General features: G+C 32.7%; 4 protein-coding genes and 1 non-coding gene across 8 annotated transcripts; 3 read left to right on the top strand and 2 right to left on the bottom strand.

The window, feature by feature from the left end:
- Window positions 1-49654: 49654 nt before the first annotated feature.
- TRNAA-CGC (transfer RNA alanine (anticodon CGC)) lies at window positions 49655-49727 on the bottom strand. Its single transcript has one exon. It is a non-coding gene; the product is annotated as a tRNA-Ala (tRNA).
- A 1018-nt stretch (window positions 49728-50745) lies between these two features.
- Window positions 50746-76663, bottom strand: LOC118203194 (transcription factor A, mitochondrial-like). Of its 2 annotated transcripts, none has more exons than XM_035375460.2 (8): window positions 76507-76663; window positions 75319-75464; window positions 68759-68829; window positions 67914-68063; window positions 67521-67616; window positions 62565-62621; window positions 53813-54009; window positions 50746-53604 (listed from the first exon to the last, which is right to left on the bottom strand). In XM_035375460.2, the coding sequence occupies exons 1-8, from the start codon at window positions 76563-76565 to the stop codon at window positions 53490-53492; spliced, it is 891 nt and encodes a 296-aa protein (XP_035231351.1). In that variant the 5' UTR covers window positions 76566-76663; the 3' UTR covers window positions 50746-53489. The 2 variants fall into 2 exon arrangements, with proteins under 2 accessions (XP_035231351.1, XP_035231352.1); XM_035375461.2 differs by having other exon boundaries at window positions 76548-76663.
- Window positions 76664-76681: 18 nt separating this feature from the next.
- Window positions 76682-94257, top strand: LOC146998033 (uncharacterized). The gene is made up of 3 exons (XM_085813040.1): window positions 76682-77426; window positions 93560-93773; window positions 93913-94257. The coding sequence occupies exons 1-2, from the start codon at window positions 76851-76853 to the stop codon at window positions 93686-93688; spliced, it is 705 nt and encodes a 234-aa protein (XP_085669166.1). The 5' UTR covers window positions 76682-76850; the 3' UTR covers window positions 93689-93773; window positions 93913-94257.
- A 4322-nt stretch (window positions 94258-98579) lies between these two features.
- Window positions 98580-177161, top strand: LOC118195284 (phenazine biosynthesis-like domain-containing protein 1). 2 transcript variants are annotated; one of them, XM_085813038.1, is made up of 9 exons: window positions 98580-98780; window positions 110545-110644; window positions 124876-124974; window positions 132216-132328; window positions 138792-138821; window positions 139277-139362; window positions 148442-148629; window positions 162998-163060; window positions 175398-177161. In XM_085813038.1, the coding sequence occupies exons 1-9, from the start codon at window positions 98664-98666 to the stop codon at window positions 175505-175507; spliced, it is 906 nt and encodes a 301-aa protein (XP_085669164.1). In that variant the 5' UTR covers window positions 98580-98663; the 3' UTR covers window positions 175508-177161. The 2 variants fall into 2 exon arrangements, with proteins under 2 accessions (XP_085669164.1, XP_085669165.1); XM_085813039.1 differs by lacking the exon at window positions 98580-98780 and adding an exon at window positions 106166-106322.
- Window positions 177100-246259, top strand: LOC118195283 (phenazine biosynthesis-like domain-containing protein). Of its 2 annotated transcripts, none has more exons than XM_085813037.1 (9): window positions 177100-177239; window positions 202667-202766; window positions 206795-206893; window positions 213990-214102; window positions 217276-217305; window positions 230737-230822; window positions 238684-238871; window positions 243915-243977; window positions 245879-246259. In XM_085813037.1, exons 1-9 carry the CDS (start codon window positions 177174-177176, stop codon window positions 245986-245988), a joined length of 855 nt encoding a protein of 284 aa, XP_085669163.1. In that variant the 5' UTR covers window positions 177100-177173; the 3' UTR covers window positions 245989-246259. The 2 variants fall into 2 exon arrangements, with proteins under 2 accessions (XP_085669163.1, XP_085669162.1); XM_085813036.1 differs by lacking the exon at window positions 177100-177239 and adding an exon at window positions 198418-198648.
- Window positions 246260-253473: the final 7214 nt, after the last annotated feature.

Raw genomic sequence — 253473 nt, 5'->3', positions numbered from 1 at the left:
CTCTGTATTTTGCTCGACTGCACAATGCATTCCATGGTAAAATTGGCAGTAGGAAATTCTTGGTGACCTTTTTTCTGAACAGCTAAAGACCTTTTAGTGATCCCCTCTTTTCTTGATGCCCTTAGCACGTACTTACTATATTGCTTAATGATTAATCCAGCTCTGAGAGGCCATCACCATACGAGGTATGCTACAGTTGAAGATGTGTTCATTCCTCAAGTTCTGTTGATATCCAGAAACTGAAATATACCCTTCGAATTTGAAGCGATTGCAGTTTCCCAGCCGCCTAGCATGTTCTATGATTATCAATAAGGCACAAGGGCAATCAATTTGTTAGTAGGTATTAACTTGGAAGTACTACATAACTTATATTTTTCACATTATACGTGGCTTGCTCAAGAGTTGACAAGCCGGATAGTTAGTTCGTTTACTGTCCGGACGAACAAACGAAAAGCACTGTATACCTTCATGCTTTGCGATAAAACGTGCCCCAAAAAAGTATGTTTTCTGTCTAAATAAAATCTAGTCTTATTCGAGCTTGCTAAAATTTTTAACAATTCACCTTTCTACCTGAGATTACCTACATCCCCTAAATGAAGCCTCTTCACTTTGCGTAAAGCCCGGGCAACGTCGAGTACTTCAGCTAGTTTAATTATAAAACTTGAGCTTTCCGATTATTACAAAATATGCAAAGAAATCGGTTATCTGTTAAATAAGAAATAAAGTAAATAATATACAGATGAACTTCAAATATATGAACTCCCGTTATCAGGAATTCTCAATATCCAATATCTCAACTCCAGTTATTCAGAGAGCTTATTATTCTTTCGAGGAGAATGAAATTTATATGCTTGTTAAGCTATGCATTTATTTTGTTATTCAGTTCCGTAAAGCGAAGAGATAAAATGATAAAGCATATGTTTTTCTATTAAATTAATGTCTACAATAAATACAATCTACAACAAATATCTACAATACTGGTTTATTGGCTCAAAGGTAAAAAAAAAAGAAAAAAAAAAATCGCATTACGTTATACACGGCATTAGAAACGTCTTTTCTTAATTAAAATAACCCTGCAAATGTTCATAAAAATTATCGTTCGTATACATTAAAAATTAAATATATTTCATTTTATGTGAATTAAATAGATTAAAAAAATAAGATTTAAATTTTAAAAAAGAAACCTTAATAATCGCTCAGTTTGCTAAGCAATTATTGTTTGAAATAAGTGCTCCTGTCATATATATATATATATATATATATATATATACTATATACTATATATTATTTTTTAAATGTATAGTCTTAATTGAAATAAAACAGAATAAAGGGGGGAGAAATTAAATTCCTTTATTTTAATTACCTGACATAATAATATTTCTAATTTTCTAAAAAATCCCAATTATATGAATTTTCCGATTATCCGGATTGCTTGTATCCAATTTAATCTGGATAGCAATACTTAGCACTTAATCAAAAATAAGATCTTCTCAAACATCCATTAATCATTAGCGTTAAAATCAGATATTGAGCAGGTTTTTAGAGTTTCACTTTAATAAGATATATCAATTTTAAAATTTAGAGAATTTTTTTTTTTTTTTTTTTATTTATTTAAAAGGAAAAAGTACTACAAAAGGGTATTCAAAAAAAAAATTATAATTTTCTTTTGTTTTTAAGTTGAAAATAAAACTTTAAATACAATTTATTATAAAATTTTTAAAAAAAGAGGAAAAAACACCCAAAAACCTGTGGTTTAATTTGAAAGTGAGAAAGTTAAAAAATTTTGTCTTCGAATTCATCTGCTGTTAAAAGGCGATAATCAAGCCAAATCAGGAAACCCAGTTCCGAGTGTGTTACGTCACTTTATCGTCACACTCAGTGGAGATGCTCAGATCCGGAATGAAAACGCCTTGAGTGTTATTGTAGTAAGGAATTCTTTGCAGACAGTACACGAAACGTCATGTTTTTCACAACTTCCGTCATTTCTTATAGAAAGAGGCAGCTGAACCGATTGCTGACGCTTTCTTCCTCTCTCACGTCAAACATATTTATTTATTTAAGGACAACAGAATATTCGTGACTGAATGTTGTATATATTCATTTTTTGTTGTGGCTATTAATATTCAAGTGCCGTTTTTTTATGATCGTAGCTAAGGATTAGGAAGTTCAGAATCCCTATTATTACCGTAAGCCAAGATCAGTATAACTCCAATTACCCCGATCGTTAGTTCTTTCTAGACGAAACAAATTACGCCTGTGGCACAGGTGGATTTATATAATTCATAATTATGTGTGTCTTTGCTTTTCAAGAGCGCCCCTTTGTGACTAGAGGGGCACAAAAAGTTCAGATGAGTTGGGCCTTGTGTTTCATAAATTCGCCACTGACTTGCGGTTCATTTATTAGATCAGGGGTTCTCAGCGGGATCGATGATATTTTAAAAGTGGGTCAATGGTGATCGAGGGGTTATTGATATAAAGCTTTATCATACGAAGTCAACTCTTATTCAAAGCATATGGGCCAGCTAAGTTTTGGAATTTAAAAGTCGTCTGGGAGAAATATTCCAGAATGAAAGTTATTACCGAACCAACATTATTGACTTTCCCTCTTTTTGCCTTGAAACAGGCTTTAGTCAAGTCAATAATTTGCTATGGGAAAGAAGGAACGGACTGAATATGTCTGAAAGAGGTGCGTTAAGAATCACGTTCAGCAAGTGCATGCCATAAAAATAATGCATCAATACCTCCAGCGCAGCAATGATAGGGGACATTAATTAAAATCGAATTTCTACGCAATTAGAATATGCGATATTGTTTCCTTGATTATATTCGCAAAATTTAAATCAATAATAATACAAATATAATAAAACATAAACCGAATAAACCTTTTTTTTTTTTTTTTCAAAAACTTTCGTTCTTGTTTTTAGTTTAATTGTTATCTTTTAAGTTAGTTATGTTGTAAGGTTATTATAAATTAGCATAACCAGTTATTTTAAGATTTAGATCTTTACTGTCACTTCTCCTTTCTGTTTCCCTGACAAAATGCAAATTTAGTTTCAGCATATTTAAGCTGAAGTTGTTTGGATTGTAAATCAGAACATGTTTCAGCCTTTCGAGGAAACGTAATTAAGTTTGGATAGCTCAGATAAGATTGTAGTCCTCACCTTTGTATTATAATTGCCGACATTTAAATTTTTACGCTGGCAAGAAGTTTTGAGCTAATTCGCGTTAAATCAATTGTGTAGCCTTTGGCTAGTAGATTTAGTTTTTAATATTGAATTTGACTGTTACCTAAGTTTCATCGCCAAAAGTAGTGGTTGATTTGTAAGCGTGTATTTATGTTCAAAGTTCTGATTTAATAAAAAGGTTTGTTTTAAAACGGTCCCGAGACTCTGTCGTTAACTTCAGACGTGGCAATAATTCGCTCCCAGTCTGTTAGGAGTTTAGAATTAAATTATGTTTCTAAAGAGCTCTAAACTCTACAATGAGCTATTATTTATATTAAGGTTATGTTGTATGCAGTGCTTAAATTGCGCCCGGCTCCGGTGCTTCTCAAATTTTAAGATAAATTACAACTTTAGCCGGAGCGCACCGGAGCCCTAAATAAGATGAGTTCCGGTACTTCTTTTTATAAAAGAGCTACAATTTAAAGGAAATAAAATTTAGAATTCCTAACGTTTTAGTTTAACTTCCCTATAAATACGAACTCATGAGAACATGAGACGTTCAAGTAAAGTCCCCTCACTCACATGCGGAAATCTTTACCTTTAAGAAGGGCAATAAATTTGGGGGAGTTTGTTTAGGAACGTCTAAATTTCTCGCCATGCCATAGTATCTAGTGTATTGTTATCGATGCTTACAGCTAGTTATCCTCGCAGGAAGGAAAATTTGTGTTCTTAAACGTGCGTTAAGTGACAGCGATTACAATAAGCGTGAAATACTGAGATAAACTGCTCAAGCACGTCCTATACATCATCTTCCCACAGTATCCACTAATGGGAAAAACCTTACCAGCAACTTTACATTCATCCTTAGGAGTCAGATTCAGGACTCATTTTACCCCTGTCACACATCTGCTTGATGGTTGTAATTATATCAGCAGAGAGCCGCGGTCAAAGAGAATATTCTCTCTCACCAAGATTCCCCTCATTTTTTTGTTTCCACCCACTCATACCTTCATTCTGTTTCGCCCTGGAATTTTCATCAGCTATACTTTAAGTATATTTAATTTTTATGATAATAAAAGAACTTCCGTCCCCCTACGATCAGAATTTAAAATGGGCCGGAACCCAGCGGATCTCGCCTCCGGTGCTTCTTAGTTTTTGTAATAAATCATAATTATAGCCGAAACGCACCGGAGCCCTGAATAAGAAGGCTTCGGCACTTCTTTTATGTAGTTGAATAACAATTTCAGTAGAAATTTTATCTCGAAAATTTTATTTTAAGAATAAAATTATATTAAATCGCGTATTAAATTTCAATTTATCTCTTTACATTTTATTTAATTCTAATTAGTTAATTACTTCAATCTTTAATTATTTCAATAAATAATAATTAATTATATAATAATTATCAATTAAATTATAATTAATTATCTACTAATTATCAGTTAAATTATAATTAATTATATAATAATTATTGATTAAATAACATTTTATAAACATTAATTAAATAGCTATTAATTAATTTGATAATAATTAACTATTTAATTTTAAAATTATTAGTGAGTTTAATAGTCATTTTATTTATTTATTTGCTCTTTGTTTCTCTCTGCTGACGGTCTTCGATAGGGCTCCGGCACTTCTAATCTTAGAAATTAAGCCCTGGTTGTATGCTGTATATTACAGAGGAAAATGTAAAGGGGTCGATTAAGAAAACTATTCTTTTAAAAGGGAAAATTGCTAGAAAAGGGTTGGAAAACCCTGATTTCCATATTATAAACGTCTCTAATGGCGTTTTTGCGAATATTTAGCCGGTTACGTTAAGTTACGCTACCATGGCAATTAAGCCTGACAACTAACCAATTTCAATAATCCATTTGCAGCGTTACTGAAATTAGTAGGCGAAGTTTTTGACGGCATATAATCATGGGGGCAGCCAGGATAGGAGCTAGCAGAGTGCAAACGATCTTAGATCGAGAAAACGAAACTATATGACACGAATTCGTCAGTAGTAGAGTAGATAAAATTGCTGAGCACAAGTAATTCGATTTGAAAGCGAGTTAATTGGTTGGCTGCATGAGTGTTTTTTGTATGTGTGTGTGTGTTTTTTTTTTCCTTTTTATGTCTTATAAATTGAATACGAGCCTGTTTACTTCAGAAAATTCTAAGACAGTTTTCCTTCAGGATAGCACTCACATGCTTTGCTACAGTTGAATAAACGAGCAAATAAATAACGGAACTGGAAATCCATGAGTTTAAACAGATCGTTAAAATATCGGAGATAGGAGAACATTTTTTACTTGGTCTTTAATTTATATTACAACAATTTTTCTGCTATCTGAGCTAAATCGTTCTAAAACTTTTTATCTATTTCTATTCTTCTTTCTTGAACAAGCTTTCAATGTACACTTAACATACACAGCCCATTTAAGCAATTCTCTGTCTCTGTAGAGCGCAACCACGTTTTTATTCTGCGCGGGGTACATCGTTGAGACAAAGATATAAGAAGAGCAAGTTTCATTTACGGGAAAAAACTGTCGCTTCTTTCACCAAATCTTACATAGTTAACTCCTTCATGTTGTCGATCTCCACTTTCTTCGATATTACCCTAATGCTTGGAAACACGCATGCAACACAGTCTTTAAAAAGCCAGGGAAAGATCCGACAATTCCAATCAGATACAGGCCGATTAGCTTGTTGTCTACAGTAGGCAAGCTCTTCGAAAAAATAATCATCGGTCATTTAAACAAATTTATTGTGGAAAATTATATTCTTGCTCCTCATCAATTTCGATTCAGATCTGGTCATTTGACCACTCATACCACAGATACTCAGTGTGGTAGACGTTATCTGCGACAGCATAAATACTAAAAACGTCACAGCTGCCTACTTCCTAGACTTTGAAAAAAACCCTCGACAAGATTTAGCATGCAATCTTCATAAGAAAAATTAGTAGTTATAACTTTCGGCCTACCCTCGTGCACATTATGGCCAGCTATCTCAGTGCATGTACATACCAAGTTAAGTTAGGATCAGCCTGATATCAAAATTACGCTGGCCTCGTCCCCCGCAAGGGCTTATTCCTTGGACCAATTCTCTTCCTAATTTTTATTAATGACATTCCTTTGACCTGTTGTCATTTTTGCCGATAATACAGCTATTTTCACACCATCCATGGACGCAAAGCCAATTTATAGGAAAAGGCTTCAGTTTTTTCAGAGCAAATGTCTACGAAATGCGCAACGGTTTGTCAGATCCAGCATTCTGTGCAGAGACCTGCGAGTTGAAACAATACTATCTCTTCTCCTAGCTACAGCGCATAGGACTTTCGAGAACATTAAGAGGTCTAACTTCAGTGAAGTATGATGAGTTCACAGAACAGCCAGTGAAACTTCCTAAGACCGTTTTCCATGATCCGTCGGCCCACCAGCGGCCGAACGGTAACGTCGCTAAACACTGGTAGTTCGTTTTGAGGTTCGAATCTCGCGAACGGACTGGCTGCATGGGTGTTTTCATGGTTTTCCCCATGTGTAACGTGTATACGAGTCAGTTTCCCTTAGAAAGTCCTCCACAAAGGCATCCCCTCCCTTAAGCAGATAGCCCTCGAGGCTTTGCCGTAATGCTTTACGAAAAGCATTACGGCAAAGGCTCGTAATGCCGGCTTTACGAAAATGCTTCATAATAATTCTTGGGAATTTTCAACTGCTCTCGCCTATGAGATCCTGGGGGAAGATAAAACTTTGGTCCCTTCAACAGTATTCTACATAAAAAAGTGCAAACTTACAGTTGCAAGATGTCACTTGACTCGACAGCCAGTCTCCAGACTGCATTTCATGACATAACCTATCCATGATCCGTCATGGTAAATTTTGCTACCGCCATTTCAGAGAGATCATTTTGCATTTATCGATGGGCTGAATCTCTCTCAATAAATTAACGTCTTAGGGCACAAATTAAAAAAAGCAAAAAGATGTATCTCATGCGTTAGTTACGGTTTACTTTCCACCTATTAGAATAATTCAAGCCCAACGCACATCCAACAAATTAAGGGTCAGAAAGAGACATTACCGATTTTGTGAAAAAATGAACTAAGTCGCCAAGCCCCAGCAATATCCCAATCTTGCTTCATCACTAGACGTTAGAAACATTATTAAAACTCTAAACCCAAAGGAAGTGAACCCAACTCCATAAATAACAAACAGCTGATGAACCTGCCTGATAAAATCATTAGTAAGCTGACTATCATCTTTAATGCTTGCCTGCATAAATCATACTTTCCCAGCACATCGAAACACGCACTGATCTTCCTCATGCTGGACGTGGCCAAAGGCTTTGACTGCGTTGGCCATGCGGGATTTATGTAGAAACTCATCCAGATGGACTTAAATCGTGAAACCGCTCTAATGCTAAGCTCCTTTCTACAGAATAGGATTTTCTCAGTGAAGCAAAGAGACATCATTTCAAATGAAAGAACCATCGACAGTAGTGTATCCCAGGGTTAGATCTTAGGACAGATATTCTATATCATGTATATAAATGACTTCCCAGTCTTCAAGACGGACCACAATGCTTTACTCGCCTGCTATTCAGACGATAGTCCTATCCTGGTTAAATTCTGCAGACAAAATGATGCTTTACCTAAGTTCCCAGAAACAGAGCACTGATGTGCCAAATAGAAGTAACTATCAGCTTCTGTCATTAATACGGAAAAGGCAAATCTACATCTCTGGCATTAAATCGATCTTGAAATATGCATCACCAACTTAGGTTAGCGCCAGTAAAAAAAGACACTCTGACTCGCCAGAGACTACAGAACAAGATTATAAGGATCCTAACAGGAGCCCCCTATTATCTAAGAAACAAATGCGTTCACGCAGATCTAAAAATTGAACAGATTGCGGATTATCTTCAACAAACTAATCAAAAGCTTTACGAAAATGCTTCATAATAATTCTTGGGAATTTTCAACTGCTCTCGCCTATGAGATCCTGGGGGAAGATAAAACTTTGGGCCCTTCAACATCATTCTACATAAAAAAGTGCAAACTTACAGTTGAAAGATGTCACTTGACTCGACAGCCAGTCACCAGACTGCATTTCATGCCCAATGGCCAATGCTCATACGCCAATTTACTGCTCTGATGAACTATTAGTGTCTCAACGAATATTAATTTCAATGAATTTAAATTGGATTTAATTTCCTCATCAAATCAAATAGGCCACTTGTACATCTTTTACTGTGTTTTGAACACGCTAACTTTGAAACTGAAATATCGCAACTGATGAAGTGCTTCTGCCAAATCTCACGTGACTTCTGCAACGCATCTGATAGGATGATATTATGTCTCCAAGTTAGCAGTCCTCATCTTCGAACTCCGATTATATATTTTTTTCCACATTGATTATGTCATTTCAGTGGAATTTTATGTATTTTTTGCATTATTTTAGTATATCGCATGTGCATTAACTGTAAATATTGTGCATAGTTTACTGAATTCAACTGTGAAAATGCAGTACTATTGACGTCATGTGACCGCAAAGACGCTTCAGATTAGATACTAACTTCCTCCCGCCAGTGAGACTTCAGAGGCAAAGTGCCTCGATTACCAACCTATTTGCTCTCATCTTTAATGGTGATCCAGTTAAGAAAAATTTTTAAGTTGTGAAAATTTTTAAGAGTGTGAAAAATTTTTAAGAGTGAGGCCCCACGTGGGATTCATTGACTGATCGGGTAAGAACAGGATAATTTCTTGCTATACACCAGAATAAGCAACGAAAGTATCAAAGCATCTTCCAATTTTGTAGATTTCTTTGCCACTGATGAAGAGAGACCTGTACCTTTTGCCCTCAAAATCTGTTTAATTCTTCGACTAAATGAAAAATATTTAAATGGTCGGGATGAAGACGGAAATAAAGAAGGAATTCTCTTTTGTTTCTAAGATGCAATATATTATGTTGACACACTCAAATTTCTTTGTTTGTCACGTATAGATGAGAGAAAAATTCCGAAGAACTTAATTCGATCCATACTTTTTAGAAATGATATATTAGATGGAGCATGAAGACTCTTCTTTAACATCTACATCGAAGTTAAAATCTTCCTGAAAATGTTACTTATTCTAGTACTGAAATAAGTAAGCTACTAAAAAGTAAGCTACTGAAGAAATTACGGTCTTTCTCATTTCTACGTAAATATTATGCAATCTGAATTTTTTTTAAACATAAAATATACATCTTTTTTTAAATTATAGATAGATTTCAAATAAACTCAAATAGAATGATAAAATTACACTTGTATAATAGCAGTGGTAGAATTGTAACATTTATTATTTAAATTAACCAGTTATTTATAATTTCAGCCTTTACTATAACTTCTGTTTTCGTTTCCAAAGCAGAAATGTAAATGAGTTAGAAAGTATTTCAGCTGAGGTTTTGGGGCGTTAAGACAGAGCATTTTTTTTTGCCCTCGTCGCCACGTTACTTAGCTCTGTCATTTGAGACAAGCTTGAAATTATTCGGCTTTGCATTATTTGCTGCCGGCTTTTAAATTGTTACGCCGGTTAGAGTTTACAGCCAACGTCGCTTTAAATTGAATTGCGTAGTTTTTGATTATTAGTCTACACTTTAATTTAAATTGATTGTTATTTTAGTTACATAGCCACACGCGGTGGTCAATCCTGTTAGCAAAAGAAGTGTGTTTATACTCAAATTCTGATTTAAATAAAAAGGTTGTTTTAAACATTTTCCAGACTCCTCTCTAGTTACTTTCAGACACAGCGATTAATGCGCTTAACGGTTGTTAGGGTTTGAATTAGTTTATGCTGCCAAAGCAAGTCAGATACATCATTTCTAACTAATCAAACGGATTTATTTCGTCACTTTTTGTAATGAGAAATTTTTCTGTTTCTTTAACTTGGGTGGCCTCATGACGAAGAAGTAACATTTTTCGCTTTACAAAAAGACATTCTTTCTCTGTAAAAGACATTCTCTCTCTTACAAAAAGACTCTACAGTACCATTTTCGCTCTTCGATACTTCAGACATTAGTGATAAAGAGTTCAAACTGCAGTTAAATCGAAAATATACTTAAATGCAAGCGATTTACGTCCATGCTCTGACTGTTCTTTCTGACAACTTCTTAGAGTTCAGAATTAAAGATGAGTTTGAGACTGAAGTGTTTTTAGTTCTAGAGTTCAAGTGGCTGCTCAGATATCGACCTCCCAGAACACGTTGTTAAAGAACAGTATTTTGGAAAGGAAGAAAAGGTTCTCAAGTTGATGACGTCAGAGATTTAGACCACTCGGTAATTAGACCGCAATTAAGCATTGTCTGAGTATCGATGATAATGTTTCACAATGATTATTTTTATTACGAAGTAGGGATGGATTTACATTGCAGTTTGTCTAATCTAATCTTAATTCAGTACCTGGGAAAATTTCTAAAAGGATCATAGTCCTTCAGTAAATGTTTCGGATATGTAAAGCAAGCTTTTGTGACTATGAAATAAGATTAAATTTTCTTTTAAAACCTTTAATTTATTTCTTATTCAGTTATTGAATAAGTAACAGGATCCATGCGAGGGAACGGAACGAAAATTCTTTCAGTGTCCAATTTAGTTTTATTGCGGTGTAATCACTAACATCCTTTCTTAGTTACTGTTGAATATAAATGGTAGGAGGAGAGAATTGTGATAAACATTTGTCATTTGATTTCTTAATGTTCCATAAGAATTTAAATTTACATTTTCTATATTGAGAACGTCCTTTATAAAATCCGTCAAAGATTTCTAGACCTTTACGTTAAGCTACGCTGCTAATATTTATCAAACAAACAACTAGAAAATGTTGCCATTGAGCTAAACAAAAAAGATCTTTGTCTAACTACTGCGTGGCTTTATAAATAGCCGGTTGTCACAATAGTTCGATTTGGCAAAGCCTAAATAATTCAAATTTAATCAATCTGTTCTAAATTTAAAAACTGGGAGGTATAAGTGAAATCTGCGTGCTTCCTAGTAATCAAAACTTTATTTTATTTTTAATGATGTTTCTAATTATTAGTTTCTGGACAATTTTTGTTTCATCACTTTTCTTTTGAAGTTGTTCTGGCTGAGCCCTCTGCCCTTATAATTATAGTGATTTAGATGTATTTTGAATGTGATATACGAGCATTGATTGAATACACATGAAATTTTCTAGTTTTGTTGCACTTTCACAGCACTGAAATTTTAATTAAACTCGTCACATAGTTTGAAAACCAGCCGATAGTAAATAAGCGAAGAACAGGACCAGAACAAAATAAAAAGAAAAAAAGAAGGGAAAAAAAAAAAAAAAACACGCACGCAAATTCTACTCAACGACAGCGCAGTCACACATATTGAAAGAACATGGTACTTGCACGTACGAGACATCACGGCATTTACACACTTGTGGTCACGCTTTTAGAAGTTAAGATTCACAGTTTTTGAAACTTGGTTTTGTTTATTTCGTTAGAACGAGAAGCGAACTTCAAAGTTATTACCTATTGCTATGCATCTTAGACCAATATGTGTGATGGATCGACTGACATGGTTTGCTATGATTCTTGTAATCGTGCGTGACCGCATAATTAATTACATGAATGTTTAAGTGTACGTTTCAAAAACTTTTAGGCAACTAAATTTCCTAGACATATCGTTATGGCTCACTTATTGTTTCTCAACGCGCCTTTAGTGCTCCTTGGTCCAGGAATGTCCTCCGCTGTGTCCACCTGTGTGAAGTGGCAGTTACACTGGAAAGTTGTGATCTAATTAATACAGTTAAAAAACTAATTTATAGTACATAACCTACTCGTAATTTTCATGGACATTACTAACATTTTTATAATTAATAGACAAACACTTAATTTACGGCTTTGGTAACAAATTTTATTACTAACATCATACATTATGCATTTGATGCAGAAACTTTTTTTATTATTATTAAATATTGGAAAATGGAGAAGACTCTTCACAGTCTTTTTTTTTTTTTTTTTCAGTCTTTTGTTTTCATATTCATTGCTTTTCATACATATTGTTCCTTGCGTACGGGTTTGTAAATGCACAGAGAACCGATAATAACTTTATAAGATTTATTTTACCAAAAGAAACACTTTACAGTTCTGGAACTTTCCACAAAAATACTCGTGCAGCTCTTCTCAATATCACAGAGCACAATCAGTAATTACATTTCAAAATACTAAGAACATTAAACACAGTGCAAAGCAAAGCACACCTAAAAAGGGCGAAGCTCCAACAGAGATCTCTCAATCCTCTGAACTCGCGCTGAACTAAACCACTACTACAACTAAGAAACTGATGCTCTCATCGGTCTTATACAGTTGCCCTCCCGGATATCGACAAATTTCTAGTACTTTCCACTTCTCGAAATTACTGGAAGGCATACGACGGCCAGGTACGGTTACAGTTATACATAAAAATCAATTACAGTTATTCAGTTACAATACAAATTATATTTATAAAGTGACCGGACCAAAATATCGCCAAGTATGGCGACACTTGGCGATATCTCGCCAATTTATTGCGCCATTTACTGAATGTTAAACAGACTTGCCCCTGTATTCTTACATTTCTATCAGAGTTTCGCACTCTTCAGATGTTTAATGTTACATAATCCCCCCCCCGAAAAAAACCACTATAATTTTACTAAAATAATTTACGTATGTTCAAAATTCATAACAGAATCATGTTACATTTATACACCGCGAATTGTGTAAAAGTATACATATAAGGAAACGACGATGACTCACGATGATGACTATGACACGAAGTTGATTCATAGACATTCTTATAAAATTATGTTTTACACAAAAATACCACATTAAAATAAATGGCACCCTCAGCAAACGGAAAACGGTTATTAAAGTCGATTATTATTTCCGAAGTTATTTTATCAATAGGTGCATATCGTATATCACATTCGACGTTATTAAGTAAATAACTACTAAACTTTCGATATTAGTATCTACTGGCATCTAAGTGTATTTTGGCAGAAAAATTTATTTTAAATATTTGTATTCTTTATCGATAACCAAAAAATGCGGTAGAGCACAGGCACAGATGAGATGGAAGAAAAAAATATATATTTCAAATATGACAGTTACCGGAGAAATGTGAAAGAGTTGGTCACTCTTATCATTAAGCTCATATATCTTCCCGATTCCAAACACATGCCCATGACAAAAGAAAGTAAGGATGAGCAATACAATTACGCAAGTCTGCTGAAGAGACTCCAGAACTTCAACATGTTGCTGACGTCTCATTTACAGCACGTAACCTTGCTGTTACAGGTAGCGTATTGACCCAGCAAAGCGCACAACACGACCCGAATGTTTGTTTTCTCCCGCAGTCAGTCGAACAGTATATTTGGGTCAACGGCCACATTCTTCCCAGAATCCCGCGAGGCATCCATCGCCCTCATGTGGCAAGGACATCTAGAGCAACAACTACCTCCAGGAGAAACCAGAAATAGAATATTATAAAAAATTCTACCTTGGACAATGCTTTTGAACCACGTAGTTAATATGTCCAAAAAAAAAAAAAAAGGTGCAATGGACTGGCTAGCATCAAACAGGACATTGTTTTCATAATTTCCCATGTTTATTTCAACCTGAAACAAAAATTCGATAAGAATTCGATGGGAAAACTCCCATTTCGTTTTCTGCGAGACGCTAATTGAATACTAATCTGTTTATAACAACGAAATAAATATAACAGGACAATGACAATGTTGATCTGTCTGAATTTATTTCGGAAGTAGCTTCCTTTGTTTTCTTTTATATATAACAAATTTCGGAAAATTTTACTCTTTTCGTTTCGAAATATTCTTTCTGGTGTTTAAATTCTTAAAAAGTAAAGCGATTTGAAATCCAATTTTATTTTTAATATAATATTTAACTATCGACATCATTGTTGCTTGAAATTAACGTAGGTGCCATTCGCCATTCTTAGTATTCTTCTAAAAATTAATTAAAATTCACATCAAAACAAACAGCTTTGATAAGAAAAATCTAAAAACGCACAATCATTTCAATTTAAAAATAAGGACTTTTTATGCTTTAAAAATCTTTTTAATTTGCGGTCTATATTTTAAAATCTTCAGTAAATTTCAGAGTTCCAGAATTAACTCTTAAGCTATAAAGAGCAGACTAAAAGAATTTTTTAACTAATCATTTGTGCCGAATTGCATTATTATTGTAATTAAACTTTCTGCTGAACTGCATTCTGCAAAAAGATTAGTCTCAATAATATATAGTGATATTCGGTTAATAGAAAAGGGTGATATTTATTTCCGCTGAATTGTGCTTAGAATAGTAATTTATTCTGACATTCGATTCAAAATGTGACATCTGTTTCAAAAGCGTCAGCTGTGCAGATTTAAATTGCACTGGTAGTGAAACAGAAATGAAATGTCATTACGTCATTATTTCAGCGGAAAAACAGTAAACAGGTGCAATAAATGAATAACAGAAACAAATTCGTATGAGTGTAATGCAAAGACAACACAAAAAATTAAAAATTAATTTAATTTTAACTCCGCATAACGAAAGCACTATTTAATCTTCCGCTGATAATGGTTCGTGTAATCCAGAACTGTTATTTCCCATTTACATATTTTTTTTTTATTAAATTAATAATACACCTCGAAGGATGGGTTTTTTTCACTAGTATATTAAAGTTCATAGATACGATCGAGACTCGGACGCATAAAAATTTAGAAACACCACTTGAGAAAGGTTGCAACTTCGAGAAACAATAAAACCTTTACCATCTACGCAGCATCTAATATAGCTGGTTCTCAGTATTGCCATTTGGCAAACCATAAGAGCTTTGAAATTTGGTCAGTTCTGTGACTGTTTAACAAACCGAGCGATTTTAAAGCAAAACATATATTTCTTTCAGAATTTAAATCTTTATTTTTTAATAAAGTCTCTCACTGATAGAAATTAAAATACATATAATTCACAGTACAGTCAACTGATAATTTTTTATGAACACTTTCAGCTTTGTTACAATTAATATTAGATATTTCTAAAACTGAATATTGTATAATTAGTAGATAATTGTTTTAAACATTTTATATTGCTTATAAGTTTTTAATTATTTAAAGAATTTCTAAGAATATTTTACGGTAAATGTTTTGAAGTGTTAAATTTAGTTTATATTTAATTTATGCAATATCAAGAACAAGTTCAAATATAAACTTTTCCTGTCTTTTTGCTATTCATTCTAACAACTGAAACATATGTCCCGGCATTTTAATAGAATAGCATTTCTCTGTTGAAACTTGGGTAAGTGCTTTCACGTATAAAAGGTAATAATAACAGATAAGTAAGAATGACAGTTAAAGCCCCCCCTCCCCCCCAAAAAAAATTTCAACTATACAGCGTTTTACAATAGGTGCATGGAAGTTGCGACTACCAATAATAGTGCAAGATTAACAGCTGTAGCTTAAGAATTGGAGTACGTATGCAAACATCTCAACTATTTAACTCCCATTTCCAGAACAAATGTCAAATCTGATGATCGTGATGGCCAAGGAACATTGTCCACCCCGTATTATACAATGGGGATTTTAGTGATGTTTCTCTCTGTTCAAGCAACGCCCAAAGAATGTATAGGAGAAAAAGCAGAACTTTCATAGACGCAATGTAAACCAGTTTGAGACGTTGTTGCTATACCGTGGAGGGACAAAGTCTTGTCGCCAGTTGTATAGGAAATTGAATACGGAGTAAACATTTTCGTGAAGATTTATAAGTCGGGCTTTCCTAGACTTTTTTTTTTTTTTTTTTGCTCAAAATAACTAATGCAAAATAGTATTAATTAAAGCAGAAAAAACTTTTAGTAGTAGATTACAACATTAGAAGTAGTAGAAAAAAATGTAGTAGCAATAGTAGTAGAAATAAAATAGAAAACCGTACAAAAAAATGCAAAACTCTTTCCTATAAGTTCTTTGCAGCGCCTGCTAGCATGAAACAATCCTCTAACTTTTGGCAATTTGCCACTGTCTACTTAATAAGTACTCCCTGTAAAAGAATATAGATAAAATATATTTGGCGATGCATAATGCTCGAAACCAACACGGAGAATTACAATTTTCGCCAGCAAAGAACTTTCTTTCACTTATCACTTTAAACACCGTTCTGTTCCATCTCCACACAAACATTCCATAACAAAATTTTCTTATTTCGTTCCCCTCTATCTGCCTTTACATTTTGGACAAATACTTTTAAACCGCTTTGCGTAGCCAAAAGTATTGTTAGGAAAAAAAAAAAAAAGAAAAGAAAAAAAAGAAACCTGAGTATTTTAGACTGTAGTCTAATATCTCAGAGAGAATTTCACTCTTCAATAAATAAAAATATCTGCTGTTGCCAAGCGATTAGGCTAAATTTTGGCTTTAAAAAAAATTAAAACTAAAAAAATCTGAAAGCCTTCAGATTTTATATTACTCCCAAAGGGGCTTTCGTGTAACGTTTTGTGTGTTATCTTTATTTTGGTTTGGTTTGGTTTATTAGATTACGGCAAAGCACACGAGGGCTATCTGCCTTAAGGGAAAGCTGCCTTTGTGGAGGACTTTTTAAGGGAAACTGGCTCGTATACACGTTACACATGGGAAAAACCACGAAAACACCCATGCAGCCAGCCCGTTCGCAGGATTCGAACCTCAGGCCGAACTACCAGTGTTCAGCGACGTTATCGCTCGGCCGCTGGTGGGCCGTGCTACCTTTATTTATTAAATGTCATACTCTTCGCACTTAAACCATAAAATTCAATTCAACAGCAATGTCACAAAATAATTTATAAAGAGCATATCTTTAGAATTTCCGATATACAGCCTCGCGCGCTGGAGATAATTTTTTTTTTTTTTTTTTCCGTTAAGTGTTGCCATTGCTCGCTTTGAAATCATTGAGTTTCTTAATTTAAAACTCATAAATGCTTTACAAGATATGGAATAGATAATAAAATAAATTCCAAATTTGGACCCATATTCGGATGGAGGATTACGTTATTCAGAATTTAATGGCTCTAGGTACCGTTGTTTTATCCCAATGCGAGAAACATACATACATTTATTAAGATTCTTCATTATTTAATTTCTTTAAATGTAACAAAGGGCTCTAATATTTGGTGACAACAATTTAAAAAGTGATTCGCCGTTTATATTGAATCAACGCAAAACGTCAAAACGAAATTAATAGCCTTTCTGGGGCCCCCTTTGGGCTAAAAAATTAGAATTTTAATTTTGAAAGTTTCGGCATTTATTTCTGCTGTTCTTCTAGAAAGTACAATGGTACAAATAGGTACCTAAAAAATATCAAAATGTACACTAATTTAGGGGAAAAAAATTCCCTTTGAAAGACCATTTTAAAATTCAAGAAACAAATACAAGGTTTTTTGACACTACTCAGACACTACTCAAAACCATCTATAGTCCAATTTGTCAGCTGGAATGCCACCAGATTTTATGGAGGGATTAATGACAGCATAAAAATAACTTTAATTATGCTATATAATAAGTTATTTATATAGCATAATAAAATGGAGCGTTGTTGTAGTCTATTCAACTGAGAATTGGCTTGAAATGCAGGTAAAATTTGAAAATGCATATGCAGAGCTACGTAAACGGCAGTAGTAGCAGTAATTCAGTTTATAAAGGCAAGAAAAAACACCGAAAGCACTTCCATTAGTTGGGGCTTCCATTAGTTCCATTAGTTCCATTAGTTGTACGTATCTCATTTTACGACATCAGCATGCGTTATTTGTACTTATTTGAGTTTGTCGTCACCAAAAGAACGTAGTCACTGCTCTTCATTCACTCCGAATTTAGAAAGCATAACAACCTACATAAAGGCCCTCTATTACGTAATGTATCAAAAGGCATGATTTTCAAAGGAGTTTCAGGAAACAGGATTCGGCCTGGTTAGAGAGCTAAAACCGTTGTCTGAACAGACAGTTACTGATGTCGCGCCTGCAATCGTTGACGACATTGTTGGTAGTAGCAGTGCATGAGGAGTAGCGTGACAACCGGATTTAAATCTTTCGATGGTATTCAAAATTTTGGGGGACGTTCTCCACTTCTACCCATATAAAATAAGCCGTGTGCAGGAATTAAAACACAACGATTATAATAAACGGGTAGCATACGCTCTGACATTCCTTGTCAGGATGGAAGTCAGCAATGCTTGGTCGTGGAATATTTCGGTGGAGAGATGATGCCTACTTTCACCTAAATGGGACTATTAACACTCACAATTCTCGAATCTGGGCATCCGAACAGCCCCATGCAATTCATAAAATCTCATTGTATTCGCCAAAAGTCATTGTTTAGTGTGGCTTCACAGCAGATTTCATCATCGGGCCATTTTTTTTTTTAGAACATTATTCTAAAAGGACCTTTATTGTTACCATACAAAGGTATCATGATATGCTGATATCAAACTATTTAACACCTTTAGCATAGGCATTTTTACTGGATCAGGTAACTTTCATGCAGAATGGAGCACCACCGCACATTGGTCTAGCGGTACCGCGGGTGTTACGCCATGACTTCACAGAAGAAATGTCATAAGTCCCTTTTTCATCACTTTCCATTTTTCTTTTACATTGCCGCCTTGTTCCCGGATCTAACCACGTTGGCGATTATTTGAAGTCTAAAGTCTATCTTGGTAAGGTTCCGACATTGAGGACCTTCGGGGACAACATATAACGGGTTGTGCTGAGCATTACTGGTGCTTGTTAAGTCGGCTGTCGAGAATAGTTGTGTACAGGATGTGTATGATGTTGTGTACTTTATAAGGCCCTAAGTTATTTGAGATATGGGGCCTTTACAGGTCTGTTAGTTTAATACTATATTTATATTATATTCTAAATTTTTGAGGGCTCCCCAAGAAAGTGATGGCCCTAAGGTATAGCTTGTGTAGCTTGTATGTAAATCCTGTATTGTATAAGGGTGTATAAAAGTTAAGCAATGAGTAGTTAAGGTTTGCAATTCTACTAAAGAATGTTAGCGGAAATGCAATTCCCTCATCTACAAAAAGGGAACTTGTTGAAGAACTGGTTTTGTTAGATTTAGATTTTACTAAGCGATTTAAATCGAAAAAGATTTTTTTTTCTTCCAATTTTATACTTTCTTTTTGAATTTTTTTTGTTTAATGTGGGTCATATTCATCTGCAAAAATAATGAAAGATAGTCATAAAAGGATTCTGTACACGTGGGAAAAGGCGAGGATCACGCATCAGTAAGGAACTGCAGCCATCACTGCTCTAAAATCCTGGAGTTCTGTCTCGGAATAGGGGGGGGGGGTTATTGGATACTACGCTTTGTTAATCATAAATTATGAAAGGCAGCTTTAGTAGAATTTTCTAACACAAAATCAAAACGACATGCACGAATATTTTGACCTTTACGAAGCGTTACCTTACCTCTTTCAAGCGAAGTATTTTTAACAAAATATATTTTAGAATTAAATAAAAGTTTTCGTTAAATTAATTTATGTAATTCAGCTTTTACATTAATTAATTTATTAATATCACAAGGATACTATTTCTTGCTTCGATAACGGCCCGGAACAGGGCCCAATTAATTTAGCCTGAATCCTAAGCACAGAGGTTCTTCAAGGCCCCTCGTGTTTGTTTTCCTTATTTTCGTAAGAGTAAAGAAGAGTTATTAAGGAATTACAGGATGATTTAGGAGTGCTTTTAAAACCTTACGTTGTGGGCCTAGACAGCAAGTGATCAGTAACGGCTACGGGGATAACAGTAACGGCTAGATCGGCTAAGGCTAAGGGCTAAGGCAGTAACGGCTAAGGGAAGAACTCAGTAACGGCTAAGGGGGCATAATAAGGGAACAGCTCTGAGAATGCCGAATGCAGGACAGTTCAGACTTTCTGAGAACATCAAAAACACATTTTCGCATTAGTTTTTGTTGATCAAGTAAATCTGACTACGGATTACCTTTGTCCACGTTAAACTTTGTGCAAATAAAAATTGTTTAACTCATTGTTTGCTAACTAAAAGTGCCACGACTTATTACACTAAATAGTGTAATAAAATGACATAATTAATAAACATACTCAAAATATAACTTGAGATGATTATGAACCATGACTAAATGCTAAGTAAGGGCTGTTTTTAGAAAGGGAGAGGCTGAGATTTGTTATTGTATATAGTGATAACTGCGATGTCAGTGTGCTTTTTTCTATTTTGTCTAACTTTAAAAATTCGTTAAAATAATGATTATTGTTTTTTATGTTGTTATTGTAGTATAGACTATCAGGTTCAGTGTTTCTCCTTACTTGCTTCGGGAACATTACATGACCTGACTCGGAACAGGGAGCTTACTAAAGCTATGTTCAATAAATGTGGGAAGTAGACAAAACACACAGGAAGGGTATACGAAACCCTTTATTTTTCTCTCTTTACAAAGATTTCCGGACTTTGGAATACAGAGACCAACCACTTGTGGTCTGAACGTAAGAATATAAAAATATTAACAAAATTCTAATTAAACTAACTTTGGATTAATAAACAAGTGTCTACTCGAAGATTGGCCGTATATTAACAGAAAGGCCGTATGTAGTACAGAGAACTGTTAACACTACGATACGTTTAAAATTATCAAGAGGATTAAACCTCTGGCCTTGAAGGCAACCAGCAACCGAGTAAAACTAAGGTAAGCGGCCTGCTTCTACTAACTCCTTCCTCTCTCTCTTGCTTGGCAAAAAGCCACAACTTAAGTACTTGGCGTTCGCAAGACAATTTGCATAAATAATTTAAAGCTTTTCATTCTGGCCGGAAGTAGAAAATAAGAAGTGATAGTAAAGATTTAAAACAAAATAAACGTTAGTAAAACTTAAGATCCTTACATACTTCCCGCCAGAGTTAATTAGTTTGAAACTGAGGTCTAAAACGACCTAGTTGAAAACTTTTAGCTCTAGAATCTAACGCGAAGCCAATCTTTTACAAACATTTCTCACTAGAAACTAGAAATTTAAAAAAAAAAAAAAAAATTCGTTTTTACATTATCAATTCCATGGACAATTACTTTTCATCTGTACTGCATCTAAACAGGAGTTTCTAGTTGAAATCTGGTTCCTTCCAGAGATCTGGAAGGAAAACTAGTTTAATGAAATGTTACACAATTAAATGGCAAGTAACATGAATAGTTATATTTCTCTTAACATTCTTATTTCATTCATGACTTTGTTTAATTATCTCTCCCCGTGCTCTCTGACATGTGTTGTAAAAGAAAACACCAAACACGAATGTGTTCATGTACAAGTGTTCAACACTACCGCCTGCAATCAAAACACTAACGTGTTAAAATTCAACATAACAAGACCTCATAACACACCTTATATTCATCTCTAAACCCTGAGGTACTATTCTGAAAGTGGCTAACTCTGAAGTGTAGCGTCAGAGAGCCTAACTACATTCATTCAACCTTTAACACATATTCACAATAATTTTCTCTTTTTCCAGTCACACGAATAAGTTTAAAATTTTTGGCATTACTTTCACTTTTAACATATCACAGTATTTCTTAACGTTTAAAATAACAGTTCACATTGTTAAAATTATTAAAATAACAGTTCACATTGTTCACATTCACAGAACATATTAACATGCCGTTAATTTTACGCATTTTAAAACATACATTAGTAGTACATTGTTAACTTCTATTCTTTTCCAAGCAAGTGCCAATTCTTCTACATTGAAATACTACATTTCAAAAGTCTTTTAGACTAAAACTTCTTTCTTGCCAGAATCTTTTAAATAAAATTTTATACAATAACTTTTACAATATTCAAGTATTTACACATTCCTATTATATATTAATTTTAGTTTTACTCGCGAGTAATTGAAAAACATAATACAAAAGTAGGTAACAACTCATTTCTCGCCTTTTTGGCGATAAAGGTAGACCTCACATGAGGTAAAACGTCTTGAATTCTGCCACTTGCAGTAAGAATGAAAGATTAACTTAAGGTTGCAAAGTAACATAAAGTTTTACTTATCTTTGTGATATTCGGACATTCTTTTTTCTGCCCAGTCCTGGAAGGTAGCAAAGATTAGCGTTTGGTTTATCTTCCTTCTTGTGCGGGCTCGCCCTTCAGTTCCTTCCTCTATGAGCTTTCTTTTCCTTCCAGTTCGGCCACCCTTGAAGACCTTCTTTTTCGCCTCTGCCTGTGGTCTTGGCCGTTTGATGGCAGCTGATCTTGACGGAACCGGGACACTTCTCTCTCGTTCCTGCTTGGATCTCGTTGCTGGCCGTTCAAATTTTCCTTGTATCTTTGCCTTCGCCGCTGGTGTTCCTTCCGCAATTCGTCGACATTTGCTGCGTAGAGTCCTGTCCGATGGGTAGATCTTCCGTTTGGGAGCCGGGTTATAGTTGCCGTTATTTCTCCTGGCTCTCTTTGCATTCGTCGTACTTCTCCCTTCTTCATTCTGGGGTTGTCGTGCGCTCTCTTTTCTGGTGGAAAGGAAAATATCGTAGCAGATGCCCTATCCAGAATAAAAATAGATGAAGAAGGTAATACTGTAAAGGTGGCAATGCTCACAGCATGTACAATAAATTCCCGAGAAACTGTAATAACCGAACTGGGTAAGGATCCTGAGTTTAGAAACATTTATGAGTATTTAAAGGATCCTGAAAATTTTAGCCACCAAGATATTGTGGCGATAAGAAATAGGGCGGCCCATTACGAGCTAATAGATGGTGTATTATTTTATACAAAAACTACAAATTCCAACAACGAATTTCGACCTGTTATCCCAGCTAGTCTTAGATTAAATATCCTGCAGGAGCTACACGACAGCCCTTTAGCTTCTCATGCTGGTATTCGAAAAACTATCCAACGCGTACGCGAGGCAGTCTACTTTCCTGAACTGCAAAAGTTAACAAGGGCGTATGTCCAGTCCTGCCCAACATGTCAAGCAGTTAATTATATTAATTTCCGCCCGGCCGGATGGAACGGCTTCTTTTTCTTGTTACCTTCAATTTTCCAACCGGGAAACTTTCTTTTCAATTGCTCCTGCCTCCTAATGGCTTGCCCTTGTGCTTGTCGTTGTTCCACCTCTGGAGCTTGTGCCTGCCGTGCCGGATCCTGCAAAAGATCTTTAAATACTTGCATTTTATTACGGTCATAGTATGGTTTTATCTGGTCAATGTTTGCGGAGCATATTTCACCATTCCTGGCTTTTAACACCACTACAGCCTGAGTTATTTTTTCTATGACATATGGTCCTTCAAATCATGGAAAAAATTTGGCGGTTTTATCTTCTGGTGCTGAAGAAAGTGAATGCTTAATTTTTAATACTTCATCTCCTACTTTATAAGTTACTCCCCGTGGTTTCAAATCGTAATAAAGTTTTTGTTTTCTCTGTGCTACTTCAGTGTTCTTTTTTGCTTCTTTAATTAATTTTTCTATATCACCCATTTTAAATTCTGGGGCTCTTTGTTGAACATAAAATAATTTATCTAACGGCGTTATAACCTTTCTGCCTAGAAATAACTCAGCAGGAGTTTTGCCCGTTGTATCATGTTTTGCGGTCCTAAGGGCGAAAGCTAATTCATTGACATAGTTATCCCAGCTTTTATGAAAATTTTTAACATAACTACGGATAATTTTCACTATATTTCTATTGACCCGTTCCGCTATATTTGATTGCGGCCGATACGGGACCATTTTTAAATGACGTATGCCCAGTTTTTGGCACATGTCTTCAAATATATTACTTACAAATTGAGGACCATTATCCGATATAACTTTCAGGGGCGCCCCGTATTTTAAAATACATTTATTTAAAATAGAATCAGTAACTAATTTCGCGGAGGCTCGTTTTAAGGGAACAATTTCGGTCCACTTACTAAAATGATCAACCATAACAAGGAGATACCGACTTTTATTTAACTGACTTTTTGGGAAAGGGCCCAATAAATCGATGCCAATTATTTCATTTGGAAATTCGGATTTAATACTATTTAGAAACCCGGCCGGGCGGAAATTAATATAATTAACTGCTTGACATGTTGGGCAGGACTGGACATACGCCCTTGTTAACTTTTGCAGTTCAGGAAAGTAGACTGCCTCGCGTACGCGTTGGATAGTTTTTCGAATACCAGCATGAGAAGCTAAAGGGCTGTCATGGAGCTCCTGCAGGATATTTAATCTAAGACTAGCTGGGATAACAGGTCGAAATTCGTTGTTGGAATTCGTAGTTTTTGTATAGAATAATAGACCATCTATTAGTTCGTAATGGGCCGCCCTATTTCTTATCGCCACAATATCTTGGTGGCTAAAATTTTCAGGATCCTTTAAATACTCATAAATGTTTCTAAACTCAGGATCCTTACCCAGTTCGGTTATTACAGTTTCTCGGGAATTTATTGTACATGCTGTGAGCATTGCCACCTTTACAGTATTACCTTCTTCATCTATTTTTATTCTGGATAGGGCATCTGCAACGATATTTTCCTTTCCGGGGGTGTGCTTGATTACCAGATTATACTCTTGTAACTTGAGTGCCCATCTTATTAACCTTGGGGATAAGTTTTTCCCTGAGTACAATCTAGTTACCGCCGCATGATCAGAATACACTGTTATTGGCGCCCTTCCAAAATAGACTCGGAACTTTTGCACTGCTAACAGAACTGCAAGTGCTTGTCTCTCGGTCGCGGAATAATTTCTTTGTGTTTGATTTAAAGTTCGACTAAAAAATGCCACGGGCTGCTGATTTTGCGAAAGTACCGCTCCTACCGCATAATCCGAAGCATCCGCTGAAATTTCTAAATTTTCATCCTTTTCAGGAAATTTCAAAACCGGGGCTTGCGTTAATGCTTTCTTTAATTTTTCGAAAGCACTATTGGCTTCGGCCGTCCACGAGAATCTTGCCTTTTTCTTTTTAATTTTAACAATGGTTCAGCAATAGCTTTTATAAAGGACCTATAATATGAACAAAGTCCTAGAAAAGAAGAGAGCTTCTTCGCCGTATTTGGCGGCGGATACTTTTGTACAGCGATTATTTTTTATTCGTCTGTCTCGATTCCTTTCTGAGATATTTTGTAACCTAAGTATTTTAATTCAGGGGCTGCAAATTTGCACTTTTCGACATTAACTTTTAGACCGGCCTCATTTAATAATGAAAACACCTGTCTTAAATCCTGTACATGTTGGTCCAGATTATCACTAGTAATAATGATATCGTCTAAATAGATAAATGTGGACTTTCCGAGAACAGGTCTTAACACAATGTCCATGCATCGCTGAAATGTTGCCGGTGCCCCTGAAAGGCTGAACGGCATACGCAGGAACGCATAAGTGCCAGACTTGGTTATAAAAGCAGTCTTAGGCACGTCTTCCGGTCTAACCCCTATTTGAAAATAACCAGTCGTTAAGTCTAAAGTCGTCATGTATTTGGTAGACGTTATGTTCCTTAGAATTTCTTCAATAATAGGTAACGGATATACCGGATATTTAGTCATGGAGTTTAATTTACGATAGTCGATCGCAAAACGCCACCTTTTTGGATGTGTTACTGGATAGTCATTGTTTTTCTTACATAAAACCACCGGGCTAGCATAACTACTTGAGATGGGCGTTATGATCTTTTTACGTAACATATCTCTAATGTGCCACTCTATAATTTTTTCTTTATTCTTATCATACCCGTATGGTTTGTGGCGAACTGGCAGTGAATCTCCGGTGTCGATACTATGGTTAGTAACTTTAGTAAATCCTGGAATATCACTAAATAACGAAGCAAATTCACTTACCACTTGTCGGATTTTTTGTTGCTCTTCCTTAGGCAGGTGGTCAAGTTTTAACATTGGTGGTTCTGTTTTCTCTTCTCGAACTGGTTTCATCGTCAGCTTAAGGGACGCTTCGTTAAAATCCAGTGTTGATTCTGCCTCTGAAAGAAAATCTATTCCTAAGATAATATGTGCTTGCAGATTCTTTACTATAAAAAACATAATTTTTACTTGTTCGTCCTTCATACGAACGTATAGCGGTAATTTACCTATACACTTGCATCTTTCTCCCTGCGCAGCTAACACTGTCGTATTATCCGAATTATATATGCGGTATTTCCGAAAATACTTCCTAAAAAAATCTTGTGCCACACAGGAACACTGCGCGCCTGTATCCAGGAGTGCGGTGGCTGGGATGTTATTCACCAACACTTCAATCTTTGGAAGAGCCAAATTTTTCACCATTACTGTATTTAACTTGAAGGAAGAGGGGTTTTCTTGGCCTTCGGATTTCCGCACCCTCCCGTCAGCAGAAATCCGTTTTAGTTTAAATCTTGTTTTTTCCTTTCCATGCTTTCCTTCTTTTTCCACTGGCCTTCAGACTTTTTTCCTGGATTGCTATTGAACTGTCGACGTTCGCCGGCTGTTTTTGGATGCTCGGGTTTCCTTGCCCACTGATTCGCTTTGCTTCCGTAGCCGTGTGCTTGACTTTGCTGTGGTCTTGGCGCACCAAATTGGTTTCGTTGCTCATATTGGCGTCTTCTTTCAATGTCCGCCGTTCTTCTACTTTCAAACTGGATTGCTAGCTCAAATAACTTTTCCAGTGTAGTCGGATTCCTTAATTCAATAAAGTCTTGTACTTGGGGAAGTAACCTCGGCAAAATCACTTGAATTATCTCAGGATCCGGACGGTTTCCATACAAGAGTTTGAAGACATGAATTTTTCTTAAAATAAAGGTGGAAAGATTTTCGATTCGTTGCTGATATATGCTGAAAAGTTCCGTTTCTAATTTTGCACGATCCCTTACGACAGGGAAGGCTTTTACTAGGGCAGTCTTGAAATTTTTGTAAGTATAGGTGGGACTTCCCGCTTGACCCAAGAGACTTCTGCCTATACATTTGAACCAATTAAGCGCTTGGCCCCTCAAAGGGCTGCTAGCTAAGGTGACTTTCTGGAACTCGTGCACGGGATACATCATGAAGTGGTCCTCCAATTTTTCCAGAAAACTGGTTACCGGTGAGTTTCCATTAAATGTTGCTTCTGGTTTCATCGCTGCGCGTATGGTCTGGACGATATAACCAAATCCTTCCAGGGCGGCAGCTGGCATTTCTGGATTCTGAGCCGCTTCTGCAGGCAGCACAGGTTCTTCTTGAAACTCGGCCATGGTTATTCTTCTTCGTCGGCCGCCACTATCAGGTTCAGTGTTTCTCCTTACTTGCTTCGGGAACATTACATGACCTGACTCGGAAAAGGGAGCTTACTAAAGCTATGTTCAATAAATGTGGGAAGTAGACAAAACACACAGGAAGGGTATGCGAAACCCTTTATTTTTCTCTCTTTACAAAGATTTCCGGACTTCGGAATACAGAGACCAACCACTTGTGGTCTGAACGTAAGAATATAAAAATATTAACAAAATTCTAACTAAACTAACTTTGGATTAATAAACAAGTGTCTACTCGAAGATTGGCCGTATATTAACAGAAAGGCCGTATGTAGTACAGAGAACTGTTAACACTACGATACGTTTAAAATTATCAAGAGGATTAAACCTCTGGCCTTGAAGGCAACCAGCAACCGAGTAAAACTGCTAAGGCAAGCAGCCTGCTTCTACCAACTCTTTCCTCTCTCTCTTGCTTGGCAAAAAGCCACAACTTAAGTACTTGGCGTTCGCAAGACAATTTGCATAAATAATTTAAAGCTTTTCATTCTGGCCGGAAGTAGAAAATAAGAAGTGATAGTAAAGATTTAAAATAAAATAAACGTTAGTAAAACTTAAGATCCTTACAAGATTAAAATTTCCTCATATTTTCTATTTCTTTACTTACGTATTGCAATGAAATAATTTTTGAACAACTCAGATGCTCATTTTTAAAAAGTACATTTCTTTTAGTCTTTCGTATATACTTTCAATAGCGAACAATCATGAAAAAATGAAAAGAAACTTTGTCAGTTCGAGAACCACAAAAGAAAAATGCAGACGGAAAAATCAGAAAATGTGTGAAATCTATGAGAAATGATAAAAATCTAGCTGAAAAATCACAAGATAATACTAACGATAAGACTGAATTCGATAATACTTCTTCAAGTCCTCAAATATTCGGTTTTAAGCGTTATGAGATTTATCGTCGATTGTTTAGCAGTAAATTGATTTCTAATCTGGTATCTGACGGATATCTCTACATATAATAAAACAAAGAGTTTGTGTGTGTGTGTCTTTCGTTCGCGTTGCGCGTAAGCTAATAGACCCACGGCTACGAAATTTGGTACATAGGTGCATCTAGACAAGAGCCAGTGCACCTCGAAGCGATTTTTTCGAAATTCGAATTAGAATTTTTTTTATTTTATGTTTTGTGATGAAATCGCGTCATTTTGAGACATAATGGGCTATTGGAAAGCGAGATTTTACTCTACGCACTCCATTTTCACATCGTCATGAAACATGCACTTAGCTATTTTACGAACTTAAAATAAATTTCGTGTTTCAATAAATCGATTGAATACGAATTTATTTAACAAAGTGAGCTTAACACCTTTCCAACGGGATTTTTTCTAAAAAAGTTTATGTTTAAAAATGTACAGTTTGTTTTTCTTTGATTTTTGGACACGTGAAACTTTCATCCTTGCGACTGCTTTTACAAAAAGAATTTTGGAAAAATGATAATATTTTGTATTTTTAAATGAAGCTTTTTAAAGAAATTTTTTAAATGAAGCTTCCGAGTACACTTTCTCACATCTCACATCTTTAAAAATGTGATTTTGGCAGCAATTTTTCTTTCTTATAGTTGTTGATAGATTTTTGATGAAATCGCATCATTTTGAATAGTTTCATTCTTTTAGAAATACGGGTTTGGCAACCATTTTTCATCGTATTTCTTATGTCACTGTTTTTAAGAGATTGGCATATTGCATTGTCATTTATATATATATAATACATTTTTAATGAATTTTTTTTTTTTTTTTTTTTTTTTGATAAAGTTATTCTGCAGAGTAAAATTCTGCGCGGACTTTTTTGTTTTTTGAGGTTCTTTCATGTTATTTTTTGCTTATTTCACTATTTGTAAGATATTGAAAAGTTTTGCATGATTTTTTTTTCTTCAACGGAAAGTTAGTTAATATTTTATTAGGATAATTAATATTTGCATTAAGGGATATAGCTTATTTCATTGTAATTTTTTTCTCTTGAAAATATAAGATAAAATATCATTAATTATAATTTGATTTTCAGAATTTTTTGTTTTTTGTATTCTTTTATGTTATTTATTGCTCCTTTCACTGTCTTTAAGATATTGAAAAGTTTTGAGTGATTTTTTTAGGAAACAAAGTTCTTAACCTCCTTTATACCATTTGAGTTCTTAAGATTTTGCGAAGGGAAAATGGTTAATTTATTTATTAGGATAATTAATATTTGTATTATGGGATATTGCTTATTTCATTGTAATTTTGTTATACGTAATAACTTTTTTTATGAAGTTGTTCTGCAGAGTAAAATTCTACGCAGTTTTTAAATTTAACGTTTGGTGTTCCCTTCAACCATTTTTCCGGTACATTTAAAAGCCAGACGAAGGCTGGCAGCGAAGCTGCTAGTAATGAATATAAGCATCTGGGAAAAACATTTAAAAACGCTCGAAAATAATGTCTTACATAACATATTCCTTAAAGACATAACATTGTATTTGGTTGAAAATAATATGGGTCTCACGGAAACGCAGTTAGTTATAAGTTATATAAGCCAAATAATGGAAAATTTTTAGAAAATATTCAGTTGTTGACAAAATTTGATGGGTCATGGAGAAGCACATATGAAATGGTCGATTCATTATAGCAGCTTTTTGCTGCGGAAAATTATTGAAAATGAACTGCTGAAACATAGGGAAAACGAATAACCGAATCCACACTTAATCAGTTAAGATATTAATTGAATTTTAGTCGACTGCATAGTATTGATGAATAATTTTCTATTATCTTTACATTCGCCGGTACCACTTATAACATCATGAGCATAAAAGAACATTTTATAATCGTTTTAGTTATTGATAATACAACTGATGCAGGTTTTCTTTCTTCTGTACTTAATTTTAATGAATATGATCTAACAATCTTATGAACACAAATTACGGTGAACAAGATGTATGACATCGCAGCGAATATGAAAAAATACATGCGGCGTATAAAAAAGAATATCTCATCAAAATTCGTTATCACTTTTTGCTTAATGGTTTCGTTCGGTACATTTGATTATGGCAAAGGACTCGAGGGCTAGCTGACTAAGGGAAGGGATGCCTTCGAGGAGGACTTTCTAAATACTTTCTGCATAATGTGAATGTCAAAGTTATAATTTAGTAGTGCTTCGTGATCGGTAAAGTTAATAACTTTAAAAATTATTTTCAGTATTTTCGTTATCAGTAAACTGATGAAAAATTTCAACTACCATTTGAAAAATTTTAATTTGAGAAATTTTAGTAATACTTAATGAAAAACATGAACTAACACTGTTAGCACTAAAGTAATAGTACTACGATTTAAGTCGACAAAGCTTTAATTTTATTCAAAAATAAAGATTTACTAATTTCAAGAGTCGGTAACAGTAAGTGTTACTTTTCTTTAAGAAACAGATCATCAGTGTGATACAGATATTTTAAATTTTTTCACACGCTTTAGTTTTACTCGCTAACACTTTTTCGAAGAGTTACGTGTCTTCAGATAGCAGTTTCTTGTTTTACATCTCTGAGTCATAACACTATCGAAGCCAGGAAGAAAAATGATGTTTAGCGCAATTCTTTATCGGAAGTCATCGAACCGAAAGTGAAAGAACTCACTTCTTTGCCAAATAAGCATAATTCGAAACCTTCAGAATCAGAACTCTGAACTATCACGTTCGCAGCACGTTCTTTTTCCATCTTATCTCTCGTAAAATGAATCTGTTTAATCTCTGTTACATTCTTTAATTCTTTCTCTTAAGCGATACGATACTAAGCACAGATCGACAGGAAAAATCTTATTGCTGATATGTGCAGGGAAATAGCATAAAATGTTGGGTTAGGTCATTATGAGTACACGTAACCCTCCTATAACACGGTAGATAGGTTCCCCTAAAAAATGCTGTGTTGTGTGAAACCGTATTGTACGAGACTTAGAGCCAGTACAGAAAGCGGGGTTACGTTCCGAACACTTATTAAAAATATTATTTTAATTTAACGCAACTTTAATTTAAATAATTTCTTTTGCCATCATTGCTCAGTATAATCAAACGAAACGTTTTTTCCGGTGGAAGGAGATCGCTTTCATTTTCAGAATTTTTTTCTTCATTTTTTTTTTTTTTTTTTTCCATTACATTTTTCTTCATTTCTAGTTCTGGCATCTTTTCCCTCTGTAAAAAATCTGTAATTTTACTTTGCTTACTAGTTCTTAGCAGGTCGTTATAAATTTCTTGATATGGAGCTAGCCAATTTTGCAACTCCCTTTTGAATTTTCGGCTTCTTTCAGCGGAACGGTTCGCATTCAAGAGAAATTACGCGAGATTTTCAGCTAAGCTTAGGCCTTCTTTAATTTTTTTTACTGTTAAATTATTAACTGCACAATCTTCATCAGTGCCAATGTCCTCAGAATCCATCTGATTTACAGCTTCGGATGACATTTCCGTCAAATCTGCCTCGTCAATTTCTTCTTCCACCAATAAATCTTCAACGTCCTCAATAACCATATCCAGAAAACTTTTGCCTTTGATTGACTTAACAAGTTCTAATAAACCATCAGTTTCATTTTCTGACGATTTACACACTTTTTCTATTTCAACTGAAGATGGCCATATCCTTTTCCAACACGCATGTAACGCTGATGTTTTCAGTTCTTTCAGCGGCAATGTTATGATGTCGATACAGTGCTTAATTGAAAATTTCTTCCAAGATTCCATTACATTAATTGATTTTGAATCGGTTACGTATAAAATCCACTGTAATGCTCTTCTTAGGGTATTTCTCCCTTCCTAGCATGCCTTCGTGGTGTGGTGGTCTGCACGCTGGGCGTCCGTGGTTCGATTCCCGGCGAAGGAGTTGCTCATGTTTCACTTATCCTGGTTTTTTTTAGGTATCTTTAAAAGGGGGAGTATATAAGGTATTTCTCTCGCCTTTTTAGCGTGCCTTTGTGGTGTAGTGGTCTGCACGCTGGGCGCGTATTCCAGAGGTCCGTGTTTCTATTCCCGGCGAAGGCGTTGCTAATTTTTCACTTCTCCTGCTTCCAAAATACCTAATGTCTCTACACGCTTTAAAGGTATAAATAATACCTTGATCTAATGGTTGGAGTAAGTAGTGTTAGGTGGCAGGAATTTTGACGTTGGGATGAGTCAAATCTTGAGGTCGGCATGGAACAATATCTAATAGCAATAGCGTTTTGAAGCTCAAATGTTTCTTCCTTAAAATAACATTTAACATCTGGCACAAAACAATTTAAAAACCATTCTTTAAATAAATTTGCAGTTACCCAAGCTCTTAGATTTGCATTCCAATATACAAGTAAGGTGTTTTTATTTGCTCCTTTAAGTGGGCGAAGATTTAAAGATCTGTAAACTAGCAAGGGTTTTGTTATAAAGTCCCCGACGCGTTACTGAACAAAAGTAGTGTTAGACGATCTCCAGACACCTTAAATCCGGGTGCAGTTTTTTTCTTTTTTCGATGTAAAAGTCCTATTGGGCATTTTTTCCACAACAGCCCAGTTTCTTTGGAACTGAAATTTGATGTGCTGTGCATCCCTGCTCTTCTATAACATTTTGAATTTTTTCACGAAACGTCCTAGCAGCTTCATAATCAGCCGATGCAGATTCTCCTTGAATTCTTATGCTATGAAAGGCGAAATGCTTTTTGAAATTTTCGAACCAACCTTTACTTGCCTCACAATTTGGGTTGACAGAGAATTCTCCATGATCTTTAAGGTGTTATAAATTTTTTGTGCTTTTTGTTTAATGATATTACCATCCAACGGAATTCTTTTTTGACAACTATCATCAATCCAAATTTTGAGTGCCTTTTCCATCTTCTCAATTATCGGCGTCCAGGGGGGAGGTGAGCTGCATGTTTTGCGGATGTCAAAGATCCTGCAACTGAGCTTCTTATTTCTTTTTCATTTTTCTTAATAATCCGGACTGTTGCTTCATTCAAATTAAGGCTTTTTCCAATGTGAGATGCATTTTCTCCTTTTAAAAGACGATCCAAGATTTGTATTTTTACTTCTAAAGAAATAAATTTTCTCTTAAACGTTGTTTTTTTTTATCTTTATCGCATATGTTTTGGGGTTTTAACGCCACGGAGATGACGATTCGAATTTTGGAAGCCTGCAGGTTGTGCGTTTTAGAGCTTTTAGTGTGACCTCATGTTGTTCACCTTCTGCGATAGTGAGGTTTCTTCATTGTTATCTGGTAATTGTACTCTCTTGAAACTGGGTATTGTTTCTGTTCTGCTACTGTGGTTTGAAGATCATGGAAGGGAACGGTTTTCCTCCATTACCAGTTAAGAATTCAACGGTCGCTGTCCACCACGTGGTTCGTCTCTCCGAGGACATTTGTTCTTACGGGTACCAGATCTTGGAAGACAACTGTCGGAACTTACGAAGCAAGGATTCACGTTACCCTCAGTCAGTCCTTGCGGACTTCTACTCTTATACTCATGTTATTATAGGTGGAGACCTAAACGCTATACACCGCACCTGGAATTGGAATTCAAATGACACAGGATGCGTAATTTTCAACTTAGCCAATTTAGCAAATTTACGCATTAGCTAATTTGGTGAATTTCCTAGCACAAAGTGCATTCGTAGGTCCAGTCATTCAACGATAACAAAACTATATCCATACATTAGAGACTTGGCTTATAAAATGGAAAATTCAAGTCAACGTGGATAAAATACTGGATATTATGTTCACAAAAAAGCAAATTCAAGAAAAGTCTTATTTTTAATAGCCCACCTATTCCCAGGACCAAGCAGGTTCCTTATCTTTTAGTGATCCTTAACAAAACGCTTACACACATTATATTCTATTATGCGAAAGTTTTGAGTTCGTTAAGCTTTAAACTATACCCTTTAATTGCTCGAAATAGTGTTATATCTATTGACAACAAGTTACTCATTTATAAGTCCGTTCTCCGTCCATTACTATGTTATGCTATTTCTTCACGGAGATTGACGACCAGCGGCGTGGGACACTTTTGTTTTCAGGCCACGTAGATGAGGATTCGAATTTTGGAAACCGAACGTTCAGGTTGTGCATTTTGGAGCTCTTATTGTGACCTCATGTCGTTTATTATCTGCGGACTGTGGTCTATTGTGACTGGGTATTTTTTGTATTGTGCTATACTTTGACGACCATGGAAGGAAACGATTTTCTCTTGTTACCGGTTAAAAATTTAACGGTCTCCACCATGCGGCTCGTCTCCCTGGTGATTTTTGTTCTTACGGGAACCGGATCTTAGAAGACAATTGGACTTACGAAACAAGGATTTTTATGTGTTAACCTTTTAAAAGACTGAAAAGTTTACTTAAAAGGATAGATAAATAGGAATGCTACTTACACCCCTTCAATTGCCATTTCAATGTGAATCTACTACTCTTTTGAAACCTGTCCTTAAGAGTGTCTATCACCTTTGTTAATTTTCAGATGACACACTAGGTCGAAGGCGCGAAGGTCATCGCATGAGTTGTAGGGCATGTTGTTGGACAATGGCTATATGGTTGTTGGACAATGACTATATGAGAGGGGCAGAATTTCTCTGACAGATTATGCAGCAGATGCTTTTTTTGGGAGGGGGCCTGCAAATCTGGCCTATGTTTCGGCCACCATCTTCAAATTGGACTGTGTTGGTGCTTTGCTCAATATGGAAAAACTTCGTGCGGATTTCGTTTAATTCCTTGGGATTACTTGGGCAATTTTCTTATTGTATTAGAGCAAAACCGTGTTGTATGAGGGTTCTTCCAATTTATGATTCATGTTATAGTGAAGGCGTGTTACAGGATACCATGTTGTAGGAGGGCTACCTGTGTATGAATTTGGGAAAGGACAGACAGCTATTTGCCTAAATGGAGTCATGCTTTCGCAGAAGCCATTCTAACGGAAATTGGTCCGTTTTTACGTTACAATCAGATAAGGTTAGGTTCTTTCCAATATTCGAATTCAATGACATTATTTCACTTACAGAAGTAGGAGAAAAGTAGACGATGAGCCAATGACGTCACACAAAGCCAATAATGTCAAAGCTTTCTGGCCGGGAAGGACAAACCTTGCAGTATAGTAACTATGTTTTCGTGGGAAAACCACGAAAAACACCCATGCAGGCAGCTGTTCACCAGACTTCGAATAAGAGTTGACTACCAATATTCAGTGGTCTTAACTACTGAGCCAGTGATGAAGACAATAACATAAAAGAAATTCGATGTACACTGCGAAAAAAAAAGGACAGTTCTATGTCTCCCGTTGTTATTGAGCCGATTGACGAAATTAAAATTGCGTTCTTCATGTCTCGAATGCGCGACTTAGGATATATTACATTTATATATAGTACTATTCTAACATAGGTATTTTGACACAAAATCGGACCTTTTCTGAAATAACATACCCATTTTTTTTACATATTTCGATTCTACGACTCAAATTATGTCAAACTGCCAAATTTTGTAAAAATCGCATGAGTAGTTTTTAAAACATAAGCTCTTAAAATTTTAGCTCCTCGATGTTAATTGAATTTGGTATATATTTATTAACATTTCTTTTTTATGACACTTTTTTAATTCTTCCTTTCGCATTTCGAAATTTAAGTTCATTCCAAATAAAATTCACCCATTTTTTATGATTTATTTTAAAATAATTTTTATAAATTTTTCGAAAAAATTTTTGAATAAATTTTTACCATCATCTTAAAGTAGGTGTATTTCTATGCACACCTGCAAAAAATTTTTTATCTAAAATTTTCTAAGATACACATGAATTTACCTATTTTCGCGTTTTGAAATTTGGCATCTTTTTTTTGAGCGATAATAACGCCAAATGTGGTTTATGGATTTTGTTACAGTGAATTGCCACAGCTATTTTTAACCTTAAATTTCAAATAAATTTTTGCGGAGAATTCATTAAAGTCTTTCCCTCAATGATGCGTAATAAATCTTTATTAATACTATATATGAAAAGTTATTTTTTTTAAAAAAAATTACAGATGATATTATTCAAATTTTTAACTTTTTAAAAAAATTTATTTATTTCTTCCATTTAAAAAAAAAAAAATATATTTGTAAGAGTAAATTTTTACCTTCGCTGTATTATTGTCTGCTACTTTACTTTAACTTCATTTAAATTGAATTGTCTAAAACTGCGAAAGTTCGTTTGATGTTTATTACTTCCTTGTACAAAGTAAAAAGAAAGTATTGTAATCGCGAAAAGTTTCAGGCAGCATATTTCAACGAAAATATCCATTTTGACCGCTATCGAATGCAATTTAACGATGTTTTTGCGTGATATCTGTACGTAAGAGCAGAATAAAAGACTCGTTTCCTCCAAAAAAATTATAAAACTGCTTTAAAATTAATTCTGAAGAGAATTTCTCGTGGCGTCTGTACGAACGTATGTACGTACATACGTATCTCGCATAACTCAAAAACGAGTAGCCTCAAGAACGTTGAAATTTTGTATATAGGTCTACTATAACATGTAGATGTGTACCTCGTATTTTCGTTTCAATCGGCCGCACCAAACGTATATAAATATATTTATATATATATAAACCCTGTTACCCGGCTCAGTGATCTCAGTTTCTTTTCTCTTATATGTTTGTAAATTGTACATTTTTTGCTTTAAAAATGATTGAATTATGTTGTTTTTATCTTCCGGTTAAGGTTTTTATGCCGTTAGTAAATCTGTATGCAATCTTTTTAGAATTATCAACAATTTTAAAGTTGTTTAAGTGCCGCTAAGCCTTTTTTTTGATGGCGGCCATTGATTTTTTACATTTGAAACAGCAGACTAGTGGATTTGTTGCCAATCTAGGGAAACTTAGCTTCGCAACAACAAAGATAACGTCTTCATTTAATGCCAATTAAATCATGCTTAATCCTTTCTGGAATTTTTTTCGAGGAAATAAGTGCTTAAGATTTACTTCGTAATTTTTAATATAGATATTTTGAGTTTTTATGTATTTTAGCTTTCTCGTGAAGTGAGAACTGAATTAATTGAATGAGAAATACACAATCGTCTGTGAAAAACTTTTTTTTTGTTTTGTTTTGTTTGTTTGCTTAATTTCTTTTATACATCATTCTATCTTTATTATAGTATTTGAATAGAACATGTGGCAACGATTAGATAATTCTATTCTTTAAATGATATAAATTTTGTGCGTTATGAGTTATAATATGAACGAAATGTAATACTGTTAAGTGAATCTAGCGCCAGAGTGTCGCTATGATAAACAAACACTAGAGTGAATTTTAAAGAATGCATTTATTCTGTTGTGGTTTATGCGCTGTCGGCAAAGTAGATTTAATTCAATCCAATAAATTAAAATGAAATGCAAGAAAAAATGCGTATAATTTAATATTCCGTACAATGAAGTCATGTGGTATACACATCAGATTTTTTTTCACAACGTTTTTAAGCAAACAGGACTTTGACAGTTTGGTTCGCGTCCCAGCTTTAAAAAAAATATACATACATTATATAAATTTTTACATTAATCCTCTTAGGAAGGATGTTTTAAGTAGTAATTTTCTCTCGTGTTGTATATTATATAAAAAACATGTTCTTTAATATAGAAATTATTAGTCTTAAAAAATCTAAATAATATGATTTAGATTGTTTGCAACCGATATAAAAATCGAACCACTCAGTGGTACAGGACAAGCGCTGCTGGAGTGGTTTATTTCTTTCTCATTTAGCAAAAATGTTTTAATTCAAATATTTATCCTTTGGACTTTGCTTTAAGCTTTATTTATAGTTAAAATGTCTACAAAATGAAAACGCATTTGATTCAACTGATATTTTAAAAAATGTGACAAAAATTCAAAATTCGCGGGAGTTTAACAATCTAAAATTCGTCAGCATTGAAAACAAATGTAGAAATAAAGAAGGAAATTAGGGGGAGAAAAGCAAAAATTTAAAGAGGAATCTACTTCAAGGAAGTTGGGTGTTCAAAGAGAAAACACTTGGACACACCAGCAAATAGCAGAAATTGAGTTAGTACTAAGGGAAAAAACAAAAAACCATATCACTGCAGATTAATTGAAGAGCGACTGGTTTTCGACTATATGGTTGTCTAAATTTAAATTACATCATAGAACATCATATCGTATCATAAACGGAACATCTCATGATTTCTCAGTCGAATTATTTGAAGATTAAGAAATTTATCCAGTGACGTTATAAAGTATTACTCTCGTCTTCTTAGTGTGCCTTCGTGGTGTAGTGATCTGCCCGTTCGGTGCGTATTCGAGAAGTCCGTGGTTCGATTCCCGAAGAGGGCATTGTTCATTTTTGATTTCCACTACTTCCCCCCCCTCAAAAAAAGTCTCTACAGGGGCGCCCGAACTAAAAGGTGGTGAATGATGATTCTTCACCACCAGGATTTGGCGACTGGGTCCCCTAATCCCGAGTCGCCCTTTAAAAGGGGGGAGTATATAAGGTATTTCTCCCGCCTTCTTAGCGTGCCTTCGTGGTGTAGTGGTCTGCACGCTCGACGCGTATTCGAGAGGTCCGTGGTTCGATTCCCGGCGAGGGCATTGTTCATTTTTCTAGTCTCCTGCTTCAAAAAAAATCTTAATGTATCTAAAAGGTATATGGATATAATCTAAAGACGTTTTCTCTCTTGATGAAACCATTCAAAATGCTTAGCCTCTAAAGACTGATGAAAGCTTTGACCAAATACTGATGAAATGGATTATTAAATTACGGCAAAGCAGGGCTATCTGCCTAAAAGAATGCCTTCGTGAAGAACTTTCTAAGGGAAACAGCTGGCATCCACGTTACACAGGAGAAAAACCACGAACCCCCCATGCAACCAGTCCGTTTGCCGGGATTCAAATCCCAGAACGAACTACCAATGCTCAGCGACTTTACCGCTCGGCCGCTTGTGAGCCTTTATGAAATGTAAGACGATAACTTCATTTAAAATGAATGTCAGAAATACCAAGATGTTTCGAAAAGTTGGATGTTTTTTAATATACTTGCAGAATGCCTGAAGAAAAAGAGCAAGCCATTAAGAAGAAAAAATAAATTTTTGCATAAAATTTTGTATTTTTTTTTTTTTTTAATTTTAAACTTTTTGAATCTTATGATATTTGATTCTTGCGATTTATAATGAAAAAATAAAATATTTGACTAAAATATTAATAACATTTTAAAAAACTAAATGTAGGAAGATAAAATTGTGTAAAGCAATGGGCAGAATGATAAAACTGTTTAAAGCAATGTATGCAAGTTATTCTAAGTTAAAATGTGTGTTATACATCTTTCTTATTTATATATCTTTTCTGGACAAAACATTGAAAGCTGTGTTAACTGTGCTTTACTGCATTTTCTCTTTTAATATAGGCAGTTTTCAAATGCAGCGTAGCCTGGGTCACAAAGTATTCTTCCGAAAGAAACGCAATTCAAATAAATAAAATCAAATTCAGGAAAATTTATATTAATAAATATATTTAAAATGCTCAGTTCGAACGAATAAATCGAAAATTTTAAAACAATTATCTGAAGAGACAATGCAACACAAGCAATTAAAATAAAAGTCTAAAAATTTAAAAATTACCTAAAATAATAACTATGACTAAAAATATAGTATAAAGAAAACTATTTGAAAAAAATAAACGATGCGCCTTTTATTTAAATCACTAAGTTCAAATGAGTAAATAGAAATTTTTAAAACAGTATTTGAAAGAAACCATGCAACTTAAATAATTAAAATGAAATTCGAAAAAGGAAAAATTACTTAAAATAATAACAATTATAATTTAAAAAAAATCTGAAAGGTTTCAGATTTTAAATTTTTAAAAATCTGAAAGGTTCAGTTTTAGATTAGTCTAAAGGGGCGTTTTTTTAACGTTTTGTGTGCTACCTTTATTTATTGAATATCATGTTCTTTGCACTTAAACCATAAATTCAGTTCAATAGCAATGTCGCAAAATAATTTTAAAATGAGCATATCTTTAGAATTTCCGATACACAGTTCCGCGTGCTGGAGTTAAAAAGGTCCTCCCCCTCGTGGAGTGTTGCCATTGCTCGCTTTGAAATCTTTGAGTTTGTTAATCAAAAATTCGTTAAAGTTTTACAAAATATGAAATCGATAATAAAACAAATTCCAAATTTCAAATTTGGTCTTCACATGCCCATATTCGTAGGAGGATTACATGATTCAAAATTCGATGGCTCTATGTACCGTTGTTTTATCACAATGCGAGAAATATACATACATTTATGTAGATTTTTCATTATTTAATTTCTTCAAATATAATGCAGGACTCTAACATATGGCGGCAACAGTTTGAAAAGTGAAACGGACATTTATAGTGATTCAACGCAAAATCGCAAAACGAAAACAATAGTCCTTCAGGGACAAAGTCCCTTTGGTCTAAAAATATAATATAAAGAAAATTATTTGAAAGAAGGAACTATTGCAACTTTTTTCCGGTCATTCATGATGTAAAAAGGGAAATGAAAAATAGGTTGCCATATTCTTGGCGCAAACTGAAAAGAAAGCGTTTTGTTGAATATTAATAACTGTTGAATTTCTCCGTAAATTTCGCACCAAATTTTACAAAATTTAATATTTAGGCATAATTTGAGTCGTAGAATCGAAATATGTAAAAAACATTGGTATGTTATTTCTGAAAAAGTCCGATTTTGTGTCAAAACACCTATGTTAGAATAGCGCTATATATAAATCTAATATATATCCTAAGTCGCGCTTTCGAGACATGAAGAACACAATTTGAATTTCGTCAATCGGCTCAGTAAAACGGGATATATAGAACTGTCCTTTTTGTGAGTGCAGTGTGCATTAAAAGGCTGATATCCGATTTTAGTTATGCTGTATAATGTTAAGCTAAGTCTGTTGTGTGTAAATTGAATGATATAATGTCATGACATTTATTTTTAAGAAAAGGATTTACGGATATAATGTCATGATATCTACTTTTAAAAAAGGACGGCATTTATTTTAAAAAAAGGAACATTCATAATGATCTAGCAATGACTTGACGAGAAAACAAAAAACAATACGCCTCTACAGGCAGATTAAAAAAACATGCGGTACAAATGCAGTAAAGACGGCCGAAAAAATTAGGTTTTGTTATAGAATTGTGAATGTGCGGAATGGCATGTTCCCGTGTTACACGACGCTGCTGACAGAGAGGTGAAAGTGTTCTCTTGGCGTAAACCATGTTACAGAATTGTGAGTGTGCGGAAAGTTCCCGTGTTACAGGACGCTGCTAACGGAGAGGTGAAAGCGTTCTTTTGGCTTAAATCATCATTCCCTACTCAAATTCCGAGTGATATGTATCGCTAGATCGACGCGGAGGTTGCTGATACGTTTTACGTTTTATCGGTGGCTTTGCAAATGCGGTCAAGAGCAGGAGACTGACGTTAATTACGAAAGGGGAAAGTAAACGGCTGTGTCAAGAATCATAAGGGGAGATATATTTTGAAAGAAAAGTGTTTTTAGGTCTCCTAACTGATTGTATATAATGTAATCCCTATGAAGGCCCTAACAATTCATTCTCACTTAAAGTCGTAACCCAAAAAGAGAACAAATTAAACTTCAGATACGTATACAATACTGAATCTAATACAAAAAATACAAGATATAAAAATAAATTATATAGGTACGAAACCTAACTAACTATTTATATTGATATTACGTAAATATACGTATGATAATGAACATTGTATAATAAAGATATTTTTCTTTGATATTTTATACCTTGTTCTATATTTGGTTCCATTTATATACATAGATATATATAATTTAAGGATTCCATTTAAGGATTATAGTAGTAGTTAATACTACTACATATAAAACCCAAAAGTGCATCAATAATGTATTTTTCAGTATTAGTTAACTTCGTTCTGAAGAATTTTCTGCAGTCTAGTTTGCGTTATTTTATTCATAAGTCTCAAATAAAAACAATTATTGTTTATATGTCATTAGAAAATTAACAAAAAAGCAGCGACCACAATGTAACTGAAAAACAGTCCTTAGACGTGAAAAGGTTGAAAGCCATTCGGTTATGACTATTACCTCACATACTGAGCTGCTTCGTATACATGGAACATAGCATTCGAAATGAAAAACTCAATATTTACTACAAATTCATTCGTGTAACAAATATCTGTCTTTCTACTCCTATGGCTTTAAAAAAAAGATGTTAATTATCATACAGTTTATCGTTAAGTAATACATTTTCATTGTTCAAAATTGCATTCCTTCGAAGAATTCAATTTGTATTTTCCTCTGTATAAAACTGAATGTAGAGAAGTTAGATGTTTAAACAACCCCCACATTTTCTCAAGTTCCCGAGCAAGATTGTTCCCTCCTTGTCAGCTCTCCCCCTGAAAAATGGGATTGTAAATTTACGATCTGTCCGCATATGGGGTGATTTCGTTTTATCTATGGGGTTGTAAACAGAAAACAGAATGGCTATGCTCAAATCTAAGTACTCGGGAATCATTCTCTGCTTCACCTTTGAGTAGCTGCTTCGTTTTAACATTAAATAGAAGAACGGAAAAGACCGAATAAGCATTAACATAACGGCAACAGAGAAGCTATTAAAAATTTAACATTAAAAAAAAAAAAAAAAAAAGACAGTTATCTTTCTACGGCTATTTAAAGTATTTTATATTTCAGTAAGCAATAAATGCACTTTTTAGTAATTCAGATCCTTTATTTTTTAATAATCTGTTTAACTGATGAGTTTAGAATATATTATAGTTATAATAAATCAAATTGATAATTATGATCCCTTTCAGCATTGTTGTAATTAATGAAGATGTTTATTGTCTCATATTACATATTTCGGGACATGCTTTCCTCTCTTTTAAACAAATCCAACTGATGATACCCAATAAATATTAAGCAAGAAATCTCGTTTTAACAAAGTGTTCTAAAAAATTCTAAATTTTAAAATTTAAAATTTTTTACATGCTAAATAATTTTAGTAGACATTCTTATAATACAGACGATTCTGTAGGTAATACCCTCATTTCAGATACTGGGATAAAACGTTATTTCTGCAGACACTGTATAATGTACTATAGTTGCAGCGCATACAAATATTTCGATCATTTAAAAATAAAATTTTAAAATTATTAGTAAAAAAAAATTGCACTAATAATGTTTAGAAAAGACATCTAAGACTACAACAGTCTATGACTTAAAATTATTGCGAAGTTAAGTTATACTAGTATGTAAAAATTCAAGATGCAACGAGTTTTGTATCACATTTTTTTTACTTTCTTCTATTTGATTAAATGATTAAAGCAAAGAACACGAGAACTATCTGCTTAATAGGGATGCTTTCGTGAAGCATTTTCTAAGGAATACTAGCTCGTATTCACGTTATACATGGAGACAAATATGAAAAAAACGTTCGCTGAGATCTAAACTCGGATCGCAAACATTTATGAAGTGATTTTAATAAACTAGAAATAAGAATTCAGATGCTAAGGTATTTGTTAAATTCCTTAAGGGATAAATTTTGCAAGATATTCAAATAATGATGTTATATTAATTGTTTAACTTATTGTGACAAAGTGGATTTTTGTTACAAAATGCAATCGAATGCGATCTACCAGATATCGCCCTTAATTATAAAGATGCCCTATAAGCGGCCGGAGTGGTTAAGACCGCTGAATGCTGAGAGATCGACAGGGGTTCGCTAACAGGTGAACAGGTTGGCTGAAAGATTGGTTTTCGTAATTTTTCTTATGTGTAACTTGAATACCAGCTAATTTTCCTTAGAAAGTCCTCAACGAAGACATTCATACCCTCGAGCAGATAGCCTTCGTGTGCTTTGCAAAGTTAACCTAATTATGAAGAAGATACTGTCGAAATGTAGTATAAAATTGTGACTCTAAATAAAGCACGTAGTGGGTCTTATGTTAAGTAAGATAATGTTTTCGATATTTTTTTTTTTAAGACAGTTGCCTTAATTAGATATACGAGGGTTATCCACCAAGATGCCTTTGTGGAAGACTTTCTAAGGAGATTTGTCTGATATGTGCACTGCCTATGAATAAAACCCCAAAAATGCCTAAAATGACAGTCCGTTCACAGGGATAATAATCTAGAGTGAACTACTAGCAATATTATTAACTGGAACTACTGCAGGATTCGGGAATAATATACACGCTGTGAAAGGGTTCCTCATGAAATATGACACAAAGCAAGGAATATTTAACGCTTTAAAAAAAAAAAACTTGGTAGTGAAATATGGAGAGTGAAATCTTTGAAACGAATATAGACTTTAATGTCTGATACTTTTTCTATTTTTTCCTTTTATAAAATAAATTCTTAAAACTTTACCTTCGTTTTTTTTTTTTTTTTTTCAATTTAAAATAACTTATTTACTTTACTGAGAACTTCATGTTAATTTCAGCTTTTGTTACTAAATATGCATTTGTTTGTATGTTTAGCGTGTCTCTACTTAAAGAATGACCTCGATTAAGAAATTTATCGCCACTTTCGGTTAATTCATTAACTCCAGATTCGTTTACAAAGGATGGTCCAAAAGTTCACAGACAAATTTTAGAGTGGATCAGACATATAAAAATGAGCCATTTTAACATAGGATCATGCAATCGCAAGCAAACCTGAGTGTGCTAAGGCACAAGGAAAATACAACATAAAAAATGCAAGTAAAGTAATATAATACGTTTATATTTTCCAAATTCATTCTACTCACGGCAATATGTGCCTTATAACGTCGATGCATGATCGAAGAATGTGTTCAAGAAAACCCGAAGACTCTTTCAATGATTCTTGCGATAAGGTCTGCTACAGGCTTGAGCAGAAGGTTTTCGAGAAAGAAATCAGCGGGGAAAGATTCGAATGATTGTGTTATCATAACAGAAAATGTCTTCCTCCTGAACGTCCTCAACGGTCATCGAGAAGTTAAGATCGCTTAATGCTGGTAATTCAACCCAAGCTCGAAACGAAGGATGCATAATTGGTTTTCGCGGTCTTTCCCATGTGAAAGTGAGTACGAGCCAATTTCATTCAAAAGTGATCCGCCAAGACTTCCCTTCTCTTAGGCATGCAGCCCTCATATGCTTTGCCGTATTAAAATAATCTAAGCTACATTCTCCATCCTGAAATAATAACGATTCGCATTGCTAATTGCTATGTATGGCAAGCGATACTTTTAACCCATGGAGGGGCGTTTGTAGCCAAACGTTCCTACGTAAATGAAGATTTGATTTGATATGGTTTATCCTTAACGTTTATTATAAAAAATTTGGTACACCCTGTATGTACTTACGATTTACATTGCTGTTTTTTAGTAAATGCACAAAAAATTATTGCTTTCAGCTCTTAAATTGATACTATTTTTAAACAAGATTAAAAGAGTGGAAGAAATTGAAATCTTTCACGAAAGTTAAAAACTACATTTGTCTGGCCTTAAAAAGAGTGAGAGAAATCGCACCAAGAAAAAATATATTTCTATTAAGCGAGCTAATTTAAAATAAATGTACACAGTTTTTACAGTTGTTTACCTTGATTCGAACCAAAGTTATCTATTCATATAGTCTTAATCAATTTCTAGGTTATTTAAAATAATATTAATGTATATTATTCAGAACAAATTTATGCAGTGTGAGAAAGATAGCAAGACATAACTGAATATAAAATGCATCTCGTTAAGTTTATGGACGACATCATTAAACTCCTGTGGTTATCCAAGGGTTTTAATAAATGAATTATGTATATAACGCATCTTCGAGCATGCAGAAGTTTAAAATTAAAGCAAGTTTTTTTTTTTTTTTTTTCCCAGTTTGATTACCTTATAACTGATTTAGAACGGTGGGATAATTTTCAGACCATATTCGGAAGAGCTACAGAACGTTTCAGCGAATTGCCATCCCAATTTTGATGAAGCAGTCCGAGAGACCGACAGTCGTTCATCTTTTATTTATTTTTTTCTATCCTATTATCTATTTATTGGTAGTTTATTTTGGTGCATGGAAATGAAAGATTTATAAGAAAAAAAAAAAAAAAAAAAAGCTAGCATAATCTATTTTTGTTCCGAAAGAAATATTTCCGTTTATCAAAATTTCAATCCTTGTGATTAATATCGTGTCTCTCCCATTCATTCAGTCGTCGTGCAGCTTCATCCAGTAGGTGGATTTGAACAAAATTTTTATACCAGATGCACATTCCTCCTCCATGTAACGGAACATTCCCTCGCTATGGGTCATCATTTTAGCTTTTCCGTTGTCTTCAATCTCTTCGTTTTCTGATTCATCTTCATTTTTATCCGCAGTGTTTTTCATCAATGAAACTATTTCTGCATATCCTAAAGGTTCACGATTTTCATCTTGTCCCATCCATTCTTCAACATCATCAGTAACTTCTTTGCAGCCTGAAATTTTCTTAAGTAAGTCAACTATTTCACAATATTCTGTCACTTCTCTGCTTTCTTGAAATTAATTTCCTGAATGGTCCAGCAACTTCCTGTAGGAACGAACGAGGCTTATCTGCTCGATTTCAATTCAAAAATGAGCTATCCATCCAACAACATTCTACATACCTATTTTTGTCAGTTTCTAGTTCATATTACACCCTCCTTCCATGGTTAGGACAAGAGGGGAAGGAAGTTTACGTCTGTATTTTTTCTTCAATGCCTCCACCGGCTGACACACTCAAGTTAACGTCAGGAGGGAGAAGTATGGCTCTTATATCTTTGTCTTGTAACTGTTCAGCATCAGAAGGGGACGAGGCATTGTCTAGAATGAGAATCAGCTTCCATGGCATAATTTTTTTATTTTAAAAACTTTCCTTCCCATGGAACGAACTGCTGATGAAACAATCATTATATATTGCTCCATCCATCCATGCGTTCGACTGATTCCGGTACCCAAACAGGAAGATCATAGTTGGCTTCAGTCCCATTAGTATACTTTTTAACGTTTTTAAACGCTCGGGGTTTTTTTGATTTGCATATAAGCGCCTGTTAAGCCTTGAGCTTATGGCTGCCTGTTGCATGTCAAGATTGTGACTCTTTCATTGCTTCTTTTGTAGCCAAGTGCCGATGATTTTTCTTCCCTGAATGCCAGCGTTTTCGAAGGTAGCATTTGAAAATTCAGACCGGTCTCATCACAATTATGAATTTGATCTCCAGATGTACCCTCCTTTTCAATTAGTTTGTGGAAATTATCCCTGAATATTGCAGCATTTTCCAAGTTAGAAATACCTTTTCCTCACAAACCTTTAACTCCCTGATACCGTAGCCAGCACTCGCAATAAATCCAGACTCACATTCTTGAAATTCATCATAAAAGTTTAGGGCTTGTAAAATTGGTCCTGAAATGGGTGTTCCCTGTTCGCTTCGCTGCCTGAACCATAAATAAAGCGCCTTGCTCACTTTTTCGTATTCATCACCTTTAATACTTATTCTTTCCTTTAAATTATCTACACAAGCTCTTTTCACAAGACTCGATTTCGGACCTTTTCTTTTCCACTCTATCAAAGTAGTCCATCCAACACCTAAATCCATGGTAATTTTGTTTACATCTTCCCCTTTGTCTAGTCTCTTTAACGCATCTAATTTCATGTCCAATGTCACGTTAGTTTGTTTTCCTTTCGAATGACATTTTCACTTCACAGAGTCTCAAAAGTTTCCCAAAATATGTAACACTTATACACCTGGATGCGAACTGAGGAACGACACCCACAGTTAACTGATGTGAGTTCAATTTGCAATAAGATGCTGTCCCAAAACTTCAGACAAGTCTCCTAACGTTTCGCAAGAATAGAAAAGAATGTGAGCAAGCGGTCAGCAGCTACCTGATTTTCTCCGTATCCTCGAAAGAAGCAAACAGCGTTACCAAGTATTACAACATATTTTGAAATTTGTTAGGCAGTTCCAAGAATTAAATACGTGTAAGGATGCTAAAATAACAGTAGACAAGTATAGATTCCAGGCTGCAGGGTTATAAAAGACAGGTTAACTGCTTACAATACTTGCTTTCAAAATAAAATGACTAGTGGCAATTAATTATGTAACATTATATAGAAAGCTTCTCCAGAAAATGCAGTTTTGAAGGTGATCCCTGTTGGAGGACCCATAAATCCAAACTTGCAGAGGGTCTTGAAATTAATTAAACTCACCCTAATAAATGATAGCTTTGTAATACACAAAAGCATTTCTAAAGGAAGAATGAAACAAACCTCCATGGAAAAGTTTCTGTTGTAACGCACTTGAGATGAAAGTGAAGTAGAGGACAAAAATTGGTAAAGAATAATGAATACATGATTTATGTAAGTAGAATATAGTAAACTTTAAAAATTTAGTGTATTTCTTTACATTCTCTTTTATATGTTTGTATTATGAAGTTTTTATCAGCTTCCTATACAATACAGTACATTTTTTTTCTTATTTAAAAACATATAACAAAAATACTGAGGTGGTTATCTGGGGGGGGGTGGAGGCTGCAATGGATTAATGGTACTATTTAAATATATTGCAGCGAGAAAAATTGCTTCAGGATAAGAATAAGTCAGCTTATGACCTCGATTACAGAAACAAAAGGCACGTATCACAAAAAGCAAAGGAATCCTGGCAGCATATGGGCTAGATCTAAGTGATGTTACTTAATTTCACCTTTTGCTCTGTACACCCTGTAACAATATGCAGTTTTTTTTTTCTCCCAACATCACATCTACTATTATTCCTTTGCATTCCTTGCCAAACCACAGTGTGAAGTGGATCCTTGCACAGCAGAAAGTGACCTGTTATCTTTCACAGAACAAATTAAACTCTTATGCTGAGGTACCACAGTAAATGTGAAGATTTATGGTTATTTGATTCTTTTTTTTTTTTTTTTTTTTTTTTTGTTGTTGTTCTGTGTTATGTACAGATTTACTTATTTGGCGCATTTTCTGGAATATTGTTAACATGTCTTTTTTTTTTTTTTTTTTTTTGAATTTATTCTGTAGCCATATATTGCATTTGCTATTATTTATTTCATGTTCAAGGTTCTAGGTTTTGCAATTCTAAACTAATCAAATTTAAACAGTGAAAGCAACTCAATTGAAAGCTGAGACATAGGCAAAAACTTAACTGATGAACCGTGATGAGATTTGGCGATTTCTCCTGAACTTTACATTCTGGAAGCTTTTAGAAAAAACAATTTCAAAGAGATATGAGAATCTTTTTATAAAGTTAATAAAAGGCTGTCAAACCCTATATACAGGATATCCAAAAAGTTGTAGAGACATTAGGTATTTTGGAAGCAGGTGTGATGTAAAAAGGGCAATGCCCTCACCGGGAATTGAACCACGGACCTCTGGAATGCGTGCCCAGCATGCTGACCACTACACTACGAAGGCATGCTAAGAAGATGGGAGAAATACCTTATAAGGTCATTTACAAATTTTAAGTGCTGGTCTGTCAGATCATGATGAAAAATTTTTACACAGGCAATTATGTTCAAAACTGTGATCAGCTGCTGCTAGAAAGTAAGGTTCACAGGTGTATTGAAGAGGAGAAAGTAAGATCATTTCAGGCAAGAATGATTTCAGGCAGAAAAGGATGAAAGGACACAATAAAGAACTATGCTGATATGCATTACATATATAGGACTGTGGATAGAAATGGACAAGCTGCGAGACACATGCACTAAGAGCACTTCCCAAACAGACATATGCAAAGTCTTCCATTGTTTAGACAACTGTACCACAGATTAAGTGTGTCTGAAGCTTTTTGAGTAAGCAGTCACATCTGTTGACATGCACACCTGCTGAAGAGGAAGCAATGCTATTTTGAATTAAGAGGAACCAGAGAACAAGTATCACAGCAACTGAACTGAGAGGACTTGGGATCATGCCTTGTATACACACGTTCTCTCAATTTCCCATACCTCAGCTAACTGTACAGGAAACGTGCATGTAGCAAGCAGCTAATCGATGCAGCTGCTCATTGAAAAACTTTCAGCCTCATTTAGTCTGCATTGCAATCGCCTAAACAATGAATGACCTGGCAGATGTCTGTTTGAGAAAGGCTCTCAGTGGACACGTCTCATGGGTTGTCCATTTCCATCCATGGTCCTTATTGCTGAATCAATTCATCCTTCTGGTATGACATTCTTGCCTGAAATGATCTCACTTGCTCTCCAATATGTCTGTGAACTTTGCCCTCTAGTTGCAGCTAGTCACAATTTTGAACACAATTTCCTACATAAAACATTTTTGACATAGTCTAATAGACCAGCACATAACATTTGCAAACAGCATTTTGCACACCTTGTAAACAACTACATTTGAGCTATGAGAATTCGAACACTTTAGAAAATTAGCCAAGTAAACCAGTTTGGAATATGCAATTACTGTTTTGTAAGTGATATTCATATTAATAATTGGAGTCAAATTTTATTTATTCTACAGAGGGTATTTACACATTTTTAAACAATTTTAGATCACCGTTTAAAATGCGAAAATGATTTTTTTAAACATTTGATCTGATAGCTTTTTTCTGGACCATAAGCCTGCACTATGATTTCCATGAGAGAAAGGCTTTTCATAAAATTTCCATTCCTGTTTCATTACTTTCCAGAGTTCATGAGTTGTGGTAGATTTGTGTTTAGAACGAACTCTTTCAGGAGGCCAGAGGTACAATAGTCCACAGGTGAAATGTCAGGGAACTTCACAGGACTACCCTGAAAAGTTATATATGCAATATCTGAATCAGACTTTCTTTTTTCAAGGAATGTGGTTGTAATTTTCAAAGCATGACGTGTTGCTACGGCTTAATGAATTTTCACTTTTTGAAAGTCACCAAGTTAAAAAAATGGAATTTCTTCTGTAAATATTGAACAAATGTTTCTCTTGATAGTATGTTGAGTTGCTTATTAAAATTTTTTCCCCATCCTTTTTATTTTTAATTTGTCATCGTAAGAGAATCCTATGACAATCATAAAACCCTTATTGAAACTTTCTTTGCATTGACAAAAACCACGTTTTTATATGTTTAGCTCTCCATTTTTAATAATAAATAGACCTCTTTTTGTTGCAGTCATTTAAATAAACCCATACTTCATCAAGGGTCACAATGCATTTTCATTTATTTCTCGCTAAATAGTTTTCCTACAGGATGCTACAAATTGATCTGTGTTCAGCCACATTTCTTGGCAAAAATTAGTGAACATTATGTCTTTTAGCTTAATTGTAAATCTTGGTTTATTATTTTATTTATTGATGCTGCAAATGTACTTAAAGACTTTGTAATTGATATCTGTGGTTTTTCTCTTGTTACCAACGATTTAACTGTAGAAGAAGGGCATACCTCTTTTAGGCATTTGTTTGGAGTCTTCTTTCTACGTACAAGAAATAATTAACAATTTTCTCCTTTTCTATTCATAATACTGCTTTTTTTGCACATCGAAATTTTATACCATGCATTTTATGATGTTTTTGAATTATGGAATAGGAATATTTCTCTTCAGAACATGCAAAACATATTTTTTAATCTACAGCTTGTTTACATGCAACATTTTGAAGGAAGAATAAATTTAAAAGTAGCAGGCAGTATTTCTCATTTCAAATAATAAGCTACTGACAGAAATTTTTATTTCAAAACATTTACTTTTAAATTATCTCTTTTTTTTTTTTTATCAAAATCATTTTGAAAATGTGTAAACATTCACTGTATAGTCTTAATTCTAATTTATTCAAAGATAGAACTTGTAAGTATCTGACTTTGAATCTGTAGGTTTGTAGAAAACAAAGCAACTTCAGTTAAAACTTACTTCAAACTTCAACTTACTTCAGTTAAACCTTTACTTCAGCTTCAGTTGAAGTGAAGGTTAGAAACTAGTTGTAAATGTATGTGGGCTGCAATGAAAACGAAGATTCATTTCATGCAAAGATCACACACAAATAACATTTTAAAATATATATTTTGGAATAATACCATTGTAAATATTTCATAATAAATTCATTTGTAATATATATGTATATTTATTTATGATATATATATATTTGTTTGTTCGTTTGTTTCACACAAAAATAATGCACATTGTCTCTCATTTTGATTAATTTTTAAATGCCATGCTCCAGCCCGTAATGCGGCACTGCAGAAATAATTTCACCTCTAGTGGCGAACGTGCGCTTGCGCGCAGTCATAACATTCTATACTTAAGCTTAGCAATCAATACGGTATACATAATTTTTTATTACCTCTTTTAAATCCTATTTCTTATAATAAGTTAGTGGGCATATAGGTACAATTTATTTCTATAACACAGCATTATTTATCAATACAACTTCACATGCCCAGCAATGAAAGTGTTAAGGGAAGCTGGTGATCTTGTAGTCCAATCTCTAACTTCCCGAGACATTTGGAATTAGCATTTGACTACTCTGGAACAAATTTCAGTTGAGCTGCTTTTTGGCACAAAATTCACTCGGCCACACTGGAACAGGCTCCCACTCTTAGGCAGTTCTCACTCTCTGCCATTACTCACTACTAGCTTTACACCTTTTCTTGCTCCTACTATACAATTCCACAGTTGGAATTTAATTCCAACTGTAGGATAATCTTCCGTACTAGTGGCTGTTGCCGCTAATTGACTTGAATATGCAAATCTGGCCAATATTTGACATCTGGTAATTTGCAATATTTCATACATTATAAAGAAAATTTACTTTATCTCTGTTTTTTTTCTCCTTGAGCTATTTATAACTCTAACTTATTTCAGTAAAAAATGAATTCTATCTAGCTTTTCTGGTGTAGTAATTAGAGATCTGTAGCTCATAATTGTATGCAAAAGTTCTGTTTTATATGTATGAGGTATGCATGCAACAATGTTTATAAATCCAAAAAACTGTTTAATTTTCAAATAATAACTTCCTTTATTTTTCATTTACACATATGTATTAAAATACTTGTAGAGATTCTGAAAAGTAAATAAATTTATCACCCTGGATAAAAAAAAAATAACTGAAGCAAAAAGACTGTGTTTGTTAGAGAAATGATTCCACATTTTGATGAATGAAATACATTTTAAATATTTCAGATTTTCTAAAATAAACTGCATTTAAAATAAAGAATCCACATAGTTTTTATATCAGATATTCCAAACAAACTTTTTGAAGTCATTTCATTCTAAAAAAGTCAAACAACTTGCTCTTTGCCATCGCTTTTTCTTGATGACTTCTTCCTTTTAGTTGAAGCAGAATATTCATCATCCAGTTTTCCCCATTTATCACCCTGGATAAAAAAAATAACTGAAGCAAAAATACTGTACATGTTAGAGAAATGATTCCATATTTTGATGAATGAAATACATTTTAAAAATTTCACATTTTCTAAAATAAACGACATTTAAAATGAAGAATCCACGCAGTTTCTATATCAAAATAGATATTCAAAACAAACTTTTAAAGTCATTTCATTCTAAAAAAGTCAAACAACTTGCTCTTTGACATCGCCTTTTCTCGATGACTTCTTTCTTTCAGTTAAAGCAGAATGTTCATCATCCAGTTTTCTCCGTCCCTTCATATCATTATATAAACTGACAAGGTCAGATTTGCCTTCTTTTAGTAATTGCTCTCTCCAACTCTTTATTTCATCTGCATATCGTAATTTCTCTAGTTCTGCTTCCTTTTTAAACTGCTGCAAGAAGAAAATATTCCTATCAGTGAACTAAATAACTGATGGATTTATAAGCAACAGCATTTTACATTTAATCACTTAGTAGATAACTCAACATCCTACAGATGAAATACTGCTTTTCTGAAACAAAAATGAACATAAAAATATTCTATTTACTTTTCTGCAGTGTTTTCATTATAAATCAAGAAAATATATACAATACAAAGTCCCAAATCCAGATGTCCAATATATGGAATTATATAATATCAAGACTCCAAACCACCAAAGAAGGAGGGAAAAAATCCCCTTATAAATTCTATATAAGGAAATATAGAGAATATAATACTTGAGAAAAAGAAAGTGTGCTGTAAAAAATTATTTTCTCCAGACTAACTGAGATCCTTGCATATCACTTTCAAGCACCTGCTTTCTCTTCAGGGAATCACATCATGGCTAATGGCAATACATTGATGTTAGCCTTCATCGCAAGGCCAACATCAATCAATGTATTGTCCAACCCTTGAATGTCTGGAAGAGGGATTCACATTTATCTGACCTAAAGTAAGTACAGCCCCAAGACATATTTGTTTAGAATGGGAAATTATTCATACTTTTACTATTATTATTATTATTTTCCTTTTTGGCACAGCAATAGGAAACGGAGAAAGATTAAATGAAATTTCAGTTAAGATAGCAAATGTGCTCATTCTTAGCTTTCTAATCTAAGCCAGCTTATTAATTTTTTCTGGCTATTATTACAGTTATCTTATCAAGATTATAGTTTGAATTTTGAATTACATCGAAAAGAGTTTCTAATTCTGGAGCAAAGACTTGCAAAGTGAAAGCATGTTTTAATTTCTATCAAGCAAAAAGTGAAAAAGTTGCAAAAAATATGGATAAAGGCATATCTGTCTCAAAATTATGTGACAAGTATTCCATTGGAAGGTAAACAGTGTATGAAAAAGAAAGAAAAGGAATATTTTAAATGTCTTGTAGATTCTGACACTCCACTTGCAATGAATACCAGGAAAATGTCTTTTTATGCTAAAAGTGATGATCATTACAAAGTGCTCTTTGAATGGGTGAGAAAGCATCACAGCAAGTGTGTGCCATTGATGGACCTAGTGCTAAAGGTTCAAGCCAAAATATTTCAAAAGAAAATTGGCTTAAAAACCAAGAACACATATTCATCAGGTTGGTTAATCAAATTAAAAAATGTTGTGCGTAAGGCAGTTAAAAATTTCAGGGAGAAAGTTTCAGTTAATATTGAATCAGATAAATTCACTAAACTCCTTAACAGCATAACATTACCTCCAGAACAATTCATAATGCTGACAATGGTCTTTTCTGGCAATATGTGCCCTGAAATACCTTGGACACTTTTGCAGAAAAGACTCCAAGTGGTATCAAATATTCCATAATGAAACAAATGATTTTGGCATGTGCAAATGCTAAAGGAATGCCCAAATGCCAACTTTTCATCATTAGAAAAAATACATGACCTTGGGCATTTAAAATAGTACACATTTTCTCCGTCATCTAATGTTCAAATAAAAGAGCATGAATGACACAAACATTAATGAATGATTGGTTTAAAAATTCTTTCATGGACTAGGTTCAGCAGCATTAGAAACTGGTAGGTTTACTACATGATATAAAAACTGTCCTTGTTAGAGACAGCTGCTTGGCTCATACTTCACTTAAACTTTTAGTAAACGATAACATCTCCATCATAATCATTCCTCTGAAACAAAGTTTCTTAAACATTTTTCAGTCACGACCCCTTTTTATCAATGAGATTTTTTCGTGACCTCCAGGATCCCATAATAATTATGAAAATTTTGTGGGACCCCTAAGCATTGTGTAAATCCGACACACGTGTGTGTGAAACTGTCAATTTTTTCACTTGTACTGTAATATACTATTGCAGTTTTAGATCATTAACTTTAATTTCTAATTTTAAGACACAGAATAATGTGAAAATTTTAAATAAGTAACAGACGAAATGACAGCATCATGTGCAAAGCAAGTAGAATGAACATTTATATAATAAAAAGAATGCGTAGAAACATTTTCATTTTTTCTTTGTCTGTACTGACATATCTTCATCTATTTTCAGATACATTGTGTAAAAATATTTGGTAATTGTAAATTTATTATAATAAGAAATATCAAAACTGCTAAATGTTTTTGCGACCCCCTGCTGCAGGTCCCGCGATCCCCCTGGGAGTCGCGACCCACAATTTAAGAGACGCTGCTGTAAAACATCCATCCATCCTTCCAGCCTATGGATTTTATAGTGCTGCACATCTTAAGTGCAGATAAGAGTACAAAGGTCCAAAATCCAGATGTTCAATATCTGGACCACAAGCAATTATTATTATTATGAAATTTGGAATGGTTAGTATAATATTCAAAAGGCATGTATGTCATAACAGAGATTTTTCTCCCAATTAACTGATATTCTAGTATGTTACTTTCAAACGCATGCTGACTAGGGAATAACTATGGCCAATGACAATACACTGGTTGATGTTAACTACAATTACACTTTCGGTCTCTGAGTGGTTGTGGAAGGGGGAGTAATATATTTCCAACTAACCTAAAGAATAACTGAAGCCCCACAACATATTTGTTTGGAAAAGTATGTTGCTAATACTGGTTTTCTTTTGTTGAAGACCAAAACAAAGAATGAACAGATTTGGAAAAATTAAGTTTAGCAAACATAGCAAACTGTGCTCTTCCTTAACTAATTTGATTAAACTTAATAATTTTTGCAGGCTATTATTATTACAGCTATTATCAAAGTTAAAATTTGAATGTTGGTTATTTTGAAAAATTCTCCGATTGTGGAGCTGCAGCACGATCTGCAAAGTTAAAGCATATTTGGTACTTGCCTTCTATTGGCCTTAGCAGAAAAAAAAAAATGGCACTGACACAATTCAAACTTAAAAAGGTGTAATTTTAAAATTAGGCGAAAGCAACCTCATTTTGGCATAGATTTTGAACACTATAGAAGATGAAATCTGCTAATTAACAGAGTTTGCAAGAAATGTGGAGAAGTGTAATAAATGAAGAAGATGTAACAGAAGTTTTTTATTGTGATCACAATGCCCTAATCATCAGTCAACTAATGGATAGCGGAACCTGTAGTACAGTTTTAAATCCTGTAATAAATAATAATCCTTAATTATTGCTATCAATAGTGAAAAAAGTTACACACCTGTTGCTGAGAATGAATAGACTATGACTGACAGTTCAGTTAAAATTCTCGACAAATAATCATGAGACCTAAACAATGATACTTTATACCTGAACAAGAAATATCTATAAAATAAAAGAGGAAAGTATTAGCAAAAGTTTAAAAAGTTTAAACAACTTACATTCAAAGAAATGTTTAGGAAACAAACAAACATTATATTTCTCTCCTTACTACCTCCCCACACACCTAGCTTGATAGCTACCAGTAGTTTGTTTATAAATACTTTTCATTTTATAAGTACAGTAAGAAAACAACAGTTAAAGAAATTAGGAATAACTATTTACTATTAAGTTATTGGAAATACTGAGGGGGAAAACAAATGCAGGGAAACATGGTTAGAAATTTCGGTTCCCTTAAAATGATAAATGCTTCATTATTTCATAAACAACTACAGTACAAAATCCGTAATCTAGACTTGTCAGGACTTCGATTCCGGATTAGGGGTTTTTCCAGATTATAGATCATCACTTTAAATCTGGTAAGATGGCATGCAGAAATTATTCAATTAAAAATATGAAACCGTAATTTATGAAATAAAGAGCAATCTAAAGGGCATCAAAATTTACAAAAAAAAAAAAAAAAAAAAAAAAAAAAAAAAAAAAAGGTTAATATTTATTTGTTTACTTCATTAAACATTTCTTTCAATGTAAGTTGTTTAAGTTGCTTCATTTTTTATGCTAATACTTTCTCTTTAATTCTATAAACAGACATCATTTCTTGTTCAGTTACAAAGTTCCACTGTTCAAGTCCTGTAATTGCTGTGTCGAGAATACCGACTAATTTGTCAATCGAAATTTTTTCGTTTTCAATAACCTCTCTGTCACTTTCTTCATTATCAGAAGTGGTACATCGATACATGCTTTCGCTTTGTAGATCCTTTGGCAGCTCCAGAATTGGAAACTATTTTTGACATAATCGAAAGTTCAGCTTAATTTTTATAAAATTGCTCTAACAGTCTGCAAAAAATAATAAGCCAGATCTTCTAATTAGAAGATTAAGAAACAGCGCAAACTGCAGCATTAACTGAAATGCCTTAGAATCAGTAACCGTCCGTTATACATTAAACGCGTATGCGTAAATGCACTACGCGCATGCATAAAGCATACAAAGAAAAAGTTTGTGGCTTTGAGGTCTGGATTATAGATCATTCCGGATAATGGATGTCCGGATTACGAACTTTGTACTATATTTCCCATTTTTAATTTTGGAATTTTTACATAGCCTCTTATTAAATTAAAACTGATGATCTGGAATTGCCAAAGTCGTGACGATTCCAGATATTGGACTTTGTACGATGTATGCATATGTATGTGTGTGTGTGTATGTGTGAGTATATATATACACAGAGCAAGTGAGAGAGTACACTCCAAATATCTAGAACTAACTGAGATCATAGCCCGGCCAGATACTGAGCCAGAAAAATTTGGAGAGTTGTTATTCTCCTTCCAATGTCCTCTCGCAAGGAAGGTTCTGTACTCCAATCTGTTCTGTTTGCCATTCTATTCCTTTTAGTACAAATAATACAAAGGCACCATAGTATTTCTTCATGATTGCCACTCAAACCTGAACATGAAATTCACTGGGTTTTCCAGGTGTGTTTCAAGAAAATTCCAAGCTATCCACATAGCGCGTGTCGGCTGTGCTGAGGGTAAATTAATTATGGTACCACTTGAAAACACAAAATTTTGCCAATTACATATGACTATATATATATATAAATTTAAAGCATCTAAATTAATTAGTAAATTGGTATAAAAGCAAGGCAATTTCTCGATAATATAATAATTGCAACCGTGTAAGAAGTTTTATTCTAATTTTTTAATGAATTTTTAGCTTATTTATACAGTCAAAAGTCTTTAATCCGGACTCGTTGGGCGATTCCGGATTATAGATCATCAGTTTAAATCTGGTAAGATGGCATGCAGAAATTATAAAATTAAATATATGAAACCGTAATTTATGAAATAAAATGCAATTATGATCTAAAGGGTATCAAAATTTACAAAAACAAAAAAGCTGAATATTTATTTGTGTACTTTATTAAGCATTTCTTTCAACGCACGCATGCGTAAAGCATACATTACACATAGTTGAAATTAGGAAATTGCAACCAGAAAGTCTTGTCTATTTGATGTCTATTTGTGATATTTCTAATGATGAGGAATTTGATTTATATCATATCAAAGACAGAGTATATTGAGATGAAATACTACATTTAGTAAGGAATTATAAGCTAAATAAAATAAAAACGTCTGCCCTGAAGATAAGGATAGTGCTGACAGATCAACTTCCAGTTCATTGCGCGCCACGTCCCTGACCTTCCCAGATTTTGGCCAAAATATTCAAATTCCCTGATTTTATTGGCCAATTTTCGAATTCCTTGACTTTTCCTGGTTTTTCAGTTTTTTTTCAGGTAGCATAGAAACCCTGTTTCTTTTAATTAGCTATAGCTAGACAATGGCAGATCATGTAACTCAAATTATCACTTATTTTTGGAAAAGAAGTATTTATTATGGCTACACAATGACTTTTAGAGTAAGAGACAATCAAAGGCTAAGCAAAGATCTGTAGATATATGACTGCTTGTAACTGCTTTTTCCATTAAAAATTATACGTGGTATATTTGCCAATACTGAAGGCTAAAGCATATGCTACATTCATTTACCCAAATTAATAGCTTTTTAATATGCTGTACTATATTATTTACAGTTTACATCAATGAAAAAAAATTAATATATAATTTAATAAGTTTAATTTTATTTGATTTAGAAATATGAAAGGATGATTTATATCAGGGGTCGCCAACCTTTTGTCCCTAAGAACACATTCCAGAATATCTGTTGGACGGCGGGCACCATTTGCTTTTTCAAAGTAAATTTATAGTTGGATAGAGTTAATAATACATGGACATAAAAGAGATCGGTCACTTTGTGCTGGTATCTGTGTTGGAAGGAAGTTCTATTTCATTAAAAATGAGAAAAATTTCACATAGAAATTTATTGAAAGCTAAAACATTTTTATTGTGATTGCATAGCGTTAAACGTTCGGCGGGCACCACGGTGCTTTCCGGCATAGGGGTTGAGAACCACTGATTTAGATGATTGGTTATATGTTGCAATTAAACTCTAGCTTTATTACTTGAAAGATAAGTCAGATAAAGAAAAAAACTGCAAAATATTGATTTAATATTTTTGAAATTAAGAAATAAATTTGACAGTCTAGGGTAGTTCCAAGCCTTGCTGCTGGAATGCAAGAATATTTATTGCCAATTTCCTGTTTCAATCAGTCACATGAACAGATTTTCAAAAAAAGCTTTCATTTCAGACAGAAATAGAAATATTGCAAATTATATTGAAGAAAATTATTAAAAAAAATAATAGTAATAAAACAAATGATACTTTATACATAACTTATTAGTCCTTTGAGTTAAAATTACACACCTAATGAAGCGTTCGTAGTAAAGAACAAAGTATTATTTCAATATTTGTAGTATGATATAATCAAAGCCACAATATTAATAAATAGCTCATTTATTTATAATATGATTAATGCCATATCTGGTTAACAGTTTATTACTTGCAATCTACTCATTCAAATTCAGGACCTTTTAAGCCGATCTATAGAAACTGTAAATCCCCCCTCCTGTATCTATAGAAAAATAAGATATGCTGGAGGGTGAGGCAATTTTGATTTCAATATTATAATGAAACAACATGCACTTTGTCACTTTTGACAATAAGTTAATTTTAAGAATGTTATTTTTAATAATTTAACCAGATTAATATATAGCAGACTTTTTTTTTTTATACAAATGATTAATTATGTGGCAGAAAAATTTACTTTTGGCTCAAGTAATGCAGTGGAATGTTTTTTAAAATGTAGTAGGTTACAACATATTTTAAAAAGAGCAGCAGTCCAGAGCAGCATTTTCCAAAAATTATAACAGTATGAAGAGGCATTTAAGGGGAGAATTATAGCAGTCTGTAGAACATGTTTAAAACATTGCAGCAATTTAGAAAAGGCATATAATGAAAATTCTAGTCTTTCAGTATGTATACTTAATAAATGCATTTGCAATACTGTGAGCATTTGAATTTGGAATTTTGTATTATCAAAAAGTGTCGTAACTATTTTAGGAATTTCTAAAGCTTCAATATCAAATTTTAAAATATTACAGTTTTGTTATGCTTGATGATAAGAAGACTTAAAATGACTTTTGTAAGAAGAAGGGGGGGGGGACAAAATGAATAAATTTCAATTTGAAAAAAAATTTCAAATTAACAACTTGAATAAAAAAACAAGATTTATTATTCATGAATGATTTAGTATATTGTATTCCTTTTTACAAGTCTCAATATTTAAATTTTATTACATAGCATTTTCCCTAATCATGTTCAAAACTTCTTAAATTTGTACATTTTTGGTATTACTACTGACATAATATAAAATTAGACTGATCATATATCTTTTTTGAAAACATCTAATACTCTTCTTATACAGCCAGTGAATTATTAGGGGTGTCAATGGCTTTGAATTGATTACATAAATATTAATTAGCCCTACAGAAATAACTCCCAATGAAATCACCACAGATATTAACTCTCACAAAATAAAGAAATATTCCAGAATTTTTTCAGCAATTTGTTTTCAAGAAAAGCTCTTTTCAGAGAACCCCCCTTTTCTAATACCACCATTCAGAAAGCAGCCTCCGGCTTTAGATAAGTAAAGCTATGGAAACTAATTACATTAGTATAGCTATGGAAACTAATTACATTTAGTCATAAGAACTAACCAAATTTAATATTTTATCTAATTAATGAACGACAAAATGAAGATTTAATAAATATGCATATGGGTATGCATATTTATTAATATTTATTAATTACATATTCCCCATTAATTCTTATTATTATTAATATTAAATGGCAGCAATTATAAACAACTGTAAATAATATCAATAATTTCAGATCAAAGTTCCAGAACTTGAAAACGAAGTTCAGTAAATATGTATGTGCACTGAAAGACTGAAATATGTACTATAGCTGAAACTTTTTTTATTCAAAAGCATGGCAAAGGTAGTTTTTAGAATTTACTATTTTCATAAATCTTTATTTTTAGCCTTCCAACAAATGATGGAATATGCAATAATATGCAATTTCAAAATCATGTTTTAACATAATAATATACAGGTTTTCTTGATTGCCACTAAATTCATAAAGAAATAAAAACAACAAAGTTGCAAAATTATATCTTATATATTAACATATTAAATAAGACAGTTTGAGGCTGCATTTGAATAAATTTAAAGACAAACCTTTTTCTCATATTCAGACATTTTTTTCCACAACTCAGCACATTCCTTTATAAATTCCTGTTAAAAATAATTAATCTTATCATTGTATGAGGTAAATAAAAGCAATTTTTTAAACTTTCATATGCAACTTTAAATACTTTTTTTTAAAATTTAAGGTAAATCTACCTTATATCAATAAAAATACATAATTTGAATTTTAAAATATTTGGATAAATAAGCTAGCTTTTGAATACAGAATCAGAAGAGTTTTTTCAATATCACAGGACTATCAATGATTGCCAATGACATTGCTAGTTTAAGAAGTTCTGAAGTAGAAATCTGAACTTAAGGATGATCATAGGGCACTAGGAGTGGGAACTAAGAGATGCGGAAAATGATGCAGTAAAGATACACCTTTCACTGTAAAAAATTAACAGCAATGGGCCACTTGAAATGAAGATAAAAACTTTCCCATGCTGCTCTTTTGAGTTTCACATGAATTCTCAGTTGAAAAATCAAAACACATATAAAGTTGCACTTCTCCGTTTACACAAAATGCAACTGAGATTTTCTTTGGAAAAAGGATGTTTTAAGACAAAACGACTTCAGTTTAGCAGAGGAGATGCTTGATCTTATTCCTCTCCATAGTACAACCAAGGGTATGGATTTTCTGAAGCTGTAAATAAGATGGTGTGGAACTATGGGGGATTCGATAAACATTCCTATATTGTTACTGATGGAGACATAGCTATGATAGGAACTGAAATTGAGTTTGCAGGACTCTTGAAACAAAACAACATCAACTGCCCTGTGATACACTATATTGTTCACCAACAGGTCCTATGTGGAAAATCCTTACATCAAATTAATGTCATGAATGTGGTTGTTAAAATAATTAATATTGTTAGAGGGAGCAATTGTGCTTTGACTCACAGAAAGTTTTGTGATTTTTTGGCCGAAATAAATGCTTCATATGGGGACTTGTTACTTTACAGCGATATTCGTTGATTAAACACCAGAAACTGTTTGCAATAATTCCAATTTTCCTTACAGATGAAGTGAAGTCCGACACTACAGAACATCAAATAATAGATACACAATTTTTAGACCTTGCCTTTTTGACAGACCTGACAACTCACCTTAATAAAATGAATTTGAAGCTACAAGAAACACAGCAATCGAACGAGAGATTTAAGTTTTTACTCAGTCCCTTACAATTTCTGTTGAGAACATAAGCAGAGCAGACCTGAAGAGCAGATAATTGTATGATATGCAATCAGTTCCTTTTTACCAATTAAGAACTGAAACTGAATTAGATTTTTTTCAAGTTGCTGCCTGGAGAATGATGCCCGAACTTGCAAAACTTAGGGTTTACACTGGGCTCAATGGCGGGAAACACGTATCTTTGCAAAAGCAGCTTTTGCAACATGAAATTTATAAAGTCAAAATATAGATGTTCCCTCTCTGATAAGTTGCTTACTCAGCTGCTTCGTTAATCAACAACAAATATTAAAGTTAATATTGATGCACTAGTTAGTGAAAACCAACATCTTCAAATTTCCCACTAACTTTTTTGTAATTTCATAATTTTGAATAAATCAAAATAATAATACAAATGCTTTTCTTTTTTAGTACCATACTTATGAAAACTCGCTGATAAAGTTGCGTACAAAGTATTTTATAATGCGACTCTCCAAACCGAACTTTTTTTAAAGTGGCCCTTGGGCCATTTGAAGTTGGACAGCCCTGCTTTAAGCTAATGCTGCTTGAAAAAGACAGAGACAGAAGTTGAAATAGTAGCCAAAACTCGCAGAAAAACAAGGATTGCAACCAAAGGGGGTTTTGCTCTGCACGTGATGAGATGCAGAAAATATCATACACTTTGAACTGTTAAATTATAATCAATTAATTAATATAGACATAGTTGTCATCTATTAAATCATTTGAAATGGGTTTCAACTTCTCCAAATGTACATAAATCATCAGACCTACTGTAATTCTTTAAATAGAATCACATCACTCTGATCAATACTGAAGTTAGAGATGCTGGCTGCTATATCAAATCTTCTGCCAGAGTTTAAATCATGGGGAAGAAAAAAAAAAAAAAAAAAAAAAAAAAAAAAAAACCCACCTTGCACGTTTTTTAAGTATATGACGTCTTTGAGGCATGGGGACACTTAAACTACATGGTAAACTTAAAGTACTCTCAAGAAGTCTGTGGTAGGGAAGACCTTTGGATCTGTTCTCCAAGTGATTATCTTTGTAAACTGAGATGGAGTTGGGCACAATTGTACTGTTACCAATAACAAGCCTAAAACCCATACCACAGACAGACACAATCCTGTGCTCATCATATAAAAAATCTTGGATTTCTTCTATGTTATTGTCAGATAAATGAGATAAGTCATAACAATAGCACTAAATCACATAATGCAAAACTGGTTTCACAAAAACTCAGTAACAGGAAATTCTCACTCATCTACCTAAACAGATCAGATATTACTCTCACCAATTATTACCTGCTAGGTCACTGTAGCATTTGCTTATTGGCAAGAACTTTCTGATTTATCAGCAGGTTGAAAATTTTAAAATGAATAAAAAAATTCTTCAAAAAATGATTGCCAATATTACATTCTTTTCCAATCAATAGTTTGAAAAAGCTGCATATTTCATACTGTTACAAATTTGTATATATGTAAAACATTTTAGTGATATTATACATAACTTGTATCTTTTGTATAACATAACATGAAAGGCTTCAAGAGTATGAAGCATCACCAGAAAAACATGGTTACAGGGGTAAGTCCATTTAACATTGAGGTAAATGGCAATCTTGCCACTAATGATGCTGGTCATGCTGACAATGATTTTAATTACCAATTTTTATTGCCAAATATGGTGACAAATTGCCCAAAATGGCTATCATTTGACTGCATTTTGCCTATGTAACATAACTGGTCTGATCCTTCTGTAACTGTAACTTTGTATGCCTTCCAGCAATTTTGATAAATCGAGAGTATTGAAAATTTCTAAGTGAACATGGGAAAATTAAATAAGACCAGAAAGAGCATCAGTTTTTAGTTGAGTTTAGAGTATTGAGAATAATGAGAGATCACTTTATGATCTTAAGCATTTGAGGCTTTTAATATTGTCTTTTGTTTAATGTTCTAAATAGTTTGAAATGGTAACTACTGATTGTGCTCTCTCATACTGAGAACAACTGTACGAGTTCCTTAACAAGCCCTAAAGTGGTTGCATACTGATCTCCTTCAACAAGTTCTTGCAGGCGGGCCTCATCAACAGTAAACCAGCCAGAGTGCTCTGCTTCTTGAATGTCATAGTCCTTGTTTAATTTTCAGTACTAAAACCTTCACAGTGTCATATGATACAACATTAGCACTTAAAGCTATACACATGGTTTTGAGACATTCTGTAGCTGATTGTTTGCAACAGAACTGGAAGTAAATGATGGTTCTAATCTGGCAGTTCCATTAAGGACCTTGTACTTAATGATAATATTTTTTTACAAATTTCACAACACAGTGCTCTAAAGCAAGTCTCGTTTTTCCAAATGCCAAAAATCGTTTGGCAAAATATGATTAAAAACACTAACGCAAACTGTTTGCACAGACTATATTTGCAGTGGTGGGAAACTTCTGTTACAACCTAATATTATCAAACATCATGCCAAAACCACAATATTATTTTATTAAATGCACTGATTATAAATTTTTCATCAGGAAATAATTTTTAACATGAAGTCTCCATTATCAGTATACGAAACAGATCACAAATTGTATTTTGTTCTGTGCCCCCTCCTTAAAAAATAAATAACTTATGAAATGAATGCTGCATTGAATAGTAATTAAACTTGACAACGATTTTAAACTATAAGTATATGATTATCTTTCATTCTCAATAGTATATTATCCCATATGAGAAAAAAAATTGTTTTTCTTAAACAGGGAGAAATCATTACCCAGAAAGAAGATATTGTCAGCACCATGCAAAAGCCGTGAATTAATAAAATCAGTATTTTAAGAAAGACATATACAGAGATTTGTGTGCATTTGGTCTTGAAAGAAATTGAGCTAGAATTTATTTGTACATAATAATTCTCGTATTTATTTCAGAGAATATGAACATCTCACATTTATCAGTGCATAAAACATTAAGAAATAACATATAAAACACATGTAAGGGAAAAAAGTACAGTTTCATGGTTATGGCATGATATCAACAACATAACCTACACTCAAAGTCTTCATCTGCACTATTGAACTCTGCCCAATGTGATAATTCTATTTGGAGCTGTTCTCATAAGAAGCAGACTAAGTTATTATGGTTAGGATGCCAGCTACTCGTCATCGACTTGCTAAGAGCTCTGAGTAGGACTGCCAATATGATGCAATCCAGTAACAAGATGGATCTTGGTGCTACTTAAACATAAGCCTTAATAATGGCAAAGATGCACGACTTTCCAAATTGTAACTTAATTAACTCTTATACATCTAAAATATTTTATTAATATATCTCCAGTCATAATAGACATAAGAAATGAATCCCAATTTTAAAACTTTAAGTAGGCAAATGCAGTTCAGTGGTATTATCTTAATAAGTTTAAAGAAGCAAATTAATACATTTTTTTACTACAAAGAGCCAGAATTTACACAATGACAGATACTGTTACTTTTTACGTATTTGAGAATACTGATTACTGTATTAAAACCACTGATCTAAATTTGCTTATGAGTAGGTAAAGCTAAGAGCATAACAGAATAAACAACAAAAGTAATATTAATCATCATCATCATAATAATTCTTAAAAAAGAAGAGAAAAACTTGGGAATCAAAGCTAACAGTATTACAATTAATGCACACAAAACTAGTAGTAATCATAAAGGGCAACCAAATTTTAAGATTTAATTCTGAGAAATAAATTCTCATTAAAAGTATTTTTGGTAGTGAGAAACTTACATGTCGTTCCTTAACGTCAAGTTTTTTTGCTTGCGAACGCACAAACAAATTGTAGGCTGATCCTGGAGATTTTGGTAGATTTGTTTCACGGAGAGCCTAAAAAAGTTAAATACGTTTAAAGACCAATTAAATTAATAAATGAGTCAGATTTTAATTTAAATTCTGTTATTCCACTAATGTAACTGAAATTTTATTGCTTGTGTTAAAATAATGAAAAAAATCACATGAAATTTTTATCTCTTTATATATAGTACATGATAAAATGGCTCTTTAATTATATGTAATAATAAAAAAAAAAACCCGGAGGTTCTAAAAGTGAATATTTATATTTCACAATGTTGATACATGTCACCATGAAGAAAAATGTAGAACTTTTACATAACACAAACTTACTCTTTTTAATTTTGCCAAACGACGAGCTTCCCTCTGTTCAGTTTTTAGTCTTGCTAACTCTTCTTTCTGTTCACTGGTAAGGTTCTCGTAGAAATTTTTGTGTGCTTCTCCATAAATCAAAGTATTTTCTCTAGCACTGATTTCATATGGCTTAAAATACAAAATAAATTACACAAGACAAAAATATGAAATTACATAAGCAAATATAAAAGATATAAGATATTTTAATTTGCTTGTCATTTATTATAAATTAAGCAGTAATCATACTCATAGATCTGAAATTTGACCTCAGTGATTTTAAGTTTGAATTAAATGTAATCATAAATGCCTAAGTATTTAATCAAAATAGAGAATTATTACAAAAGTAAACCTATATTATTTTCAGAAATCGTTCTTTATTCCCCTACAACTCCAGACGCTTTCATTAATATACAATTTAATTTCATGGACATTTTTGCATTTTCAAATGTATGCTAAAATGCCTCTTTCTTGGAAGAATAATATAACATCTTCATTAGTTATCAGTAAATCAAATATTGTTAAAAATAAAAATAAAAAAAAATAAATAAAAAAAAAAAAAAAGAAAGAAAGAAAAGAAAAGAAAATGTATCAAAATACAGCCTACTCACAGCTCTTATCTTATTGAGTCATCACGAAAGCAAAAACTGTTAACATGTGCTAAAAGTTTACTCATGCAGTGGCTAAATAACTAGCACATAAGGTCTAGTATAGTAGGTTTTAGTGATTTAATTACTTTTATTGGTAACATTTAAAAATAAAGAGTCATAAAATGAGACACTATCATATAAATTTAAAGATGTGAAAGGAAAGAGAAATTTACTTACTTTCCTCATATCCTTACTAAGATGACTCCATTTTTCCGCTAATTTCTTCACTAGCTCTGAGCTACTTAATTCTACGAAGAACACAATTCAAATTAACAACATATTAATTTTTTATCACATAAACATTATTTGGTATTTTCTGATTATCTGCAATCTTATCAAAACATCTTAAACACCTTAACAATTTTTCTAATAAATGAATGTGCAAAATGCTAGAAGGTTAAAAGGTGCACTAAGAACTCCATACAAGAGCAATCAATTAAAATTATAAAAAGAAAAGAAAATTGTAATAAAACACATTTTTAGAAAAATCCTTTCTTTCACTGTTGCTCTCCTCATGCACACAGTTATCTATTTTTGCTTAAAAAAAGCATTAGAGAATTACACAAAATCGTACAACTTCTGGCCATCGTATACACATCGTATGACTTGCACACAGGCCAAAACAGATATGTACTATGTACATACCTGAGTTGGGAAATAAATACTTTTAGGGGGCATAGTGGGCTGCCACATAACTATTTAAGGAGCATTCTGCCTCGAGTCATGAATATTTTTTTATAACTTTTTGGTGGGCTGCGGATAATCAGAAAGTATCCAATATATTTTTAAATTTAGGTTAAAAGTTTTCACTTTTTACAGTACTTCTGCATATCTATTTAATGCCATGTGTTTCATATCCAAAACTACACTTAACACACATATTAAAATTAAGATACAATAACATGCGAAACAAATATTAATTCAGAAGTCAAATAACAAAAATCAGCTTTATATTTTCAAATTTTCACAGTAAAAATCAGTTTATTTTGTTGTTTAGTGTCTAGACTGTGCAATTCGTAGATGTTTTTTAAAGTTGAAACAGAATGCTGTGTACATGGTATTATTTGAAATTTATTGTTGTTATGTTATTTTGTTAAAGCAAGGTGTGCGTAGTTCGTAGATTCGTTCGTTGCCTAAATTGTGCAATTCGTAAATTTTTTTTAAAAGTTTAAACAGGATGTTGTGTACATGGTATTCTTTGAAATTTATTGTTATGTCAATTTATTAAAGTTAAGTGTGTGTAGTTCGTATATTCGTTTGTTGCCTAAATTGTGCAATTCGTAGATGTTTTTTTAAGTTTAAACAGGATGCTGTGTATATAGTATTCTTTGAAATTTATTGTTGTTATGTTAATTTATTAAAGCGAGGTGTGCGTAGTTTGTAGATTCGTTCATTTCCTAGATTGTGCCATTCGTAGATGTTTTTTTAAGTTAAAACATATCACTGTGTACATGGACTCTTGTCAAATAATTTTGGTTAGAAACTTTACGGTTTTGCTATCTAAATTTTTTGTTTCTGTTTCGGATTTTTAGCTTAAATTGTGTGTTCAAAACGTGGTTTTTGCATTCGCGAAAACCGTGTTTTGGAGACATTTTAGGCTTAAAGTTCGAAATGTAGACAAAAAATTTAGATAGCAATATAGCAGTGTGGAGTTTCTCGGCAAAAATGTTTGGCAAGAAATTTGGCGACTTGAGGGCGCATATCAGAGTAGTTCCAAAATTAAAATTACACAGAAATGCCACAATAGATTAAACTGTGCGTGACATCATCGTAGGCCGTATACATGCAAAATCTCAACATGTGTCCTAATATATGACATATCAGTCAAGAAAAATGCATGAAATGAAACCATAACTCAAAAATAAATTTAAGGTAAGAAATGTTGAAAATATATTTACGTTCATATTCTTATGTTTACCCACTAAAGAAGTCCATATTTGTAATACTCAGACTATATTATAAAAAAAGTTTTAACAACGAAATATTAAATTTGGATGACAAAAGAAAATTTTAAATTTTATTTACAAAAGGAATTAAAGCAACCTATACATAATATAAAGCCATCAAAATCTGATTCTTCACTATCTGAATTAAAAAGATTAAGTAAATCCTGATCTAAGTCCAGATCGTTACATTCATCCTCTTGGTTTACAGTCTCTTTATCTAAGGATATAATTTCAGGTTCTTTGAACCCTGCTATTATTGACGATGTTTTTACTGATTTCCACACACTTCCTACCCACTTTGCAACTTCTTCATAAGATGCTCTACGCATTTTTTTGCTTTTGGTATACGTATGCAATCCTTCACTCATCCAACATTCCCACAGCTTACGGACTTCAGCTTTGATGGATTTATTACCTGGCAAATCTAATTGGTTGTAAGATTTTTGTCAAACCACCAAGAATTATTGCTATGGTCATAGACAGTTTCTGACATCTGGTTTTCTCCGACTCAAGTAAATCAGCACGTATGGAATCCATTATCAATAACCCTTTTGGTTGGAAAAAAGATCCCTTACGACACTGCCAAACTTTTTTGTAGCCACTCTTGCATGATTGTTTCGCACATCCAGCTGTTCTCATTTGCACAAATAATTACGTCATTAGAAAAATCTCCCTTCGGAATAGTTTTTCGTTTAAAAATGATCATCGGCTTTAGCTTGTCACCGTTTGCTACACAAGCTAACACACAAATGACGTTCTTTAATGCCCCGTCGTAAGCACAGATACAGTTTTTGCACCAGTTTCATCAACAGTTCTGTTTGCAGGAGAGTCGAAAGCTAACAGCATTTCATCCATATTTATTATCTGTGACCAAAGAAGTTTTTTTTGTCAATAATATCTGTCACATATTTTAGAAAAGATGCCTTTTTATCCTGCCAGTCCATTGGTAATTGTTGCCCCACTGTTGTTCTAGAACACACAGAAATATTTTTTCTTTTCATAAACCTGCTACACCAGCAAGGCCCTCCTTTGAAATCATTTATGTTCATTTGTTTTGCTATAAATTTTGCTTGTAAGCGAATTTTTACAGTCGAAATTGCCATTCCCTTTCCTTGTTGCTTCTTTATCCAGTTTGCAAGGTCGTCCTCTAGATTCGGCCATCTTATAGTACCACTTCTTTTGGCTCGTTTCTGTTGTGGCATATTTTTAAGTCCTTTTTCAGTTCTCCAACATCGAATACATCTCTTGTCCACTTCAAACTCTCGAGTTGCTGCTCTATTCCCAATTTGTTCAGCACGTGAAATTACATTAAGCTTAAAACCAGCAGTATAACTTCTGTGCCGTTTAGGTGGCATTTTCAAAAATTTCCCACTCTCTTCTTACTTAAAAACTATCCAACAAATATTTGTACCCAAACTGATGAGATCTGTAATCTGTATCTGGCAGAATGCCAAGAAAAATTGATTCATGCTGAAGGGGAAATACCTCAGAGTTCGTTATTGCGAGGCAGGTGGAGTCGTGTCCGCTTTTGAAAAAAATTGCAGAAAAGGCTGGGGTGGGGAGAGGATGGGTCCTGGAAGATTCATCGAATGGCAGAGGAGAGAGACTATTCAAAATGATGAGAATGCTGATTTGAAAGGGGGAAGAATGTTATTGTTCTGAGATCCTGTTTAAGGTGAATAAGGCATGTAGGTCCATTCAAGGGAAAGAATGTAAACAAAATAACATTTACAAAAAGCAACTGAATGGTCTTTTTTGTGAGAACAGCACCAGTCTATGTACAATGACAAGGCCATCCAAACTATGTACAATGACAAAGTTATTCAAACTATGTACAATGATCATCATAGGAAATATTTTATTTTTAGTGCACCTAAACGCCGTATAGGTAGAAACACCACAACCGCTTAAAATTTAAGTTTTAAATACGTAAACGCAGCGGCGTTTCTTCCGGAAATTACGGTAATATCATATCTTTACCAAGAAAAATTGACAGCATACGTAGAAAATTATGAAGAAAGCAAAGGTGCAGAATGTTATTGTTTGGAAGGGAAATCCTATTTGTAAAAATATCAGGTAGCTGCTGTCTATCTGTTTCCCATCTTCTTCCTCTTAAAATAGCTCACCTCTAATTGAGAATCGCTAGATCTTTATCAAAATAAAATTTGTGCACTGTGATTTGTCCCCATCTTTATTTAAAATATTCCTAAAGAAAGGCATGGCACTGTCAAATTATAACACATATTTATGCTATGGCTTACTGTTGCTTTTATCAGGGTAATAATGCTTCATTAACCTTTGCCTTTTACCCCATTGCACATAATTTGTAGATCAAATAATTAAAAAACATTCTCCTTTCTGTCTTCTTTTTATGAAGACATTTCCTCCACTACATCAATTGCATTTTGGAATATTATTTGTTGTTAGCTTACTTTAAAACATCTTGAGATACTGTCCATCATTCAAGACATTTTTCATTTGGAAAATTTGTTCGTGATCAAAGATTTCATTGTATATGCAATATAAAGCAGGTAACTTCACAAAACCAAAAACATATCCAGATTTTCTTAATAAATTCCCTACAGATAGTAAAACTTGGAAATTGCTTATTTTGATTCCCCTACATTTTTAATTTAACTAGTCTATTGATTTTAATAAGCTTTTCTTCTCAAGAAGTTTTTAACCTGCAGAATGTGAGACGTGTCTAGAGAAATCTGCTACAAATACTGATTTCTTATATTATCTTAGAAATCGTAATTTTTTTCAGCAATTTAAGAATAGCTCTTACCCAATTTCAAAAATACGAGAATAGAATAAAATATTTGGTACAACTCTAATATACGCCCTAATTTCACCAAATGTGGCGATATGTGTTCTGCGCTGGTTTTTAGCACGATTGCGTGTTCTATGGCAACCCTGTTGACGTTGAAAAATCTTTTGCCTCTGTGTCTGAGAAGATGGGAGGGAAAGATAAAATGGTAGTTGTTGAATTGAAGTTCGGCAAAAGGAAATATCATTGTGGCTATCCTGTTGAGGGGTAGTGGGTATTTGGAAGTGTGGAAAGAGGGTCTGGGAGATTATTTTTAATGGCAGTGCATGATAGAAGTAGGGATTTGTGATTTTATTTATTTGTGAACCATACTATAAATTTTCTGGATAGTGTGTCTGTCTGTCATGTAAATATGATAGTGATTACGTGGTGGCATAATAAAGGCAGCATGAAATTTATATTTCTGCTATTCGAAAACGAATTAATTCATGGTAAGTGCATTTTATTTTATCCTTGTTCTTATTTTGTAGAATGTTATGTTCATTGGTTCTTTAGTATGAATTTCTGTCGTTATTGTTGTTTTTTTTAAATTGTTTGAAATTTATTTTATTTTGCTGTTTAGTGTCTAGACTGTGCAATTCGTAGATGTTTTTTAAAGTTGAAACAGAACGCTGTGTACATGGTATTATTTGAAATTTATTGTTGTTATGTTATTTTATTAAAGCGAGGAGTGCGTAGATCGTAGATTCCTTCTTTGCCTAAATTGTGCAATTTGTAGAATTTTTTTAAAGTTTAAACAGGATGCTGTGTACATGGTATTATTTGAAATTTATTGTTGTTATGTTAATTTATTAAAGCGAGGTGTGCGTAGTTTGTAGATTTGTTCGTTGCTTACATTGTGCCATTCGTAGATGTTAAGTTAAAACATGTCGTTGTGTACATGGATTCTTGTCAAATATTTTTGGTTAGAAACTTTACGTTTTTGCTATCTAAATTTTTTGTTTCGGATTTTTAGCTAAATTGTATGTTGAAAACGTAGTTTTTACATGTGCGAAAACCGCGTTTTTGGAGATATTTTAGGCTAAAAGTTTGAAATGTAGACAAAAGATTTAGATAGTAATATGGCAGCATGAAGTTTCTCGCCAAAAATACTTGGTGCGAAATTTGGCGACTTGAGGGCGCATATCAGAGTAGTTCCAAATATTTAATGGTTCTTCTGAGTTCAAGAAGTCAGCAAACTCAAGGCTCATAGTAGCAAAGATTTCAACATTATTTGTGTCTTAATTTATTAAAGTTTGTTATCTTTCACATCACCCATCATTAACAAGAATGGTTGTTACGAATGAGTCAAAACTCGATGGATTACTTTTTGTCTCTCATTACTTACATGATGATGTTTACTATTCATCTGTACATAACTGAAAATTCCCTTTTTGAAAAATACTGATTCTATGTAGTTTGTAGCTTCAGTGTAGTACAATAAATATAATGGATCTTAAGGTCAAAGTGAGTGCGCACAGACCAGAATAATTAACAATTTAAATAACTAAAATTTATTTTTGTTCCTTGGGACCTTCAATAACAATATTTCTACATTAATCAACGACTCAAATTCTAATCTGTGTTTCCCACCTATTAATAAACAGATCATTTCTGATTTCATTTTTCATTCCTAGATGGCATTACTTGATTTGTTTCATTTTTGTTAATTTGCTCTCCTCCTTCACTACAGAGGGCATCATGATTGGCTACTAAAATTTCACAAACATTTATCACAGCTGAAGGCAATGGTGTTGAATCACTGAAAATGCTTCTGATAAAATAAAATCTACATTTTTAAAAAAATTCACATAAAGGTTTAATTACTCTCTAAGGGAACATCTGCTTGTCTTTGTCTCTCGGAAATAATAACTGATGAATTTTTCATTACAATCAATGCTACGGAAAAGGTGTGTTCTAGCAACCATAATTTTTCATGCAAAATAAAAATGTAAAAAAAAAAAAAAAAAAAAAGTATTTACTTGGATTTTCTTTAATCACATTTTGCCTATGTTCTTGACAAAATAACATGTAAGCACTAAGAGGTCTCTTTGGTGGAGAGGGAATATCGACTTTGCTAGTAAAGTATGCACATCCAATAAGCCAGTTATTCTTATTACTCAAGCTCCTAAAAAAAGAAAAGCTAGTGATAAAAATATGACACCAATATTCTTATAATAATTTTTGAATAAATATTTCATAAATTATATAGTGCAATTGAATATAACATTAAACATAACATAATTTCACTTGGGTTAAATGTTTAATCATGTTGATCTACCAAATTAAAAAAAAAACTTAAAGTTGTTAAAATAAACTTTTTTCTGAAATTGTAGTAAAAATGTAAATTGCATTTTTACTTTTCTAAAGCTATTATGCATCTATATAGCAACTATTAGCTCAATACCATCTTATCTGCAAAAAATAGAAATCACAAAATGTTAATTTTTCTTAATAGTATTATTACAGTGCCCACTATGCAACTAAAAAAAAAAAAACAAATTTAATTACTTAATTTATAATATGCAGATTTCAAACGTCAGTAAAGACTTAATCGATGTCCGCTTTAATAAGTAAATACTCATAAATGGAATTTCTTAAAATGGTCATCTCAAATTTGAATTTTTTTTTCAAATCTCAAACTTTCCTGGCAATGTGTTTAAAAAATATTTCTCATCTAATTTTTATGTCTAAAAAATGAAATGCTGAATGTGGTTAAAACTTCACACACATTCGATTGTACTAGTAAACCTACGTGAATGAATAATATTCACTAATAGCAGTTCAATGTAATTTTAAATAAGTCTTGAGTTTTTCAAAAACATTTAAACAGTAAAAGAACTATAATATTAACACTGCTTTTTTATTTTGAAACAATTATAAAAATATGCATTATAATATTGGTAAAAAGAAACATATTTTTAACAAACAGTTGCTCAATTGGAACATATTTTACGAGTCACGACAGATTTATAATACATACAGTTAGTAAGTTTTGTTATTAATGATTAATTAACAAACACAATGTTTATAAGAAGAGCTGCAATTTTTACGTATATTAATTCTTAGCGGAAAGCATGAAAATAATATAAATATGAAATTCTCCGATAAAATATGGCAAAATATTAACAATTCTTGTCATAATTATTAAACAAAAACTAATTGGATACCAGTTCTTTGACAAACATATACTGTCTGTAAATTTAAATACTTTTGTTAGAAAAGCCATAATTTCATTCACATTTCGTATACTGACAATCAAAACATCAACATAACTGCCCAAACTGAACCAGGAGTTTGAACAATTATGTACAGCCAAACGCCAAATGTTTACGGAAAAGTGTACTTTGCTGTGATTGGTTGGAGGGTTATCTTTTTCACGCCAAACTGGACCTGGCGCCAAATACGTAAATCTAGTAAAAATAGAAATCGTATTCCGCCATTTTCGTCGGTGAGTGTTTTTTCTGCACGTGCTAATTCTTAATTTGATTTTGTTATTTGTATTATTTTTATTATGTCTTTGTCTAAGCAAACAGGAAAAGTGAAAATACTTATAATCGGAGATTCGATGATAAAATATTTAAAAGAATATTTATTGCTGAATTTACTGGATTATGAAGTTCATTTTCATTGTTTTCCGGGTGCTACGATTGAAAGGTTGACACGCAAGATAACCTTGATAGACAATCAATTTGAGTTAGTTTTGGTTCACGTTGGTACCAGTAACTCTTGTGACACTTTGGATGATATTCATCATAAATATGATTGTCTGTATAATGTTATTGAGCGTTTAAACCCGAAGATCATTCTCTTTTCAGGTGTCCTCCCGCGTGAACGAAATTTATTCGAGAATGGTTTCAACCCGTACAGTTTAAAGAAGCTGAACAGAAAATTAGCTCGGATAAACACTAATCTTTTCGAAGCATTCAAAGGCCGAGAAGCTTTTTCCTTTTGCAGATCTGGTGAGTACTATTGGAGTACTTGTCTGTCAAGAGATGGATTGCATCTGAACCGTAAGGGTAATGCACAGCTTGGGAGAATTTTTGTGAAGGACATAAAGAGCGTTTTGAGTGTGAAATCCCTTCCAAAGGTAAGTGCTACATCTTTTTCCTCGGTATCTGCTATTGAGTTTCCAGCTTTATCCACTGTTTCAGGAAAACATCCTTCTGTACCTATCACGATTTTGGATAATTATCCTCGTGCTTCTGTCATTTCAGATACTTCAAGTACTCACTCTAAACCTCTTTATTCAAGTGTTTTGAAACGGGTTTCTTCTGTTTGCAGCACTTTGGATAGTCATCCTGATACTTTAGGCTTATCAGATTCTAGTGTTTCAGTTTTGTGTGCTCCTTCAAGTGTTCCTTCGAAACCACTTTATTCAAGTGTTTTGAAACTTTCGCATGTCTGTACTACATTGGATAGTCGCCCTAATGCTTTAGCATTACCAGGTGTTTTGACTGATTTGGATAACCATCCCAGTATTTCAGTATTGTTGGATTCTCCTGATGTTCTTTCTAAACCTCTTTATTCAGATGTTTTAAAATATGGTTTTACCAACACGTCTTTGGATAATCATCCCAGTGGTTTCTTGTTATCGGATTTTCCAGTTCTTGAGCCTATAGCCGACAGTGTTTCGAGTATTCTTGACATCACTGCACCAGTTTCTCAGAATTCCAGTACTCCATCTGTTTCTCATTTTTCTGCTGATCCAAGTGTATCTGTTTCTCAGCTTTCTGGTTCTTTGTATCCTGTTACAGTTGCTTCTGAGCTTGCAATTAATTCCATTTCATCTGCATTATCAGATTTTCCATTTTTTGAAAGTGCTGTTAACATTGGTCCAAATAATGTTGATGCCATTGCATCTGTTCCTCAGTTTTCTGTTGCTTCTGTGCTCAATTCTGAATTTGCTTTTCAGGTTCTCACCTATTCTAGTTCTCCTGTTTCAGACTCGGCTTCTTTCATCTCATCAGATCTTACAGTTGTTGATCTTCGATCTCTCGGCTGTTTTTCAACCATTTCATCGATTTCACTTTTTGAAGATGATAATGAATGTTCAAACTTTAAGTTTGGGGGTGCTAAGAGTCCAAATAAATCTGAAAATAACAATAAAATTGAACTCGTGAGTAATTATGATAAAGAAAATTGTGCTTCTAATGGAAAATCTAAGATTTGCCCTAAATGTAAGAAACCTTTTTCTTCTAAACAGTCCTTATCTAATCATAAACGTAACTGTAAAGGTATTATAGAAGTGAAATATCCCAGAGTGTGTGAAGTTTGCATGAAGTCGTACTCCACTAGACAATCATTTTCCAATCATAAAAAATGTTGCAAAGCACCATCAGCTGAATGTATTCCAAAGGCATATATTTGTGACCGGTGTGAGAGAGATTGTAAAAGCCGCAGTAACCTTTTTCATCATAAAAAGATCTGTAGTATTAAAAACCCTACATCTAATAATTCTAAGCCATGTGTTATTCCTGATTGTAAGGAAATATTTTGTTCTGATAATGAATGTAATAAACATTTGGCTGAATATCATGATTATGAGATGGCTATGCAAGAACTTACATTTTCATCAATAGGAGAATTTCAATTCTGGTTAGAATCGCATAGTAAGCAGACATTCAGTTCTTATAAAAAGTCTGCTGGAAGTAGATGTAGGAATGATAAAACTTTTCATTATTACTGTTGTCAATTTAATGTAATGCATAAAAAGAAAGTTCCTGTTTCCAGTAGAAAAAATCTAAAAGATACTTTACCTTCCAACTTTAAGTGTCCGTCAAAAATTTTAGTTTGTGAAGAATCGCACCTTGTCACAGCCATATTTTATTTGAATCATAATCATGAATTGTCTTTTGAAAATAGCAGGTTCCACCAACTTAGTCAGAGTTGCCGAAACAAAATTAAAGCTTATGCACAGTTAGGTGTATCCACGGATCAAATTCAAGAACTTATCAGAGATGGAAGTGGACTGCGGGATAATAGGGAGGGCATATATGATAAAGATGTATTTGTAACACGAAGAGTGATAAACACTTACAAAAAGCGGTTAGTATGTTCCTTTCCTGGTGATGATTCACTTTCAGTTGCCACAATAGTTGAAAAACTCAGGCAAGAATCATATGATCCAGTACTTATTTATAAACCACAAGGAAGGCCAACATTGTACGGTCAAAAAGGGCTTGATGAACTTTCTTCTACAAATGAGTCTTTTGCATTAGGATTGCAGACTAAACAGCAGAAAGATAAGATGATTAAAGGTTGCTCCAGGATTTTATGTATTGATTCTACTCACAAAACAAATCGATATGATTTTTATTTATTAAATTTAATCGTTCCTGATGAGTTTGGTAGTGGTTATCCTGTAGCGCATTTCATTACAAATCAGTTAGACCAGGATACAATGTATAATTTATTCCTTAGTATCAAATGTGTAATACCGGAACTTTATGTCAATTGTCTTATGACAGATGATGATAAGACTACCCATCCTGCATTTGATAAAGTATTTGGTCCTGGTATTACACATTTGTTATGTAAATGGCATGTGCATCGTGCTTGGCAACGTAATTTGTGCCGAATGGTTTCTAATCAAAAACTTAAAGATGAAATCTATTTTAATATGGTAGTATTACTTGAAGAAACCAATTCTGCTCGATTCATAGTGATGATGGATAATTTCCTTCAGAAGTTTCGAACTATTGCACCATCTTTTATACAATATTTTGAAGAACATTACTATAGCCGTGCTATTCTTTGGTCAATGGCCCATAGAAACTTCCCTCATGCGTTCACAGATACCAATATGTATTGTGAATCGTTTCATAATAAATTAAAAACTACATATTTTAGACGAAAATTTAACAGGCGTTTAGATAAATTAATTGAAGTACTTTTAAAAATTGAAGAGGATACATACATGGCTCACAGCTATAAAATTAAAACTAATTACAAGCAGAGTACGGTTGATCTTTACATTACGGTAACTTGGCGATTTTTTGGCGAAAATTTGACGACCAACTCTCCTACAGCAATCCTCTATTTTTTTTTCCCCGCCGCCATTTTGTCTTCACGAAGTAAAGACATGTTTCTTTTCTTTTTATCTCCTGAACACTTCTTCCAACAATCTACTAGCCGAATTACACTTATGCTAGAAATTTTATCAAACAAAACTGCTTAATCATGACAAATATTCACTGCAAAATTAGGAAAAACTGCACAATACCATCCTCCTTATGCAGTTTTCAAAATAACACATACACATAAACCATGTACACGCCGACTTATTTTTACTTAAAAAAAACATCGCAGAATTGCACAAAAATGGCATTGCGCACACTCTTCACTATATCCATGTACACTGCTTTTTTCTCATAAATTACAAAAATTTCACGAAAATACACGACAATTTTCTCAATCTTTAAACCCGGTAAAAAGAACATATATGAAATTACCTGATCGCGAAAAAGTATTTACCCTTTGCAAATATGAACATTTCCACATATAAAATAAATAAAATATCCAAAAACTTTTACCTCTAAATCATCTATTACATTATACACGTCACCAACGAATTCATACATGAAACATTACAAATATTTAGTATCAAATATTTAAATTATTTCCATGCACGTTTATTTCAACTTAAACGTAAACCAAATTCCTACAAGCATAAAATTGACAAAATAACTATCATTTCATTAAAATATCACTGAACCATGTACACGTCGACTTATTTTTACTTAAAAAAACATCCCAGAATTGCACAAAAATGGCATTGCGCACACTCTTCACTATATCCATGTACACTGCTTTTATCTCATAAATTAAAAAAATTTCACGAAAATACATGACAATTTTCTCAATCTTTAAACCCGGTAAAAAGAACATATATGAAATTACATGATCGCGAAAAAGTATTTACCCTTTACAAATATGAACATTTCCACATATAAAATAAATAAAATATCCAAAAACTTTTACCTCTAAATCATCTATTACATTATACACGTCACCAACGAATTCATACATGAAGCATTACAAATATTTATTATCAAATATTTAAATTATTTCCATGCACATTTATTTCAACTTAAACATACACCAAATTCCTACAAGTATAAAATTCACAAAATAACTATCATTTCATTAAAATATAATTAAATTCAAAAACACCACTTAAAATATACATGAGCACATACATTCAATTAATAAAAATTACCTTACAATCCTAATTACTTTAAACTAAATCATTGCTAATAACAATTTTCCCAATAATACCAAATTCCTTTCCACCTTACATTTCCAACAATGCATAAAAATAATTAAAAATACAAACTTACCTAATCTCCTTCAGAATCTTCATTACGTGGCGGATACACTTTTCTTCATTCTCTTTCAGAATCTTTAAAATCATACTTATCTTTCAAAGCAAGATACCAGGTAAAATAAATAACATAATAAAACATGTTTATTTCTCTCTCATACAACCTTAAAAAACATTTCTTACTATCCTTTTCAATACCACTAAATACCCATTTCGAATTCACTTTACTTACGGCCATGGGATCCAAAAATTCACAAACACTATTTCACAGAATAAAGCCAAATACAAAATTTCCAGATTTTTTCCCGATATTCCCCCCTTTTTCCGATTAAAGAACCGTAATTCGTCCATTAATATCACATGACATATCCCATGATCTCTCATTTCCCCCACACAAAATAATGCGTAATCGGAACTCAGTACTGCTCACATTATTACCAAAGTCCCAGGTAGTAACCTTTATCACCTCCAAAATGTCGCCAAACTACCAGTTACCGTAATGTAAAGATCAACCCAGAGTACTTGTCCACCTACATATAATAAGCGACATGATTCGGGAATAAAAATTTTAGATAGTGATGTAACAGGGGCTGGTTTTTTGTTGTGGATTCTAAAATCACAGACTTCTAATATTCAGTATACAGTTAAATGCTTATATGAGTTATGTCCTCAAACTGATCACTGTTACTCTAAATGTATTAGCTTATCTTGCCTTAATTTGTGTAGTCATTTATATAATTGTAATTGTCCAGATTTCAGTCCATTATGTAAACACATTCATAAAGTACATTCAGTCAGACAAAGAGATCCATCCTTCTTCGTAACAGATACTTATAAAAGCGAAAGCTGTTCATCAGCCATACAAACAGGTACAAAGTCTGTTATTTCGAATGCAGTAGCATGTAACTTAGAACATAAAATTGATAATTGTAAGACTTTAATATCTGAATTACAGGTTATGCTGCCTAATCCAACAGTTAAAAAAATATTGTTGCCTACTATAACAAAAAATTTGAAAGAAATTGTTTCTAATTGTAAAGGTGTAATAGAGTCGAACTATCTGAAAGAATTTCCTGACAAAATGCCATTTGTCAGTGTTCCCCCAAATTTAAAATTAGCCCGTCAGACTTTGTTTCGTACAACTGCTTCAAAAAGTGCAAAGCGTAAAATTTCAACTTACCTGAATATTCAGAATAAAAAAACCGTTAAAGAAGATTTATTAGGCATTAATTTAGCGTGCACAATTAATAAAAGTACTTTTACTCCCAAGCTTATTGATGAGGATATTTCAAAATGCATTTTATATGTTGGAGAAACACCGCTAACATTTTTGGATGTTAAAATCTCTGGATCCATACATTCCATGTGAGGAAATTCAAACATTAAAATCTGCATCTTTAAATTTTCAGCCTGGTTGGCTCAGTGACAATGTTATTGATGCTTTCCTTTTTATTAGTCTTTGTGGTTCTTCAGTAGCAGCCAAGTGTTATCATACACCTTTCTTTCAATCAGGTAGTAAAGATCGAACTGTATGGCAAAAAGAGGATTTAGCTTCTGTTGATTTCTTTTTTATTCCAGTTCTTGTAAAAAATAATCATTGGGTTTTACTGGTAGCAAGAATTAAAGATAAAATGTTTCAATTTTATGATCCGCTTGGTTTTAACTCAGTTCAAAATTCAGTATCTTCATTAATTCAGCTGTGGCAAAAAGTCATAAATAGTATTTTAAACATTAGTGATAGTTGGTGTGTTTCATTTCCAAGTCACACTGTTCAAAATGATGGTACGAATTTTGGTGTATTTATATGCTATTTTGTGCATCAACTTAGCCGACATTTGGATATTGATCAGCCTTTTAATACATATGATTTCAGAAAGTTTATTTATACTAGTTTAGGTGGGAAGATAAATGAAGGAAAGTAAGTTCAGGAAATAATTTTGCATGTTTTAATGATAAGAAACAGAAGACCAAGATTTTTGAGTTTTTATTCCTACACCAAAGTACATTAGTCAGGTTATATGGTTTCATCTTACACAATTTTAATCTGTTTCATTTTTTAATACCTTCATTATGTTGAAATAACAGTGGCTTTCTGAAGCTTGCCAAAATCTTCTGCAGGTCATGATTTAAAATGTTTAATGATTTTTTTTAGTACAATTTAATATTCATGTAATAAAGTTTGTTTTAAGAAAATTTATTTTTGCTTTATTTGTATAAAAATACTGTGTCTGTATAAAAAAAACCATGAATCTGTTTAACCATAGTTCTATTGTTTGTAACCTTTGTTTATAAAATTTTAATTTTTTGTAATTTTTTGCCCAAGCCATTGGAAATGATAAAAAAAAATTTTAAGATTGAAAACTCAAGTAAATGGATGTGTCTGAGATAATGAGAGCTAAAGTTTTAACTAGTCTGGTTTTGAATGATATATTTAGTATATTTGTTTTTTAAAAATTTTAATTCTCTTGTATTAAATTTATGTAAGTGATGTATTTTATCCTGTTTTTCATATTCAAAATAATTAATATGTCCTAAACTTATTTTTTTATTAGTATTTTATATCATATAAGTAAACACTTTTTAAAAAATTTAAACAGCTTAATTTTTTTTTTCTGAAACTTTCATTGTAATCCATCTCATGAAGTTAGTTTATTATAGGCCTTTAACAAACATTTTTACTTTGGCTAGCTACAAACTTTACTTTTAAAACCTAAATTATAGTAATTATGTAGAACTGAATGTAAAAATGCAAGTTTTGGGGAACCATTATGGTAACGAGCTGACACGGTACCTCCTGGGTGGCATGGAAACCTGTGTATTTTTATGCTATGCTATTTCTAAATATTAAATTTTGTAAGATCTATCTACTTTTATACATACACTGACTTAGATCCTACGATGAACCTGGCAAATTGTCACAGGTGTGAAATAAATACCAGCACGGTAGAGGGGTGCAAAATAACCCTTTATTCACCTTCTAAAACTGGGCCGAAATTCTCATAATATAGCCTTCAGACCGGCGTGATCCGAAACAGTTTTGCCTCCTCTTTGAAATTTCCTAATGAGAAAAGTCGTTAGTCCCCCCCCCCATAGATACAGTAAAATTTACATGTTTGTCGGACGCTGTCCCATAGTAGATGAGTTGCTAGATTTGTGATTTTTTCAATATTTATTTTGCTTTCATTTAAATGAAGTTCTAAATAAATATGCAGTACTGGATGCATATCTAGTGCACTATTTATTTAGAACAAAATGTATGCAATGTTTATATTTCACTCACTATTTCTGATCAATCTCGTAAATAATTTGTGAATTTTTTAACTTTGTTTTCACTCTTCATTTATATTCGCGTATTTTCGTATTAGAAATAAGAAAACGAGAAAAATTTAACAAAACATAATAAATACAAACTAGCTTTGTAAGTCTGCAGGCTGGAATGTGATTTTTAATAACATAGTTTCGTTAACAAAATAATGGTAATGACTAATTTAATGAAATAATAATAATAATATTTATTACCATTAGACGATTAGAATGAGATTCAATACAATTAGATTTTGAGATGAACTTACAGCAATAATAAAGCTTTATATAACAACTTTAAATCTGCTTTTTTTCGATAATTTTGTTATTATAAATCACAGAATTCTAATCAGTGTGATACTAAACGGATGAGGCCAAAAGGCTTACTTGAGTGACCGCGAAATTACGAAACGTGTGCTAGGCTAGCGAAACACGCTCTGAATAAACTGATATAATCACACATTTAAATAGCACTTCACTTAATTTTAAATTTATGTCCTGGAGAGAATGTGAAGGGAAATTTGAGAAGTTGAGAACAGGAAAACTTAAAATAAATATGTTATGCAAATTAAGAAAAACCATACAATTTGATACATTCAGAATTTTATATATTGAAATTTAATAATTAAATTGCTGTGATGAATCTTGTTTCGATTTCATATTTAGGCCTTGATGTCTGTCAGTGTTGGGACTGTTTCTAATGTTAATAATTTTAAAGTCTCCTAAAACTAGTTTAAATTTTTGTTTCAGGAGGGATTTTTTTTATAATCAATTTCTTTTTCTCTGTTAGCCATTAAAATCTCTGCTGACATTTTTTTATTATTAATATTGAAATAAGAGCTTACGTGATGTTTTTGTGTCTGTTTAAAGATATAAATGTAAATTAATTTACGTAGATTTCAATATAGTTTTGACCATATTTCATGAAATCCCAATGGCACTTGTTTTTATGATTGTCTATGTAGTACATTTGGATAGCTTTCAAAAAATAAGTGCTTTTAGGATATTTTCAGATTTCCCTTTTGTGAAAATTAGGACATCTTAGTTCTATGTCTGGTGTCTGGACCCTCCTTAGGATAGCAAGTTCACCTATGCTCAGTTTTGCTTTATTATAGTTTTTCTTGATTGTTATTTTATCATCTGTTGATTATTATATGAAATAAAAATATTTTTTTAATATAATGATATTTGTCAAACATCAGTTACACATGTGCATTTATTAGTAACAACTGTGTTTTATAATGAAATTTTGGTACTGTTTTGTTACCGGGACTGGATTCAGAAATGTACATACATTCATGTTTACATATATATATATATGCATACATGAACACATACATTTCTGAATCTGATCCTGATAACAGAACAGTACCGAAATTTTTGAAGGAATTGATTTTAACAAATGATAGACAAAAAAATATGTTAGTTTTTGCATGGGGTGAAAACAAAAAATGGAAATGTGTAATCACTACTTTCAATTAAAGTAGCACAAGGGAAACACTACATTTCAAGACATAAAAGAAATGGTAAGATTTATTTCATAATTATAATATATTTTGAAAATTACATAATGTTTTTTTTTTTTTTTTTTTGACATTCTGACAAGGAATTGCAGATATTCCATTTTAAGTGAAGACAGTTTTTTTAAGATTGCTTGGATGTGATTTGCTGTAGATCTTTGAAAACCCTTTGGTAACAGCTGTTCTGACAAGAGAGATTGGATTAATGTGAAGGTGCTAAGATTCTTGCTGTAATGAAATGAATGGCTCAGGACATTATTAAGTAAGGAATAATTTTTGTTGTACTAAACAAGAGTCGCAATGTCCGAGTCTAGTTATGAAGAAAAAGTGAATCCTGTTGCAACTGTCGAATGTTGTATTGGTGATCAATATGATATTAATAGCCAGTCATCTAATTCGTGTAAAAGGTACAATGATGGCTTGCTGGTATGTGGCTGAACAGCTGCAACTAATCACATTTCCCTGCTTTCCAGTTGCAAATTGCTGTTCTACAACAAGGTAGTGAAATAGCATCTAATGGAAAATATTTGTAGGAATTAATAAATCTCAAAATGTCTGGCATACTTTCTGTATAATCTAGCAAATCACAATACATGCTTTTGATCAATTTGCATTAAAATCTGTCTTGTTCATTCACAAATGGTACATAATTTTTCCTTTTATTTCTTTCCTTTCTCTTTGAATAATTTTCCTCCTAAATTAATTAATTTTCTTGTTTTTAGAGCAGAAAATGCCTTAACTAACTACTCATTTTCCTATGCTATTATTTTTTGAAAGAACTGTTAGTTTTCCATCATTTGTTGAAAATCGTGAATATTTTTTTATTGGCTTCACAAAACTGCATTCTTCTGAGGCTTTATATATTGGGATGCACTGATACGCACCGGAGGAAAAGTTTCCCAAATTATTTTCATATTTGTAATGTAGTATAGTTAGACAGCTGCTGATAATTTATTGAAATATTGGGGAAAACAGCCTTAATTCATCTGCAAAATCTGATACATTTTGGTGCTATGTTTTTGTTTTTTGTCTTTTATGACCAGGGTTTAGTTTCTAAAATGCCGAAGCCCTATGCAAGACCATCAGGAAAGAGGAACAAAAGTAAATAAATAAATAAAATGGCTATGAGAAACTTTAATAATTTAAAAACCTAAGTAGTTATAATAATAATATAAAATAGCCTGGATAAGCTGGACCCAACCAGAATTTTTGGTTATAAACTTCGATAGAAAAACTATAAATAGTTTTGTGGAAATAATCCACGCCTCTCACCTGCACATCCATGTCCATATTATTTGTCTATATCAAATTTGCGGCTCCGGGTGGTAAGAGTGGGATGACAACTATAATGAGTCTTACATCAGGAAGCAGGCAGATGAATTAGACTACAGACAGTACCTTACCAAATATGTAACACGACACAAACATTATAAATAAATAATGGAGTGTGGACTGCCAGAAAAACAAAACGATAGATTACTGTACTGGTTTGCAAGATAGCAGATAGTAGTGAATAAGGTAAATTATTAGTAGTAGTACTAGCAGAGCTACCCGTTCTGAGAATGGATTTTATAGTATTCATTTTTAAAAGTTTTTTTTAAGTATATATATTTCATAAAAGTATTGCTTCTTTTAATCTGGTTACAATAATTCCTTGTAAACTACATTTGTAATATGTTCTTTTGAATCTACGGGCAATGTGATTTTTAAATTGTATCTATTTCTTACTCTACTTAATGTGACAAAAGGTTCAGCTAAGTGTATACTTACACTTTTTTGAATGATTGTCCTTGTGCTTTATCATAGCAAATGCTGGTATAATTATTATTATTTTTTTTTAAGAATACTGTTTATTTTTATATATATTTTTACAATAAAAATTAAAATTTTGTTTCATTTGTTATCGCTCCTCCTTGGATCTGCCAGTGCCAAGGGGCCCCCTAGATCCTCTGCGCACAGCGCCGGAAATGAGCTTAAACCAGCACTGAAATGTACAGAGATGAATTAAAATTTAATAAGCAATTTTTAATATAATTTTATTGCTAAAAATAAAATTTTTGAGACCATATTTCTACTGAAATTATTGTTCAGTTACATAGAAGTGCCGGAGCGTTCTTATTTAGGACTCCGGTGCGCTCCGTCTAGAATTATGATTCATCTCAAAAAACCAAGCTTATACAATTTTAGGTCTGTTTATGACTATATACTGTTGGTTAGTTGGTGGATATTTTGGCACATGACTATAATGGGCCAAAAGCATGATAATCTATTCTCTCCTTTAGAAATGGTATGAAATTATAAAAATCAGCTAACACATGTTGAAAATGCATTATGTAATGAGAAAAATGCAAAACAACATAAAAGCAACAAAATAATGAAACGCCTCATAGTAAAACCGTGATGTGAAGGGATGCATAAAATTCACAAGATCAAATAAAATATAAAGCCAAGTAAAATCTCTAATTATTAAAGTACATTAAAACGCTTTACAACCACTTCAGATTAAGGAATAAAACCCAGTCTCCCTCAAAAACTTAAATGGATTAATATCTGTTTATTGTTTTCATTAAAGTTAGGGAGAAAACATGAAACCAGTACCTTTAGTGCGGGCAGTAATCACTTCCCAAATCTATGATTTTCTGCCAAAGTTTTGGTAGTTTTTCGGCATAGAAACTTGTTGGCCAAGAATCCAAAAAACATCACCCTCATTTCAGACGTCCTGTGCCGAATGGAAGATAGCACCAGCAAGATGTAACTGCAGATGTGAAAAAAGGTAGAAATCCGAAGCAGCAATGTCAGGGCTATATGGGGTGTGTGACAAAAGATTCCATTCGAGTCCTTACAGAGTCCAGTCAGTGAAAGCAAACACATGTGGTCTTGTATTATCTTGATGGAACATTACCTCTTTGCTCCGGAACTCAATTCAACGTTTGCTCTTAATAGCAGCGTCAACACAGACTAGCATCTCGCTCTTTATCTTTTTCCAGATACATATTGCAGATAATACCCCGGCAATCCCATCAGATACAAAGCATTATCTTTTTGTTAGCCAAATTGCCCTTTGCGATGCTGCCGATGGGCTCGTCGGGTGCAGACCAACCCCTCTTTTTGGCCTGTGTTGTTGAAGTCCACTTTTCATGACAAGTGATGATCCGGTACAGAATTTTATCCTTGCGTTGATATTCGAGCAGATTAGTGCAGGCCCAAACACGTCCGTCCTTATCTGCTTGAATCATCTCATGTGGCACCCAGCGATTCAACTTTAACGTCAAGTGTATGAGATGCATACTGCGACCAATGGACATGGCACTAACTCATTAACAAGCTCTCAATTGGTTGCATACTGCACTTCTTCCACATACTCTCGCAGGCGGACCACATCAACATCAGTAGGCCGACTCGAATGCTCTGCCTCTTGAATGTCGTAATGCTTGTTTTTGAAATTTCGATACCAAACCTTCACCAGCACCAGATTTAGATTTGACGAGAGCCTAAGCTATTTGAAATATGGGGCCCTTTATGAGGGATATCAGTCAATTTTTTTTATATGGGATATGCTACAATATTTCGGAGGGCCCTAAGCTATGTTCACCTTATACATAAATCCGGCACTGACCTTAACAATGTCAAACATTAGTAGTACCCAAAGCTATACGAGGTTCGAATCCCGCGAATGGGCTGGCTGCATGGGTGTTTTCGTGGTTTTCCCCATGTGTAACATGTTTACGAGACAGTTTCCCTTAGAAAGTCCTCCACGAAGGCATTCCTCCCCTTAGGCAGATAGCCCTCGAGGCTTTGCCATAGTCACACACACACCTAAAGCTATACACACAATTTGGTGACATTCTGTAGCTGACTTTTTGCAATAAAACTGGAAGTAAATGATAGTTTAAATCTCGTAGCGTGATAGTTCCATTTCAGACATCTTGTACATAATAATAATGATATTTTTTTTTACAAATTTCACAATATAGTGTTCTAAAGCAAGTCTCTTCCTTTCAAACGCCAAAAATTGTTTGACAAAATATGATTCAACACGTCAACGCGAACTATTTGCTCAAACGATATTTGCGGTGGCAGGAAATTTTCGTGAGACCCGATTGGTTTTCCAATTAAAAGTCGAGAGAAGTACCTGAAAAAGTGAAATAGTATTTCCTGAAGTCTATCAAAACATGAGCATTTCTAACAAAATCTGTCATACAGAACATTAACTCCGATTCGGGCAACATTACCTGGCTGCTTCTAGAGCGCCTTAACATGATACAGAGGCCTTCCTCAGTTGACTGCACTGGCGGGGCGCCAACCCACCGAACAGCCCGCAGGGACTTCTCATGTTCATCGCCATAATCCATCACACTGAGGGCTACGCGGGGAGCCATCCCCCCCCTCGGCACAGCACTCAAAATCTACATGAGAGCGCCCCCACAGCAAAGGCAACGGATACGACAGTACCAGTACGGTCCCTGCCAAGCCCGCGCCTACCATAGGATGGACCTGTGGTTCTAGTCCTGTGAAGTCTGATTATTTACCCAACAAATCGAAGCTGGCAGGACATAAGTCCAGCCAGTGGTCTGGGAGAACCCCGGGTCTCCTCCCATAAATGGTCGGTTCCGGAAATTCCCACCAGTCGATCCCCTGGGATTGGTTGCTTAGCGTCATTAGCCTATACGAGCAAAGGCTTGGACCAAGGCACAGCATAGTTTCCAGCGGGACCACGAGGAGGCTGACGCTAAGCTGTGGGAGACGCAAGCAGGCAAGCCTAAAGCCATTCCCACAGTCCCCGCCCATCGATCAAACGCCAGGTCTCCTGCCTTCCGCCACTGCCTACGACGATCTCAAGCGCACGGTTCACACCGCCTACAGTGGTTTCCAGCCGGTTTTGGACATTTGTCCTCGGGAGGCCAATCGCCACCCGCCAGTAATATAGGACAGATTAATATTACAACTGGAATATACTGGTTCACTATCCGCTTTTAAGAGATAATTGTGCGTAATTTGGAAGTGACCGTTTGTCAGACAGGTTCAAATGACTTCCTCCTACTCTGATTCCCAATATTTAATTCTAGGCATTATGCTTCTAATTTTATTATTCACTTGCAGGTCCTTGCCATAGACTCAGGATTTTACCCTTGATAATCACTTTAATATTTCTCAAAGTAACAAGCTGATTTAAACAGTCCCACGGCAGATTTTGCTGTGATATCTGCCAGTTCGTTACCCAGGATCTCGTACTCACGGCTTATTAAGTTTTAAGGTAGTCAATAACACTTCTGTCACCATCGGTTTCTGGGTCTAGAGAAACTTTGAAAAGCTTTTTGTGCACTTAACAAATCGGTGTAAGTTGTACAGACATTAGGTTATTTCGAAGCAAGAGACAAGAAAAATGAGCAATGCTCTAGCCGGGACTCAAACCAAGGAATGATAGAAAGGCTGGAGAAATAACTTTATAAACTTTTTTTGGCTTAGATGAATATTTAACAGCGTCATACACCGAATTATTTAAGTTCGTAATACCGATACGTAAGTATCAAAGTAAATATGCGAAGTAACTTGAATGTATTGTAATACCGATACATTCAAGTTACTTCAGCTTTAAATAGTCAGCAAGCACATTGCAGCCTTCTTTTCTCTACGTGACATTGAAACGCAAATGATGCTTCCACATGACCTGCTGTTTTTGAGCCATTAATGTATATTGGAATGTAATTGCAGTGTTCGTTCCTTGTTCATAGAAAAGCTATTTGTAAGCTAACTCGTTCGTGTTTCTGTTATCATAATCGTAAAAGTTTCTATGAGCCGAATTTCTGGACCATCTCACGGTAGGATATCACGTCATTCTGCTCGGGGCACTATTCACATCAAGCACTGAATATTTTTCTATCAAAGGCTCAGCTCTTGCAGGGAACGTAGGAATGCAGAGAGGCCGTGCTGCAAATAATAAGCTATAGCAGTCATCAAGAGTACTCAGACAAGGATGTTTAGGTTGCGACATTATACGAAACTAGTGATGAAGGATCAATTGTTCACATTTTAATTTAAATGATGATTCTAAGCAATAAATATACTGTTTTTATACAGGAGATATTCTAAAGGCTCTAGGGCAAATCCGCAGAGCTCAATGATGAATCGAATCAAGTTTCAATAATACAGAAGTCTCCACCGAATCATTAACTTCTGAGCCAGTCTAGACATCCCTGGTGGCTCTTGAGGCATCAACCACTAGGAGTTTTGACCTCTAGTTGGCGTTGTGCTCTGAGGCCTTTGGCTAGAAATAGAAGGATAAACGCTTTTGCGCGACTTAGATTAGTATCTAGATTAAGAGACTGTATTCTAGCGATGAGGATTGAAAATTATATGCAAAGTATATAAATGCGCTAACACTAGAATAATAAAATGTGTTGAGAGTAATAATATGGGTTGAAGTAAGGTACAAACAAAGACCTAATCACGTTTTATTGGGAGTCCAGTCTAGAGCGGATGAATGGCCTATATATGCAGACAATGATCCCATCCTCTGCACCCCAAAAGGTGTTCGCCAGGACCTTTGAGAAGGTAAAAGTTCTGAAACGTTTCTTCCTCAGGTACATCATTCGTGGAAGGAAAGTAAGTTTCCGATTGAACAATCACTCCTAGGAATTTCCCTTTGGGCGTAGTTGGAATTAATGACCCTTCAAGTTAAATCTCAGGATGCAGATTTCCCTTTCTGCAAAAGTGCTTGTGACAGCCTTCCGTTTCATGAGATTAACCTAAGACTGGTAATGGTAAACGTATTGAAATATTTAAAAATTGATATTTTGTGATTTATTGGTAAAAGATATTACGTTTTTCTCATTCATATACAATTATTAGTATTTTCTGTTTTTGTAAAAAATATAACAGTTCATTAGAATTGCATAAGTTGTTTATATAGAATAAAATGCAAACTCTTTGTCAAGTTTTTCATAGCTCACCACTGCATGTAATCCACAAACAGGATAGGTCTACAAATTACATTAGTAGCAAATATGTGTTCTATAACCAAACATAGGGAAGATTTTGCAATGTTGATTACAACTAAAACCATATTATTTACAGATGCTGCAATATAAATTTTGCAATCGTATGCATGGAAGACAATTCTTCCACTATCTAGTGGTGAAGCATTTGTTGGATAGGTACGTTTGTGTACTGGACATGGAAAATTGTCATGCTGTTACTGAATAGAAATTATATTTACTTGAACATTTTATATGCCATTTCACTGATAAAGGTACATGGGTCCTTTTTTTCTACAGAAACACTGTAAAAGGTATGTCAGATTTTAATACGTTATAGTTGTTATTTCTCTAAATGAAATATGATTCAGAAAAATACACATTTCCTCTCTGAAAACTGTTGTATTACCTAATAATAAATTTCTGTCTTTTTTTTGGATTGATCAATATCAGAAGATGACTCAATGTTGTTCAGATGACCATGAGATCATTGACCATACACTCCGTAATCTTTTGCTTTTGGAATGTGCTTTAGACTATATTTATATGCTCCTATTGCTAATAATATCAAAACTCCAAGACTGCATTATAGCTCCTTTGATGACCATCAGCAGGGAAATTTTACTATGTTTGTGAATAGAATTGTGATACCCGGTCGATATGTGTCCTGTACCAACAGGAACACACAATGACCTTTATGGTATTATGTCAAATTTGATGAACTTTTATTTCATTTCATGTAGTAATCATTTTTTATCTGTAATATGTTACAGAATAAAACATTTTAAAACTTACAAATCGTGTAATTATTGTATATTTATTAATTTCATTGTACTATAGCTCACTGTATGACTCCCTTTTGAATTTTTGTAGTAATTTAATTAATTTGATTAAAAAACTGCACCAAATCACAAGGCAAAAATAAAATCCAAATATTGTAATCTGTTTTAGCAGAGTGAATGTACCAAGAAAACAGATAATTCACCCATTTAAATTTTTCATTCAACTCATTTAAGAAATGAAATACGCTCTTAAGTTTGTGTACGATAATTTTAATATTCAATCCTCATACCTTACCTGATTTCACAAAGTAGTTTCAATCTGAAGTATACATGACTAATCATAATTTATCAACAATTCATATAAAAGAAAATAAAAATAGCAAATTATGTATCATATTAAATACATTTAGTGCAACTTTTTGAGTGAATTTGACATCTCGTGTAATTACTCATCCGTTTCCAATTCATCAGATCTGTTTTACTTTTCGTTTCGGAACCAGACAGCAAATTTCATTTTGTGAAATCACCAAGTCATTTATCTGAACATGATCAACCATTGACTACTTTTTGAAAATAAATAAATAAATAAACTGAAAGCTTTCAGATTTTATATTATGCCCTGAGGTTTTTTTTTTTTTTTTTAACATTTTGTGTTATCTTTATTTATTAAATATCATGTTCTTCACACTTAAATCATAAAATTCAATTCAACAGCAATATCACAAATATTTAAAAGAGCATGTCTTTCGAATTCCCAGTACACAGTCTCGCACATTGGAGATAAAAATGTTCCCTCCTCCCATACAGAGTTGCTATTGCTCACTTTGAAATCATTGAGTTTCTTAATCAAAGACTTATAAATGCGTTACAAGATATGAAATAGATAATAAAACAAATTCCAAATTAGGGCTTCCAGATGCCCATATTCTAATGGAGACATACATTATTCAAAATTTGATGGCCCTAAACACAGTTGTTTTATCACAACGTGAGAAACATACATACATTTATGCAGATTCTTCATTATTTAACTTCTTTAAATATAAAACTCTAATATTTGGTGGCAACAATTAAAAAAGTGATTCACCATTTATAATGAATCAACGCAAAATGCCAAAACAAAATTAATAGCCTTTCTGGGCAAATTGCCCCTTTGAGCTAAAAAGATTATCTTCAAGAAAGCTGAAAATAAAAAAGCAGGAAAAAAAAAGAATGGCCCACTTTGAGAACAGCACATGACACTTTAGGAGACATTAATTTTTCCTCCCAAAGACCCATCCTTTAAGGAGTTGGGGAAAAAAAAAAAGAGAGGAGGAAAAATATTTAAAATAGAAAGCAGATGTCAAATTAAGCATAGCAATGCATATCATAAAGATGAGGTAAATAAAGATACAGTGAGGACTATACATGCTCTTAATAGGAAAGAAAATAATTATTGATAAAATATTGTAAGCAAAAGCTACAATATCATTTCATCAGAAGTACAGGCAATTATATAAAGCATCGGTTAGAGTAGACTGAAGGGTACCCCTTGTATTATTGCGAAGATGTTGTTTCATTTATTGCCAAGTTGTTGTTTCATTTATGTTGATTGCTGAGTAGTTGAATGTTCTGTACATCCGTAAATATACTCAGTCAGTAAATAAAGTCAAGGGAGTGAACAATGCCAAGTTTCTGCAATTCTCTGGTGATTTTTTAAGTGAAAATAGGTCAACGTGTTCATGGATAAAGAAAGTCAAGGCAGTGCACAATGCCTAGTTTGTGCAATTCTGTGATGTTTTTTTCCATTAACAAATGTATTTGTTATACCAATGTTTTATTATAACTCTCTTGTTCTGATCATAATTTGTAATTTTTCGTGTCGCATTTATGTAGGTCAATGTGCACAAACTCGGTATCCATGTGCCGCCAAAAATCACCAATGGGTACTCGTAAATATACTTTTACCAAAACATCACTGTGCAAGTAGTAATACTTTATTGATTATGCCAAAGCATTCAACTAGTTGATTTATACATGTATAATGGAGAGAAAATTTATGTGAAGAGGTCCTTTGCGAATGATTAGCATACTTGATATAAAATAAAATAATGGCTGATAATAGAACATTTAATAGCACATTTCCTTAGATAACCACTCCCATAATACAAATCTATTTAAGTAAGAGGTTATTCTCTTTGGAAAGTTCGATTGCATTTTCTACAAAAAAAGCACACACTGTTTTGCATATCATTACATTCGTCCATATCTGTGTTGATAGCAAAAACTGAATCATAATATTAAATGATGAGAAATATGCCCAAGGAAATTGCAATACAGTTTAACTAAATAAATGGTTGTATAATAGAAATATAAAATTGCATGTTTCCACAGGACTTTTATTAAGAAATAAGAGCTAAAAATTCAATAATAGTGGAGAGCATGCAGTTGTCATGAAAAATTTCATTCATACACAGTTTATGAGCACTGGGTGAGACAGTTTTGAGAAATAATAAATAAGAAAGTTTTCTCATCATCATATTCAAAGACATTTTTTTCATATTTTGTACTTGGATCTGTTTGGGAAAGTGACTGATTTTGCCATCAGTAAAAGTTATCCTGCTTAAAACAGTTTATTATTGTGTTTTCTGAAACATGGTTTCAAAATATGTATTTAGAAGATGCAGAAAATACACCAAGGAGGTTAGTCCTTATTAATTCATTTGCACTTTCATCCAAATTTTCCACATTATGAAGAATACAGCTCACCTCACGAAGATCATATTCTTTCATCGCTCTATAAAAATTCCTTAATCGCAAACTGGAATAATACATATCATGTTTTCTGCAAGGAATAAAATTCCAAATTTTCCTCATTATGAAGAATACAGCTCACCTCACGAAGATCATATTCTTTCATTGCTCTATAATAATTCTCTGATCACAAACTTGAATAATAGATATCATGTTTTTTGCAAGGAATAAAACTTCGGCATACTTTATGAAGTATGTTTTGTGACTTGCAGTTGTGAATCAGATCAAAGGTAAAATTCTTTTCATCTTACAGTTTCTAAATTCATTCATTAAAAATTTCTGTCATCATCTACACCATACGTTATTTTTTCATAATTTCAAATTCATCAAGAAAAAAATCAAATACATTGCAACATTTTGCTCACATTAAATGACATAATAATTACAACAAACGATGAGTCAATTTCCCATGTTTCTGCACAAGTGCCGATGGAACATTGACATTTTGATACACTTAAAAACTCGCAAAACATTAGAATAAATTTTTATTTCAGAGGCAGAAACAATTTAAAAAATCATCACATCTGAAATTTAGTGTCATTCACTTCACAAATGATGTTGAATTATGCGAAAGCACAGTCATTTTACGATTAACTAAATTATCAACAGAAAAAATGCGTTCAAAATTCAGTATTAAAATAGTATTTTTATAATTAAACAGTTTCAGTGCTTTCGTAAGAGGAAAAAAAACTCAGTTTTGTATCCCTGATGGTAATAGTTTTAAATCAATATGCACAAAATTTATTCATACCACTAAAAAAATTATATGAAGTGCTAAAAGAGATATTAAAAATTGAAATTGTTTTGTTCTTTTATTTATAATACGTTTAGCAGGAAATAAATGTTAATTCAAAGAACACTGCAATGGAAGTTCTCACATGTCCTATCAAACTTTTGTCAGTGATTTTAACTGAATTATCACCAGAAGAAATTTATTAATAAGCGAATACTACAACAACGAATATCTAAGATATTCTTTGACTACAACAACGTTTGCACCCTAACAAGAAATCTTCGATGTTTGTTTACATCGCACGATAAATTGTTAATCTTTGCCATAATTCACCGCGAAACATGATAAAAAGCCAAATATTGTAACCCATCCAGAAGCCCGTGACGTCACGGTAAACTTTTCCGTACACCTTTGGCGTGTTTCTGTACATAATTGTGACGGACTAAACTGAACCAGGCGCGTTCTAGCGGAAAAATATTTTCCTAAATGCATATTTAAATTTTTACTAATTCATTAATTATTTGGTTATTAATTATTTTGTTATTCGTTCCATTGTATTATAATTTAAGAAGTAAATATATGAAGAACATACAAATAAAGTTAAGAGTGTCATTAAAAAATCCAGAATAGAGGCTAAGATAGTTTGAATGAAGATATCAAATGTTTAAAAGCATTGGATGTAATTTTTAATGGCATGTTAAAAATATACTTTAAGTTCTACATTACGAGTAGTAGATTATAAAACAGTGACACAAATATTAAAAAAAAAAGTTTACAATTACAAGATGATGTCAAACTACTAAACTCTTAAAGGTGTTGTTTTCAAAAGATACCGCGGGTTGAAGTAGGTGGAATTGACACCGTACTTCCTTACTACTACTAGTTGTTTGTTTAAAATGGCTAATTCCTATAAATCTAAAGAAATCAAAGTATCTCTCTACATTGTTGATGCCTTCACAAAACATCCCTTTAAAGGCAACAGCGCCGCTGTTTGTTTAATCCCGTATCATCAAGTTAGTAAATGTTATGCAACCCACTTTTAATGCAGAATAATTTTTGAGCCATTAAATATTATATGCATTTTACTTAAAGCAATTGGTAAAGCATCCTTTTATTGGCGTATTATTGGGCTAGATTTTTCTTACGTGAATTATTTTAGGATTTAAAGTTAGGCAAAAAAGTAGCCTTAGATTGGTATATGTCATTGTTTCTCAACGGGGGCGATACCGCCCCCAGGTTAGCAGTAAGAAAATGCTGCGGGGCGGTGAACTTGTTTTGGGTGGTAGGGGGCAATGAGTATGTTTTAGTATTCGAACTTAATTTTGAAACTCCCAAACAATTTATCAAAGCGATTATCCGGTTTATACCATTTGTAATAGCAATAAAACGAACCTAAAGGTCAATTTACACCTGTCAGAGCTGCTCGGAGTGAGTCGCTCGTTACGATTACTTTGACAATGTAAACGCTCACTTCGACGGAGTAGAAACGTAGGGAAGATGAGTCAGCGCTTCCGTTTCTACTTTGAACCTGTTGAAAAATCTATCCGAGCTGCGTTCGCAGGGACGTCGTGACAGTGAGTTCTGTATTGCCGAGATTAACCCTGGTATTTTTTAATGCATACGCATCTTATAAAGTGTTTTAGGGAACACTTCACTGCTTCATTAATAAGTTGCATACTTCTACAATTATGTGAACTTATATTCATTTTTCTACAAGCATCCCTACAGGAGGATGCAATAAATATATGATATTATAAAAAATAAAAATGGAATTATGAAAAAATATGTAGATCTGTTTTATTGGGGATATTTAAATTTCTTGCTTTGTATAAAAACATTCTGGGCTATAATTCATTACAATTCAGCTTGGATGTGAAACATGTTCAGCTTGGATGTGTAAGTACTGAAGGTGTACTAAGGTTTATACAAATTATGCTAGATGAATTCTGACCTTCTTAAACTATCTGTTTTAGCATTTTAAAAGTAAAGTATAATCACTATATTTATCCATTATTAATTTTGTTGATATCACTTTGTGTATTTTCTAGAAACACAATTTCAATAGGATCCAAAAGTAACAATTTGCGATAAATATCTTCCTAATTCAGAAGTCAAACAACAAAAATCAGCGTAAATTTGCAAAATTTTCACAGGACTAGTTTCAATGGTTTTACCGAACCATCATCTTCAGCTGCAAAACCGCAAATGAATAAGATAGGAAATAATATTTAGATAAGATAAGAAAGCCTGGACAAGAATAAGCAAGTGGCGCCATCTGTTGGCGAAACCAGAACTAAAACATAATTTCTCTAAAAGCCGAAGGCAAATTTGGATTGGAATTAGGATCGTTAACTAGAACAGAAAGATTTTTATGAATGTGAAATGCCTCTAGAAAATCCAGTTCTCCAATGGAAGATGTTTTTTGAATAATTTTGGCAGCAGAAAAATTGAAAGTGTGATTTTCGGACCAACAATGTTGAGCAACAGAAGACTTCTGTGTTTCCTTTTTTCTAACATATGCCTCATGTTCTTTGACGCAAAATTTTAAGGCTCTCTTAGTTTGGCCAATGTAAATTAAACCGCACTGGCAAGGAATCCTATAAATACCCCAGGAATTCATATCCGGAATGGGGTCCTTGAGTATGGAACTCGGAATTTTATTGATGGGAGAGTAAACAACCCGAAAGTTAAATTTCTGCAAAATATGTGCAACTTTATAGCTAATTGATGGAAAGAAGGGAATGACAACAGAATTTTTATAATCTCCTAAAATAAGAGTGTGGCTTTTAGTGTGTTGAGATGAGAATTTTTTAACTGCTTGATTAATAATGTTGGGTGAAAAGCCCCTGTCAATAGCTATTGCTTTTAAATAATTTAGTTCTTCATCAAGGGCTAGTTTGGAGGAGCAAACTTGAAGAGCACGGAAAACATAGGAATAAAATGAAGCTAACTTTTGTTTAGTCGGATGACATGATTTAAAGTGTGGTGGAAGGCAAACCGATGAAGGTTTACGGTAAACTGTAGTACTGAAGTTGGATGTGTTACGTGTGACCAGAATTTCGAGAAACGGAAGAGAATTGCAAGTCTCAAGTTCAAAAGTGAACTGAATAGCAGGATCAATAGAATTCATTGTTGAAAGAACTCTATTTAAATCATCTTTATTACCTTCAAACAGGGTAAAAGTATCGTCTACGTAGCGGAACCATGCCGGGAAGTTTAAAGTTTCAAACAATTTTGATTCATAATAATGCATGTAGATATCAGCCAGGATGGGACTGAGGGGGCTTCCCATGGCTAATCCCTCAGTTTGCTTGTAATATTTATTTTGGAAAACAAAATGTGTTTGTTTCAAACAGAGTTGAGTGAGAGAAATTAGCTCATCAATTTCGATGCAAGAGAAATGAAATTCGCGAAGTCTGGTTTCTAGACATCTTAATGCACCCTCCACTGGGACATGAGTGAATAATGATTTTACATCAAAAGAAACCATGAGTAAATTACGAGGAGAAATGTTTTTAACCTTTTTTACAAACTCTATTGAATTTTTTATGGTGTAAATGTTATTGTCTAATAGAGTGGAAAATCTAGAAACTAAATATTTAGCTAATGGATACGAGGCAGTACCTAAATTTGATACAATAGGGCGGAAAGGAATACCACTTTTATGAATTTTGGGAAAAGCATATAATCTGGCACAATTCGCAACAGATGGGATAAGCGAATGTTTTAAGTTGCTTGAAATGATTTGCGAAGATTTGATCGCAGTTTTTATTTTGGATAAGTCCGAAGGTGAAGGATCTTTAGGGATCGGATTATATGGTCCTTCTTTTAAGAGTTTAGTGACACCATCGATGTAAGTGTTCTTATCCATGACGACTATCTGGCCACCTTTGTCGGCCTTTGAAACGACAATATCCGGGTTAGAATGAATCTCGCGCATTGTAGCTCTTTCTCTCGCAGTTAGATTTGGTTTCAAAGGTTTATTATTGAATTTCACATTATGAGCGATAAGATGCCTAATCATTTCTTTCTGTGAATCTGAAACTTTACTGAACTTGAAAGCTTTTTCGATAGGAGCCAAAATCTTTGGAATCGAGGGTTTACAGGTTTGTGAGAAGTTAAAATTATATTTTAGAATTCGCTAAAACATATCCAAAATTCACTGCCCTTGAACAAAAGTCTTGGTCTAGAACGGAGAATGCAGTTAACCGTCATAAAAACAGCCTTGCAGTTAAATTCGAAAAACTTCTTTTACAGTCTTCCAGTTCAAGTAGTTCAAAAAATCTTCCCATTGTAAACATCAAGCCAATAGTTAATATTTCTAATTTTAGTCTTTCAGAAGAACAAGAATTCTAAAATATAATTTTAACTTCTCACAAACCTGTAAACCCTCGATTCCAAAGATTTTGGCTCCTATCGAAAAAGCTTTCAAGTTCAGTAAAGTTTCAGATTCACAGAAAGAAATGATTAGGCATCTTATCGCTCATAATGTGAAATTCAATAATAAACCTTTGAAACCAAATCTAACTGCGAGAGAAAGAGCTACAATGCGCGAGATTCATTCTAACCCGGATATTGTCGTTTCAAAGGCCGACAAAGGTGGCCAGATAGTCGTCATGGATAAGAACACTTACATCGATGGTGTCACTAAACTCTTAAACGAAGGACCATATAATCCGATCCCTAAAGATCCTTCACCTTCGGACTTATCCAAAATAAAAACTGCGATCAAATCTTCGCAAATCATTTCAAGCAACTTAAAACATTCGCTTATCCCATCTGTTGCGAATTGTGCCAGATTATATGCTTTTCCCAAAATTCATAAAAGTGGTATTCCTTTCCGCCCTATTGTATCAAATTTAGGTACTGCCTCGTATCCATTAGCTAAATATTTAGTTTCTAGATTTTCCACTCTATTAGACAATAACATTTACACCATAAAAAATTCAATAGAGTTTGTAAAAAAGGTTAAAAACATTTCTCCTCGTAATTTACTCATGGTTTCTTTTGATGTAAAATCATTATTCACTCATGTCCCAGTGGAGGGTGCATTAAGATGTCTAGAAACCAGACTTCGCGAATTTCATTTCTCTTGCATCGAAATTGATGAGCTAATTTCTCTCACTCAACTCTGTTTGAAACAAACACATTTTGTTTTCCAAAATAAATATTACAAGCAAACTGAGGGATTAGCCATGGGAAGCCCCCTCAGTCCCATCCTGGCTGATATCTACATGCATTATTATGAATCAAAATTGTTTGAAACTTTAAACTTCCCGGCATGGTTCCGCTACGTAGACGATACTTTTACCCTGTTTGAAGGTAATAAAGATGATTTAAATAGAGTTCTTTCAACAATGAATTCTATTGATCCTGCTATTCAGTTCACTTTTGAACTTGAGACTTGCAATTCTCTTCCGTTTCTCGACATTCTGGTCACACGTAACACATCCAACTTCAGTACTACAGTTTACCGTAAACCTTCATCGGTTTGCCTTCCACCACACTTTAAATCATGTCATCCGACTAAACAAAAGTTAGCTTCATTTTATTCCTATGTTTTCCGTGCTCTTCAAGTTTGCTCCTCCAAACTAGCCCTTGATGAAGAACTAAATTATTTAAAAGCAATAGCTATTGACAGGGGCTTTTCACCCAACATTATTAATCAAGCAGTTAAAAAATTCTCATCTCAACACACTAAAAGCCACACTCTTATTTTAGGAGATTATAAAAATTCTGTTGTCATTCCCTTCTTTCCATCAATTAGCTATAAAGTTGCACATATTTTGCAGAAATTTAACTTTCGGGTTGTTTACTCTCCCATCAATAAAATTCCGAGTTCCATACTCAAGGACCCCATTCCGGATATGAATTCCTGGGGTATTTATAGGATTCCTTGCCAGTGCGGTTTAATTTACATTGGCCAAACTAAGAGAGCCTTAAAATTTCGCGTCAAAGAACATGAGGCATATGTTAGAAAAAAGGAAACACAGAAGTCTTCTGTTCCTCAACATTGTTGGTCCGAAAATCACACTTTCAATTTTTCTGCTGCCAAAATTATTCAAAAAACATCTTCCATTGGAGAACTGGATTTTCTAGAGGCATTTCACATTCATAAAAATGTTTCTGTTCTAGTTAACGATCCTAATTCCAATCCAAATTTGCCTTCGGCTTTTAGAGAAATTATGTTTTAGTTCTGGTTTCGCCAACAGATGGCGCCACTTGCTTATTCTTGTCCAGGCTTTCTTATCTTATCTAAACATTATTTCCTATCTTATTCATTTGCGGTTTTGCAGCTGAAGATGATGGTTCGGTAAAACCATCGAAACTAGTCCTGTGAAAATTTTGCAAATTTACGCTGATTTTTGTTGTTTGACTTCTGAATTAGTATTTATTCGGCGTGTTATTGTGTCTTAAATATCTTCCTGTTGGAACTATGTCATAATATATATATTCTTTTACCTGTGGTAATATATGTAATGCTCCCAAGTTTTTTGCTACTTATTTATTTGAGATTTTCTGAATAATTAGGTAGATATTATACAGTTGACTTCTGTCGTGTTAATTTTGCATTCTTCTCTAGAAATAACACAGTTCCAGTCAGAACTCTGCATAATTAATTACATTCACAGAGAGCTACTGATTCTGTGGATTCTGGATGAATAAATATATTCTTTCTATTAATAAATAATAAAACACATTATTACTTTTACATTATTTTGTAAATGATTAATTAGGTGTAAATAAACAGCTGTATATAATAGAAAAACTTTGTTAATTTGAATTTCAATAACCACAGTTGACTAAATAACTTCTCTCAAACTGAGTTTCTTTAAAATTCTTGTATCTGATATGCAATAATGTTTTTATAACTTTGGTTATTTTCGTCTGAAATTCATTTAATAGTTCATTTGATACTCCTAATTCATCGCGATTCATTTGATACTCCTCATTAATTTAATAACCGTTAAAAGTTTTATAAAATATGACCCAGTCACGTACCCATTTCCTTTTCTTCCTTTCCCCCCCCCCCATCCCAAGAGCAGAAATTAATTCGTTTGAAACTACTTTGCAGACTTCAAGCACTGCAGCCAAAGAACATCTATGTATGTTCAATGCATATTCTTTCCTGCAGCTGCCACGTCGGTATCCTTTTCGTAAACAAACGGAGGTGAGTTGTCAGTCCACTCTGATTGGTGCAAACAATCTATCAGAGTACAGGTCCGTTCACTCGGTTCGAAACGTCCGGACGAGCGGCTCGCTACGAGCTGCTTTGACAGATGTAAACTGGCCTTTAGGCGACTGCTCCTAAGAATGGTGAGGCAAATTTATATTCTAGGTAGGATATATTTTGTGCACACGAAAAGAATGATTTACTGCTGAGAAAAAAAGATCACTTTTTATCATTAGAAATGCACTGAGCTTTTTTAATTAATATCAACACTAATGGAAAGATTCTTATGATTTTTATATTGTGAAATATCGATAAGTATATCTAAAGTTATAATGCTTTGTATATTTTTGTATCAATCTTATCATCGCTCTATTTGAACATTGATACATCTAGACTTTGAAGAACTCAACACTACGTTTTTTTGCGATTGAACCGAATTTCTGCGATATTAAACTGAATGTTCAGAAACTGGCTCTAAGCACAAACATCCCACAAATCATACTTGATTTTTTTCATTGGTATTACTCGTTTAGTGCATTTTTGCTGTTTATTTTTTAATTATTTAATTAAGAATAAAGAATTTTTTAAGCATGAAAGATACTTTTAAACATGAAAGGTTTTTTTTTTTTTTTTTGTATTAGTCATTTCAGTTTTAACCAAAGGAATGCTATTTCCTTCCAGGGCAAAACTATGGAGTTAAACAAACAAATCTGGTGTATAAGTCTACCGAAAAAATAACTTAAAATTTTTGCCTTTTATAATTCAGGAACCCCCCCTTTCCCATATCTTAAATTACAGGATTTTTCACATAGAGGGTATTGAAAACTTTTTCGTTCCTTAGGGAGGCAACAGCTTTAAAAAGTTTGAGAATCACTGGTATATATTTAAATAAAATGTTGAAACAGTTCTGCAAAGAACCCGGTAAATGTAAACACCACAAACAATGCAATAATAGTTCAAACCTGGCAACCCAATGGATACACATATTTGGAGGTAGCAATCATTCCTCTTATGTTGTTTTTGGTTTCTTACATTGCTGTTCATAATTTTGCATTTTGTAGTGTCGCACTTATTGTTCACCTTTGCATGTGTAATTTGTTCTTCACTTATTCACTATTATTTTGTCTGATTTCCACGCTATTTTTTCTGAATTTTTTTAACTATGAATGGATTTAATTATTTTTGTTAAGGAAGTTGTCTAAGACAGATGCTTTTCTGCAGTTTTGCATTGCAAAAGGATTATTCCCTTCATCGAAAATATGATCACAGCAAACAACAGATCAGTGGAGATTCTAATACTGCTGATTAAGAAGTATGTGGCCAAGGGAACAACTATTATGACTGATGAATGGCAGACATATTCATTCTTAGGGAGACATAGGTATTATGCTAATCATTTCTCAAATTTCATTAATCCGGCAACTGGTGCACATACCCAGTCTAAAAAATGTAAGAGGTGGCCCCTGAAAGTAAAATTATACATACACAAAAGCGGTCTTTACAAGAAAAATCCAGCTCATCACGTTCTTGGATACCTATTTTGGCATGAAGTTAAGCATAACATTCATGGAAATTTTAAATGCAATTAAAGATTATACTCTTTAGGGTAAGATGTCTATGACAATATACGTTTAATGGCATAAGTTCTTGAAAAAGAAAGGGTGATTTTTTTCAGGGCCATCAAGATCTTAAAAAAAAAAAAAAAAAAAAAAAAAAAGTGAAGTATTGCTAGATGTAAGTATAAAAATTTTTTAAAACTTTTTTTATAATAGAATTAGAAATATATTTCAATAATAGAACTAATATTTACTTTACTTTTTTGTGCTAATCTTTAGCTACATATCAACTTAAGATCATACTTTTCTACCAACTTGAATTGTTTTAAATACCATGTTGAACCAGCTAATTTTTAACTGCATATGATTAATATCATACTTTTCTGCTAACTGAATTTAATTATTCTAATTATGTTTAACATGCTAAATTAAACTTAGATGTTCTTAATATATTTAATTAGCTAATTTTTAAATGCGGCTTGCATATCCACTATGTACTAAATAAATGTAATTTTCAACATGCCACCATTTGTTAAAATGGCTATAAATCTTCATGTGTTAGATTTGTAAAAAATTAAGTTGCCAGTGATTGACGACTTTGCAGTAGGGTTGGGTGGATAATATGAGAGTATTAAAAAACTTTGTTTTTTAGATATTTTGTCGAAAGGTAATTTTTTTTGTTTTATACAACTTGTTGGATCAATAATGTTTGAATAAACGCATTATATTTATTATGAATAACTTTATTTCCTTATTATTATAAATAAACCTGTAAATGCAATATTTTTTTTAATATTATGTATATATAATTCATCAAAAAAAAAAAAAAAAAAAAAAAAAGGAATACTTCAAAAAATAGAACTGTGCATAGTGTGCCAGAAATCTGCTGAACATTTTTCATATAGAAGGCCATCATGCTTCTAAATCAGTAGTTTTACTTATTGAGCAAAATATAAATTTAGTGAGATTTTGATGCTGAGATGACTGAAACAGGTATCACATGTACTAACTACCCTCAATGGCACGTCCACAGAAATGTTTCCAGGAATTTTAATTTTCAGGTTATCTGATTGGCTGATTTATGCAGTTCTTTAGGAAAAATCTACAAGGAACAGAGTTGTAAGCAAAACATTTTTGCCTTGAGTTTCAAAATTTCCTGCATACATAACTGGGACATTAGTTCCTGTAAGTCTGGGAATTTATTAGTAGTAGTAGGAGAACCATAGTTTCTTCTAGCATCACATGCCACTAGATATGATAACCCCATTTAAAACACTGTATTAAAGAAATAAAAAAACCTCTATTAAATGAAAAATTTTCAATTTGAAAACACTATGTTGCTATCAGAGAGGATTTCACCATTAAATCAATAAAATTATTATTTACTTGTCAAGTGATATAAATCTTTTCTGTTCAATAAAATTAAAACTCAAATGAAGGGGGGGGAGGGAATTAGTTTTAAATTATTTTTCTTTTAGCATTTCTTTTTGAAATAAAAAGTGATGCAAATCTATAAATTTCAAAATATTAAAAGAATATGTTACCACTTCAAAAAAAAAGATGACTGTATGAAACATGGAACTGGAAAAAAAAAAAAAAAAAATCCTTTGGAAGGATTGCAGTTTATTATAAAATTTCGTAATGATCCTTTGATATTGTACTTTTTATTTATTTTTACACATGAAAAGACCTGAGTTAAAATTTTTTAAGTTGATATATTATATGCTGGTAAAAACCTATGTTATTTATAATACTAAATTATTTTATCAAATTATTTGTTATAATGCATATAAAGTAATACTTGTTAAAAAATGTTATAAGGTATTTCTCCCGCCTTCTTAGCAAGCCTTCGTGGTGTAGTGGTCAGCATGCTCAAATGAAGGGGGGGGGAATTAGTTTTAAATTATTTTTCTTTTAGCATTTCTTTTTGAAATAAAAAGTGATGCAAATCTATAAATTTCAAAATATTAAAAGAATATGTTACCACTTCAAAAAAAAGATGACTGTATGAAACATGGAACTGGAAAAAAAAAAAAAAATCCTTTGGAAGGATTGCAGTTTATTATAAAATTTCGTAATGATCCTTTGATATTGTACTTTTTATTTATTTTTACACATGAAAAGACCTGAGTTAAAATTTTTTAAGTTGATATATTATATGCTGGTAAAAACCTATGTTATTTATAATACTAAATTATTTTATCAAATTATTTGTTATAATGCATATAAAGTAATACTTGTTAAAAAATGTTATAAGGTATTTCTCCCGCCTTCTTAGCAAGCCTTCGTGGTGTAGTGGTCAGCATGCTCGATGCGTATTCAAGAGGTCCATGGTTCGAGTCCCGGCAAGGGTATTGCTCGTTTTTCATCTCTCCTGCTTCAAAATAACCTCATGTCTCTACATGGCACCCAAACTAAAAGTGTGTGGATGATGATTCTCCACCATCAAGATTTGGTGATTGGGTCCCCTAATCTCCAGTCACCCTTTAAAAGGGGGAGTATATAAGGTATTTCTCCCGCCTTTTTAGCATGACTTCGTGGTATAGTGGTCAGCACGCTCGACACATATTCGAGAGGTCCATTGTTCTAGTCCCGGCAAAGGCATTGCTCATTTTTCATGTCTTCTGCTTCGCAATAACCTAATGTCTCTATAATGTTATTAAGAAGTTTATGTAAAAGACCTTTGGATGTGGTTCACCATATTACACTGACAGGCAATGTACTTTTATCACAGGAATGATAAATTCAGCAGCTTTCATTGGTTGGTAACAACCAGGGGCATAGCTAGAGGGGGGCATCAGTCCTCGGGCGCAGAATCCAAGGGGCGCCAAACTGATGTTACGACATTTTAGAATTAAATGTTTTCCATCCTTGGCAAGCAGTAGGGAGCGCGAAGTCTTCAGTTGTCCCTGGGCACTGAAAACCCTAGCTACGACTCTGGTAACAACTTCTGAACTTTATTTATATTAAGAAAAATAGCTGAATTAAAACAATGAGATTTATTTGAGGTGTTACTAGTAATTTGTTTGAGAAATTTGGTTCGTGGATTGATTAAGGCAAAGCATCTTGAGAGCTATTTGCCTTCGTGTGGGGTTTTTAAGATAAACTGGCTCATATCCATGTTATATATGGGAAAAACAACCATGCAGTCATTCTTGTAATTCACAGTGAATAATAGTCATCGTTTAAAAAATATGTTTTATAAAAACCTTGTTATTCTATTAACATTTCAATTAATGAAATTAACATGTTCATTTATGCATTTTGGAACTATGCATATTCTTGTTTTTTCACATAAATTCCCACCAATCAATCTTGTATTCTATCTGTTGCTCTTGTCATCTGCTTCATATTTTCATTGCTTAATATTTTTAATTTATTGCCTCTTAAAAAGTCAAATATCAGTATTCTTGGAAATATGCACAATTAATTGTAATCTGAGATTATAGTCGACAGTAATAATTCAAGTATGAAGATTATTGCCAAGTATGAAGGTACATTGATTATTGTTTCATTTTATGCAGCAATAGATTAATTTGTTCGAGAGATTTGATTGGTCAATTGATTAAGGCAAAGCATCTCAACAGCTATTTGCCTATGGGGAGAGGTGCCTTTGTGTGGGATTTTTATGGTAAACTGGCCCATATACATGTTATATATGGGAAAAACAACCATGCAGTCATTCTTTTTTCCAGGATGCAAGTCCAATTCGAACTATTATTGTTTAACAAGTTTAATTCTCCACTGCTGGTAGGCCAAAAGTGTGCAATACCTTCACCTGTATTTGAACTTAGGACATACTATTCAGTCACACCATGAAGGCGTGCTTGAGAGATTTATCAATGCTCTTAACTGCAGAATTTTCATATTGAAGAAGTTATGAGATGTTATAAAATGAATGAATCATACATTAAGAGTCATGTCATTCTGAGGTTTGTGTGGAGATTTTAGATCTGAAATTTATTAACTTTAATTTACACATTATTTAATTATTGCATGTGTTATATGATTATAATTTCTTTTAAATTTGAATTTGCTTTTTTATAGTCTGTCCCAAGTGATGTCAAACAAAATATAGCTTCGGAAATGAACTTGTCAGAAACGGCTTTTATTAAAATTATTAAAGAAGAGGATACCTTTGAAAATAGTATTTTATTTTTATTATTATTTTTGGTAAAATGCATAAATTAAAAAATATATATATATATTGTATTCTTTTGTATATGTTTAACAAGTTTTATTAAAGAATTAAAATTTTATTAAAATAATGTTTTAATTTATGTTAAATAATTTAGTTAGCTTTCAGTAAAAATGTTCTGTTCATGGGAAAGCTTTGTTTTGTCATTTGTTAGTTTATGGTACTTGTAATATTTAATAATTTGTAAATGGCAACATTTAACATTTAATATTTAGTAACTTGTAATTGGCAACACTTTGGATACTGATATGAAAATAAAACAAAATAGTTTATAAAAACTAAAAATGCACCCTCAATATTCTATATAGTGTCAGAAGTATTTTGCTTTAAAAATGGAAAGTTTAAAACCACCAGAGCATGAAATTTGATGGAAATTTTGCTTCATATTGGCAAAGATGGCTGCAATCATTGGAAATACATATATGAAGTAGCTAGTGGATTACATAATAAAGAAGAGAAGGTAAGAGTTAATACTTTTCTTCATATAATAGGAGTTCGTGGTTTTTTAAATATACTATAATACATTTCCTATAGAAGAGGATAAAGAAATTAAATTAAGACAAAATTTATGGAATATTGTATTCCTAAGAAAAACATTACATATGAAAGACATTTATTCTTTACTAGAAATCAAACTGCGTCAGAAACCATAGATGAGTATGTAACTGACCTTCGAAATAAAGCTAGAACAAGCGAGTTTGCACAAATAACAGATAGGTTAATAAAGGATAAAATTGTTTGTGGTATTCAAGATGATGTAGTGAGAGCAAGATTGTTACATAAAACAGAATTAACATTAGAAAAGCTCTTGATATAAGCAGATCTGCTGAAATAAGTGCACATCAAATGAAAATCATGAAAAATGAGGAAACTGTTGTAAACGGAGTGAAAAAGAAACTAAATAAACATAATAATACCTACAAAGAGGTAAATATGGAGAAACAAAAGATAAAAGTTTGTTCTAAACGTGGAACATCTCACGAGTATAGAAAGTATCCAGCATATGGAAAAATCTGTCATAAGTGTAAAAAGGAAAATCATTTCGCGAATCTGTGTAAAAGCTATATAATACGAGGGCAATCCCCAAAAAAAGGTCTCCTAGATTTTTAGATATACAAAGAACCGTTTATTTTCTATAATTGCTACATCACTTTAAAGATTGCAGAATGCTTTATTTTTCAACATAATCGCCATTTTGGTCGATGCATTTTTGTAGACATTGTGGCAGTTTTACAATGCCCATGTCATACCAGCTTGCCGCCATGCCCTTTAGGAAGCATTGGGGAGCTTCAGGAGCATCCATATGATCCTCCGATCTTTACGCATTTTACGTACTCAACAATCCGGCAATTGATGGCCTCCCGCTCCTTTCTTCGTCATGAATTTCAGTACGACCGGCTCTAAACTCTCTACACCACTTGTGAGCGGGTTTGACATCCATGCACGACTGTCCATACACTTCTGTCAATAGGCGGTGAATTTCAACCGGTTTAATGCCTTTTGCGTTCAAAAATTGAATAACTGCGCGCACTTCGCACTTGGCGGTAACGTTTATTGGGAGCTCCATTTCGAATGGCTGCCAAGCCAAGACAGCATCCGAGCGAAGCGCCTGCGTGCTTATGTGGTAGCGGAGAAGGCACCACTCACAACAGTGTTGCCAACAACCGTATTAAAACTTTCTCTACGTCCCCAAAAAATAGGAGACCTTTTTTTTGGGGGATTGCCCTTGTAAAAAATGAAGCAGTCAAGGTAAACAAAAAAGATAGGCAAATTAAATTAATAAATCATGACTCTGAGGAAGAGTTAGAATTTTATGTCGGCACATTAAACCTTAATTCAGATAACAAGGAAGAGAAATGGACTGTTAATGTTAATGTAAATAAAAGTAAACTAAATTTTCAATTAGATACTGGAGCAATGGGCAATGTTATTTCTAAAAGCAAAGTGAAATTGCTAAATGATCTGATACAGAAGTCTTAAATTAAAAGATTAGTTTCATTCTCTGGGAATAAAATGGATACTTTAGGAAAAGTAGTACTTAACTGCCAATATGGAAAAAATAATTATGTTGTGGAATTCCAAGTTTGACAAAGAAGTACCTTCTATATTAGAATTAATATCATGTTTGCAACTAGGTTTGATTCAAAAAGTAATGTCTGTTTACACTGAAGACTTACTGAAGGAATGCAAAGATGTATTGAAGGCTTGAGTTGTTTGAATGGAGAATATAAAATCCTGTTAAAACAAGATGCAACACCAGTAATTCATCCTCCAAGAAAAATACCCATAGCTAGACGAGATAAAGTGAAGAAAAAATTACAAAGAATGGAAAATTTAAATGTTATTGAGAAAGTAAGAGAACCAACTGAATGGTAAATTCAATGGTCACAGTGTTCAAACCTAACAAAATAAGAATATGTTTAGATCCTAGAGATTTAAATAAAACTATAAAATGAGAACATTATCCTATATTAACCATTGGCAAAGTTGTCACTAGAATGCTAAAATATTTTCTGTTTTAGATGTTAATAGTGCTTTTTGGCAAATCCAGCTTGACGAAGAAGGTAGTAATTTGTGTACATTCAATATACCTTTTGGCAGATACAAATTTAAAAGATTACCTTTTGGCATATGTTCAGCTCCAGAAATTTGCCAAAGAAAATTAAGCCAAATAATAGAAGGTGTTGAATGTATTATAGATGATATTTTAATATGGGGATCTAATGAAAACGAACATGAGCTATGACTTAAAAACGTACTCCAGAGAGCACGAGAAAATAATTTGAAGTTCAATAAAGCTAAATGTAAAATAAAAGTTAATCGTGTGAATTATATAGGGCATGAGCTAAGTGAAAATAGACTAAAACCTGATTTTTCTAAAGTGGAAGTAATTGTTAAAATGCCAGGACCTACAGATGTGCCTTCGCTACAAAGATTTTTGGGAATGATAAATTATTTAGTCAAATTTATTCCTAACTTAACTATTATTACTGCACCATTAAGACAGTTACTTGAGAAAAATTTTCTCTGGCACTGGACTGAAAAACATCAAAACGCTTTCAAAACAGTTAAAGAATTGGTTGTAAAAGCACCCTATTAAAATTCTATGATGTTAATAAGGATGTAACTCTTTCAGTAGATGCAAGTTCTGAATGATTAGGTGCTGTTTTACTACAAGAAAACCAACCAATTGCTTTCGCTTCCAGAGCTCTAAAGAAAAGTCAGAAAAATTATGCTCAGATAGAAAAAAAGCTTCAGAACTCTTATTAACAATATAGCTATTACTTTTGGATGTTCTAAATTTCATCGATATATATATGGCAAGCATATTACAGTTGAAACTCATCATTAACCATTAGAAAGCATAACTAAAAAACCTCTTTTTAAAGCACGACAGCGATTGCAAAGAATGCTGTGAAATTTACAAAAATATGATTTAAATGTACAATACAAAAAGGGTAAAGTCTTATTAATAGCAGACACTTTGAGTAGAGCATATTTGAATACAACAGAAGAAGCTAATGATGAAGATACAAAATTTGTACGTTGATTCCATCATCTGATGACAAAATTTATGAACCGAAGAAAGAAAGTGAATGTGATGCTACACTATAGTGCTTAAAGAAATATATTCTGAGAGGTTGGCCAGAAAGGAAACATCAGGTGGAACCTCAAGTCAAAGTATTTTGGGACTACAGAGATGAGTTGACAATGGAAAATGACTTATTTTTCAAAGGAGGAAGGGTAATTATTCCTTTATCTATGCAAAAAGAGATGTTAAATTTAATTCATGAGAGTCATTTTGGTATAGAAAAATGTAAGAAAAGAACTAGAGATGTTTTGTTTTGGCCACTTATGAACAAGCAGATAGAAGATAAAATTTCAAAATGTCCTATATGTAATGAATACCAGAATAAAAACATAAGAGAGCCTATGATACCGCATGAAGTTCCCAATTTACCTTGGTATAAAGTTGCAACAGATTTATTTGAGATTAACAAAGATGTATACTTATTAATTGTAGATTACTATTCCAACTTTTTTGAAATCCCCAAACTACTGGATACTCGAAGTCAGACAGTGATCAGTTACATGAAATCTCATTTTGCAAGGTACGGTATACCATTGATAATGATATCTGATAATGGACTTCGGTTTGTAAGTTAAGAATTTGCAAAGAAATACCAATTTAAACATATAACAAGCAGTCCATACCATCCACAGTCGGATTAGCAGAGCGTTCAGTACAAACGACCAAGAATCTGCTAAAGAAAACTCAAGCAGATCATGCTGATCCTTATTTAGCATTGTTAGCTCATAGGAACACTCAAACTAATGAGATGTTAGGATCACCAGCTCAATGACTTATGAGTAGAAGAACAAGAATGATTCTTCCTACATCCGAAGAATTACTTAAACCTCAGGTTGTGAAAAATGTAAAAGAAAAAATCAACCAAGAAAGAACTAAGCAGAATTCGTATTATGATCGTCATACAAAATCATTATCATCACTTAATAAAGGAGATTGTGTTAGGGTATATCAAGATAATCACTGGAAACTAGCAGTTGTAGAAGAAGTATATAAAATGCCTAGATCATATATACTGAGATCAGGTGGATCAGTATTGAGAAGAAATAGAAAAGACATTAGAGAAAAGAGTTCAGCTGTATAAGAGAATATCAGAGGAACAGAACAAGGAGTTAATGCACAGAAAACAGATGTAAAAGGATATGATTCCACATATTCTCAAGGGCAAAGTTTAGAAAAACAACTACCAAATACTGCTAACTCAGAAACAAGGGATGTTGAGCAAAGAACTAGAAGTGGGAGAGTGATTAGAAAGCCGACCAGGTATTTGGACTGATTTTAGTTAAAAAAAAATTTTTTTTTTGAACTCTTTAAAAAAAACGGAAGATTTAGAGCTGATTTTAAGATAGCTTATTTAATAATTTGTAAATGGCAGCATTTAATATTTAGTAACTTGTAATTGGCAACACTTTAGATACTGATATGAAAATAGAACAATGCTGGTATTGCAGGTCTCTGTAATATTATACATTCTGTTATTATAAATAAATAGTTTATAAAAACTAAAAGTGCACCCTCATTATTGGTACTGATATTTTTTTTATTTTTTTTTTAAATTCTTCTAAAACTTGTAAATGAACAAATTGAACATTAGATGATTGCAAAATGGGCACAGTTTTAAGAACAAGTGAAACAAAATCACATTTGAAAGAAAATAGTTTTGTAATCAATACAGGCCTATTTTAATGCAAGGGCCATCTGGACACTCACATGGGATGTCTATTTATATTTCATTTCTGTGAATGGCTTAATAGGGGCCCATAATGCTCTTACAGTGGCACTGAATCTGTTACTGTCCTTTTGCAATTTTCTTCTCAAATACTAAAAGCTTTTGGATCCTGTCTTTGTAGAAATTACTACAGTTTAAGGTTGTGAGAAAGATTTTAACAGCTTCTTCAGAATCATGCTTCTTGAAATTCAAACTGTTCTGCAAGGGAAGGAGCAACATCTGGAATTATGGAGGATTCATCTTCCTTTCAATTTTCGCAACATTAACTTAGTCTAACTTAGTCTGTCATAGCTTGTGGTCTGACATTGTTGTGATTGATGTTGATGCCTTTTTTTTGAGTAACTGAAACTAGATGTTCTCTGTGAATTTCCATACTGAGTTTGTCAAGATGTCTATAGTGCAAGGACTCTCAACCGTGAGGAGGGGGATTCCCCTAGAGGAAAATTTTATAGTTTAAGGGAGGGATGCAGTCATCCTTTTTATTTATTTGTTAAATATTTAGTTTTATTTTATGAATATATTTAGTTTTATTTATGAAATATAACTTTTATTCTAGTATTTACTAACATTTTCTATACTTTTTGTTTAATTTATAGAACAAATTAAAAATAATGTAAATTTGATTGAATTTACAGGTGTTAGTTTTGAAGTTTTGGAAAGGAGGAGGGAATGATCTTTTAGCAATGGTGAAATGGGTGCATGGGGCTAAAAAGGTCATGGAGGTAGGAAGTAAGATGGAGTAGCCCTAAACATGGTTTTCTCAGAAATTTTCTCAGAATGGTTTAATTTGAATGAAATATTTTCGCAAGTTTTCGTTAATTACATTAGAAAAAAAATTTAAGGTAATTCGATTTTATTCGGTTAAGGTACAAAAATTAAGATAAAAGTTTATTGTATTATTAATATTAAAATTATGCATTATTTCTTTTCTATTTATAGAGCTTCTTCCTAAAATACTTTCTTAAATATGACATGATTTTTTGGCTTCTGAGGCATCTTTTAAATCGAAAAATATAAGTTAATTTATAATTAATGCTCTATTCGGTTCATTTTAAATTAGAGAATTATTAGAAATTAGCGAAATACTTTAAATAGTACTTAACTTTCTCTGAACATTTCTGAAAGGGAATAAAAGAAGTATTTTTTTAAGTATTATTTAAAACTTGTAACTGAGTTATTATAAAATGTAAGGGGAATAATTCTTTTAATTATACTTATCAGATTTTTTTTTACTATTAATTTCAACAATACATATTCCAAAACTCTTTATTACTTTCTTAGGTGCGCATCTCATAGCATTTGCTTTAGAATGCCTTTTAACAGATTGCTTTGCAGTACGAACTTTTACTTTTGGTTTTAACTTTTACCCTTGCCTGCATGAATGACGAAACACGAATTGAATGATTGGAGAGTTAGGTTTGGAGGCAACTTTCCCTTGATTAGTCTGTCTCCTGCCTACTCAACAGTCATTCACTTACGCATTTTTTAAAAAAATGTATGGATTAATTTTAATTTGCTAAATTAGTGAATTTATTTTCATGGATTGGTTTTGCACTTTATTTGCTTATGCTTCTGAATTTAAATGATATTGTAGATTAGTTTGAGAATTAAATCTTTTATATGTTTGCACTTTTTCAAAAAATTTTTTTAAAAATTATTTTGGCTTTTTTTATTTTAGTTTTAAATTTGCTTTTTTACTTTTATACGTGTTTGTTAAAATTAAAATTTTTTTAAATTTAAATTTCATTCCTTGAAGCAATGGCGCAAAGAATATTTAATTAAATTTGTATTTAAATTAAATTTATTTAATTAAATTCAATTTATTCTTATGAAACAATTTAGATAACATTTATAATCATTATAAATTAGATACATTTATTAATTAGATTTCTTCACAGTTGTTTATAAAGGAATATATTCTTCATTTCAAATACATTTATAAACAATTTAATGAATATTTATGTATTTTGTTAAAGGCAGATACATGCTTTTTGCACACACATGCATAAATATCCATGCATATTTCATATTTTTCAGTTCCGGCATGTGCAAATCTTTAATTTCTGTGCATTCACTATATTTTATTTTTAATTAACCCAAATAAGTAAAACGTGTAAGCCCAAAGGGATTATTTTTCAGATATATAAAATTAAAATGATGAGTTTAAAATGAGCAGCAGTAAAGCCTCTCTAAACAATTTTAAAAGGTACATGTTACAATATGGATGTGAAAAAAATGTATTTTATTTAAAACATTTTGGCGTTTGGAACATAAAATAAAAGTAGCAAATACTCTATCAAGTGTATCAAAAGACATATACAATTTTAAAGGTACCGTAAGGTATTTTTCATTCTTTAAGCATAACATTTTTGTTAAAATTTATATTTTTGTATTTCAACAGCTTAGAATTTTATAAAACAAATTCATAATCAAAATCGCTGTTGTTAGTTATCGAAAAATAACCTAGATGTGATTTTTGCGTAAATGTCACTAAACTATACAAATTTCTATTATTCATCATACTATGAATGTTTCTTTCATGCGAAAGTGTCCCTTTTTCGATTTGTATGGAATTGTCGTGTGTCGAAATACTATCAGAACACTGTCAAGCGAGCTTCTGAATGTAAACAAAGAACACCCCATCTGGTGACCGAAGCTTCGAAGCAGTGCTTCACTTCTAGTGCCGGTTGGCCACTCCTTCCTTTCTTACCTCCATGAAAAAGGTTGAGAACCACTGCTATAGTGTTTATTCTCCATGGCAATTTTTTCCGTGTAAGAGAAGTTTAAAGGAAATGATCTTCTTGCATTCCTTTCAGACAGATAGTACCATTTTTATTGTGGTAAGGCAGCTCTTTGATGGGGTTCTACTCCTTCATTTGCTTGTTTCTATCTCTCTTTCAATACATGTTATCTTATACGATTCATTTTTTGCTGTCTGTTTGAAATCTATCAAAAAACGGTTCTTTTTTGTGGTGCTCAACCAATAAAATGGCTGCAGAAACATGGACTAACTTACTCTTTTCGGTCAGAATCTGTGACACTCATGTATTGAGCTTGAAAATAAATTCAGATTTTTTAAACCATGAATACAGATTGAACTGTCATTTTTTAGCCTTTTAGCACTCTCCTCAATTGTAATACATGGGATACTTTCCATTAACAACTAATGCAATATTGTCCAGAGCAAAGTTTATCACCTAACTTAAAACCATGATTTTGAAATCTGCCAAATCACTTGCCCCCCCCGTATGAATAGGAGCATGATTCAATTCCTCACCAATGAATGTCTTTTGTTGCAGTTCTAACACTTTAGCAGAAATTTTGCTGCTTCTGAAAGTTTAAGAAATGACAATATTGTAAGAATTCTATGGGAGTAATTCTCTTTTTGTCAGTGATGGAGATAACCTGTGTCATGCTATATTAATGTGATTAAAGAAAACAAGCATCATTTGTTTGTTCACTATGAAAATTTTTAAGTTGAATTTTACATTTACTGTGGAATGTGAGATGTAGTTATGTGTGGACTTTGCTAAATTACACATGGCATGGGAAGCTATGGAAGCTTTGTAAAAAGTTAGAGGGCATTCTGTAGATCATCTCCATGCAGTCTAAATCTTGCAAGAGTTAAAGAGTATAGACCATAAACTAAAAGATGTCCCGTTCAATATTTTTCACCAATTCTGAGCAAATTGTCTCCAGCATGTGTTTGAGAAGTTAGTGCACTTCTGGAAAGGGCACATAGTTTTCGAAAAAGAAATTCACACCTAACCTTCTGATGACTGAGACTTTTAATATTGATCTTTGTAAATGAACTTTTGACTCGGCTGTCCTCGATTCTTTCTTTTATTGCTAAAAATAATAAAATAAAGGACTGATCTGACTAAAGCCATAAATATTAAATGAAATAACATCTACACAAATTAAAGTTTTGTGATTTGATATTTGATGAAATAATATTGTGATCAAATGCTGTTTTACACATATTTCAAGATGATAAATAAATTGAGATATTTGTGCTTCTCTTCTTTAAAATCAAGATATTTGTGTTTCCTTTCTTTAAAATCAAGATATTTGTGCTTCTTAGATAAAAGAAATGAAAAATTTTTTTTTGGGGGGGGTAGAGACGTGTTCACACTAGTTATACTATATGCTTTTTAGTTTGTATTTTCCTGCATACGTTTTTAAATTTATAGTTTTTAATCTGAAAATATGTACAATGAAACTTTGATTATCCATCAATTTCAGAATCTTCATCCAGGCAAAAAGTAGACACTATGCTATTTATGAATAACTGATAAGCAAAATCCATATCTGGTATAGTACATTGTATAGTACAGATAAAAAGCAAGAGTAGACTGGAAGCTTGGTTCCATCATAGCTCTTAAATTTGCTTCCTGTTGTATTTATTTAGTATATAATTTATGATACATTGCATTAGTGCCTTGCATGATGAATGCTTCAAACAAGAAACATCTAGCATAATAAACACAGGGATAAGTAGTGTCCCACTATGTGACTACAAAATGAATTTTGCTACATGTTAAATACAGTCAAAAGTCGTTAATTCGGACACCCATAATTCGGAATGATCTATAATCCGGACCTCAAAGCTAAAAACTTTCTGCGCATGCGCCGCGTTGACACATGCACATAGGCATTTACGCGTGCACGTAAGACCTCTTACTACTGCGCATTTGCGTGTGTGCAAGCGCAGAATACGTTTTCGTGTGCGCGTTTTATGTATAACGGACGGTGTAAGCTAAAATTATCTAATTATCTATTTCAGTTAATGTTGATGATTGCGTTGTTCCCTAATTTTTGAATTGGATCCGGCTTATTATTTTTTGCAGACTGTAAGAGCAATACTATAAAAGTAAACTTGAACTTTCGATTATGTCAAATAGAATTTTTGATTCTGGAGCTCCCAAAGGATCGTACAAAACGAAAGTATGTTTCGATGTCCATCAAACAAAAAGTGGAATTGCTGCAAAAAATGGATAAAGACATGAAGAATGTGACAGAGAGGTTAGTGAAAACGAAAAAATTTCGATTGACAAGTTAGTATTCTCGGCACAGCAATTAACAGGACTTGAACAGCGGAACTTTGAAAGCGAACAAAAAATTATGTCTGTTTATAGAATTAAAGAGAAAGTATTATCACATAAAACGAAGCAACTTAAACAACTTACATTGAAAGAAATGTTTAATAAAGTAAACAAATAAATATTAAGCTTTTTTTGTAAATTTTGATACCCTTTAGATCATAATTGTTCTTTATTTCATAAATTACGGTTTCATATTTTTAATTTTAGAATTTCTGCATGCCATCTTACGCGATTTAAACTGAGGATCTATAATCCAGAATCGTCGAAGTTCCGACGAGTCCGGATTAACGACTTTTGACTGTACTATATACTTTTTCTGTTTTAACCAATTATGAATTCCAAAGAATAAGTGTTTGTGCATAAGCAATGAAAATGAGCAGAGGAAGAGCAAGTTAACGTATTCCTTAATATTATTTTACCACTGAAGAATTGAGAGTTGTATCTAACAAGAGCAAAAGAAAGACAAAAGAAAATTTTTCTTATTTGTATGAAGTGAATTTAAAGTATCTATGCTTATTGCAGCTGTCAAGGACCTTCCAGAAAAATGATAATAGATTTAAGCTGTAACCAGATGATGGCATCTCATTCAGATTGAGATGAAGAGATTGCCTGATCTGTTCAATGAGCTATTTCAAGACATCTAAAAGAAGAATAAGAAGCAAATCATTTTGACAATTTCTTGAAACATAGACAGATATAAAAATTCGAAAATTAATGTGCAGGAAAGCCAAGGATAGCTGAATCTTTCATCTGCAATAAGAGAGTGGAAAGACTCAGATTAAAGTGGAAAATAATGTGCATATAAAGGTTTTTTAGTAATTAATAATTCGTAATTTTGTAGCATGTCCTACATTGATAGTGTTTTTAATGCTCTTTGAAACTGTCTATAATGCTTTATTATTTCATGCCAAGATAAGAAATAGATTATGGTTATTCCCAGAGTAAAATAATGTTCCTTGTATAAACAGTTAAAGTTTTTGTAACAAATGCAATCAAAGATGAACTTTCATATGTAATATGAGGCAGTGTCATATTTAAAATAAATCCATAATAATCTCTAGCCACAATATGATAAATATTAAATATCTTTTACTTTTTACCTATGGTAGTGTAATTTTCAATTAAATAAAATATGGTAATTTCTATTTTACTTATTGTGTTAACCAAAAGATAAATAAAAAAGCTCACTAAGTTCAGTCTTACGGAACAAGGCAATTGTTTGTCATTTCAGGTAGTGTTACCTAAACCAACAGGACAGTTAAAATACGTATGATGTTTGTATAGGTGTCTAAAGGCCTATGTAAATTGTCTATTGGGATTAAAATTTTAATTTTTCTTGATGAATTACAGACTAGGAGAAAACAAAATATAAATGTAACTGATTACTGTACTTATCATTTTGAAAATGTTGTCATTTTTGTGTATTTTAATAATGGGCACACTTTGAGAGCAATTTTGATCTGGATCTTGAGTAAAAGCAACTGCTGTATAGCATTATAGACACCATTTACAGCCTGAGGTATTCAATGCAGTTAGAAATGCATAATTTCCATTTCATTGCATCTAATTATTTTTGATGATTCATCAAAATTTTCATTTTCATTCATGAAATAATCTCCTGTTTCTATTACATTTCACATAACTATGCCAAATTTAATAACTTAAATCCTTTATCAGTCTAGCCCTAGCAATATTGTGTTCATTAAGAATAACATTCTAGCTTATAATTTCAAATATTGGAGAAAAAGCAATCTTGCTCTATTTGTACAATATAACCTACATTAAATTATGGTGTTTTGGTGCTTTCTTTTTTCTTTTCAAAAAGATCCACCCAATAAAAGAGGGAAGACCTCTTTTATTGGGTGGATTTAATTTTTCCACTGCATTGCCTGATTGGTTAATGGTTAGAAAAAGGTTAGATAATTAAGTTTCTTTTAACTTACTGTTTTAAAAAAAGGCTTCTTTTTCTGATTGTGTAAAGAACTCTTTGGTTCACGTAAAAAAATTTCAAATTTTATATAGGCACAGGTATAGTCCCACCACACTAACTGTTCTGTCTCACTTTTGAAGAACACCCCAGGAGGGTGATCTGAGTGTCTCCTACCCCACTTCCTCTACTATCAACCTGTCAAAAGGACTTTTGGCTCATCATGTATTTCAAGTGCTTCCTTTGCGCACGGATACTATATGCTTATAAATACCCATACCTTCTCCGAGATTCAAACTCGGTCTATCAGTATGGCAGTCAGCATCGCTAACCACTATAGAGGATGGGTGGCTTAAATTTTATATAAAAAGACCTCTTATTGAGAGCTCAAACATATTGTGTGGCAATTTGAACATGAGACTGACTGCATGAGACAAAATGTAGAGCTGAAATTGAATAACTAATAACTAGAAAAGATACTAAATTTCTTTGGAAGTTATAATCAAAGCCATATTTCTAAGTCATATTTTAAAATAAGAAGTAAGTCTTACTGCCATTTATAATATTGCACTGCCAACCTATATGATTGCTGCCATTGAAAGAGGCAAATTTCCAGAATAATATCATTATAGATAAGATTTATTATTGAAGAACTTGTGTCCTATGAACAATGTCTTACGGCTACAGTTTATTTAAATATTCTAAACTTTCTGTATTAGAAATATTCTATAAAACCGAAATGCTGAGAAGAGTACACCTGGTTTCTCTTTTTATGATTATGTTCCTCGTCTCAAAAGTTGTTCCTGAATAGTTTTTGGCGACAAAACACATTTGCATTTTGTCAATCCCTACTCTGTGAGTGATGTGACTTTATGTAAGATTTTCCTCAACATTTAAATAGTATTATTTGATGATGCTTTCACTACCCAATAAAATGTTATTAACATTTAAACAATATTCCTTTAACTACTCCTAGCAGTGATTGAGTGATTTCACAGCTAAGGTTTAGAGGCTCACAAATTAGGGGAAGTTACTCTGAATAACTCAAGATTGGTAACTTACTACAGTAACTTATTTTATAATAATAATAATCATTATTATTTATTTATTTATTTTTCAATTTCCAATGGCAGATGAACAGTTACAGGAAAAAACAAGAACAAAGAACATAGAATACAGCAACACAATGGGAAGATAAAACAAAAAAACAGCTGTAAAAAAGTCCATTAATCTAACATATCTCTTGCCTCCCATTAACGCTTGGCGAGAAAATTTTTGCGCAAAGTAGGACAGTGGGTTAGATGTGTGGCATCCATCACCTCTCCAGAGCTGCACAGAGTGCATATTGGAGAAGGAACAATTTTGAATCTATGAAGATGATATTGTAGGCAGTTATGTCCGGTGGCAAGGCGGAATTCAGCGACTGCTCTATGCCTTGGGCCATTACACAAATTCGGGATAATTCTTCCAAGATTTATGAGAAACACGATGATAGAGATCTTCCTGAATACGTACTTTGAAAGATCTTTTAATAAGATCCTTAACAATATGGAAAGGCAAAGGACAAGAAATATTCTGAGGCTTTGTAGATAATGTCGACAATCCAATACGTCCTATGATATGGGATTTTTATCTGAAACATATTATAATTATTACTTTTTATTATCTAGCACTTGTTTTTTTCGTTTTGGCACACAGTATGCATAATTTCATTATTCAAAATTTTCAGAGTTGCACTTTTTAAAAATTATGATTTTGTGTTATTACATTTCTTTTGGTATTTTTGTCGTACTGGACAAAATTTGAATAAAATTGTATTTTTTCTCTCAGGTAAACGATTTGCTCTGCAGTGGTATACGCCCAAGTGTGAAGTTCGCCTTTGTGGTCATGCAACAGTAGCTTCAGCTGCAGTTCTTTTTTCTGCATGCAGTAAGTGATATCTTTATTTTTTTCCAATCTGAATAAAAATCTTTGCAAAATTGTAATTTATAGATAAGCCAGTTACTGCAATAATACTCATTATGTTGCTGCATTAATTTAAATTGAATGTAATAGTTTCATAAGAATTAGTACTTTAGTGATTAATGACAAATGATTTGAACAAATGGTTCTAACAGGGATGAGGAAAAGTAGATGGAGCCCAAGTATTTCACCTATGGATTTATGGTATTGTTCCATCGCATTACTGTATTAGCACAACATCCATCACTGGGCACACAGCACTCCGCCTCGAGAACTGACTCAGCTAGGAATCCACCACACAGAGTGCAGCATTCTCACCTTTCTCCTACTGGATGGTCCCTCCATGCTGCCAGTCTCCATCGTGTATTCTGCATTTCTTTATATACATTTCTAACTATTTTATTTTGAAATACTAATTGGTATTTTGGTAGTGGTTTAATGTCTATTTATATTTTGTTGTTCATAGGTACGCTTTTTATTCGTTTCATAGAGAATCCTATTGGATGTATGTATAAATATTCCATTTCATCAGTTTTGTCACATCTCTAGTCTGTCATATGCCAAGAGCTGCATCATTTTCTAGATTTTTAGTCTTGATTACTTCATACTCAGGATATATCTGATATTATCTGGTTTGCATTGCTGCCTGGTATTGGAGTGGTTTTCTTTTATGAATTGACAGCTACATATATAATGCATGGGGTCACCCTTTTCCCATGTATGCATATATCTGTTTCATTTAGATTTTGAGCAAAATAGTATGTGGAAAATTGGCCATGTCCTGTTATGAAGAGATTTATCAAGAAAAATATGTGATCATAGGAGAGAGACTTGAACATTTTATATACTCTTCTTCTTTTTTATGCTTCATTCCATTTGTTTTTCCAGATTTTAAGTATTCTTTTTCTAGAGGAGCTCTTGATATGCGTTCCTGGGAGTAATATTTCTATAGTAGGCAGTGATTCATTTTGTGCCACTTTTTTAGCAAGAAGTGGCACAAAACTGCTTTTTCTGCTAGAAGAAGTATCTGCTTTTTCATTATATGCTTGACCAGCATGGGCTTTTGTCCATTTTATTACTATTTTAATACTGCCAATTTTCAGTGCTAGATCGTGAATCTGTTGTACAATTGGAGATTTATTTCTGTAATCTGCAGTTGCCTAAATTGCTGCATGACTATTATAAAAATGCTAATTAGGTTGATGTTTTGATGTGTTATCCAGATAATTGTTTGTTTCATAGCTAGCTGTCAGCTCGGTTTGGAATATACTGTTATATTCCTGCAGGTGGCCTTTCTAGGTTTCTTCTTCAAGTTCTAAAATCAGAATAACATGGGTATTCACGACTTTCAACAAGATTACTGCTAATTTTCTGCAACTATTACTGCTACAACTGCTAATTTTCTACCCATCTGTATAGGCCATTGGGTTTTCCATTACTGCTTTAATTTCTGCTTTGATATCAGCTTTAGTATTCGAATCTGATGCTGGGTCCTACCATTTATGTTCTTTGGAAATTCATAATGTAATGGATTAATTTCTTGATCATTAATATATCATAGTTTTTTTTTTTTTTTTTTTTTTTTTTTTTTTTTTTTACCTGTAGATTTTTCTGAGCCAGCTTTCTCTTCTGCTCAAATGTGCAGTAGGGGAATATCTTTTAGTAAACATAAGGTGGCAGTTGGTGTAGTACAGAACGGTTTTGTTATTTGGAGGAAGAATGATCATTGGATTGAAGCCAGTGTCCTTTATTTGTGTGCATTCTTTGGGTGTGCCCAAATAGCTGCTGTGTAAAGCACCATGTTTTCAATTACTGTATGATAAAGGCTGTTTTGTATTTTTAACTGAAGTTACCACATTGATCCCTGTATTCTGGAAAGGGCTCTTGAAATTTCTTGGAATTATTTTAAGGTGTGGTATCCAGAGAGCTTGGGTTCTGTTAGGAAGCCTAATATATATTTTCCTGAGCTATTTTAATTTTTCTGTTTATTGATGTTTATACAAGAATTGTGTTGCATAGTTTTGCCTGGTTCGGGAATTAAAACAATTTTTGATTTCATTTCTAAGATAAATCATTTTTGTTTATTGTAGAGATCACTGAATTCTGAAAGGGTATCATTACAGTTATGCTTCAGAATACCCCTTGAATGTCCTTTCATAACAAAGGCTACATCGTCTGTAAATGCAATCATCTTCACATGTTCCTTCCATTTACAGAAAGTAATCTTGTTGAATGTAATGTTCCACAGATTTGTGCTAAGGCTAGAACCATGAGGATACTTCTTGATTGTTTTATTTCAATTAGTAAGTTATTATTTATGATGATGCTAGATATATTTTAGAAATAAATTTTGTCTATGGTGGCTCTTTCTAAAACTTTCTCTACTGCAGGAAGTAGGTTAATTGGATGAAAACAACTGGATCTGATGGGTTTCTGTTAAATTTTTTGAATAATATCATTTGCCTTATTTTAATGCATTATGGAAACATAGGATGGTTTAGACATTATTTAAATATTTTGAAAAAAATGTTGGGAACTGCATGATTGACTATTTTTATAATTCTGTTGTGAAATAAACTAGTGAACATCAAACAAAAAAGCACCAACAGCTGTGGTGCTTTCTCATTTGATAAGTTCAAGATTGAGATCTTGAATCTCATACAGTGTTATTTCATAAGTATGTGAGATTTCTGATTGCTTGAAATTTTTGTCGTCTGTTGTGTCTGGGAAAGAAATATTATTTCTAATTACTGTATGTTCTAAAAGATCATCTACTGGAGAATCTGTAAGAAATGCTGCATCGAATATTTTGTTCAGTACAAGAACTGTTACATTTTCAATTGGATTTTCTCCTGAAAGGAGGTCTTATAGAGGGTGACATTAGTTGGTTAATATGTTTTACTTGTGGCCATTTTATAAAGTTGGCCTTAAATCTTATTGCTGTTAGTGCAAAATATTTTCCAGCTTCTCATTTTTGCATTTCTTATCCTTCTTTTTTGGAATGCTAATTGGGCTTTATGCAGGCTGCTTTTTCTGTTCATCTGGAATATTTTTCATTTTACTTCTTAGGACTTTTGTGAGGTTTATAGCCTCTTAAGTTCTTTAGTACAATGCTTCAGGATTTCCATTGCTTTGGTTTTCTTGTCATTAGTTCTTAGCTTGAATGTGTTAAACACTGTCTCTTATATTATTCTTATTATTATTACTCTCTTGCTTTCTCAGTAGAGTCAGCATGTGTACATTAGTCTTGGAGGTATTCTGCATATTTCAATCTCATTTTCCTTTCAAACTGTCTGCTTTTGTTTTTGAGATTACAAATTATTTTTTGTAAGTTTTTGTATCACATCTTCTTCAATTGTAAATGAAATGTATTTGTTATCTCGATAATATAGGATTTTCCAGTTACTGATTTTGTTTGTGATTCAATTTGTAGTTAAAATCAGCTCTGGCCATCCTCTTCAACTGGTTATCTCAAATGTGGGTATATCTGGAATTGTGATATGAATTTATAAGAAGTTTGCTGTGATATTCTGTCCTCTTGGATCTATAACATTATAGTATCATATCTAGTAGTGTGTACTGAAGTCGTCTGTAATGATATGATTCGTGTTGGAAAGCTTTTCAGGATTGTTTCCAGTCTTTGTAGATGTGGATCTACATCTTCTTGTGGGGAGCAGTAGACTGGAAAAAATATTAATTGTTCATTACTACTATTGATGTTGACTACTATTAAATTCTTTATGGCTGAAGATTATTGTAGGAGACCACTTCACATTGGTAATAGCTATTATTGCTTCAGGATTTCCATTTCATCATTGGTAGTGTGCTGGAATATTCACCAAAGTAGAGGCATAAACAAACTTCTCCCTTTACACAATAAGGCTCTGTTGCAGACATAATGTTATGGTAAATGTTTATAGTGAATTTGTCGAGTCCTTCAAAAGCTTTTTTGATTCTTGCTAGATTTACTGTAGAATTTGATATGCTTAGTTTTTGAGCTGTGACTTAGTGTGGTGGAGAGATGCTAGGAGCATTATAGATATACTGGAAATTTGTTAGGAAAGAGTCATTAATTGCTTCTGAAGATATGTGATTTGTTGTGCTTACCTTAAGAAAATATATGGTGTTAAAAGTATTAATATCTGGCATTTGGGAGTTTTGTACTATTGTGGTAGGTGGGAGATTTAGGTGCAATTGAGAAATGATTGTTTCTTCTGGTTAACATTTTTAGTTTAAAAAAAAAAAATCTGTAATCTGTTCTTTCTTTTAACTTTTTTTCACTTGTCGAAGGTATGCTAAGCAATTTGGTTCATATGAACAGTCTTGGATTTGGGAGGAGGGTAAGCAACCAGATGAGATGATTGGCAAAATATGTGGCTATGAAAGCCCTTCTAATGAATTTACCAGAAGTAGTAAAATTCTTGAAAGAAATTAGATATTTCTTTTGATGCTGAATCGGTATGAGGTAGGACATCTGCTACATGCTGTCACGAATTTTGAATTTACTATCAATTTGACAATTTGGGCTAATTTTCTTTGAGAAATCAATTGAGTAAATATTGGAATTCATAAGAAAGATATTATTCTCATGCGCTGCCTCCCATTAATGGAAGATCTGACTAAAACTTTGCAAAAAATGAGATAAAATCATATGGAATATTTTATAGAAGAATCTAAGATAATAGCCAAAAAACTGAAGTAAAGCCTATTCTGGAAAAAATTTCTTAAACCCAAAAAGCAATTTGGTGAATTTTGCAAGGACAAATCATGGATACATCAGTCCATTTAGCTATTTTCTAAGGAAATAAAGATTGTATTTGATTGAATCTTATCAAATTAAAATGAGGGTTGACAGCACTACTACACTAAATTCAAATTTTGCATTTCTCAATGGTCGGGAAATATTGAGTATGTTGACTGAAGAATGAAGCATATCTTGCACGAAAACATGAGTGAGACCTAAAGACACTCATTATTTGGTTACATCTCTTGCAAAAATCTACACCTGTGACTTGCTAGATGCCTTTTATAATATTTTTATTTCCTTTTACAATATCTGTATTGTACTGTGGATGTACTCTACACTTCCAATCACATCTGCAACCTGTGAGAGAAGTTTTAGCAAATTAAAACTTGTTAAAAAATTTGTGCAATCATTGATGAGCTACGAGCTTTTGTCAAGTCTCATGATTCTGGCAGTTGAAAATCAAACCATACACATCAAGTTAATTATAATGATGCTATAGACTTATTTGCAGAACAAAAGGCTTGCAGTTACTTTGCAATTTTAATTATTGCTACTAATTCCGTAATACTTTAGTGTTGTTAATAGACAGGGTAAGAACTTAAAATAGGGAGTATGTATACTAACCTTTTCCTTTTAGTGAGAGCCTGTGGTCTATATGTAATATCCTTATTGGCCAAGCTGTAAAAGCCACTGAACACTGGTTTAGTTCAGAGGTTTGAATCCCGATAATCATGCCTGCATGGCCGTTTTTGATGTTTTTTCTTTGTATAATGTGGATGCGGTTTCCCTTTAAAAGTTCTTCAAGGGGCATCCTTCTCTTTCCATGTATAACATAATGGTGGAACACATAATAAATAAAAAAATAGCCTCACCAAGAGCTGAGTAGTTAAGACCACTGAATACTGGTAGTTCAACTTGGCTTGTGTTGAAAACTAGGCAATCAGGCTGGTTACATGGTTTGTTTTCATGGATTTTCCCATGTGTAACATGAATACAGTTTCTCTTAAAAATCCTGAAGTGCATCCCTCCATTTAGGCCAATAGCCCTTGTGACTTTGCCATATTCAAATAATCCAATGCCAACTTATACTCAAGGCCTGCCAGTGTGAAAATATTCTTTTGTGTTTTCGGTGGCTTCCATGAAATTTCTACTGATTGCAAGATGGCGCTTTTCATCTGCTACTCTTTGCGATTTTTACAATGAGCAGAAATGTACCAGAAACAAATATTGTCTTGTTATATGAAAAATTTAAAAATGATTAATCTGTAGTGGTCAGAAATTATACATTTCATTTTAAGAAAATATTTTTATTTAGAAAGAAAGCATGAAATTTCAAGTTACCCCACTTTTTTTCATATATAAACGCCAGCTACTTTATCCCGATTTTAATTCCTACTTGCATCTAGATAACGCTGTTTTGAATTGTGCTTGTTAGAACTATTTATTCTAATTTAAAGTTGGCCTTACCTGTACCAAAGCACGGTGCTTCTTTCTTCTCGGACTGCCTAATTTCTCGTTAAGAGAATTTTCTCATTCATTTTCTCATTACCATGCCCATTGTGGAATTCATTCATGTGTGTGGGTAAGTACTGCAGTTGCAGTAATGGCCTGCATAAATTACTTAAGTATCAAGGTATCAAGTATAAAGTTGAAAGTATATGAATTTTCCTGACTTACTGAGTTAAAATTAAATTAAAAAAAATAAAAATATACAAGTGTGCTGATTTACAGCAATTTAAAATGTAAAATATATTAGAATTTGTGAAAGTATTTATTTAGCATATATTCTGAAAATATTTAGAGTATTTCTTTATGCGAACACTCAGGTCTAATTAAAATGATATTTAACATCACAAATTTTAGGAAGAATGGTCTAGCATTAATGCTTGCAATAACTGCAGTTATTCTTTCCTCAGTGGACATAATTCTGAATATTTGTATTGTGATTCATAGCTTTTATCTGATCAGGGAAGGCTAGTGGAATCAAGTTTTAGGCTTTGAAGAACCAAGGAATATGTCTCATTTCTGTATGTATCATCCCAAAGAACAAATGTTTAACACATCTTGTGCAGTTATGACAATCTGCAATTATATTTTATATTCATTTGAATTTTTTCATATTCGAGTTGCTAGACAGAAACATGTTTTCATGGCACTATTATTAGCAGAGAGATTCATTATATTTTGAATGCCTTGTGTTTAATATCATTATTTTCTAATTTTTGTGTGATTATGACATGAAATGGTTGCATCTGCAAATTCTATTGGTCACCAGAACATGTCTGTTTCCAAAAGAAGTTCTCACCCCCTGTGTAGTCTATTTACAGTAGTTTAAGTTATGCAGCATTTATTCATTAGTGAACATATTTTACATTATGTTAAATGTCTGTTTAGAAAAGGTAATAAATTTATTATTAACTGCTTTCTGAAATTTTTGAATTTTATAAATTTTATTTTGCAGATAATCATTCTGAAACATTGGAGTTTGAAACTGCATGTGGCATCTTAACTGCTAAAAAGTTACATAATGGAAACATACAAATTAATTTACCAGCATATGAATCAAAAACTTTGGTTAGTTTTTTGTTATTTTGTATTTATTGATCTCTCCTCTTCCCCCAAAAAAGTTAATACAAACTTCTTTTGTCAGTTGAAGTAAAAATAAATTTGATAAAATACTTCTAATATTTTGATACTCTCCATCGATTTAAAAAATAAATTAAAAGTTAAATTTTTAAAATAATTATATTTATAACTGTTTTATTACTAATTAAATGTTAGTTGCTCATCTTCAGAGTTATTAATTATCTGAGAAGAGGCTTAGAAATTAGTAAGAATTTCCAGACTTGTTTGACCAAAATTTAGGAGAAATTTCTTTCATAATTTTATTGAAAATGTTATTAAAAAGAAAATTATCATATAAGTAGTCATTCAGGATTCTAACACAAATTTATTTATGTATGAATATATATATACATATAAACAAGATAACTATTGTAAATGCCACAAGCTTAAAACTATCAAAGAAGGTACCGAAGCAGATTACCTTGATTTACAGATTTACATTCTCAGCAATATTATTCTATTTGATAAAAGAAGACTTTTAGTTTCAAAATAATTAACCTAACTAATGGGAATTCTGATATCTCAAGAAAAATTATTGCTAACACTATAATTAATCAAACAAACAGAATAAAAAATATTTGTAATAACAGCAATGAGTGAAATTAGGCATTATTGTCAAAGTTCTAACATTGGTTTTAATTTAGATTAATTAGATTGTCTAATAGTTCTCTTTCATTAACAAAATGGGCTTATTTCAGCTTCCAAGTTCCAAGAAAGCCTGCTTGAGTTCTTTAGTCTGTAACATTTGACAACTTCTTTCATTTTCTGCCATTATTGTCCTTTAATTTACCTAAACATGTTTTCTAAATTCCTGTTTGCAATTCTTTAAGTGTACTTACAACTTATTATCCAGGTAATTTCGTGTTTTCCCTTCATTTTTACTTTTACATCTTTTATGTTACAATAATTCAATAATACTTTTCTTCTCTCTCTCTCTCTATTTTTTTTATTCTTTATTTTATATTTTTATATCAAATTTTTTTTCATATATCATTTATTCTTGCATATGTTGGATTACTTCTGTTCTGTTTTACATGTTTTTTAGACTTGGTCCACTCACATTAAAAAAAAAAAAAAAAAATAATAATAATAATAATAATAAAACAGTTTTTTTTTCCCCATGTTCATGATTTATACTATTATTTTTTTTTACCCAGCTTGTATGTTTTCAAAATTTGCATATAATTTTCTTATTTCCAATTTTGGATTTTTTTTAATTGCATTTGATTGTGTTTCTAAAAGTATTGGATTATTATTTTTGCAGGTTTTATTTGGATTTGTTCTACTCAAACAATTTTTTTTTAAATTCATCTGTTATTTCAAAATTTTTTTGAATTTGTTTTTGATGTTATAATTTTGCATTTTGGGGACTGCTTTCTTCGGCATGTAGGGCTTGGACTGATAAAGGCACAGATTATTTTGATTGTTTTTTTTTAATTTGTGTCTTTATTGATTCAGTAACAAGCTGTTTTAATCTATTTACTTTTTTGTTATATTCAATCCCCCAATAATGACGCAGTAAAAGTAATTAATGTAAATTTAATTTTCTTATTTGGTTTTTGGCATATTTTACATTCCTATTTCTTGCAGTTTACCATAGTGCACTTGTTTTTTTTTTTTTTTTTATTTTGCTTGCAATTTATTCTGTATTGAACATGAGCTGAATTTTAAACGTATTTTTTAATTTTATTTTGAAGTATAATATGTATTATATATATATACATACAGAGAGAGAGAGAGAGTAAAAGAAATGTTGCAAAAACACAATGAATAAATTCATATACTTTTTGGAATAGGAAGAATTTGATACTGTAGAGCAAAGCAAAGTGTTACATTTCTGATAGCATCTTATCAGGAGGGTTATTGCTGCAAGAAGTGCAACAGATAGCGATGTTTCTTAAATATTCAATGAACAATTTAATAAGGCTGAAAGTAATTTTTTATAATAAATAAATTAGGTAAGTAAATTAAATGAATTTTAATTTTTCATTGCATGAATGGGCATGAAATATTGGTCTTATTAGAACAATTAGATCGAGTGAAATTGCTAATCATATGGCTTATATCCAACCATATAAGTAATTATTTTTTAATAAAAATTGTCAAAGTGAATATCTGTTGTAAAACAAATTACTGAAAAAAGAAAGCTGGATTTTGAAAATTTTATTAATTTCAAATTTTGTGTTGCTATAAAACCAAATAATTGTTAAAATAATAATGCAAAATAATTTTAGAACAAAGGTGATTTAAAATGCACATAATTTTTATCTAAAACTGTAATAAACTTAATAAAATAAAAAAAGCGAATAAATAAAGCAAACAGAAAGTTACTTCATGTACAGCAACCTATCTACCTTAAGTAGATTCCAAGCTTAAGTAATTTTGACTTTGAAACCTATTTAGGGTAAGAATTTTTGTTCTTATATCACGCTTTCAGCCATGTTGCTTCATTTCATTGTTCTAACAGAACTGATATTTCATAGCCATGTATGGATTGAACTAAATTAATCAACAATTTAAGTTAATTTACTTGTATTTACTATTTAATTTTAGGGTAATTTAACTGATTTGCTTATCACTGAATACTGCTTTTAGCCATATTAGTTTTTTCATTGGACAGTTCAAAAACATTGTTATCTGTGGCACTTTTCATGGCACCAACTTCCTGATGATACGTTACAAGAAGTGTAATGCTTCATTTTTTTTTTTTTTTAATTTACTTGGATTTTACTTTCATTTTTGCTCTGAAATGTTAATACAGTCAAAAGTCGTTAATCCGGACTCGTCGGGACTTCGGCGATTCCGGATTATAGATCATCAGTTTAAATCTGGTAAAATGGCATGCAGAAATTATAAAATTAAAAATATGAAACCGTAATTTACGAAATAAAGAACAATTATGATCTAAAGGGTATCAAAATTTACAAAAAAAAAAGCTTAATATTTATTTGTTTACTTTATTAAACATTTCTTTCAATGTAAGTTGTTTAAGCTGCTTCGTTTTTTATGTGATAATACATTCTCTTTAATTCTATAAACAGACATAATTTCTTGTTCAGTTACAAAGTTCCGCTGTTCAAGTCCTATAATTGCTGTGTCGAGTATACCGACTAATTTGTCAATCGAAATTTTTCGTTTTCAATAACCTCTGTCACTTTCTTCACTATTGGAAGCGAATTATAATGACGAGGCATGGCATTTGATTTAAATCATATCAAAGACGGAGTACATCGAGATGAAATACTACATTGAGTAAGCAATTATAAGCCAAATAAAATAAAAACATCTGCCTTTAAGATAAGGATAGTGCTGACAAATCAACTTCCAATTCATTGCACGCCACTGCGTTAAAGATAAACAAAGTTTAGATAAACAAACGTTAAAGTTTAGATAAACAAAGGATATGCCTTTATCGATTTTTTGCAGCAATTCCACTTTTTGTTTAATGGACTCCGAAAGATACTTTCGCTTTGTATATCCTTTACATATTAGTAAATATATATCGGAAATTCTGTTTGACATAATCGAAAGTTCAAGCTTACTTTTATAAAATTGCTCTAACAGTCTGCAAAAAATAATAATCCGGATCCAATTCGAAGATTAAGGAACAACACAATCTGCAACATTAACTGAAATAGATAATTAGATAATTTTAGCTTAGCTTATCCCGTCCGTTATACATTAAACGAGCATTCGTAAACGTATTTTGCGCACGCGCACACGCAAATTCGCAGCGGTAAAGGTCTTACGTGCATGCGTCGCAGAAAGTTTGTAGCTTTGAGGTCCGGATTATAGATCATTCCGGATTATGGGTGTCCGAATTAACGACTTTTGACTGTATTTGGTTTTCGCTATATTAATTTCTTATTGTTTTAGAAAAGTTTGAATTTATTTATTAAATTTTTACAAACTTTCTTTTATAGTTGTCACTAAGTTTATTGCATCTTTTAGCATATTATTTTGTTGAAGGTTTTTATTTTTCAGTTCTTAATTTATTATATATATTTGTATGTAAAGAAGTTTTTAATGGAATGTGTGTGTAGAAATTACACACAGAGGTGGTAGACTGAATTTTTGAGATAGGTGAAAGCAACCTGTTATCATAAATCATTATCTTTTATGCGAATTTCTAGCAGTTTACATCGCTACATGAATGTAAGCTGCGATTTTCAAGTAGATAGCTACCAATCGGCAAACATTTGGGCACAGTGCCAGATGGAATCATCACACACTCGCAAGGGTGATGTGTTTATGGAAAGATATCATAGAACTTCTGAAACAGAAGAAGCTGTAATAAGTGCATTTAGGGAAGAAACACAAGAGCTATTGAACATGCATTGGCTGTGAACCAATCAAGTGGCCATGATGGCAAACTTTTAAGGGTGACATTTTCTGTGTGAAATATTCTTTAGGGGTTAGTCATGCTAGTTATCAAGACAGGTGAAGAATAATGAAATTCAAAATTGATATAGTATTAAAAGTAACCATAACAAGATTTCAACAGCTACATGCTCGTGTTGTACCTTTTTTACTTGGCCGAAACTTCTGTATGAAAGTTACAGATATCAACTAAATTATGATCATGGTGACATTACTAAGGAAAAATTCCTCTTTAAGAGAGATGTATTTCAGAATTTTATTTCCATTATTGCTGGGGGAAATGAAACAGAAATATGAATGGCGATCATTTTGAATTTTTGCAATTTATTCAAAAATAGCTTCTCCAGAAAGAGATTCTAAATATTCTAATACTGCTGCAAATTTTTGTCACAATTGCTGTAAAAGTTGACAGCTGTCAGAAGTGTTTTCTAAGTAAAACTAATTTAAGAATTATTTAAGTTTAGTCTACAAATGTTTATTTTGCATTTGCAAAATATTTTTATACTGCCCAAATAATATCAAACTTGGGCAATCAATTGCAAAAAGAAAACAATAATTTAATGTTTAAAATTTTTCAGTTACTGTTCTTTGTCAAAAATAGAATTTTAATTTATTACCCTACATGCTATTCTGACATTTTTTAATTATTCATTTGTATTATTGGAAGAGTTAAAGCAACAAAAATCAATGTAATATTCATAAATTTGCAGTAAACTGAGAAATACTTGCTGAAACTCATATGGCAGAATTTTAATCCAAGAATGTGAACACAGGGAAGGATAAAATGCTGGTACTGATTCTTGTTGCTTTAATTCCTCAAATAATTGTTATTCAGCTTGTTATTGTAACTCATATTTGTTTGTATGTATATAAAGAGGAGCAGCACATTCACAGACTGCTCTAGGCAACTAAAATTCTACCTGCAATGCTGGAAGAAATGCATCTATATTGTTTACAGAGACTTCAAGACTTGAAACTGGCCAATTATCCTCTGTTAACTTTGCATATTGTTTATTGCTACAAACTGCAACAAATCCTGTTTTTTTTTTCCCTTCATACACCTCATTCACTACTGAGATTATTTTTGCATGTGTAGATTTGTTAAACGCTCTGAATTTTGCCTGAATTATTGCATTTGCATGCATGATAATCCACATGTCATGACATCACATGCCTACCTAGAAAGATGTTTTATTAATATTTAGCCCAGCATGGTACACTACTGCTTAATGCAACCATACATTCTGTATAGTTGCTTGAACAGCCATATATACAACATCTTTGCATGCATGATAATCCACATGTCCACATGTCATTCTGTCTAGTTGCTTGAACCACCATATATACAACATCTTTTTACAAGGTAACTTTCTGGAACTTTTTGCTGATGTTTCTCCACTTCTTTGTACACAAATGAGGTTCCAAAAAGATGGAGCATTAACTCACTCAGTTGTAAGTCAAAAATTACCTTGATGCTAGTTATGGCACAGATTTATGAGATGGTAGGGACCCTTTACTATCATTATCACCAGATTTGGCATGCATGAGTAAGAGCATAAACTAAAGATGTCTCATTGAGTCCCATGAAGATGTAATGGACAGACTGTCAGTTGTTTCTGGAAATATGCATGAAATGCCTGAGATCTTTCCTAAGGTTCACCAATCCATGTACCACTGCTCTAAATTTTGTATTACAATTGGTGATTGCACTTACAAGCACCTATTGAAAAAGAATTTAATCATTGAGATGTTTCTTTTGCTTTTACCTACCTATTGCTTATACCTTTCTTATATGCCAGCATTTATACATGCTGTTTTTGCATATTCATTCCATTACAAAATTTACTTATTTCAGTCCTTTCTATCTGTTTTGCCAGGTATTTTGGAATCACTCTGCATATATGTGTGTGAATCTAACTGTATAATTTATATGTTGGCAGCTAGAATAAATTTGAAATTGATATTTGTATTATGGATTTATATGTGAATACATATATAATAAAAATTGTAACCATTTATTTTAAATTCATAGGTAATAGAAGAATATGAAGGCATTATCAAGGTAAGGTAAATACACTATTTAATACTTCTAAGTTTTTTCCCCCTTTTCATTTTTCTGTACTTCCTTTTGTTCAACTGGCTGTATGTAATGGAATGAAACACTGTTTTTAATCTTTATATCTTAGTCATGATAAATAAGACTTTTGTTTGGGGGAAAAAAAGGAATATACTTTTCATTTTTTAGATTGACTCCTAGCAAGGTATTTGAATATATGTTGCAATACAAAATCCTTCATGAAGGCATTCCTACCCTTAGGCAGATAGCACTCAAGAACTTTGTAATTTAATAAATCCTTCCCAAATCTGAAACTCAATGTATATTAATAAAAAGGAAGACACATTTTCACATATAAAGGAACTTTTATCCACATAAACTTTATGATATTTGTGAGGTGCATTTTACAGTATATTTCACAGTATTTACATATTAACTTACTTGTGTAAATTATTTTTCAGGCAGCTATTGGATCATTACCTGTTCAAGAAATATTACTGTCTGATTCAAAGAACTTGATAATTCGCTTGCGTGATGATGCCACAAGGTACTAAACTGCCATCAAGCATTAATGCTTGTTTTTATTTCTGTTTCATCAACTATGTCACAATTTGATGATAGAAATAAATTAATAAAGGTGTTTAATCACTTCAGCTAATAATAAACTCTTTTTAAACTTAGTGAGTTTTAAAGGTATTTTGAAAACTTCCCTTTATAGAAAAACTAAAATTTACTTTTTAGAATAAATTTAATGATGGTTAATTAATCACTTCAGAAACAAAGTTTTAATTCTTTGTAGATTTTAATATTCCCATGGGGAATTGTAGCAAACAAAATATAATTTATGTGACTGGTACTGCCCATCCATATGGTGAGCAGGTGAACAGGTCTTTTTATGCATATCATAAAAGAAAACTAAAATGAGCACTCCAATGTCCAGGGCACCCTTTGTGACCAGGGAGTTTATAAATATGGAGGCCTAGTCTTTCAAGCTGTTGGTTGAACTTAAAAAATATCCAATTTTATCCAGTAAATACCTTCACTGTTTCATAGTCCTTGGAAAAGAAACCTGGATGCTGTCTTTGAAATGATATAGAAAATGAAGTTATAAACTTTGAAGCTGGATATTTTGTCTTTAACAGAAAAGTATTCTTTAGGTATAAAACAGGCTCTTCAACTCAAAGAGGAGTTTAACACTATGAATTTTTTTAAAAAAAAAGTTCTAAAAAAATAGAAAATAGCAATCTCATCTCTACCTTTATATTTAATTTTAATATGTGAATGCATTTTAATATAAAGGTCTATGATAGGTCTACTAGTTTTCAAAGTGAATGCTCAAAAATTCAAGATACATGCTAAAAATCATATATTTTAACAAGCTGCTTGAAATAGCAGTGTTAAATTTTACAGTAAAAGAAGAATTCCTCTGATATTATTTGATTCTAAACTAATGCCATATGGAGACTTTTGCACTCATTTAATTGTAAAAAGATTTAATTAAAATATAACTAAGTATTTTTCCCACTGTATATATATATATATGGGGAAAATGTATATATATATATATATATATATATATATATACATTTTCCCCATATATATATATATACAGTGGGAAAAATACTTAGTTATATTTAATCAATAATTGAATATATATATATATATATATATATATATATATATATATATATATATATATATATATATATTCAATTATTGATTCATTATTGAATATATTTATTCATTATTAAATATATATATATATATAGAGAGAGAGAGAGTCCAAATATTCTTACAGCTTTTGTTAGGTATTTTGATCTTAACTTTTTAAATTCATTTAAAAATTAAGCAGCACTAGGCACTAATTTTGAATTTGTTAATTCTTTTGTAATTTTTATAAATTGAACTTAGACTACATTCTAACTTCTATATATATATGTATATTCAATAATATGTATTTTAATCAGCTAGTCATCCAAGCAGCTTGTTTGAATGCGATTTGCATCAAATTTTTCATGCGAGTAGAGAGTTATCAATTCTTTCACAGGACATGAAATTCACATAATGAAAAGAAAGGTGTTAAAAAGTATACACAAATTTTTCCACTTTTATTTTTTCCTTTTGTAAGAAAGTACGAAACATTAATAACATCTTAATTATTATTGAATTGGTATATAAACTGATATTCATTAATTATTGTAATATTTGTTGTACAGATGTTGTTTCTGCACCATGTATTTAAGATATAATTTACTAATTTGTAAAAAGTCAAATAGATGATTGTTAGTTGGTTGTTAAATCAGTTTTTCCAGGATTCGTATGGTCCTTAAGAGTCCTTAGATTTTTTGGAATCGGTTTTTGGTCCTTAAAAGTCCTTAATTTTGGCCAAAATCAGCAGAAGGTCCTTAATTTTAATCATCTGAAATTTCTGTCTGTTTTTATGACTGTTATTTTGAGTGTGAATTAGCATTTTGAGGAATATTATTAGCGATTCATTGCCGTATATATGGTTATTTTTTGAATGTTATCTTTTGAATGGGTTCATGAGTTATAATTTGTTTCTGTTTCTAATATAAATGATGGGATACTCGAGTTTCTAAGCAAGAAGTGAAACATAAGCATTTTGAAATTCATTTTTTCTAGTAAAGAGCTCTTAAACAACTTTCACTTTTGGAGACGTGAATTCTTTTATTAAGCAGTTCTAAATTTGGCGACTTTTCAACATTTTGGTGATTTTAAGATTAGTTTCCATAGAAACTTTTTAATTCCGAGATCTGGGAATTTTTCGACGATTTTTTTTAAAACATTATAACATTGATAAATTTCATTAAAATAATGATAATATATTGAAATTATATTTAAAAAATAACATTAAAATAAAAAAATCTTATTTTTCGCTGTCATATTATAATGTTTCATTTTGGCAACTACTTATACAATATTTTAAATCTGAAAAATAAACAGGGTATAATGCTATAAATCACAATTTACAAAACAGCTCTTAGCAAAAGTAAAATTACCTATGTAATTAATTAAAAATGTCTTGTTTTTAATTTTTTCATAGTAAAAGTTTTTTCCGTGTAATTCCATGTCTCTGAATATTCAAAATTCTCAGAATGTGCATCAGTTTTCTCTATAAAATTAATTTTATACTTTTTCCCTCCTATTTTTTTCTAAAATATTTCTGGCTTTTTGCTGTTACAGAAATGGTAGGTATAATTTTTCTTTAGGATTTTAGATAATGAAGCTTGGAAAGTTTAAAAGGATTTGAAGGCAAGATTTTTGACCCACAATTGTAGAAGATTTGAGAAATATGTGACAAAATGAAAAATGTCTCCATGGTATCAAAATGAAAAATGTCTCCATGGTATCAATGGATGTATTTTACAGAAAGTTTGCAATGAATTTCTCAATTTTTGGAGAACAATTGGAAGAACAATGAAAACATAATATTTGAATGTTTTACTTCTGATACTAGACATGTTTATCTTCTCTTTATTCCCCCTACTTTTCACTAGACAGAAGCATGGAAAATATCAAAAATGCTTCTGAACTTATCACACGGGCAGGCATTATAGAAAGGCATTTTTTATTAATAAAGAAATTGAAAACTTACAATTTAAAAGATTCATCTAATATTTCTTAATGCATCATACACATAGCTGGCACTAGGCATTTTCCCACCTGATGCAATCTCTGTGGATCCTAAATTCTGCTGCCTAGTGCCTTTCTAAATTCTGCTTCCAATGCTTGCTCTAAATTCTAAAAGTTTTGCCATTTCTAGATTTTTTTGTTCGGTGTGTCACTAAATTCTAGAATTTTTGGCACATCAGCTCTGTAACTGGCCTTTATTATATATATTTCATATTTCTTCTGAATGTTCATATTACTAAAGAAATAAAATTAGCCTCTTTTTCTGTACATTCGAAATGCATTTAGTGTTTTTTAGAATAAAAGAAATCCTTTATTAAATCCAAAAATTCTAAAATGAAAAAGAATCATTTGAAGAAACACCGTGAGCTGTAATTGATTTTGTTAGCATCAGAACATGCGTTTATGTTCTAAGTTCTTTTTAAATAAGAGGCTTATTTAAACCTTTGTCTGATATTGTAGTTAATTTCAGACATAGCGATAATATGCTTCACGTCTGTCGGGAGTTTTGGACTATTTAACTTTTATCAAATCAATTAAACCCTTGTAGGTACATTGTGGAGAGGTTGACAAGTTAGGAGGTAAAGCACATAGAAGCTAGCGAGAGTATTGGTTTGCATATTGAGACAAATCTCTAATTGTTAGAAAAGATGGTTAAAAGAGAAGGAAATTGATATAAACTAGCCAAAATGCTTGGGAAGGCTTCAAATTAAAATGATGGATAAATATTTTGTTGACTGTTGTTACAAAACATAAATGTTTTGTAGCTTTTAATGTGTAATTACCTTAATATCATTTAAGAATTTGTGTCATAAATTACATGTATTTTAAACTGTGAAATTTTATTAGATTTTGATTTTAATATGGCTTTTTTTAACAAATATTGTTAAAAAATAAAATTTAATAGTGGTCATGTAAATCCATAATGACTAAGGTTATCAAACTACCTAATTTAATTATTTATAACTAACTGCTTACCCTTAAAAATTATCTCTACATATTAAAGCGAGTTATTGCCTTTCATTAATACTCACTGTGGTCACAAGATAAAATATAAAAATGTAAAAATTCAAGTAAAACGTATTCTATGCATCTACTGAGACTTCAAATAATACAAAATAACTTATCACCTCAGGTGCTTAAATGGCTTATTGGAACCTTAAAGTATATTAACTGGGTTACAATCCCTGGAACTGTACACGAAGCTATGACACTAACTGCATCAAACAGAGCCTGACTAACTTTCAAACTTGCCAACCTTGCCTACATCAGGCCTTTCAGGTTTGTTCTGATCAGCAGGTCTCTCTCTAGACAAGCAGCAGCGGGGACAATATTCAGTCTTTTGTTATGAATCATGCTGATTATGATCTTACTTCTCATTTTAACCTATGCAGTTTGACATAAAATCTACCTGCTTATTTACTAAACCTCTAGACTGACCAAGTATGTGACAAAATGAGACATTAAAAAAATCAACATAAAGCTAACTGTTAGTAACACATAAATGCCACTTATCTTCTTTCAAATATGGCCAACTATTATAAGTGTAAAATATTTAATGCTACTTGATAAATTGCATTAAGTTAATTTTATTGTCAAACTTATTAACAATTATGTTAATTAATTCATGTTTAGTAATAATGCATACTACTTAGGGATCTATTTTATTTTTAGGATGGTATTACAAAAGTTTAATTCAGGCATAGATAACATCTTTAATTGAATTTATTCAGTTCTCATTTTCTCATAGGTCCTTAATTTTTTTTCATTAATGGTCCTTAAAAGTCCTGAAAAGTACTTAATTTCCATGTGCATTTCTGCACATGTACAAACCCTGTTTTCTAATGCCTAGATAGCTATCACAACAGTGTCAAAAATGTAAATGCTTTTTTAAATAGGCACAAATAATGTGCCAAGTTCTTTGTGGCTGCAACATGTTTATCGAAATAAAGATTTAATCTGCCTCGTCTGCAAAGTTTCCTCTTCAGTAGTGATGAACATTTCTGTGATATCAAAATTCCTGCTGGTCATTACTTCTAAGTTGTTTTTTGTTACACACATACCTATATATAATAAAAATAAGTATTTTAAGCAACTGGTCATGCAAGCAGCTTGTTATTTAAAACCTTTGGAGATTTCAATATAAAGCATGAGATGATAGCTGATATATCACTAATAAATATTCTTAAGCTGAACGCTAATTTCAAAATTTTTCTAATTTATGTATGATTTTTCAAATTTTTAGTATAATTAAAAGAAAAAGAATTTTAAGCAATTTCAACTCTTTCATTTTAATGTTACTTGTCAGAGAGGACAGGAGGTGATGGCTAACATTGGTAAACGGTTTTTGTAAGCCCACCACTATCTGTAGAACCGGCATCTCTCTTGAGGCCAAATGATGCCACAAATGAGTTCATTTTCATTTTTAAAATCAGGAGTTCATTTTAGATCTTATTTGGTTATGTTGCTAAATAAGGTTGTTGATTCAATTACATTGATATTTGGGAGGGCAGCTTGATATTACTAATATGACATGTGAATTACATTACTAATGTGAAATTATACATATATGAAATGTATTTTCTCATACATTATTTGTGTTGTGCAGCCGGGGCAACAGGAATGAGACAAATTTTGGAATATAAAGTGATACGTTTATTTTAGCATCCATTTCACAAGCGTTCCTCCTGTACCTCTAGGAGAAGCCCTATTTATAGATATGTGTACGTCATGGTGCTCATCCAATCAGCGATATTAATTGAAATCACGAGGTGACGCTATCTCCTCATCAGGAGTGTTCTTAAGGACTTTATGTAATATGACAGATTTATGAGTTTGGTGATTTGGTGGACGCCAACAAGTTAGTATAATTTATAATAAAGAAAGGATTTCGCCAAAATTTTAGGAACAGGGATGCAATTTAGGTAGATAATCACCAGCACATTATTAAGTAATATGATTAGAATTTAATTTAATCAATTGATTTAAAAATATCTTTACATATATATGCATCAACACTTTTAATAAATAAAACGCATATAAATGTATAAATCACAGTTAGGTGCATAAAGGAATGTAATTACTTAAGTACTTATATTAAATACAAAAAACACTAATAGATGCATAAATCACATATAAGCAAATAAAACACATTTAAGCAGATATAATTATGACATTTATATATGCAGTGATACTTACTAAGATTAATTGTTTGCAATTTGATATTTTTATACTATAGTGCATATCCTAAGATTTAATAATTGCAAAATAATGCTAACAATAGTTCACATATGTATAGAGAGACTGAATTACAGTACAAAAGACGAGATTCAGAATTATCGAGACTGATAATTCCAGATTTTGGATATTTCTGGATTTTAGATCATCAGTTTAATTAATCATCAGTTTAATCATCAGAATAAATTTGGTAAGATGACATGTGGACTTAGCAACGTTTTGGCTTCTCTTATTGTTTAGGTTAGGTAGAAAAATACTAATCCCCCACCCCCCTGAAGAGCCAGAAATGTGATCTTGGCCACCATGAATACAAATGTTAATCAATATACAAGTATTTCATTAGCTTTTTGATTCCCTAGCCAGTAGGTGTTCCAAATTGGTGTGCAATAATCTCAGAAGAAAAATTATAGTTATGTCACACCTGTGCTTTTGGTTGAGTATTAGATCTTCCATCCTAAACTTTGTGAAAAGGAGAATTGTTTGTTCTGTGCTGGTGATCTGGATTTTGGATCTTGTAGCATATGACATAGAAACACATATATGCACCACATAGAACAAAAGCTTAGTAGAATTGCAATACTGTGGCTTACAGCTAAGTTATGATGCAGACAGGTGTTAAAGATGCCATATGATGCAGATATTAAGAACTTTAGAAATATATAGTGTAGAGGCAAAATAAATGGGGTAAAAAATGAAATCGTGGATATTGAAATGAAACACATAACACATAAAAAAATTTAGTTATAAGAATACTGTAGCCAGTTGTACTTTTAATTACATGAAAAACACAAAAATATGCACCTCACTTAAGAAGACAAAGCACTATAATATGTATCATATTGTGCAGACGTAATGTAAATGTACCAGTAATACAGAAAACAACAAAATTGATACACTGTATCAGAAAGTTAAATTATGGTCTGAATGGCTGTTAATTATATAGCAGAAAAATAGCATGATATGCATATACTGTGTAGTACACAGTAGCAACAGTCTCTTGTCCTAAGGTCATCAAAGCATTGATTTTGTTGCATAACTATTGCCATTGCACCTAAGCTCTGAGGACATAATGCCTATATGCATTGAGATCAGTTATAGGCAGCTAAATATGCAGGAAACAATGACGTGATCTGGATAACCCTGTTACCTGCAGATACAGGTATCTGTAACTGTGATTGCAAACCTGAAGTAGTTGAAGGGAAATCTGAAGTAGTAAGAAGTACTACCTTAAGTATCATCAATACTACCTGAAGTAGTAAGAACACGAAGTGAAGTGGTGTAACACCAGGGTGCCTGGGTTAACGAGAACCCTAGCCCTTGTAGAATGGCTAAGTTGTTGCGAATTATACTGTAAAATAACCAAAGCATAAATTGAACAAGTGAAAAACAAATTCAGACTTCTTACATCCATAAGAACAAGTGATTTGCCATGTCCATGATCGTATTGTCCATGATAATGAAGCCTGCTAAGATGTACAGAATTAATCCACAGAGTCCTAACTAAGGTGAATGAAGTACTGAGAAGGGATGGGACCGTGACAACTGACATAATAAGCAAGTTGCAGATACTTGATATTACAGCAAAATTTTTTATACTTTTCTTTTTAATAAATATTGTTCAGAATGTATTGTTTTTAAGTTATTCTATTTTTTTCAGCCAAAACAACAATAAAAAACAAATGCGATTTAGGTTCATAAGGATTGGTTTTTAGTATTTTGCATCTCAGTTTGAAAAAGACACTAATTGAATAAATAAAATTAATTTTTAAGTAAAATAATAATATTAATTAAATGTAATTATTAATTTAAAGGTTTCACTAATCTGGTAATGCTACTTAAATCCTATAATCATTTACATCATGTGTGCTAGAGCCATAATGACAAAGTCTTAGAAAGATCACAATAACCTTTTTATTTAAACAGAACTAAGAATATAGTGCACACTTTTGTGCTACAATAATCACAACCCATAGTAATGCAAATAAACATAACAGTTAGATTTAAATTAAACTTAGTAGTCAAAGACTATGCAGTTGAATAATCATCTAGAAGCTGGTTCAATAAATTTATCAGCATGTCAGGTTTTAAAGTGTTTGCAGCAAGATGACAACAAAGTCAAATATTTACAACTATTAAAGTTGGCGGAAACTAACTATATAGCATGCACACATTGTCCAGAAACACTCTTTCAGAGCCAAAAGAAAAAAAACTCGGCTTAAATACTCAGTACTAATTTGCATTTTGGTCAGTAATACAGAAAAGAGAAGTTATTGTGAAGACTGAAATTATAAAAACTGGTTAATTAACCCTACATATTAATTAAGATCCCTACGCATTTATATAAGAATATTGGCTCAAGAATTATGTTAATAAATTTGTAAGATATTTCTCTCCTTTCTGTGTACCTTTGTGGTGTAATTGGAAGCATATTCCATGTCTATTCGAGAGATCCATGGTTCAACACATATATGCATCCATGATTCTGGCGAGGGCACTGCACATTTTACATGTCTCCTGCTTCAAAATAACCGAATGACTCTACAAATTATTTCTAAAGTTGCTTTATATAATGTATCGTTCATTTGTTTTTAGTAATTCAAATAATTCTTTAAATGAATTGATGAAAATACTGTTATTTATTTGCCCTTTGTTACATTAAAAATTAGTTATGGTCAATGTAAATTTCTCTTAACTTTTTAACAACTCATCTCATCATTGAATATTTTTTTAATTTTCAGGGGGCAACTGGAACAGTTGAAACCAAAAGATTCTGAACTTTTGGCTGCTGTTTCTGATGTAATAGGTGTTGCTGTGACTCTTAAAGGATTGGGCAAAGATGACTGTCTGGATAGTGATGGGAACAGTTATGACTTTATGTCTCGTTATTTTGCGCCATGGTTTGGTGTATCAGAAGATCCTGTTTGTGGTATATTTTTATATCTTATTCATTGTTTTTATAGTACCACCTGTTATAATTTTCATGTAAATAATTAATATATACCTAAACCTGTTTCGCATTATGTATACCAGGGGTTCTCAAACCAGATTGGAATCTGCCTGTAGGGGGAATTTCATAGTTTGCAGTAGTCAAATGGAATAAGGAAAATGGAGATATCTAGGAAATATGAATATTAGACTGTCGAAAAATTAATACAGTATAGTCCTTAAACTCAATTCATGATTACTCAACTTTCGGTATAATTTGACTATGACTTACTGGGAGTCGGTAAATGATTTCTGCAGTACATATTTATGGATATGAGTAGCTACATGTTTTCTCATTCTGTTTAAAAATTTGTTTGCTTAATTTTGCAATTTTTCTCACTTTGTGACACAGTTTCTTTAAACTTGTTATAACGAATATGGTGACAGGTTTTTGTTTTTTCTTGTACAGTTTCAATCTACCCCAGTCCTTCTTGCGGTAACACAGGACCTAAGTCGATTGCCATTCACATTCTTTTTTGTTTCAAGGTGTTAGCAGGCTTGCCTGAAATTTTATGACCGTACCTATTGTAAGCTAAATCTTTGCTTCATTCTGGATAGCATTTCTTAGTTTATATCCAAGTTTGCAAGTGTTATGTTGTCTGTGCTAGTGGAAATGTTGAATGAGCAGAAATGAAACAATCAGGAAGGCAATAGAAATAAAACTGAATGCCTACGGAGACTGGATAAAGAGACATTAACAAAATTACCACGGATTTAAGTATTGAAAGAAATCTTATGCATAACCCATCCTTCCCTTCTCTAAAACTCAACATTTTAGTAACTGATCATCCCTCAGTCTGCATTAGTCAAGTTTATGAGGCGGTATTTAATTTAGCAGTTATTTAAATAACTGAATATAAGTTTTATTTATTAGCATAAAAATAGATGTTAGATAAGATCAAATGCAAGGTGTATTAAAATATACAAAGATACTAATATGAAACAGGCTATGTTTTTGTTTGCAGATGATTAACTTCTAAAAAAGAAAGAGATCTCCGCAACATTTAAGCTTTAGAAATAAGGCTTTAAAAAAGTAGGCTAAAAATACCAAGACCTTATTCATCATTATGAATGAACTGGCTTTGTCTTACTTGATCTGTATTGACAAATTAATGACTTAAAGCATACTTCTGATCTCAAAAAAATATCTAATGACTATAGAAATGTCTAATGTGCTTTAAGTTCTGTGTTGGTTAACACAAAGCTTCAATTGCACTGATTGTCAGTGAGATACTATAGATCCAAAATGTGGTCACATGTAGCCCTTAGAGATTAGTTAATTAACTCAGGCCCTCAAGTTAACTCGGATAAAAATCATCTTCTTTTGTGTACCCAAAACATGAGCAAAAAATGTGAAGGCAGGTAGCATAGAATTTGAAAATAATTGATTGGGTGATTTTTAATAGATATTTTAGCTTACTTAAATAAATTAATATATGTCTTTAAAACAAATTAATGAATGATGCTTCAAAAAAGGACAACATGCAAAATTAAATTAGTATTATTATAATCTTCCATTATGAAAAACTTATTTCACTCTGAAAGTCTTATCTGAACTAGGAATATATAGTATCATTTAGCTTCAGGTAACAACACTACCTCCCAAAAAACAAAGATTTTCATTTTGTTAGAATACTTCAACAATAAATCTCAAGATTCAAAGGCAAGGCATATATTAAACGGAAAGGAAAGACAGAAAACAATCTTTGTACTTCAGTATATTTTTTTCTCAATAGTCATTTTTCAGTAAACATGAAACTGGTTACAACTCTGTAAATTGCATTTACAAAATTTAAATGGCAAGATATATAAAATTTCCAAACAGATTCACAGCATAAATGGGGAAAAATAAATGAAGTTATGAAGTATTTTCTCCCTCCTTTCCGCATTTCTTTATGGTGTAATTGGAAGCATTCATATTTGAGATGTCCGGGGTTCAAGTTCCGGTAAGGGCATTGCACATTTTTCATGTCTCCTTCATCAAAAATTTTAACGACTCTACAGTGGCGGCCAAATTAAAAGGTAGTGGACTATAATTCGTCCTGAACTGCATCATTTTATTTTCATCAATGTTTATTTATATGTATTTAGTGCTTCACGTGCATTATGAGCGCATTCATGAACTGAACCATTTTTTTTCATATGTGTTTATTTATATGTATTATTGAAATGTCTACTAGTGATCCCCCAACGACTGATGACAAGCAAATGGCTCGTGTTACTGTAAATCCACCCCATTTTGCCTTAATGATCCCAATCTTTGGTTTTTTTCAATTAGATGCACAATTCAAGCTTGGAGATATAACACATGATGACACAAAATTTTATACCACAACTTCTGCCCTCGACACCGAAATTCTACAGTCAGTCTGCAAGGTATTGCTGAAACCAAAGGTAACAAATATGAGGAGTTGAAAAATAAATTAATTTCGGTATATGAGGAGTCTGAAAATACTAAACTAAAGGAGCTGCTGCAGGACTTGCAACTTGGCGATATGCACCCATCATAGTTATTATCAAAAATGCAGGAACTTTACAATTTTAAATTGAATGTTTTACAATCATTGTGGCTCAAACGCCTCCTGAGCAATATCCAGGCTATTCTTGCCACTAGTAATGAGAATCTACACCAGTTGGCCCAGATGACAGATAAAATTCATTATGTTCTCCAGCTACAAGCAATAAATCAAGTTTAGCATCTCAGTGTTGATATTTCATCACTCCAGCAACAAATCCAGAAATTATCATTGCAGGTCGCAGCTTTACAGACATGATCTCAGTATCACCCACGCGGTTGATCAAAGTCAAGTAACCGACACAATAGGAACTACCAATGCACACAGTTCAGTGAGAAAAAAGGAATTTGTTTCTATCACGTACGATTTGGTGATAAAGTGCATAGGTGTATGTCTGCATGCACATTCCAACAAACCTCTTTAAATTGAATGGGCCGTCACTCGAAGCCACGAGTGACAGTGGCCAGTCAGGGTTCGTAGCGGTCCTTACAAGTGCGTATAAGTCCTTATATTTGAAAATGAAATATAAAGGCCCTTATAGGTGCTTACTTTTTCTTTAAAGTCCTTATTTTTTTGCTTTTAGTGCTTTTTTTTTAATCCTTTGTTTTTAATGAACGCACATTTTTTCCCCGTACCAAAGCCGAAACTAAATAAACAACTTTTCTTTCTTATATGCAACGTCAGATGGTGAATCATACTCCCGAAAATTGCTTTCCCCCCTTCCTCTGCATTAACGTAACCTATGGTGCGCGCGAGAGTACAGACAGGTGCACGTCGTTCTATTGGCCAAAGAATTGCGAAAACGTAGAAAATTCCGGTACATTCGGTACTCTTTTCTTCCCACCCAAATACTACACACGTTTGAATTTCTATCAAGATTTTAATAATTTGCATTCTCGTTCCGCGTGGTCAGTTCATATTCGTGTTTACTATGATCGTTATGCTTATATTATGAGCATATGTATGAATATTTATAATAATATAGTTGCAGTAACTGCTGAAGTATAGATAAACTTCCAAAAATGGGTGTGTTTTTACACAGATTAGCTTTCTAAGGAATAATATGCGGAATGGCTTAAATAAAAGGAAAGTAATCGAATAGTCAAAATAATTTCATTTTCTTTGCCAATACATTATACAGTACGGAGTTTCTCCGCAAAATCTCTAATATTGAAGCAGCGGACTTTTTTTTTGTCACTGTCCAATCTGGATTGTACAGGACTAAAAGTTTTTGCGGTCTACCCAACCCAAGTGAAAATTGATTCTATTCCGGAAATTTACTACAGTCTGTTGAAAATTAGAATCAGAAACACCCCAGATTAGTAAGTCTCTTTCTTTTCCTTTATTTAGTTCTTTTTTCTCTGAATACCGGCAGGTGTTGATTCCGATTGCGTAATATCACATATGGAAGAATTACGCCGCACGTATTGCGCAATAACGTTTGCGGTATTTTGCATTGATAATTAATTTTGATGTTCAGTCTGAGATTTGATTATGCACACTTAAAAGAGTTTTACTGTGCTTTCTAAGCAGAATATTTCTCAGTTCCGTTGGTTTTTATATGATGCACATATCGAAATGTCAAAATCATTTATTTAGCATAAATTTAAAGAACAGCTACAATCTCCCCCACTCCTCTTTTTGTTTTTTCTTTTTGTACTTTGTAGTATTTGGGTGGGAAGAAAAGAGTACCGAATGTACCGGAATTTTCTACGTTTTCGCAATTCTTTGGCCAATAGAACGACGTGCACCTGTCTGTACTCTCGCGCGCACCATAGGTTACGTTAATGCAGAGGAAGGGGGGAAAGCAATTTTCGGGAGTATGATTCACCATCTGACGTTGCATATAAGAAAGAAAAGTTGTTTATTGTGCCTCTTTTTTACTTAAATTACTTTGCTTGGAATATATGTTAAGGGAAAACTGTTATGCAATGAAAATTTAGAAAATGTTCAGAATTTTGATTTAAGTTAAATTAAATATTTAAATATTAATATGAGTGGGAAAATAAATTGTATTTATTATTAGGTGCCAAATGAATACAATTAATATGGCTTATTATTATTTATTTTCTATATTTTCAACTGAAATATCATCATTAAATTTTGTAATATAGTTTAGTTCTGCATAGTTTTTTTTTTCTCTCTCATTGTAAACTAATTCTGTAAATTGAACTGTCATTTAAAATTTAAAAAAAAGTTAATTGTTTTCCATTGTTGAGGTAATGCTTATTCTCTTAATAAATATTGCATTGCTCATATTTTAAATTACAAGTCTAATTTTTCTTTTAAGGTTATGCAGTTGTGTGTAATGTAATTAGACAGGTGCATTTTTTCCCTTAAAATGTGCTTGAAAAGTGCTTATAGGTGCTTATTTTTTTAACTAAAATGTGGCTATGAACTCTGCCAGTGCATTAGTTGATTATTTGTAACTGATAAATTGTCAGGCAGGCACTGTCGATACAGGTGCGGACATTTCAGTCGCACCTCTCTCTCTTGCCGAATCAAAACATCCAGCGAGAAAATTAAACTTGTTTGCAGCTAATCGATCAAAAATCGCAACATTTGGAGATATATTAATATCTTTAGACTTAGGTTTGCATCGCAAATTTCAATGGCCATTTGTCATAGCTGCTGTTTCGCGCCCAATACAGTCAAAAGTCGTTAATCTGGACTCATCGGGAGTTCGGCGATTCCGGATTATCGATTTTTCCAGATTATAGATCATCAGTTTAAATCTGGTAAGATGGCATGCAGAAATTATAAAATTAAAAATATGAAACCGTAATTTACGAAATAAAGAACAATTATGATCTAAAAGGTATCAAAATTTACAAAAAAAAAAAAAAAAAAAAAAAAAAAAAAAGGTTAATATTTATTTGTTTACTTTATTAAACATTTCTTTCAATGTAAGTAGTTTAGGTTGCTTCGTTTTTTATGTGATAATACTTTCTCTTTAATTCTATAAACAGACATAATTTCTTGTTCAGTTACAAAGTTCCGCTGTTCAAGCCCTATAATTCCTGTGTCGAGAATACCGACTAATTTGTCAATCAAAATTTTTTCATTTTCAATAACCTCTGTGTCACTTTCTTCGCTATCGGAAGCGAATTATAATGACGAGGAATTTGATTTAAATCATATCAAAGATGGAGCACATCGAGATGAAATACTACATTTAGTAAGGAATTATAAGCCAAATAAAATAAAAACATCTGCCCTGAAAATAAGGATAGTGCTGACAGATCAACTTCCAATTCATTCCGCGCCGCTGCGTCCCCCCCCCACACATATGCTTGTCCACAAAACACAACTAAAGCACAGAGTTGTGTTAGAGAGTTTTGTGAGAAGCATTTAAAAAAAAACTATCGAGTAAATGAAAATGGTAGATTTGTTGTTCGACTGCCCATTTTCAGTAAAGCTGAAGAGTAAGGCGACTCCAAACCTTTGGCTATTTCCCGTCTTCTGTCCATGGAAAGAAAATTTGATTTAGATAAAGAACTTGGTAAGCAATACAAGGAGTTCATGCAAGAATATGAAACTTTAAATCATATGGATCCAGTTGTTCAGACTGAAATAATCAAGTATATTATCAACCGCATCATTCTGTTGTTAAACCAAGTAGCTCTACCACTAAACTTCGTAGTATTTGACGGATCATCTAAACCTAAAAATTCAATTTCTTTGAACTCTCTTTTAGGGGTAGGTGCAACACTACAACGAGATATACCTGTATTTTCAATATTGCTCAACTTTCGTAGAAATAAAATAGCTTTTTCTGCTGACATAGAAAAAATTTATTAGTAGATAAATTTTTAAATTTTTTCTATGTCAGATAATGAGGACTTTAGTAGATAATGAGGATCAACATTTACAAAGCATTGTTTGGAGAGAATCTGTTAATTCAAAAATGCAGACATATAAATTATGTACAGTTACTTATGGCACTGCATCTGCACCATTTTTAGCGACACTATGTTTGTGGCAAATTGCTTTGGATGCAGAACAGGATCATCCTCATGTATCTTCCGTTCTTAAAAATGATTTCCATGTAGATGATTGTTTATCTGGATCAAACAGTTTAGAGGAAGCAGTTGACCTATGCTCTAGGCTTTCACAGTTATTAGAGAAACATGGATTCAATTTAAGGAAATGGAGATCAAACTGCCCTAAGCTTTTCAAACATTTATCCATTAATAATTATGAAGAAGGTGATGTGGAAGTTGACTCAGATGACTGTGCCAAAACTTTATAGCTCTTTTGGAACTCTACAGAAGATGTATTTTTATTTAAGATTTCTATGAACTTCGGGACTGAAATTACTAAAAGAAGGTTCATTTCTCAATTTTCTAAAATCTTTGATCTTCTTGGCTTGCTATTGCCACAGTCAAATTGAAAATGTTTTATCAGCAGTTGTGGTTTTTAAAACTTGACTGGGATGCCCCACTGCCTAAAGAATGGGAAGAGAAGTTGCAACGACTTCAAGAAGATCTTAAGGTTCTCAGCAATGCTAAAATTTCGAGGTGGCTTCAAACTATGTCTAACATCTATCTGCATGGTTTTTGTGACGTGTTAGAATCTGCTTACGCTGCTGTTATCTACTGTGTTCAACCAACATCTCACGACAGAATGAAGTCAATTTGGTGGTTGCTAAAACGAAAGTCGCACCAATTAAACAAGGGTCTATACCTAGACTGAAACTCCTGGGTGCATTACTCCATTTTTCGTTTCGTTTATTGAAATATTTTTTTATTTATATACGCAAGAGAATTTCACTATGAAATTTCTCGATATAAATAGTGATATTATACACTTAGAAGAAGGTGTCCGGAATGCATTTAGGTGGAATTAGATTGAATGGAGAGATGGTAATGGGGATACCATCGGCACATGGTGCAAGAAAATAAATGTTGCTGGACAAGCATATTGTGTTTTTTGTAACTCACTGCTGAAGTATGGTGGGGAAGGATTCAAGGCTTACACAAATCATTCTAAAATTGTGACTCACATAAAATATTTAAAGTGCATTAGACATTCAATGACTTTAAGTAATTATGCTAATTCAAAAAATATTGATGACTTACTGGAGACTGATGCTCAACCATTAAATATAGTGACAAGAAAAGCACGCCAAGAGGTATTAATAATTTCGTTTATCGCCGAGAATTCTCTTTCTTTCAATGTAGCTCCCAATTTAATTGAACTCTGCAAACAGTTGAGCCGTGATAAGATGGCACTAAACTCGTTGGAAATGTCCAGAACTACTGCATGTTATAAGATGAAATATGGGCTCGCAAAAACTATTAAGGAAAATATCATTAAAACTTTAAAGGAGACTCCATTTTCTCTAAATTTGGATGAAAGTACTAGCAATGCTCAAGAAAGTATACTGGCAATATTGGTGCAGTTTTATGACAACAATCAAAATGAAGTTGTAGTTCATCATTTTGCATCTCTAAAGATGGAATCTTGCAATTCAGAAGCTGTTTTTAAAGCAGTTGTTAATACTATTGAAGATAATAATATTCCATGGGCAAACTTAATTAGTGTATTAATGGACTCATGTAAAACCATGCGTGGAAAGAAAAGGGTGTTGAAACCAGACTACGATCAAACAAAGCACCCCACTTATTAGATATTGATGGTGACACATGTCACACAGCTAATAACTGTGCAAAAAAATTTGCTTCATGTTTTGATAGATACTAAGAAGATTTGTTTGATGACATCTATTTTGATATGAAAAGCTGCAGTAAAAGAGAAAATTTGTTCAAAATCTGTGAATCTCTTGCCATTAAAAAACTTAAGCCCTTGAAGAGACCAGACCATAGGTGGGTATATATTTTATGTGTTTTAGAAAGAATCAAAGATCTGTGGGATGCTCTTATTGCATTTTATTTTCACTACTTGGATAAAACTGATAAAGGGGATTATTTTTCTTAAACTGAAACTGTATACAACTGTATATAACTGAAACTGTATACAATAAAAGAAATATTTCTGCAGCTCAGAAAAAAATTGTTGAAGGGGTGTATTCTTGCTTGCATTCCCAACAACTCACAAAGGATGCTTTAGCTCGGAAAAAAAGAATACTAAAAGGGTTATTTGTTATGCAAAACAAAACTTTATTGCATATGGCATTATATTCAGCAGTATTACCAGAGTTCAACACATATATTAAATTATTTGAAACAAAAAAAAAAAAAAAAAAAAAAAAAAAAAAAAAAAAAAAAAAAAAACAATGCTTCATTTAATACATTCCAGTATTTATAAATTGATGGCAAAATTTTTCTCTTTTTTTTATGAAGCCAGAAAATATAGAGTGCACATCTTATAATGATTTATTAAAGGTTGATGTCACAAATCCAGAATTCCATCTACATAGCAAAGTAATATTTACTGGTGCAGAAGCTTTCACTCTCCTGAAGAAATTATCAAAAAATCATCCAATAGCAAAAGAATTGCAAATTTCTCTGATGAAAGCTTATACTAATACAGCACAGCATGTGAAACAGAAATTACCCTTAAAAAATTCATATCTAATTAGTTTTACAGCATTAGATCCAGAGCTAAGAGGTAAAACCAGTACAATATTAGCTTTTGAAAAATTATCATCTTTTATGTCCCATATTTTTAGTGATAATGAAAAGTCAAAAGTAGAAGCTGAAATAAGGTTATACTAGAGTGATATTGATATCACCAAAGAAATGCTCTACACATCTGATGAAAGTGGAAATCAAGTCAAGTGTACAATTGATAAATATTGGTCTAAAGTTTTTAATTTAAAAGATGATTTCACAAATGATTATAAGTATCCTACATTGGCTAAATTGGTCAAAGCCTGCCTTAGCTGCTTCCATGGCCCATTAGTGGAAAGTGCATTCAACTTAATGGATACACTTGTCACTGACTATAGAACCTCTCTTAAGATTGATTCCCTAGATGCAGTGCAGACTATTAAATATGATTTAATGGCTTCTAAAGAAACCTCATGTGAAAAATATGGCTCAAAAAATCCAATGACTGATCCAATTCACAAAGATCTCTTACTGAATATGAACAGAAGTTGGAAAACATATCAAGAGGACTTAAAAACATGTATTTCAGATGAGTCACCTATAAAAGTCTCTGAAAAACCTTCTACATTAGCAGAAAAGCAAACTGCTTCTACCTCTGCATGTGCAGTTCTCGAGGAAATTTCTTCAACTGTAAATGAGGAAAATAAAAGTCAACCTTCCTGCAATTATGAAGTTCACCACAAAAGAAAGACAAGCCTACAAACATCAGAAAATAAAAAAAAGCAGCAGAAATTAGATAATTTTTTTTTAAAGAATTAATTCAGGTAATTTAAAATATTTACATAAAATATAGTAGTTTATATGTTTGAAAATTTATGGTTATTAATTTTGCAAAAAAGTAATTCATTGAGCTTTTATAATTAGGTCATTCAATACTTCATAATTGTAATTTTTCATTTCTCTCCCCCCTTCTCGAAACTCCAAAATGTCGGTAGTAAGTCCGTAAAAGTTTCAGGGGATTTTTTTGGGGTCCCACAAACACCCCTGGTCCTTGTGGGAACTACTGATGTCTTAATGCAGTTACTTTGCCTGACAGATATTCGATTCCTCATATTCAAGGTTGCATGCAAGTCTTGGAAGGCAAAAGTGTTTTTTCTACTTTAGATTTAACTTGTGCTTATAATCAGATTCCAGTCAATCCATCTGATGTACCCAAAACTGCTGTCATAACTCCTTTTGGATTATTTGAATTTTCTGTTATGACTTTTGAGTAGTGTAACGCTGCACAAACGTTTCGGCGTTTTGTAAATGAAGCCCTTCATGACTTGATTTTTGTGTGCCATATTTCGATGATATAGCTTTGACAAATAAAAATGAGCACATTGAACACCTTCATTTAGTTCTTGACCAATTTCAGTCCTATGGTGTAGTTGTCACTTCATCAAAATGTGTTTTCGGAAAATCTCAAGTGTCATTCCTTGGTCACGAGGTTTCCTTGGATGTTGTTCGCCCACTTATTGATAACTGCAATACAAAATTTCCCAGAACCCCAAAACTGTCCTGGAGTTGTGCCGTCTTCTGGCCTTGTTGAACTTTTCTCATCGCTTCCTTCCTCATGCCGCTGCAAAGCAGGCGCCTTTGCATGCATATTTGATTGGCAGCAAAAAGAAAGATACACGGCCAATTATTTGGTCAGCTGAAGCTTGCACAGCCTTTGTACAATGTAAGAGGACCTAGTGTCGGCAACAGCTCTTAGTTACCCTTCTAAGCATCCATTAGCAGTAATGGTTGACGCATCTAATTCAGCCATGGGTGCAGTTTTGCAACAGCTTATAGAAGAAGCATGGAAACCACTGGCATTCTTTACAAAAACGTTTTCTGCAGCACAATCAAAATATAGCACGTTTCATTGCTCTCTTAAACGGCCATTAGATGCCATACTCCTTCCTGTTCACTAGGTTGCTGTTCTTCTCACAGTGCTCTTAGGATTAAGAATGGCTTTTACAGAGGATCTGGGTTCTTCCAGTGCTGAAATGTCTATGGTGTCAACTTATGTTTACCTGGAGATTTTACAAACCCTCCAATAAAATCAATCAGTGTCGAGGCTCATGTGTTCTCAGACAATTGCGTGAAACTATGGCTGCATTAGCTCCTACACCAACAAGTTTACATTCTTCAGGACTTGTGTTTATTCCCAAAGAGTTCACTAAATCATTGCATGTGCTTTTAAAGTGTGATGCATCAAAAAGTCTTTGGAGCCTACTTATAAAGGCCAACATCTGGTTCTAGGTCGCACATCCAAGACCTATCATATACTTATCGGTAATAAAGAGACAGTGGTAAGCATTGATCATCTTAAATCGGCCTTTATTTTTGTAGCAGAAACTGCCAAGATTGATACTTCAATCACACTCCCTTCGAAGCCACCTACACCTTCATGTACAGGGTGATCAGCGAATAAGCCCTGATTTCAAAATTAAATATCTCTGCAACAAAGGTCGATAGAATTATGAGGTAAACTGTACATTTATTAGCAAAACTGTAAAAATGGTGTATAAAAGTTTAGAAAATTTAGTTACGAAAATCGTTAACAGATGGCGCTCTAATCGCAATGAATGTGAAAATGCCTTTAAAAATGTGCTTTGAATTTGAAAGTGATCAGTACGACTGTTGGCTAGTGAAAAAAGGCTAGTGTAGAAAGTGAAATAATGTATTCCATTGAACAATGTGTTTTTTTGGTTCTGGAATTTCACCGATTAGAACACAGCCCTACGGCAACACGTCGCAGTTTTCAAAACCGATTTAATGTTCCAGTTGGACCCGATGCAAAATCCATTTGCATTCTCTTTGCAAAATTTGAACGGACTGGCAGCGTGGTTGATGATCGAAAGAGAAACGTTGGGCCTAGGCAAACTGTAGTCACTCCTGAAAGTGCAGTCAAAGTTTCTGGAACTGTTCAGCAAAATCCTAGGAAAAGCATTTGACGGATGGCATCAGAGACAGGTTTGAAGTACACGAGCATGCAAAAAATATTAAAAAATAGCCTACGGCTGTTTCCATACAAAATCCAAAGTCATCACGCCAAACCCATGAAAGCTGTGCAACAAAGGGTTGACTTTGCGAATCAGATTCTAACAATCGTCGACAATGACAGATTTGATGTGAGCTGCATCTGGTTCACAGATGAGGCACATTTTCATTTGAATGGGATCGTTAATAAACAAAACTGGAGATTTGGGGGTACCGAAAATCCTCATTTGTGTGAAGAGAAAGCACTGCATTCGCCTAAAGTTACTGTATGGGCTGCGGTATGCGCCAGCTGCATTATCGGACCATTTTTTGTACAAGAAGCGAACTACTGAACATTACAATTTTGGAACAATTTGTCAATACTCAACTAGCGTTGGAGGATCGACCAGGTATCGGCTGGTTCATGCAAGATGGGGCTTGACCACATCGAACAGATAAAGTTTTTCTCATTCTTCATGAATACTTTGGAAATAGAGTAATTGCGTTAGATTATCTGCAATTTACTGACACAGGAATAGCTTGGCCTCCATATTCTCCCGATCTGAGTCCTTGTGGGGCGCATTGAAAGACACTGTCTATTGAAACAATCCCGCTACTCTAGATGACTTTGAATCGTTGATTGGTGTTGCATGCGATTCCATTTCCGTTGAGACATCGCAAGACGGGATGTCAAATTTCATTATTCGTTTACGCCACCTCATGGTTTCGAACGGTGAACATTTTGAAAAAATTGTATTTTGATTGCAAAGGCTGCTTCAATTTATTTATTTATTTATTTTTTTGCTCCTTTCAGAGAGTTTTCAATGCAGAGTGCCATCTGTTAACAGTTTTTGTAACTAAATTTTCTAAACTTTTGTACAACATTTTTAGAGTTTTGTTAATGAACGTACAGTTTACAGTATAATTCTATCGATCTTTGTTGTAGAGATATTTAATTTTGAAATCAGGGCTTATTCACTGATCACCCTGTAAATACTAGATCGTTAAAAAATTTATAAATGTACTTTGGATAGCTGAATGCAAATTTTAATTTACATATGCACAAAATAGATTTTTATGCCAATATAAAAGATTAAGATCAAATGGAAGGTGCATTTGTAGTCTCTACAACCAGTATTTAAACTGAATTGTAATTTAGAAACAGCAAGAATTATTAACGAATACCTAAGTTTACTTCTTTTATTTTTTAGCTATCAAAATAAGCTGCTACTTTGAATAACAATAGAATCAAAATTAAAAAAGGAAAAATATATATATATAAAATCACATATTACTACTTGTTGCCATTCAGCATAAAAAAATTAAATATGAATATTAACAAAATGTTAATTTTACAAAACAATTATTACTCATGCAATAACTGGGCTACTATACTACTTCCCCACCAGTAACTAAATTACTTTACAGAGGTGAAGAAATAGTTAGTGATTAGCCCTGCAGTGTTAATCACTATCAGAAGAATTTAGATACAATCCTTGAACCTGACAGGTAAATGTGTAGTTCTACCCGTGTTTTTGATCCACATCTGAATTTGAGTTCATTCTGTGCAATTTGCTGTGGTCAGGTTTTGCTAACTGAGAGTTATCTTGAACTAAAATATTACCTGGTTTCAAGCAATCAAGGGATACATTGACATGCTTCCTTTGTATGCTAATAGTAAAATGTTTATCTTTGCGATCAATGACAGGAAATGCTCCTTCATAAGGAGGTTCCAAAGATTATTTTCATCCAATGTATTCACCTTTGCTGTAGATGAAGAGTTTAAAAATTTTTAATTATTTCAAAGGAGAACTTTGAGAGCAAGAACACGTTTGGGATAAATATTTCAAGAGAAAATTTAGTAAAATTAATCTTCTTAAAGTTAAAATATTTAAAAGCTATGGTTAAAGCAAAACTCATTTCACACAAAATATTGATTTTTCTACTGTTCCATATTATATACATTAAACGATTAAATGTATTTTTAATGGTTTTAATTGTCTTTCACATAATCACAGAAAATGGTGGTTTAGTAGTTTTTGTACAGATAATAAATACTTCATATAAGTATGAATTTATCTGATTTCTATCAAAAACAATAAAGTACTGCATGTTCTAAAATGTCATTTATTCATTTTAAATCTTAGTTTAATTCATTTTTAACTTAAGTTTTAAGTATTTCATGTTTTATTTTATACATAGGTGTTATATGACATACTGAATTTTTATAGAATGCTTTTTAAAGTAAAAAATATTTTATAACTTACAGGATCTATTCATTGTGCGCTTGGTCCGTATTGGGCTAAAGTTTTACAAAAGAATGTGTTGTATGGTAAGTATTAACAATATCTGTGATTATAACGTTAGTATTAAACCTTTTAATTCATAATTCATAAAAGAAGATATATAACTTGAGAGATTTTTAAGGCATTAATAATTTAATTATAAGGAATTAAATTTCACGACATAATACTTTTCTATTATGATTTGAAAATAGATCAAACAACTGCATTTGTTTAACATCTCCAATTTTTATAATTTGTATTAAAAATAGGAAGGAGATCAAATTTATGTAAATCTTAAAATATAATTTACATGCATATAATTAAATATTAAATTATGTAAAGGTATGCTTTCAGGAGTATTGCTGGAGTGCACTATGAATAGTGCAGCAGAAAATGAAAAATTTTTGTAAATGTTTTCCCTCATATAACACAAGAATTAAGCAATCACTAGCTTGTGGAAGGTGCATGGCAATGAAGAAAACAATAAAAATTATTAAAATTCATTTAAACATTAATTTAAATACAGTGATGGGAATCACTGTTATTAGTATATCCTATCTGCCTTTAAATTGCAGCAGACCTGTTATTTCTTTTTTCACATTTTAAAATCTATTAATTATTACATGTAGTTAGTTACAACTATGGAACTTTTTCTAATTATGAGTAATTATTTCATAAATGCATTGAAGTAATTCTTAGGTACTGTTGATCTTATAATGCTTTGAGTCTGAGAAAAATAAAACATTTAAAAGGATAAACTTATTATCATAAGAGCTGTCCATAATTTCTCCCTTTTGAAGAAGAATGACCTGTGCCAGATTGTCATTAAAATCAGTAGAACTTTATTTATGTCATTCTAATTTTTTTAATTTAATTTTACTTTATATTGTAACAGTAATTTTATAATAAGAAACTTAAATTGAGAAATCAAATATATTGTTGCGTTTTTTTCTAATTCTTCTGACACAAGTTGTTGCGTTATTTCCTTCCTTCACGTTCGTACAGGGTTCATGTAGATTTGGAGTGAATAACGACGACACTTTATGAAGTATCGAAACACACTTAATTTGCCAGTATTGTCAGGACAGCTCCAAAACACGTTTTACAGTCGTCGAAGATCTACTATAAACACGTTGACACGATCAGCAACACAGCCTTTAGGTTATCAGACTATCACGGTGGAGACAGCTTCCTGCAAAGCAGCCGACTCTGCTTTCCGGAGTACACCTCCCGACTCTGCTTGGTCGTTCTCGGAACTCCACGTACTTTCGAGACTCTTCACGCTACAACTTGCGATGCACTCGATGACACACGAGCACAGCTCATGGCTCTTCAGTTCAGTCTTTCCCGGAGCTCGACACGCTCTCTCGATGATGCATTAACCGCGATACACTAACAGACTCCTTCAGTGGACTCGATGACCCACTCAGCACTCGCTGCCCGGCTGTCAACTCGAGCGACTCCGCAGGGGTTGACTCACTAGACGAGGCACACACACTCTCGATGAGAGACACACTGACTGACTGCGGACCAGCAGGGCTTATATAGCTTTTGGCTTGTGTTCGGGAACATTCTGGGCTAAACCGGTAAGAATTCGTTCCAGAAAGTTCTCCAACCGTCCATGGTATATCGCCAATTTTGTCGCCCAATGGGTGATTTCTCGCCAAATGTGGCAACCCTGCCTTCCCTTGCCATTTTATGACAACCCTAAAACTGCTTTGCGGGGAAGCTATCCTACCGCGCCTGTACATTTCGTAACACTGCCCCCTTCCAAAGACTGCACATCCCGGACAGTACAACCCTTGGTCAGAAGCATAATTCGATACAAAAAAAGCGTAATGAAACAATTATAAGGTATAAATAAATAACATAACTAAAGAAACAGATATTTACAGTATGTACAAGTTATATCTACAAAATATACATATAACAATTTTAAATTATTCAAATTAAGGTCTCAATAAAAATATAAAATTAAATCTAATCTCTAATTAAATCTAAAATCTAACATCAAATTAAAGTCTAATTTCAGTCTCTGTCTTTCCATTAAAATATACCTGGGTCAAAAACTTTTCCACTGCAGTTCTCAGATGCATTTCTGTTTTTCATATCACAGTATGAAGATTCAGTCCTTTCAGACTTTTCATCCACAGGAAGATCTGAAACAGTTTGTTCGCTACTCTGAAGTTTGTTCACATCATGTGTACAGTTCACCGCGATACTCTTAGCAGATGGTACATGCTTATTTTCCTTCGTTTCCTGGGAACCAGTTCCGATGTTCGCACCAGGGTCGCGAATAGAATCCAATCCTTTACAAGCAGAACAAACAAATTTGGGCATTCCCCGTTCCGCAACACATTTAAGGTTGCACTACAGTTCCCCCTACTCCTTAGGACCAGAGTCGGAGGTTCAACCTGCTTTCTGGCCCCTTGGAGAGAGAGGCGCACCCCCCAGTTAGTCACCCGGACGGCACTGGTCGTCATTTGCTACCCACCAGCCACTCGGGCTGCCTGTCGAAGCGGGTGATTACCCAGCATACCCGGGGTAGAACCCCCGGGCTACTAGTTCCACGCCGCGCTAGAACGTGCCAGACTCTGGGGCTGGCCAATAAGTGACCTTTTCCAGAACCTTCAGAACCACCAAGTTCATAAATTTTATACCCCGTGGCCGAGACTGTCTAGGTACAGATCCTAGCCAGTAGCTTTGCAGAATTCTCTACGTCGACCCCCGGGAGGGAAAGCAAGAAGTATTCTGGTTTACAAGCAGAAGTATTCGGGTTTTGAATCAAGTCCCTGTCTGCAAAATCTGCACTGAGACGCACACATAGTTTGCACAGTGGGTGAATTTTCTGCAATACTGGAGCACACTGCTTAAGCTGTATATCAGCTTCTTCCATCTCTGCATCACATGCACTTTCAGATGGTTTAATTCTTGATAACTGCGACTTCGTAATTTCACTATCAGTTTCGTTGAACTTAACAGTCACATTTTCACTTTCTTTTGTTTCTACTTCAGGCACATGAGAATCATAACCTTCTTTCCTGTCTTGCATTTCTTCATCTTTTTTATCTCTCTCTTTAATCTCGTTAGACGGTTCATCCTTCATTTCTTGATCATTCTCAGACACTTCATCAACTACTTTATTCATTTACCCATCTTCGATTTTTCAGATGCCACTTCTGTCATTTCCACATCTTCTTTTATGGCTCCAGTTTCTTCTTCAAGCTCCTCTTTCACCTGTTGGAGTTGCTCTCGCACCTTTTCTTGGCCAACATTTATTTCTTCTCGTTGGGTTTTCTTCTCTTCCAGTATGGCTTTCATCTCTTTCAGTCCGGCTTTGATCTCGGCTGTCATCTCCTTATATCCAGCTTTTATCTAATCATATCCGGCCTCCATCTTTTCTTGGAATTCAGCAAAGGCAGTCATGAGCTGTGTTACTAGTTCTTCCATTTCTCTTGTCACTGGCATTCACCCTCAAATCCCACTCCTGACACCAATTGTTGCGTTTTTTTCTAATTCTTCTGACACCAGTTGTTGCATTATTTTCTTCCTTCATATTCGTACGGGGTTAGTGTAGATTTGGAGTGAATAACGACGACACATTATGAAGTATCAAAACACATTTTATTTGCCAGTATTGTCAGGGCAGCTTCAAAACACGTTTTACAGTCGTCGAAGATCTACTATAAACACGCTCAAACGATCAGCGACACAGTCTTCAGGTTATCAGGCTATCATGGTGGAGACAGCTTCCTGCAAAGCAGCCGACTCTGCTTTCCGGAGTACAGTTCCCGACTCTGCTTGGTTGTTCTCGGAACTCCATGTACTCTCCAGACTCTCCACACTACAACTCGCGATGCACTCGACGACACACGAGCACAGCTCCTGAGTCTTCGGTTCAGTCTTTCCCAGAGCTAAACACACTCTCTTGACAATACACTAACAGACTCCTTCAGTGTACTCGACGACCCACTTGGCACTCGCTGCCCGGCTGTCAACTCGAGCGACTCCGCAGGGGTTGACTCGCTAGACGAGGCACACACACTCTTGATGAGAGACACACTAACTGACTGCGGACCAGCAGGGCTTATATAGCTTTTGGCTTGTGTTCGGGAACATTCTGGGCTAAACTGGTAAGAATTCGTTCCAGAAGGTTCTCCAACCGTCCATGGTATATCGCCAATTTTGTCGCCCAATGGGTGATTTCTCGCCAAATGTGGCAACCCTGCCTTCCCTTGCCATTTTATGGCAACCATAAAACTGCTTTGTGGGGAAGCTATCCTACCACGCCTGTACATTTCGTAACAATATTTATAAGAAAGTCTTTTATGGTATGTGATTAAATAGATATAATTTTCTACCTGTGATTATTTATTCAGAAAATATTTAGAACTGCAATACTTAAATTCATAATCTGAAAATATAAGCACAAAAATACATGAAACCTCTACAGTTATCTGAATATAAACACAAAAATCTGAAATATAAACACAAAAATACAAACCTCTAACAATTTTTTAAATGCAGTTTATTTAAGATCTGGGCGTTTTTAATGCTAAATTAATGTGCAATTACTTCGAGCTATGATCTACTTCACCTTAGTTTTATAGGTTTTTGAACTTTCTCAGACTCTAGCTACAAAAATATTTTATTGGTTCACAATATTAGTGTTTTGAGCTTAATAATATATATTTATTTCCTGTAGTACTGTAAACAGATAGATTCATTTCAAAATTTCAGTGTAAAATATAGAAATGATACAGTTGAAAGTTTTAATTTGTTAAATACACCGTAGTTAAAATTTATATCACATTTAGTTAAAAACATATTTTATAATTTTGAAACTTACTTATTGTTACAATGCAATGTTTAATTGAAAACTTTATTTTTTCCCCTTAATAACAGTCACACAATTGATGCTAAGCTTATGCAATAAGATATAACATTATTTATCAGTTTTCTGAAAATACACATCTACTCCTTTTCATTTCATTGTAACTTTGGCCTGCTCCTTCGTACACAATAGTAATCTTTTAATTATAAATGCATTATGTTTATTTCATTTCTGCTATGCTGAGTAAATCTGTTATTAGTTGTTTCAAAAAATATTATCTGTTTTTTAATTCTGAAGAACTGTGACTGATTTTTATTTAAAATTATGTACAAATTTATAAAAGGTATGCCTAACTCCTGGAAACTTTTAAATTTATTATAACAAACTTGGACAATATCATATTTCTTAGTTTTCATGGCAGAAATTGATATTTCTTTTACTTCATTTTGTTACATTATCTTTACCCAAGTAGTATATTATAATTTTCTCTTCAATATGTTATATTTTTTAAAAATATTTTGCCCACCAGCGGCCGAGCGGTAAAGTCGCTGAACACTGGTAGTTCGGTCCGAGGTTCGAATCCCGCGAACGGGCTGGCCGCATGGGCATTTTCGTGGTTTTCCCCGTGTGTAACGTGTATACGAGCCAGTTTCCCTTAGAAAGTCCTCCACGAAGGCATCCCTCCTCTTAGGCAGATAGCCCTCGTGTGCTTTGCCATAATTAAATACACACATACACATTTAAAAATATTTTACTACAGTATCATTTCCTGGATTAGTATTGCACACATTTTACGTTCTAACATCTATCTTAGTTGAATCACAACTGTTACAAATTTTGCAAAATGTAACATGCATGGCCTTCAGAAACCAAAGCTTTTGGACTGCCAACAAAAATGATTGAAATCGTGTACCTGCAATACTTCATTGATGGCATCTGAGATCCTAAAAAATGCAAAAAGCCCTGTGAATGGTGGATGTCATAGAGTTAAAATGCACTTTAGTAAGCGCCATGAAATTTAACAAAGCAACTTGTAGAAACTGTCATCCAATCAGGGCTGTTTTTATGTCCAGGGGCCAGTGGATCAAGTGATTGCTCCTCTAGATGATTTAACTAGGCAATTCAATAGCTTAACTCCTTCACATCCAATCCGCCCGACACGGCCCTACATTGAAACAACCAGAACCGTCCGAAAACGGCCGAGATTGTAATCTTCTTTTCTTCCCTCCCTCTAAGGTATACAGTAGCAGGTGCACTTTCCGCAAATGCATTGTATCAGTTTACTGCAGACAACTTGTTCTAAGAGTTTTTTTTTTTTTTTTTTTTATCTTTTGGTTGATTGTGACATTTCGTTGTTGATTCTTTTGTGATACAGTGTGCTTTTAAGTTTTAAACAGCAATAAAAGAGCAGTTTAAAAATTTAAGGATTATATTTATTTTTAAACAATTTATTCCTTCCTATAAAAATAACGGAAATAAACAAAATCTCAGTTGCGATCATAACAAAGCCGGAAAGGCTTGTTGATCTGACCTTAAGAATAGTTTTTATAAAGAACAGGGTCAAAGGCTAATGGAATCTTTGTTAGAAAGTACAAAGGATGTCATTGGAAATCTTCACACCTATTTTCTGTGTTAATGGACGGGAGGGGAAAAAAATGCTGTGAAACTGGAAAAGTATTTCGGGCGGTTCGGGTATTTGGAGGATACAGCTTAGCGAAGGGTCTGGATTTCAAAGAGTTAAAGCAGAATATGAGTGGCAACAAACTGATTTTAATGTGCTGGAACTGCCATGGTGAAGGGCATGTACAAAGGATTGGATTGGAATATTTTAATTATGGCAAAGCTAACGAGGGCTATCTGCCTAAAGGGAGAAATGCCTTCATGGAGGACTTTCTAAGGGAAACTGGCTTGTATACATGTTACACATTGAGAAAACCACAAAAACGCCCAAGCAGCCAGCCCGTTTGCAGGATTCGAACCTCACACGTACAAAGGAAATGCAGAACACCACAAGGCAGAAGCTAAGAATGCTCCTCAGCCAAGAGGCTGGAAACAAATTAGTGGCTATCTCTTGTAGTGTAGGTGGCCAGATATTGAAAAGCTGCATTTTAAAGCACTTCAGATTTCTGCTATGAGTGACGGCATAATGTATGGGACATATAAAGGGAATTCTTGCAGTATGACCACTGATACAGGAGCCAATGTTACCATCATCTGAAAAAATTTGGCTCAACAATTGATAGGTAAATGCATCAGAACCCCACTGTGTGTTATTCTTGAAACTGTATCAAGTGATAAAATCAACATTGTTGTAACGATAAATGTTGATATCTCGTTTGGAAGTGCCAAAAACCATCACACGGCATATGTTACACATGTTCACCCTTCAATGTTAGGATTATATTTTCTAAGGAAATACAATTTTTTCTTGTACTGCATAACAAACTGCATATGTGGACATAACCCTATTTGGAATTAAAGATGAAGTGATGAAGAGAGTACCCCTGAAACAAATGAACAAATTATATTGAACAAACTCAGAACAAATCATATCACGATCTTTATAAACTTAGAGAGAGCATCCATTCTCAGTTTTATAGTAATTGAGTTTGCCTTTAGAGTATTGAGAGATTTCCGTGCAAGCTTTTCTCTTCAGAACACTTTGCATTACATTTTGTTTAACTTTCTTAGTAGTTTGAAGTGGTAACTATTGATTGTGCTCTGTTCTGGTGAGAAGATCTGTATGAGTACTTTTGTATGAAATTCGAGAACTGCAAAGTGTTTCTGGTAGGAAAAATAAATTTTATCTAGCTGTTATTGGTTCTATGTTCCTTCAATGCATTGCGAGCCTGCACGCCGGTTATAATACTTTAGTTATTTCAAATGATTTTGAAAGTACAGAACTTTTGAAATCATTTGAAAGTTCTTTACTTTCATCTTTATCCTGCAGATTCTGAAGTTTTCAATATTAAAAATTTAATTTAATGTGTAATTTGTTTCAAAATCCAAAAATTATATCCATAAATTTGATTGAAAATCCTGAAATAGAGTGCAAAAAATACAGGATTATAAAAAAACGATGAACCCGATTTTATACAATTTTATTAAAAAAATGATGTTTTAGCAATTTTTTTTTGTAATATAAACACGAAAATACACATTTTTACCACATAATTATTAAATTTCAATGTGAGCTCAGGTGGTTGTCCTGCAGATAGTTAAACGGGGTTCGTACAGTCCTTAAGAGTCCTTAAAAGTCCTTAGATTTTTTGGAATTGATTTTTGGTCCTTAAAAGTCCTTAATTTTGGCCAAAATCAGCAGAAGATCCTTAATTTTAATCATCTGAAATTTCTGTCTGTTTTTATGACTGTTATTTTGAGTGTGAATTAGCATTTTGAGGAATATTATTAGCGATTCATTGCCGTATATATGGTTATCTTTTGAATGGGTTCATGAGTTATAATTTGTTTCTGTTTCTAATATAAATGATAGGATACTCGAGTTTCTAAGCAAGAAGTGAAACATAAGCATTTCAAAATTCATTTTTTCTAGTAAAGAGCTCTTAAACAACTTTCACTTTTGGAGACATGAATTCTTTTATTAAGCAGTTCTAAATTTGGCGATTTTAAGATTAGTTTCTATAGAAACTTTTTAATTCCGTGATCTGGGAATTTTTCGACGATTTTTTTTAAAACATTATAACATTGATAAATTTCATTAAAATAATGGTAATATATTGAAATTATATTTAAAAAATAACATTAAAATAAAAAAATCTTATTTTTCGCTGTCATATTATAAAGTTTCATTTTGGCAACTTATTATACAATATTTTAAATCTGAAAAATAAACAAGGTATAATGCTATAAATCACAATTTACGAAACAGCTCTTAGCAAAAGCAAAATTAGCCATGCAATTAATTAAAAATGTCTTTTTTAAAATTTTTTCATAGTAAGAGTTTTTCCCATGTAATTGTCTCAGAATATTCAAAATTCTCAGAATGTGCATCAGTTTTCTCTATAAAATTAATTTTATACTTTTTCCCTCCTACTTTTTTCCAAAGTATTTCTGGCTTTTTTTCTGTTACAGAAATGGTAGTGATAATTTTTCTTTAGGATTTTAAACATTGCAGCTTGGAAAGTTTAGAAGGATTTGAAGGCAAGATTTATAGACCTAGATTCTAGAAGATTCGAGAAATATGTGACAAAATTAAAAATGTCTCCATGGTATCAACACGTAGTGGATGTATTTTACAGAAAGTTTGCAATGAATTTCTTAATTTTGGGAGAACATCTGGAAGAACAATGTATTTTACAGAAAGTTTGCAATTAATTTCCTTATTTTGGGAGAACATCTGGAAGAATAATGAAAACATAATATTTGAATGTATTACTTCTGATACTAGAATCTTAACATGTTTATCTTCTCTTTATTTTCTCTACTTTTCACTAGACAGAAGCATGGAAAATATCAAAAATGCTTCTTATCTTATCACATGGGCATGCATTATAGAAAGGGATTTTTTTATTAATAAAGAAATTAAAAACTTAGTTTAAAAGATTCATCTAATATTTCTTAATGCATCATATACATAGCTGGCAATAGGCATTTTCCCACCTGATGCACTCTCTGTGGATCCTAAATTCTGCTGCCTACTGCCTTTCTAAATTCTGCTTCCAATGCTTGCTTTAAATTCTAAAAGTTTTGCCATTTCTAGATTTTGTTGTTCGGTGTGTCACTAAATTCTAGAAATTCTGCCTCATCAGCTCTGTAACCGTCCTTTGCTATATATATTTCATATTGCTTCTGAATGTTCATATTACTAAAGAAATAAAATTAGCCGCTTTTTCTCTGTACATTCTAAATGCATTTAGTGTTTTTAGAATAATGGAAATCCTTAATTAAATCCAAAAATTCTAAAATGAAAAGGAAACGTGTTGAAGAAAGAAACTGAGTACTTAAAGGAAATTATTCTTCAAAGATATGTGCAGTTATTATTATGTAAATTACCCAATTGTTTGATTTCAACCTTTAGTATAATTTCCCATTTCTATTTCCTCATATGATAGAGTTACTGAGCCAGATTAAATTATAATTAAATTGTATAATCTTTGACCACTAGTCCACATTATTAGTTTGAATTTGACTGTTCTTGTTTAATTACGTCACCGTGAGCTGTAATTGATTTTGTTAGCATCAGAACATGCCTTTATGTTCTAAGTTCTTTTTAAACAAGAGGCTTAATTAAACCTTTGTCTGATATTGTAGTTAATTTCAGACATAGCGATAATATGCTTCACGCCTGTCGGGGGTTTTGGACTATTTAACTTTTACCATATAAATTAAACCCTCATAGGTACATTATGGAGAGATTGATAAGTTAGGAGATGAAGCACACAGAAACTAGTGAGAGCATTGGTTTGCATATTGAGACAAATCTCTAATTGTTAGAAAAGATGCTTAAAAGAGAAGGAAATCGATATAAACTTTCAAATATGACCGACTATCATGAGTGTAAAATATTTAATGCTACTTGATAAATTTGCATAGTTTATTTTATTCTCAAACTTATTAACAATTATGTTAATTAATTCATGTTTAGTAATAATGCATTCTACTTAGGGATCTATTTTACTTTTAGGATATTATTATAAAAGTGAAATTCAGGCATAGATAATATCTTCAATTGAATTTATTCAGTTCCCGTTTGCTCATAGGTCCTTAATTTTTTTCATTAATGGTCCTTAAAAGTCCTTAAAAGTACTTAATTTCCGTGTGCAGAAATCTGTACAAACCCTGTTAAAGCAGTATTCCATTTCTATCTATAAACTCAGGTCTGTTTGGAGTGATTGTAGTAATGGCAACAAGTGATCAGTTTGCAGAAGGTGGCTGTATCCTATAGATTCATGAAAAATTTTGTAGGCCAGTAGTTATAATTTTTAATTTTGCATACCACAAACACTTTGAACTTTACATCTTCATACAAAATAGCTGGTTTAAAGGGATGATATCATTTCTATTGAGCTTCATCCATCCATAACAATCAAAATTTATACAATTTGTTATTATTTGGGCATAAAAACTAAGCATATTAATTTACAAGAAAAGTACAATACAGGGATTTAAAATGAAGTCCATCTTTTTTAATAAACCTGTACTGCCCAGATCCCACAGTTTGGATAAAAGTTATCCGGAAGGAAATTAACACATAATTATTTCAGAAATAAATGCAGGTAATCGAATAAAATTTATCTTAACAACAAGCAGTCTCGTAACTTGAAGATACTGAGTAATTAAGCTTAGCTTCTAATTTCATATATTGATAAATTGAAAACGAAAAGTTAATGGCAAATTTTACTCAGCCTGTGAAATAGAAGTTTAATAGACCAGTTTCCTTTCATAGCTTTCCCATTACAGTTTCAAAGAGAGGAATAATTAATATTTACATCTTTTTATGTTCTTACAGTCAGGGTAGTCTTATATATTAAAATTTTGGTATGCAAAATAAAAAAGGAAATTTGTATCAAAAATATTTCCAACAATTAATCACTTATTCCAATACTTTTAGAGATCTTAACATCATAAAAAACATTGCCAGTAAAAATAATGTTTCCCTTTGTTCACATTAAATGGTGTTTATCTTCATCACATTAAAGCTTTGTAAATGAAAGTGCTGTCCCATAATTCTATGTTTCATTCATTTATTATTTAATTATTTATATGTAACTTAAATGTAGTCTTCTTTTACATAGCTTTACAAGTGATGAATTTATACAATCATCTACACCGGTTTTTCAGTAATTACAACTGTCAAATGAAGCAGTGGTCAGTAATAGAATTTCTGAACACTGGAAGACTGCATGTCAATCAAAATTTATAAATGCTATAGAAATTAACAGCAATTGCAGTGTAAATGGGAGCAAAAGGAATTTAGAGAATCTCATTATCTTATTTCTTTAGAAACTTTTTTGAATTTCTTAACCTTCACTAGATACAGTTTATGCTCACAAATTTTGAAATGGAAAGAGATTTACTTGGAATGTGGAAATGGTGATTATTTTCCTAAGATATTTTCTTTATCATGTAAACCTTATAAGACTCAGGCCATAGGATCTAGCTTAAAAGGGAGACTGTTTTTGGCATGACAACAGTTTTGGCATGCACTGCATTTAGTAACTTATAAAAATAATGGTCAGCCTAAAGTTTACATTTGTTCTGTGCTTCTCATGCCGCACAAATTTGAAATAATCCAATTTTTGGTATTCTCAAAATTGTAAGAAATGTTGAAAAATCTACATTAGTAATTTTTTCTTTAAATTCTGAAGACAAAGTTGCTATATTCAAAACCCAAATTTATGTTCATGAATGGAATGAAAAAGTGAATCACATATTTAGGAAAATATGTAGTTATGAATGCAGATTATGCTGAAAAATAAATATGAGATGTATAATGAGAAATTTTTTTCATTATTTTATGTTACTGAAACTTCTTTTATATAACTAAAGACCTTACTTATCAAAATATTTCTTATTTTTATTTCTTGCAGCTCGACAGTGCTCCTCCCGAGGTGGTGATCTGCTTGTCAAGCTAGTCTCCGATAGAACACTAATTAATGGAGATGCAGTTATAGTTGTTGAGGGTCAAATAAATTTGTAATGTGATGTTTTTTTTCCAATCTTTATCCGAGTGCCACAGCATAAAATTTTATTGTCATTTGGGTTTCAAACAATTGTTAAAAGAGAATTATTTTTTTTTCAATGCTTTTCAATAATGAATTTGAATGAAATTTCTAGTCCTGTAATTTATATACTGTCATATATATATATATATATATATTAAAGGATTATTGAATATATTATCTCCTTTGAGAAGGGTAGTAGAATTTTAGTTGAATGAAGTAACTTATAAGTATTTAAAAATGAATATTGAAAATTTTTGTTAAAATGAAACGTCAAATATGAATCATGAAAAAAAAAAGATGAAAACTTTAAAAAAATTTAATTTTAATTATTGTCATCGATCAGAAATTGGTTGAAATTTCAAGGGGAACAAACCAACCCCCAACCAATTAACAATAATTAATAAATGCAAAGGTGTTTCATCTTTTACTCAAGTAAGAATTATGATGCCAACATTAAGTAAGCTGAGTTGAAGCCAAGTAGGTAGATTTTATTGTTTTCATGAAGATGAATTTAAGTTAATGTACTGTATAAAATTCATTATGAAAATGGCAGTTCCAGCAAGTTTAAATTTTTTTAATAATTATCGTGATATATTTTATAGTTAGAGTGTGAGTAGTAGTTTTAATATTTTTCTTTGTTGAATAAAGTGTTCCCCGACAGCTTCGCTTTCAATCATGTTAATTCAAAATAATCTTTATAAACATAATGCAATCTTTGCAAAAATTATTAAATATAAAAGTTGAAAGAATATTTACAGAAAATAAGAAGGTACAATTAAATGTACGAATGGAAATGTACATAATATACATAGATGGCAGAAAATGAATTAATTAACTTACATGCTTGTAAGTGTTGAAGTGAGACCTGTCTGTTACTGTTAAAAATGTTTTTTTGATTAGTCAGGTTTTTAATTATTTTAAATTGGTATTTTCTAGACCTCTGTTGCTTTAAAAATATAAAAATCTGCAAACAAAAATCCTTAATTGCAAAGATACCAAAATCAAAAGTAAAAATTTTAAGTATTGAAAAAGTAGCTAGTATCACTGACCACAGATTAATTGACTGTCAAAGGGAACAAACCAATCTGCTATCAATTAACAACCACTTAATTAAGTGAGAATGTTTTGTGTTTCCTCCAAGTAAGAACCAAATTATATTCTCCTAGAGCCTAATCATAAGTCGCAAACAATACTCAATTAATAGAAAGACATTAGGCCATTTAAGCCAAAAGAACCTTCACATACAAAACGAAATTAGTATATAATCTTTTAAGTTGCTCATAAAGAACATAACTAAATGATATCCTTACTTTAGAAGAGATATTCCCTAACACTCTCATTGTTGAAAATGGCCTATAAAGAAAAACTATAAAATAAATTAATAAGCAGACAATTCTATTTTCACTAGATGGCATGCAATGAAATGTTATGACTTTATTTTTTATTTATTTTTTTATTTATTTATTTATTTATTTATTTTTTTTTTTTTTTTGTTGTTATTAACTTTTGGCAATGAGAATGCTCAGTTTGAACAGATGAGATGTAAGATGTCAGATGTAATTTAGATTTAGTGTTTCTGTATATTTTAATGTTGAATTATTTTGAAATTAAATGTTTTTTCTTTCTTGAGATGTAGATTTTATGAATAGATTTCTGACATTACCTTTAGGCAAGCTCACCCAGAATCGAATTTTAAAAGGGAAAAAAGTAAGTGAAATTTTTTTCCTGAATTTTAGAACTTAGAAATTGAAAACATAAGAATTAAGAAATTAAAGTTCTTAGAGATTTCAAAACTCGTTTTCAAACTCAAATTTAATAGTAAAAACAAAAATTATACATTTTTTAAAATTAAAAAGTAATTCAAAATCAAAAGAAGATCAAAATGGACAAAATCCTTTTTTTTTTTTTTTTTTTTTTTTTTTTTTTTTTTTTTTTAGAATTTTAAAAGAACCAATGCCTTTTTATTTAATAAACAATTGGTATTTGACAAGCTTTGGTTTTGTGCTTCATAAAAAAGGCTTTCAATGATTTCTACTGTTTTGTTAGGTCCACCAATTTTACTGGAAAGCTGTGAGTGCAAACGTCTCACAGATAAATTTTTGGTCTATTATTCTTTTGTCAGCTATACTCAGCTAACCGTATTCATTAATATACACTTTTCTTGATGATAGGATCTCATAACTTTGAAAATAATCCACTGCTTGCTATTCCACAGAAGACAGGTGCCAAATTTTAATTTTTTTTTTCAAAATTCAAGGGAAAAATACAATTAATTTATATCCTTGTTCATAAAAACAAAGTGTGGCATATGGAGAATTAGTTGGGGTTACATCAGATGAAAGCAATATGATATGAGTATGTTGTTACATCATGCTTATCCATAATCGATACTAAATTGTGCTACATGACAATAGTTTCAGAATCAATGGCATAATCTGTCAATACCATGAATTTATTGTTTTCCATTACTTCTAATGTAAAGTTTGGCATCTATTTCTATTATTTTTTCCAATGAAAATATGCACTAAAGAATCTGAAAATTCTGAATAAACTTTATTAAAATAATTTTTATAAAATAGGAAGTTATTAAGTGATAAAAAATATGTTTTTTACATCATGATAAATTTACACTGCTTTTCACAGAATATAACCTGTTTTTAAATGTTTTAATAACATTTTATGCTGAACATTCACAGATTTGCAAAATTTTTCAAAGATTCTGTCCTAATGGTATAAATAGGAATTACACTATGAAATATTGGGATTTTGATTCTAAATCTGTCAAATTTTGATTCTAAATAAATTGAATCCATGCTGTGTGAAATTTTAAACAATATAAATAAAGCAATTAAGACCCATCAAATCTTTTTCAAATTTCATTTTTAAATATTTGTTAATGTTATTTCTCTCGGGTCTCTTTAACATTCTGAAATTTGCATTATAATTGCATACAGAATAGGCTACTCAGAAACAGTTATAACAGAATAGTTGCAATTTTTTTTAATAGTTATGCTACACTACATGACTGTTAAAAAAATTGTCATGAGTTCATGACAAAAACAATAGTGTGCCTAAGCAGCATGGCAAAAGATCTTTTTTTAACCTCCAAAATGATAACAGTGCATTGCTTGTCTCAAGCAAAACAAGCCACGTGAAAACAATATGCACTTCCTAATAATATGTTGAGACCAATATTATTAATGTTTATACCTTGAGCAAAAGGTTTCTGATGCTATGGATAGTATGCTTCCTTCACAGGAGTTATGCCTAATTTTTTTTATCCATATGTTATATGCATCAGTTTGAAATCTTAAAGGCCCGTTTCCACTGCTGCCTATGCGTTTCTCCAATCAGCGAGCGAATTCACTTTGATTGACATCTGCAATCCGGTCGATGTGCGGTGATGGAGTGATGAAGTTCAACTATGTTCAACTTCTATCCGTATGTCTGTGGATGCGTTGGGGTCACGTGGTAAAAAAGAAGCAATCAGTTGTCACCAAAAATTAATGGCGGCAGAAGTAGCGATGAACGCTGGCTTAGGGAAAGAATATTTTGCTAAAAAATACTTATTTCTGAATTAATATTATAGCGAGAAATCTGCGTACTGAAAAAGACAGTAATCAGCTGAATTTAGTTAAAAAAGAGGTAAGAAAAATAAGATAACTGCAGCTACAGTGTTAGTTCGCAGGAAAAATCAGGTGTAAAAAATAGTAAAAAATATAATTCCAAGTCCATGAAATAGCAAAATTTGTCCTGACAATTATTTCCTAGTTCTGCATCTTTATCTTTATGAAAATAAATGTCTGACTATATCAAACTGCTATAGCGAATCAGATATGGCATTAAAAGATTTGTTACTTTTTTCTTTTGAAACAGGTAAAAACTAAAAACGTTAATTATAAATTAAATTTGATAGGCTTTTAAATATTCCACTGCATTAAAGATTATTTTAAATTTGTATTTCTCTATTTATAAATATACCCTTTTGGCTAACATATATTTGTAAGCACATGAAATATAATTTTAGCAGCATGTTTAACTTCAATCGGAGAGTCACTTTAAAAGATAATGTTTTTTGTACGAAATGTCCTAGAAGCTGAATAACAAACTCTGGTGAATTTTTTAGACAACAGGACACTGAAATAGGACCAAAAAATTTAGTTTTAAAAATTCATTCACTTGCTGATGTATATAAGCCAAAATTGCATACCATGCCCGTATGATGATAGCTTAGTGGTAAAGTTGACAGTAGCATGGTTTAACTTTTGGGGTCGTGAGTTCAAATCCCATATATGTTTTCTATCCTGTCTGCAACTTTCTTAGCTTCTTGTTCCAATTTGATCAATATTTGTGTTTTATAATTTATTTCTATTATTATATGTATTAAATATAATGTTTTATGTATGCTCTTATTTATTTAAATTTTCCTCGCAAAATGTTTATTTTAAAAATTATATAATATGAATTTAAAACATGCACCCTGTACATATACAGGGAAAGTCCGAAATCCGGACTCGTCGGGACTTCGGCAATTCCAAATTTGTAATTTTTCCAGATAATAGATCATCAGTTTAAATCTAGTAAGATGGCATATAGAAATTATAAAATTAAAAATATTAAACCGTGATTTATGAAATAATGAAATATTTATGATCTAAATGTAATCTTTGGGTCTATGAGTATCATCAACAAAATCTATTTTTAGCATATGGAAAGAAATTTTTGGTAAATTTTTGCTCGTCAACATTTTTAGTGCAACTCAAATCTGTAATCATCGCCAAGTGTAATGTCAACATAAAAGGTTACCACAATCCTTTATTATTCAAATACTAACATAAAAAAATTGTTTAGGTATCGCTACATGAGTCATTACTCAAGTTGTCATGTTTTGATAAACATGCGGTAATGAAAAGAAAGTATAATAAATAATGATTCGCCAGGTTGGCGTCAGATCAACGATGTATCTATGTGGAATGTTTCGGTTTAAGATGCGGGCCAAGCAAATAAGCAGCAACGGAGCCAAATTACTGATCATACAAATTTATGCTAAAATGATTGTTTCTTCAATAACAAAATATTTTATTTATTGTCAAAGTGAAATTAAGAATCGGGACTCTCCAGATGTTTTATTATGCATGGAGGAAGAAATCAAATGGGCATGCGTAAAGCCTACGAGAAAAATTTTGTTGGTGGTTTTGAGGTCCGGATTTTAGATCATTCCGGATAATGGATTTCCGGATTTCAGAATTTGTATTGTATGTATATATTTTTTTGTTTCACTTTTATGTGAATGTGCTGAGACTTTGGGATGTTTCCAGCTCTAAACTTTCACTACCAATTAACATGAGACAGTATTAATGCCTTAAACATTTAAAAAAAAACTTACTATAATAATTGCTTTTAAATTCAGCCCTCTCCAGCAGAAGCGCAGGAATTAATTAAACATTCCATTTTCTTTACCTAATGTATGTATATCATTATATTAAATAATATATTATATTATTATATTAATTATCATATATTATATTATAAAGAGAAAAAGCTTGTTTTTATAACTTCTTCTATAAAAAGAGATATGAATTAAAAATTTTGAAATTAAAAATAACATTTTATGGATTATGCATAAAATATAACTGCGCATACTGCATTTTAAAGCAGACGAGATTACTAATAAATTATCCAGCTATGACTCTGAAGAAATAGGTGCCAAAATTTTATATATTATCTGCTTTCGTCCCAAATTTGGGCATATTTTAAAAGTATACGATCTCACATGGCAGTCAGCAGTATTCGTAATTCAATTCACCTATAGGTGGCGCTTTCACACATTAGTGTGGTGGATGAAAACCGGTGTTTTGATTTGTAATCTGACTTCGTACATCCAAAAATGGAGTTGCTTAGCTTTTTCGAAATGTTTGATTTTGTTCAAGAAGGCGTGAATTCTCGCTGTATTACTGAAGCAGAGAGAATTTTCAAAAGCAGATAATTTGGTAATGCATGGAATTTCACTTGAAAAATCCAATGTACAAATTTTGGCTTCCTATTTAAGGATAAGTTCTATAGCGTCCTGATCGCGTAAAATCGAAGGAACATTCCATTGTTGAAAAAGGAGAAATAATTTTTTTAAAAAATATTTTTTGTTCATGTAAAAGAGGAACTGTTGGCTGTTGTAAGCATTGTGTCACTGTTTTATTGTATTGCGACAGATAGCTGGTTTTAACATTCACTGATTGTAAACAAATGATTTCATATGTGTTTAACTTGGGATTTCCAGAAAATTTGTGCAGTCAAAAGTGTCTTCCCCCCCTAAAATGATATTGAATCATTATATGCTATAACGAACACTACTATAAAAGATAAGAAAAAACATTTAACTGTGCTAAAAAAAATTGTTTGGTGCATGCTATTGTATACTGGAAAAGATTTGATATCTGTAATACTTTTTATATTATTCCTCATACCAGATAATACCTATTTTCTGAACTTGAAATTTTTTATGCTAACTATCCTCAACCACTGTAAACAGTTCTAAATAGTTTAAAAGGAAATGACTCACACATAGAAATTTCAACATTACTAGATCATGAAATTCAAAGTTCATAATTAACATTAAAATACTTAACTTTTATTTTTATATGTGTCATGCTATAAATTTTCATTTAAATTATTGCTAACATGAACTGAAACAGAATTTAAATTTCAGCAGGTAAAATATGCATGAAAACCTAATTGTATATGTATGTGTATTAATAATATTTAAGAGATCATTGAGCTATAATGATTTATACTTCAATACACAAATAAGCATGTTTACTTTCGAAGAACACACACATTTATATATATATAATATACGAGAAAGAAATTTTGCATATATAAAGAAAACGGCTTTTACGAGAAAAAAATGTAATCAGTTTTTTTTAATGCTTAGAACGCAATTTCATATAATGTCCAACTTTTTTCCAATTCGAAATACACGAATCCACTCCTTTCTTCGTTTTGCTATCTTGTTCAATATTTTTCGAACCAAGAATGCGATGGAAGCATAACTCAGGTTCCTTGCAAGCTCGTGAATTACACTAGGCTACACAGCAAAATGTGTGGTCTGTACTTCTTCCTAAATTATACATAATGCCCACAACAATCAAAAATAAATGTTTAATTACTTTTCGATCACGACAAGCTTCACAAACTACATAGTATTGTCAAATGTAAATACCGATTTTTCTACGTTTCCGCCTTTTAGCCACTAAATGGCGTATCAGACTGCTGGAATTGTGGATTACAAGAATAGCAAATTTTGTGTAAATATTGTGAACCTTTCTTTACAATTGCTTTGTATTTTTAAAGTACCAACTATTTTCTAATTTGTTTAACCTTTTTATTTTATTTATTTATTTGTTTCAGTAACAGTACATTTTAGTTTTAATAATATATATATTATTTCATTAATATTTAAGGCTTCTAAGAAATGCAAAGAAATTTTTAAAATTTACTTCATCTTCTATGCAATTAGTGATGTTCATAATATGCATTATGGCATTACTTATCTAAAAATTGCTAACGTGCTTTACTTTCACAGTTCATAAGCAGAAATAAAAATTTCCAATAGCATGGAATATCTTAAAATATCTTAAGAATCCAAATCCCATAAGTTAAATACAGAGACATCTGGTGGCAATAAATGCAATCGACCACTGAACTTCTGCATGCGTAAATCCAATGCAATAGTGTAAACGGTCTCTACGTATGCGTTTCTCCCAATGATGCTACACATTCGCAACGCACTAATGGAAACGGGACTTAAGATAATTGAAACTGTGTCACTATTTAGATTCCATTTCTAATAATATAATTGAAAGTTGGTCTGGATGCACAATCTTAAGAACACCAGTTGATTCAAAATTTTGCATGTGCATAAGCAATAACCTTATTTAGTATATAAGCTATTCTAACTTTTTTTTTTTTTTTTCAAATCCTATTCCTAAGGGGAGTGGGAAAATTTACAAAAATTGTTCTTAGAAAAATCTATTATTTTTCATAAATAGGACTAAATGATGTTGCTGACTGTAGTTTCACTGGATCTCAGTCTAAGCTTCCCAAAGTGTTGATATTACAGTGAATTTGACAGAAGTTTGTAGTGCTCTAAGTGGCAGCTGGAATGATTGGTAAAAAGAAAAAGAAGAAGAAGGAAAAAAAAAAAAAAAAAAAAACAGAAGGAAAGTTTCTTCATTGCCACTGACTGAAACTGAAGCGAAGCTGCATCATTAGCGAGAGTGCTTTGCAGGAAAATTGCCGAAGTTTTTAAGAACTACATATCGAGGTTTAATTAGTTGAGCAGTGGAATTGACTTCTTTATTATAACAAAGCAGGAAAGTGATAAATGACATTCTAATTCCGCAAACTGAAAAGAAATAACAATATCTTTATTAATGTAAGCCAGCTTTTGGCAGAGATTCTACTTTTTGATTTGCTTGTGTCCATCCCCTTTTTCATTGCATGTTGTTTTACATGATTTATTTTTCTTTGTCTATTACAAATCAACTAAGAAGCGGTTTTTTTTTTTAATGGTACTCAAGCTTTGAATGTGCGATACTCATGTACTAAGCTTGGACTCGCAGACTATTATAAATCTTAGCAAATAAAACATTATGACGAAGAAGGAAAGTGTTGAATGACTTTCTGATCTTGTGCAGTTAGATATCCTCTGCAGTGTCAAGGTAAGCCACGGAAATGGTCTCCATGATGCCATGAAAATGGTCTCCAGTTCAAAGTGCTGCAGATGTCATTGCACTGTCCGTGTAAACATTTTCGGGGTGTCTCTAGTGCTTAACTGCTGACACTTTTTCTGGATACATATGCTCACCTTCGGCAGAGATGAAAGCTCCTAGTAAAGTCATTTCCCATCTGAATAGTTTATATTTAGCGGGACTCAACTTTAGATTGTCTTTTTTCAATTTCTGTAGCATCTTTCCAAGATTTTCTACAGCTCTTTTAAAACACTTTCTGATGCTGATGTGATCCGGGTATATCTGGCAGGCTTCGCAGGACCTCACAAGACATTCTTCATGAGACGTTTGAATGCTGCCAGAGCATTACCTAGGCCGCACCTTGAACTGCCAAAGTTCTTTGGTCTGGTACTAAAACCCGCCTTTTCTCGGTCATCAGGATGTATCTCTATCTGCCAAAACGTACTCTTTAAATCAAGGGTCGAAATATCTGCTTGTTTCCAGAAAGAATGTCCAGAATCTCGTCGGTTCTAGGAAGAGGGTCGCTGTCTTTCTTTGTAACCTCTTCAACCGGCGATTCTCAACACAAAATCTTGTTGAACCATCATTGTTTCTGACCAGGACGATGCGAGTGGCCTTGGACTTGCTGAAGTCTCGATAAGTTCGCTTTCTCGCATGTCCTTTGGAAATTTTCCTACCTCTTCCTGTTCAGCAATCAGTAGATGTGTTGGATTTTGCTTTGTTGGTGGATGATCCCCGGTATCTATTTTGTGTCAAACTGGTTCGACCTATGTTAGAAGATGAGCGGAAGAAGATAACTTGCAATTCTTGATTGACATGTTCGGCAGCACTCCTTTCTTCATCACTTAGTTGTGCATTCTGCAGTAACTTCAGTTATTAGGGTCTCCGAAGACTCAGAGATTGGCGAACTATTTTCTCTCTTCATCACTTAGTTGTGCATTCTGAAGTAACTTCAATACTATTAGGGTCTCCGAAGACAGAGATTGGCGATGGCGAACTATTGGGTCGTTTAATACAAGTCACTGGAGTACATGCTGCAAACACTTCACTTTTCATAATGGTTATCGGTTTATCGCTGACGTCGGCAGCATTCACCAGGATAAGTGTCCTCAATAAGTTGACGAGTGCCAAAGCTATTCATACTCCCCGCGGGGTGTTACAGCTCTTTGGATATTCCATTACACAGTACCGGAAATTTCTGTTTTCGGCTATAGATCCAGGGAGTAAAAATTCTGCTCTTGCTGGTACTCTGATATCGTCATGAGGTATGATTTTGTGGATACATTTAACTCCATCATTTATTCCGAATAGGGCTATATCCTCAAAGGCAAAATGCAATTTGTTGTTTTTAGTCCAAGGAAAAATAGTATTTCCTTAGAAAGTCCAATCCGAGTATGTAAGGATTTGTAATATCTGTCACATATACCGCGTGATGGTATTATGCAAATATGGCAAAGCACACGAGAGCTAGCCTTCGTGGAGGACTTTCTAAGGGAAACTGGCTCATATACGCGTTACACATGAGGAAAACCACGAAAATGCCCATGCAGCCAGCCCGTTCGTGGGATTCGAACCTCGGACCGAACTACCAGTGTTCAGCGTTTTTACCACTCGGCCGCTGGCGGGCACCGCGTGATGGTAGACGGCTTTTCCAAACGTGATGTTAACATTTAATTTTTTGTTGATATCGATCTTCTTCCCAGACAGTCTGAACAGTAATGCAAGGCGGCGTCCAGATGAATTTACCTTCCAGTTGTTGAGCCAAAGCTTTTTGAATAATGGCAAAATTGGCTCCGATATCTATGGTCATATTGCATTTTTTTAAAGAATTAGGGAGAAAAGGCATTACACCCATGGTACATTGCCCTCCATACTTTTACCAGCACCTGTACCTGGAAGGAACTCCATTGATATGTCTCATGATGAAATGTTTATTACCACCACCACTCATTGCAGAAATCTGGAGCGCATTAAAATGGGGCGTCTTATTCCTGGCAAGCTCCACTCCGCGAGATGGCCACTGATGTGTTTCCTGCGTTGTTGCTGGGGTGTATCTTAGTTCTCACGCCCTGAGGTGTTCTACGGTTTCCTCGTATGTGGCCTTCAGCACCACAGCTTCAGCACTTTAGGGCCCGTTTCTTATCACTCCTATTCTGTCTTGAAGGCCTTGACTTTTTTGGTTAAATCCTTTAAACATACAATTACTTGATCCACTGGCTTTTGGACTTGAGCAGCTCTGATTGGGTGGCGGTATCTATGAGTTGCTTGCTGGGAGGCCTCGAATTTCATGGCGTACACTCGAATTTCCGCTTTTTAAATCCTTGACATCCGCTATTCGCAGGGCTTTCTGTATTTTAGGATCCTGGATGCCATTGATGAAATACTGCAGGGACAACAATTCCCTTGTTTCTGACCGGTACTCCGAAATGGCATGATGAGACAGCCGTTCAACATCCCTGGCGAGCTCCTGGAGTATTTCGGTGGGCTTCTGTTGACGGGAATTTAACTGCATCCTGCTATAGCCTTTTAAACACTTCTCGCCAAAGTGCAGATCCATCACGCCAGGTAGAGCTATGAAATCTAACCTCTGGTTTTTAAAAAATATCCGCTGCATCTGCTCTCGGAGAAGCAGCGAGATGACATGCCTTAGCTTGGGAATCGCATCCATTCGCGTCTGCCATTATAGAAAATTATGTCTTGTACACTTGTGAGGAGATATTACCATCATATGTGAATAGCTTTAGAGAGGGAAGAAGGCACAGGTAAAAATTTAAAACCATCAGAATTGCTTCTGCTGTTGCTGTGAATTTCTTTGAGATGGCAACGTTTTTAGTGACAGCAGAAACTCTGTAATTGATTTGTTGTTCTACAGCAGAAACTCTCTCTTCTATTTGTTCTGTGACAAAACAAACTCTTTCTTCAATTTGTCCAACTTTATTTTCAACTTTATTTTATTCTGCCTTGCATATGCTCAATTTTCTTTTCTATTATTATGCAGGCAATTTTTCTTTTAATTTTCTCTTGACCTGCTTCAATCTTTTTTTGAGCAGCTTTCATTTCTGTTTTAAGGGACTCTTGGGCATCTTCCACCATTACTTGGGTAGCATTCATCACCTCTTTAACGAGTCATTGGCCAGCTTCCATCTTCTTTGCATAGCTTCCACCTCTTCTTTAATAACTTTTTGGACCACTTTCATCTCTTCTTTGAATGCAACAAAGGCTACCAGCAACTGTCTTAACTGCTGATCCATCGCTGTTGTGACTTGCATTGAGTTCCACTTCTGACACTAAAATTGTTGCCTGCATACAAGTTCGTAACAGATTGAATGCACACAGCTCCGATGATAGGTTAATAAAATTTAGTTTATGAAAAGAAACACGTAAGAGATCTGGAACTTTCCACAAAAGCATTCGTACTACTCTTCACAATATCACAAACTGCATCAGTAGTTACACTTCAAACTACTGTGAACGTTAAACACAACAAATACAAAGCGCACCTAAAGAGCGAAGTTAACTCGTAGATATCTCAATACACTGACTGACGCTGGACTAACAACCCACAACAACAATAACAACTGAGGGCAGTTGCTTTCTCTGGCCTTATATATTTTCAGCCTGCCGCCGAGATATTTCTAGTACTTTGCTTCTTGAAATTACTGAAGGCATATGAAGGCCAGATGCTAAAACAGCTAATATAGTGACTAATTACATTTATTCAATTATGATACTTATTACGGTGATGCACAGATCGTACCAAAATGTCGTTAAATGATCACCAGGTTTGGCGACTTCTATCGATTTCTCGCCAAATTAGCGAGATAGCTATTTGCACAATGTTAAATAGACTTGCCTCTGTAATCTTACTTTTCGGGAAGCTTCGCTTCTTTAAATTCTCATGTTACATTATACAAAAGAAATACAATAATTTCACATATAATTTCACTCAAATAATCTATGTGCAAAATTCATAATAATATTTACACTTTAAAAGCTCGAAATATAAACTAACATTTCAAATACAATTTAGCTACTAATATAAAGTTATTTTTTTTGTTTTAAACGAAGAATGTTTAGAAAAAAATAAGACAATTAAAACACACCTTTATTAAACACAGATAGAATGAAAAATTATTTATGTTCAATAAAATACAAATTCTGCAAATTTCAAAACGCTCAGGGTGCAGGAAATGAAGTTCGTTTTCTACATGTTCTAATTACAATTAATTCGCAGCGTTTCACCACATCAGTACAAAAGTAGTGAAGTGCATTCAGAAATTATTCTTTAAAATACCTCATTTTATTACGCCGAAACGCACTTTGATGTCCTTCAAGTAGACATTTTCTGACCTTTTTCACCTTTCTTTTAAGTGAAAAAAATCATAAAATATGTAATTATTTGAAGCTCTAGATCCAGTTTTAAAGGCTCAATCACATTATATTTCGGATACACAGGACTTGACGTCAAAAGGGACAATTCTCAGAACTCGCACAACTCTAGGAAACCCATGTAGATAGGTTACCATTTTCACTTACTACAAAGACTTGAACGCTAAACACTAATCGATTATCGCTCAGATTGGGATCACGTGATGCTTCAGAAGCAGAACTTTCGTCTGATTGGTTGTCTCTACCCGGGACAGAGGTCCAGCCGATACATTTTCGGCGATGTTTGAAAAAATCCCGCGTACCCGCAACATCGTTTCCGTAGCTAGGCGGGGCTCTTTTCTAGGAATCCTCTCGTTTAAACCAGTGCTACCAGAATCTCGTTTCTCAGAAAAGTCCCGTCTAGCAGGGACTGTAGCCATGTGTGATAACCTCTTAAGAAAGCAACCGTCTGAACAAAAAATGAAATTTTAAACAGTACGGAGTGCATCTGCTTAGTGGACGAAACATTTAACGTACTGCCCACTAACTTAATACGTTTATTTATCAATATTTTTAGTTCATTACGCTCATTGATTTACCGTTTTGCAGTATCGTTGTTGTTGTTGCTAATGCTTACTTGTCTGACGTATAGTTAGCCTAAGTCCACGAAATTCCTCGTGGCAAAGAGCGCAAGATTACGCCTATCGCTGGCAACAGCCTTGAGCACCATACAGGTGGCAGTGCGACTTAGCTCAGTTTCGTCCCCAGTTTTGATGGAGAGCAACCCGTGGGGGGGAGATCGAGGGTCTCCCAGCCCTTTTTCCTTGCCTCTAATCTCTTAAGAGGACTTTCGGCTCGCCGCATATTTAGAGTGCCCCCATGCCTCACTGACACTATACAATTACAAACACCTGTGTCTTCTCAGTGCCCTTCGGCTTGGCAATCAGCGACGCTAATCACTATATCGGTTGGGCGGTTTGCAGTATCATAGAGATTTAGACATTTTTCGTCTGAATTTCCCTATTTCATGAAAAACAAGATTTTGGATTATATATATATATTGCTTCAAATTACTGAGAGGAATTGCAGCCATTTATTTAGATTTTTCCAAAATTTACTTGCGTAAGGGAAGTAAAGGAGACAGAACAGAATATTTCATATCGACAAAATTTTCGATCAAGATAGCGAATATATGATTCTTTCATAAAACCTACATATCTATAGATTTATACAAAATGTAGTTCTGAATGTTTTATAACATCTAATAAAGGTATACAAAAGCTAAAACTGGACCATCTGCATTCACTGCTTAGTTATAATATTTAACTGCATTGTGATTTCAATAAAACCCTATTTTGAAGTTACAACACATCTGGGTCGAGTGGAAAAATCCATTTAGCTTGTTACGAATTTTGTACGTACAATGATGATTTTAGTGCAATGTAACGCGAAAAATCTAAAGAGAAAAACCATGGTGGAAAAGTAAGAATACAGGGATACGTCCATTTAAGATTGAGTAAATGGATATTTTGGTAATTTGGGGAGATATCGCCAAGCTGACAAAGGTTTTGTCGACTTATTTGGCGAGGAATCATCAGAACTCGCGAAATTTGATGACCATTTGCGACATTTTAGTCCGGTCCCTATACCACCTGAATAGGTATTGTAATTGAATGAATGTAATTGATCACTATATTAGCTGCAACCGTAATTCGTCCGTCATATATAGCTTTCCGAAAAATACTAGAAACATCTCGGCGGTCGGTTAAACTATATAAGGCTAGAGAGAGAGCATCTGCGTTCAGATGTTTAGCTATTGTTGTTGCGAATTGTTAGTTAAGCGTGAGGTCGGAGATATTTCCAGGTTAGTTTTCTCTTTAAATGCGCTTTGCATTGCGTTGGTTTAAAATTCTTAGTAGTTTGAAGCGGAACTACTGAATGTACTGTATTATCCTGTGAACACCTGTATGAGTATTTCTTTCTATTGATAAAATATATTTAACTCTTATCTGACGTGTGTGCATTCAATCTGTTACAAACCCGTAGGCAAGCAACAATTGTTGGTCGCAGCGGTGGGACTGAATGCCAAGAACAAGACCGATGGTGAAGTAAGTGATACCTCTGTTGGATTCGAAGAAAAAATGAAAGGCGCTTTAACTCCATCAAAGAGGAGATGAATGCTGGCCAAGATTTCGTTAAAGCAGAGATGTTAAAAATGAAAATAAAGAGAGTTAAGAAAAGACGGAAGGGGCCGTCAAATCTGTTCAAGAAAAAATTGAATCACGCCAAGAGGAAATGAAAAGAGAAATTACTGCTATAATAGAAAACATGTTTGAAGCTATGGGACAAAGAACTCACACGGTTGAAAATACATTTGGAGAAATTGAAGAAAGAGTTTCTGCACTTCAGCAACAAACTGAAGATAGGATTTCTGCTAATATTGCCAAAGATGATGACACCTTAAAGAAATGCATAGTATCATGATATATGCAAATATATCATGAAGCAATTATGATATTCTTAAATTTTTAACCATATCTCCTCGTAGCTCTCTGAACCTATCCAGATGTGATGAGAAGAGATCCTGGTAAGTGTATAAGACACAGTTTTCTATAGTGGCGGACGCGAATGGTTGGAATTCATAAACTACGGCCTGCCATCTCGCCGCATCTCTGAGAACTTATGCAGCGGATATCCTTCAGATTCTTCCCGAAAACCAGAGGCTAGATCTCGAAGCTCTACCCGGCGCGTTGGAGCAGTGCTTTGTGGCGAGAAGTTTTTAAAAGATTATAGCAGGCTTTTACTAAAATCACGTCAATAGAAGACCATGGAAACACTCAAGGAAGTTGGAAGGCTGTCTCATCTCGCCTTTTTGGAATGCCCGGCAGAAGCAAGAGAAATCCTGTCCTTGGAGTACTTCATCGACGTCATAGGGGATCCTGAAACACAGAGAGCTCTGCAAGTGGCTGATGTCACACATTTGACGAGCGCTCTAGTGTACGGCCATGAAATTCGAGGCAGCTTAGCAGACAACTCTTAGAGATAGCTACCCAATCACAGCTGCTCAAGTTCAAGAGTCAGAGGATCAAGTGATTGCTCGTGTAGTCGATTTATTGAGAATGCCTTGAGACGGAATAACAGTGACTGAAAACGACCTTAAAATGTGATAAGAAATCGGCCTGGAACTGTGGTGATGAAGGTTACGTACGAAGGAGCTGAAGAACACCCAGGGGCACAGAAAATAAGACCGTTCCCCAGAAACAACGCAGGAAACAAATTAAGTGGCCATCTCGCGGAGCGGAGTTTGAAAGATAATGGGAAGCCCCATTTTAAAGCGCTTCAGATTTCTGCAGTGAGCGGCAGCGGTAATGGTCTATTCGTTAATGGGCGTATCAATGGCCTTTCTTGTAATATGTCCGTCGACACAGGAGCTAATGTTACCATCATCTGGAAAGATTTGGTTCAACAATTTAAAGATAAACTCATTTGGATGCCATTTTGCATTACCGTTCAACTGTGTCCGGTGATAAAATCAACACTGATGGGAAATTAAACGTTAACATCACGTTTGGAATTACATAGCATAAGTGGCAGATATTTAAGATCCTTGCATGCTCAGATTGGACTTTCTAAGGATACATAATTTTTCCTTAGACTTTATAAAAATAACGAAAAGTACTTAGCCTTTGAGAACACAGCTATCCACATCAGAAAGGAGCCTCACCTGGAAAGCTTGGAAGACCATGCTCGGAAACCTGCCGATATTGTTCCGGTCGAAGCGAAATATGAGCTTCTGAATCCAGTCGCAAGACAAATTACAATATCAACATCGGCTGATCAAGACCCGTGGAGTGATGATAAAGTCAGGAAAGACCAGCTGGAAGACCTTGACATTAAACCTATAATTGATTTAATGGAATCATCAAACAGGAAACTTACCTGGCATTACATTTCTATCTATAGTCATACAACAAAACAATACTGGGCACTCTGGGATTCACTCCATATTGGAAACGACGTCTTGTACCGGAAATTCGAATCGGATGATGGAAAGACATTCCGACGGCAGCTGCTACTTCCAAGATCCAGGATTCCGGATGTCCTTAAAGAATTACAGGAGGTCACTTCGGAATAATGAAGATCTTGCAGGGAATTCGTGAGCGTTTCTACTGGAATAATGAAAAGAATGACGTGCAAAAGTGGTGCAGGTCGGAAAGGACTGAAGATACGCAGCCGCGGCAAGCTGCAACGTTACAATGTAGTATCGCCTTTGAAATCCTGGGAGCTCTGTCACGAACTGCTGATGGCAACAAATACATCCTCGTTGTCACTGATTATTTCACAAAGTGGCCTGAAGCGTATCCTATTCCTGATCAAGAGGCTGTCACAGTAGCAGAGGTAATGATACAGCATTGGATTCCCAGGTTTGGAGTGCCTCTTTTACATTCCTATCAAGGAAAAAAATTATATCATCTGTGTTTAAAGAACTCTGCAAGCTCTTGGTATTGGCAAAACCCAGACGACACTTTTACATTCCCAATCAGAGGGCATAGTGGAAAGGTTTCATCGAAGCAGCCTTAACCTCTCGTTGTTGGTTTTCAGAAACCAAAAAGGACTGGGACAAGACGTTATATTTGTTTTTGCTGACTTATCGCAGTGCTGTCCACGAGACTATTGGTTATTCCTCATCTCAGATGCTCTTCGGTCGTGACCTTCGTCTGCCTTGTGACGTTTTGTTTGGTCGCCCTCCGGAGACGCCTTCATCGCCTGAGGAGTGTATCTAAGATCTACAGGCACGGTTTGGAGGAACATGCACAATTTTTACGAGAGCGACTCAGCTTGCGACGGAGAAGATGAAGACCCGATATGACACAGCACATTGATTCAACGAAGCAGCAAGGTATGGTTGTGGAATCCCATTCAGACGGAAAGGATTCTCTGCTAAACTACAGTCATCTTGGAATGGTCTTTACACAGTCCTAAACAGGCTGAACGACGTCGTAGTTCGGATCCGTAAGCCATCAAATTCTAAGCCTAAAGTCTTTCTTTACGGCATCCTAGCTCCTTACTTTGGCCACAATACGTAGCAGGCGCGTAGCCAAGGCACCCTCCCGCTTCACCATTGCCTATGCTTAATTTTTTTTTTTTTTTTTTTAATATTGCTTTCCAGCTTCCCAAAAGTTTCATGTGATTAACGAAGAATGAACGTAAAGTATACGATTTTTCATGTAGAAGTAAGATCAGGAAAAGTCTTCCTTCCTCAGCAAACAAGCGGCGGGAAAATACTTCGAAGGTTATGTGACACTTCCGAGTCGTAAAGCTTTTGTTCTTTTACAGTATTGTAAAGTCTTCTATATTGAGTCTCACTTTCCTTTTTAGGCAAAATGTATAATATTGCTGAACATTGCTAGTTTGCCATAGGTTAGAATATCAGAACGAGCTTTCATGGTTTTCCTTACTTTTAAGGAAAATACAAAGCAGTTTCCCTCAGAAAGTCCTCCACAGATGGGATGGCATCCCTTCCCTAGTCATGCCTGTGGAAACAGATAACGTTTGTATGTTTTTCTGTACTGATTTAAACAACAGTAAGCATATATGAAATGCTAATTATAATGATAAAAATTTGATGTAATTGTAAGATCATATACATCGTCGACATTAAGCCGAAATTACGAATCAACAACATCCCTTTCCAAAGGAAATAATTTTATTGACATGAGCTTTAGTTTGCAAAAATCGATGTTCTACGCTGTAGTTCTAACATGTTTATAAAAAACAAATGCATTTTACTTTTTTGTCATAGTGCAGAACAGAATAGCAGAAAAGAATTCAATATTATTATTAAAGGGTATCACCGTTGTCCTCGGATAGGAATGCGAAAATACTGTTCATTTTTTTTTCTGGTCCATTTGCATCATATAACAGTTCAGATTCATGGCCTAAATTTTTAAAATGATAGTATTCGTTTTCAAATTTTATAGTGTAGAACATCGATTTTTGAAAAATTTTTTAAACTGCTTGATGATTCCAATAAGCCCTTAGGGATAAACTATGAGAGTTACGGTCAATTTGATCATGAGAAAGTGAAAAGTAGCGGATCAGATCTAACCCATCGAAACTTGCTATGTTTTTCCTACAAATTTTGCTGTATGTTGTGTTAGTAGCAATAATGCTTTAACTTGTGTTCAGTTAATATAAATCACTTAATATGGAGCGCCCTGGAAAAGAAAAGCATAAATTAACAAAAAGTGTACAAAAATTGAGAGTTTCTTTTCTCCAAAAACTTCTACATTTTCTAATGAAATGAACTCTACCGGAAGCATTTCTGTTGTGTAAAAAGGTAAAAAAATTTTCCCCTCTCATTTGAAAATTCTGACTATTATATAATTATAACTATAATAATAATAGATCTCCCATCCCTCTCCCCTTCCACTAAACCACACGAGAGGACTTCCGGCTGGCCGCGTATTTAGAGTGCCGCCATGTATGTGAGTGTGTACATCAGAAATGAAAGTACAATAATTGAAGTCCCTTTAATTGTATTATTCCATTTTTGTTATTTATTATTTCCTTTATTAGGCTTTTTAAAATTGCTTTAATAAAGGTTAAAGTGATTAAAGTGAAAAATAAAAACAGTTTCGCATTTAATATGTTTGTAAGGTAATAATTATAAATACTATAATTAAATGCAATGTATCCATATTATGTAGCATAATTCTATTATTAATTTATAATATACTTATTATTTATATTATGATAACTTCAATTAACATGATATATTTTTCACGTAATAATTATGTATCTATTTGAAGATGCTGTAATAGGTAGAACAGTACAACCATAGGAGTCGTAACGGGCACCCTCCCCTAATTTGAGCTGGCTACGTTCATGCATATTATATATAATATAAATAATATAAGACATGGTCCTCTTTTTTTCTAAATTTATAAATTTATGCACTCAATTTATAATTTAGTATTTGATTTGTTTTATGTTATTTTCTGAAATTTTTAAGTATTGCATTGATGCCTTAGTTATGACTTCCTATCCAGGGATTTTACTGCCTGGGATGTGCAGTCCTTGGGAAGGGAGCAATGTTAGGAATTTTGTACATTAAAAGATGATATTGGTGCAATTATATGTGAAATTGTTGTATTTTTCTCTGTAACATGAAAAATGTAAAAAGGAAAGCTATGCCGTAAAAGTAAGCATACAGGGATAAGTCCATTTAACATTGAGTAAAAGGGTATCGGTAATTTGGCGACCATTGGGTGACATTTTGATCTGGTCCCTGTATCACTGTAATAGGTATTGTCATTGAATAAATGTAATTGATCACTATATTAGATTGTAGGGTTTATATTTATTTTAACTAACATTTATTTTAAGTTTAAACTATCTTTCCTGTCAAGCCTTACTTTCCCCTGGAACTGCCAATGCCAGAATATGTAAATTTTAGTAGAACGCGCAAGCATTCAAATTATCAGCGGAAGTATTCTGATTTAAATAGAAGGAAACGAGTTCGGTGTGATATTCTTACTTAGCGAGCGCGGAGGTAGTTAGCGAGAATTGAAGAACCCCGCGTTGCGGCCTATGTGCTTGGCGGGAAGTAGTGGTAATCGTTCCAGTGAGCTTCAAGTCTGCTGAATTAGCAGCGGTATTGTAAAACGCGGTGAGTTAGTTATTTTAGAGAGCCTCGTAGTTAGAATCTTGTCTTTACTTTCTTTTCAGGTTATTATTTTTATTTGACTGCCAAGTTGGCACAGTCTGTGAGCGTCAAGAGCACGCAATTGTAATTTATTACGTTGAATAAAAAGGGACTTAAACCCTTCACAAGGCTCTATCTTTTATACAAGTTTTCACAGTCACCTCTTGGTTGCGTGCAAGTTGGAGGCGCGCAACGTTATAAGATGCAACCATAATTTGACCCTGATATTCCTTTCCAGTAATTTCGAGAAGCAGAAAGTATTAGAAATATCACGGCAGCCGGTTGAAAACTATATATGTTCGGAGAGAGAGCATTTGCGTCCAGTTGTTTAGTTATTGTTTTTGTCAGTTGTTGGTTCAAAGCTGGGATATTTCCGGGTTAGATTTCTACACTGGTGTACAAAACTTAAGCAACTGTGTAAATTTTAATCAGATAACCGTGAAATTGCAGAAAAAGGATTCTTCCGATCAGTAGAATGAATACACAATTCAGCAGAAAGGTCATGCGTATGCAAATGTCAGGAAAAAAAAAAAATGTCATAGGCGACGTAAGCGTACTCAAAACGCATGCGGTCGGCACGCTCAACTCGAGACTACAATAAAAGAAAGGACGGAGACGCAATTAAAGACATTCGCTGCAAGTAAGTTCTTTTGTGAAGAAATCACATGGATAACTTCAGACGTGGAAGAATGATCGGAAAACTGGAGGAGGGGCGTCATGTGACCAGTGTAGTTAAAGAGTTCGGAACCAACCACGTGCGTGCGTGCGTGTGTGTGTGTGTGTGTATAAGTAAAATAAATGTTATTAAGCTCAGTTTATTACGAACCGATACGCATGCATCAATCTAGAGAAAAACTAAGAGTTTTATTTTCAGTTGCCAAATATCACTTTTCTAGGTTCAAATAATGAAGTATTAAATCAAACTACATAAAAATTGTGAGAAATTTTAAGAATAAGAGAAAGTCAGGAGAAATATGTTGTAAATAGTGTTGGCGGGTGCACGATCGGAAATCAGGAGTCGGGAGAATTGGCCTCTGCTACTATGCGACCTCTTCCTGATAGAAGAAGCAACTTATCTACAACAAATTAATTTTATATCGCTCCATACTTCGTTCAGCTCTCCTTTATGCAGTTCCGGTATGGGGACAGGTAGCTAAAACCAATATTAAACAATTTCAAGTACTACGGAATAAAATCTTACGAGAAATTATCAATGATCCTTGGCATATTGCAAACACTTACATTCACAGAGACGTACAAATTGAACTCATTCAAGACTATATTAAACGCCTAGCGGTCAACTTCTTTCACACAGTACAATCCCACAATGGTGCGGAGAGTGTCTCAAAGTGGCACTTTGAGACACTCTCCGCACCCCAGGGGAAAACATCGGTAACACAATGACATCCTACCCACATAACAGCAGTTTACGAAATTGACTCATTCATGCCTAATTGATTCTGCGGTTTTCCACCCACCGCTCCATCTTGGTAACGTCCATGACCTCCATGGTAACGTCAATGACCTCACTCGCCCTTTTGCCGTCTCTAGCGCCGACAAGATTCTCTTTTCACCCCCTCCACACTTCCCACTACACTGTTCTTCTTTCGTTCTTCCCCTGATTACGTATCAGAAGCGGAGTAAGAAGATGTTCCTACATCTTGATACTATCTTCGTCGTCGTAAGAATTGGCAACTCTGGGAAATAAATGATCGCGAGCTGTGATCGCCCAAGGAAAGGCTGGCAACAACTTGAAATGCCTATTTTAAAGCAGCAATAAAGTGTTCTCGGGAAACAAATTAATTTTTTTACTAATTTATTAATTCGTTTTATTCATTGTTTTTATTAAAATATAAATGTAACCAGACAAATAAATCTAAAAAAATATTAAAATCTAACAGGAATATGCTAAAAAACATCAACTGTTTCAAAGTGTTATAGATATTTATAAATTTATGAAGATATGTTAAAAGTCTATTTTTTTAATTGTACATTTCCCGTGGAAAATAATAAAGTAGTGGCATGTAATATTAAAAATAATTGTGAATTGCGAGATAAGGCGCAACTACTAAACTCTTGAAGGAGGATTAAAAAATTCATTGGAGGTGTAAGTAAATAGTGCGGTTTTAAAGTAGTAACTTGAATTCGGTTTTAAAACAGCAGTTATTTGTTTAAAATGGCGAATTCTTATAAATCTAAGAAAACCATATTAGCCCTCTACATTGTTGATGCTTTCAGTAAACAGCCATTTAAAGGGAACGGCGCCGCTGTTTGTTTAATTCCTTATGATCAAGTTAGTAAATCTTATTTTACCTACCTTGCAGAATACTTTTTGACTCATCTGTTAAATATAATATGTATTTTGTTTAAGGCGTTGTATATTTTCTTGTATTAGCAGGATTGCTTGACTTGGTATCTTTTATATGAATCTTTTCATGATTTAAAATATGGCAAAAGAAAGCCAGCCTTAGATTGATGCATATTTAGAAAAAAATGCTGTTGATTTTGAGGATGATCAAATGCATGCCCCTTTTTTTCAGGAGCAAAATATTTGTGAATCTATGCCAATCTAAGATTGCTTTTTGCCTAATTTTAAATTCTACTTGGCGTTCAGTTATATAATTTTTTTAAGTAACATTAATTTAATAATCATTGCATAAAAAATAGTTACTTTGTTAATTATGCATTGATTTTGATAGGGAATTGTTTGTGGATTTATCTCACTTATGAATTAATATTTGTGTGAGAATAGTATTAATTGTATTGTTATAATAGCTATCTGCCATTTATGTTATGCTGCAACCTTTTATTGTGCACCATATTGATTGTAACCTCCATTTCTTTTTCAGCAAGATTTGGAACTGTTAGAAAACCTCATATATCTGTGTAAAGTTTAGAAAATAATAATAATTTTTTTTTTAATGTTGTTAAAAGATATATATATATATTTATATAATTATTTAATTCCAGTCCCCATTAAAACATTATTAACATATTCCTTTCAAGTTACTTCAAAACATCTCTCAAAATAACTTACCAGTATGAATTCACTCTTTTAAAATAATTCTACTTTAATTAAACTTAGGAGATAATATAATCAATTAATCAATATTGTTTAGGAAATAAATTATTATTAACTTACTTTGCAGCAATTGCACAAGTAATAGTAACATGTTTTCACACTAAATGAATTTAAGATCATACAACATTATATATATATATTTGTTTGCCTTTATGGAACTTCTTCAGTAAGTTTGAATCAGTAACATGAAGATCAGAATAAGTCAGAAGATCTGTTTGAAGACTAGTAAAGTTTAAATAAATCCACTGCAGTTACTATTATGAATATATAACTTCAGTTCCTCATTATTACAAATGGAACTATAAGTGCAATAGTTTCTTAATACATACATTTATTCATCAAAATCTGTGTTAAAAGTGCTGTATTAAGTGAACAAAAAATTTGTTAAAGATTTCTCATGTGAAAGGTTTTTGAAGCAGCAGGTGGGTGAAATGTTATTACTTTTAAGCAATACAGACATGTTTTATGCCCTTGTTATTACTTTAAGTAATACTTACATATTCTACATCCTTGTTGGTTACTTTTAAGTAATACTTACATGTTTTACACCTTTGTTGTTACTTTTAAGTAATATGATCTATGTGGGTGAGTCTGGCGAGAGCCTTAGTGTGATTTTAAACCAAAGGTGTGGGTTAAAGCACATTTTTACTGCAGTAGATTTATGTATTGAACAAGAGAAAGGTATCTAGTGATATTTTGATGCTGAAATGATAGATAAACTCTGTGGTAAAGAAGTGAGGAACCTCTTATTAAATGAAAAATTTTCGATATAAAACTTGAGAGGGGAATTTCCCATTAAATAAATAGAACAAAAACAGTTGACAAGTAGAATTATTGTCTGTTTGTCAACTGATAAAGATATTATTCAGTTACTAATTCAGTTACTATGTATTGAACAAGAGAAAGGTATCTAGTGACATTTTGATGCTGAAATGATAGATAAACTCTGTGGTAAAGAAGTGAGGAACCTCTTATTAAATGAAAAATTTTCGATATAAAACTTGAGAGGGGAATTTCCCATTAAATAAATAGAACAAAAACAGTTGACAAGTAGAGTTATTGTCTGTTTGTCAACTGATAAAGATATTATTCAGTTACTAATTCAAAAGTCAAACAACAAAAATCAGCGTTATATTTACAAAATTTTCACAGGACTAGTTTTGATGGTTTTACCAAACCACCATCCTCAGCTGCAAAACTGCATTGCAGCTGAGGATGGTGGTTTGGTAAAACCATCAAAACTAGTCCTGTGAAAACTTTGTAAATATAACGCTGATTTTTGTTGTTTGACTTCTGAATTAGTATTTATTCGGCGTGTTATTGTGTCTTAATCATTTCTGTTCAATAAAATTAAAATTCAAACTTCAAAAAACATTCAATTTTGAAATCTTTAGCATTTGTTTCAGCAATTTTTTTTTAATGTAAAATGATATAAATAGAATAATATTAAAATATAAAAAAAGTATATTATCACCTCAAAAAGCAGATTACTATTGAAATGTAATTGTAAAAAATAATGTACTGAAAGGATTGCCATTTACATATTATTATAAGACTTCATAATGTCATTTTATTTTATTTTAAATGCTAAAATAGGATGTTGGAGAAAAGTGTATTGGAAATCAGAGAAAAGTCTATGCAAAAATTTTACAAGTGGCGTATAATGGAGTGTTGGAAATGTATGTTATTTAGTCTACTAAATTATTTTATTGAAATATTCATTATAAGATAGATAAAATAACATCCATTAAAAATGATATTAAATGATATAAAAATGAAGTCTATCTAAAATTACCTTTTTAAATGGTTTATCATGTTACCCCGACAACCAATGAACTTTTATCATAGGAATGATAAGTGGAGTATCTTAGGACTCATTGACCTGGTAACAACTTCTGATCTTTATTTGCATTAAGAAAAACAACTAAACACAAACAATAAAATCTGTTTGAGGTGTTAATAATATTTGAGCGAAAAAGTAAAAGTATGAATTCAGCTACATCTATGTTGATCATATTCATATTATGAATAGTGCAATTATTTGATTTTATAAAAAATAATTCATAATGAATATTAGTAACTCTTTAGAAATTATCTTTTTAAAAATTGTAATCCAATTACCATTCCAGTTAACATTTTTGTTCTGGTTTTTGTAATCCTGCACAGTACAGTACAAAGTCTGAAATCTGAATGTCCAATATCCGGAATGATCTGATATCATGACCTCTGGACTTCTGCCTCCTAAATAAATAAATAAATTAAAATAATAATAATAAAGTAACTCCCTTTCAAAGTCTAGGAATGGAGAGTATGATAATAAAAGGAAGCATGTGTACCATAAATGCAATTTTTCTCATGACTAAGATTCTTGCATGTCATTTTCAAACATCTGCTGACTGGGGAGTCACACTGTGGCCAATAATAATGTATTCACTGGCTTTGTAGCTGGCCAGGACTACATTGTTGGCCTCTGAATGTTTGTGGGGAGAGGGGGAGGGCCAGGATTACACATTTTGCCATTTGATGCAATCTCTGTGAGTTCTGAATTCTGCTGTCCATTACCTCCCTAAATTCTGCCATCCCTAATCTTTGCTACTTGGTGCTACCCTGTGTGGCGACACTAGCAGCAGTCCTTTGGAGGCTAGCACTTTTCTATCTGCCTAAATATAAGGGAAGTTCCAATGTTGCCATGTCTGCATGTCATCTTGCTAGATTTAAAATAATGATCTAAAATTCCAGTGATTTTGGATCTTGAACTTTGTACTGTATTCTTATTTTTTCATACAAATTTTTTCCAGTCAGTATTTCATTCCCCCTTTGGCAGTTGTTATCTTTTTCATTGCTTACTATTTTTCAACAACAATGTGCATTAGTTATTGTCTTTAAATAGTCAAATTTCGGTTTCCTGAAACAATATACAGTTATTCAATGTTTGAGGTTATAATTGACAGCTATATAAGTTATGACATAGAATATTGTTTTATATTATGTCAAAAGTAGATGAATTGGTATGAGAGATTTATCAGTGCTGTTGAGTTTTAGATATTGAAGAAGTTGTAACAATGAAGTGCATGAATCATACAATGAGGGCCATGTCATCTTGAAATTTATGTAAAGATTTGTTTGCCGAAGCCTAAAAATTTATTAACTTTAATTTATACATTTTTTAGTTATTCCTTTTGTTGTATGATTATTATTTCTTATAAATTTTGAATTTCTTTTCTTATAGTCTGTCCCAAGTGATATCAAACAAAATATAGCTTCAGAAATAAACTTGTCTGAAACAGCTTTTATTAAAATTATTAATGAAGAAGATACCTTTGAAAATAGTATGTTTTATTATTATTAATATTTGATATCTAAAATAATGTTAACACAATTATTTGATTCTTTTGTATATCTTTAATACCTTAGTTTTCATTTAACAATGTTTTATTAAAAGAATATTGTAATTTTATGTTAAATAAAGTAAAGGGGTGCTTATGTAGTATCCTGTTGACTGTGAAAGTTGACTGTCATCAAACCATGAAAGTTTCCGGATATTCTGCCAAAGCCAAACAAGTTGATTCTGTGGAATTCTGAACCTCACTTCTGTCTGTAATTGTTACAATAAAATATTCATCAGTCTCTCTGCTCAATTCACTAAATAGGCACTGCTGCGGAAGTATTCAACCTACTTCGTTTTATACTTTGTAGAAAGGCTTTTGCTGATTTCTACTATTTTGTTAAGCTTTCCAAATTTGCTAGAAGCTCTATTTATAATGTTATGAGTACAAATTTCCTGCAGGTGATTGTTCTGATCTATAACCAGTTTGTTAGCCATATCCAGCTATTCTTTTACCCATTCAACAAATGTTAGTTCTCTCAACTGCCTGCAATTGAACTGGAGTGTAGCCACAAATGTGATTCTAGAGCCCTCAAATTCATTTTTATCAAAATGCAAGAAAAATCATGCAGCAGTAATAGTTAATTTACGCCCTTGTTCATAAAATTAATGAGAGTTAACTTTAGACAAAATTGCAGGTGTTACGAGTATATTGTAAAATCACTCTTATCTATAATTGGTGCTAAATTACGTTGCTTGCTGAGAATTTCATCGTCAATGTGATAATACATACACACGTGAAAAAATTTGTTTAAAACACGTAAAAAGTTTTATTTTATGCATTATTAGCTCATGGTAATTGATGCTAATTTTTTGAAAAAATTTTTGAAAACTCGTAAACAAAAAATTAAGTATTAGATAATTTAAATAGTTTAGACCCAGTTTAAAAATGAAACACAAAGCATCAAATCTGAGAAGAGAATATTTTTAATCAGTTACTATAATTTTCTGCAATTTTCTCTCAATGTTTCGCAAGTTTTAGGATTTCTTTTTTGCAGAAACTGCTGTAGTTTATGAGGCAAATTTTAGCAGCCTCTACAGAATCTCACTACTGTAATTTATATTATTCTGCTGGGAAAGAAGCATGTGAAAGTCTGAAGAAATTACAACTGGCAGTATAGAAGGTAATTGAAGATTTATTGCTTTAAGTCTCAATTTTCACAACATTGCTTGGGTAGCTTGAAATATCTGATACTGTTGTGATGGTTGATGACCCTGTTTGCTGAAACCACTGAAATAGCTGAAACTAGATAATTTCCATGAATTTGCACATTGAATTATTAAGATGTCTAAAGTGTTTAGTCTCTGTGATTGTTTTGCCAGGTAAGAGAAGCATGCAGAAAATGATTTTCCTCCAGTACCTCTCAGACAGATAGTAACATTTTCCTTGATGTAAAGCAACTCTTAGCAGGGAACTCTTCATTTGCTTGTTTCTGTTCCCTATTTCATCACATGTTGTTTCACATTATTGATTTTTCATTGTCTGGTTCAAATCAATGTGGAAACAGTTTTTTTTTTTTTTTTAATTACTCCTAAGCAATGCAGAAGCATGAGCTAACTTTTTTTTTTTTTTTTTTTTTTGTTTAAATGTGTAGCACTCAAGCACTCATGTATTGAACTTTTAGGCAAAGCCAGATTGTTTAATCATGGATGTAGATGAATTGTTAATTTTTATCCTTTCAGCAATCTTCTTAGTTGTAATCCTTTTGATATTTTTTGTTAAGGCATAACACCATTCAGACTAGAATGCATCATTTAAGTCACCATTTTGAAATCTGCCAAGCCACATTTTTACTGTTTGGAAAACATAATCACGATCCAGTTACTTGTTCCTGAATATGTTATGTTGCAAACACTTAAGCAGAATGTCTTGATTCGTATTAGTTCTATTAAGTGTTAAACTACCTGGGCAAATTTTGAATTGTTTTAATGCAGAATTATTATTGAAAGTTATAATGTCATTAATGTATCTAAATGTATTTGCAAATAACTTTAATTCATTATTCAAAGTGAGATGGAATTTATATTAATTCACAAAAAGAAATAGGTTACATATTTGTGTAGAAGTATTTGCTCCCATTGGAATTCCTTTCACCTGCTGAAAGATCTTATTATTATTGAATTTAATGTAGTTGTTAAATAATGCACAATGCAGGTAAGTTTTCCATCTTTCAATTCAGAGACTGCTTAGCATATCAGGAAAAGGTTGTGGGAGTTGCATTAAACTAGTATAAATTTCATCCAATGGTAGAGAAGTATAAAGGTTTTTTAAGGCATAGCAGTTAATGTTCTTGATTTCTAAATTTTTAAATTAGTTGAGAACTAGAGCGTTATTATAATTAATCCGACAGTAGTTGTGCTGCTTGTTAACTATTTGATGAATTAAAATACATTTTTTTAAAGTTTAATTGCAAATATGTAATCTATATTCTTTTTATAATTATTTGTAGCATGTGCTATAAATCTAAATTTGAGTGGTGATTTATGGAATTTTGGAAGAGTATAAAGATTTGCTACTCTATTGTAGTTAGATGATTGTGTAGTTTGTAGTTTCTTATGAATAACTTTCAGCTTTTTTGCTGACATTTTCTTGTGTATTGGTAAGTTTGTAAGTAATGGCTTTATTCAGTTCAGTATCAACTAGTGAGACATAAAAATTTTTTTTCAAATAATGCTGTAATTATTACTAGCTTTGTCAATTTTGGTGATTATGAATTTTTGTTTCAAATCTTGTATTAGAGGATTGGAAAAATTCCATGGTAAATTGCTATTAAATTCAGTCCTTTGAATTCTTCAAACACTTTATGTTTCCAAGCCATAAAGGCAGAATTTGAAGTATTTAATTTGTAACTGTTTTAATTATGAACTCGTGAAGATATTTTTCAAAACGTCTAAAACATTGATTTTTGCCAATTTTCAGTACTGGTCTAAATTTTGTGCCTTTTTTCATTAAATTTCTTAAAAGCTGGTTTTGAACTATTGTTAAATTGCCAGTAATGATATGTTTATGAAATTCGTCTACATAGTCTTTATATTGAAGTTCTTTGCATTATCAATGAGCTATAGAAGCTAGATCATAATGGTTAATCAAGGTCTTTGATTATATTGGGTCCCATAAAATGCTGTTGAGCAAACTTCATAAGTTTAAGAATTTGTGCTTACAAGTATGCAACCAAGTAATGATATTTTTGGTAAAATTTTCAGTTAAGTAATTATTAATATTATCGTTTAACTTTATCTATTGCAGAAAATAATTTATTTTTCTGTTTATTACCTGCTCTGGCTCCTCGTAATACATTGAAACTAAGCAAAAACCTCGTTACCATTGAAAAATCCAAATTTTTGCAAGAATAAAGCAACAAGATTCATTATTGCAGAGCTGGTGTCCTGTGAACAATGTCTTACTGTTACCATTTATTTGGATATTCTGAACTTTCTGGTTTCAAAAATATTGCATAACGCTTGAATGTTGAGAAGAGTATGCCTGGTTTCTTTTTTATGATAATGTTACTTATCACAATGGTTGCCACTGAATACTTTTCGGCCACAAAACACATTTGCATTTTGTTAATTCTACTTTGTGAGCTATGTGACATTTTTTTCAGTATAATGATATTTTCACTGTTGAATACCTAATAAAATGTTATGAGCATTTAAATACATTCCTTTAACTCTTCCTAATGGTGATTCAGTGATCTCAAAAAGTAAGGTATAGTAGATGCTCACAAATTAGAGGAAATTATTCTGAATAAATAAAGATTAGTAATTTACTACAGTGGCTGTTATTTTATTATTATTGTTATTACTTTTTTTATCATTAGCATATCTTTTGGTTTCAAATTGGTACACTGTATGTATAACTTCATTATTCAAAGTTTCATATTTTCACTTTTAAAAACTGTGGTTTTATATTGTTACCTTTTTTCCTTGGAATTTTTGTAGTATTGAATAAAATTGAATTTTTCTTCTCAGCTAAGCGATTTGCCCTACAGTGGTATACGCCCACATGTGAAGTTGGTCTTTGTGGCCATGCAACGGTAGCTTCAGCTGCAGTTCTTTTTTCTATATGCAGTAAGTAATATCCTTATATTATTCCAAACTGAATAAAAATTCTGGAAATCAATTTCACTTCAGCAGTAAAACCCATGTGTAAAACCATATTGCAAAAATTATAATTTATGAGTAAGCTAATTTCTGTATGAATACCCATTGTAATGCTGCATTAATCTAAATTGAATGTAGTAGTTTAATAAGAATTAGTATTTTAGAGATTAATGAAGGACTATTTGAATAAATGGCTCTAATATTATCAATATTTTATTATTATTAAATATTAAAGGAACATAATCTTCAGTTTGAGAATGTGCAGTCTGAGCCAGATTTGTCTTATGATTTATTATAGTTTAACACTAAAACTCTCAGAATAAGTTTTTATAACATAAGTGTAAAATATTTCCATAATGTTTAGGAGACACGTCTAATGATTCTAAACTTTTTAATTGCACATTACAATTATCGACAGAGTTCTTAATAGATTTAATATCATTAGAGTTTTTTAATGGTTGCATAGTTGGAATCTTGTGCATGTGTGCTTGAATCTATATCTTGAGATTGGGAAATCTGTACTTTAATAATTGTATAGCTTTGTCATAGGCTTCTGCTGATATAGGTAAATAAAGGTTGTCACAACTTGAGCCTTTGAAAATTCTTCGATTTTCTTTTTCGTATGAAATTGCCAAAGCAATACTTTTTTCTCTATATTCTTTAGTTTCAAATTCGATATCAAAATTCTCAGGCTTAAAAAGTGATTCAAGTTGTTGATCATAATGCTAGATGTCCAAATTTAATTGAAAAAATTTCTATAAGCTCCTCTGTCTTTCCAGTATTTAAATCTGTTTTGATAATGCAACTTCTGAATCATTAACTCCTTTTTAATTGTCCTTTTAATTAAGTGTATGTTTGTGCTTTGGCCAAATTTTAATATATATACAAATTTCCAAGAATTCTGTCAATTCAAATCAAGTTCAGAATATAAAGATTTTCAGTAAATATAAAATTAAGTTCAGAATGCAAAACTTTTCAATAAATGTCAATTTGTTCGAAAGTATACAAAATATAGTTCACTTTTTCAGTGTCAGTCAATTCAAATATAAATTTGACATGCTAAGCTTCACTGTTTCACAATAATAAAATAAACATAAGTTCGACATTCAAGTTATCTCAAAAACATTTCTGTTTGTTTCAAAAGTATTGATTATTCATTCTGAAATCAAATACTCAAGCTTGTTATACCAGCAGGGATTCCATTTTGAAAACTATAAGAAAATTAATTACAAATCCCTTGACCTTTTTCAATTCAGAATTCTACATTAAGAAAAAAAAAAGGTTTCACTTACCGTTTTTTCCAAAAATTCTAATCTGGGCCAAGGATGCTTAGACAAAATTTCAGTGAACTGTTGAAATTCCAGTCCAAGAAAACACTTTTATTTCAGGTAAATCTTAACATGTTGAATCAAAAAAGAATTATACTCAACATCTCGCATCTCTTTTGAAATCTGAACACTTGTTGCCAATGCTAATAATATTAAAAAAAAGTAACATTTCATGCTACATGCCATCTGGTGAAAACAGAATTGTCTATTTTTATGCAAATGTTTTAAAAAAAAGAAAATTCCGGATTCACAAATTATGAGGCACACTTGTCACCTCTTAAATTTAGCTACTGAAAAAGGGGAAGCTTCTTTATCGGTAAGTGTTGGACGAACACATTGTTGATATTTATTATTATCTTGAAAAGAGCTCTAAAAGAAAGGGAAAATTGAAACAGCTCCGATAGCTGCATATTACTAAAATAAGGAAAATATTGAAACATGTATGTACATGCTGGTTATATATAGATAAATTTTTATGTAGAACCCTAGACCAATGGAACCCATTTCTTACATTTTTTTAAGGAAAGTATAAATGCTTCTAGAGTTCAGATAAAAGGCTCTGTTGAAAATTATAAAATACTTAAAGTAAATGGACATAGTTAATACTTTCACTGTTAAAAATAGATGCGAGCAAAATAATTTCTTCACCTGTGAGCAATTTAATTAATAATGCTCAGAATAATACTACAAAATATAAGCATAAATGTGATACAAAGATAAAAAAATTCCTCGAGATGGGACACATTTTCCAACTACTATAAGTTTATTTTGTGAAGTACAAATATTTATATTTTTGTTTTCGAACTATAATATAGCTTTTTGCATTTTTGTAAACTCCATTTTGCCATCATTTGATGTTCTTAGCACAGTTCTACAGTGCAGAATTGCAATAATTTACATTTCACAATCAATGATTAGTGATCTGTTTAGACTTTTAACAAAATTTGTAAAACCGTCCTTTGTTTTATCTTATAATAAAATAGAAAATCAAGAAAGATGAAGATTTGGTAATAGGGGTTTCTCTTAACAAAGTAGTGGAACAACTTTTAGACAAAAATAAGTCTTATTTCCATTTTAAAAGCTACTTCTGGCAAGTATGTGACTACATACTACATAAATTTTCAATTAAGCATGAAGCTACTTTACATGCTAAAGTTGCAGATGTTTCTGTTCTAGCCAATGCATCTCTTTCTGATATAAGGTATTTTTCAATAGATTATATGTTTTACTTTATAAAGTTTTGAAATTCAATGATATTGATGTTGCAACTAATAAAATTATAGTTTCAGTTTACAATTAGAAAACTTTGATAGATTTATAAAACCTGCTAGAACTGACACCAAATGGAATTTAATTGGAAAACTGAAAGGTGCTGATGGAATTTTGAAGTACATCAACTGTCTGGAATAATTTTGGCCATTCTGACAGTTTCCCATGGTAATGCAAGGTGTAAGAGGATTTTTAGTGTTGTTACAGTCAGTGTTAGTAAAGTCGCATTATTTTTTTTTTTTTTCAAAAACTAATTAAAGTATTATTTTCTTTTAAAAGGACAAATAATAAAAATGTTTCTTTACATATAAATATTTTTATACTATTTGCATGTAAGACTTAGTAACTAAACATTCAAATATTAATTAGTTACTATTTAAAATTAATTAATTATTAAAAAATATTTTTCTTTCTCTATATTTTTATCATTTGAAAAATCTTTTTGTTATTGAGAAAAATTCTTCTGATTTTGCAAAAAACATTCTCCTGATTTTTGAGTATTTTAGGTTGGCAAGTATAATTTTATTATCACTATATTAAAAGTACTTTGATAAGTAACAGCTTTCTCTCTCTTCTGAGGATTTTCTTAGTACAAAATGTAAGAAAATTACCAAATTAATTTTGCCAAAGAGCATAAAATTTAAAATATGTAGTTAAATATTAATATATTTTATATCAAAATCGTATTCTAAATTACTCAGTAATATGAATCATGCATTTTAAAGTGAATTGAAATTAATATTGAATTTTTTTTTCCATGAATGTCACTATGCAAAGCAAAAACCTGCTGAAACTCCCAGTTTTCATGCGAGAACCTCTATCTTTTGATATTCAAGTTTGGCATGTATTATACCATGATAATGTATTGCTAGTAATAGAACTATCACTCATAAAGCAAACTTAAATTTTATTGTGCACTAGTGCAAAGGATTTAAAACTTTTTTTTTCCTTGTTTTGAATTATTTGTTACAAACTGAATTACTGTAAAAAACGTTTAACGATGGAAACACATTTAAAGACACTTTATTACATTTAAAGATAATTGAAACATTGATGAACACAATTAGACTATTCTACTAAAAGACTATTCTACTAGGAACTGAAAAGTAAAATCATACAGGTTTCCATAAGTTGAGACAAAAATTTGGCAAATAAATACAGCTACAAATGGGATTGCCTTTTGTAAACATACAGCACAAACTTAAAAGTACATTTAAAAGGCTTGTAATTCTAGATTTTCATTTTTAAATAAATAAACACCTGGAAATAATCTGTATCTAATTACAGAATTTCAGTTCAACTGTCAGTTGCTAACACCTAGTAACATGCAATCAATAAAGCAAAGAGGAAATCTAGCTGCTAAGAGATTAGTCTTCTGAAACTTAAACTAATCTATGTTTCTCCCAAGTTGCAGTTAAGAATAATTGAAATTTATGCTTGCTTAACTAGCAAGATTTGAAGAAGTTGGATTGAATATATTAGTGTGAATGAGGAGCACAAAAGTGAGAAAACTAAAAATATTTAGCAAATTAACATAATACTGTTTTATATGATAGATTATGGGAAAATGATAAGAGTATATACATCCTGTCCTCCCCTCCGAAACCTATGTTTTTATTACATTGATTCTTTCAAAGCAAAATTGGTTAAATAATGTTATTTTTGAAAATTCTTAAGTGTTCTTAATATTTCATTTGAAATGCTAAACAAATTATATTTTACATTATCAATATCAGACTTTAAATAAGTTTTTGGCAAAATTATAATCGTTACTTTTTTATTTAATTTCAGTAGAAGAGATTCTGTATGTTCTGGAGGCTAATGGTGATAGTTTACCTTTATTAAGAACAAAATTCAAATTAATAACTTTATTCCTGGTTATTTGCTCTAATTTTCTACAATTTTTGCGATCTTTATTTGTAATGAACAGGATTTTATTCTCAAAATTGAAACAATAACCCTCCTCAGAGGTGTTAAAAAGTAAATTTTAATTGAAAAATTATACATAAATTGTAATGTAAGTAAAGAAGTTTTTTTTTTTTTTAATAAAAATATTTTAGGATCTTTTTTATTATAGAACAGCACATGCTGAACAGTTATCTGTAGAAATCTGTGCACCAATATTACCTATTGATTACCTTAAAATTAAATCTGTTGTTCTTATCTCCTGTAACTGTATTCTTGTTTTCAAAGTAAGCATTGTGAATAAAAAAGTTTTATGTCACTGCATTCTTGTTTACTGAAATAGCAAACCTTAAGAGATATAATCATGCAGAAGAGATTCATTTTTTAAAGATTAAAATATATCAAATTAAACAAAATAATTATGAATAATATAATGAATTAAATGATAATAATATAATGAATTAAATAATAATATAATGAATAATAATATAATGAATTAAAACAAATTAAAACACAATATACAAGTCTGCTAACAGCTTACAGCAATCTAAAAATGTAAAAATGTTTTGGCATTGGTGAAACTATTTATCTAAAATATATTCTGAAAGCATTAGTCTTTCTTTGTACTATGAGCCACACAGGTCTCGTTGAAATGATATTCAATATCTTCTGATATTTGGGTAAGAATGGTCTGTCAGTAGTGTTGTTATTGCTGCAGTGATTCTTTCCTCAGTGGACAAAATTCTGAATATTTGTACTTTTGATTTCATTGCTTTTATCTGATCAGGTTTTAGGCTTTGTAGAAACAAGGAATATGTTTAATTTCCTAATCCTTCATCCCTCCCCAAAAAACAAATGCTTACCATACCTTGTGCAGTTATGACCATCCATATTTATGTTTCGTATTCATATGAATTCTTCCATATGTGAGCTGTTAGGCTCATTTTTATGTAAATACTCACACAGGGCTTAATTTCTAAAATTAGAAGTGCCGGAGCCCTATGGAAAACCGTAAGCAAAGAGGAACAAGAGTAAATAAATGAATAAAATGACTATTAAACTCATTAATAATTTTAAAATTAAATAGTTAATTATTATCAGATTAATTAATAGCTATTTAATTAATGTTTATAAATTATTATTTAATCAATAATAATTATATAATTAATTAATTATAATTTAATTGATAATAATTAGATAAGTAATTATTATTTATTGAAATAATTAAAAAATGAAGTAATTAAATAATTAAAATTAAATGCAAAAAGGTAAATTGAAATTTAATAAGCGATTTTTAATATAATTGTATTGTTAAAGTAAAATTTTCAAGATTAAATTTCTACTGAAATTGTTATTCAATTACATAAAAGAAGTGCCGTAGCCTTCTTATTCAGGACTCCGGTGCGTTCCTCCTAGAATTATGATTTATTACAAAAACTAAGAAGCACCGGAGCCGAGATCCGGTGGGTTTAAGCTCTGAGGGGAAGGGAATTTCTTTTATCATCACAAAAATTAAATATACTTAAAAGTATAGCTGATGAAAATTCCAGGACGAAACAGAATGAGAGTATGAGTGGGTGGAAACAAAAAATGAGGGGAATCTTGGTGAGAGAGAATATTCTCTTTGACCGCGGCTCTCTGCTGATATAATTACAACCATCAAGCAGATGTGTGACAGGGGTAAAATGAGTCCTGAATCTGACTCCTAAGGATGAATGTAAAGTTGCTGGTAAGGTTTTTCCCATTAGTGGATACTGTGGGAAGATGATGTATAGGATGTGCTTGAGCAGTTTATCTCAGTATTTCACTTTTACTGTACTTGCTGTCACTCAATGCACATTTAAGAATACAAATTTTCCTTCCTGCATGGATAACTAACTGTAAGCATCAATAACAATACACTAGGTATGATGGCATGGCGAGAAATTTACGCGTTCCTAAACAAACTCCCCCAAATTTATTGCGCTTCTTAAAGGGAAAGGTTTCCGCATGTGAGTGAAAAGGCTTTACTTGAACGTCTCACGTTCTCATGAGTTCGTATTTCTAGGGAAATAGAGTATTGCAAGGTCTGCTTAATGTTAAACTAAAACATTAAGAATTTTAAATCTTTTTCCCTTTAAATTGTGGTTCAGTTTTGTAAAAAGAAGTACTGGAGCTTATCTTATTTAGGACTCTGGTGCGCTCCACTAAAATTGTAATTTATCTTAAATATTGAGAAGTACCAGAGCTGGGCTCCGGCGCAATTTAAGCACTGTACTCACAACAATATTAGTGCAAAAAGTTGTCATTATTTTTTCAGCACCTTAGATATGTGTTGTACAATAATGATACTGAACTGCAAAATATTGCAGAATGTGTTGATTAGCAAAAACATGGCTGTTTCTAAAAAACAGAAATAAAACTTTGACATTTAGTGTGAATTAGAATATGCAGCATTTATTCATTAGTGATTACATTTTACATTATGTCAAATGTATTTAGTTTGAGACATTTTTAGGAAAGGAAATAAATTTTATTAACTATTTTCGAAATTTTTGAATTTTATGAAATTTATTTTGCAGACAACCATTTTGAAACACTGGAATTTGAGACTGCATGTGGCATTTTAACTGCTAAAAAGTTATCTAATGGGAAGATACAAATAAATTTACCAGGATATGAATCAAAATCCTTGGTTAGTTTTCTGTAATTTTGTATTTATTTAAATGATGTAAATTCCTTACTCCTAAAATGGTTAATAGGAATTTTTTATGTTTATTAGAAGCAAAAATAATTTTGGAATTATATTATTCATATTTTGATACTTTTCATCAATTTAAGAAATAAATTAAAAAAAAAAACACATCTTAAAACTATAACATTTAGAGCTATTTTTCCAGCAGTTAAATGTTAATTGTTAGTCTTCAGAGTTATCCGAAGGTTATCATCTCAAGGAGTAGCCATAGAAGTTAATAATAATACCCAGATTTATTTGACCAAAAGTTTTGGAGAAATTTCTTCCATTATTCAGAGATAATTAATTAATAATTAAATAATAATTAACAGATAATGTTATTAAAAAGAAAATATATTATATAGATGTAAATCAAGATTCGAATACAAACCTTATGTATGAATAAACGTGATGATTTATTTTGTTGGAGATAGCTTAATATTAGATGAGAGTTTAATTAGAGAATGCACCAATTTGTAGTCATGGCTGAGAAAAACTGCTACATACATGACTGGAAATTGCTATGTAGTGGATGACCATATGGAATTTTGGAAGAAGCATGGCTAGCTTGGTAGTTAATCATTTATTTCTGAATGATGAATTTCTTAGCACGTTATCTTTTTAATTTGTGGAACACTAAGGGTGCTAAATGTACCCACACAGTTTTAGACACGTAATTACATCTAAAAAAGTGGAGAATAGCTAGCAGAAGCGAAGTGACACGTTGTCAGGAAGAGGGCAAAGTGAGAGATCTGGTTTACTCAAGCAGCAGCAGGCAAGAAAAAGTGATGCATACTAACAGTGGTCATATTTTTAAGCTCAAAATTTTTTTTCGAATCCTGAGTAGTGATTAGGCAAAAATTTACAGCAATGCAGTACTGCAGAGAAAATGCAGATGCCTTGAAAGAATTGCACTTTAATTAAAAATTAAAAATTGGTAATTTTAAAGTCTATTATCAATCTGTTCCAATTAAGTTTAATAATATTGTTTCATATTTTATAACAAATTGACAGTTTAAATTTAAATTACTAATTTTTAATCAAAGCACAACCCTTCAAGACATCTGCATTTTCTTTGCGGTATCCACATTGCTATAAACTTTTACCTATAAAAGAGATGACAATGCAAAAATTGTATTATATATTTATTAAAGGAAAATTAACCAAATTACTAAAACAGATTCTGAGCTCATACCTGGAACAGATGCACTAATCCTGGAAAGACTGTTATCCTTGAGAGAAATCAACAACACATTTCGCTGACGTCAATTTTTCTTTTTTCGATTTTACAGGTACTTTATCCACTGAAATTAGCGGCGGAGCTTCATATCTGTTGAGTTCAAAAATGTGATGAATCATTTCATTTTAGATAACTTGATATTAAATGGCAGCTTGGTTAGAGAATGCACCAATTCATTTTGTAGTCATGGTGAGGAAACTGCCTCGTAGGTGAATGGAAATTGCGATGTGGTGGATGATGGGAATTGAAATTTGAAAGAAGCATGACCAGCTTGGTGGTTAATAATTTTTCTAGATGACGAATTTTTTAGCACAGTATCTTTTTAACTGGTGAAACACTAGGGGTGTTAAATGCACCCCCACAATTTTATATATGTAATAACATTTCAAATAGTGGAGAATAGCTAGCAGAGGCTAGCTAGTAGTGACAAGTTGCCAGGCATAGTGAGAGATGCGGTTTACTCAAGCAGCAGCAGACAAGAAAAAGTTGTGCTTACTAACAATGGCCATATTTATAAAGTGGAAAATCTTTTTTTTCAATCTTGAGCAGTGATTGGGCAAAAGTTGACAGCAATGCATGTACTGCAGGGAAATCACAGATGCCTTGAAAGTGTTTTTCTTTAATTAAAAATTAGTAATTTTAAGACGTCTTGTCGATATGTTCCAATTATGTTTAATAATTTTGTTTCATATTTTGTATTTTACAACAAATTGGCAATACACCTTTAAATTACTAATTTTTAATTCAAGGACAACCCCTTTAAGGACTTCTGTGCTTTCTTTGAAGTATTCACATTGCTGTAAAGTTTTGTCTATAAAAGAAATGAAAATGCAAAAACTAGATTATGTATTGAATATAAGAAACTTAACCAAATTATTGAAACTTTCTAAACTCATACCTAGAACATATGCACTATTAGATCAAAAGTGTTTTCTACATTAGACCTAGCATCTGTTTATCAGTATATTAAGTTAAATGAGAAAGATATTGAGAAATTAGCATTTGCAGCCAATTTTGGTCTTTATGAATTTAATAGATTACCTTCGGGTTGGAAAAATTCGCCAGCTTTCATAGAGCCTGTAAATATATTTTAAATAAATAAATTCTGTCTGCTTAACTTATTTTGATTTCATAACAGTATTTTACCAGAATTTATAAGAACATTTAGAGCATCTTAATATAATGTTTGACATGTGAAAAAGGAAATATAGATTAAAACAGTCAAAGTGCCATTTTGCTAAAGAAAAATAAATTTTATAAGCTATGAAGATGAAGCAGGAAAATACCAACCCACTAATGTAAATGTTGAAGTTATTAAAAAATTACAACCTCCTAAATACGTTAAAGAATTACAAAAATTTCTTGGAAGTATTAACATATTTCATAAATTTATCCTGAATTATACAAGGAAGCTTCTTTAACAAATTTACACACACACACACACACACACAAAAAAAAAAAAAAAAAAAAAAAAAAAGATATTCCATATAAATAGATGCCAAACAACCTATCAAAATTTAAAAGCTGCTTTGATTTTCAGACCTATTTTAACTTTATTTAATCCAAACTATCCCTGTCATGTATTTGGTGATGCATTTAAAGAAGCTGTTCGTGCAATTTTAAAATAAAGGCATCCCAATGGTGATTTACATCCCATAGGTTACCATTCTCGAAAATAAGACCATATCAAAGAAATTATGCAATTTCAGAATTAGAATGTTTAGCAAGTATTTTGGAATCATTCTATATATATCTGTGTACATGAATGTAAATGTATAATTAATAATAATTAATGTTGGGAGTTAAATAAAATTTTTAATTGATATTTGTATTATGGATTTATATGGGGATATATGTAATTAAAAATTGTAATAATTTGTTTTAAAACTGGTAGGTAATGGAGGAATATGAAGACATAATCAAGGTAAGGTTAAATGCACTATTTAATACTTCTAAATGTTTTCTTTTTACTTTTCTTTCTATCCTGCCCCCATTTTTTTACATCTGCAGCATATCTCTTATTTACTTTGTAATGACCATATTTTTGCTTATTTAAACATAATGTGCACTACATGGATGTAATGTATTTGTTAGGCTGTATTCTTTTCTAAAATATCAGTTATTTTAATTATTTTTTAGTTTTCTTTAGCATCAAACAGAAACATTTTTTAAAAAAATAATTGAATTATGCTAAATTTATTATTATGCTAAATTTATTAGTACAGTACAAAATCCGAAATCCGGACTCGTCGAGGTTTCGACGATTCCAGATTTGGGATTTTTCCGGATAATAGATCATCAGTTTAACTCTAGTAAGATGGCATGTAGAAATTATAAAATTAAAAATATGAAATCATGATTTATGAAATAATGAAGTATTTATGATCTAAATGTAATCTTAAGGGCCCTTCCCACTGGGGTTTATCTGAGCTAACGAACACAACTAACGTAGTCGACCCATCTTCAAAACCAGTTTTTTCCCATAGGGCAGCAAGTTGAAAAATCTGAATTGCAGACACAGTGGAGCTAGTCGACACATGGAACCAACTACATTAGCTCAGATAAACCCCAGTGGGAATGGTGCTTTAGGGTGTATGAGTATCATCAACAAAATCTATTTTTAGCATATGGAAAGAAAGTTTTGGTAAATTTTTCCTGGTCAACATTTTTAGCGCAACTGAAATTTGTAATCATCACCAAGCGTAATGTCAACATAAAAGGTTACCACACTCCTTTATTATTCAAATACTAATATAAAAAAATTGTTTAGGTATCACTACATGAGTCATTACTCAAGTTGTCATGTTTTGATAAACATGCGGTAATGAAATTAAAGTATAATAAATAATGATTCGCCATATTGGCATCTGATCAACAATGTATCTATAAAGTGACCACAAGTCCCAATTTTGGCTGGACAGTCCCACTCCACTAATTTTTAAAAATGTCCCGCTTTCTAGAAAACACCTGCATTTCTTACATTAAATGTACTGTAAAAATATATTACCTATAATTTATTAATTATTATAGTGAATATAAAGAAATAAAAAACACATAAAATGCATGCAGAGTAAACTAAATTATGTGATGTAATGAGTTAGATTTACTCGGTGGTGTTTGATCATTGTCGTTACGTCTCATCAAGGAATATGTATTGTCAACGGAGAAACAGCTAGCATTAGCTGAATGGCTATTTGCTTTCCACGCCATAGTTTCAGATCAATTGATTGTACGTCGCAAATGATCAAAACATTGTACGACAAAAAATTTGCATGTGCAAGGACGAAAAGCGAAGCAATTATTTATAATGTTTTTCACCATATTTGTTTTCACAATTGCAAAAAAGAATTAGATAAATACAAATTTATATCCATATACTATTATGATGCTTCCAACCACAAATATTTAAAATTATTTCCCAGAATTATTAGACTTTTGATCCAAAAACAGGAATTAAAATTAAAATATTAGATTTTGTTTCATTGCCGGGTGAAACTTCATAAATAATTTTTAATTCAATAAGTACTATTTTAAAAAAGAATAATTTGAAAAATAAAATTATTGCCTATTGTGAGGATAAAACTAAGGCAAATTTTGTTGGAAAAGCTAGAAGAGACATCAAAAACGTTTTTATGAAACAACCTACGTTTGAACCAAAAAATTATTCGAGTAGGTTGTGCAGAGCACATTCTATGTAATACTATTCAAACAGCATCTGACTTACTTCCAGTGGATGTTGAAAATATTATTGCAAAAATTTATTTGTATTTTTATATATTTACTGTACGTGTTGAAAGTTTGAAGGATTTTTGTGAAAGCACAGAAATCGAATATAAAAGAATTATTGGTTACAGCAAAACACAATGATTAGCTCTTTTACCAGCTGTAGAAAATATTTTCAAAATATACGATTTATTAAAATCATTCTTTTTATTACAAGATAAATGTCCAAGAATATTGCAGCTCTTTTTTGAAAATGACATCACAAATTTGGCTTCAGTTCATCCACTACCAAGCTACATTATTTCACAATGCGGTGAAAATTATTGAAGGGGACCAAATTTCGGTTACTCAGAAGTGTCAAATAAAATCAATAATTTAAAAACAAAATTGCGATAAAGGAATGATAATGATTACTTTCCTTTAGTTATTCAAAAGGACATCACTAGGTTAGAAGAACAAGGTGCCATTAAACAACCTGATTTTCTGAAAGAAGTCAGAAATTTTTATAATAACAGCTTGGAATATCTTGAAAAATGGACAGTTCAATTCGAGGATATTAAAAACTTTTATTGGGTGACATTAAAAAAGGAGATTTTATGGGAATATGTGGCGAAATCTTTTTAATATATTAGTAACCATTTTCTGAAAAATAATATTTGCGAAAATGGTATTGTTGTGTTTTTCTTTTCTGACACCAGTTGTTATGTTATTTTCTTTCTTCATGTTCATACGGGATTCGTAGATTTGGAGTGAATAACGACGACACTTGATGAAGTATCGAAACACACTTTGTTGGCCAGTATTGTCAGAACAGCTCCAAAACACGTTTTTACAGTCGTCAATGGACTACTGTAAACATGCTGACACGATCAGCGACACAGCCTCCAGGTTATCAGGCTATCGTGATGGAGACAGCTTCATGGCAAAGCACTAGAGTACAGCCCCCGACTCTGCTTGGTCATTCTGGGAACTCCACGTACTCTCGAGACTCTCCACGCTAAAACTCGCAATGCACTCGACAAAACACAGAGCACAGCTCTCGACTCTTCAGTTCAGCCGTTCACAGAGCTCAACACGCTCTCTCAAAAATGCACTAACCACAATACACTATGAGACTCTTTCGGTGCACTCGACGACCCACTCGGCACTCGCTGCCTAGCTGTGAACTTGATCGACTCCGCAGGGATTGACTCGCTAGACGAGACACCAACTTAATCGTGTATCAACAGGGTTTATATTATATTATCAACAGGCTTTTGGCTGGTGTTCGAGAACATTCTCGGCTAAACCAGCGAGAATTCGTTCCAGAAGGATCTCCATCCGTCCATGTCATATCGCCAGTTTTGTCGCCAAATGGGCGATTTCTCGCCAAATGTGGCAATTCTGTCGCCCCTTGCCATTTTATGGCAACCCTAAAACTGCTTTGCAGGGAAGCTATCTTACTGCACCTGTACATTTCGTAACAATATTTTTGATGAGGTGTCATTGGTAAAAAGATACGTTATTACTGATGAAAAAATTAAATGTTAGTTGTTTGCAAGCAGACAAATAATGGACGGAGTTATTCTTTCATTTTAAACAAAATAATATTACTTATCAAAATATTTGGAAAATTGTGGAACACACGCTTTCCCTTCCAGGAACAAATGCAGTAACAGAACGTGTTTTTTCTAGTATCAATAAAATATGGACAGTTGAAAACACACAGTTGAACATTAAAACTTTAAAATCTGTATTAAGCCTAAAATATAATTTGACTAATTCATGCAAGAAATTTCACGGCAGTTTACTAAGTGATTCGAATCTATTGCAAAGTATTTACTCGGATAAAAAATATGACCATGAAAAATTATAATTTTTTAAAATAAAGTATTAAATTAATTTTAAAAAATGCTATTCAAATTATTGCTTTTTACAAATATTTTTATAGTTACCAATAGTTAATAATAAATATATTTTTTTATATTTATAGACAAGTATATGAATGTATATAATAAAATATATTTTTTTTGAATTATTTGTCTGCTTTCATAACTAAATTATAATTCTAATTTCATTCCATTTGTCCCGCTTTGACTCAATGAAAATGTGGTCACTTTATCAGGTTCAATGTTTCTTCTTACCTTCTTCGGAAACATACAATGACCTGACTAGAACAGAGAGCTTACTAAAGCTATGTTCACTAATTGTAGTAAGTAGACAGGATACAGACGAAGGGTATACAAAACCCTTTATTTTTCTTTATATACAATGACTTCCGTACTTCGGAATACAATGACCCTCCACTCGGGGTCTAACGTAAAAGATATCAAAATAAAACTAAACTCTAATTTAACTTTAGAATAAGATTGGCCTTATAATAACAGGAAGCGTATGTAGCACAGAGACTGTGAACACTACAATACGTTTAATTTATCAAGAGGATTAAAACCTCTGGCCTGGAAGGCAAATAGCAACTGCGTAACTTCTAAGGTAAGCGGCCTGCTTCGAACTCACTGCTTCCTCTCTTCTGCTTGGCAAAAAGGCCACACTTAAATACTTGGCGTTCGCCAGACAACTTTGCATAAACTCCTTCACGCTTATAATTCTGGCCGGAAGTAGAAAATAAGAAGTGATAGTAAAGATTTAAAATAAAATAAACGTTAGTAAAACTTAAGATCCTTACATACTTCCCGCCAGAGTTAATTTGTTTGAAACTGAGGTCTAAAACGACCTTGTTGAAAACTTTTAACTCTAAAAACTAAAACGAGGCCAACCTTTTACAATCATAACTTAGCTACAAACTAGAAAATTTAAAAGAAAGAAATTTGTTACAATAGCAGCTCCCGGGATATACAACAATCTTTTTTTTCTTTTTCATCTGTACTGCATCTAAACAGGAGCTTTATTCAATTCTGGTTCCTTCCAGAGATCTGGAAGGAAAACTAGTTTAATGAAATGTTACAGAATGACATTGCAAATAACATATAGAATATACTTTTCTTAACATTCTTATTTCATTCATGACTATTTTAATTATCTCTCCCCGTGCTCTCTGACATGTGTTGTAAAAGAACACCAACCACGAATGTGTTTCTGTCTACGTGTGCCACACTTCCTCCTACAATCAAAACACTAACGTGTTAAAATTCAACATACGAGACCTCTTAACACACCCTAATTTCAACTCTAGACCCTGAGGTACTATTCTGAAAGTGGCTAACTCTAAAGTGTAGCGTCAGAGAGCCTAACTACATCATTCAACCTTTAACATATATTCGTCATGATTTAATCTTTACAGTCACACGAATAACAAATTTTTAACATTACTTTCACTTTTACCATATCACGGTATTTCTTAACATTCAAAATAACAGTTCACATGTATACAAGAACATATCAACATGCCGTTAATTTTACACATTTGAAAACATACATTAGTAGTACATTGTTAACTTCTATTCTTTTCAAAGCAAGTGCCAATTCTTTCTACATTGAAATAATACTACATTTCAAAAAGTCTTTCAGACTAAAACTTCTTTCTTGCTAGAATGTTTTAAATAAAATTTATACAATAACTTTTTACAATATTTAAGTCTTTACACAACGCTATTATACATCAACTTTAGTTTTACGCGCGAGTAATTGGAAAACATAATAAGAAAATCGGTCACAACTCATTTCTCGCCCTTTTGGCGATAAAGGTAGACCTCGCATGAGGTAAAACTTCTTGAAATCTGCCACTTGCAGTAAGAATGAAAGATTAACTTAAGTTTGTAAAGTAACATAAAATTTTACTTATCTTTGTAATATTCAGACATCCTTTTCTGGGCCCAGTCTTTAAAGGTATAGCTGATAGTAGCTTGGTTGATCCTCCTTCTTGTACGGGCTCGCCCTTCAGTGCTTTCCTCTGGAAGCTTCCGTTTTTCACCACTACGGCCACCCTTGAACATCTTCCTTCTGTCCTCTGCTTGTGGTCTTGGCCGTTTGAAGGCAGCTGGTCTTGGTGGAACCGGGAAACTTCTGTCGTGATCCTGCTTGGACCTCGTTGTTGGCCGTTCAAATTTTTCTTGTACTTTTTCCTCCGCCGCTGATGGCCCTTCCGCAGTTCGGCGACTTTTGCTGCGGAGAGTTCTGTCGGATGAGTCAATCTTCCGTTTCACAGCCGGGTTATAGTTGCCGTCCTTTCTCCCGGTCCTTTCCACATACGTCGTCCTTCTCCCTTCTTCATTCTGGGGATGTTCGTGAACTCTGTTTTCTGGACGGTGGAACGGCTTCTTTTTCTTTTTACCTTCAGTTTTTCCGCGGGGCAATTTTCTTTTCACTTGCTTCTGTCTCTCATTGGCTTGCCCTTGTACTTGTCGTTTTCCCACCTCTGGAACTTGTACCTGCGGTGTCTGCCGTACCGGATCCTGCAAAAGATCTGAAAAGATATTCATTTTATTACGATCGAAGTAGGGTTTAATTTGATCCATATTTGCGGAACAGGTTTCACCATTTCTTGCCTTTAACACTACAACAGCGTGAGTTATTTTTTCTATAACATATGGTCCTTCAAAGCGTGGAAAAAATTTGGCAGTTTTATTTTCTGGTGCTGAAGAAAGTGAATGCTTAATTTTTAAAACTTCATCCCCTACTTTATAAGTTACTCCCCGTCGTTTCAGATCATAGTATAACTTCTGTTTTCTTTGTGCTACTTCCGTATTCTTTTTTGCTTCTTTTATTAGTTTTTCTATATCACCCATTTTAAATTCTGGGGCTCTTTGTTGCACATAAAATAGTTTATCTAACGGTGTTATAACCTTTCTGCCTAGAAATAACTCAGCAGGAGTTTTGCCCGTTGTATCATGTTTTGCGGTCCTAAGGGCGAAAGCAAATTCATTGACATAGTTATCCCAGCTTTTATGAAAATTTTTAACATAACTACGGATAATTTTCACTATATTTCTGTTGACCCGTTCCGCTATATTTGATTGCGGCCGATACGGGACCATTTTTAAATGACGTATGCCCAGTTTTTGACACATGTCTTCAAATATATTACTTACAAATTGAGGACCATTATCCGAAAAAAATTTTAGGGGCGACCCGTATTTTAAAATATATTTGTTTAAAATAGAATCAGTAACTAATTTCGCGGAGGCTCGTTTTAAGGGAACAATTTCGGTCCATTTACTAAAATGATCAACCATAACAAGGAGATAGCGATTTTTATTTAACTGACTTTTTGGGAAAGGGCCCGATAAATCGATGCCGATTATTTCATTTGGAAATTCGGATTTAATACTATTTAGAAACCCGGCCGGGCGGAAATTAATATAATTAACGGCTTGACATGTTGGGCAGGACTGGACATACGCCCTTGTTAACTTTTGCAGTTCAGGAAAGTAGACTGCCTCGCGTACGCGTTGGATAGTTTTTCGAATACCAGCATGAGAAGCTAAAGGGCTGTCATGGAGCTCTTGCAGGATATTTAATCTAAGACTAGCTGGGATAACAGGTCGAAATTCGTTGTTGGAATTCGTAGTTTTTGTGTAGAATAATAGACCATCTATTAGTTCGTAATGAGCCGCCCTATTTCTTATCGCCACAATATCTTGGTGGCTAAAATTTTCAGGATCCTTCAAATACTCATAAATACTTCCAAACTCAGGATCCTTACCCAGTTCGGTTATTACAGTTTCTCGGGAATTTATTGTACACGCTGTCAGCATTGCAACTTTTACGGTATTACCCTGTTCGTCTAATTTAATTCGTGATAGGGCATCTGCTACGATATTTTCCTTTCCGGGGGTATGCTTGATTACCAGATTATATTCTTGCAGCTTGAGTGCCCATCTTATTAACCTTGGGGATAAATTTTTCCCTGAGTACAATCTAGTTACCGCCGCATGATCAGAATATACTGTTATCGGCGCCTTTCCAAAATAGACTCGGAACTTTTGCACTGCTAACAGAACTGCAAGTGCCTCTCTCTCGGTCGCGGAATAGTTTCTTTGTGTTTGATTTAAAGTTCGGCTAAAAAATGCCACGGGCTGCTGATTTTGCGAAAGTACCGCTCCTACCGCATAATCCGAAGCATCCGCTGAAATTTCTAAATTTTCATCCTTTTCAGGAAATTTCAACACAGGGGCTTGCGTTAATGCTTGTTTTAATTTTTCGAAAGCACTATTGGCTTCGGCAGTCCACGAGAATCTTGCCTTTTTCCTTTTTAATTTTAACAATGGCTCAGCGATAGCCGCAAAATCTTTTATAAAGGACCTATAATATGAACAAAGTCCTAGAAAAGAAGAGAGCTTCTTTGCCGTGTTTGGAGTCGGATACTTTTGTACAGCGATTATTTTTGATTCATCTGTCTCGATCCCTTTTTGCGATATTTTGTAACCTAAATATTTTAATTCAGGGGCTGCAAATTTGCACTTTTCGACATTAACTTTTAGACCGGCCTCATTTAATAAAGAAAACACCTGTCTTAAATCCTGTATATGTTGGTCGAGATTACCACTAGTAATAATGATATCATCTAAATAGATAAATGTGGACTTTCCAAGAACAGGTCTTAACACAATGTCCATGCATCGCTGAAATGTTGCTGGGGCGCCTGAAAGGCCAAACGGCATTCGCAAAAATGCATAAGTGCCAGACTTGGTTATAAAAGCAGTCTTAGGCACGTCCTCAGGCCTGACCCCTATTTGAAAATAACCATTCGTTAAGTCTAAAGTCGTCATAAATTTGGTTGATTTTATGTTCCTTAAAATTTCTTCTATGATCGGTAACGGATATACCGGATGTTTCGTTATGGAATTTAATTTACGGTAATCAATAGCGAATCTCCACCTTTTTGGATGCTCCAAAGGATAATCATTATTTTTCTTACATAAAACCACCGGACTAGCATAACTACTTGAGATAGGCGTTATGATCTTTTTACGTAGCATATCGGTAATATGCCATTCTATAATTTTTTCCTTATTCTTATCATACCGGTATGGTTTTTGACGAACCGGCAATGCATCTCCGGTGTCAATACTATGGTTAGTAACCTGAGTAAATCCTGGAATATCACTAAATAAGGAAGCAAATTCTCTTACCACTTGTCGGATTCTATCTTGCTCGTCATTAGGCAGGTGGTCAAGATTTAACCTTGGCGGTTCAACCTTTTCTACACGCACTGGTTTCATCGTCAGCTTAAGGGACGCTGCATTAAAATCCAGTGTAGCTTGTGCGTCTGAAAGAAAGTCTATTCCTAGGATTAAATTTGCTTGCAAATTCTTTACTATAAAAAACATCACCTTTACTTGTTCGTCCTTGATACGGATGTACAAAGGTACTTTACCTACGCACTTACATTGTTCTCCTTGCGCCGCTAATACTGTTGTATTATCCGCATTATATATGCGGTATTTGCGAAAATACTTTCTAAAAAAGACTTCTGCCACACAGGAACACTGCGCGCCGGTATCCAGGAGTGCGGTGGCCGGGATATTATTTACCAAGACTTCAATCTTCGGAAGAGTTAAATTTTTCACCATTACTGTATTTAACTTGTAGGAAGAGGGGTTTTCGTGGCCTTCGGATTTCCGCACCCTCTCGTCAGCAGAAATCCGTTTTAGTTTAAATTATTTTTCCTTTCGGTGCTATCCTTCTTTCTCCACTGGCCTTGAAACTTTTTTCCTGGGTTGCTATTGAACTGTCGACGTTCGCCGGCTGTTTTTGAATGCTCGCGTTTCCTTGCCCACTGATTCGCTTTTTCTCCGTAGCCATGTGCTTGAGTTTGCTGTAGTCTTGGCGTACCAAATTGGTTTCGCTGTTGATATTGGCGTCTTCTTTCGACGTCCGCCGTTCTTCTACTTTCAAACTGCATTGCTAGCTCAAATAACTTTTCCAGTGTAGTCGGATTTCGTAATTCAATAAAGTCTTGCACTTGGGGTAGTAACCTCGGCAAAATCACTTGAATTATTTCAGGATCCGGACGGTTTCCATACAAGAGCTTGAAAACGTGAATTTTTCTTAAAATAAAGCTCGAGAGGTTTTCCATTCTTTGTTGATATATACTGAAAAGTTCTGTTTCTAATTTCGCACGATCCCTTACAACAGGGAAGGCTTTTAGTAGGGCAGTCTTGAAATTTTCGTAAGTATAGGTGGGACTTCCTGCTTGACCCAAGAGACTTCTGCCGATACATTTGAACCAGTTAAGCGCTTGGCCCCTCAAAGCGCTGGTAGCTAAGGTAACTTTTTGAAACTCGTGCACGGGGTAGAGCATGAAGTGGTCATCCAATTTTTCCAAAAAACTGGTTACCTGTGAGTTTCCATTAAACGTTGCTTCTGGTTTCATCGAAGCGCGCATGGTCTGGACGATGTACCCAAATCCTTCCAGGGCGGCAGCTGGCATTTCTGGATTCTGAGCCGTTTCTGCAGGCAGCACAGGTTCTTCCTGAAACTCGGCCATGGTTATTCTTCGTCGGGCGCCACTATCAGGTTCAATGTTTCTTCTTACCTTCTTCGGAAACATACAATGACCTGACTAGAACAGAGAGCTTACTAAAGCTATGTTCACTAATTGTAGTAAGTAGACAGGATACAGACGAAGGGTATACAAAACCCTTTATTTTTCTTTATATACAATGACTTCCGTACTTCGGAATACAATGACCCTCCACTCGGGGTCTAACGTAAAAGATATCAAAATAAAACTAAACTCTAATTTAACTTTAGAATAAGATTGGCCTTATAATAACAGGAAGCGTATGTAGCACAGAGACTGTGAACACTACAATACGTTTAATTTATCAAGAGGATTAAAACCTCTGGCCTGGAAGGCAAATAGCAACTGCGTAACTTCTAAGGTAAGCGGCCTGCTTCGAACTCACTGCTTCCTCTCTTCTGCTTGGCAAAAAGGCCACACTTAAATACTTGGCGTTCGCCAGACAACTTTGCATAAACTCCTTCACGCTTATAATTCTGGCCGGAAGTAGAAAATAAGAAGTGATAGTAAAGATTTAAAATAAAATAAACGTTAGTAAAACTTAAGATCCTTACAACTTTAATCTGTGGAATGTTTCAGTTTGAGATGCGTGCCAAGCATATACGCAGCAACAGAGCCAAATTACTGATCGTACAAATTTATGCTAAAATGATTGTTTCTTCAATAACAAGGTATTTTATTGAGTGTCAAAGTGATATTAAGAATCAGGACTCTCCAGATGTTTTATTATGCACAGAGAGTTAAATCAAATGCGCATGCATAAAGCCTACGAGAAAAATTTTGTTGGTGGTTTCGAGGTCCGGATTTTAAATCATTCTGGATAAAGGACGTCCGGATTTTAGACTTTGTACTGTATTATTGTGGCTTTGTAATTCCTGGAACCATTTGATTTTAAAACTTCAAAATAATTATCAATGTCTCATTTTACAACTTTAGCTTAATTTTTTTAACAGCTACTAACGAGCACTTGAAAGTAATTTTTAAATTAAAGATATTTATTTCTTGTAAAATCAAAAATATATCAGGCAATTATTTTTAAATTCATTTTATTAATACGTAACTTTTTGCAGTTTCGTTTTGCAGTTTTTGAGGACTTTGTAAATGTTCAACAAACTATCTTGTTGTCTCAAAAAACATTTTTAAGACACATAACTGCATTTGTTTTTTGAACTCCATATTAATGCTATGGCATCTTTATAAAATAAAAAATTGGCACTTTCATGGTGTAAGAAAGTGAAAAGATAATTATTTTTTAATTTATTTCTGTGAGCAGTTTGTTTAGAACAGGATTTCTCAACATTTTTCTTGCATCAATCCTTTTTAAAAGAATGAATTTTTTATCAACCTCTTTTTATTTCTCTCTATAGTATGCAGTATACAACATAATCATAATGCAAATAACTGCACATGAATTAGATTAAGAATATGAACAAAAGTTTCAGAAAAAAAAATGGCTTATTAGATTTGTTTTATTATTTTTAATTTTACAAATATATACAAGTTTTCAGAAACAAAATCACATATTCTAATTGCACAAAATTTTGATTTTAATTAATGTGAGGCTGTGCTTAATGCATAAATGCAATATTTTAAAGGTTAGCATAAAATTATGTAACTTAACTCTTACACCTTATTCAGCAATATTCAACTCATTCTTGTGTTCCGCAGTTAATTATTGACTTGACTAAAGCTTGCTTAAGAAGGCAGAAAAGTCATGTTGTTTCGATAGCAGTTTTTATGCACTTATTGTATAAAAAATTCAAATATTAAAAAAAATTATTGATTTAAAAAATATGTTAAATAATTTTTGTGTATTTTTTCCATTATATTGATTTTATATAATTTCCGACTTTGTATTGTTTTGCCTTTATCTGAGAAAAAGAATTTTCTTTCCATATGATAAACTAACCACTTACATAGCAATGTATCTGATTGTATTGTCCATTAGAAAATCCTCCAAGAAGGTATTCTTATTCTTATGCAGATAGCCCTCAAAAGTTTTGTTATAATTTAATAAATTCCTAAAATCCAAAATTTAATATACAGTCAAAAGTCTTTAATCCGGACTTGTCGGGACTTCGACGATTCTGGATTATCGGTTTTTCCGGATTATGGATCATCAATTTAAATCTAGTAAGATGGCATGCAGAAATTATAAAATTAAAAATATGAAACTGTAATTTATGAAATAAAGAGCAATTATGATCTAAAGGGTATCAAAATTTACCAAAAAAAAGCTTAATATTTATTTGTTTACTTTATTAAATATTTCTTTCAACGCGCGCATGCGTAAAGCATACATTACGCATAGTCAAAATTAGAAAATTGCAACCAGAAAACTATTTGATGTGTATTCGTGATATTTATAATGAATTTGATTTAAATCATATAAAAGACAGAGTACATCGAGATGAAATACTACATTTAGTAATGAACTATAAGCCCAATAAAATAAAATCATCTGTCCTGAAGATAAGGATAGTGCTGACAGATCAACTGCCAGTTCATTGTGTGCCGTGACTTCCCCCTCCCTCCCCGCAGAGCAGCGTAAAATTGATAAACAGATTTCGGAATGGTTAGAGAAACAAAGGATATGCCTTTATCCATTTTTTGCAGCAATTCCACTTTTTGTTTAATAGACATCGAAACATACTTTCGCTTTGTAGATCCTTTGGCAGCTTCAGAATCAGAAATTCTTTTTGACTTAATCGAAAGTTCAAGCTTACTTTTATAAAATTGCTCTAACAGTTCTTCAAAAAATAATAAGCCAAATCCAATTAGAAGATTAAAGAACAACGCAATCTGCAACATTAACTGAGATAATTTTAGCTTAGCTTATACTGTCCGTTATACATTAAATGCGCATGCGTAAACGCATTATGCGTTTATGCATGCGCAAAAAATTTTTGTAGCTTTGAGGTCTGGATTATAGATCATTCCGGATTAAGGACATCCGGATTAAAGACTTTTGACTGTATATTAATACAGAGGAAGAAGGATTTTCCCATGAAAAACAGCTTTTGCCTGTATAAACTGTATGATGTTTATAAGATACATTTCACTACATATTATACAAGAACTATTCTTGACATTATCATTTAACATATGTTTGTAACATATGTTTTGTTTCTATTTACATATTAACTTAATATATAAATTATATTTTAGGCAGTTGTTGGATCATTACCTGTTCAAGAAGTATTGCTGCCAGATTCAAAGAACTTGACAATTCGCCTATGTGATGATGTTACAAGGTACTAGGTATAGCTAGTCAAGCTCTGTCTTAAGAGCATTTATAGATATGGAGGTCTAATCCTCCAGATTGGGGGATGAAGTTAGGGTTGATAATTTTATCCTGTAAAAACTTTCTTGGTTTCAAATTGCAAGGAACCAGAAATCAGGCTGTTGTTGTCTTGCAAATTATTTGGAAAATGAATCAAAGTTATGAAATTTGGAGGTGGAAATTTTGTCTTTGCCGAAATAAGGCTCTTTAATCTCAGAACAGGCTCGTCAACTCAAAGAAGAGTTTAATATTAAAAATTATAAAAATAAATAAATAAAAATTTGGAAGTATGAAATGTTCTAAAAATTAAGAAAACTGTAATCTTTAATTTTTCATTTAGATTTCATTTCAACATGCAATTACAATTGCTAAATTTTCATGATATGCTACTAGTTTTAAGAATAAATGCTCAAAATTTCAAGTTATTGTTCATAAAATCACATTTTAAAAGTTGCTCAAAATAGCAGTGGTTAATTATTGAAAAAAATTACTCTATATTATTTGATTCTGAACTAATATGGAGATTTTTACCATTGTTTAATTTTTTAAAAATAATAATTAATCAAGATATAGCTGTACATTTTTTCTATCACTAGACTGCTTACGTATGAATGAGATTTTCATCAAATCAATCATTATTTTTATCAAAATCAAATTCATTATTTTTTAATAAGAGAAGTCTTTGCCAGGACATAGTAAAAAAAAATAACATCTTCAGTATTTTCCCTTGACCTAATTCAGAAGAAAGAACAAAATATTTATAACATTTTAATTGTACTTGAATTGATAGGTAAACTGATATTCATTAATTCTTGTAATATTTATTGTGCAAAAGTTATTTTTATATCATTTATATAAGATGTAATTTACTAATTTGTAAAACATCAAATAACACATCAAATAATCTTGATGGTTTGGTTGTTAAATCAGTTTATCTAATGACTAGATGTGAATCATTTATTATATTGCATGTCTGCATGTCATTTTACTATACTAAAACTGATAATTTAAAATACAAAAAATTCTGAAATCCAAAATTGTTGAAGTCCTAATGAGTCCAGATAATTGTACTTGAATTGATAGGTAAACTGATATTCATTAATTCTTGTAATATTTATTGTGCAAAAGTTATTTTTATATCATTTATATAAGATGTAATTTACTAATTTGTAAAACATCAAATAACACATCAAATAATCTTGATGGTTTGGTTGTTAAATCAGTTTATCTAATGACTAGATGTGAATCATTTATTATATTCTTACTAAGATGTTAAACAGAGTATATAAATTATGCAAGACAGCTGGGAAACTTTTAGTACAGTGTACAAAGTCTTGAGATCTGGACTCATTAGGACTTCAACAATTTTGGATTTCAGAATTTTTTGTATTTTAAATTATCAGTTTTAGTATAGTAAAATGACATGCAGAAATTACAACATTAAAAATATGAAATAGTTGTTTATGAAATAATGAAGCATTTATGATTTAAAAGGAATCAAAATAAAAAAAAAAAAAAAGTCTCAATACTTATTTGTATCCTTTATTTCTTACAACATAAGTTATTTCAATTGTTTAATTTTTTAAACTAACAATTTCGCTTTAATTTTATAGATATACATAATTTCTTGTTCAGTCATAAAGTTCCATTATTCAAGTCCTGTAATTCCTATGTCGAGAATTTCCATTAAGTTGTCAATTGAAATTTAATTTTTGACAACCTTTCTTCACTATGAGTAGGGGTATTTTCTGGGTTTAGAACTACTCTACAGATTTCATCATCCATTTGTTGATTATTGGGGCATTTTCATCACAATGAAAATCATCTATGTATATATATATATTTCCAATGGCGAGCACTTGGATATAACAGCATTGGCTACTCCTAAGGCCAGAAGTGGTGGCCATTCTATTGTGGAGGCTCCTAATAGGTGGCCACCGTTACCTCCTATGAAGGAACAGACAATTTTACATCCATGCCTTCTCCAGGATTCGAACCCAGGCCCTTCGGTATTGAAGTTAGTTTCCCCTAACCACTTTACTGCCTGGCTGCAAAATCTGCTATATCATCTTCATTTATTCCCACTTTTCTACATTTTTCAGAAATTTCATTAATTAGTAAATTTTTTGTTTGTGATATTTGAAAACCATCAAATTTATGACTCTTATAGAACTTGACTAGCATCCGCTATACACTTTTGTAGATGTATCATAAAACTGGTGACTAAAAACATGTTGTGCAGTAAATTTTGTCTTGCTTCTATCATGTGCTGAGGAAGTAAATTAAAATTATGTTAATTGAGTTATTTATTATACTTATGTCTATTTCCCTTACATGCCTCCTTATCTGAGTCCTGAATAAATGTATTCCCACATATAATTTAAGTCTTATGAGAACAATAGTTCAATTATTCATGATTCAAACAGCTCTAAATGTAATATTTTGGCCTATGAATATCATTTACAAAATCTTTTTCATACTGAAAGAAGTTTCTGTTAAATATTTTTTCATCAATACAAACACTTCGTAACACAATTGGCTGAAGTCTGTAATCCTTGGAAAGCTAAATGATTCACCAGATTGGGTTATAAGTTATTCAGTAGGTGTAAAATTAGCTATGGATTTTTTTAGATTGTTTCAGTTCAAGATATATGCCAAGCAAAAAGGCAGCTATAAAAGCAAATTAATTATAGAGATTTATGTTAATAAATATTTATGTCTTCAATATGGAAGTATTTTATAGAGTTCTGAAGTAAAATTAAGAATCAGGACTCTCTAATATTAATTGTTCAAAGCATAAATAATTTCTTTAAAAAAAAGTTGCTGTTGGTTCTGAAGATCTAAATTTTATGTCATTCCGAATGTTGGAGGCCCCTGTTTAAGGAAATTACTATATTATTATGTTTTGAGAAGACTGACAATCAAGAAAAACTTAATATATCATATGTTTGCATTTGATTTATAGTTTTGATTTTCTGCTGTTAATTATTTTTCAACTTTTGGATTCCATCTAATTAGCTTGAACACATGGCCCCTTTGTTGAAGCATTTAAATTTTCTGTGAATCAGCAGAATGTGACTTTGAATCCATCTGTGCTATTTTCTGTTTTTTTGCCACTGAAAATATTTTTTTGTTGTTTCTGTAATTAACTGAGTTCTGTTAAGTTAACAATTACTAAAATTTTTTATGTGACTTATATGACTTTTATAACAATTTTATGTCATACTGTTATTGTATATACAATGTCATTCTTTATGTTATTATTGTACATGAAATTTTATATAATTTAATTATTTACATAAAAATTTTATATTAATTGTTTAAGTATAATTATTAGATTTTTAAAATTATTTATAAATTGACAAAATTTGTTTTTCCTCTTGCATGTACCTAAAATGATGCTTTTTTATGCATCTAATTATAACAATGTATGTTATGTTTTATGCTATGTATGAGTAATCAGTTTGTTTTCTTCTTTTATGTAAATGAATGATAATACGTATATATGTGTATATACGCACACACATTACATTTTACAATTAATTGCTTTTCTGCTTCATTAATTTTATTTAAGTTTACAGTTGTTATTTATTTTTTGTATTTTGCATATTTTACATTTTTAATCAGTGTTATTTTCTATATGTTATTAAGCCTTCTATTAATTATTACTAATATTATTGTTTTTATCATTCTTACAACTTATTGAAAAAATTAACACCACTATCACATCTGCTTATCACATCTATCATTCGTACCTGGGACAGTGCATCGAAAGAAAAGTATCTCAGAACCCCCATTTTCCATGAAACTTATGTAGCTGGGTTACCATCTTCACTTAGTAAACAGACTTGAAAGCCAAACAAGAATCAATTATCCCTCAGATTGGTGAAAAAGATGTTTGTTTTCAAAATGCGTGTTGTATTGTTCACATTCGTTTCATTTTAAACTTGTTTTGTTATTTATGGAAGATAATAGAAAGGTGGTAGAAAGCATAAAAAAACAAGAACTTTCATGACAAAAATCCATATGGCTGATACTTACATTCTTACAGCCAGCAGATACTTTTCAACAGAAGTAAGATTAAATAAAGCATATAAATACATCAACACTATGTGAGTTAGTTACTATCCCATATAGCACTTGATAGTATACCCAGAACACGTTAGTTTTACTGACTCTTGAAATTAGGAGGTCCATATAAGGAAAAAGTACCATATATTCCCTTAAGTAAACACACATCAAAGGGATAATCTATTGTGACTGTATGTTTTAAGTGATCAAATGTGTTATAAATGCATAGCTGTTAAATTTACTTTTACTCAAAATTCATGCTTATACTGTACAAAGTCCGAGATCTGGACATCCAGATCCGGAATGATCTAAAATCCGGACCTTACAGCCACCAACAAAAAAAATTCTTTTGTGTTTTTTTTTTTTTTTTTTTTTTTTTTTTTTTTTTTTTTTTTGGCTTTATGCATGCACACTTGATTTTTTTTTCCCATAAGAAAACATGCGAAGAATGTCGGTTCTTAATTTCACTTCGACACTAAATAATATAAATACTCTTTGTTGAAGAAACAGCTATTTTAGCATTAATTTGTGTGATCAATACTTTGGCTCCGTAGCTGCGTATCTGCTTGGCATACATCTCAAACCGAAACATTCTACTTAGAAGCATCGTTGATTTTACAACTACTAATATTGTATATTCCTGATGCCAACCTGGCAAATCATTATTTATTATGTTTTGCTTTCATCACAATGTGTTTATCAACACATGACAACTTGAGTAATGACTCATGCAGTGATGCCTAAACAATTCTTTTATTAGTAATTGAATAACAAAGAGTATGGAAACCTTTTATGCTGACATTATGCTTGGCAACGATTAGGGGTTTAATTTAAATGCACTGAATGTTCACAAGGAAAAATGTAACAAAAATTTCTTTCCATATGCTAAAAATATATTTTGCTATTGATACTCATTGGCCAAAAGATTACATTTAGAGCTATTTGAATTAAGAATAACTGATTTTTTTATTCACATAAACCTAGAACTAGCGCCAGAGCTGGTATGACTGTACCGGGCGGCAGAATTTAGGGAAGACAACATTTTTGGAATTTAGCACCATGTAACAAAATTAAGGGATGATAAATTTTTTAGAATTTAGGGAAAGCACTGGGACCCAAAATTAAGGGGTGGCAAAAATTTAGAACTTAGGGAGGTGCTTGGTAGCAGAATTCAGGACCCGTAGAAACTACCCGGATCCGGGCATCAGGCAGCAAAATATGTAGCACCGGCCCTCAGTAAGCTTAAGTATATGTGGGAATTTATTTATTCAGGACTCATTTTTTTGCAAGAATTAGATGCAATAATAATAATTAACTAAATTAATACAGTTCAGGCTTAATTGTCTCAGTGTGCAATAGAAGCAAAACAAAATTTAACGAAACATTTTGTCTTTCGTTGCCAATCTCATGCTAAATAGCCAATAATGTATGACGGATGCTGTCAAGTTAGGCTAAAATTATACTTTACTGATTGGCATGATTTATGGCCAGCTTCCTTATTTCTGTCTGACGAGTCTGAACCTCGAATTTCAGACTTGGTGCATGAAGGTGCAGTTGCCCCTCACTCCCTATATTTTGATTTCGCTGATTTTTTTGTGTTTTAGTCTATATGTTATATGCTTGATCAGATACCCTGGCTCAGTAAAAGTAGGCGGCCAGTGTAACTCTGATTCAAAATCTGGTTAGGACCACGTGCAGTGCTGATAACGACCACGTGTTTCTGAGACTCCTTTGCGGATGCTTTATTTTTCTTCTTTTTTCCCCTTTCTAGTAATTTCGTTCTCTTAATGAGGAGGGACCTTTAGCTGCCCTCAAAATCAATTGAGTGTTTTAATATATGTACGCTAAATACAAGGTTGTTATTGCGATTTTGATTGTTACATTGGCGCATTTCTCTTCTATTCTAGTTTGTGTTATCAAACACTAATCAGAACAAGCATTAACAAGAAAAATGACTGCTGAATTTGAAAATCCCACATCTGCACTCATATCGCTGCATAAATATAGGGTATCCCATAAATCTGTAAACATTTTAAAAATTGAAATTATTGGTAGAATTGAACATGGTTTGTGAAAAATTTATTCTCATAAAGGGGGGATTATTTTTGGTAAAGGAAAAAAAGTTCGAAATTTTTGTCAATAAAAGTCACAAAGCAAATTGCACATTTTAAGGAAAACTACACGTATTTGCATGCAGGTAAATGTTTACAAGCATTTATTTCCCTCTTATTTTATGTGTCCATCGTCACCACAAATTACAGTTTGCAAGCAAGTTACAACATCGTTAACTGCAGCATGTAGCATATTTGAAAGGATGCAAAAGATTCATGACAAATGGCATCTTTTAACTGCACCGAAGAAGATGGGCTATCATAGTACACTCTGGACTTTAAATAACCTCAAAAGCCAAAAATCAATTGGTGTTAAGTCCAGGGAGGGAGGGAGCCACTCATTTCTACAGTGATGTCTAATTAATTGTTCTTCGATGAGAGTTCTTAAGAATGTCTTCACTTCAGTTGTGATATGAGGAGGTGACCTGTCTTGCTGAACCCCCTGTGTCAAGGGCATTATGTTCCAGAAAGTGCGGTATCACTTTCTCGTGCAACATTTGCAATTAGCACTTTGCAGTAATTAAGCAGGTCTTCCAGCCAGCTTTTGCATAATGCTCTTCAAAGAAAAAAGGGAAAACAATAAATGCACCCAGTGAAACCACACCAAACAGTTAAATGTGGTGAAGTTGGTTCTCCTTTGCCTGGATTCTACAGTTATGGGTGTTGACTGTTCCATGCAATGAAAAATGAGCCTCATTTGTCCAGAACATATCTACTAATGTCAGCATCGCAATTAAAATTTTATGTGTGTGCAAGTAGGAGAAAAAATCAGAAATGTGCTGTTAATTGTAAAACTTGGAATTTATAGGACTCTGACTTACTTATTTCTTGTTACTGTGTCTATGTGGTGCCCTTTGTTAATGAAAATTTGAACTCCCCCCTCCCTGAAAAAATTCCACTTTCACAAGAATAACTTTTTTTGCAAACTGCATTCAATTCTACCAATTCTTTAAATTTTTATGAATTTTTAAATATTTACGAACGTATGGGATACCTTGTACTTTTTTTGCTATGTTATGGGTTATCTATCTTGGTGATGTAGTGCATTCATTGTCTGGTGAATTCTTTTCAGGGTTGGACAAATGATCAGAGAGTAATTTTTTTTTTTTTTTTTTTTTTTTTTTTTTTTTAAACAACTTCAATCTAATTCACAAGTCAAATAACAAGTTGTCTCTTGTCAAGTTGTCAGTTGTTGAAGTTGTGTCTTAACTTCAACCTCTTGATTTTGATGTCATTTGTATTGCAACAAAATTTTTGTATATATTTATGTTGAATAAATATCATTCAGTAAGTATTTAATTTTATTTGTGTTCTCTGCTAGAGGCATGTAAATGTGGCTTAAGTTCATAAAGGTTGGTTTCTTATACTATTTTTCATCTGAGTCTGAAGAAGTCAATAATTTAATGAATTAGAATAATTTTAATAAAAGAATACTGGTTTGGGAATTGTGTTATTAAATAAATCATTTCATTATCTACTTTATGTGATGTATATTTCATTTGTTATTAGTTATTCAAATAATTCTGAAGTGAATCGGTTAATGTGCTTTTATTTATTTGCACATTGTTATAGTAAAATTTTATCATTAGAACATAAATTTCTACAGTTGCTTTATAGCAACTTTTCTCTAAAATTATTTAAAATTTTTAGGGTACAGCTGGAGCAATTCAAGCCAGAAGATTCTGAACTTTTGGCTGCTACTTCTGATATAATAGGTGTTATTGTGACTCTTAAAGGATTGGGCAAAGATGATTGTTTGGACGCTAATGGGAAAAGTTATGACTTTATGTGTCGTTATTTTGCACCATGGCTCGGTGTATCAGAAGATCCAGTTACTGGTATATTTTCATTTCTTAATCATATTTTTGTGAGCACTGTTATAAATTTCATGTAAATAATTAATATGGGCTTAAAACTGTTTCGAATTACGTGTACGAATCATGCTGGGAAGTGATAGATAGAACATAATTTTTTCTTTTGAGCATCAGCAAAATTTTATTCTTGACAAAATAAAGTAAAATAAGCTTCAATTTCAAATTTAATATTTAATTCCTATACTTTAATTATGTAATTCAGTAGAGTAATTTGGGTTTTCAATCAGTGAGAAATTCTGATGGAGGGAATTTCATAGTCTCTGGGGAAGGGGCATCATTTGACCTCTGAGACCTTAGAGAAATCGAACTTTAAAAAAATACAGAAATGAATAACTAAGACATGCTTAATTTCACATGATCAAAACAGAATGAAAATTGTAAATTTGTTATCATGTTAATTGAAGCAGGATAAATAAAAGTGTTATTTTATTTATTAAATATATTAAATTTTTAATTTATGTGTACCTTTTATAGCACACTAAAATAAAAAATTTCATTTTTATCTAAAATAAAAAAAATTAATCTTTATCTGATATAAAAATTGAAAATTATTACTTGAAATAAGAGAACTTTTTGATAGAAAGTGAACATTCTGATGTTCCAGTGAGAAGAGGAAATAGAGCACTAAATTATGTATATATTTTATTTTTCGCATCTTCCCCTTTCAAAAAATGAAAAGATTTACCAAAACAAAGTAGAAAAAGAAAAACAACAAAAAATTAAAGAAGCACTATAATTAATACAAGTAAGTTAAGTAATTAAATAAATGAAAGAAAATAATCCAGAAGTTGATGTAGGGGTGAAGAGATTTCTCGGAAAAGAAAGTTTTTTTATACCCATTTTTTTCCTAGGAAATTTTGAGAATCAATTGTTTGCAAGAATTACTGCCAAAAATTCATTATTGCAGAAGTTAAATTGAGTAAGGAATGTGGATACTAGACTGTCAAAAAATTAATACAGTAAAAATCCACAAACTCAACTCACTATTACTCAATATTCTGTATGATTTGGCGATCACTTTTTTTCGAATCGCTAAATGTTTTCCTGGAGTACATATTTATACATATGAGTGCTGCATGTTTTCTCATTCTGTTCAAAAATTTGTTATGGTAGTTTAATTTTGCAATTTTTCTTACTTTCTGTTTGTGACACTGTTTCTTGAAATCTGTATAAGGAATCTGGTGACAGGTTTTGTTCTTTTCATGGAAATTCCAATCTACATCATTTCTTCTCGCAGTAACACAGGGCCTGAAGAAAGTCAGATAAGAGCTGTTGATTACCATTCACATTCTTTTCTGTTGGAAGCTGTTAACAGGCTTACCTGAAATTTTATGACCATAGATAATGTAAGTTAAATTTTCAGTTCATTCTGGGTAGCATTCCTTAGTTTATATCCAAGTTTACAAGTGTTATGTTGTCTGTGGCAGTGAAAATGTCGAACAAGAAGAAAAAAAAAAATCAACATGACATTGGAAATGAAACTGGACCCTAAGAGACTGGACAAAGAGACATTGATAAAATTAATATGGGTTAAGGTGTTGAAAGAAATCTTATGAATAACTCATCTGTTTTTCTGTTAAACTCAACATTTTAGCAGCTTATCATCCCTCAGTACACATTAGGTGAAGTTTATGGGGCTATACTGTAAATGTGCATTGAACCTGAATACAAGTTTTATTTATTTAACAGCATGAAAGGAGATGTTAGATAAGACCAAATGGAAGATGCATTAAAATATACAGAGCTACTAATGTGAAAGAGGAATGAGGCTATATTCTTGTTTGTAGATGATTTACTTCTAAAACAGAAAGAAATCTCCACATCATTTGTTTATATAGGATAAAAATATTCCATGTAATCCATATTCATTATTATGTAATGAATTGCCTTTGTCTTAATTGATGTAAGATTCTGTGTTGACAGATTATTGACTTTAAGCACACTTCTGATCTCTGAAAAATTTCTAATCAGAACAGAAATTGCTGTTGTATTTTAGTGCTGTATTGGCTAACACAGAGCTCATCCTTCAATTACACTAAATGTCAGTGAGATACATAGGATTAGCCATATCCAAAATGTGGTCACATGTGGCGCTCAGAGCTCGATAAAAGTTAACTAAACTTGTTTTGTAACAATAATAGCACTGCCTCCCAAAAACCAAAGATTTCCATTTTATTAGAATATTTTAACAATAAATTTCAAGATATAAAGATAACACATATATTTAAAAAAAAGGGGGGGGAAGAAAGAAAACAGTTTTTGCATATCAGTATATTTGTTTCTTCATATTCATTGTTCAGTAAACATCAAACTGATTGCATCTCTATAAATTACATTTACAAAATTCCAAATACTAGAAATATATAGAGAGTTTCCAAGTGGGTTCATGGCGCAAATGGAAGGAAAAAATGTAAACTGTACTTTTCTTAAAATAATAATAATAATAGAAAAAGAAAAAATTCTAGTGCTTTATGAATATTTTTCTATTTGAGAAATTTCTTTTTAGAAGCATGCACATTTTCAAGCAATCCTTTTGCTGTATAAAGTATACTAAAAGAAAGAGAGAGAGAGAACAAACATTTCAGACAATTATTTTAAATGTAGTGAATGCTATGATATCTGTCAGACTAGATATACAGGTTTTGTCATTAAAAAAATACTTTACAATGATATTGAAACTATATGGTTTCTATTTTTCTTGGAAAGTATCTTTTGCATTAAATGTACATTTTCAAGCAATCCTTTTGCTGTATAAAGTATACTAAAAGAAAGAGTGAGAGAGAACAAACATTTCAGACAATTATTTTAAATGTAGTGAATGCTATGATATCTGTCAGACTAGATATACAAGTTTTGTCATTAAAAAAATACTTTACAATGATATTGAAACTATATGGTTCCTATTTTTCTTGGAAAGTATCTTTTGCATTAAAACTGAAATGTAATTTTATTAGAAGCAATTGTAATATAGGTTATGTACTTGATATTATTAAAATCTGTATGCAGTCCTTAGCATGTGTTTATGTATAGTGCAGCTGTTGAAGCTTCATAAGTATGGAATTTTTCATCTACCTCTGCTGTAGATGAGGAATACAAAAAATTCAAAATTATTTCAAAGGAAACTGTGGGAGTGAGAACAAGTTTAAGATAAACATTTGAAATGAAGTTTTAGTGAAATTATCCTTCTTATATAATTAGAAAATTAAAAGTATTGGTTAAAGCAAAACTGATTGCACAGGATACATTTTTCTACTGTTTATGCTAATAATTCAATATAGGTAATGCTTTTGTTGTAAAAATTAAATGAATAAATATTATTTTTTATGATGGTGTTAATGGAAAAAGATTTTCTTGTAATACTTTTGTCTAGTAATGTTTGTATGTATAATAATTAATATAATATAATATAATATTTATCTTAATTGTACACTGCTTGACATTGAAAGTGCAACACTAAGAAGGAGTGGTCAGAAAGTGATGAAATTTGGAAGAAAGACAGAGACAGCAAGCAGCAATAAGTGATCTTTATTTGAAAATGATAGTCAGAATACAGAGCGAGAACGGCGTCAGCTCAGTAGAATGTAGGACTACAGTGGACAGCGATGCACGAAGAAACACGTCTATGCATAGAGTCAGTAAGAGTGTGGATGGTGTCCTGAGGGATGGCTCTCCATTCCCTTTCAACCATTTGCCACAGTTCGTCTTCTGAACGAGGCAGGGGCAGAGTCTGCAAACGGCGTCCAATCACATCCCACGCATGTTCGATTGGTGGCAGGTCAGGAGAGTACGGTGGCCAGGGAAGCATCTGTATACCTTGCAGAGCATGTTGGCAGATGCAAGCACTGTGTGGTCTGGCGTTATCCTGCTGAAAAATTGCATTAGGCAGCCCCTGAGGATTGCCACTGGCTGCAGTAGATTATCCAAGTATCGTAGGGCCATCATAGTGCCCTGAATATGAACTAGAGATGACCTAAAATCGTAGGCAATAGCATCCCAAACCATTATGCCACGTTGTCGCATGGTGGGGCATTCCACAGTTACTGCCGGATTAGATCTGTCTCCACGTCGACGCCACACATGTATGCAGCGAATGTCACTGGATAAACAGAAGCATGACTCATCTGAGAATACGACATTTAGCCATTCTGTCATCCACATTGCTCCAGTCCGGCACCATTTTAAACATTGCTGTCTATGCTGTGGAGTCAATAGCAATCTTCTTAACAAACACTGTGAGTGCAGGCCACGTTCAACCAATCGACGGGAAATGGTTCTGGTTGACACGGGAACATCCAGGGTATCTTGCACATACTACAGAATCGTGGTACAAGTGACTTGCAGGACCGCCACAGCTTGTCGGCGGATGCATCGATCTATGCTTGCTGACGTCACTCTGGCTGCACCTGCACCCCTCCTTCTTCCCACATTACCTTGTTCCAACCATGTTCGCCATAGCTGATGCACCGTTCTTGCATCCATGTGGGTATCAGCTGCGATTTGGCATAAGGACCAACCCACCCTTCTCAGTCCGATCACCATACCTCTCGTAAAATCGTCTATCTACTGGAAGTGCCTTCGTTGATGGCGGCCTGGCATTCTCTCTTATTACACACGTATCCTCCGGGACATAAACCAACTTTCTTCGATAATTCATCTGGCAGAAATAATGACACGTATATTGCCAATTCTTCACGTTCCTTCCCTTATATCTTACTGCACGTGCATCAGAGAGCTGCGCGTTTCACATTCTTCGCATAACTCAGTGACGTGCATCTACTCTAAAATTTGCATAAATTTCTGACTACTCCTTCTTGGTGTTGCATTTTCAATGTCGAGCAGTGTATGAGAAACAGTGAAGTATAACATCTAAAATATAATTACATTTAATTCATTAAAAATTTTTATTCAATTCATTTTAACTTAAATTCTGAGTATTCCATATTTTATACTATATGGTCATTTTGAATATTTGTAGTATATTTTTAATCAATATTTTATAACTTACAGGATCTGCTTATTGTGTACTTGGTCCATATTGGGCTAAAGTTTTACAAAAGAATGTATTATATGGTAAGTATTAATAGTATCTGTGATTATAATGTTAGTATTGATAACTGTAGCTAAGTTTTTTTAATTCATAATTAAAAAAGAAGAGATTTTATTCATGAGTTTCTTTAAGTGATTAACGATTAATTATGATTATACGGAACTAATTCCATGATATTTTTACTATTATGAACCTACTAGTTTACTATTCTGAAGATAACAAGACTCAAATTTGAGAAACAGATTCAAAAATTGCATTTGTATAATATCTCAAAGTATATAATTTGTATTTAAAAGTAGGAAGGTAATCCAATTTACATAAATATTAAAATATAATATACATACATGTAATTAAATATTAAATAGCACAGCAGAAAATGCAAAAATTTCTGCAAGTATTTCTCCTGTATAAGACAAAAATTAATCTATTAATAATGTGTGAAAACTGCATGGAAATAAGAAAAATAATAAAAATTGTTTAAAACTTAATTTATTATTAATTTAAATATAATAATGGCAATCACCCTTATGAACCCATCCTTTCTGCATTTAAATGATTGCAGAAATTTTTTTTTTTTAACATTTTAAAATCTGTCAAGTATTAGTGATCAGTAATAGAATTTTGGACACTGGAAAGCTTTATGCCATTCAAAATTCGTAAACGTAATAGGGAAACAGGATGAAGGGGTAACAAAAAGAATTCATTGAACCTCAGCATTTAATTTCTTCCAATGTTAAGGATTTCAAAAGTATTCATTCGGTACATTATTATAGTTTACACTCACCACTTGTGGGTTACAAAGAGTGTGATTTATTTAGAATTGTTGGCTGTGGAAATGGCGATTTATTTAAAAAAATTTGGACCTTATAAGACACACCTTATGACACTCAAGGAACACATCTGCATAATCTAACTTGAAAGGAAGTATTAGTATCTTTGTATATTTTTGGCATAAGGACAGTATAAGCATTGCATTCCTGTTAAATGATGGAAACAATAACAAACCTAAAATTCATATTTGATCCAAACTTCCTGTACAGCACAAATTTGCCACAATTCGATTTCTTGTTGTTCCCAAAATTGTAAGGTAATGAAAATATACATTATTAATTTTATCCGGAAGTTCCTGTATGCAAAGGACTTAAACTGAAATTTTTTGCCCAAAAGGGCAGTTTGCCCAGAAGGGCTATTAATTTCATTTTGCCATTTTGTGTTGATTAACTATAAATGGTGAATCACTTTTTAAATTGTTGCCACAAAATATTAGAACCCTATATTATATTTAAAGAAATTAAATAATGAAGAATCTTTGTTAAATGTATGTATGTTTCTCGTATTATGATAGAACCAGTATCTAGAGCCATCAAATTTTGAAAAATGTACATCTCCACTCGAATATGGGCATCTGAAAGCCCAAATTTGGAATTTATTATCTATTTCATATTTTGAAAAGCACTTATGAGTTTTTGTTTAAGAAATTCAATGACTTCAAAGCGAGCAGTGACAATACTGTATGGGGAAAAAACATTTTTATCTTTAGCACACGAGACTGTGTATTGGAAAATATTTTGTGATATTGCTGTTGAATTGAATTTTATGATTTAAGTGTGAAGAACACGATATTTATTTAATAAATGTAAAACACAAATTTTTTTAAAAAAATGCCCCTGGAAGCGTAATATAAAGTCTGAAAGCTTTCAGATATTTTTTATGTCCCCCCCCCCAATGGATGGTATGAAAAAGTGAATCATTGGTTTGTTAAAATATGTAGTAGCGAATGAAGACTATACTGAAAAATAAATGAGAGATGTATGTTAGAAATAACTTTCCTTCATTGTATTATTTTATTGTAAACTTACTTTATGTGATTAAAAAAAAAAAAAAATCTGACTTAAATCATCCTTCTTATCTTTATTTCTTCCAGCTCGACAGTGCTCTACCCGAGGTGGTGATCTGCTCGTTGAAGTAGTAAATGGTAGAACCCTAATTAGTGGCGATGTAGTTATAGTTATTGAAGGTCAAATAAATTTTTAATGTGATTATTTTTGTTGCAATCATTTGAATGCTGAATAATTAAATTTTTTTGTCATGTGTGTTTCAAGCAATTGTTGAAAGATAATTATTTTTAAAATCCTTTTCAATTGTAAAGTTGAATGAAATTTCTAGTCCTGTAATTTATATATTGTAATTTTATATAAATAAGTCTTGGTTCATAAATTCTTTATTTTGTTATACTTTTATATTGTTCATATAATACCTGTGCAATAAGGAATAATAAATGAATATTTTATGCATCATTATAAAATGAGTTGTGAATTCAGTTATGCAATAATATGCAAAAACTTTTATTGACCTGAAGTTCATGCAGTCCCCAATTTCTGTAGCTATGTTTCAGTAACACTTTATTCTAAACTTTCACAAATCTGAAATATTCTCTCAAAGATTCTAGTGTAATGTTATAATCAGAAACCAAGCTTTGACATTTTTAGGATTTTCATTTAAAAAAAAAATTGAGTTCATGCTGTGAACAGTGCAGCAGCACATTGCGTATCATATCTTAAGCACAGTGAGCTACTTTAAAACAGTGTTCCTAATAATATTTTGAAATCATTACTATTAATGTTTATACCCCGAGCTAAAATGTTTTGAATGCTATGGATAGTATGCGTGCATTACAGGAGTTCTGCCAAATTCTTTATCTGTATGTAGCCATATAGCATTAGCTAGATATCTTAAGAAAAGGCTGAAATTTGGTAACTGTTTAGATTCTATTTCTAATAATAAATATGCCTAAAATTTGTCTGGATGCTTGGTACACAATCTTATGAACACAAATTGATTCAAAATTTTGCATGGGCTCATTTAGTATATAAGCTATCCGAGCATGTCAGATTTCAATTCTCTTTGCAAAGGAAGGGATTTACAAGCAGTACTGCGTGAAATATCCATTAGTTTTTACAAATGGCATGGAATAAGGTTGCTGACTTCAATTTCAATGAATGTTAGTCCAACTTTCTCAAACGACTACAGTGAGCTTATTAAACTTAGGAGTTAGTGACAAACTTAGTGATTTGTAGTGCTCCATGAGGCACTTGAAATGTTTTGGGGGAGTTATTTAAGAAAAAAGAGAGAGAAAGAGAGAATATTTGGAACATGTTTTTCCGTCTTCATTCTGGCAATAAATGAAGGGAAGCTATGTCATTAGTGAGATTTCTATGCAGGAAAATTTCTGAAACTTGTAAGAAATCCATACTGAGGATTGAACAGTGAAATTGTTATTACGGTGAAGATGGAAAGCTATGAGTAACTTTCTAATCTTGTGGACTGCCAGAAATCTTAGCAAATCAACACTGCAATGAAAAGGGAGAGTGCTGAATGATGTCCTAATCATTTGAAGTATCAGAAATCTTAGCAAATTGACAGATGTTTCAAATTTCAATTCCAGTGTTTCAAAGAGAGAAAGAATCAGGATACTACTACATGAATTTTATACTGTGTCGTCTCATCTCATGGTTAACAATGTTAATTAAAATATAATCTATTGAGCTAAAAGAAAAAATTCTGGTACATATAAATTGCTTTAGTTTGCAATAAATACACATGTGTGTTATGAAACGGGGCAGCCAACATTGCTGGACTGTCTCGATGGGCCAGTGGCAATTTAGTAGTTAACAGTAAGCACTAAAACTACTGATTAGTCAGAAATCCTCTCAAATGGTTTGATGATGGTGGATGAGAGGTAAGAGATCCGTCTTCAGGGTGCTTTCTATTAAATTTTGGGTAGAAAAGTACAGATGGGTAGATGATGAGGCTATATACTAAGTAGTACTAGTAGTAAAGTTCTTATAATCTGCCCACATTTTCCTGATCTGTATAAGAAAAATTATGCAAAGTCTTATTTGATACTGAATTTCAAGAGCTGTTTTTATAATTTCAGTCAGCAAAATATATGTAAGTATGCGAAATATATGTAAAAGTAATGTGTAGTTCTCAAAACAAGAAAGTGCAGAATGTAACGCATAGTACAAAAGGCATAAGTACAGCAGAATTACAAGTATCCAGTTGTCTGGATCTCAAATGAGGCATACTCACCTTCAGGCCAAATACATTTAAGCTTGTTGTTAACTTATTTGTATGCGTTTGAATTATTTTTGTGGCGGTTAAAATAATATGTGTTGTATCTCTGTGCGGTCAGCCAATCAGCTGCATCGTATCTCAATGAGAACCCAGCAAGGTGAGACAGACAGAGTGTGTGACAGAGTTGTCTGCAGAACTTTGGTAGGGCGTTTGCACCTGAGATGGAATTTTGATTTAAGCCAAGATGGCTGATTCAATTTAGTAGGCTTTTAGGAACACTTGAGTTTAAACGGATAATCATTTCTTTAATCATATTCTATCAGCATGTAAATATTTTATACATAAAAGTCATGTTTTTAGATAATAAAATGCTGAATTCTCAATCACGTATTCTGTAATGTCTCTGCCATCCTGACAAGCACGACAATATATATATAAAACTTGCTATCCGAAAATTTCAGATCGTCGTCAAACACCTCAAAACGCTTACTTTAAAAATATTTATAAACATTAAAAATATGCAAAAATACTATAAAAATTTTTCTCTTATCTTTAAAGCCCAAAAGGGCTATATGATTTTATGTTGTTTCACTTTTCATTTGAGTCTGTCGCCATTTGGGAAAATGTAGGATATTATTCTTTTGCATTTAATCTATTTGTTTAAATAATAAACTATTTAGAAGCAATATATGCTGTTCCTGAAAGTATATTTTTACTTTTTAATCTAATTGATTTAAATAAAAATGCATTCAATTAATGATATATCTAATTAAAAACATATATTTTTATAGAATTGCACTACGTATTTTCTTCATTTTTTAAACATATAGAAGATGTATAAGGATTCCATGATAGTCTAAATGTAATCTAATATCCTATAAAATCTAATTTTCCACTTGGGCCACAAAAAAAGCCATTTTGATGAAAGTTAAAATCTGAACCCTTTTAGCCTTTTTTTTTTTTTTTTAACTGAATCTTGACTGTCAAATAAAATAAAGAATTGACTGAAAGAATTTTAATTCTAAAAGCTGTACAATTTATTTCTTCATTTCTCTTCGGAATAAAATATTCATAATATATGTTACGGTTAGTAACAAAGTAGAATTATATTTTGCAATATATGTGTCATTGCAAGATTTTACCATTCCCTCACGATTTTATTTTTTATACAGACAGTAATATACGGAAGATGTAGAGTTAGGAATTTTGGGATCGACATATTGTAGTATTAAAAATATCTTCTATTCATACATGATGCAAACTAACATTTATACAAAGACGGTTAGGTAATACAGCTAAAATAACATTTTAAATGATTCTTTTTATTACACTGATAAGAAGCGCAGATTTATAATAATGTTACAAATTTTGGTACTTTTCCGTTTTGCCGATGCAAATCTCGCCAAGCAGACTTTATTGGCGACAATATACCCTTTACAAGTATACACATTAAAAATGTTAACAAATGTTAGTTTTAAGAACCTTTTATTTTGAAGAAATACACATTTTAATATTGTTTAAAATTTTGTAAAAAGCCAATAAAGACAATAAATTTGTAAAAAGACATTAATTTAAGAATTTACTATGCTTTAATGTTTCAACATCCTGATTCGCCGGTTCATATCACGTGACCCCAAGTGATCTCATTACACGTAAACTACATTACATAAATTTAATTCTCCCAGTAATCATCTACATTAATTTCAAGTTAAATCTTAGTTTGGAATACAAGTTTAAATGCAAGAATTAATTCAATTCGTACGAATAGCTCAGTCAGAAATTATGTAAAACCGCAGTGCTGTACTTCACTAGTGCATTCTCATTAGAATTGATGAGTTTTAACTCTTGACTTTGCCTTCGGTTAACTGGTGTGATTGCATCCTAGTTGACTTAATTACCCCGAATGGCATTAGGGCATAAAATTGAACTATCTGGTAAAAATTCTATGTAATTGTATGCCAGTATTGAAAGAAACAATCAATCTGATAAGAAGTGGCTGCGACATGTTTTGAAGATGAGGGGTAAAAGATTACCAACGAGAATATTCCGTTTGTCAACCAGTTGTACCATTATTGGCGTCTTTATCGTCTGCGCCGGCAAAACGGAGATGTACACAAATTTTGTGTATATATAAATACTTTTAGTGAAATTGTATGTAAAATTGTATTATCCAGTGTATAACATTAAAGGCCTCAAGAGAGGGAAGCTTCTGTTAAAATATAAGGTTTCATGACAATCGTTTTGGCAACTAATTTTTTTCGCCAACTTCTGCAAATAATTGCCATTATTTAGCAACATTTTGGTTCGACCCCTGTGTAACTAAAACTGATCATATCACTATGCAACTGTAAACAAATCCGGCCCTATGTAACTAACTGTAATTGTGTATAACATCCAGCAATTTCGAGAACTCGAAGGTAGAGGAAATTTATCGGCGGTCGAGGGAAAACTACATAAAACCAGATAGAGCATCAGTTCTCAATTTTTATTTCGGATTATTCAGCTATCTACGTGCGAGCTTTGCTGTTTAGATGCGCTTTGCAATATTGTTGTATTTAATGTTCTAAGTAGTTTGAAGTAGTAACTACTGATTGTGCTCTGTCAAAAGTATCAGCACTTTTGTGAAAAGTTCCAAAATAATAGAGTTTCTTTTGAGATAATAAATTTTATCAAGCTATTATCGGTTCTGTGTGTATTCAATCCATTACAAACTGACACAGTTGAAAATAAATTTGAAGAAATCGAAGAAAGAGTTTCTGCTGTTCAACAACAAATCGATGACAGAATTCTGCTATCGCCAACAAAGTTGATAGCTTGAAGAAATCCATTGTGACAGCTAAAAACAATTCTGATGCCTTTAAATTCCTATCTATCTCTCCTCGACCCTCTCTAGAGCTATCCTCATATTATGGAAAGATCTTTAGGGAAGTTTACAAGACTAAGTTCTCTATAGTGGGACACAAAAATGGATTGTATTCCCAAGCTAAGGCCGGCCATCTCGCCGCTTCTCTGACAGTAGACGCTGCGGATATCCTTCAAACTCTTCCCCAAAACAAAAGCTAGACTTTGAAGCTCTATCCGGCGCGTTGGAGCTGTGCTCTGATAAGAAGTGTTTAAAGACTATAAAAAGCTTCAGTTAAAAATCTTGCTATCTGAAGCTTGCAGAAAATTCCAGGACCTAGCCACGGATATTGCTCATCACGCTTTTTTTGACTACCCAACAGAAACAAGGGAAATCCTATCCCTGCAGTAACTTCATTGATTCAGTCCGAGATCCTGAGATACAGAAAGCTCTACAAATGGAGGAGGTCATGAAATTCGAAGTACTCCATCTAGCAACTCATAGAGACCACCACCTAATCTCCAAAAGCTAATCGATCAAGTGACTGCTCCCGTAGACGATTGAACCAGGCATGGCGTAATAAGAATGGCAACAAACCTACACTAAACTGGGTAGTGAGGATCAAGTACGAAGGAACTGCAGAATACCTCAAGGCACAGGAGCTAAGACCAATTCCAATAAAGAGAACGGGAACTAATTAATAGTCTTCTCATGGGGGGAGTTGCGAGAAATTGAGAAGCCCTACTTTAAACTGTTTCAGTTCTCTGCAATGATTGGTGGCAGTAATGGGTTTTTCATTATGGGATATATAAATGGAGTTCCTTGGAATATGACCATCGGTACAGGAGCCACTATTACCATCTTCCAAAATGATTTGGCTGAACTTCTGCATCCGATTTTAAAATCAACATCGATGGAAAGTTAAACGTAAACATCATGTTTGGAAATGGCGCTTACCTTCATAGGGATATGTGGCAAATATTATAGACCCTTGGCATGATCATATTAGACTTTCTAAGGAAACACAATTTTTTCTTGGACACTAAAGATAACAAACTGCATTCTGCTTCTGAAAACACCCTGTTCGGAATTAAAAGGGAGGTAAATCCGTCCACCAAATAAAATCTCAATACGTTACACAAGAACAGGATTTTTACTATCTGCATCCATGTAAAAAGAGAAATTTCAATTATGTCATAATGTAAGTGTGTAACAGCTCTAAAGGAATACTAATAGCCTGGGCACTCGTCGAACTATCAAGGACCGTCCTTCCGGTCAGAGTTGCCAAAATATGTGATAAGATGAAAGTCATTAGGAAGAGTAGTGACCATCGGACCTCCGTTGAACGAGCCAGTAGTCCTTCGCTCTGTGTATTTTTGGAGAGCCTAACATTGAAGCTATTGCAGAATGCACAAATAAAGGGATGAAGAGAGGAGTGCCGCAGAACGTGTCATTTAAGAGTTTCAAGATGCTTTCTCCCGCCCATCTTCTGACGTAGGTCGAACCAGTTTGGCACATGATAATATTGATGCAGAGGATCATTAACCAATCAGACAACATACAAGACCTCTACCGAATGCTGAACAGAAAGAGGTAGGAAATGTTCCAAAGAACTTGTTAGAAAGCGATGTTATAGAGGTTTCAGAAGGTCCTTGGGCCTGTCCCATCGTGCTGGTCATAAAGAAAGACGTTTCAACTAGATTTTGCATTGACTATCAACGGTTAAACGAAAGACAGCTACCCTCTTCCTAGAACTGATAACATTGTGAGGTTTAGCTATTTATTTTTAACTAATAGTTCATTTTAAGTTGAAAAGCCTTTCCTGTTACTCTCGTTTCACTCACGCTTTTCATGCCAGAATGTAAATGAGATATAGAGAGTTTCCGATTAAGGTAGAATGAAGTGCTATTTAAACAAGAGGTTTCGGAAGTTATTTTTAGAGCTTCTCTGCCTAGTCTAGGCCACGTTGTGCTGTGATAATTCGCGACTTGCATTAGTGGCGTTGATGTGTTCTTGCCTTTAGGCTTGTCGCCGGTTATTATAGACCAGAGCTCTTCCTGCACATTAAAGTATTCTGTGAGCCGTTAGGTTGACCTACACACCTTGAAAATACTATTTGTTACGTATTTATAGAAAGGCAGGATTGTTAGCTTCTTGTAACCCAAGTTGAGTCATTTGTTAATTTTATGATTGAATAAAGGGATGGGTGATTTATGATTGATACACCCTTCTTATGATCTCTGTTTAGTTTCACAACACAACAGACTCTTCTGCTTAGTTTCTTCTAACAGTTTTTTCTGTTTAGTTCTGTTAGTTTTGGTTAGAAGATAATTCTTCAAAAGACCTTCTTTAGAAGTTTATGTTCCCTAAGCGTCATAGACTTTATAGCATTTTAGACACTCTTTCTATATGCAAGTGGTATTCGACGCTTGATTTAAAGGGTGGACATTGTCAAAGAAGAAATTTGGGAGTACAAAATAATGTTATTTATATTATGTAGTGCGGCATCAAAATTCGAACGCCTCATGGAGACCGTAATGAGAGATCTTTTGTACGAAGGCTGTCTAATATTTTTGGATGACATCGTTATTGTCAGAAAA

This window comes from Stegodyphus dumicola, chromosome 3 (assembly GCF_044657685.1).
Source record: "Stegodyphus dumicola isolate Sdum_Otavi_A_Nest chromosome 3, ASM4465768v1".
Classification (NCBI taxonomy): domain Eukaryota; kingdom Metazoa; phylum Arthropoda; class Arachnida; order Araneae; family Eresidae; genus Stegodyphus; species Stegodyphus dumicola.
This window is presented reverse-complemented; position numbering and strand designations above follow the sequence as displayed.

What these genes read in the sequence shown, in the direction of transcription:
- LOC118203194 (XM_035375460.2), bottom strand. Translation starts at nt 76,565, where the DNA reads ATGGCTTTTCTAACAAAAGTATTTAAATTTACAGACAGTATATGTTTG. An exon ending in TTAGTAAGGATATGAGGAAA is followed by an intron (nt 68,064 to 68,758) that starts GTAAGTAAATTT and finishes TTGTATTTTAAG; the next exon opens with CCATATGAAATCAGTGCTAG. An exon ending in TTGACGTTAAGGAACGACAT is followed by an intron (nt 62,622 to 67,520) that starts GTAAGTTTCTCA and finishes TATTTTTAACAG; the next exon opens with GAATTTATAAAGGAATGTGC.
- LOC146998033 (XM_085813040.1), top strand. Translation starts at nt 76,851, where the DNA reads ATGTCTTTGTCTAAGCAAACAGGAAAAGTGAAAATACTTATAATCGGA. An exon ending in GTGTGAAATCCCTTCCAAAG is followed by an intron (nt 77,427 to 93,559) that starts GTAAGTGCTACA and finishes TATTATTTACAG; the next exon opens with ATGCTGCAATATAAATTTTG.
- LOC118195284 (XM_085813038.1), top strand. Translation starts at nt 98,664, where the DNA reads ATGGCTAATTCCTATAAATCTAAAGAAATCAAAGTATCTCTCTACATT. An exon ending in AGTTCTTTTTTCTGCATGCA is followed by an intron (nt 124,975 to 132,215) that starts GTAAGTGATATC and finishes TTTATTTTGCAG; the next exon opens with ATAATCATTCTGAAACATTG. An exon ending in ATCAGAAGATCCTGTTTGTG is followed by an intron (nt 148,630 to 162,997) that starts GTATATTTTTAT and finishes TATAACTTACAG; the next exon opens with GATCTATTCATTGTGCGCTT.
- LOC118195283 (XM_085813036.1), top strand. Translation starts at nt 198,532, where the DNA reads ATGGCGAATTCTTATAAATCTAAGAAAACCATATTAGCCCTCTACATT. An exon ending in AGTTCTTTTTTCTATATGCA is followed by an intron (nt 206,894 to 213,989) that starts GTAAGTAATATC and finishes TTTATTTTGCAG; the next exon opens with ACAACCATTTTGAAACACTG. An exon ending in CTATGTGATGATGTTACAAG is followed by an intron (nt 230,823 to 238,683) that starts GTACTAGGTATA and finishes TAAAATTTTTAG; the next exon opens with GGTACAGCTGGAGCAATTCA.